This window comes from Acomys minous (assembly GCF_964271855.1).
Source record: "Acomys minous genome assembly, chromosome: 7".
NCBI lineage: Eukaryota > Metazoa > Chordata > Mammalia > Rodentia > Muridae > Acomys > Acomys minous.
The window spans coordinates 96,193,117-96,481,474 of record NC_140488.1 but is presented as its reverse complement, the minus strand read 5'-3'; the positions used below and the strand labels follow the sequence as shown (position 1 = coordinate 96,481,474).

The window sequence follows — 288,358 nt, the reverse complement described above, 5'->3', positions numbered from 1 at the left end:
TCTTCTTGGAAATAATTTTATGGCTATTTTGTGTTAATTGCATCTACACAATTAATTCCCCATTTGGTTTTACCCTCATTATGTATCATAGCTTCTTTTCCTGATCTGCATAGCCAAAAGTCAGAAGCGCCTTCTTGAAGCCAACTGTTAATCCATTCAAAAGACAGATTAAACATTTTTTTAATTTGATGCCAGCTGCATATATATTTCTCCACATGGCTGAGTTACATTTCAGGCGAATACCAGGCCTGAGTTCACAACAGGGCTTTTTATCACTCCTGGGACAGCATTGGGGTTGGGGGAAGCATCCAACTACTTTCCTTTCTTCAATTCCCAAGAGCGTTATGAGAAGGAAATAACATACTCACATACACACAGCAATTTCTTTTAAATCTCTGAAGCACCCACCATTTCACAATCTCTTCTGCCAGAATTTCTGCCAACATTCATCTCCCAACTCCAGCAGGAGCACAGCTTAGAGACTGGAATTTTAAATAATGAAGGATGCCCTTCCTCGGTGGAGCACTGAACAGACTGACAGCCTGGGACAATGAGAAGTGCACACCAACAATTGGGAGTTGCAAAGTACAGCCTGACTAAGGTGACAAACAGCAGAGAAGAGCAGGTAAAGGGTCAGCCAGAAACCTTTACTGCCAATATGCCAAAGACCATCTTACTTAAGATTTGTTTGATCTTGAGTGAGTCACCTAATCTCTTTACCTCCTTTTCCCCCCTTCCTCTCAATACAGGGACCATAGCACCTACCCCATGAGTCTAGCAGGAAGGTTTAAAGGATACCATGGCGCATAAAGCCTTGTTACAATCCTCGAACAAGTTACATACATAAAATTTCTTAATGTTTATACTGAACTAATTATCTCTATGCCTAATGCTTGCCTTGCTATTTGCTAGTTTTCGGACCACTAAACATCTTTCTCACTTCCCTAAGACTCAATTTCCATGACTACTCTGATTGATAGGGTCGAGGTCTTAGCCTTGTAAAATAGTTGTTAGAATCAAAAGTTGCAGTGTATGTACTTTACAAACTATGAGGCCCACAGTGGTCGCTTTATGAATTTCAGTATTTAATGTATTATAGTGACAATATTTCCATTATAATGAGACTTGTTTGCAGCTCAGACTTATCTGGAGCTATGTAGCCCAGGCTGGCCTCAAACCCTCCTGCCTTGTGCATTTATTTGGAAAAGACCTTACTAGGACACTGGAAAAGAATGTCTAAGACCTCTAAGACAGCCTGCTTGGGAAGGCACACACAGTACACCACCTACAAGCCTACCGCAGCAGCGCAGTGACCTGCTGAAATTGTCAGTGCAGCTGATATACCCCATTTGCGGTTGCCATCTTGTTTTTCTTCGACTTGCCCCTTTCATTTTTCTGAGTGGCATCTGTTCACATTGCTCAGGGTGCTTTCCAGCTGGAACCCATAGCTTCTTCCATCATCCTAACCCTTCTCTGCTTCCCACCTGACACTCTTTGGCCATTCACACACCACTTGGACCCTGACAGTTTCCTATTAGTCTCTTTATTTACAAAAATGACCTTTTAACAAAACAACAGAGAGAGAATCGTATTATCCAGACATCAGGAAAGCAAAATAAAGAGGCTACAGAACCAGAGAAATCGCAATCGCAGTGCTTTGACTCAAATTAAATTATGTACAGCAGATGAGAAGAGCTGAAAGTGTGGCAAGCTATTTTAAATCAATCGACATGATGCTTCCTGTTTTCTCCTGCCCCCAGACTCTGAAAAAAAAAAAGCACCCTCAATGCTATTAGCCATGCAAATGCCTCTGGCATAAGAGCAGCTTGTAAAGGGACAGTGACAGCAGGATGTACATAAAATGCCTGATGAAAGGCAGTCTCCTCAAAACAGAGGGCTTCCCCCGGGAAATTAGGGCTGGCAAGCTCAGGAGCACACTCCATATGCCCTGTCTGCCATCATCAGCCACAGCCACCTGTGACAAAATGTCCCCACCTTCTAATGTGCCTGAGGTCCGGCTTTCCCATGTTGTCATTTCACACCCCCTCCCATGTCTCTTCACTTGTACTCTTGATTTTGCTTTCTCTTCTCCTACACCTTGTTCATTTAATTATGCATTTGATGAGTATATCCTTAGCATTATGCAATTCTTTTTTTCTTTTTTTATTAATTTATTCTTGTTACATCTTAATGGTTATCCCATCCCTTGTATCCTCCCATTCTTCCTTCCCTCCCATTTTCCCCTTATTCCCCTCCCCTATGACTGTTCCTGAGGGGGATTACCTTCCCCTGCATAGCATTATGCAATTCAATGATGCCTCCACTGTCCTAAATAGCTGTTCTGGTCTGCCTGAATCATAATGATGATACTATCCTACATGATTAAAATACATGTACCTAGGCCTTTTCCCAACTATGATGGATGGAGGCCTCTCATACATGGACAAAGGGACTTGGAACTGTAATGGTCTCGGGTTGTATTAAAGTACACAAGTGAATTTGTGGATGGCACATATAGTACTCACTAGCCATGAAATTCTGTCTTCTTCTGGAGCAAAATTGTTTCCAACTCATCATGCACTCCCTCATACCCAATCTATTAGACAAGCTAACACTAGCTGCTTTAAAAGATACATACATGCCCCAACTCCCGTTTCAGTAACAAGCAACTCAGGAACTGTTTGATTTTGATAATGAAAGCAACACACACAGAGTTTGTCAGTGACAAAAATAGTATGCCTTTTGAGTTTGTCAAATGACAAAAATCAGTATGTCTTTCTTGCTGTTGATTTGCCTTAGAGATAGAGATTTAAAATAAGTTTGTTAGTCTGTATTTCATACAGTTCGTTCAAAAAAAAAAGCATTCTCAAACACCAGACGATAGATGCCATAAGCCTGTAAATGGAAGGAGCTAGCCAAAGACTTCATTGATGATCAAAACAGAATCCATTACAGGAACTGAGGGGCTGGCTCAATTGATAAAGTGCTTGCCACACAAGCATGAGGACCTGAGTCTGGATCCCTAGCACCCACATAAATAGCTGAGCATGGTAGTGTGTGCCTATAATTCTGGGGCTAGGGAGGCAGACAGTAAGATCCCTGGAGCTCACTGGACAACCAAACTAACCAAATCAATGAGCTCTGGGTTAATTGAAAGATGCTGTCTCAAAAGTCAAAGTGAAAAAGTAATTAAGAAAGACATCTCACATTGACCTTTGGTTTCCACATACTCACATATCCACATGCACACACAGACACACACATGCACAAAAGATACCATATACATATATGAAAATGGTATAATGAAACCTATTATGATGTATAGTTAAGATATGTTAATAAAAATGAAATAATCTTTTCCAAAGGAAAAGATTATTAAAATGAGTCGTAGTGTCATTGTATTGGCATTGTATTGGCATGACCCTTGTCACAGATTATAAATAAACCAATCTATTTTGTCACAGATTATAAATAAACCAATCTATTTTCTCTCTACCCCTGGCCTCTGCAAGTTATTGAGACCATGTTGAACAGTAACAGTGAGGCAACGTCTTATTACAGTGTCCGTCAGAAGACTTTTAAAGTAAATAGCCAGCTGAAAACATGACCACAGTTATCACATATGCTAGGAAGAATATTACTGATAGAGAAAAGCATTTAGGTAAGGTAGGGTTAACAAGAGTCATCTCAACAGTCAAGAGTTTGTTACACTGATAAAGATCATGTAGCAGATCTAAAACCCCAAACCTTGAATACTATAGTAAAGTCATAGTAATCCAGAAAAGTTCATCATCTCATTGTCCTCTCTCTCTGGAGCTGTAAAAGGACTAGCAGATAAAAGAGAGACTGATAGTCAAGAGTAAAGATACAGAGAGAGAGAGAGAGAGAGAGAGAGAGAGAGACAGAGAGAGAGAGTGAGAGAGAAGAAGTCAAGAAGCAGAGGCAAAAGGATGGTGAGTTTTAAGCCATTCTAAACTATGCACCAAGGTCAGCCTGGATTACATACAGTACCAGAGAGACTTTGTCTCAAAACAAATGAACACCAGAAAGCAAAAGGATAGGAAAGGCCTTGTTCCTCACCTCATGACTCAATCATGAGATGGCTCCTTAGTGGCAGTAACAAAGGATCTGGGATGCTGTTGTTTGGTGATATATTGTCTGAGTGATAACTTCCTGTTTCAATCATTTATGAATCGGTTTCTATTACTACACTTGGAGGGGTTTTGAGTAGGGGAACGTTATTTATGTATTTATAATGCCAATGTAGTGGGTATATATTCCAATAATGTTGAGGGTTTTTAAATCCTTTTTTATGTAGTGGTATCTTATATAAGTCATCCAACTGAAGCCAAACATGGTGACTGATAAGAAAAGGTTTTGATGAAGAGATCAAAAGGCTCTTGCTCACAATTAGAGCCAGCCCAATGCTGATGACCATTTGACAGCCAAAAATTTCAGAGACGACTGGGCTGAGATGCCGCTTAAATGGATCATGTCAGTACTAATATAAACAGTTGGTGCTCTTAAACGAGGAGAAATTATTTGAATTACAGTGATTGCCTCATTCCTATGAATTCCCTCAGCAGCAACACAATCTGTTCACCCAAAAGGGGCTTTTGAAAAGCATCCCGTACTTCAAGGCAGTGCTTCAGATGATGAATAAATTCACTCAGAAACATCTGTTAAGGTAGTTTCTACAAGGCAGAAATGATTTTCTTAAGAGTAGTGAATTGCATGAAGTCCTTCTCAGTTATACAAATATTGTCTGACATTTGAAGTCACCATGACCTCCTCAAAGGACATGCAGCAATGAGTATCGAAACGGGAAAAAGAACCCAGGCTTCATGTTTACTGAGTGCCAAATCACTGTGCTTTCAGTCGCTACTTCATTAGTGCTTCCGTGCATTCTTTCTTCTACTCCTCATGATAACTGCTTGTAATTTCTTGAATGTGTTATTACTCTATTTCTTGCCTCTATCATCTCTTCTGTACTTTTCATCCTTCCCTCATATTAGAAAATCTTTTTACCCTTTTAAGACGTAGTGTAGATGTTATCTCTTCCAGAACCACAGCCTCAGCTGTCTTCAGGAGCCTTACCTGTGCTCTCAGCATCCTGAGCACATCTCTAGTTCAATGATAGTCTATCATGATGGAAAAGGTATGGCAACTGCAAGGAAAGCATCTTGGCAGGAACAGAAAGCCGGCTGGTCACATTTCACCCATACACAAGGAGCAGAGAGAGCGAGAGAGAGGACAGACAGAACAGCAAGTGGCTGAGACTTTAAACCCTTAAAGCTCATCCCCCGTGTCATGCTTCCTCCATCAAGACTGCACCTAGTAAAGGTTCCACAACCTTCCCAAACAGTGCTGCCAACTAAGGCCAAGTGTTTAAGTACATGACCTATAGGGGACATGTCTCATTTCAAACCACCATACCATACCATTCATTCATGCATTCATTCATTCATCATATGGAATTGCCTCTGGAGAACCCTGACTATTGTACATGTCTTTTTAAAGAGGTGAAGTCTATAAATTTACCTACAATATTTTTACCAAAATCAAGGGTAGTGAATTGGGATCACTGACTAAAAACTCTTCCATAAATCTCCAGGTGAGGAGTCCAAAATAACTTTATACAGAGAATATCAAGCAATTGTCTAACTCAGACACATAAGTATTCATTTTGTTATGAGTCATACATTTGGACTCAAGTTGTACTCTAATAAATAAGAGAGAGGAGGCTTTCATCCTACTCTCTGGCAGATTTGAAGACCATTAAAAATACTAAATATTAAAATGCTACCTTGCTGGTCTGTCAAGGAAATATTGTATGGTAGATTTATGAGCTGCAGTGTAACTCAAAATCCTTGATTTGTATAGTAAATTTTATTTTTTTTCCCTCTGAAGCACCATGCAGTTTGGAATTCCCGGTATCAGCACCCATGAGAAGTCAGATAACCCAGTCACTACAGACATAAAAATAAGGTTTCCATGGTTGGCTTAGCTCTTCTCCTCCCTTTACGTTCAAGGGCTTACAAAGCACTCCAATACATCTATTTTTAACACTGTACTGTTTTCCATCCATCTGATTGATTCAGGCTGACAGCTCTTGGGAGAGAATAGAATATTCACCATCAAGGATCTCCTTCTTCTTGAAATAATTTTTACCTTGGCATACCATGTAATGTATTTACTTTGTCTCTGCTTTGTGCCACGGGCTGTATCTTATTATCGTCTTCCTATCTGTGAACCATCACCATTTGCAAGCTAAATGTCATTTTAGACCTCTAATCTTAAACTTAGGAAATAAAGTTAAATCACCTTAGATCTGGCCACAAAAACAGAATGCATTTTGGGTCTGTTAAGCAAAAAGGGACTCTCCACAGGAGGTTAAGAGGCATATACAAGTTCTGGAAAGAGAAGGGAAAAGTCAGGGACCTTGATCAAAAACTACAAGAGTTGCAGAAATTACCATCAATGGTTCCATTGTCAAAGTGGACAGTTTTCAAAGGTCAAATCTGCAGCCTCTGTCACCTGCTTCCAACTCCCACTGAAAGACAGGAGCATTTCAAAATTTAAAACAAGAATCCTAATTATAAGGGAATATGAGAAATATAGGTGCTGTCACTCAGTGCCGCTAATTCAAAAGAGAAGCAAAAGGATCTGACAGCATTTGGGGGGAAAAAATGATTGAATGGAAAGGCAGGAAACAGAAAAGGAGGTGAAGCTAACCTCAGATCACATTGTCAAACTACTGCTGTGCTTGAGGTTAGAGAGGTTGCTTGGTGGTTAAGAATGCATACTGCTCTCAAAGAGGGCCTCTCCCTCCCCTGCAATCCCCTGCGAGGCTTTTCCACCACCCCATCCCCACCCTGTGCTTAACACCTCTGCTTTAAAAAAATATTTTTCAAGTTGAGTCCAAGCTATGTTTTAGTAGAGTATTCTTTAGTAAATTCTCACTTGCTGACTTGCTGTTCAAAAAGAAAGAAAGAAAGAAAGAAAGAAAAGAAAAGAAAAAGAAAAAGAAAAAGACATAAATTCTATTGGCAGCACCCATATCAGGAAGCAGCTGGGTCCAGGGGAAGGCAATGCCTCTTATCTTTGAGGAACCTGCACTAACCCACACACATACACACATATACATAACATAAGACCAGTAAAAATAAATAGAAAATTTTACTGCTATGCTAAGTGGGAGCTCTAGTTCACCAGAAAAACATGGGGGGGGGGGGGAACAGCTGTGACTATAAAAGGTTCAAGTGTATGTAGACATTGTTATGTCATTTCCCTCATTGTGAGTCTTGTTCCTGGAAGTGCTTCCTTCACATCCCAGTCTCTGCTCATGTATGGGACACCTGGGTTCCTAGGTGTCAGACGGGGCCTCCAAGAAGAATGCAGAGAGGTGTATGCTCTTGAGGTAGCATCAGTAAGCATGAGCAGAGGCTGCTTTTGCAAGGAACTTTCCATCTCTGCCACAGCTGAAAACCCAAGATAGAGCTAGTAGGGATAATGTAAGTCCAGTTGGCATCAGTAAGAACTTCCCTGAACTTCTTTACTGGATCAGTCTGGAAAGAGTCTGTACTCACATTCTCACCAGTCATTTGTTTCTAACCCACCATGATGGAATGTCAAAGTCAGTGAAGGCAAGTTGCTGTTTATTGCGTTATATTGATGTCCCCGCATCATGCCGTTACTTCATAGTTCTTACATTTGGGAGTAATTGCTATACAGCCACATTTCTGTCATGAGACTGGAGCAGGGCACCTGGACTTTAAGGACCATAAAATATGACTTGTACTAGAACAAGTCATTTTGGTTAAGTGAACAGGGGCAAGAAATAGTCTAAGTAGGGATGGAAAGCACTTCCTGAGTGCCCATCTGAGCCCTAACATCTGTTCTTCCACTATGATATTAGAAGTCATTCTTTTGTACTATGAAAACTTTCTGTTTTCCCAGATCTCTAATTACATTGCTAGGAAATATCTTGGGCTTTCATTAACAAATATCAGAGCAGGAATAGTTAGCAGCCAGTAGAACACAGATGGATAGACAAATGGGCCATAGAGTCTGTGATGTGGAAAGGTGCCACCAGAAATGATTAAGGACAGCCATTCATAACAAGTTTGCTGCACTTCTCAATCTGCTCTAGGTCTACCCTGTATGCCATTACCATCTCCCACAACTCTGGGAAAATGTGTTTCCTTATTTCACTGCCATTCATTTTCATTGTCCCTTCTTGGCTTTTGTAATTGTATGTGTTAAGAGAGAAGATATTTTACTGCAAATTTGCGGGGGGTGGGGGTTCTTTCCATAACCAAGTCAGAGTACTTATTAAGCATGAGTTTGCATCCAGGCCAAAATACTGTAGCCATCCCACTATATGAACTTTGATTTTATTCAAATTCTGTACATGAATTAATTAATTAGGATGGCAAGATATAGCCGCATATTATGAATAATAATTATTGATATATAATAATGTAGAATATATTGATATTTTACTAAAAGATTGATTAGATGGAGAAGCTCCAAATTTGCGTGTTTTTTCTGGTTGTTCCGAGAAAAAGATTTGCAGTAGTATTCTCCACTCTCATCTACCTCTTTTATCTCTATGGGAAAAATAAAATCAAGAGAGAGATGAACGCTTCCCATGAAACAGTCTAAAGGCCAGTGCAGATTTTGGTTCCAAAAATGGATCAAAAGAAAGGCAACATCATGACCTCTCCCCCTTTCTCTGCATGGTAACTGCTGTTGCACCTTCAAGACTTTCATTTGCCTCTGTAAGACTGACATTACCAGGCTGTGATAAGCATCAGCTTCTGTGCCAACATTGGTCACCCTTGCCACTCTTCACGTTTTGGGCTGGCAAATCCTTCATTGTGCAGGTATGCCCTCTGCACTGTAGTATGGTTGCAACATCCTTGACATCTGCCCAAGGCATTCCAAGAACTCTTCCAGTTGTCATAATGAAAACTACCTCCAGCAATGGTCAACTGGCCCCTGGGGAGGGACTGAGTGGTTCTCATTCCCGACACATACATCCTGAAGAAGCCAATGATCCTGTAGGTCCTGTTCGGTTAATGTTGGTTGTCAGCACTTATTATACCATTGTCAGATAGGCTGAGAAACTGAAGCATAACTGACCAACACATAAGTTTATCAATCTAGGAAGTCTAGCATCTAGCAGATTTTTTTATTCTTGTCAATTGATTTGTTTTTTTGTTTTGTTTTGTTTTGTTTTGTTTTTTGAGAGTCTGAAGATGATTTTTTTTCAGATTTTTATTTTTTTATTAATTTATTCATATTACATCTCAGTTGTTAGCCCATCCCTTGTATCCTCCCATTCCTCCCTTCCTCCCGCTTCCCCCTACTCCCCTCCCCTATGTCTGTGACTGAGGGGGACCTCCTCCCCCTGTATATGCTCATAGGGTATCAAGTCTCTTCTTGGTAGCCTGCTATCCTTCCTCTGAGTGCCACCAGGTCACCCCATCCAAGAGACATGGTCAAATATGGGGCACCAGAGTTTGTGTGAAAGTCAGATCTCCTTCTCCACTTAACGGTGGAGAATGTCCTGTCCATCGGCTAGTCTGGGTAGGGGTTCAAAGTTTACTGCCTATATTTTCCTTGGCTGTTGCCATAGTTTGCGGAGGATCCCAGGGCCCAGACCCTCCTGTAGTTTTCCAGGACCCACTGGATCCTTCTATTTCCTCATTCTCCCCGGCTTTCTTTTCTTTTTAAGATTATAATATAATCATATTTCTACCTTCCCTTTTCTCCCTCCAAAGCATCCTTGCTCTCTTTCAAATTCATGGCTTCTTTTTTCATGCATATATGCATGCAATAACAGGAGATATACATATATATATATATATATGCTCTGTCTATGTAATTTTTTAATCAACATTATTTAAATATATCCTTCAGCCCAAAGCATTTCTGAATAGGCAATCCCTATACACAAACCTCTGGTTACCTAAGAAAGAAAAATCACCATTGCTACTGGCTGCTTGCAGTGTTTACACATTTCCTTAAGCTTTTATTTTGCCCTCAGCAGTAATAAGCCCATTCCAGTCCACTGGGGATCAGATAATGGGATGCATTTTCATATTTATCTGCTTTCACGTTGGTGGCCTCTTCAGGTATGCTCCCTGATTGCTCTCCAATCATTTCCCACCTCTTTTGAGAACATTAGGTATTAATTCAAGCTTGTCAAATCTTATATGATATATTCCATTTAGGAACTAATATCTCATCAACCTTACCTGGCACTAGAAAATTCAATTTCTCAAGATACCAGCTGTTATCCTAGAGACCTTGCATATCTTTTTGGAACAACTAATCAGAAATGTTCTTGCCAAGCTCAGATTTATTTATTTATTTATTTATTTATTTATTTATATCTTTGCAGCTGGTAGAGTTCTGTGAATTATATATGAAGTATACCACCATGAATCTTCCAAATAAGTGAAAAATATGGTATAAGAGCTTCTCTGTTGTTGTCATAAATAATAGTAAACAAAAAGCACACATATATGTATTTTACACAAATTTTGAAAAGACCATGAAAGTCTATTGTTACTTAATCCTAAATTAAGGCACATTAAACTCTGGAGTAGTCTTTGATAAGGCTTAGGCACATCGTGCTGAATAGCTAATAGACCTCAATTAGTTCTTTAATGGATGAAAACATTGAGAAAAGTCAATCTGCAGCAATATACTGTGGCAAGTGGGATGAAAGCTTCCACAGCTCATTCTGCAAGGCCACGATTATCTCTCCAAGACATCAGAATGCTCCAGAGTTTGATTCACCAAGCTCCGGTAATGAAAACATTCAATAAATGATTTGATCTGGAGACATGACGACTGTGGTCGTGTGTACTGCAGCAGCAGGCTAATAACTACAGTGACTTCCAAGATGGGCCAAGCATAAGACATATATTAGCATATTACCATGACTCTAATCAGACATAACAATCTCTCTGATACTGGCACCTGTAAATATTGTTAGGACTGTGGTGGTGGCCTGTATTCTTAATGGAAAGAAACAGTCTATCCAGCTAGAGGTCAGTAAAAGTCAAATGTTTTACATTTTAAATTTACAGTCCTCTCAAGTTCTATCTGTATAGTGCCAACTTAAGAAGACCCTGTGCTAACACATCTGGGTGTAGCCTGAAACAAAGTCAGGAGGTGTTATGAAAGATTTGACCACGCAACGCAGATTTCCACTCAAAACCTGTGACATTCCTCTTCGACACCCTCTACTAGACATTATCCTACTGAAGGGCCTTTGTTCTTCCTTATCTCTGTACCTAGAAGAAAAAAACAAATAAAACAATAAAGGAAACAGGTAACTTAAGATTTCTGCATAGTTGGTTCTTTAACCGCTGTTATGAAGGGTCCTCTGAGAAACAGAATTTGTGCAGTGACAATACATTGTAATGAGAAATGATGATGTTGCATTCTATGATATCAGCGGGGAAGTCCAGCAGTGGCCGTCTCCCACTCAAGAGGCTGGTATCTGTTCCACCAGTGCTTAATAGCACTTGTAACTTGATGTTCTTTCATAGAACTAGAGTTTGGTTCCCAGAACTCATGTCAGACGGCTCACAAAAGCCTGTACCTCCAGATCCGGGAATGCGATACCCACTTCTGGCCTCTGCAGGCATCAGCACACATATGCATGTGCCCACACAGAAGCACGCCTGCACACATACACATAACTAAATAAATTTAATCTTTTTTTATTAAAAAAATGAAAAGAATTTGGAAATGTTTAAGGTGGGGAGCAGGGTCTCAGGTGGCACAGTAAGTGCTGTGGATATGAGCAACCTGGGTAAGGAAGGCTCGAAAGGTTCCTGAGCGCTCCTGGGTTCTGATGTCAGCAGAGTGTGGTGACGGCGGCGGCGGCAGCAGCAGCACAGAGTCGGTGCACATTGAGCAAAGGCAAGCCTGCAAAAGCAATGCTGATTTTCCCTCAGAGCCCTTCTATCTGGGCACATTGAGGGAAGGTACTAACCTCTGTAGAAGAGGTACATCCCTCTTCACCTAATCCTTCCAGGAAATGTTCCACACAGAGGCAAGACTCTTATTGGTTCTAGATACAAGCTAGATGGTAACCAAGATTAGCCGTTGTGGGTTCCCAAGCCAGATGAGGAACAGAAGAGTGCTGCTCATACCCAGACAGCTTTCAGAGAGCATGGCAGGAGTGGGGCCACTACTCAACCCATAGAGTCAACATCCCAAATCATGATAAAGCCAGTTATACTCCTGTTTCCCAGCCAGAGAACTGGCTTCTCAGTAATCATGTGACTTGCCCCCACACTTTGGTACTTGAAGTGGTGCTATCATTAATGTTTGCTTGTCTTCAATCAAGCCCGGCTATGCAGATTAGAAGGTGCATTTCCTTTCCTGTTCTTTTGTCCCCCCCTGACCCCTGACTGGAGCTATATAAGCTACCCTCCCCACTCCATTTCAATAAACAAGCTGTCCTCCGACACAGTCTCCCACGTCGTTCACACCCACAGCCCTTACCACTGCCTGAGATCCTGCTCCCCAGCTCCCCCTCATCTTGAGATTACCAATGTGTGCAATAGCCAATCTAGGTCCAGGGACTTACAAACCATCACAGTTACCTTGACGTTTCAGCCTGTTCCTTAGAATTAGAATTTTGAATTTAGAGTTGTTGTTTGGAATTTCACTCTGTGTAATGAGATGCATCTATATGGCAGTGAACCCTGGCCAGGGCTTGCCACCTATGGATTATAGTGTAACTTCAAGTGTGAGGAGGGAGAATCGGGGAGTCTTGGACCAGCTTGTCAAAACAGTATATTGATAACAGTGAGATTAATAGTTTGTATCAAATCACAATGAGACCATCAAAGGTCTTGGGTGTTAATCCTGGTTATATAACAGGAATATGAATATGCAGCTAACAAAAAAAATTAAATCAAAAGAGCCCTTGGGTGTCTTTTTTTCCCGTTCCAAAGGTCTACATACACCTCTGTGGCTCCTGGTGAAGAAGCAAGTCTAAATCTTAATTGAATCAAGATTCAATCACACTGGCAACCAAGATTAACCATCACAACCACCTTGACATTTTTTCCCATGGCCATGGATCTTCCAAAGGGAGACCAGTGCATTCCTAGCCCCGATCTCTCCAGATCCCATACTCAAGATAACTTTGGATTATTGTCTTAGTTTCTTTTCCTGATGCCATGATAAAATACCCTGGCAAAAGCCACTTAAGGGACAAAGGGTTTGTTGTGGCTCACAATTCATGGTTAAGAAGTCAAAGTAGCAGGAACTTAAAGGAGTTAGTCACATCACATCTATCCTCAGGAAACAATTAGTTATTAGGGTTACGCTGCTGCTTAGCTCTCTTTCTCTTCTTATACAGTCCAGGATCCTAGCCAGGAAATAGTGACACTCTTAGTGGGTATATGTCTTAGTCAGTGTTCTATCACTCTGAAAAGATACCATGACCATGGCAACTCTTATAAAAGAAACAATCTAATTGAGGTTTGCTAGGGGTTTCAAAGGTTTAGTCCATTATCATCATGTCAGGGAGCAAGCCAGAAGACATGATGCTGGAGAAGTAGCTGAGAATTCCACATGAAGATCCACAAGCAGCAGGAAGAGAGAGCTCCTGTGCTTGGCTTGGGCTTTGGAAACCTCAAAGGCCACTCCCAGTGACACACTTCCTTCAACAAGGCCACAATTGTAATCCTTCTCAACTAGTGCCACTTCCTGATGATTAAGTATTCAAATATATGAGCCTTTGGGGGCTGTTCTTATTCAAACCTCCACACCAAGTCTTCCAATCTAAATTAATGTAAGCAAGATGGCTCCCTACAGGTATGCCCAGAGGTTTATCTCCCAGATGATTCTAGAGCCTGTCAAGTTGACAACAGTAACATTACAGTTGTGGTGTATGTATTATCTTAATGCTCTTTTTCCATTGAGTTTTATGAAAGCAAGGTTTCATTTATTTCTTTTACTCCATTATTTCCATTATCTGGACCACTGCAGAATTTCTGCAAATATTAAATGAATGAACTGAAGAAAGGGGGAGAATAGAAAAATAATTTTGAGTTCAAGGCAGTTTTGACTCAATTCTGAGGCTGAAAATCAATGCATAGAAGCTTAAAAAAGATGAACAATGATAGAGTATGTTCACCTGCTTATTATATTCAAGCCAGTTATTATAAGAGACAGAGATGTTAACTGACAGCCAGCTGCAATAGGAATTGATGCACATAATCTACATTGACTTAAAGACCAAAAACTGATGTCCATGAAAGGCCACAAGTAGCTAAGCACTTCTCTTTCTGACAGTTATTTCAGCCTCTGAAAGCAATCAGATTCACTCAGGTGTGGCATTTCTTTCACCTGCTCTAATACTTTCAGCTTTTGGTGTTTTTTTTTTTTTTCAGGGACTTTGCTCAAGAAGTAAGAGAACAAAATGGCTGGCATTTGGCAAGCACCACAGAGTTTATCAGTCTGCAGCATTAGCACTGGAGTTTGGGAATCTTAAATTCTGACAGTGAACTGGTTTGATGCTCTACTGATTCAGGGGTCAGGCTTCTCATCACTGGAAGCACTAGTCTGTAAATGTTCCTGCTTGGACTTCTGATCAAGAAAATGAACACTGACTTTGAACTCTGCCCAGCTGAACAATAACCAACTACTTATTTGTTGTACAGCTGTGATTTCCAAACCTTGATCTGTATCAGAATCATCTAAGGGATGTTTTAAGGACACATATTCCAGACTATGTAGGTCATTGATACAATGTTACCTATCACATATGAAGCCCTAAGTTTCGTTACCAGCGAAACACACTCTCTCTCTCTCTCTCTCTCTCTCTCTCTCTCTCTCTCTCTCTCTCTCTCTCTCTCTCTCTCTCTCTCTCTTCCCCACCCAGATTAAAACTCTAAATTTTTCCTATGGTCTGGGTCATTTGTTCTAATTTGTGTTAGAAAGAATCAATGAGTTTAAAAATCATCAGTGATTTCAATAAGCAAGTTATTTTCATTTCTTCTTAATTACTGGAAAGCCAGGTTATTTTTCTTTTTTTAAAATTCTGTGTGGATGGGTGTGGGTGGATGTGGAGTTGTGTGTGTATATCTGTATGTGCAGTTGTATGTGCATGTTTATGCACACATGTACATGTGTGTGGAAGCCAGAGATTAATAGCAAGTGCCCTACCCTCAAAACCATCTACTTGGTTTTTATTTATTCACATTACAATCCAGGTGTGGTCCCCTCTCTCCTTTCCTCCCAGTCCCACCCTTCCTCCCTCTTTCCTATCCCCTCTCCTCTATTGCTCAGAAAAGGGGAGAGACCCACCCACCTACCCTAGCTCATCAAGTCACATCATGGCTAAGCACATCCTCTTCCCCTGTGGCCTGGTAAGGTAGCCCTACCATGGGAAAGTGATCAAAAAGCAGGCAACACAGTCCATGTCAGTGACAGGCTACAGTTGCCTTGCTAGGGGACCCACAGGAAGCCTGAGCTGCCCATTGGCTACATCTATGGAGGGGGCCTAGGTCCAGTCCATGCATGGTCCTTGGTTGGTGTTTCAGACCCCACAGGCCCTTCTGTTTGTCTTATTGTGGAGCTTCTGTCACCTCTAGGTCCTATTATCGCACCCACTACCACCACCACCACCACCCCACCCCCAAACCAACCAGTCCCACCCCCACCCCCAACCCCTTCACCCCCTGCTTTTCACAAGACTCCCTACACTTTGCCCAGTGTTTGCCTGTGAGTCTCAGCATCTGTTTGGAAACACTACTGGGTGGAGCCTCTCAGAGGATAGCTGTGCTAGGCTCCTGTCTGCAAGTGTAGTGGAGTATCATTAATATCTACTTGCTCTTTTAAGACAGGGTCCCTCACTGGGAACTAGCACTTCCAGATTAGTCTAGGATGGCGGACAATCAAACCACAGGAATCCACCTGTATCGGCTTCTTCAGTATGAAGCCACCACACGCAGCTTTTGTTTTTCATGTGTGAGCTGGGAATCAGGTTGAGGTCCCCTTGCTTGTATGGCATATGCCTAATTGTCAGAGCCATTTCCCCATCCAGGAAAAAAAAAAACAGTTTTAACTGTCAAAGCAGTGCAATCCTTTCAGAAGAGACTCCTCAGCTTGCTGCAGGCTTAGGTAGTATGGTGATTGACATCTTGTTTCTGTCTTCTGTTCATTGTCCAATTGTTTAAAATTCCCTAGGGAAAGTTAGACAAGATGCACAGTAAAATGGACAACACTGTGGGTTTGCCCTTGACTTGGTTGAGAAGTTGGTAGCTGTTCGGGGCCTTTGTTTTGTTTTTAATCTTTGCTTGGATCTCTTTTCTCCTGTTTCCTTTTGTTATGATTTTGTTTTGTTTGGAATCTTCAGACTGTTTTATTCAGAGAGCCAGAAATCTGAGAAGAAAGCACGTTAGCACCCTGAAAGCTGCCTTATATCTCATTCGCAGCCATCAATTTATCTTAGGGCAAAGATGCCAGAAACGCACCAAAGGCCTGGAGGCCAGTCCTGGCCCTCTGGCCAGGTGCTGAGCAGTATTGCTGAGACTTGGGATGCTTATTGCTTCCTTGTTATCATTCCTGCCACGTCTTGTGGTTGTCTGACAGAGCTCTCCTCTGTGGCCCAGGATGGCCCAGAATTCACTATGTATCCTAAGTTGGCTTGAAAACTCACTATGTGGGCCAGATAACTTTGTGAGTGCATAGGCAGGCACTCCTCCTGCCTCAGCCTCCCTAGTGCTGGGGTTAAAAGAATGAGCCACCATGCCAGCTCTAATATTTAGTTTTTATTCATAAATTATGGTGAGAGAAGCATTAAAACCAGCATCTCTTGTCAACTTGACACACCTGGTAATAGAGACCTCTCGATTGAAATATTGTCTCCATCAGATTGGTCCATGGACATGTCTTTGGGACATATTCTTGATTGCTAATTGATGTAGGAGAACTCAGACCACTGTGTATGTGGCTCCTTGAACAGAGGATCCTTGGATGCATAAGGAAGGTAGCTACATAGTTCTTTCCACAATTCTGTACTGCAAAAATGTGAAATGGGAGATGGTAACACACAATTCAGTTACACTAACCAAATAACTCCTTTTCAAATCATGCAGGCTCCTTTACAGCTTGTATAACCCAAATAAACGAGACACAGTTGAAAAGAATATCTTCAAAGCATCTCTCTGAACTCTCTCCCACAAGCTAGTAATCTGCTGAAGAGCTTGAAAGTGACGAGCCTCGGTGTATATGATCTACACTATGAGCTGGTTAGGTCTGGAAGCAGGTGGTATTGGCTTCCAAAAGCTGACTGTGCAAATTTATTGCAAATTGACACCTTCTATGGCACTGTGTTAGTAGCTGAAGATTGGCTGTTATAGACATACTTACACCACAAGACTTGGTAAACCATATAGCTCATAAGTTTGGATTTTTCCTGTTTTCTTGTATGTTAACTATTTTACCAGCATCAGAGGCTGTTTCTGAAGCCAAAATAGACCAAACCAAACTGCCATTGAGTTGTCACTGTATAGTCAAATTAAGCATTTCTTCACAATGGTCTTCTATACTGAGAGCAGCCGTACATGAAACACTGCACAGTTGTTCCTCCCTGGGAAGAAACAAAATTCCCTCACTAATTTCCAAGTCATTCTTTCAATGGCAAAAAATATGAATTCAAAGAAGAATCTCATTGGGGGGGGCTCATTATTCCAAAAGGGATCTTTGTCCACTGTGACAAGCCTGTTTTGTCCACTGTGACAAATCTGTTTTGGTGGTGGTGGTGGTGGTGGTGGTGGTGGTGGTGGTGGTGGTGGTGGTTGGTTGCTTGCTTGCTTGCTTGGTATGGTTTTTTGAGTTTTATTTATTTATCTCTTTTTGCTTATTTCTTTCAAAAGAGTACAACTGAAATGAGCACATCAGAGTAAAGTTTTCCTCTTCTACAGTAGCTGTCTCCAGTGCTGACATGGAATGGAAATCACATGAGGTACGGAGATTCACAACCCAAGGAAAATGATCTGCCAGCCTCATTGAACAACCAACTTGGCAGCACTATCACTGGTGAGGGCATCCACTGTGCAACAGCTGCCTTCAATGCACAGCTTATTGAACTAAAGACAGAAACTGCTTAGTCGTTAATCAGAGGGAAAAGAATCAGCCTTGGGAAGGCAAGGGAAAGAGAATGCATTTAAACTTCATTAGAACTTGTGTCAGGATTTTTACTGCTCAGTCTTTCTAGGGCCCTGGTGCAGTGCTTTCATTGCAGTTGGTATGATACATATTTCCTCTCCTTCTCTTGTTCTACTACAAACAACATTGGAATTTCACTAAACCCACATAACACAGGAAGCCATGGCATCAGAATTTATTAATGAGCCAAAAGCCATTATAAGGAATGTTTCCATCGTAAACGGCTGGCAGCTACAGTCTATGCAGGAATGTACTAAGGTTTTTGGTTTTTTTCATCACCGGCAATTAGGCAGTTCCACAGCACAACTGAGACACGACATTTAAAATACAAACACCACAGTTAATAGCAGTTTGGAAAGTGCAAAGAGGAAAATGCCCATGTGATATACTAGTTACTAAACTCTTCCAAAGAAACAATGTGTACCTTTGATGTGTGTTAGCGTTATGTAAAGAATCCCTACTCTGCTTTCGGGTGGCAAATGATTGCAGTGACCTTTAAATTGAATAAAGTCAATCTTTTCCATTAAATCTAGACACGTATATCCAGTATGAACTGTGTGGCTTTTCGCTCTGTTAATGCTATCAGTGGTCTTTCTAAAAGTATAAATTTGAGTTTTGTTGCTCCCTCCATAAGTCTAGTAATAACAAGCATGGAGGACTGCTGACCTGGGAGCTACAGCCTGTATGAAACCCTGAAAGAGACAACTGAGTGCTTTATGCATATGTCTTGGTATTCACAAATATTTCTTTATTTATTTATTTTTATTTATTTATTTATTTATTTATTTTTGGTTTTTCGAGGCAGGGTTTCTCTGTGTAGCCTTAGCTGTCCCAGACTCACTTTGTAGACCAGGCTGGCCTTGAACTCACAGTGTTCCGCCTTCCTCTGCCTCCCGAGTGCTGGGATTAAAGGCATGCACCACCACGCCCAGCCCATTCACAACTATTTCATAATTGTTTGGTTATAATGAACAGAATCTGCTTGTACTAGTTCAGAGACATAAAAGTATCATACCAGATCACTCTGTAAGGATTCCACTTTCCAGGAACAACAGAAACAAAGACATTTCAAACAGTTTAGGACACATAAACATGAAAATTTTCACCAGTTGACTAAGCTGTCCATTCACCAAGTTACTACATTGTTTGAATCAAATCTTCCAGAGAAGGAATGCGAGTGACCACTGTCAGGCCTATAGATTCACTGCCAGGTGACTGCTGTCCATAGTTGTCTTGTTAGATCAGGGGCAAAATCATGCAAGACAGTTGCCCATTTTTATGAATAACACCTAGGAATAAAGTAAGCTAGGACAGTAAATTAGCAGTGAACTACAGGTCCACTAGCATCTTTGATCAGCACCTTAAAGAGCTACAGATTAATGCCATAGCCTGCCATTAAGTTTGTAGTGAATGCTAATCCAAATTTACATATGCGTTAGTTACTTTTCTCATTACTATGATAAAATATCTGTAAAAAACAACTTAAGGAAGGACAGGTTTATGTCCTATCACAGTTTAACGGTACAGTCCACCATGGCTACAGAAGCATAGAACAGCTGGCTGTATTCTGGTGCTCTCATTTTTCTTTCTTTTCTTTTATGTATTTATTTTGTTTTGTTTCGTTTTTCAAGACAAGGTTTCTCTGTGTAGCCCTGTCTGCTCTGGAACTCTCTTTATAGATCAGGCTGGCCTTGAACTCACAGAGGTCTACCTGCCTCTGTCTCCCGAGTGCTGGGATTAAAGGTGTGCATCACCACACCCAGCCTCATTTTTCTTATTCAGTCTAAGACCCCAGCACATGGGCTACTGCTGCCTCCATCTGTGGTGGGTCTTCCCTTCAACATTAATCAGTTCTGGAAACGCCCTCACAAGGGCCCAGATGGGTATTTCCATTGTGACTTTAAATTCTGTCAACTTGATAGCGATCACATCTTATCTTGAAATCTAACTTCCTTTAAGTCTAGCCTCAGCTTGAAAACAAAAGATGTATCCCTGCCCCAGCTATCCAGTGAGCTGACTCATTGTGGGAAAAATTCAGCTGTGTCACAATTGTTCATCTGGTGACCTGCAGTAGACCCAAACTAAGAAAAACAAAAGATTTGACATTTATGTGGCTGAAATTTTATTAGGCTATTAATTATGCTTACTTCTCATGGTGAGGTTAATTTTTTTGCTCTTCATTACTAATACTGGATCAGAAAAACTTTTTTTTTTTACTGTAAATAACCAGACAGTAAGTGATTTAGGTGCTTCAGTTCGTGTAGTCTCTGTCAAACACATGTTGCCATAGTGCGGAGATACCCATAGAATATGTACGCATGCACAAAAGACATAGCTGGCTTTCAGTAAAATTTTAATTATAAGAACAGAAATCCAGGAGTGGGGCTTGAAATTTGCTTTACTTTAAGGTAAATTTGCCTAAGGTAAATTTACATTAAGCTGTAATTTCAGCACTGAGGCAGAATTGTCATGAGCTTGAGGTCAGTGTGGGTTACAAGTGAGTTCAAGGCCAATTTGGGAAACAAGCTGAGAAATAGCTAAAACACAATGGAAGGCAAGAAAGAGCTGTTCTGGTAAGCAACTATTTTTTTTTCTAAACTCTGTTTGACATCATTTCTCCCTCCTCTCTGAGAGGCCTAACTTTTTTTTAATTTACCCTGTCACTTCTCGGCTTTCCTGTTGTCCTCAAGAAATATGTGCTTTTTAGACCTTGCTTCCCGTCTTCCTCCTAGTCGTTTATGGTTTTTCGTTGCTGTGGGCAACTTTTCCATTCGTGAGAAGACAATTCAGACTGCAGCTTAGTTTCTCTGTCCTTGAAGACTCCAGTTCCATCAATCTTCTGCTCTTTTTCACCCAATCTACTCACTCTCTCCTGGAGGCTCTCTCCAATTACCAAACTACCCTTCAAATGTGGATTTTAAGATGCTCACTGACCATCAGCCTTGCTTCTACCTCACAAACTGATGGTCCTTTGAGTCACTGAGGCCCGTGAGACTTCTGATAGACCAGTTCTAAGGCTTATTACAGAGCAGCCTTGACTTCTGATTTACTCCATTTCCCCAGTCCTCCACCTATGGCATGCCTGCACCTGAGCAATGAGTGTGGTTGGAAAATAAACACAACCACCACCCTCCTATGAGGGTATCCCACACACTAACAATCCTACCACATTTCTATTAGAAAGTCAATTTTTCTACTTTGGGAAGACTTTCTATCTTTTCTATCTCTTAACACACACCTGCCTCCCCCCCCCCACCTCCGCCACAGACACACACACAAAGCCACCACCACATACCCCTTAGCCTGTATAATTGAGAAAATGGGTACCACCTAAACTTGTACTTCTCTGGGTTCCAAAACATTGCCATTGGAGAGCTGTGTCTGTGGCTCCCTAAAGGCAGACACAGTCTGGGCTGAGTGCCCACTTTCTTGGGTAGGGTGCCCACAATTCACTAATGGAACTGTGTTCCTTTCCCCGGACCTGAAAGGGAGAGAACAATAACAAGGCAAGACATTAATTCTCCCCAAATGAAAGAAACCTTTGGCTTTACGTGTTTTTTGGTTTCATGCCATCTTCCCACACAGAGGCTTGGTGATATAACATGGGATTAAAAGGGAGCTGCTACAAGTTCTCTATAGAAAGGCTAGGTCTCAGGCAGTAGGGCTCCCAACTCCTGAGTTGCATGGCTGCCTGTTTCTTGTCTCCAAGGAGCCACAGGAGGGTGGAAAAGAAGCCTCATAAATGATCAGAGTATCTTTCTTACAATACTCTAGGCAGTGTACGGACCTTAACAGGTCTGCTAAATCTTTTACTAGCATCTATGTTGAGAGTGAGTTTGAATTTCCAGCCAGATTGATGGTGGTTCATGACAAGCTAAATTCATTTCAGGGAACTAAAGGAAGGAAAACATTTCATGTGTTTATCCTGAAAAGCAAAACGCAGCCCACTACATTTGATCCTGTACAATGCAATGCAGAGGAATACATTTCTGCTGGTGGCTTTCCCAAGTGCATTCGTATTTAAGTAAAATGTACAAACTGTGCACTGAATGAAAATGAATGGGATAGTATCCCCAGTCTTTATGGCCATGGCTTGGCTTTACAGTAGGAAAGCTTGGGCTTCCAAGTATGATACAATAGAGCTATCTTCCTAAGCCTGTGAAGTTTATACACCTAGAATATCACATTAAAATTTCTATACAAGCCTATGGAACAGTCTGATTTCACTGTACTCAAAAAGAAAGGAAGGAAGGAAGGAAGGAAGGAAGGAAGGAAGGAAAGAAAAAAGAGACATGCTTTTCAAAAGGGCATGGAAAGTTGGAAAACCTCATTTCACCAGGAGTAAGAAAAGAGGCCTTGGGTGTGGAAGGAAGTGAGTGGAAATCAATTTCAGTGCTTTGGTCTCACAATGGATTTTGCAAAGGAAAGGGTAAAAAAATCAATCTTGTCAAATCAGTGAGTATTTATATACTTGAAGGAGTCTAAAGGTCTTGGATTGTGTATTAGGCCATAGAACATTCTTGTCCTTTCTCACATCATGAAGGCTACAACATGAAGGTTGAACTCTCTTTTCTGTACTGAGAAAACAGTGACTAGGCCTTTTGTCATGTCCATTATCAAGATGCATCCAACAGAAGCCAAATCTGGTATTAACTCTCCTCGGTCTTATTTTAAACACTTTGAAGGCATAGAATACAACAAAGGCCTCTTTCTGCTGCGTCTGATGGTGTGCATTGGGAAGCTGGCTGCTACACTGTCTGATAAGACTGATGTCCTGTGATCATAGCCCACACCATAATGAGTAGCAATAAATTACTGCGATTGTGACATCATGGAACCAGGCAGGCAAGTATGTGCCTTTACAAATGGGATGTTGTGTCCCTCTCCAAACTTCCCTTTCCTGGATATGAAAGAGAGATTGCCAATAAAAAAGAAGATCAAGAGAAGCAAGGAACAAATGAACTCTGTCCTGAGAAAATTGGCCCCAAGGTAGACTAGGAGGTGGACTTGCAGAAAATTTAAATGCAGAAAACTCAATTGCCTTTTGTAAACAAATCATACAACTTCACTTTGGGGCTCCATAAACTCTAATGACTCTCTTATTAAACATCTATCTGGTGCAATTGCCTTACATAGACATACAGAAGAGTCATATAAGCCAACATAAGAGACAGTGGTGCCCACCATGACACTTGACTTCCTAAGCAGCCATATAAGTGGCTTTGTTCTTGTGGAGATGTCCCCAAAGTGAGTTGACCTTTCTGTACTTCAGTTTTTCTTGCTATAATATGAATATAACTCCATTTTATATCATAAAGTATTATAATGATTATATGAGGCAACATTTGTGAAAGTCTTTGCTCCAGGCCCAACATATATTAACTGCTATATACATGTTTGATGAAAGAACAAGAGTAACCATCATTATACTTCAGGAAAATCAACACAAACTTGGTGGTTAATAGCCATCAGCAGGTATGACCAGCTGGAGGCATTCTAAAATGCCTCCAAAGCTCCTGACCTTAAAGTCAGGATATTAGCCAGATAGGCTTGACCTAACCAATCAATTTAGAAGCACTCGGTATTTTCCAGATGTTCACAGAACAGGAAGTTGGAGAGATATGTTCCTCTTGGCCTGACAGGAAATAAACCTTTATGCTAGGACCTTCAAATACATAGCAAGGAACTCAGTAGTCTCTAAATGCTGAAAACATCCTCTGACTAACAGCCAGGAAAGCAGGGGCCACACTCCTACAACTACAAGGAACTGGTTTCTGCCAATAAGCATGAGCTCATAAAAAAGAAAAAAGAAAAAGACCCATGAATCCCAAGTTAAAAAATTGCTCAGGCAAATACATGCCATGATTAATTCTGACTGCCAAATTAATTGGATTAAGAAATGCCTCACAGCCTAGCATAGCTGTCCTCTGAGAGGCTCCACCCAGCAGCAGATTGAAACAGATGCTGAGACGCACAGCCAAACATTAGGCTGAGCTCTGAGATCAGGGAGTCTTGTGAAAGAGTCGGAGGTGGGGTGAGTATAGAGGGACCCCATGGGGACAAGAACTCCCAAGACCAATAAAGTCAACTAACCTAGGCCCATGGGGGCTCACAGGGACTGAAGTACCAACCAAAGAGCGTACATGGACTGGACCTAGCTCCCCTACATATATGTAACTGATAGGCAGCTTGGTCTTCATGTGGCTCCCCCAGCAACTGGAGTGTGGTTGTCTCTGACTTGGACTCTGTTGCCTCCTTGTTGGTCACTTTCCCCTACCTAGGCTGCCTTGTCTGGGCTCAGTGGAAGAGGATGTGCTTAGTCCTGATATGACCTGATGTGCTGGGATGGGTAAGTGGGAGGGGGCTCCCCTTTTTTGAGAAGAAAGAGAGGGGGCGAAGGTGAGGAAGGTGGGAGGGCGGGACAGGGAGGAAAGGAGGGAGGAGGCTGCAATCAGAATGTTAACTGAACAAAGAAATAAAAGTTTAAAAATGTACAGGCAAATACATGTGTCATGATTAATTCTGACTGCCAAATGAATTGGATTAAGAAATGCCTCAGACATTAGTGTTACACACTTTTGGGTGTGTCTACAGAGGGGTTTCCAGAGAGGAACTAGTGAGAGGAAAAAGAAGAGCCCTGCCTGGGGGCACCATCCATCCTATAGCCTGGCTGAATAAAAAAGAAAACAGGACAAGGTCGGTGTTGGTGTTCCTTTTCCTCTGGTCCATGATCCACTGAGATGCTTGTACCTTTGCTGAAAGCTTCTCTCTGGGATGGACTATTTCCCCTTAAACAATAATCCAAAATCAAACTTCCCTCCCTGAAGTTGCTTCTTCTCAGGTATTGGGTCAGAGATGAAAGAAGTAATGCACTATGGTTTCAGTCCCATAAAGACCCTAACCAGAGAATCTAGCTGTCTACATATGAAATTTTGACCAATAGAAATGATGATGCAAGCAATTATTGTTGCATTAATCCAATACATGTGTGACTATTGTGTAACAGTCTAAAACTATTAAAGCTGGGAAGAAAACAACAAACTCAGGAGTAGAAAATGAATAGTCATTGTTGTCCAAAGTGTAGGTAGTCACTGTCACCCTACCCCATGACAAGGAATGATTTTGTCACTGAGAAGGTCAGTCCACAATATTCTTGGCTCTTTATTTTAAAAAAAAGTTATTTTGCAATTAGACCTTCTAAGATGGTGCTGTACTAAATTTACCTGACTCACTGGAAGGACAAGGCTGACTTGTCCCAAGAGTTACCAAGTGTAGGGGTCTCTCAGGCTGAGGCATGCGATTTGAGATCTAAATATAACATTGCCTCTCAGTTTCATAGTGAGACCTGTGACTTACAGACCTGCTTCCCAATCCATGCTCCAAAGGCCATTAGGAACCTGGGAAGGCTGTTTAGGACCCATGGAGCAGATCTCCGAATTGGAATAAACAAAAGACATGAAAAAGCATGTGATTAGTAAGAGATTTGGTTTCTGAGTTGAACCTTGGCTTTCCTACTTTCTAACTGGGACATTTTAGAATTCCCTTAACCCTTCTGTACCCCTATCTGTTGAGTGGGGATAAAAGTTTTAAGGTTAATATAAGTCACTAATACATGCCTATCTTTCTGTGATCCTGAGAAATAGGAGCTATTTAGGTACATGTGATCAGACCGGATCTTATTTTGAAACCCAAAGGCTGGCTTTTAAATCATGTTGTAAAGCCATACCCTGTGCCCAGAGCAGACAGCTGAGCATATTTCAGTTCCTTGTTTCTGAATCCTTAGTGTCTGTTTATTGACTGACCACTCCAGACTGGTACACAGAGTACAGACATGACAGCCAAAGCTAGAATTAAAAAGCCATCCTTTCCCAGTCCTTTTCTCTTGCTTTCTTCATTCATCATAACATGAATTATGCTAGCCATGTACACCTAGTGAACCAAAACAAGAAAAATGTTGTAAAGCAGCAATACATTAGTCTATGTAATATGTTGGTTGTGATCCAAAAACAGATAAAATGCTTACTAGCTTTAAAAGATGGCATCATGATCCATCCATAAAAGACCCATCATTCCTGTAAGTGCGTAGAATCTTAAGGTTTTTAGTGCTATGATGAAGCACATGAGAAAAAGTAACTTGGGGAGGAATTAGTTTATTTTGCTATTTCCATATCACAAGTCATCAAAGGTAGTCAGGGAAGGAGCTTAAACAGGAGAAGAAGCTGGAGGCAGGAGCAAATGAATAGACCATGGAGGAGTGCTACGTACTAGCTTCCTCACCATAGTCTGCTGTTGTCTTATAGAACTGAAGATCACTAAGCCAGAGGTGGAACCCCACCCCACCCCACACACAGTGAACTGGGCCCTCCCGTGTCAATCATCAATCAGGAAAATGCCCTACAGGCTTGCCTGCAGCCTGCTCTTATGGAGGAATTTTCTCAGTTGAGGTTCTCTCCTCTCAGGTGACTTCAGTTTATGTCAAGTGGACAATCTGGGGGCAGTGGAGCAGTGTTTGTCATTTATACAGCTTTAGTGATGTAATTGGTCACATTGCATCAGGTAATCAAAGGTGTATACCACTGGGAAACACAATCACACCCACACTCATAAAAGTGGATCTTTTAAAGGAGTCTTCTTTCTGAATATAACCAAGTGATGCATCTCAACATTTCCCTAAATGGCAACAAGAGACTTGGTGTTGGAATTTTTGAAAAGATGACTATTTCTTATATGGATTTGTGAATTGCTTAATTGCCTGTAACACTTAAAAAATTTCTAGTAATTCCATTACAGTTTTGGATTACCATAGAAAGGGTTTGTCTGAGACATTTTATATGAAACATCAGGCCATTACTTAACGGATAGTGTGTGTGTGTGTGTGTGTGTGTGTGTGTGTGTGTGTGTGTGTGTGTACAGTGTTCACGTGTATATGTTTATATGTGTATGCAGATTTGTGCCCTTAAGTGTGCAGGCTATAGGTTGACACTTAAGTGCCTTCTTTAATTGCTCTCCTCCTTTTGTTCCCTTTGAGGCAGGGTCTCTTCTGAACCTGCCTGCAGCTGGCCATTTCAGCTAGATTGCCTTTATCCCTGCTGGCACGAGAATGGAAAGTGTTGGCCACCACGCCCAAGTTTTACATGGGTTCTGGAGATCATCACAGGGACTTGGGTTGTCATGCTTGCCCTTTGTGGGCCAATTTCCCAGCCCTAAACTGATGTTTTCGGAAAGAAAACACTGGCAAAAAGTGCTCACAGCTCCTTCCCCTTGGCAAAAGACTCTGACTAGAATGTAAAAGCCAGGAAACAGTATCTGTTGTTAGAATATGCCTGTTTCCCTAACTCTTGCCTCCTTAGTGTCTAGAATAGTGCCTGACACAGACAAAGGCACTCACTAAAAAACAAGCTCAGTGGCTGAATGGAATGGAACAAACTAGCAAGGTGCAGGAATGTTTCTGCTCGTTAGCCATCTATAAATTCTAAATAGTGAGAGTAAAGATAGTTTAAGAAACAGATAAACCGGGGAAGGGGAAGGCCTTTGTTCATACTAGAACTATATGTGCTATAGCACCAGAGAAAGAAACCGTTGTCAGTAGAATCTATCGCCACAAAGTTTTTCATTCCCAAATGGAAATTTCCAGAGACTCTGTTGTAAACCATTTTGTGACTGGTCATTTATGACTAGCAAGGCTTTTGCTTAAGCAAGTATGTGGCAAGAGCGCCATCTTCTGGAAGAATTTGGTGGGAATTTTAGAAGAGGATTCTAGGCTTTTTCATACAGCGAATTAATTTAAGGATCACCAAAATAAAAATAAAAATTAAAAAAATGTATTGATATATCTTTCAGGATCACATAGGCCATAGGTAGTCACATAGGTAATGATTTTCCTTAAATGGTTACAATATTTTTTTCTGTATAATGATATAATGGAACCTCAAATTCATATCTCAGAGAGAGAACTTAGAACCAGCCACACTAAACTGCATCTTAGGTTTCTCATAAAGCTGAAACTAAAAAGTTAAAATTCGTTAAGTTAAAATGTGTTAACTGTCCAATAGAAGTTTCTGCAGTTACATCAGGGTCATACAATATGGGGACTACTCTACCTGAGCGGTTATAAACACTTGACACGGAGCTGAAGCTTTCATTTTATTCGATTTAATTGCTTCTGTTTTGCTTTGTTTTAATTTGTCATATAGCTGTACTTCAGGGTTTCTCAACCTAGGCACCATTCGCATGTTGACCTGGATAATATTGTGTTGTGAGTTAGAGGCTATCCTGTAAGTGTATGATGGTTAGGAGAACCCTGGCCTCTAACCAGCTCGATGCCCAATCATGCACAATTGAGAATTCCCAGTAGTACAGATCTCCTTAGTAACGACAACTAATAAGGTCTTCAGTCATTGTCAGTATCTGAATATGAGAGGAGAGAGGGTAAGGAAAAAACTACCCACAGTTGAAAGCCCTAAACAGCAGCTACTATATTGTCCAGCAGGATTCTAGAATATGCTTAAGATGCCTATGAGATTTGGGGTGGAAAGAACTTGCTTCTGCAGCTAATGCAGCCACAATAGTGTCATAAAGTAGGAAAAGGTTAATAGCATAGATACAAACAAAGAACATTGCCCTTCTTTGTCTCCCTTTCCATGTCATAGAGATGGAGCCAGGACCATAATAACAGAAGATTCTGTCTTGGCGGAAACTGACCAGGTTAACAACAGACGATTTACGTTTGGATCTGGCTACTCTGTCTGTGATCTGGGTAATTGGATATATTGATCAGTCTGAGCTTTAGTGTATTACCTGGCAAAGGTAATAAATAGTACCCACCTGGGCAGTTTGCTGTGAAGGCTCAATTAGATGATGTATAAAGTGTTCCTTGCTTAGTGATTGGCATGTAGGACATGTTCAAACCAAATAGCTATTTGTAGACAGTCATGTTTAAGCAGAGGACAAGCAGTCTTTACATTCTCTACCCAATAATGTAATGTAACCAGTGTGCTCATATTAAAAATAGGAGTCTTACTGAAAAAAATTAAAAAGAAAACATTAGTTGAGTTTTATAAACCTGTTTATTTGAAACTCCAGTGGCAGAAGTTTCAACAACATTTTCAGTTGTTTGCGGATCCCCCCTCTACACACTTAAATGTGTAAAAGGAAGCGCTTCAGGTCTTCCGGGAGGAGGAGTCCAGAAATCTTATGATGCTCCCGAATGCCAAAGCATTTCCGGATTCTCAGGCGGCACAATTGCATCAAAGACAGAGGTCCTGGAGGAAGAGCACGGGATAAGTCACATTTTTGCTCATCTAGGACTGCTTTATCATGCAACATATAACATTCTTATAAAGAAATACTATACACTTAAGAGCATGTCCCCTTGTGGTTGTTGTCTTTACTTCCTTAATTATAGTATAGTTACATCAACTCCCCCTTCACTCCAAACATTCCCATATAGCTCTCCTCGCTCTCTCTTTTAAGTCCATGGTCTCTTTTTAAATTATTTGCTATTTGTGGCCGTGTTCTCTCTTTTCCTCCATTTACCTGAAGTAAAATCATTTGATGTTTTCAGTTTTTTTTTAAATTTTTATCTATAGGTACATATATACACGATAGTATGAGCACATACATGAAGTTACCCACGGAGGCCAGAAGAGAACATAGGATCACCTATGTTTCAGATCATTGTAAGCTGCCAGATGTGGGGTCTAGGAACAGAACCTCAATCCTCTGCAATAGCAGAAGTCAACTGCTTAGCCTTCTCCATTCCTCACTGGATTTTAATTTAGGGCAGAGTGAAAGATACTTAAAAGTTAGCCTCACTAACAGAAGTTTAAGAAAACTAACTTGGGAACTAAATAGACTTACAAAAATTCTAACCATAAAAAATAAAGTTCACATTTCATTGGTTTTTACCTTAAAAATAAATCATATTTCTAGATGCAAGCATGTTTATGTTATAATTTTAGCAATTTAAAGATATTCAAATATACTAAGCTCCCAGTGACTCATTAGTTCATGTTATTAAGTTGTGTTTATTTTTCTATTTATATTCTAAGCTATCCCCAAAACTTTAACTCATGGGTGAAAAATGAACTAGCATAAACTTGGACAGGGAACACTGGAGAGTTTACATTTTAGGATGGTTTTCAACAGGCTGAGTAGGGGGAAAGGAAAAAGGTATTTTCTCTCTGGAGGACAATTGTCAACATCTTGAGACACTTTTTTAATAACATTACCGAAAAAAAAAGTGCTAGCGTTACTTGTTAACATCTGTGTACAGCACAGTTCCTGGCTTCAACTGTCAATGGTACTGAGGTTAAAATTCCTATTACAGTAGAAAAGGCAAGGTGTAGTCACCTACCCCCAAGCCCACTCCTTGACCAAATTAAAATGGAAATTCTAGTTTTGGTCTTTAAAAAATCTGTTTACCCATAATAATTCCATAAAACAGAAGCCCTCAATCCAAGGTGTGATTTACATTTGGCTGGCGTTGGAGAAGTTTAAACTACATGATGCTGTGTCCCACCCGAGAGACACTGCTTCAATTATTGTTTTGTACCTGTGCATCTGGATTTTGTTAAAGCATGGGCCTCAGGTCATCTGATTGTGAAGTCTACCTTGAGCCTGCAATTGTGGCCTCTACTGTCCTGTAGCTTCACCACAAGCTACAGGTAAACTTAGTTACAGGTCTCTCAGGTGGTGGAGAACAAGTAGTGAAGACAAGCATAGCCAGAGGAATGTGTATAAGCTCTAGCCTGGGCCCTATTAGCACTTTGCAGAACTGGTTGGAAGTTAGGGTACCTTGCAGATTATGTTCAAGGCACAGACCCACAAACTTCACATCATACACTTCAGGAGAAATGGAAGTTAACCTAACTTCACGAAGGAGTGTTGGAGGATGTGACTAACCAATCATGCATGTGTGCCAGATGCACCGTCAGGGGCAACTGTGGGAGGCCCTCATAGAGTTCAGGGAAGAAGACGACTTCAGAGCAAGTTTGTTAGGAGGCATTTTATGCTTTTAATCTGAGCCATGAGAAAACACTATTTTAGATCCCAGACCCAAGAAGAAAGGATAATATTCTTGAAATCCTCTCCCTTAGCTTCCAAAGGACAATCTCTACCTTTCCTAACCTCTGTGCCACACCCAACTCAGAGCACAGTTAAGTTTCAGCCAATACTCCACAGTTTCCATACCCTTGAAGGAAGACAGCAATTTAATTAAGTTGCCTCTCTGAGGACAAAGCCTCAGGTAAGCTGACTCATCAAGGAAACAGATGCAAAAACTGATGTGTTATATCTTTAGGTCTAACTTTTTGCGCTTGCCTGGGGCTATTTCTGGTAGGCTATTGGCCTGCTAAGAAGTGGCCTAGCCAGAATCCTAAAAGTGACTCCTAAAGGCAAAACAGATGATTTTCTTCAGTGGCAAATTATAGTTTCCTGGGTTTCCTTAGGATAGAACCTAGAGCATTTCGTTCTAGCAAGCACGTGCTCTTCCAGCAAGCTACACTCCTAAACCAGTAGACTCATTAGCCTTACTGTCAACATGTTACATGTGAAATAAAGAAATTAAGGATAACCTAGGTCTCTAACAACAGCTTTGGGGAAAGAATTCCCCCCCCCAAAAGAAAAAACTCCAAACCAAGCATTGTGGCACACACCTTTTATCCCAACAGTCATGCAGAGGCAGGGGATCTCTGTGAGTTCAAGGCTAGCCTGATCAATGAGTGTTGGGAACAAGCAAAAGAAACTTATTCTAAATACTATCATTTTGTCTTCAGACTGTACTTAATCATAGGGATAAAGGGCCTAGAGCATCTCCATGCTGCCTCCTTCTCCTGGAAGGCCCCTACTCTACATTCTCTCTAGTTACAGGAAAAACCAGAGTTGGCCCATAATGTTAAGATTAAAATTGCTACGTTGTTAATATAGCCTCCAAATTCCCTTCCTTCCCATGGATTCCCTCCTTACTATTGCTGCTACCCTCATCCTCAGCAGGGCTCAAGGAACAACTTCTCCATCTTGCAGGCAGGGTCAAACAAATTCATGTTCCCAGGTCCAGAGACCTACTCATATCCTGACTGATGGAAACTCCCTTGCTCACCCTAGTCAAAATACAATTAGACAATGCTACAGCCTCCCCTTCATGTTCCCATCCTTGAAAATTGCTGTACAATGTCCCTTCAAGGACACAGTTCAGATCCCAAACTAGCAATCTCCCTGAGCTCATAAAGTAAAGCTTTCATTTTAAGCTTCTATATCTAAAGTGAGTTTCCTTAGCTTCTACCCTGAACTCAACACCAAGTTCTAGGCCAGCAAAGACTATACACAGAGGCACTACCCCCCCCCAAAAAAAGAAATAAAAAATAAAATAACAGCAAAGACAAGCCGAAAATCTTACAAGATTACATGAAGAAGAAAGATATATTCATCCCACAATGTGACTTTAATGGACCTTGAGACACAGCTGCCTCTGCGTATCACATTCCCAATAAAAAATAAGAAAACTTGTATATAAAGATGAATATAATTTTGGTTAGGTTTTATTCCTCTTTCTTCTCTTTTAATAAGAATTAAAACATCCCTGTGGGCCTTGAAGAACTATAAGAGAAAGCAGCTCTGTAGATATACATAGAATTTTTTCAAAACAAGAAATCATCAAAATACAGGCAGGGATTCCCAGTGGTTATCCCAATTAAATGGAAAGCTGTCTCTAGTTGATTCCTTCTGCCTACACCAGTCTTTCTTAGCCTGCCCTGCAACGCTAAGGAGTACAGGCAACTTCAAGCTGGGCAATTGCCCTGGGGCAGTGGGAGCAGGAGGAAGCCCTTGGCCCACTTTAGCATTCTACCTAGAGCCAGCCCTACTTCTCAGCCTCTCTCTCTCTCTCTCTCTCTCTCTCTCTCTCTCTCTCTCTCTCTCTCTCTCTCTGTGTGTGTGTGTGTGTGTGTGTGTGTGTGTGTAGAAAAAAAGCAGCCTATTTGACATCAGAGTCCTTGAGGTAGGAAGGCCTGCTTCAAAGTCCCATAGTCCAAAAGCAAAGCACAGTCAACACCCTGGTGAGAAGGCAGGTCCCAAATTGTCTCCAAGAACAAAGAATGCAGTCAGGCATCCTCTCAACCTGAAAGGATCTTTGCTATAAGAAACAGCCCTTCCCCTGTACAAAGCACTGTTTCGTTATTTGGGTGAGCAGTGTGAGTTCTTATTTATGGAGGAGGAAATGTACCTTGATTGGTGTGACTCATTAAGCAAATACCCTAAACTCTCAGTTAGCTGCATCTTCATCCCAGTAGTCAATTTCTTGTGGCTTGGCAATTTAGACATATTGGGGAAATCAGACAATACATAGGAGGCTTCTGCTAAAGCACACTAAAGCAGCATTTCTCAACCTGTGGGTTGCAACCCCTTATCAAATGACCTTTTCACAGGGGTCACCTCAGACCATTGGAAAACACAGATATTTACAACTCCTAACAGTAGCAAAATTACAGTTATAAAGTAGCAATGAAAATAATGTTATGGTTGGGTGTCACTACAACAGGAGGAACTGTACTATAGGCTCACAGCATTGGGAAGGTTGGGACTCACTGCTCTAAAGCACACTTCAGTTAACTTTAATATCAAATGTTTTTTAAAAACTGGCCTAACAGCTGGACTTCAACATATCAAACGACAAAAGGCTATTTAATTCATAAGCAATAATGTGCCTTGCTGAATTCTCTCAGATTCTCAATGCCTGGTGATGGCAGAGAGTGACCTTTTATAGGATTGGAAGTCAGAACTTAGTAAAGTACCAGGCTCAAGCTAGAGATCAAAGGAGTCCCTATGGGTTAGGGCTTCGATTTGGACAAAGGAGAGGCACCTTCTCTCTGCAAGAAGATCTGGATCACAGGACTCTCTGGAGGCACCAGCTCTACGGGACGTTTGCCTTCAGCGTCCTTAGCATGAGCATTTGCTCCGAAGTCCATGAGCAGATGCACCATATCCCCATTGGACATCCTGGCCACCACATGAAGAGGAGAATCCAAACCTTTGCCTTGATTCACAGATGCTCCTAAGTAGTCACAAGAACAAAGGAGGTCAAAGAGCAGTGTCTAGGCAACCCCCTTCTCAAAAGACTTTAACTATGAGGAATACTGATGAACATCATTTTGTGAAATTGGAAACTGATTTTCTTTTATATGACTTAATATAATAAGAAAACCGAGCACTGGACACACAGCTCTGTTGGCAAAGTGTTTGTCATGCAAGTGTGAGAATCTGTGCTCAATCTCCAGCACCCAGAGAAAAACATGAATGTGGTAGCACATCCTTGTAATTCCAGCATGCAGTGAGTCCCAGTGAGATATAGTGCTCCAAACATCAATCTGGATGTCTCCTGGGGAGCAACATCTAAGGCTGACCTCTGGCCTCCACGAGCATGTGCACGTGCACACACATATACCTGAACACACATGTGCAATCCCCTTCCCCACATGAGCATGCACACTTTCACACAAATATAATAGAAGGAAAATTGATTTGACAATGTGACTGAACATACAATGTGAGCCATGAAGCACATGGAGTTAATAATTCACCACAGGATATTATATATGGGCGTGACACAATCAAGAAAAATCTGAGTGGCATAAATACTGGAAATTCATTTTTAATACAGTGTAAGTATTACTTCAGACCAAGCATGAGGCTAGATTTCAAAACCATACATACATCATGAAGCCAGATTCATATACTAAGCAGCTATCACTGCATTTAAAGCCATGAGACTTGAGACTGTGTGAGCTGGATCAGTAAACACAACCAAGTCAGGGAGGCTTTTTTTTTTTTCTTAAGTTGGAACAATGGATCCTGTTACCACATAAAGGCTGGCAAATTCCCTTTAGGAGTGAGGTGGATTTCTGCAACCATCCTTACCCAATTCTACCTCCATTTTCTAAATAAATGACTCCCCCTGCTCCAAGCCTGGTGTTCACTGACTTATATACAGGCTTGTACTTTTACCTGAGCTGCAGATTTTCTCCACAAACATCCATGGCCATTCAACATGTGTTAATTGACCTATTTTTAAATAGTATTTTTACTTTGTGAGAGGTGCCAAATATGGCCATGTCCTGGATAAGAGCTTCAAATGTCTTGAAGCTTAAAAATCTACTTAAAGTAATAGAAAAGAGAGAGAGCGGCAGAGAGAATTGGTGACTAAGAACTGCTACCAATGGGAGCCAGAGGGGTCAAAACCACCACAAGAAGATGTACGTGGTCAACTAACCTGGGCCCCTGGTGGCTCACAGACATTCAATCACCAACCAAAGAGCACGCATGGACTGGATCTAGGCCCCCTACACATATGAAGCTGATGGGCTGCTTGGTCCTTAAGTGGGTCCCCTAACAATTGGAGTAGAGGCTACGTCTGACTTGGACTCTGTTGTCTCCATCTGGATCCCGTTTCCCTAGCAGGGCTGCCTTGTCTTGCTTCAGTGAAAGAAGAGGCACTTAGTCCTGATGTGACCTGAGGTGCCAGGGTGGGCTGGTACCTGGGGAAAGCAGTTGAGGAAGCAGGTACGGGGGAGTGGATGGGAGGGTGGGAATGGAAGGGGTGGAGGGAGTGGGGTTGCGATTGGGATGTAAAATGAACAAATAAATTAATTAATGAAAAAAAAAGAACTGAAAAGAAATAGGGAACATGAAAATAGTCAGTGTAAGGGAGACTCCTGGAGTCTTAAAGGAGGACAAAAATTCAGATAATTACAAAGTTGCAGTAGTGTTCCCAGTGTTGATAAGGAGACTAGACAACCATAGAGAGATGAAAAGAAATCTCTTCAAGGGGAAAAAAAAAAAAGGTTAAGGCGGACTAATTTCCTAATCAGAAAGAACTATGGAAGATGGTTCCAAATAGGCAAACTCTGCAAAAGTTGCAAATCCAGCAGCTTTGCAAGCTTTGCAGAACTGAATCATAAGATTGTCCAGCTAAAGAGAAGCAGAAGGAAGGGAGAAAATGCTAGCGATAAATGAGGACCACCCTGGGAAAAAAAAAAAAAGGTATGGACGGCATCCTCATCTTCTTCCTTGTCGAGCTAGTGGGAAGTGAGAGACCTGAAATGTGGATGGTGTAGAACAGCTTCCCATCAGAGCAGCGTGGCCCTGCTCAGCCTCCTTGCCCCCACTCTTTCCTCTAGTATAACAAAAGGATCTTTAAGATTCCTCTAATGTACTCTTCATTTTCACACCATATTTTGTTTTGCTCTTTTGCCTTACCTGACTCCAGAAGCTTCCTGGCACAGGCTATCTGCTGGTATTTGCAAGCCACATACAGAGGAGTGCCCAGGTGGCTGATGTTGTAGTCAATATTGGCCCCATGAGCTGCAAGGGTCTCGATACACTTCACATGCCCTACAGGCCCCCCACAAAGAAGAAAATGGTTATAGCATAAACTTGTTACACAACAAGTTCTAGTTTTTGTGTGTTTAAATGTATCCTCTAACATATCCAGCAATCAAAAGCCATATTCTTTTACTTAGAGTGGAGAATAATTTCAAACACTAGCCTCACAGTAAATGCCTGTTCCAAATCCATTAAGTCCGTTCCCCATTGGACATGCTAGCCCATTCATCTTCCTCCCATGAAGAGGAGAATCGGGCTTTTGCCTTGGTTCACAAAACAAAAGAGTTAGCCAAAGAGCCGACTCCAACCGTGAATAAAATGTCATCTGCAGCTGCTGGTGGAATGGCACCTGCACTCAGTAGCCACAAAAAGCACTCAGCAGCCATTCACCTTCATCAAGTGTGTGCTTGGAACTAGTCTGATCTTGGAAAAGCCGTGCAGAAACAGGGCTAAAGATGGTCCTGAAGAATGACATGGAATGTGTAACAGGACGGGGAAGGAAGCTCACAGCCTGTAAAGACTGGAAGGAATAGGCCACAGTGAACACAGGCAAGTCCTAGAAACTATCAAATGCCATGGGAACAAGGCCCAGTCTAGTCAAAGCTTAGAACTGTAAGCTAAAATAAACCTTTTCTCCCTTGAGTTGTTTTCATCAGCGTTCAGAGCTGAATGGAATATATATATATATATATATTCTGCCACAAAAAAGAATGAGATTATACTGTTTGTATGAAAATGAATGGAATTGGAGAGCACCATATTAAGCAAAATAAGTCAAATCCTACTGCTTTCATACAATTATATATGGGCTAGCCAAAAAAGGGCCTTGGTTTCTATGGGATCAAGTATTCCACAAAGATCCATAGTTTCCTATGTATTTACCATCTCCTGTGTAACAGAGCCCCTATGTGGGAAAGCAGGGGCTAGAGCAGGACCCAAGAGCCTGCATTTGCAAGCCCCATCATAGGGATGCTCCTGCTATCAGGCACCTTTTGAAACCTATGGCTCTAAAATATCCTTCTTCTTTCCTATTTCAGTAGCAAGAGCTTCCTTGAAGGACTGGGGGAAACCCCTAAACATTCCAATGGGTTTACCTCTCTTAGCAGCCTCGTGGATGGGAGAGGCCAGATCACTCTCAGGATGGGCAGTGGCTCCATGCTGCAGCAGCAGATTCACACAGTCCTGGTTGCCGTTAACGCAAGCGTTAAACAAGGGGGTTCTCCAATCGATAGCCATGCCATTCACCTGTGAAGAAAACCCAACTCCAGGATGAAGATGGGGACTGATAGGGACTGAATTCAAGCTTAATCCCTCCACTTTCAGGATATCTTTTTTCTATTAACTTCCCTGAGCCTCAAACACCAGCTTTTTATATAAAATGAGAGCCTCCAAATTCTGGAAGTTTATCATGAAAAAAAAAAACAACAACAAAGTATAAAATATAAGGCAGTGATACTGTTTTTTGATCCTTTTTTAATTTTATTAATTTATTCAGATTACATCTCAATTGTTATACCTTCACTTTTACCTTCCTATTTCTCCCTCCCTCCCTCTTTCACCCTTTTCTCCTCCCCTAGGTCTGTGACAGAAGGAGATCTTTTCCCCCACCATAATAAGGTCACAGCCTATCAAGTCTCATCCTGGTAGCCTGCTTATCATTTGTGATATTGTTACTGAACATTCTATTTTCTCCTTGCCCTCCTTGGGCTCATGAACTTTAAAACTAATTGTGATAATTCCCATAGCATAGCTTACAAATTAGCATCTTTATTTTAAATGTACATCCTAGACAGTGGCCAGAGTAATATGAAATTGTGTTTTAAAAATACCTCTTTCATTTAAAAGGATGATTCTCGTGTAAAAATGCTTAACATATAGCAAAGTTTTATTCAGTTCATTCATTAACAAGAGACTTGGTAAGATGGTAGGGCTGAATCAAAGAATAATGTATATAGTCAGTCAATATACTACTTAAATACCTTTGTTTAAAAAAATACCTTTGTAAACAGATACAGAATAAGACATCAAAACTGTAGACTATAAAGTTTTTTTCTAATGCTAGAAGTCTCACAGAAATTTACAAGCTGCCATCCATGTCATGATGTTTTGGCTACAAACAAACTATAGATAGCAAGCCCAAATAAGCATGGATGCTTCTTTCTTGTCATATAATTGGATGCATCTGTCAAATGAAGGGGAGGCTGAATTCACCAGCACACTCTCTTTCCCAGGTAAGGTACAGGAGATGCACAGTGCAAAGTTAAAGGAGATGCCCTCTCCTGAGGTCTCATAATGCCACAGGACCACAGAGTGACTGTTTCATTAATGTTTCCATTCCAGTTGCCTCTTTTGTTTCTTTGGTATGGGGTTTTGTCATTAAGTGGCAAGAAACCTTCTCACTCTCTCTATTCTCTTGCTCTAAGAAATGGGTTGATAAATTTTGCCCAATTTCACTTCCAGACTTTTGTGTTTGTTGTGTCTTGTGGATGGAAACCCTTACTTTCCTTTAATTCACCATTTAGCTATCTGGTTCTAAGGTCATTGTGTTTCAGATTAGACATCATTTCCTATAGGAAGTTCCCTTTGATTTCCTCCACTGGAAATATGTAAACACTTGTATATGCTCCCAATAATCCCTATTAATCCTATGACTCTGTGTTAGTTTTCAAACTGGCATAGGTTCTTTCTATCCACAGTGTACATCCCTTTACAATATGGCTCTGCAGCCCCTCCGATCACAAGATGGAGGTTATTTTTCCAATACTTGAAACTAGACTTGCCTTCATGAGTTACTTTAGCCAATATGACAGTGAAAATGCAATGCAAGAGAAAGGCCTGCCCTCTTTTACCGCCCTTACAATCCCTGCTCTCTTGTGGACACGTCCAAGCCGCTTGCTAAAGGATGAGAGACTACACAGAAATGTTCTTACTCTGACATCCCAGCCTTCCCTAGCTGAACTGCTCACCTTTTCTGCAGCATTTCACTCCCTGCCACCCAGAGACATGAAAGCAGAGATTCTACAGTCACTTAGCAATGAGTATTAGTGCTGTATGATAAAGAAAATGTTTCAGACTCTAAGCACAGCTTTTGTGATGGTTTGTATCAGCTCCCATAGATCAGGTGTGGTGGTGCATGACTTTGAACCCAGCACTCAGGAGGCAAAGGCAGGAGGTTCTCTGAATTTGAGGCCAGGTTCTAGTTCCAAGACAGCCAGGGCTACACAGAGAGCCCTCCTCCCCCCCCCCCCCCCCCCGCCCCATCTCAGAAAAAAAGGGAGAAAGAAGAAGAGGAAGAGGAGGAGGAAGGTAAGAAGAAGGAGAAAGGAGAAGGATGGGAAGGAGGAAGAAAAGTAAAATAAAGTAGAAGGTAGAAGGAGGAAGAAGAAGAAAAAGGAAAAGGAAGAGGAAGAGAGGAGGAGGAAGAGGAGGAAGAACAGGGAAGGAAGAGAAAGAGGAATATGAAGATGGGGAGGAGGCTCCGGTATTTAAATATCTAGTCCTTAGTTAGGGGACTATTCATGGTCTCATTCCCTTTCTCTGCTTCCTGTTTGCTTTTGAAGAAATGAGCCCTCAGCTTCCTACTCCTGTTGCCATGTCTGCCACTTGCCATCAAGCTTCTCCACCATCATGGACTCTTACTCCTCTGGAACCATAACCTGAAATAAACTCTTTCTTCCACAACTTACTACTTACCATGGTGTTTTATCACAGCAACAAGAAAGTAACTAATACAACTTCCTAGTTAAAAATAAAGTATTTCAGCTCCTGGTAAAGCATATACACTTGATGGGCAAAATACTCTCCCAAAGTACCACTCTTTGCATTTCAAAGCAGACTAATCAAAGGTACTGGAAAGTATTTAAAGGGATGGAAATAGCCACTTGTCTTTCTTCTATGGTGTTGTTTGTTTCTATTATTTAAGCTTCACATACCTGAGCTCCGTGGCTTAGTAAGACATTTGCACAGGAGAGATGACCTCTGAGGCATGCTTCATGGAGTGGAGACACGTGATCGGCTGTAATGATGTTTACAGGCCAGCCCTGGAAGAACAGAAATGGTTTCAAAAGGGGTACAAGGCAACAGTACCCTCGGGTTCACTTTCAGCTATAAAAGCCAACCAGTACTATGTAAGTTGTTCAAAAAGTTAAGTTGTGTGGACTGTATTGACTATAGTGTGGGCACGAAAAGACAAGAAAATGGGCCCATTACACAGTGCAAGTGAGAGCCCAATAGAACCACAAAGGAAATGATTTTACCAGGTTCTGCTGAGGCCTACAACTCAGCACTTTCACTCTTAGTTATATGCACTCAAAAAACAGATACAGGGGAGCCTGGGGGTGTAGGTGAGTAGGTAGAGTAGTTGACGTCCTGCTCAGTTTCACACCAGGCTTCAGCAGACACTTCCTGAGAAGGACAAGTATGAGATAGGATAATGAGGAAAGAATAGCAGGAGCCTCGGCTTGCCTGGGTTACGTGTGAGGTCTCCAGGGAGTCTTGTCTCCTGGTGGTGTAATCTCCTCTCCTTTAGTGGGGGCTTTGCTGGTGCTGCACCTTCCACCTCCTGCATACTTTTCCTCCTCCTTCTCCAGTCTTCCTCATCCTCCCGTCCTCCTTCTCCTCCCTCCTCCTGTGTTCTTCCACTGGTCTTCCTCCACTTTTCCTCCTCCTCTAGCCTTTCCTTTCCTCCTCCTGCCTTCCCTGTCTCCTCCCTCACCTGTGCTTCTCCCTTCAACTGTTCTTCCCCTCCCCTACTCTTCCTCCTCCCTTCCGCTTCTTCTCTTCACCTTCTCCTTTTCGCTTCCTCCTCTTCCTCCTCTTTTCGCATATGCTAAGCCACGCATCTACCACTGAACTACATTCCTACCAAGATTTGCTTTTAAGTAAGAAGATATGCAAAGATGATAAAGGGTCGTTTTCAAGATTAAACATCAACTTTTGTTTGGCTCACTCACTCTTTAGTGGTGGCACCAACTCTTGGCTTATTCTGGTAAAGTCTTTGACAAATCCTATTGGGACTCTAGATAAGAGAAGCATGAGAGGATAGCAAAGTAGAAGGATCCAGAGGGTCCTAGAAACCTACAAGCAGAACATTATGATAGGCAGATTTGGGCTCAGGGGTCCCGCTCAAACTAAGGCACCAGCCAAGGACAATACAGGCTGTAAACTTCAAACTCCTACCCAGATCTAGCCAATGGGCAGGACACTCTCCACAGTAGAGTGGAGAGTGGGATATGACTTTCTCACATACTCTGGTGCCTCACCTTTGACCATGTCCCCTGGAGGGGGAGACCTGGTGGCACTCAGAGGAAGGACAGCAGGTTACCAAGAAGAGACTTGATACCCTATGAGCATATACAGGGGGAGGAAATCCCCCTCAGGAACAGTCATAGGGGAGGGCAATAAGGGGAAAATGGGAGGGAGGGAAGAACGGGAGGATACAAGGGATGGGATAACAATTAAGATGTAATATGAATGAATTAATAATAAATAAATAAATAAATAAATAAATAAATAAATAAAAGTGTGCACCACCATGACCAGCTGAAAAAAAAAAAATGAAGGTGGCCTGTGCCTAACAACCAGCCTAGAAGTGAGACCCTCAGTCCAACCACTCAGGAGGAACTGGATCTTATAAGTGGCTGCCTAAGCAAACTTGGATACAGATTCAGTTAGTCAAGCCATACAATGACTGCAGCTTTCCGGAGTTCTAGCCCCAGCAAAATGTCTCAAGTCCCATGTTTACTACTTCATGTTGCTAACTTGGGGGCATTCTTTTTTATACAGCAAGTCGTGTGGGAGATAGGGAAAAAGTTCTGGGAGAGCCACCGTAACATGCTTGTAAATGTGAGGCTCCAATGCCCTGAACATTCTTTTCCCATCCCCTTTCTCCATCTGCTGTTTGTGGGGAAGGAATAGACTGTATTTTCCCTCCCTCCAGAACCTCAAATCCCCATCTGCACACCATGAATCCTCAAAGCATGACTCCCAATGCCCTGACACAGGAAGAATTTAAGGGATTGAATTCAGCCTTTCCCAAGTATCACCACGAACTTTACAATGTGGCACATGTTATTTTACTATTGCCACTATCATTCACTTGTGAATTGTTTTATTTTAGTGAAAGCATCATCTCAAATCTTTTCATTTGTTTTTTTTTAATCTTCTCTTGTTTGTTTAATCTATTCCCCTCACCCTGCAACACATGGGAAAATTCATGGTGAAACTGTTAGCTGCAAATTTAGGTCTAGTGACACAGGCCTGTATCTCAGCTGCTTGGGAGACTGAGATGGGAGGATCGAAATGTCAAAACCTGCCTGGGCTGCAAGAGCAAAGTTCAAAGGTTAGCTTCAGCAACTTAGTAAAACTCCAACTCAGAAAGAAGAAAACAGGGTGGGGGTGGGAACTGGCAGCATAGCTCAATAGTGGATTGCCTGCCAAGCATGTGTAAGCCCCAGATTCAATGTCCAGAAACACACACACACACACACACACACACACACACACACACACACACACACACACACACACCAGCATTTCCCCCTATGCAACAGATCAAGTAATAAAAGAATAAAAGACAACGTACTTTTAAAGGAAATTTTGTTAGTAGGAAAAGTAGCCCTCTAGCTATGACCACCATTTCAAAGCCAGCATTTGTGTACTTGTATATAAACCCAGGAAAGCAGAAGGCAACACAGAAATTAGTCCCAATGTAAAACATTTTTACCATATTTTTATATATTCACGTTGTAACAAATGTGAATATTAAACTATTCCTTTAAGTCTCTTTCTCAAAGTTTAGGACCTTATTTAGAGCTCATCAAGCTATAGCTATTACTCAAGGATCTTATAATTTGTCTAACTAATTGACAAATATGAATCATTTAACATTGGAGGGTGGCAATTTTTAACCAGTTACCTCACAGGTTTCAGTCCACTGTGGGATCTGCATAGAGAACACATATTGACTGGACGGCTTGCTTGTAATTTTTCTATTTACAGTTGTCATGACCACACATTTTTGGGGTGTAGGTTGCTTGAGCTATACAGAATCGGGGATTGAGCCAATACAGTGCTCAGGCCCTGGTAACATTGTTATCACATGTCATGTGTCATGTGTCCACCTAGATGAATACAACCAACTGTAGAGACCTTTGGGCTTGTCAGCTTGACTGTGCAGAGTTACCACTCAGTAGTTCTATACACTCAGCAGGAACGCAGCTGAGGACTACCTTTCACTCTCACATTCACTTCTTCCTACCTCACCAAGGAGGTTCCAGCCATTTGATGTGGCCCTTCCTCTGCTCCCCTTCTCCCCACCCCTAAAACCCATCGGTACCTTCCACATTCTCCCTTCACTTTGGTCTTTCCTATGAGAAACAAACGGATGCCATTTTTCTGATAGACCTTGGACTCAGAGTCCCTCCTCCACCCACATGGCCTGTCATCTACTGTCAGCCATTTGCCCATTCCCCAGTTCTCTCCCTTCAGACATACTTTACTTTTGCTTCCTACACCTTCCCATCTTTGAGTCCCAAGGCCTCTGCCAAGCCATCACTCGATGCCCTTCCTTTCGCTATCACGCCTCTCATGTACACAAAAATGGCCTGTGCCCTGTGTTTGTGCTCTTACCTGATAGTCCTCTACAATGCAATCCTGCCCCAACCTGTCTTAATGATCTTAAAATGGAAAGGGAAGTCCACCTGAGGGTGAAAGGCTTTAATTGGGGATGGGGGAGAAGATGGGAAAGAGGAGAAGGTCAACCAAAACTAAGCCTGTGTGCAAATGTCATAAATAAGCCAGGACTGTATACAGATGCCAGGAGTAAACCAGGACTGTATGTAAATGCTCTAAGTAAACCTGCTGCTTTGTAAGCTCCACTGAAAATAAAAGAAACATGAATAAAGCTCACAGGTGACTTCTTTCTCAAACACAATATGTAGTGCTCAGTCTTCCAAGCCCTCCCATCTCTGATTTTGCTATTTATTCCTTTTGACTCCCTGCCCCCCCCCCCGAAACCTTTCTTCTGGCTTCTAACAAACTGTTCTGCCTGACTTCCATCTTCAGAACACAGCTTTCTTTTTCACTGACTCTGTCCTATCCTCTGTACTTCTTCTAGCATGGGCATCTGCTCAAAAAAATCGCCTCAATTTTTTTGCTTTTCTATAAGTTCTTTCTATGCACATACATGCTCTAAATCATCCTTGATAATTTTCTAACTTTATGCCAAGACATAACCACCTAGGGACCCAACTAGCAATATAAACTCAACTTTTTCCAATCAATACGAAACAACAACAACAAAAAGCCTTGCCAATCCCAGTTCTCTCAGTGTCATTAAGATCTTGCTTGATCTCTAGATTGGAGACCTTATCCCTAAGCCTCAATATGCTTACATGTAAAACGGCTTCAGTTGCACCTGCCTTCTAAGATTATTATGAAGTCTGGAAAATGGTGGATGCAAAAGTTAAGCACTCGGTAACTGCCTGGCTATCACTCGCTAGGATTTCTTCTTCTTCTTTCTCATTTAGCCTTCAGTCACTTGCTAACTCCTAAATGCAAGTAATTGTCTTTGTATCTGTCCTGATCTTTAATTGGCCCTTTAAAGATCCCAGTGGGCATCTGCGCTGTCTAATTTTAAATCTGACAACAGCTAAAGTCATTTCAGAACAGGAAACCTCAACTGGAAAAAAATGCTCCCACCAGAATGGCCTGTGGGCAAGACTTTATTGCGTTCTTCTTGATATTAATGAAGATGTTGGAGAGCTCAGCTCACGGTAGGCGATGCCATCCTTAGCTGATAGTCCTGGGTACTCTAAGAAAGCAGGCTGAGTAAGTCATCTTAGCAGCTTAGTAACCTTCCTCCTTGGCTTATGCATCCTTTCCTGCTTTCTGGTTTCTGCCCTGAATTCTCTGACTGATAAACTGTTGCCTGGAGGTATAAGTTGAAGCAAACCTTTTCCTCCTCAAGTTGCTTTTGGTCATTGCATTTTATCATAGCAATAGAAAACTAAACAGACACATAGGATTAACAGGTTTAGCCAAGTTTCTGGGGGATAAAACCCTACTCTTCCCTGCTTATGATGAGAACGTACTGAGAAGTTTCTTGGTTTTCATTACAGAGGGCTTTCAAAAACTCCTGATTTCTAGGCTGCATCCCAGAGTGATGGCAACATAATGAAAGGAAGCTGAATTGGTTGGTTCACGGCTGTAATACTCGGGATTGAACCTAGGCTCTATCGTTTGCTAGGCAAGTGCTCTATCACTAAACTATATCCAAATCCCTGTTTGTCTTCACTTTTGGATCTTATTCCCATTTTTGTGTTTTTGTTGGTGTGTGTGCGTGCGTGTGTGTGTGCGTGTGTGTGTGCGTGTGTGTGTGTGTGTGTGTGTGTGTGTGTGTACATCCATGTTTGCATAGATGTAAGTGGACATAGGTGGATACATGTACTTGTGGGTGCACTTACTTGTATAGGCCAAAGGACTTTGTCTGGAATTAGCCTCAACCGCTCTTCCTCCTTATTCACTAGAGGAGAGCCTATCAGTGAAACCCATAGCTTGCTGATACGACTAGTTTTGCTAGCCAGCTTGCTGAGGGGATCTCTTGTCTCTACTTCTGAGGCTGGAATTACAGGCGGCCCAGGTCCCCACCCAGGATTTATATGGGTTCTGAGATCTAGTCTCTAGTCCTTATGAGTAGGCTCCAAGTACTTTAACCATTGAGCCATCTACCCTCCCACCCCCAGCCCTTTTGAAAACTGTGAGATAGGATCTCAGTGGCACAGTCTGTAGGCTAGGCTGGCCTTGAACTTATACTCCTCCTGCCTCAGCTCCTAAGAATCTGGGGTTACAGGCTTGCGTTCCCAGACCCAGTGATAAATTGGTAATTTTAAAGACTCACACCAAACAGCACCCTATGGGAACTCTAACTCAAAATCTAGAGAGAAAGCCACTAAAAATTAAGTTCACTGTTATATATATATATATATGTATATATATGGCAGCTTAATTACTTTCTACTGACTTAATAAACCCCCATTGTCTTTTTTAAATGATGTTTTATTGAAGTAGAACCGATATGTTAAACAGCTCACAGATCCTAAGTGTCACCTCAGTAAATTACCACAAAGAACATGTACCTATGTAACCACCATACAGAGAAAGAAAGAAAAGGTCTAGATACTATCCAGATTACTCTCACCTCTGGTACCCAAAGGGATCCCTGAGCTATCCAACACTGGACAGCAGCTTTCTCTCACATGCTTAACATTTCATTAACTAGCCCAGGAAGTATGTATTTGTGCATGTGTTTGCCAATTTTAGTCAGTGTGTTGGTCAGATGCATCCATCCATCCATCCATTGACAAAATATATTCTTCCTTGATCACTTAGCTTTGGACTTGTCCATGTGATTTGATTTACCCAATTCGATATTACCAGATGTAGCATATGCCATGGTTGGAAGCATTCTATCCTTGGATGGTTCAGCTGGCCCTGCTATGCAATAGCCTCTTGCCAAGAAAAGAAAATCCTTCAGGCAGCCAGAGGTCAAAGAAGGATGAGTCATGTGTGCCACAGCTTAAAACTGAGTCCAGGCAAGTCAAGCTCATGTCAAATGACTTGGTCATTGGCAAGAAGTCATGCTCATTGTATCCTGCCACTGAGTACTGGGACGAGAGTGTGTTCCTAAGTTTTGAGGTGGACTAATAAAAGGTGGGTATAAGAAGTTTCATTTTATAAAGACAGAGATTGATGTCCAAGCATGGCAACTCACTTAAGTGACTTGTCAAAATTTAGATAAAGACATGGCTCTAAACTGATGGTCAGCAAATACATAAATATCAAATGTAAATTAGCTAACATTCCTGCTAACAAGTGATAAGTAGCACTGGAGAGAGGGCTCGTCAGTGAAGAGCACTTTCTGCCCTTCCAGAGGTCCTGAGTTCAATTCCCACCATCAACAACTGTCTATAACTCTAGTTCCAAGGGACCCAACATCCTCTTCTGTCCTTCTGGAGCACTGCACACACATGGTACACAAACATACATGTAGGCAAAAACACCCATACACATCAAATAAAATAAAACACAACAGACAAAACCCAACTAAAACAAACGGTACCTAAAAGTTTCAATGATCATTTTTCATACTATGAAAATAGCATAAATAATTCATTTTACCTGAGTAAACTAACCTCTTTTAACTAAAGTTATATGTTAGAATCTATTTATAATAGGCTGCTGCCTCCAATAATACCTTAACACAGTGGCTTAGGTTAGTACCAATTTTTCTTCAGAAATAATACTCTTCTAGATGAACTTATTTTTGATAGGTCCATAAAATTGAGGCATTTTCTGAATCCACTTTTATTTTTCACTGCTCTTAAGTATCCTGTGACTAATAGCATTATAATCCATAGCTATGAGACAGATAAATTTTCAGTGGATCATAATTATTAAGATAGTATCACCTTGCTTAGAAATCCTGATAGTTTCAAAAATTACAGCTAAAACTTTAACAAGTCAATCTAAAAGCCCATATGTTATAACAGCACATATTTGTTTCAATATTGTGATATATGTTCCCTGAGTTGTATTTTATGCATTTAAATGTTTTCTTTGCTAATGTATCCATAAATTTTTGCTGGATTGCAAAAGAATAAGATATATCATCCTGGGTAAGGTCCTGAGTTCCATCCCTAGCTACAAACACACACATACACACACACACACACACACACACACACACACACACACACAGAGAGAGAGAGAGAGAGAGAGAGAGAGAGAGAGAGAGAGAGAGAGAGAGACAGAGAGACAGAGAGACAGAGAGACAGAGAGAGACAGAAAGAGACAGAGAGAGACAGAAACACAGAAACAGAGACACAGATACACACACACACACACACACACACACACACACACACACGGTAACATTTTAGAGACTAGAACTTTCCAAATAAAGACTTTGTTAGGATGTAAACCGCCTTTTGAATGGTGTCTTTGCATATAATTCTAATAATTTAAACCGACAAAAATCAATGTGTGCAGACAAATTATACCTAAAGAGAAGAAAACTAAAATCAAACTGTTGAGAGCCAAAGGCAACTGGGGATTTGAGCAAACTGAAAGTGCCCCTGAAATTGTAAGACTACGTATTTAAAAAGACATATTCAAGCATTTATTTTACATTAGGAGTTTTTAAGCCTTGTGCTGCTGACATTTTAGAGCTGCCTAATTTTTACACAGAGGTTGTTCTATGTACTGGAGGACCCTTAACACTGCCATCGGTTTCTTCTCTCCAGCTCCAGGGATCTGCTTGTCTCTGTCCTCCAAGAGCTACAGTTACAGACATGTGCCACTGTGCCCACTTTATATATTTGTTGTTTTTATGTGTGCTCCGGGGATTTCTACTTAGGTCTTTAGGCTTGTGCAGTGAACACTTTGCTAACTGAACTATCTCCCCTGATAAATGTAAGAATATGGTTTATTTAGAAAACTGCAAACAACATGAATTACCACTTGCTGGTAACCCATTGAAGAATTTAGCATGACTCCTTCTGTGCACTTAGGTTTTCACAAAACACTCATTTTATGACAGCCAACAAAGAAGGAAATGGCTATTACAGTGAGATTCAGCCCCGTTTTGCTTACAAGAAAATGTCTACTCTCATACAGTGATTTCTCTTTTCTTGGTCAGGTATAGCAATGGGCTATACTTGATACTGTTATTATTTTAGAGCTACCTGGCTGATAAGGTTCCTCATGGTCAGCAGACGTCCATGGATTGCAGCATCATGCAGAGGAGACCAATCAGACACGATATCTGTATGGGAAGGGAGGAGTGGGTTACGTCATGCTCATGTGCTTAGACTGACAGGCTCATCCAGCAACTAAACTAAGGGCCAAAGAGGCAGACGGGGGAAACATGTTGAGTGAAGTAAGGCAACCACAGAAAAACAGGACAATATAATCCAGCTCCTAGGCAGGAAAGAGAGAGACTGCCAGTGGTCATGAGAGGTTGGAGGAGTAGAAGGAGAGGAAATGGATAAGACTTATTGGTGGATACTGAGTCACTATGTTAGAGAGGAGTGAGATGCTATGGTGATTATAAATAGAAACTGCCTGATACACATTTCAAGAATTTACAAGTCTTTTGATGTTTTTAGCATTAGGAAGCAATTGGCATTTGAGGAGACAGGTACCTATAACCTGATTTCCATATTACATGGATCAAGGCATTCATGATACCTCATAAATGCACACAATTTTTATGCATCCTTCAAAAAAACAAATCTGATTTAAATTAATATTTTGAACAGGTAGATTGGGATGGCAGGTAGATGACTGAACTTCCATTTTTCACACTGGTTTCAAAGGCAAGTGGCCCGTTTAGTTTTGGGAGAGTTTTGCCAATTACCAGCATTAGCAAGTTCAGCCATGGTTGCCAGTCTCACTTCCTGCATGAAGCACAAACGTCGGCATCTCAGCAAACAGTAGCATGCACTAATAGTAGCAATCATATAATTACATACACCATTAGGCTTTGAATCAAATCTAAACAGAACTGTATCTATCTGTAGGTTACTGTCTGTCCCAAAATTAAGTACAGAACAGAATTCAGTCTAACCTTGAAATCAGTAGCATTATTTGTGGCCCTCCCCTCTAACCAGTGTGCCAGTGTCATCAAAAGAACATTCTGAGTTCAGACCCAATTGGCCTATTCTGAACAGTGGCCCCTTGAACAAACTCTGACTCTCAGCTTTATTTGGGGTAAAGACAGAAATATACTTACCCATGGCTCAGTACATATTAGCTACTATTATTATCTTGTCGTGACACTAAACAGTGTCTTGATTACATCCCATAAGCACTGCATTAAAAACAGCAAATGTAGTCGACTACCATATAAGAGGAATACAGATTTTCAGGACAGAAGCCTGTAAATCCTTTCCAACACATTAAGCTTTCCTCTGCCCTTGTAATTAAGTGTAGATATAATTGAATGTGGCACAGACCGGATTCGCTCCTCATCCCAAGCTGCATCTGATTTCCAGAACAAACAGATGCAGGAGGCTACAACCGGGGAGGATTGCCTGAGTCTGCATCAGTTCCATCTCTGTCTTTCTTTGATAAGCACACGATATGCAAGCAAGGTGCAATTGTCCTGTGCTACTTGTTCCTTGCATGGGCACTTAAGAGCTGTTAAAAGCTGAGACACTGTGAGAGCAAGGGCACTTGCTAATGCCTTGCAAACTGAAAGGCCACGAAGAGGAAGACAAGAACACTTTGTACCTAATGCATGTTAGCTGAGGACAGCCTGCCACCTGGAGCCATCAGTACCCTGGAAAATTTGTCCCAGTGAGCAAATTACCATCCTTGCAGATGGACTCATTAAGCATTTAGTACACGAAAGGGTGCTGTGTGGGCCTCCTATACGCAGCCCATCCAGGGCTTTCTTACTGGGGTCACTAAGGTCTAGAGACAAAACACCTTATGGGAAATGGCTTTTCCAAGCTCAAGCTTGGTACAGGCCCAGTGTCCTCATAGCTGTCACAGAAGTTCCTAATTCTCTCAGAAAAAAACACTGCTGCTTCTATCTGGGGAGTCTTAAATTGAGATTATAGATGTGGAGAAATTGGCATCTGCATTAGAATAAAAAGGACAGATAATCCCACCCTTTGGGTGCTAATAATGGAGGACACCGTTCACATGAAATTTTGAGGAAGAAAAGATAAAATGTGAGGAAAGCCTTGAAAATCAGTTTTTCCTACGTGTGTAACTGGATGCCAATGGCTCACTAAGTATGACATAATTGGCTCTCACTTTTTCCAAGCACTCAGCTGCTAAGAAATACAGTTCTCAAATCCCTCCACATCTTTAATGCTGTCTAAAAGTATTATATTTGACAGCCTAAACAGTCCAGGAAGGTAACTGAGGACCTAAATTACAGCTCTGTTCAGATGTCATTAAAATGTTGCTACTATATTATTAAGTGAATGCCAAAAACTGGGGCCCCTACTTTTTAATCAAGGAAACATTACTCCTCTTTGTTACAGCAAATATAGAATAATGCTCCTCTCAAGTTCAAAACCAAGTCTATTTGATAGTTTGAAATCATGCAGAATTCAGCATTTACAGATCACAGATACCCTGTGTCTTTTAGAAATATAGAGTGTGGTTTGGGAACACACCACAAGGCTGACAATACTAATATCCATATCTACAATGCTAGCGAACATTTTCATTGAGCTAAAACTCACATATGATCTGCCCACTGGAAGTAAACAACCCAATGCTTTTCATTATAAATACAGACTTGTGCAACCAACACCACAGTCAGTCTCAGGCCATTTTCATTACCCTGTGAAGAAATCTCATGGCCATTAGCATTCACTCCACATCTGCACCTGCCTCAGCCCCTGACAACCATTGATCTGTTTCTTGTCCTTACAGATTTACGAGTTCATCTAAGTGGAACCATATGATAAGTGGTTCTTTGGGACTGACTTCTTTAATTCAGCATGTTTCAAGCTATATTCACCCTGTACCATGTATTAGCATTTCCTGCTATCTTTAGTCAAATAACCATTGTATGGACAGATTACATTTTATTGACTCATTCATCAAATGAAGCAAACTTGTGCTGCTTCCAATTTAGGGTTAGCAATAATGCTGTTACAAATAGTCCTGTTCATGTTTGGGGGTAGATGTGTGTTTTCAATTATTGGTGTCTGACCCAAAAGAATGGAACTTCTGTGTGACATGTTTAGCCTCTTGAGAGAACTTCCTAAAATGGCTGCCTAGCATATATTTCCATAAACAACACACAAGGATTCTCCTTCTAATTTCAGCCATTGTTGTGTAGAATTTGTTAAGCCCATGCTTCTGCCCCAAAGAAAAACATGGGTCCTTACTCTAAACCTTTCTTAACACTATACAAGGACTCTGCCCTCAGCAAATCTCAGAACACCAGAGTATATAAAAACCTAAATATTGATACTAGTAAGATTAACACATTAACTTGTTTCTAGAGTTGACACAACACAGACTGTGTGTACAAGGGGAAAAGAAGAGAGAGAAAGAAGGAACAGAGGGAGGAAGGGGAAGACAAAGCAAACAGCATGATTTTTGCAATGTAGAAATAATTCACATTCCCTTTGCTCTATACAACACTGGACAGAAAACTGAGACTTGCTCTTTGTGACAGCCAACTGAGGAGCGACCTAGAACACTTCTCTGGGCATTTCCAGGGTGCAGGCCTAGAGTAGGCAACAAGCTACAGGCTCAGTATCTGGCCAGTTAAATTCTAAGGCAGCCTCACATGTTCCTGCTAACTGGAAAGAGCAGATTAAGCATAAGATTCGGGACCTGTTTTCCTATCAGACCATGGATGATGCTCATGGTAGGAGCATCCATGAGATGACAGGGAGATTCAAGGCCACAGTACCCTCTTTCCATCAGTTCCACAACAGTCTATGAAACAGACTGTACTTTTGCTTTTACTGCCAAAAACAAAATAGATGCCAAATGAGGTCACTGGTAACACCATGAATCCATCGTTGTAGCTTATGGGTAAACTGGAGGATGGGGCTTTCATGGCAAAACTATTCCACAAGTCCTCCAATTAGTGTCATTAAACTTACCCTTTAAGTGGGAAGTATCTCCATCTGGCCTTGGCACATTAGGAAGGTTGCCATTTCATTTTTATTATGCTTTTTGGAGCACTTTCTAAGATTTCCATTTTTCAGGAGATATTTAAAGTGCACTAATTGCTGCATTTTGAAAAGAGCTATTAAGGAAGCTCCAAGGGCCCTAGTAAATGCAGGGCCAATAACATGAATCCATTTTTTGAAACATTTTGCAAGGTCAAGAGTTGGGGGAAGTTGCTCTGAAGAGACTGGAGTATCAGAGACTCGACAAAGGTGGATTCAGGGGCATAAATCAATACTATAATATTGGAGAAGAATCCTTATTAGGGGAGTGGGGAGCAACCATGAGTCCTCTTGGGCAAGATGGTCCTGTCTACTTCATTCATTGCCCAGCCTCTTCTTTCCTCCCGTCTCCTCCTTATCCCCTCTCTGTACCCTCCTCCCTTCTGTTCTCCATGATCTCACATATCCTCTCTTCGTTTACAGAGACAGGATGCCCCCAGAAAGCATCCACTGCCAAATTGTCACAATATATAAAAGTACCCCCACCAGAAGATGAAACTACTTCCTTTCAATGCATACTCCTGTCTGCTTTCTGGTTAAATGTGAAAATTCTGTTCTGATAGGGTGGGCTCAATTTTGGAAAGAAAGCAAGTTGGTTTTTGTTTGGCTGTTTGCTGAAAGCTCAACTTGTGCCAGAGAGATGGCTCTGCAAGTGAAGGTACTCGCCACCAAGCCTGGTGGTCTGAGCTCCATCCCTGGGATCCACATGGTGGAAGGAGAGAACCTACTCCCACACATTGTCATCTGACCTCTACAGGCACACACCGACACCCCTACAAAAGGAATCAATGTTTAAAAAAATTTTAACTTAAGGGTGAATAGTAAGAAATGGATGATTGGTGGGATTACGGGGGCTAATTTACCCTTCGATGCATTTTGTGATGTGTCTACAAGTAGGGTGCACTGGTTTCCTAGAATGCTGTAAATAAGTACCTCAAACTAGATGGTTTACATCAATTGCAATGTCATAATTTTCTTGCAGTTGTCAAGGCTAGATGTCGAACAGAAGTCTGAAAGCTTCAGCAAGGCCATGCCCTTTCCAGCATCTCCAGGAAGGAATCTTTTCTCACCTCCTCTAGCTTCTCTCACTCGATGTCCATCCTTGGCTTTCCTTGGTTTGTAGGTCTCTCGCTCTAATCTCCTCCTCTTGCTACACAGCACTCTCTCTGAATGTTCCCTCTCCTTTTCTTTTCGAAAGGCCAATCTTGTGGGATTTAGGGTCCAGCCCATGCCAGTGACGCTTTACTTTAGTTAGTACATCTTCAGCCATTCAGTTTCCCAAGAGCAGTCTTTTTTTGGAGGTGCAAAGGCTAATTAGGATTTCAAAGGGTCTTGGGGGAGGTGCAAGTCAGTTCCTAGCAAAGAGCTTTCAGGGAGGAATGATATTCTTTCCCTGTTCCCGGGAAAGCAGAGTCAAGCATTAAATAAATCTCTGTGAAGAGTTGGCTCTCCCTTTTCTCCATTCTTTTGTAGAAGAGGACGGAGAAAAGAATGAAGCATACCCAGCCTTATGCTTGCCTATGATTTGTCCTTGTGCCAGAGGGTACCTCCAAATGAGCAGAGTGTCTTGGAACCAACTTGAAAACAACACTCTAAATGTTCCACATTCCACTCTACCAAGGTCAAGACCTCAGAAGCATAAACAAATGTAACCAGGTACTGCTGAGGGTTTTTCCCCCAAGCTGAGGAACTGGAGCAAAGCAGGGAGCAAAAAAAGGCTACTTGGGAAAATGGAAACTCCGGGGGGAGAGGGGGGGGAGCGGGTGTATGAGTGTAGTGGTTACTTTGGGGTGGAAGGTGGGGAGGAATTTGGCATTCTGGATCAGAGAAGGAGGATACAAGCAAGCAGGGATGTCCAAGTGTCCAGGCCATCTATCCTGTGATTTGCACGTCTTTGAAAACTGCAGTCCCTTAGGTCCCATGGAATAGTAACATCAGAAATCCCTTCCTGCTTTTTGGTCCAACACACTGATCCCACATCTTTGCTGTCCCCAAATGCCAGTTCTTGGCCATTGGAAAATTTCTCCTTTCACTGGATTTCTGCACAGCATTCTGAGGCTTCTCACACTCAACCTGTATTCATTTCCAACCTTAGCCCCATATCATCAGGCTATGTGGCTTATAAAATGTTATTCAAATTTTTATGTCCAAAATAGAATGCCGGTGAGCTAGAGAGATGATCAATTGATAAAAAAATCTTGCCACATAAGCCTGAAGATATGAGTTCAGGTCCACAGCGTCCATATTTAAAAAAACAACAACTATACCAATGTGTCTATAATTCCAATGCTGGGGACATGGTTGCAAGGAGGACTCCTAGAGCCCTCTGTCCATGCATACTTACTGAAGCAACAAGCTCCAAGTTCAGTGAGAAACGGCCTCAAAAAATTAAGTTAGAAAGAGATTAAGGATGACACACAATATTGACCTCTGACCTTTCACACATATCTACATACTTATGCACTCATACCCGTATGTACAAACACTCACATGAGCATGTACAGATAACAAAGTAAGAGGGAGAAAACTCTGCATCCTCCCTTGCTCACTCCACTCCTAAGGCATTTCTCCTTCCAACTTCTCTCTTATCTAGTTCTTCTGTCTAATCTGGGACTGACAAGCTCACAATTTAAGATGCTTTCTCTCATTTTGCCACAACATTGAACCAAGCAGCACAGGATCTGATTTATCTTACCTTTAGAATGTAAGTCTTTTCTCCATCATCTCTGAAGTTTGACCCAGGTACCAGCTGTATGCTTGGAATTATGTAGTGGTTATCTTACCTTTAGAATTTAAGCCTTTTCTTAAGTATAGTGGATGCACTCACTTTCAGGTACACAGACACACACACAGACACACACACACACACACACACACACACACACACACACCTGCATACATGCGTGCGTGCATGCGTGCCCTTCATCACCCAGTTCTATCTCTCCAAGTTAATTTTTCACTAAATTGACTCCTCAAGATGCTCTACATCCTAGCTGAGACAACTTGCAACTTGTCCACTTTGGGGGGGGGGATGTTGTTGGGTTTTTTTGTTTGTTTTTCTTTTTCTTTTTCTCTATAAACTGGGAACAGATTTTGTTTTGATTTGTTGAGACAAAGTTTCTCTGTGTAGCCTTGGCTGTTTTGTAATCCCTTTGTAGACCAGGCTGGCCTTGAACTCAGAGATCCGCCTGCCTCTGCCTCACTGAGTGCTGGGACTACAGGCATGCTCCACTGCACCCTGCTAACCTGTCCACTTTCTAAGCAGCATAGCATCCAGGAAAAAGTGGCTAGTTCCTCACTCAATGTACAAAAATAAAAAATAAAAACACTAGATTGCTGTGAAATAACTGTTTAGAACTCTACTGAATTATTCACTATTCCCAACAGTGACTGGATTGGTACAACAAAAATACCCATCAAATCCTTTTTTGGGAGTGATTCTTGATGCCACTGTACCTTCCTACTATTCCAAATATGTTGTGCTCAATACATACTAATTAATTCTGTCTGTCTTTGTATATAAAAGCACCACTTACCATTGAGGGCCCTGCACAATTTGGAAGGAAATGAAAAAAACAATCAAACATGTAGGCCTAACTCTTCAATCAGAGAAGGAAGATATTTCATATTGTCTACCTTCTGTTGTTTTCCCTTTACACACCTGTACAGAAAAAACAGTACATCCTGGGGGACTTTAAGACCCATGTTTATTGTCCCTCTAATAGGCAAGTGTTGTGGACAGCCTACCAGTATACTGAATGTAATACTGTCTCCTTGAATGCTTAGGCCCAGATTTCCCTCATCTGGAACTGGAAGAACGGTTACAGGAGAGTGACAGTTGAGTGAATGTGTGACACTCTATCTTGGCCAATGCACCACCCAACTGGTGCAGTTCACAACTGTAATGAAATTTTTGAACATTTTTAAGTCTCCTTTCTAAAGTCAATCAGCCAGCCAGGCAGGCAGGCAACATCTTAGAGAAACCCAGCTCCACTAAATATGAAATATCTAAGAGAACTTTTAATAAAAGATATTTTAACAATTAAAGTGTTCCTATAAGATCCAGTAAAGTGGTACACACACACACACACACACACACACACACACACACACACACACACACACACCTCTGTAATCTCAGCGCTTCAGGGGCTGAGACGGGAGGATAATGAGTTTAAGGGCAACCTGAACTACACAGGAGACCAAAACACTGCTATTTATAAGTAACTCTTCAACCTCTTATTTAATAAGTAATACATCTGACCCACAAAAGTATTCCTTGGGGCAAAAGTTTTCATCACTAGAAAATGCTCTGTGATTAAGTTTCTCATCTTTATGACTCTACAGGTAAAGGTATTTTTTGAACAAACACATAAAAGATGCAGACTAGCAAGCTGTGGACATCTGTCCAGTAGCTACCCTATGGACACCTCACAGAAAGACCCACAGCCATTGCCCAGTTCCCTTCTGTCTGTTGAGCACGTTAACCACCCTCCCCAGCACTCTGATTTCCCATCTTCTATGACTCACCCCCCATCAATGGATTTGAAAGAAATCTGAGGTGAGGAGAGCCTCCTGGCTTGTCACTCCTTTGGCCTTGTTCGCCGTCCATGGTACTCTCTTGGACCAGCAAACTCTTACGTTCCACTTCAGTTGCTCAGGAAAACTCGAATGTCATTGCTTCTGGTGCCCCTGGGAAATTCCACTTCTGTTGCTGGTTGAACTGCAGACGTCCTGGTCCAGGCAGTCTGCAGCAGAGAACAGCACAGGCAGGGTAATGTGAGTACTACCTGTGGTCAAACAGAGTCTCTGGCAGACATATACACACTCACACCACACACTCACACACACATACACGCCACCTAGAAGGCTGGAGACTGGCCAAAGTACACGACAAGCCCCGAGGCCTCAAGTCTGCAAAATTGCTGATGTCACGCCCTTTGCTACACTGAGACCAATCAGGGAGCGAGCTTTAAGAGTTTATCACAAAGGAAATTTATACTTTGTAACTTTTGGAGAACGAAGGGAGCTGGGTGGTTGTGTAGGAAGAAGTCGTTAAAGGTGCAGAGACCTGTTAGCCTCTTTGGGTGCTTCTCAGAGGAGCCCCAGCATCCAGGGGCTGAGAAAGCTGCTTTTTGCAGCAGCTCAGAGGAACTGCTTGCACACGAACATGCACAGCCCAGCCTGGCCATCTGCACATGTGGTTTCAATTTTTCTGGGAGTGTCTTATGGAAAAATGTGTCCGTATGTTACAAAAATGCAAGGGGTAGAGGTGGAGAGGGCTAGAAAGAACTTGTTTTCCTCTTTAGGGGGCTATAAGGTCATCCCATGTTCTGTTTTGCCCTTCCTGCATACATTTGGGTTTAACTTGTAAACAAATGCCAAATGGTTGCTATTAGAAACATGCATGGCAAGGTCACCACAGGTGCAAAAGAGGCCCACCAACTCTCAGTTGCTAGTTGTGAAGACGGCTGCTTTGTTAAGGTGTCCTCAGTTTGCCTACGTGAGTTGTAGGCATTCAGTATAGATGACTTTTCAATTTCCACTTTCCACCATACTTCCCAGTACTGCACTCACGTTGCTTTAAAACGTGCTTGGTGTTAGCAGAGCTTCCTGGCCTCAGAGGCTTGATGCTTTTCCTTCCCCCCGACCCCCATCTATTTACCATCCATGACACCCTCCTGCACCTAGAAGCTGTAATCGCCACTTCTCTTGCTCAGGAAAAACACCCACATTTTCTCTCTTGCAGGTTGAAGAGAATATATTATCCTCAAAAATCTCTAAGCTACTCTCAAGCACCACCTGGCTTCTAAACACTGCAGTAGATTTGTTTCTGTTTGAGATGGTTGGATCCTCAATTGAAACATTTAGTAACTTTTTAACTGCTTTGTGCTTGCTTGCTTGCTTGCTTGCTTGCTTGCTTGCTTGCTTGCTTGCTTGCTTGCTTGCTTACTTACTTTTTTCAGGTAGAATATGGCTGTGTGGCCCAGGCTGTCCTCGAGCTCACTGTGTACTTAGGCTAGCCACAATCTTGTAGCAAACCTGCCTCCAGAGTGCTAGGACTGCAAGTGAGGAGCTGGAGAGATGACTCAGAGGTTAAGAGCACTGTCTGCTCCTCCAGAGGTCCTGAGTTCAATTCCCAGCAACCACAAGATGGCTCACAACCATCTATAATGAGATCTGCTGCCCTCTTTCTGACCTGCAGCTTAGAGCATTCATACATTAAAAAAAAAAATTGCAAGTGTACATTGACACACCTTGTGGCATCCTTCGTAATTTTAATGCCTTTCTTTGTGCACATACAATTGCCATTGCACATTTTCACTCAAGTGTATTATCATCCTATCCTATAGTTTTGTATTACACTTAGTCTGGAAAGCTTTCTTTCCATAGCCCTATATACAGCTATATACACTTTTTTATTCTCCACTCTTTCATATTGTGCCAAAAGTATTTCCTTGTGCTGGGTGGTGGTGGTGCATGCCTGTAATCTCAGCACTCAGGGGGCAGAGGCAGGCAGATCTCTGTGAGTGTAAGGCCAGCATGGTCTACAGAGTGAGTCCTGGACCACCAGGGCTACACAAAGAAACCCTGTTGTTGTTGTTTTTTTAAAAGCATTTCTTTGTTACCCAATGATGCTAGCAGGATATTGCCCTTTCTTGGACTACTAGATAAATACTGTAGTCAGTGTCTCTGCACACATTGCTTTGGACATACTTCCAAGTCCCTCTAGAGAAGAGGTTCATAAGAATGGAAATGCTGATTCAACGTTATGTACTTACGGAGATGGAAAGCACTCAAGTGCACATACTGTTCCCACATCTAGGGGGCTCACAACCGTATGTAACTCTTGCAGGATGAAAAGTCCAAGCCCACTTCCAGGTTTGAAAACCTACCAAAAGCCACCAATCTCTGAGCTCAACAATCACCAATCCCTTGCTCAAACCTGCCAATCCTTCAGCCATAAATCCTACCAGTCCCTGAGCCTGAAAACTCACTGATCTCTTAGCTCAAAAACCCACAGATCCATGAGTTCAAAGCCACCAATTCCTGAGCTCAACAATCACCAGTCCCAGGGTGTAACTTGAAATCTCACCAATCCTCGCCCTGGAAATTTCCACCCTGAAAAGCTCCTCACCAAGAGTTTATATGGAGTTTCACCCAAGAAATTCTATATAAGCCTGCCTCCTGCCCAGTTCCCTGCAGCTTCTCACCTGGGTAGAGGCAGCCACTCTCTTGTGTCTTTCCCAATAACTCTCTTGTGTGAGGCTTGTTGTGTGGTATTACTTTGTGGTATTCCTTGCTACCTGTATTCCAGGATATATTTGCCCTCAGAAATATAAATTTTACAACTTTAGCTCCAGGAGACCCAATGTCATGTTCTGGCCTCCCTTGTAACTCATGTTCACAAACCCCCACATAGAAACACATATACATCTCAATTTATAAACATAAAAGTAAATCTTTTTTAAAGGTATGTTCTTACACATGTGACAAATTGTATGAAACCAAACACACACACACACGCATCACTGGATACAAATTTAGGAAACTCTGAAAAAGATCAGTTGATTACATTAATGTTGTGTGTGATTTTTTTCAACATGTGGTGTGTGTGTGTGTGTGTGTGTGTGTGTGTGTGTGTCTGTGTGTCTGTGTGTCTGTGTGTCTGTGTGTATGTTATGCATGCATATGTTTACTGTGTGGGTAATTGTATATGTGTGCACATGTGCATATGGAAGCCAGTGGTTGATTTCAGCTATCTTCTTCAATTGCTCTCCACCTTATATATTGGTGCAAAAACTCCCATTTAAACCCAGAGCTCAACAATTCAGCTAGTCTTCCAAGCCAGCTTGCTCTGGGGATCCTCCATCATCACCTCCCAAACGCTGATATTACAGGCAAGCTTCCACACCTGCATGCAATTTACACGTGTTCTGGGGATCTGAACTCAGATCCTCAAGCTTGTATGGCAACCACGATACTCACTGAACCACCTGTCTCCACAGGCCATGAATATTGATTTCTAGTTGTGACATTATACTATACTGTTGGCAAAGAGGCCACCACTGAGAGATGCTAAGTGCACAAGAGAGCTTGTTGCATTATTTCTTGGAACTGCACATGAATCTATAATTTTCTTTCTCAGTAGAAATTTTAATTTTAAAAAGAGGCTGCTCATTTAAAATTGAGATAAATACAGCCAAATTGCTTACCATCTCTGTTTGCAGGATTTGTCGAGAAGGTCATATACATGCAAATCCTTCAGTGCTATCCCAGGAGAGGTGTGAAGAACCATAAACATATGTGGCAGCGAATAAGAAGCTTACTTCCAATATAGAAGGGCTGGGAAGGATTTAAACAATGGGCCATCGTGGGGCGGCTGCATACTATTGCCATTTGTTCCCACTAAAATACTCACAGTCCAGCTTGCTTACACTTAATTCAGTTTGAGTAAGGTGAGATTTTTCCACAGTCAAATCTAAGTTTCAAAATGACAGTAAAGGAAATTACCAGGTTGTTGCACTAATACCTGGGAAGGAATTTATCTGCTTTGAATCTTCTCGTATGTATTGCGCTAGCAAATAAGATGAGAGCTGGACTTTTAAACTGCTTGATAATATAGTTTCCCTAGAGGAGACCTGCATGAACGTTAAGAAGTAATATGACAAAAACTGAACTACATGTGTTCAGGAAAAAAGTAAGATGGTTGACAATAACCCAGTGTTAGTAAACCCTAGTGAGCATCTGTGCCCATGTGTGTGTGTGCGCACGCACCTGTGTGTGCATGTGTGTGTCTGTGTCTGTGTGTGTGTGTGTGTGTGTGCACTGCATGTGTGAGTGCGTGCAGTGTTGTCTGTTTATGTATTTCTGTTCAGTGAAATTAGTCCAGGTGGGGTAAGAATAAAGAATTGCAGGATGCAGCAGATGCCAGGGCCACACTCATTCCATCCAAGTGGTATTGTTCCCAGGAGCCTGTGTGCATGCCCCTCCTCCACTTAGATGACCAATTTGCCCCTGACTTACAGATGCCTAGCCCGTTTACTTCTGAGGATTTGAGGATCCTTGAAAGTCCCTTCCAATGGACAAGCATGAGTGGTGGCTCACCCCTGCAGTCTCAGTTCGGGAAGGCTGAGGTGGAAGGATTAGTACATATTTGAGGCTATCCTAGGCTATTCAGTGAGTACCAGGTCAGGCTTGCATAACGAAGCCCAATGTCAAAAATCATCAACAACAATAAGCATACATTGGGACAAAAACTGAGAGAGATAGCAGCGAGAGAGGAGGGGAGATTGCTAATCAGTCAAGGTTGGTCCAGAAGCAACCACCCAGCAGTTTTCCCAGTGTGAACCCTTTAAGAGATAGGAGGCAGTCAGCTTCTCTGACTTGGGGTCATCTGGTTCTCAAGAAAAGCTCTTGTCTTTCTGTTGTTGATAGTGAAAATGCTGCAAGTTGAGCACTCTGGTGCTGCTGTAGACAGCACTCATTCATTCCTGTCCACGAAGCAGCACCATAAGGTTCAAACCAGAACATATATTCTAAAAGTTAACGTAACAGAGTATTCTGGAGGTGAACTTAAATTGGAAAACTTGTCTATGTAACCATGGGACTGGACTCTTTTAAAAAGTACCAGTAGGTCTATTTTGTCTTTTAATTTAATAACAGTCCATATTTTCTTGTGTGCATATGCACGGATGTGGAATCAAAGAAGGAAAAGTGGGGAGAGGGGAGGTTGAAAGAAAAGGAAAGGAGGGTAGATTGGATCCAAACTCATTATATGCATGCATGTTTAAGAAAATGTCACTTAAAAAATAAGAATTGTTTTTATCATTGAAAAATAAAGCAGTGGAGCAAAAGGCAAAAGTGAAGAAAAGAAGCTTTCTAGGATCATGGAGAACAAAGTCTCGATTACTGACTGATCACTGATGGAAAGACATCAGTGCCCCAGTTGAGGAAGTATAGATCTGCATTCTGGGTTGCTGTAGCGCAACCTGTCTCACCTGCTCTCCACCATCACTCCACTGTGGCCGTGGAGAGAATCTCTGTGTTCTTGGGAGGTGTGTGATGGAATATGAGGGCAGAGCCACATGGGATTGTGAGGCTGAGGAGGAAATGTGCCAGCTACACTGCTTCCATACATAGAGAGGGCTGATGAATTCCCTCCCAATAGGGCAACGACTTGAAATCTTTTTTTTTAATTATTTATGTATTTATTATTTGTACAGTATTCTGCCTGCATGTGTGCCTGCCTGCCAGAAGAGGGCACCAGATCTCATTATAGATGGTTGTGAACCACCATGTGGTTTCTGGGAATTGAACTCAGGACCTTTGGGAGAATAGGCAGTGCTCTTAACCTCTGAGCCATCTCTCCAGCCCACAACTTGGAATCTTTAATGTCATTTGGAAATATAAATTTAACTCTTCACATTGTACAGTGATGCAGGATTATAACAACAAACAATACTCTATCTTGTGTAAATTATTTTGTATATTTTGACCATCATGGATTCTTTGCTTTATCACTGAACTAAAAAATAATGACACTATAGAATTTACCTTGGAATATGACATTTTTTAATTCCTACTTCAATACGTGAGATGGCTCAGATAATAAAAGGTGATTACTATCAAAGTTGATGACCTGAGTTCAGTCCCAGGGAACCACATTAAATGAGGAGAAAACCAACTTTCAACAAATTGTCTTCTGACCTCCATACAAGGAATAGGGCATGTATATGTGCACATGTGTGTACAAGTGCAAATACACACGGAATAAATAAATATTTTAAAAACTGTATTTTTGGTCCATCTCACCTCTTCTTAACCCTAGCCATGGTGAGAGACCACAACGCCTGCAACTTCATTAAAAATATATGCAAATAAGTATTAGTGTACTGTTTTCACATATATTATACAAAGGCATATACATGTACAGATGCATATATTATACAGTAGTCACTTTTATGTGTGTGCATGCATTTATGAATACATCAAGAGAATCAACCATGACAAAAATGCACAGCAAATTGAGGTTGTGAACTCAAAGATATTGAGTTATTCTTGTAATTCTTGTGCAAGCTATAAACTCTTCAAGATATAACAATTGTAGGTGGAAATAGGTAGCAAAATTGATAAATAGTTAAAACCAGGTACACATTCTTTACAAGTTAAGTTGGTTAATTTTATGTGACCAATGTATTCATTGGTATATAGGATCTTCTAAAGAAAGAAGAGAATATATTCTACATACATGCAAGAGCAAACCTTGGCTGTGATTTTCAATGGGAGAAAATATATGGTCTTTCAACAGGGAGAACATCTGCCTCTGATATATGGTGGCTATTCAGTAATTCCTCCCTCAGCATGGCAGCTTCATGCAATGTCTCTGAAGCACTGAAGCATCAGCTAAGCTGTTTGTGTCCAGTGCATGTATCTTCTTGACAGTGAACAATGTAACCCCCATCTGTATTTGGCATGACATATTAGAAGTATGGGGAACAAAATGACTTTAGTGTATATATGTGTGCGTGTGTATATATATGTGTGTGTGTGTGTGCACATATATACACACACATATATATACATATGTATGTGTATATATACACATACATATATATACATGTATATACGTGGATATATGTATATATATTTATGTATTGTGTGGTGTGTGTGTGTGAGTATGTGTGTGGTACTAGGTTATGAAACGATGTTAAAGATGTAGCTTAATGATACACTGCTTAACTCATGAGGCTAGGGTTCATCCTCAGTACTGAAAAAAATGAAAGTTTTTTTTTACATAAAATTATTCACAGTGCATATATTTTACATTTTTACTATTAATTTAAGTGTTTTAATATGTAAAGTTTACATCTAGAGTTGCAAAAGCAGTTGTCTTAGGTTTAAGGTGTCTATTACTGTGGTAAAACGTCATGACCCAAAGCCTTCCATGGGGAGGAAAGGGCTTATTTAGCTTACACTTCCACATCACAGTTGCTCATCTAAGAAAGTCAGGACAGTAGCCTGGAGACAGGGTTTGATGCAGAGGCTATGGAGGGATGCTGCTTACTGGCTTGCTCTTCATGGCTTACACAGCATTCCTTCTAATAGCACCCAGGATCACCAACCCAGGGTGGTACCAGCCCCAATGAGCTTGGCACTCCTCCATCAATCACCAAAAGTAAAATGTCCAACATGATTGCCTAAAGCCCCATCTTATGGAGGCATCAATTGAGGCTCCCTCATCTCTGATCACTCTAGTTTGAATAAAATTGATATAAAACTAGCCAGCCAGAAGTCCTTCAAATATTGCATTGAGCAATGCAAACATAGATTCATTAAGGAAAAGAGAGGAAGTGTGAGAAGTTCTAAGGATGGAATACTCTTCTTCAAAAACTTTTTTTTCATTTATAAAGATAAGGACCAGGCATGGTGACACAACCTTTAATCTCAGCACTCAGGGAAGCAGAGGCAGATAGATCACTGTGAGTTCCAAGGCCAGCCTGGTCTACGAAGCAAGTCCAGGATAGCCAAGGCTACACAGAGAAACCTTGTTTCAAAAAAATCTAAGAGGAGAGAGAGAGAGAGAGAGAGAGAGAGAGAGAGAGAGAGAGAGAAGAAGAAGAAGAAGAAGAAGAAGAAGAAGAAGAAGAAGAAGAAGAAGAAAGAAAGAGAGAAAGAAAGAAAGAAAGGAAGGAAGGAAGGAAGAAAGAAAGAAAGAAAGAAAGAAAGATAGAGACTGGAGAGATGGCTCAGAGAACAAATTTGCTGCTCTTGCAGATGAACTGGTTTCCAGAACCCCCGTTGTGGTTTGAAGCCATCTTTAACCCCAGTTCCAGTGAATTCAACCCCTTCCTCTGACTTCCAGGAGAAGCAGATATACATGTGGTGCACACATACATACAGGCAAAACATTCATACACATAAATAAATACTTTTAATTATAAAGAAATAGTTTATGTCACATCTATGATAAGAATAAATTATAAATAATCTAAGCAGCTAACATTAGGGAATATGATACAATAATTTAAAAGAACAGCACTGTATGGATTTCTCCTCTGCCACTGCCGCTGCAACAGAGATAGCCCAAGGCCATGGAGCTGAGCCTAACACCATCACCTCCCCACTTCTGCCAAAACAAAAGCCTTGGTGCCCTGCCTCGAGACTTGACCTGGGGCAGCAATGGTAGCCTGCCCCAAAGCCATGGCAGTCCATACCCAAGCCACAGCAACCCACTTCCAAGCTGTGATGGACTGCTGCTATCCACTGCCCGCTCCCAGCCCCACGTTACCGGGAGCCCACTGACCCCCCCTCAGTCTTTCAGCCCATTGTTTCACCACCCCAAGCCCTATATCTAGCCCTTGAGCAGTGGGCCACTAAAATTTTAAATGACTGTTAGTCCTCCTTCCCACCTCAGGGCAGTTAGCTCCTCCTTCCTTCCTTGGAGACAGGAGACAAAATGGTGGCAGCTCCTGTCTGCGCCTCAGCAGGAGCTGTCTGTGGTGACTCTTCCTACCTCAGCTGATTCTTACATCTTTCCTGCTGTCTCCATGGTAACTGTACGTGCTGCCCACTCCTGCTTCAGCCAAGTGCTCTATGAAAACTGGACACCCAAGCCGGGCGTGGTGGCGCACGCCTTTAATCCCAGCACTTGGGAGGCAGAGGCAGGCGGATCGCTGTGAGTTCGAGGCCAGCCTGGTCTACAAAGTGAGTCCAGGACAGCCAAGGCTACACAGAGAATCCCTGTCTCGAAAAACCAAAAAAAAAAAAGGAAAGAAAGAAAAGAAAAGAAAACCGGACACCCTTCCTGCCTCAGTTCTGCCATGGGAGCGGGCAACCTTTCCTCCTTCAGCCTACCGCCTTCACACAAGGGCCTCTTTGTAAATTTTGGACACATTGTAAACTTTATTACCCCTCAAGGAAGAAAAGTGCCCAGATCTCTGCCTGAGAAAGCTCCAACAGCCCAGCCACACGCCCACCCACACACTATAACTCTCCAGCCCCTCAGTAGGACTCATTCCAGATTATGCTAACAAACCTGAGCTTCCCCCAGCTAAAGCTAGAAACACCACCAATCCACACTCTGGAAATCGCTGGCCAGAAAGCTCCGCCCCCTAAGAAACCCTATATAAATGCTGTGTCTGTCCTGTTCCCTGCTGTGTTCTACCAGGAGCAGAGGCAGCCAGTCCTGGATTCATCCCTCCACTAAATCGCTTTTAAGAGCTTTACTGCCTGCTGTGACTCACTCATTGGAAGAAATGAAGAAGAGGAGAAGAAAGAAGAAATGAAGAAGAGCTCAGGCTCCAAAGCTCCTCAGCTCTTCAGGACTTGGGGCAACCTTCCCCTGAAAGCTGTGCTGTCTCTGTTGAGGAAGCCTCCTCTCAGAGTTGTGACGTTCCTGGGCACTTGGGACACTGTCCTACCCCAAGGCTGGGATCCCTTCCCAGACCTCGGAGTTGTGGACACTCTTCCACCAGAGTACCAGAAAGGCAGGCCACACCACACCCACCCACAACAAGCACTGAAATGTTTGAATCTTACAAAACTATTTCCATAAGACTTCTGAAAGAAGCAGCCATCACAAGTTACTTTCAGATAGGGTTGCTACTTTCAATCAGAGCAAAAAGATTAAAAAAAAATACAGTACTTGACTTCTCATGGTTTCAGTCACTTAGGGGCAACTACAGTATGAAACCACTCAATGAAGAAGTCCGAAGATAACTACCAAGTTTTCAATTGTGCACTACTGAGCTCAGTATGATAAAATGGGGTTTGTTTCACTATGCCCAATACTCCATCTCATATCTGTACTATCCACTCCACAACTAATACTCCATCCATGCTAGTTAAAGATTTAAGTAATTACCTTGGTTGTTAAATCAACTGGGACAGCACCATATGTCTGCTCAGGAGTTCATGTGTTCAAGTAACTGACACAGTAGCCTGATGATATGTCACAATGCCCCCACTGTTGCCTTCATGTCATCTGCTTACATAGGCATTGGTTGTACCATCTCCTATTACCACTAAGAAATGGAGGGGAGTATAGCCCAATAAAGTATTTTAGGAGAGTGTGCATTCAAATTTCTTTATTACTAGTGTTTTAATTTTATTGTATGTATTCATTATACACTTTTACCATGCTACACAAAGACATTTTTACACAATTGTATAATATTATTTAGCCATATTCTTCACTGTAACTCCCTATGGTCCCCTTTTTAACCTGTCCTCATCTGGGGCTTTTACTTTTATGCTATATACTTATGTACATGATTTTATGTATCTGTATAAAATCTAGGAACTACAAGTGATAGGAAGTACATACTTGTCTGTCTGAGACTGACTTAGTTCACTTAGACTACAAATCATATGGCTTCAGTCCTCTTAATAGCTGGGAAATGTTTCGTTGCGTATATATACTACATTTTATAATTTAAATTTTTATTTTTCAAGAATATATATAACCTACTGAGTCCATTTAGTGTTGTTCATATGTACATGTCTTTAGGGCTGTCCACTTGGGACTGGATAATCTATCAGGAAGCTAGTCCCTAAAGAAAACTGATTCATTCTCTCTCTTCTCTCTCTCTCTCTCTCTCTCTCTCTCTCTCTCTCTCTCTCTCTCTCTCCCTCCCTCCCTCCCTCTCTCTCTCTCTCTCCCTCTCTCTCTCTCTCTCTCTCTCTCTCTCTCTCTCTCTCTCTCTTTCCCCCTCCCTCTCCCTCCCTCCCTCCTTCCCTCCCTCCCTCTCTCTCCCTCCCTCCCCCCCCACTGTCTCTCTCCCCAGCTACTAGTTGCCCTATAGTACTTCATCTAGGGGTAGGACCTTGTGAAATGTCCCCCATCCAGGCTGGAATGTCAATGAGTGTTGTTGCTATGAAGATTTTGTTTCAGTGTTTGTATTGTTAAGAATTCAAGCGACACCACATGTAGGGAGAGAGGAACACTCCTTCATTGCTGGTGGGAATGCAAACTAGTACAGCCACTTTGGAAATCTATCTGGTGCTATCTCAGAAAACTGGGGATAGGGCTTCTTCAAGACCCAGCTATTCCACTCCTTGGAATATACCCAGAAGATGCTCCAGCACACAACAAGAAAATCTGCTCAACCATGTTCATAGCAGCCTTATTCATAATAGCCAGAACATGGAAACAGCCTAAGTGTCCCTCAGTAGAAGAATGGATAAAGAAACTGTGGTACATATACACTATGGAATACTACTCAGCTATTAAAAACAATGAATTCCTGAAATTTGTGGATAAATGGATTGAGCTAGAAATGATCATAATGAGTGAGTTAAGCCAGAAGCAGAAAGACTCAAATGGTATATACTCACTTATATCTGCATATTAGCCCAAGGGGCATGTCCCACGAAAGCCTTCACTTACCAGGAAACTGGGAAATAGGGGAGAACATCCTATTGGGACTCTAGATAAGAGAAGCATGAGAGAATAGCAAAGTAGAAGGATCCAGAGGGCCCTAGAAACCTACAAGTAGAACATTATGATAGGCAGATTTGGGTCCAGGGGTCCCGTTCAAACTAAGGCACCAGCCAAGGACAATACAGGTGGTAAACTTTAAACCCCTACCCAGATCTAGCCAATGGGCAGAACAGTCTCCACAGTTGAGTGGAGAGTGGGATATTACTTTCTCACGTACTCTGGTGCCTCATATTTGACCATGTCCCCTGGAGAGGGAGACCTGGTGGTACTCAGAGGAAGGACAGCAGGTTACCAAGAAGAGACTTGATACCCTATGAGCATATACAGGGGGAGGAAGTCCCCCTCAGGAACAGTCATAGGGGAGGGGAGTAAGGGGGAAATGGGAGGGAGGGAAGAATGGGAGGATACAAGGGATGGGATAACCATTGAGATGTAACAAAAATAAATTAATTTTAAAAACGTATTCAAGAAAAGATTTCATAGGTGCAGCTTCCCTAGCATGTCTGGACCTTTGATTCTTCTCCCCCCCACCCGCCCACCTTGGAAAGCCTTTTATTTTATTTATTTATTTATTTTTAGAAGTGAAAACTTACCACATTTATTTTGCTTTCACTGTATGTGTGCTTGTGTGTTTTCTTTTTTTAATGTTTTTTATTAATTTATTCATATTACATCTCAATGGTTATCCCCTCCCTTATATCCTCCCATTCCTCCCTTCCTCCCATTTTCCCCTTACTCCCCTTCCCTATGACTGTGACATGTACCTTTGGTTCTTACAATCTTTTAATCCCCTCCTCTATGATTTTCCCTGAGCCTTAGGTATATGGATTATGCAGTAGCTATATAAATTGGGACTGGGCACTCCACACATATACCACATTTTAACCCATTCCTCTATTGTTAGACACTTGGGTTGATTGTATATTATAATTGTTCTTTTTTACTATTATTACTGATAATCTCTTGTGCTTAGTTTCTAAAATAAACTTTGTCATGAGTATGTAGGTATAGGAAAAGTGTACTGCATTCAGGACTACCCAGGATTTAAGGCATCCACTTGGAACTTAGAACATAAATCTTGTCAAGAGAGGGAGAGGTGTATTATTATATTGAAATACAAAGAAACAAATCACTAACAACAATAAAATCACTAACAGCAAACCCGTAACCAACAGTAAAAATTAACTAATAAATGCTAAAGTTATTTTTACATAACTGTGTTTGTTTCTCAGTCTCTCTGTTAACCCAGCTATCACAAATAACAGACTCTTTTATATTTGCTTAATAATAAACTTTACAACACAATAACTAGGCAGCTATTACTCTATTCTTAACCCTCTACACTAATTTGGCTTCCTCCCAGCGTATATCCTAGAAATACTTAGACTTTGTAGCTTTCCCTATTTCAGGTCTCACTCCTGATGTCTCTTGGACCTCTCCATGGCTGAGTCCCCTACTTCCTTTTCTAACTCTTCCTCTCCTGGCTGTCAGGATGTCCAAACCTATTCTCTCCCTTGTTGGATAACGCTGTTTACATAACATTGAGACATGAAATTCTTGGAAAGAGGATTGCAACCATATATGGGGAGTATAGAAGTCAGCATTTGAATTATACAATAACCTTATGCCTACAAATAAATAGTAAATATAATTAACAATAATTTTACATTTTAGTCACTGTATCAGGACCTTACCTAACTTCTCTAAAGCAGTCACACATCATTGTAATGCCTAATCTTTTTTATTTCTGCTCTTGTCCCTTCTTAACCTGATGTTATGTGCTGTCATAGATTTTGGAATATCCCATAACTTCCCCCCAAGAATGTGAGAATTAATCTGTAATATTTGTAAAACTCCTTCAATAACTTATGTTTTGTTGTTACATCCATTTATGACAGCAAGAGGACATCCAACTTACAACAAATGAGCTGACATATTTTTGTCATGATGCAATGTAATATGTATATTATAGCTTATAAATCCTGATGAATAATTTTCTGGGTAGCTCAGAAAGACCTAGAGTAGAACCAAACATGACTGGTCTTAAAAATATAGTGAAATGATTCCTAATGCTAATCTGCTATACCCACAGATGGGTGCCTTGTCTGGTTGTGTCACCAGAGACACTTACTCAGGCAGAATAGTGCAGAGACCCACAGCCAGACATTATGCACAGAGTCTAAATTGGAGATCTCCATCAGGTCCCTCCTCTCTGAGATTTGTGAATCCCACAGAAGATGGGGAGGGAAGATTGCAGGAGTCAAAGGGGATAGAGGACAACTGGAGAACACAGCCTATTTAATCAGCTAAGGAGGGCTCACATGAGCTCACAGTGACAGAAAAAACAAGCATAGGGCCTGATTGGGACTGCACCAGGTTCTTAGCATATAAGTTATGGTTGTTTAGGTTCGTGTTTTTGTGGGACTCCTAACAGTAAGAACAAGTATATCATCGAGTCTTTTATATGCTCTTGGGACTCTTTTCGTCCTATTGGGTTGCCTTGTTCAGCCTTGATATGAAGGGTTTTGTCTTGCTCATTGTGTCTTGTTTTGTCCAGTTCAGCTGTCATCTCTTGAAGGCCTCAATTTTCTGAGGGAGAGTAGATCTGGGGGAGAGGGGAGGTAGGGGGAGCTAGGTGAATTGAAGGGCATTGCATGAGAAAAGAATCTGTTTTCAATAAGAAAGCAAAAAATCTAGGTTGTTCTTTTCATTGCTTCTAAAAAGTGCTCAGGGTGTTTTTATACGTTTCAGATTTTGCCGAAGGCTTCAAAATTTTACAATCAATAACTCAGCAAATTGAACATTAAGATCTATGTTCAGAACAAAAATAAATCTCAAATGGTTGCTTCCAGTTCTCCACTTGGAAAGGTAAGGGCACTATGGGTAGGGAGAAAGAATATTGGTGAAGGATATTTTGTGCACTATATATTATTCTAATACTAATTTCTGTACCTAGAGATCCGGTTGTAGTCTGGAAGTTAGCGCTGTCACTATTATTGAAGTTATCTCCTGTCTCCATGTTGCATAAAAGCTGTTCTCCATCACCTCTGATTGTTAATCAAGAGCTGAATAGTTGGTCAAGAGAGTTAAGGCGGGACTTCTGATCCCAGTGAGGAAGTTGCCATGGAAGGTCACCATGAGGGAATCACCTTGAGGACATGGGTGGAGCAGGAGCATCTAGGGCAACACTAAGATGGCAGGTCATGGGGCATGTAGCTGGGAATTAGACCAGACCAGTGTAGACATATTAGAAAGGCTCAATATCTGCCCTGCTGTATAGTGCTTGAAGTTATTAATAAATATAATAGGTTTCCATATCATTATTTGGGAGTTAGGTTGGGAAAGGGGAGCTAGGAAAAAGCTCCTACTTTAAATTTTTCGTTTTGTGTTCAACGTGCGGCTAGACATCCAAGCTTAGACATGAGACTAGTCCTACATGGAAGGCAGCTAGCTTCTTAGAGAAAAAAATGGGAAGGAGCTGGATGCTGAAGAGAGGCCAAGAGCAGAAGGTGGCTCTACTGAGCAGCAAAACTGGCTGCTGAATAGGAACGTGAAACAAAGGAAGCCAAGTACATTTCACAGGCCCTAAGGGGCCCTGCTACATAGCCAAGAACTTGTGTGAAGCTGTGAGCTAACTTAGCTGGTGGGCTCAGGAGCTGCACTCATCTCTCAGGCAAGCCCTGGGCTCACAATGTGCAGAGACAGGGCTCCTTTGAGAACCTTTGCAGAAACTGTCAGCAGAGATTGGTGCTGCATGGCTCCTGTTGCTGAGGGCTAGTAGCTGAGAGCAGAGATCCAAGCAGAAGGCTGAGAAAGAAGTGTGTGAGCAAGCTTTGGCCCCATCCTGCTGCATGGGCTCACCACCTTCCCAGAGTGGGCAAAGACCAGAGGTGCCAGTGTAGCCCCACATAGCAGAGCATGTAGGCCGCAGACTACTGGTGGGTATCCCCAGGTAAAAGCCTGCAGCTGTGCAGAAGTGTGGCAGGTCAGAGAAACTTGAAGATGCCAGCTACAAACACATACAGATGTCGAAAAGCTGAAAAGTCACCAGTCTTGGTAAAATACTTGAAAAGTCCTTAAAGAGAGAGTTTTTTTTTTTAAATTAAGAGGAATAAGGCACATAAGGGTGAAAGAAAAACAACAAAACAGGACTTTTGGACCCTACATAATACCATATTATATGGCTTAAAGATAGAAACAGAAGATGAAGAAACAAATGGCTTAGTTAAGATTGGCACATTACGATTATGATTATTATGATTATTATCATTTATGATTATTATCATGCTGATATTTCTTATTCTAGTCTTAATTGACATAATGTATTTTTGTGCTTTCTCAAAGAAAAGGGTTTTAGAGATACAAGAAAAAAATATGAAAAGTGGAAACAAGCCTTACAAGAAAAATTAGAAAAAATTATAAGTAAAAATGATAAATATACCAACCAGGCATGGTTGGTGCATGCCTTTAATCCCAGCACCCAGTGCAGCAGAGGCAGACAGACACTGTGAGTTCGAGGCCAGCCTGGTCTACAAAACGAGTCCAGGACAACCAAGGCTACACAGAGAAACCCTGTCTCAAAAAAACCAAAAGAGAGAAAAAAAGAGAGAGTCAAAGAAACTAGATAGAGTCAAAGGAACTAAGACCAGAGCCTACTGTGCCACCATATAATGAAAATCAAGACACTCAGCCAAAGGTTGTTAGAAAAGCAACCTTGGCTTATCCAGTTTCTGTATGACAACTGCCGGGAGATGGTGACCACCGCGAAGATTATGAGGAAATTGGGTGGCACCCCATAGATGTGCTGGATTTTTTTTAATTAAAGAAATTGTTACTTTATATGATGTGAATTCACCATTTGTAAGACAGATATTGAATCCATGGATGAATCAAAATTGCATAATCCCCAAGACTGGAAAAATATGACAAAAGGCAATATTAGAACCTGGACCTCAGTTACAATGGAGATCATGGTGACAGAAGAAGCTAGTGAAATAGAACAGAAAAATGGAGCCAGAGGCATCAATATTCCCCAAGATCAGTTGCTAGGTAAAGGTCTATATGCTGAGATACAGATGCAAGGATGTATATGATGAAGGAACCTTGGCAGTATGTCACATAGCAGCTTTAAGTGCTTAGGACAAGAAACAAGAAAAAGACTTGAACAGTTCACTCAGATTATGCAAAGGGCCAAAAGAAACATTCACTGACTTTTTACAAAGATTTACTTCAGCTGCAAATAGAAGGGTATCAGAAGATAGGAAAGCACTGATTGGATCTTTGGCTTTCAAACATGCTAATGCTGAATGCAAAAAGGTGATCACGCCCTTAAAGGAAAGATCAGCACTGATAGATGAATGGATTAAAAATATGGCTGATAATTGGTCTCATTCATATGACATAACTTTAATAGGAGAAGTTGTGGGAAGCCGCGCCCACATTCGCCATTACAAGATGGCGCTGACACCCTGTGTCCCATGCTGACAAACGACTAATCTGCGCATGTGCGAAGGGATTTTCCACTCGTTGTGCTCTGCCTCTCCCGTGGCATCATCTCGCCCGATGAGCAACAGCCAATCAGGGACTGACACATCCTAAGCGGAGGACAGTTTCCTACATAAGGGAGGGGTTTCTGCTGTTTGCTCTCTCTGTCTCCCTTTTTCGTGTTGTAAGCTTATGCTCTTCCTCTCAAGAGGCAGTAAAGCTTTACTGCAGAAGGATCCTGTTTGTGTGTGCAGCGTCGTTCTTGCTGACGAGACGGTAACGCTAGCCACAAGAAGTAATCTCTAAATGTTTTGAGAAAATCCAAACTGTCAAATTCCTTAATTGTGGTAAGCAGGGTCATTTAAAAAGGAATTGTAGGCAGATCCAAGCTAACTCTGAAAGAAGTCCTAAGCTTTCTGGATGCAAAAGATGTGACAAAGGACAGCATTGGACTAATGAATGTAGATGAACAAGAAGCAAACAGGGTAACACCTTGTTGGAAATGCCCAGTGGGGCTTCTTGCAGGCCCCGATATCAAATTCAAATCAGCCATCTCAGGTCAGGGGTGGAGAAATTCATCCACAGAACAACTAAGCAACACTGCTCTGGAGATAGTTATTAAAAACCCAAATACCAGCTGGGCGTGGTGGTGTACACACCTTTAATCCCAGCACTCAGGAGGCAGAGGGCAGTGGATCTCTGTGAATTCGAGACCAGCCTAGTCTATAAAACGAGTCCAGACCAGCAAGGGCTATTACACAGAGAAACCCTGTCTCAAAAGGAAAAATAAAAAATAACAACAACAACAACAACAAAAAAAAACAAATATCAAACTCAGAGCAACTTCAATAGATAAAACAAAAAACCCAGAAGGGACCAGAAAACAAGTATTTTGGCAAACTTATATAGATGATCAGAGACCTAAACTAAAGGTCTTTATAAATAATGTTGGAACTGAAGGACCAATAGACAGTGGGGCAAATATAACAATTTCACCAAAATTTTAACCTCCAGATTGGCCTCTTCAGGAGGTACATATTCCAATTCAAGGGGATGGAACTTCCTTCCAGGTAAAACAAAGTATAAAATGGTTTAGATATACAAGGCCAGAAGGTCAAACAGGTAAATTAAGGCCATATTTGGCTGACATAACCATGAATTTATGGGGAAGAGATCTATTTCAACAATAGGAAGCACAGATTAGCATTCTTCCAACTTCAGGGACAAGCCATAAAACAGGAGTTGTTCCTGATGAAGGTATGAAAATATGTTATTGTTATGCCCAAGTTTTGAGAGACTCCCTGAACAGACCACCCAAGAGCCAAGTCCAAATGCAATGGCAAGGAAGTCTTTATTGCAGATTCAAACCCGGACCACCCCTCCCATGCACTGGCACAGCAGATGCAGGGAAGTGGCCTCCAGTCTCAATTGAGAGGGCTTTTTATAGGTTTTAAACAAAGAAATGGGTTTAACCGTATATGATTGGATGGAATTTTTGGAGAAAAGCTGCAAGAGGGAGTTAAAAGCCTTGGCGTTTCATGGTTGGGTAATAGGTGTAGGGGCAAGTTGGCCTATAGAAAAGATTGGTTGAAGCAGTCATGGGGGCATTAGGAACTTTGGTCTGACTTCTCCTAATTGGTTGTTGCTATGTGCCAGACCACCTGCTGGTCAGCTTGACCAGAAGATAGTGTATTTGGACTTTCCCAAGGTGAGCTGATTGTGTTGCTAGGAAATATTTTTTTTTTTATTTAGACTAGTTTGTGGTTTTTCTGGAATCTGGGTTCAGCCCTTGGCTAGGTTTAATGGAATTTCTTTTTCAAAACAGAGTTTATCTGGTCCTTTCAGTTATAAAAGAACAGTTGCAGACTGTACAAGTTGTCCATAAGCAGGACACAACAGAGGCTGACCCTCCAACTTTATAGGATGGAGCCACTGCTGGCAGAACAGCAAAGGCCCTACCACTAAGGTTGTTGACTGACCAACCTGTTTGGGTAGAACAATGAATGGCCTATGACAAAAGAAAAACTCCAGGCACTAGAATAGCTAGTCTAAGAGCAGCTGGAGGCTCAGCATATAAAAGAGTCCACCAGCCCTTGGATTTCTTCTATATTTGTCATTTTTTAAAAAATATGTCAAATGGAGGATGTTGGCGCCACTGAGAACAATTAACAAAATCATTCAGCTAATGAGTTTTTTACAGCCTGAAATCCCATTGCCTTAATTGTTACCTAAGGCATGGCCTATTACAGTGATTGATTTAAAAGATTGCTTTTTCACAATCCCTTTACATGAGCATGATAAGGAAAGCTTTGCTTTTTCTCAGTATCTACTTATAATAATAGTTGCCCAATAAAAAGTTATCACTGTAAGTTTTGACTTTTATGGGCATACCTGTACAAATTAAAGCTGACAATGCTCCATCATATGTCTCTAGCAAAATGAAACAATTTTTTGCATATTACAATATAAAGCATATTACAAGTATGCCACACAATCCTACCAGACAAGCAGTTTAGAGAGATTTAATCATACTTTAAAGGAGATGCTTAAGCAGAAAGGGGTAACAAAGACCTCCAGAGATAAATTACATTATTTGTTAACTTTAAATGCTTAAATGCTAATTAGCAAACAATAATAACTGTTGAGAGACATTGGATTATATTGGAGGGGGGAGAGACTGCTAAACTAAGCCAGCCTGTTTATTTTAAATATGTCTTAACTTCAGAACAAAAGGACCAGACACCAAAGAAGACAGACAAGTAGCCAGATAATCCAACCTCATAAATTGCCTCAATAACTGTTACCTTAAAAATCTGCATACAGAACAACTTTTAAGTAACTAGCTAATATGGTCCAGCCTCAAAGACTGTTCTAGCCAGGACTTCAGTTAAGCCCTACATTTTCTCCTCACGCAAGAGCCTGGACAACAAATAATACAGCTAGCTCCCCTAGGACTTGGCCATTATCCAATATTTCTTATGTCACCAAAAGAGAGCATCACACCCAGACACAGGGAGAGAATGATGCCCCATTCCCCAAAAGCAGTGCGGGTGGTTTTTGGTCGTTCAGTGGGTGATGGGTATTTGTTGTTGATTAAGGGGTATTGTTTGCATGTTGTTAATGGTCTTGGTCAGGGAGAGGTTATATTCAAGGATCTCTTGTTCTCTTTTTCTTGCCTCCATCGTTCTTTCTCTCTTTTCTAGAGTTAAGGGGAAAGGGGGAAGAAGGGATGAATAAAGGGGGATATAAGAATGATAGGATAAAACGGTAGATTATTCAATCTACTTTTAGACTAGAGAGCATCTGCAAGTCAAAAATTTTACATAGGTATGGATCATTGTATATTGATACAAATTTAAGGTTATTTTTGTTACAACATACTGTATATATGTTTCAACACTTATATAAGGTATTATACCTATGGAATTTATTTTAAAGTGTAATGTGAAGTTCTAGTCGAAAGGTACTATTATAAACTGTTTAGGATGATTAATAAATGCAAGTTAGTAGTCAACCAAATTTATGGTCATGTTAGGTACTAGTTTAATCACAGAAATAAGCTTTATTTAGCTTCATGTAGATGTTTTCAAAGTTAATCAGATAATAAATAGCTAGAAACAAGCAATAATATTTGCCTATTCAGATATACTATAGATAGATGCTCTTCAAAAACTTCAGATTGCCTACAGGATATGAAATGTAAAGATGTTTTTAGTAATAAAAGGCTTTTTGAGACAATGTCAGGTCCTGGCAGCATCCCCATTCTACTTCAAAGAAGACAAGGGACATTGAAGAACCTCTGTATGGAGTTTGCCTCAAATGTAGCAAGCTAGGCACTGGTCAAGAAACTGCTGTGGATTGAACCAGAAATGGTCATAATGAGTGAGTTAACCCAGAAGCAAAAAGAGTCAAATGGTATAGACTCACTTATATCTGGACACTAGCCCAAGGGGCATGTCCCATGAACGTCTTCACTCACCAGGAAAGTGGGTCAGAGGGGAGGACATCCTATTGGGACTCTAGGTGAGAGAAGCATGGGAGAATGTGGAAATAGAAGGATCCAGAGGGTCCTAGAAACCTACAAGAAGAACACTATGATGGGCAGATCTGGACCCAGGGGTCCTGCTCAAACTATGGCACCAGCCAAGGACAATACGTGCAGTAAACTTCGAACCCCTAACCAGATCTAGCCAATGGACAGGACATTCTCCACAGCTGAGTGGACGGTGGGGACTGACTTTCACACGAACTCTGGTGCCTCATATTTGACCACGTCACCTGGATGGGGAGGCCTAGTGGCACTCAGAGGAAGGATAGCAGGCTACCAAGAAGAGACTTGATACCCTATGAGCGTATACAGGGGGAGGAAGTCTCCCTCAGGCACAGTCATAGGGGAGGGGAGTAAGGGGAAAATGGGAGGGAGGGAAGAATGGGAGGATACAAGGGATGGGATAACCATTGAGATGTAATATGAATAAATTAATAAAATATTTTTTAAAAAGAAACTGCTATGGTCTCAACTGCTGACAGCATACTGTCCAAGCTGTAGACAAGCAGGAGATGGAAGAAATCAACTGGAGAACTTTGCAGTGGCAAGGTAGGAAGGAAAAATCCTTCAAAATTCCCTGCCCCAGAGAAAAGTCTGTCAGATATTCTGGGTCAGAAGGCCAAAGATGATGCTTCCGTGTTACAGAGAAAGCTTCAGTGACTGTCCAGGAAGCCAACTGTCTCAGCTTTTCTATAGTTTTGGAAGATGCTTGGTCTGCATTTTCTGTCTACTCAGGTAATATTTATCCTTTTCAGGTCTCTGATGGGATTGAAGACTAGATAGTTATGGTCTCACACTTAAGCTTACATTGTTTAGGATTTAATAAAAATGTTTTAAGATCTAAGAAGATAGTTATAGGTTGACAAATGCAAGTTATGATCGGAAATGATTTAAATACAAAACTCTGAACTCACCAAGACAGGATATATAGTAGAATACTTCCTCAGAGGTTGCCAAATACATTGTGAATGTAATTCTTACCTGTTAGTTTTCATGGTTGTTCTTGTTGTATATAGTTTATCAATATAAGAGAAATAGCCCTTTATTGGAGTAAAAGCGAGAGATGCTGTAGGATGTTTTGTGCACTATATATTCAAACACTGATTTCTATACCCAAAGATCAGGTTGCAGTCTGAACATTGGCATTGGCATCTCTGGTCTCAATGTTGTATAAATATTGTTCCTCGTCATCGCTGGTTGCTAATAAAGATCTAAAACACCTATAGCGAATCAGGAGAGTTAAAAACAGGACTTCTGATCCCAGTGAGGGAGTCACCATGGAAGGTCACCATGAGGGAGTCACCATGACAACACAAATGGAGCAGGACCAACCAGGGAGATGGGATGGCAGGTGATGGGGCACGTGGATGGAGAGTAGTCCAGACCAGTGTAGATGAGTTAGAATAGCTCAGTATCTGCCCTGCTATGTAGTGCTTGAAGTTATTAATGAATATAATAGGTCTCCATATCATTATTTGGGAGCTAAGGCAGGTATTAGAATGATCCCCTACTTTTAATCTTACAGAATTACTTATATGATTACTTAAATGGTTAAAATATTAACTTTAGAACTCCTACACATGTCACATACATGTTTCCTCCATTTGAGTTTATCCTTTCACTTCATATATAGCATTTTGCTGTAACATTGTAATGTACTATAGTCAGAATTTTCCTTTAAAGTTTCTGCCTTTGATAATATACTTACCAAAAATGTCATCCTTTTCACATATGTTCATATACACTTATTCTGGCATTTTTATAGAATTACTTGAATTTTTGAAATAATTACAAAAAGTTCAAGAATTGGTTTCAGAATATGATGCAATCCTCTGTCATAATTAACTAATTGGGATTATTAGATACTGCAATATCAGAAAACAGCCAAGAATGATGCTAACAGAAATATAATATGAGCCACATGTGTGATTTAAAAATTTGTTATAGTCACATTAAAAAAAATAAAATGATGGGCTGGACAGCTGGCTCAGAGGTTAAGAGCAGTTGTTGTTCTTCCAAAGTACCTGGATTAAAGTACTACCATCCACATGGCAGCTCATATCTATCTATAACTCCAATTGCAGGGGGTCTGACCATCTGGACACCAAGAGTGTATGTGGTGCACATACATGCATATGAAGGCAAATTACTCATAAGCATAGAAATAATAAAATAAATAAATCTTATCAAAAAAGTAAGACACAAATGAAAGGATCACTTCAATGTGTGACTGACATCAAATGTTAGTAATAAGTTTCGTATCCTGATTTTTGTTTCAAATCTTCAAAGTTTAAAACATAATTTTGAAGTATGCAAAGCCAATTATTTGCTAATTTTTTATTATTTGAGAATTACATACATGCATAATATCTTGTTTTATTTTATAAATAGTTTTATTAAGACAAAAATTGGCGGTATGGTATGACGTTTACATTTCAACAAAAGTTTCACATACGTCTAACACATGCTTTAAAATTTTTACAAGGCAGCTCTAGATGTTGGTCTAGACAATATTAATACCAGTGGACCTTATGATTCAAGACAGTATTTTAGATATCAGGTAATTTGAAGAATTTGTATTCTTAAATGTACCATTACTCAAATATGAAAGTTAATCTCCTGAGACCAGGGTTTATGATGTCATTCAACCTTTGACATAACTCTGGAATTAGTGTTGTCAGTAACTGAACCCAACACGAGCAATTTCAGGGTTCAAACCTAAAGACGAAAACCAGAGTCTCCAAGAATTTCCACCCTAAGAGCACAGGCCATCCTTTCCCATCTCCATATGCCCTCCCACAATACTTGGGCCAGTGACTTGAATGGACCAACTGATTTATAATCTCATAATTAGAACAAGGTCTTTTTCTCCTGTTTCAGGAATTAGCACCTCTAATGCAGAATGGTCTGCCTGTATATACTCTCCAATAAAATGTTCTCTCATCATCCAATTTCCATCTTCAAATGGCAGCTCTAGTAACTCAGGGAACTGAATTTGTCCTCTGTAAGCCACACTGAGCTAGACAGGGAAAGTTTTTGGCTGTAGGTTTCAGTATTCATTATTTTTTTTTAAACAGTCACTTGTAGTCCTTATTCCTGGTGTCAATAAAAATTTTTGAAAGGACAGAATATTGTGGATATAAACCCAATTCTTTATTTAGCTGTTTTTTTTACTGTTTCATCATTTCCCCAATCAGGCCCCAAATTTTAACCAAAATTATTCTACCCATTTCCCTTCCTCCCTGCCCCAACCCACCCACCCCCAATTAATATACTAGTAATAGCTAAAAACTACACCCATGCTAGGCTGTAAAACTGCAGTTAACACTCTTGGGAAGAAGGCTGTGGATTGTGGAGATGTTTTCCTTTCCCTTATCTTCAGACTCAGAATCACCTTTGCTCTTGCCTCCCTCTGATTTGTCTGTCTCATGAGCTGTTTTCTGTCACTGGAGAAACTCAGCAATAAGGTCAGGGCAATCGAGGTTCTATTCTGTCTCCCTTGTGCCATCCTCATCTGAGAAACGTTAGAAGATATTTCACTTTGCCCATGACAACTGGACAACCAAGGTCCTTTTCTACCACATATATCTCTTTCTCTTCTTCTAGTACTTTCTCTACTTTCATTTTTTTACCCATAGTATCTCTCAGCTTACTGGTGTGTAGGGTGGTGATGCTGGTATTAGTGCCCCCACTGCCAACCCACTCCAACACATAAAGTCACATCAGGACTGAGCACATCCTCTTCCCCTGTGGCCTGGTGAGGCAGCCCTGCTAGGGGAAGTGATCAAGTAGCAGGTAACAGATTCCATGTCAAAGACAGTCCCCTGCTCCCCTTATTAAGGGACTCACATGAAGCCTGAGCTGCCCATCAGCTACATCTGTGTAGGAGGCCTAGGTCCAGGCTAAGTATGGTCCTTGACTGGTGCTTCAGTCTCCACAAGCTCCTCTGGGCCCTGGTGAGTTGACTCTGCTGGTCTTCTTGTGGAGCTCCTGTTATCTCCAGCTCCTTCTATCTTTCCTCCCACTTTTCCACAAGACTGCCTACACTTTGCCCAGTTTTGCTGTGAATCTCAGCATCTGTTTCTATCTGCTGATGTGTGGAGCCTCCCAGAGGAAAGCTGTCTCCTGTCTGTAAGCATAACAGAGTGTCATCAATAGTGTCAAGGGTTGGCTTTCTCCCATGGGGTGGGTCTCAGGTTGGGCCACGCATTGGTTGGACGTTCCTTAAATCTTTACTCTATCTTTATGACTGCACATTTATCCCTGCACATCTTTGGAGGACCCAAAGGGGGATGCTTAATTCTTACTCAGAAGGGGAGATAGAATAGACAGTGGAAGACATTGAAAGGAGGGAACAAGGTAGGAGGAAGGGGAGCACAGAGAGAAATGAAGGTGGAGATCAGACTTGGGGAGAACGGGGATGGGAGAACAGAAGGCCTGCAGAGAGAAGAGAAACCAAGGATAGGAGGATATAGCTCTGTGACCTACAACTGGGTGCCTTCTGGGAGAATATGGGGTGACTCTAGCTGAGACTCCTAATAGCAGGGGTCCTGGAGACTGAAGAGGGCACCCTCTAACAGACAGGACTCCCAGTGGAGGGAGGAGAAGACTAACCCACGCACAAAACCTTCAACCCAAAATTTACCCTGCCTACAAGATGTGCAGGCTTATTTTTCTTGATGTCCATTTTTTTTTTTAGTTCTTTTATATTCTCTATAGTAACCCTCTGTCAGATGTATAATTGGTAAAGGTTTCCCCATGTTTAGGCTGCCATTTTGCTGAAATGAGGGTGTTCTTTGCTATACAGGAGCTTTTTGGTTTCATGAGGGCCTATTTAATTATTGGTTTTAATGACTGTGCTATCAGGATGCTGTTAGAAAGTAATTTCCTGTGTTATAAGTTCAAATGTTTTTCCTGTTTTCTCCTCTATCAGATTCAGTGTATCTGGTTTTATGTTGAGATATTTGATCCATTTAGAGTGGAGTTTTTGCAAGGTGATATGTATGAATCTGTTTGGATTCTTCTGCAGGCAGCCATTAAGTTTGACCAACACCATGTGTTGAAGATGCTGTCTTTCAGCCTCTTTGTCAAAAATCATGTGGCTGTAGGAGTATGGGCTTACATGTAAGTCCTCAATTTTATTCTACTGATAAATGTGCCTGATGTTTACACCCATACTGATGTTTCTATATTTTTATCATGTATCTTGGAATCATTGATGCATCCAGAAGAGTTTTTTTAAACAACATATTTAAATTCTGAGGATCAGTAACCAGCCATGGCTCCCACTCACTAGCTATCAGTAGCACCCTCCCCCCAACTGTTGCAATAGAAAATGTCATTAGATGTTGCCTAATGTACCCAGGGGAAGTGAGTAGACTATCCTCACATGAGAACCAAAGGCCTAGAAAAACTGAAAAAAAAAAATAGAATGAATTTTAGGAATTTAGGAAAGAAAATTTTCATTTAGCTAGTATTCCTATGGTGACCAACCTGTGACAATAGTACTTACAATAATGAAAAAAATATATGGGGTTCTGAGGTTCTAATGTTACAAGATAGACTGGGAAGGGAAGGGGGACACGCAGGAGGAGAGAAAAAAGAGGAGGAGGGGAGAGGAATTGTTTCAAGACGTTGAAAATGTACCAGTATTGTGTTATGTCATGGCACTAGGCAGACAGTGCCTGTGAGATCAGGTTACAGGGAAACCAATGGTGCTCCATCCTAGAGCTGCTTATGTTTAGTATCAGAAGTGATGAGCAATAGATCTCAACCTTTGGGTGAGCTAGTGTCTTCAAATATCTCTCTTATTCACCAACCGTGCAGTCACCCGAAGCCCCCATTTAATTTTGATATTTCCAACGTATTTAGTTGTTTTCTTGTTGTTGTGGTGGTGGTAGTGGTGGTTTGGTTTGTTTGTTTGTTTATTTTTCAAGTCAGGGTTTCTCTGCATAGGTCTGGCTGCCCTAGAACTCACTTAGTAAACCAGTCTGGCTTCAATCTCATAGAGATCTGACTACCTCTGCCTCTTGAGTGATTAAATTAAAGGTGTGCGCCACTGTGCCCGGACTTAATTGTTTTTTAAAGAGTCATGTATTGTTATTTTTATGTTAGCAGGTGTTTTGCCTACTTGTATGTTGGTGCATCATGTGCATACAGTGCCTGTGGCGGCCAGAAGAGGGCATCAGATCCTCTGGAAGTGGAAGCACATATGATTGTGAACTGCAATGTGAATTCTGGAAACCAAACCAAGTCTTCAAGAAGAGCAGCAAGTGTGCTTAACTTCTGAGCCATCTCTCCAGCCATATGTATATATTTTTTTAATTAGGAAAAATTGTCAGGTACGGTGGTGCATGCCTTTAATCCCAGCATTCATGGAGGCAGAGGCCAGCCTGGTCTACAGAGTGAGTTCTACTACAGCCAAGGCTACTCATAGAAACCCTGTCTCAAAAAACAAAAACAAAAATTTAAAAATTAAGAGAAATCAAAATCATTGCAGAAATTTATTTTTGGAAGACAACAAACTTACAAAGTATATTAGAGAAGAGCATTTCTTAAGGTGTTAACTTAATCTTATCTACCTGTGTCTATACAGCACTGAGAATGCTGACCCAAGTCCCAGGTACTAGAGAATCCCAAATTATCCAAAAATACCCTATTAATTTTTCCCCTATATTTCAGTTTCATTTTAAGTCAATTAACAAGAGTTAAAAACTGAAAGGTTTCTGGTTACCTCTGGGCAACCATTAAACTAACCAGGAGCTTGCTCACCCTGAGTGTTTGGATTTATGGAAGATTTAGTCTAATTGGGTGAGCTGACTTTAGGATGGACAGTGAGTCAAGCCACTCAACTATGTATACTAAGTACCCTACCGCAGGCAACAACCTCCATGTTTCCATCTATTGGTATAAGAGGAATTTTTCCAGGGGCTCTGGCAGACCTAGCTTGTAGATGGCTTGATGACATGCACGGCCCAAGCACTTCCGGACACATAGGCGGCAAAGCTGAGAAAGAGAAGGTGGACCTGAGAGAGAGAATGAAAACGGCATGAGCCTCACAGTGGAGTGGAAAAGGAGAGCTGATTGCTGGAAGCTTAGTTAAATGGGATAGACATTATCAAATGATGCTAAGTGCTACAAGCAGAGGATTCCGAGTTGCCCTTTTGTAGAGAAGGTCCCTTAAGTTGATCCTCCAATAGTAACTGTATTATTGATCCATGAACTATCCACAGGCTAGGAAAGAAGTGTGGCTCCGTAGGGTGTGCATCTCCCTCATTATTGCTTGTGCTAATGGAAGTGATAGGCTGGATGAAGTGAAAAGCACTGGGGTCTAGGACAGAGCTTCAGGACAGAGGGGTAACTGCAGAGGGGGGTGTGAGTAGGAAGTGGGGCCTCTGTGGTCACACAGTTAGTGCTAGGAGCTGGACCAAGGGCCGAATAGTCCTCAAAGTTAACAATGGGCCTCCCAGTACTATCTGCCTATATGGTAGTCCTGGCCCCACCTACCACCTGAAAGGGCTCCACCTCAATGGATATGCAAAGAAAGAACTATAATCGCTTTGATCTAGTTGTCCCCTGAATTTCAGTCTCATAGAATCTACTTATAAATGGACGTTTATGTTATCCCATTATTTCCTTGCCCGCCCTTCAGCAAAGACTTCCTCAAGTGGACCTAATTAATTACTGGCTCACACAAACACTCATTGTGCATAAAGCCTACTGTAACCGCATTATAAAAACTATGAAAAAAAGCAGATTACATCTGCAAGTAGCCAGATGACACTCAAAATTGATGTGGACAAGGAACATGTGATGGAGAGATAGTCAGAGGGCCATTCACTCACCTTTAGTTAAAATGCTGGGAATTAAGAACAGAAAAGATCCCCACCCAGGGCTCCTTAAATCTGGGGAAAGACTTACAACCGGGAACTGAGGAGCTAAGTTTCTGTAGAACATAGCAATATGAATTTGGCCAGTTTTCTTAGAGAAGCTCAAAAGCAATGTTTGTGTTTATGAAGCTTGAGGACAGAGGACCTTGCTAACAAGGAATGTAAGTAAACTCTAGGCCTGAAAACACTCCCAACTTGGGGTGGGGAGAGGAAAAAGCAAGGAAAATGTACAAACTGTCACCAGATCTGTTCTCAGCTAACAATTGCAAAATGGACTTTCCAAACCAGTGTCTGGTAAGGAAGGCCACTGTCCTTCCAGTGGTAATTCAAACTAAAGAGCATGTATCAATAGCCTAGACATCAGGACTAATACAGAATAGTGCTAGTTAAAGTGTGAGAGCCGGCTAAAGAGACAGCATTTAGACCTAGTATGTGATGGTTTGTTATTTGATGAGAATCAGATCTCACCCATAGATTGCTGGGAAAGTAGGTTACTCTTTAAATGGCAGCACTCATTTTTACAGCTGCTAATCTAAAAAAGAAAACTGGCTAATTTTCATGTAAATACTGTTTAAAGATATATATGAGTTTTCCCTTTGTTACCAGTATATAGTCATGTAGATTAACCAAAGAACCTCCCATGGATCTCTTGATAACTCTAGGGAACCAACTGATTCACTCAGTGAACCAAGGGGGAAATCTATGAATAGAGTCAACAAGCCAGATTCTTTATTTCACTAGTCATGAGAGGGTAGCCCTGAGGAATCCTAACACCATGGTGGAAGTGGAAAGCTCTGTAAACATGAAATCTAAATCAAATGTAGATTTTTTTCAAAATATGCTTATTAATAAATGAAATTTATGAAACAAACAGACAAAAAAAGAGACAGCATTTAGGACCCCACTCAGACCACCTTGATCAAAATCTCTAGTTCAGTAAGGTCCCCAGGTGATTTATTGGCACAGTAGGTTTTTTTAAAGCACTAATAGAAACTGTTTGCAAAACAATAAACTGAACATTTCATCGGGCCAGTCTTGGGAGCCTTCCATGAAACACAAAAAGACCCCCTGCTGTGCACATTGTTTCAAGAGATTTGGATTCAAGTCTTGGAGCTTTAAGTAGTCTTGCTGTGGGGTCAAGCCACTTGCTTACCATCCTAGTGCTTCTTCTTAGTAGGTGCGCCACCCTCAGGAAGCCAATTCCTCTGCGCTTCACTTTTCACATTCATAGCTGGGATGGCCTGAGTTTCTATAAAGTTCTCAAGTGCTTTTAAGAATTCACTGAGGTTAACCTTTGTTTCAAAGGAATCTCCATGGAAGCACTTGTAAAATGGAATCACGACAATTATCTTCACTACTCTGCAAAGGCTCAGAAAAGGGAATCTAGCACAGCCAAGACTACACAGGGAAACCTTGTCTCAAAAAACCAAAAAAAACCTCAATGTTTGGATGCAAAGGGTTCTCTTTTGGCCGTAGACAATGAAACATTGCAGCTCACTCTCCATCTCTAGCATCTATAGTTGCCTATAGTGGAAATTAGAGTAAGGGGATGTGGAACACTGACACCCTATTCCCTGATCTCGAGAAGAAGCAAACATTACCATGTGACTAGCTTTCTGAAATTTATCCTGTCCTCCCAACAGTCCCAACTCAAATACAATCAGATGTCACTTACCCAAACTAGATAAGTTCTGATAAACAATGCATCATCAACATTGTGCGTGAACACCATAGACTGTATTTACACACACTAAGATGGCCGCCATACTACTTGGTGATTTGATCTTATGGGACCAGAAGCTGTATACTTGGCCATTATTGATGGCCCATATGCAGTACATGGCTGTATGTCTAATTTGTCCACAGACTCCCTCACAATGTTACAAAGATGATCTTTGATTGATTCAAGCATGTGCTTTTTCTATGATAAACATGGCTGTTGAATTGTTTCTGGGTGAAAACAAAATTCTCTGATTATTTTCTTGTCATGGAAAATAAAGTGCAACAATAAATACAGTGTGTAAAAAAAAATCTAAGGAGACACTACAATGAATTCAGGACTTGACCCTTGCCTTAAAACCATGCCCAATTAAAGGGGAAAATCATGGGTAGGAATAGTCTAGAAGTGAGATGGCAGTATGCTTAGGGAACAAAAGGAAATACCCAGCCCTTCTTACCTTCATGGAGCAAGAGTGCCTGCTCCACACTACTTTTGGGAGCAGCAAGATCAAGGGCACTTTTGCCCTGAAAGTTTCTGAGTTTCAGGTTAGCCCCATACTCAGTGAGCAGATTGATGACCTCCACGCTGGACTGCCTCGCTGCAGCATGCAGTGGAGTGTCCAGCCACTGGCCGTGGTCAACACTGGCTCCTTAATAAAGCAGATGGTCACAATAAACACTGAGTGTGAATGTAAGACTCAGTGAGCTGTGTATATAACGGCATCCTTAACACCCTGCTGTATTTAACCAGTCTTTGAGAGTGTGTGACTTAAGCCTAGAACTTCAGCAAAGCCTTTGTGTGATGACTAATCCAAGACAATTCAGTGAGAAAGTGAAGTTAGGTGCTTTCACACACACACACACACACACACACACACACACACACACACACACACACACACACACACACACACAAGATATTGTAACACATAAAACAAAATATTTGAAGTTCCTGATACATGGTTATTTGGGGGCTTTGGCCAACTACAGGGAGAAATTTATTTAGCATTTGTATTATTGGCGACTCAAAAAAGATTTCCAAAATCAACATAAAAATAGCAAATTATAGAGTAAAATAAATAATAAATAACATCTTGGAGGTTGAATTTCTCTTTTTTTAATTTTTATTTTTTTAATTAATTTATTCATATTACATCTCAGTTGTTAGCCCATCCCTTGTATCCTCCCATTCCTCCCTTCCTCCCACTTCCCCCCTACTCCCCTCCCCTATGTCTGTGTCTGAGGGGGACCTCCTCCCCCTGTATATGCTCATAGGGTATCAAGTCTCTCCTTGGTGACCTATTATCCTTCCTCTGAGTGCCACCAGGCATCTCCATCCAAGGGACATGTTCAAATATGGGGCACCAGAGTTTGTGTGAAAGTTAAATCTTAGAGGTTAAATTTCTCAATGAAAGGTTTTTAGTATAGTTTACTTATTTACATCAGTAGGTAAGTGTCTTAAATCATGAAGCAAATGATAGTTTTGAAGTGTTTTACTTTTCCCTGGAATGGTGGTTTCTGTATTTGACACTCTCAAGTGGAAAATGGCTGCCTTAACAGGAGACAGGTAAAACAGTCTGCTGCAAATGGCCACCACATTCCATACTTAGCTTTCCCTTTGGAGAAGCTTTTTGTGTGTGTGATCTTCAGCTCATGTATTCTGAGTGAAACCTAATGACTGCAAAGGAAATTGAAATCTAGCCCTCAGACCATCAGTAGCCTGTATTTCCTTGGCCTTGCATGTGACTCAAAGAGAACCTATATTTCTTCCTGTTACCAGCCGAAGTATTTGTGGCAGACATATTGCCACCACCAAGGACAAACATATTAGCTACATAAGAACATCAATGGAAGCAGAACAGAGAGATAAAGATTTGCTTCTCTAGATGAGTTCTGCATCTAGCTTTCAAGCATCCAATACAATTATAATGTTTTCTAGCTTGATAAGAATGCTATCTTTGGGCTGGAGAGATGGCTCAGAAGTTAAGGGCACTGACTGCTCCTCTAAAGGTCCGGAGTTGAATTTCCAGCAACCACATGATGGCTCACAACCATCTATAATGTGATCTGATGCCCTCTTCTGGCATGGAGGTGTATGTGCAGCCAGAGCACTGTATAAGTAATACAGAGAGTGAGAGAGAGAGAGAGAGAGAGAGAGAGAGAGAGAGAGAGAGAGAGAGAGAGAGAGAGAGAGAGAGAGAGAGAGAATGCTATCTTTAGAGCTATTTTTTTAAAAGTGGGGCAGTGCTGATGCACATCTTTAAGCCCATACTTGGGAGTCAGAGGCAGGCAGATCTCTGTGAGTTCAAGGTCAACCCGGTCTATAGAGTGAGTTTCAAGACAGCCAGGGCTACACAGAGAAACCCTGTCTAGAATAAAAACCAAAAGCCAAACCAAGCCAAACAAAACCAAAACCAAAAAGCCTAGCAGGTTCATCTTATTAAAAATGTTTTAATAATTACCTAGTTCCAGAAGCTTCTTCACACAGTCAACTCTTTGGTAGGTACAGGCCACATACAGGGGAGTCCCCAGCTGAGGAACCTCTTGCTCAATGTTAACGTTATTTGCCAGTAGAATCTCCATGCAGTCTCTGTGACCTGGTGGAATATAAGATAACCTCGCTCACAGAGGAACATGCTGAATATGCACAGAATTACATGACTGCTTTCTAGAATGGGCTTTTGAAATGACAGCGATTGGTGGGCTGAAGAGATAACTCAAGGATTAAAACTCTTGCTGCTGCTCTTACAGAGGACCCAGATTCAATTCCCAGCACTGCATGGTGCTCACAACAGTTTGTAACTCTAATCTTAGAGACTTGATACCTTCTTCCAGCCTCTGTGTGTGTCTTGTGGCACACAGACACACACAGGCAAAATACCCATATGCACAAAATAAATCGCTAAATATTTTTTAAAAGAAGTAATAGATTTTCCCCTGTATTAGAAGAAAAACACTTTGTTTTGGAAATCATAAATAGAAATCTGCAAAATAAAACCATGAAAATGTTTCCCTCAGGGAAACTTTTTTTCTTTCAGTCCCGGAGGCAACTACAGTGAAACTCAGGTTCTATGAAGCTTGAGCTCATTTTCTCGCATGAAATGGTGGCTACAAGAAACAGAGGGATAAATGACCCCTAGTATTACCAGTGCTCCAACCAAAGCTCAGTCTTAGTCCCTCTCCGTTACTAATCACCAATTCTCTTCTTCACCCACACCTATAAAAGAACCGGACACTTTATCTGCTTACACTGGAAGACACACATGAGAATGAATCCAAAGCTTCAAGTACAGAATATATCCAAAATAACTTAGAAATTCACTAGCTAGAGAGAACTCCATAAGCAGTCATTCTCTCTGGACACTTTGCTCAGTGACTAGGTAAACATAAATTTGCAGTTTATCAATGAACTCTTCATAAAGGAATTCTTCTGCGGTACTGATAAAAGTTTGATCATAGTTTTAAATGTTTTCTCAAAATTTTTATCAGTGGCCGGCCATGGTGGTGCATGTCTGTAATCCCAGCACTCGGGGAGACAGAGGCAGGCAGATCTCTGTAAGTTTGAGGCCAATCTGGTCTACAAAGCGAGTCCAGGATAGCCAATTCTATACAGAGAAACCCTCTCTTGAAACTGCCTCCCAAAAATACCCCAAAAATATTATCAGTGAGGTTGGAAGGATGGCTCAGTGGTTAAGAGCACCAGCTAATCTTGTAGAGGGTGGAGGTTCTGTTCCCAGCATCCATATGATAGGTCACAGCAGCTTATAACCCCAGTGCCAGGAGATCTGATGCTGCTAAGACCACTGCATGCACATAGTGCACATATATACATGCAGGCAAAAACACAAACATGCATGCACACACACACACACAGACACAAGCTGTTATCACTAATTTAACTAGCCTTTTCTTTAGAGATAACATAATCAGAGACAACTTTATTGCTGAATAATTCTTATCTCTTTAATTTTTTTTTTGGCAGAACAGAAACTGAGCCTAGTTTGAGTTTAAACTTAAATAGCTTCAAGAAGTTTCTATTGTAAGTATACAAACCCAGATGTGGTGGCACATGCCTGGAGGTGAAAACATCTGGACCAACAAGAGACCATTCTTTCATGCAAACTGCAATCCACCCAGCACTGTTTTGCGTACCCTGGAGTGACATACTTACCTCTCTTTACTGCTTCGTGGATAGGTGAAGCCAGGTAGACCTCAAGCTGGGCCTTGGCTCCAAATTCCAATAGCACATTGACACATGCAGCACTGCCACTGCAGCAAGCATTGAAGAGGGGAGTGGCCCCATGAACTGTCACTCCATTGACCTAATGTTGGGCAAAGCAAAACTCACAAGATTTACTCACGCATCGTAACCAAGTGCATATTCCTGTGTGTGTGTCTGGATAAATTCCTTCATGCTGGTGAAGGAATAAGGGCCTCCCGTACCTTTATGAAATTTTAAAAACTCACGACATCATTGATAGATAAAGTGAGTTATTGTATATGAAATACTTTTAAAAATCGCCTTCTTACTGGATTTCCTAGCATTCTTTCTCAGTTCATGTCAGCAAACATTTACTTAGCGCTTTACTAGATGCCAGTGTTGGTGGGAGTGAGATATATATGTGTTGGTGGGGATTAGAAAATGGAATCCGATTCTCTAGAACTGGAGTTACAGATGGTGGAAAACCACCATGTGGGTGCTAAGAATCAAACCCAGGTCATCTGGAAGAGCAGCCAGTGCTCTTAACTTCTTTCCAGCCCCCAGCTGCCAATGCTTTGAAAGCAAAGGTAAGACAATTGCCTCTGCTTAAGTAAGTGAATTGTTATCAAGGAAGAAAAATACACACATAAAGCTACTTTGGATGAAATCATAAATTCGTCAGATCACTATGGTAGAAAGACAAAGGCAAACATAGATCCGAGACACTGGAAGTGAAAGTCAGTTGGATTTTATGATGAGTTGGATAGGGTGTTGGCAGACTAAAGGTGATTCCCAGACTGGGCCTAGGAGACAAGAAAGAAACTTTATCCAGTTTCTAAAAGTGGAACTCAAAATAAGAAACTGGTGTAGAAGGAAGGATATGACGCACATATTTCATGTATACTGAGTTTGAGGTACTGAACGGCCAGCTAGTTGTGCGGGCTATCTTCTGGCTGGCCTGCTTTCTCCTACTGCTTTCCGCCTTCTAATAAAAATGTTAAGTGATTTGATAGAGCACTTATCAGCTATTTGCGAAAACCATCAAAAACAAGAGACCTTTCTCCCCCACAAACATAGTTATAAAAGGAGAAATATATACCTTTTCCTACAAACCATCAGCTTGTGACTACAAGCATAGAGTTTGAAAAAAAATGGTTGTTACATAGTCTCACCAGCATCATTCATTACCCATGGTACTAAAGCAGTACCCTAAAGATGCACCACCTGGCCGAAATGTGGGAATGACCATGGAGGCACTGGAAAACTGTGTTACTGAGAAGACTTTCATACTCAGTTCTACACATAGAAATTCAACTTAGATGTTTAAAAGAAAACATTGCTGGGGGATGGAGAGATGGCTCAATGGTTAAGAGCACTGACTTTTCTTCTAAAGGAACCAGGTTCGATACCCAGCACCCACATGGCAGCTCACAACTGTCTGTAACTCCAAGATCCAACAACCTCACACAGACATACATGCAGGCAAAACACCAATGCACATAAGATAAAAGAAATAAGTTATTGAAAAAACCATTATTAAGCACCGAATGATCTTATAGCTCATAAAACAAAAGGTACAAGGAGGACGTCAGACAATAGAATTGGTAACAAAACATTATCTCGGAACTAAATACAGTGTCACTGAGATGTTCAGAATCTATGATATTCTGAATATTCTCTGCAAAGTTAAAGTGTATGCTAAAAATAAAGTTTAAGTTATGATTTGTGTGGTAAATGCTGTCAACTTGGCAGAAGTTAATCTCATCTAGGAGATGGACCTCCAGATACACCTGTGGAGGATTTTTAATGTATTTTATTTTTATTTATTTGATTCTCCTTTATAATATATTTTATTAATTTATTCATATTACATCTCAATTGTTATCCCTTCCCTTGTATCCTCCCATTCCTCCCTCCCTCCCATTTTCCCCTTACTCCCCTCCCCTATGACTGTGACTGAGGGGGACTTCCTCCCCCTGTATATGCTCATAGAGTATCAAGTCTCTTCTTGGTATCCTGCTATCCTTCCTCTGAGTGCCACCAGGCCTCCCCGTCCAGGGAACGTGGTCAAATATGGAGCACCAGAGTTCGTGTGAAAGTCAGTCCCCACTCTCCACTCATCTGTGAAGAATGTCGTGTCTGGGGACCAAATATTGGTGCAGGCATCCACAGTGGCCAGTAAGGGGTATTGAACCCCTGGAGTTGGAAGTTCCAGGTAGCAATAAGCTGTTCAGTGTGGGCACTGAGAATCAAACTCAGGTCTTCTGGTTAACCACTGAACCATCTCTATCGCCACAGAATTATCTTGATTACTTTCTTTGAAGTGGAAAGACTTGTCCACCATGGGTTGAACCATTCCCTTGATAGAGGATCCTCAGCTACATAGAGTGGAGAAAGTAATCTAAGCACTAATATGCAATGCATTCATTGCTCTCTTCTTCTGCCTTCAGCAGTGACCAGCTACTTCAAACTCCTGACACTGCAACTTCCTTGCCAGCCATTATGGACTGTAACCTGGAACTGTGAGAAAAATAAACCCTTTCTCTTTTATTAGGTTGCTATATCATGGTGTTTTATCATAGCAATAGGCAAGAAGCTTCATAATGTCTTTTATATTCAAAACTCATTTACAGCCAGGTGTCGTGGCACACCTTTAATCTCAGGACTCTGGCGGCAGAGGCAAATAGATCTCTGTGAGTTCGAGGCCAGTCTGGTCTACAGATGGAGTCTAGGACAGCTAGGACTGTTACACAGAGAAATTCTGTCTTGAAAAACCAAGAACAAAACCAAAACTCATTTACTTCGAAAATGTGCAATTAAAATGATGGTGCACTTACAGTAGGGAATTTAGTGCCTTTTGTTGTTCTGTTGAAAATTCTTATTTACGTTTTACAACAAGATGGTTTCTTAATGAATACATCTGAATCACATACAGTTTATATAGGAAGAAAAGAGAAGAGTAATCGAAATGGTGGAATACAAGTATGAATAGGACCAGACTTTCCCATTGCTCAATAAGTAAACACTCTGGAAGGTAATGTCTCCTTAACCAATGGGGTAGGCAAAGCCAACTGGGTGGAGGCAGTACTCACATGTGCACCATTTTCCAGCAAGGCCTTAGCACAGGCCACATGACCCCCAAGGCATGCCTCATGAAGAGAAGAGACCCGATTAATCGTCACAAGATTCACATTGATACCCTGCAGTTTGGAGAAAAGAAAGCTAAATGCTGCATCCATCATGGCAAAACAAGCAACACTGTTCAACCTGTTTCTGTTTTAGACATCCTGGTGGAGGTAGTTATATTAACACTGTAGAGAATAGAGTAGGAGCCATGGCCGTGGGATTCTAAACACAGCACTAGGAGTGGGAGAGATGGTCGAGCATTTAAGAGTGAGCACGTGGTTGGGCACGCCTTTAATCCCTGCACTCGGGAGGCAGAAGCAGGAGGATCTCTGTGAGTTCGAAGCCAGCCTGGTCTACAAAGCGAATCCAGGACAGATAAGGCTACACAGAGGAACCTTGTCTCAAACCCCCTCCCCCCAAAAAGGAAAGAAAAATAAAAAAGAAAGAGTGAGCACAGGTCTTGCAGAGAACCCAACTCTGGTTCCCAACATGGAGATCAGGCTGATTACAACTGTCTGTAACTCCAGCTCCTGGGAGAGCTGATATCTCTGCTCTCCTAGGACACCATACATACACCCTGAGAGGGGGGGAGGGGAAAGAGGGGAAGAGAGAGAGAGAGATAGAATAAATAAATATTTAGACACAGCATGGAGCCTCAGAGTCACCCATTTGTTCTGCACCAGGCAATGTGCTAGGGCATGGGTCTTTGAAATGCATGGCCTGAGCCTCTCTTCTCTAAGAGTCTACTCGGGAGGAAGAAGCGTTTAAAGAAAAAGAAAAGCAGGAGAGAGGATAATGTTATGCTACAGGACGCATGTTGAAATTTAATCTGGAAACATGGAGTATCTAAAAGTCTGCTTTAGGGAATGCCTTTAATCCCAGCACTTGGGAAGCAGAGGTAGGTTTCATATCTTGGCCTACAGAGTGAGTTCCAGAAGATCCAGGACTACCTAGAAAGACTCTGTCTAAAAATATTAAATAAACCAGGCAGTGGTGGTGCATACCTTTAATCCCAGCACTTGGGAGGCAGAGACAGGCAGACCTCTGTGAGTTCGAGGCAGGAATACAGACAGAGTGAGTTCCAGGATAGCCAAGGCTACACAGAGAAACCATGTCTCAAAATCAATAAACAAGTAAAGAAGTATTTATTAAGGTAGTATTAAGAAAAAGTTTTGACCCACCCCACCAGAGAGGTCTGGCCAGTCACTATTCACTGACCAGTTACTGCTCTGCTGTGCTTGCAGACAGGATCCTAGCATAACTGTCTTCTGAAAGGCTTCATCCAGCAGTTGATGGAACCAGAGGCAGAGACCCACAGCCAAACATTAGGCAGGGCTCTGGGAGCCTTGTGGAAGAGGGGAGAAGGACTGAGGGAGCTGGAAGGGATCAAGGACACTACAAGAAGACCTATAGAATCAGCTAACCTGGGCTCATGGGGACTCACAGAGACTGAGCCACCAACCAAAGAACTTGCATGGATGAGAACTAGATCCCCTACACATATGTAGCAAATGTGCAGCATGGTCATCATGTGGGTCCCCTAACAATAGGAGTAGGGGCTGTCTCTGACTCTGTTGCTTGCCTCTGGGTCATTTTCCCCTGGCTGGGCTGCCTTGTCACTCTCTGGTGGAGGAGGATTGCTGCTATGACTTGAGATGCCAGAGTGGATTGGTACCAATTGGGGGCCTCTCCTTCTCTAGTAGAAAGAAAAAGGGGGAATGGGAGGAAGGAGGGGACTGAGTCGGGATGTAACATGATTAAATAAATAAATAAATAAATAAATAGAGGGGGAAAAAAAAGAAGTTTAAGAACAGGGCTTCAAAAGCCCTACATATCTCCCAATTAGAAATTATCTTCTTTTTTCTTTATCTTCTCCATAAGAAATGAATACTTGATATTCAGTGATGGTAGAAAAGAGGAAAGGAAAAGCAAATGAAAATGGAAAAGATAACAACTTTAAATAGCTAGTCCACGAGGTGGCAGCATTGTACTAGAAAAACACCTACAGTTCAAAACTCAGGGTTGCAGCAGTGAAGTGACACTGGGCAGACCTGAAAGACCATAATGCTGCTGCAGGCTTGGCCCTTTAATACAGTTCCTCATGTTGTGGTGACCTCCATTAATAAAATTATTTCCGTTGTTACGTCATAACTCTAATTTTGCTGCTGTTATGAATTCAAAATAATCTGATATGCAGGACATCTGATATGCAACCCTTGTGAAAGGGTCATTCGACGTTCCCAAAGGGGTCATTACCCAAACAAAGGTTGAGAACCACTGACCTCAATTGGACTCTCCAAATTGTGCACGAGAAAATGGACATGAAGAAAATTCAAATCATATATAAGGCTTGAAAGTATCCAGCTGTCAGTGGCAGCATGAAAACCAAGAAGGTCCTGAATTAATGCTGTATTTGCATTTCCTCAGGGTGATTTAATGTTTTACTCATATTTCACTCATGACCTAAATGTAAACAAGCATTTTAAAAGTAGAATATATGGGCCAGTAAGATAGCTCAGTGGGTAAAAATGACTTTCCACACACACTATAAATAAATACATATATGAATAAATAAGTTTTTCTTTTAAAAAGTAGAGTATACATGGCTGAAGAGATGGCTCAGTGGTTAAAGCACTTGCTGCTCTTCTAGAGGACCAAAGTTCGGTTCCCAGCACCCACATCAGGTGGCACACAGATGCCTGGTAACTCCAGCTTCAAGGCTTCCAATGCGTCCTTCTGCATTCCAAGGGCACTAGGACACACACAGGGCACACACACACACACTCACACTCATAAATAAAAATAATAAAAATAAGCCAGGCATGGTGGCGCTCACCTTTAATCCCAGCACTCAGGAGGCAGAGGCAGGCAGATCTCTGTGAGTTTGAGGCCAGCCTGGTCTACAGAGTAAGCTCCAGGATAGCCAAGGCTACATGGAGAAACAGTGTCTCAAAAAACCAAAATAATAATAATAATAATAATAATAATAATAATAATAATAATAATAATAATAATAATAAACCTTAAATAATAGTAGACTATTTTTGACTAGTGCAAAAAGCAAAGAAACAGGACTGTAACAAAAAGTTAGATTCTTCTATGCAAATGCCCCCACACACTTAATCACACACTAAAATAACATGTTTTTAGAGTAGAGGTGATATCATAAAAGGCATAACGGGACTTGCTGGTGCATGACTGTAACCCTAACACTTGGGAGGTGGAGGCAGGAAGACTGAGTTTAAGGCCAGCCTCTACTACTAATTTTGAGGCCCATCCAGACAATGTGAGGCTCTGTCCCAAAGGGCAAAGAAACAAACAAAAAGGCAATAGAATCAGATGAAAATTAAAGTGCTTAAAAATAAATAAACAAGACAGTCAGTGGTGGCGCACACCTGTAATCTCAGCACTCAGGGAGGCAAGGCAGGCAGATCTCTATGAGTTTGAGGCCAGCCTGGTCTACAGAGTGAGTTCTGGGACAGCCAAGGCTACACAGAGAAACCTTGTCTCAAAAAAAGCAAACCAAAACAAACAAGAGCTCTTTGTGGTAGAACAACTGCTTAGTAAGACTTGGAGTCCCATAATCAGCACCTAAGAAAAGTCCTTGTGCTAAGGAAGTAAGTCTGTGGTAAAGAATTGCCAAGCATATGTGACGCCTTGGGTTCAGTCAGAAACACAACTCAGGGGAAAATTAAATTAAATAGTGATAAGATGAGATACAATGCCTATCATTGCTAATAGTTCTGTTTTCCTTTTGCCCCTAGTTGCATTTTTATAATATTTTTGAAGTGCTGGAGATCAAATGGAGAGCCTTGTTGATGGTATTTTCTTTTAATGGCACAATTATGACACTGGGGATTTATCTGAACTGCTGAAGTGCTTGCCTAGCTTGTACGAAACCCAGGTTTAATCCTCAGCCCAGCATAAATTGGGTGTGGTACATGCTTTTAATTCAGAGCCTTAGAGGTGCAAACAGGAAGATTAGAATTTCAGGTCATTTTGTGTTCCAGCTAGCAAGCTGAAGACTAGCTTTTGATATGTGAAACTCGGTCTCAAAACCAAGGAGCCTGCGAGATGGCTCAGCCGGTAAGGGAAATTGTCTTCAAACCTGATGGCCTGTCTTAGTTTGAGGAGGACCCCAGGACCCAGATCCATCTGTCATAAAGTTCTTCTTGTAGGTTTCCAGGACCCTCTGGATCCTTCTATTTCCCCATTCTTCCATGCTACTCTCACCTAAAGTCTCAATAGGATGTCTTCCCCTCTGACCCACTTTCCTGGTAAGTAAAGTTTTTCATGGGACGTATCCCTTGGACTAGTGTCTCGATATAAGTGAGTATATACCGTATGTCTGTTTTTGCTTCTAGGTGAACTCACTCATTATGATAATTTCTAGTTCAATCCATTTGTCCACAAATTTCGGGAATTCCTTGTTTTTAATAGCTGAGTAGTATTTCATAGTGTAAATATACCACAGTTTCTTAATCCAAACTAAGGCACCAGCCAAAGAAAATATAGGCAGTAAACTTCGAACCCCTACCCAGACCTAGCCGATGAGCAGGATATTCTCCATCCTTGAGTGGAGAGTGAGATCTGACTCTCACATGAACTCTGGTGCCCCTTTTCTGACCACGTCCCCTGGATGGGGAGGCCTGTTGGCACTCAGAGGAAAGATAGCAAGTTACCAAGAAGAGACTCACACCTTAAGAGCATATATAGGGGGAGGAGGTCCCCCTCAGTCACAGACATAGGGGCGGGGAGAAGGGGGAAAGCGGGAGGGAGGGAGGAATAAGAGGATACAAGGGAAGGGCTAACAACTGATATGTAATATGAATAAAATTTTAAAAACCCTGAAGGCCTGAGTTGATCCCCAGTACCCACATGGTAGAAGAAGACAGCAACTCCCAGAAAGTTGTCTGCTAAATAAATGCTCACCATAGCATGCCCTCTCCACCCCTATAGATACACACATAAATAAATAAAGAATTTGAAAAAGAAATTTAAAGCAAAGCCAAACAAAAATAATAATTATTTTACAAAGGAGGGACATGAACCAAAAAAAAAATCACTATCTCAGCTCTTTAAATTCCAAGGAGGAAGAAATTTTAAAATGGCTACGTGATAGAGAAGGCACGGGAAAGAAAGCACACTGACTCACTTCCTCTGTTCATAGGTAGAGTCCAAAGCAAATAAAGCAAATTGGAGGGTATACTTTCATTTATTTCATAATCTTTCCTCAGATGTTTATTCAACATGCAGGAGATACAGTCACCAATACAAATGCAGCATTGTTAAAAGCTAAGACTTACTAAATCTTCCCTGAGGCCTAAGATTTATCTTATTAATAACCTGTTTGAGAGCCTAGTCTTCACATGTGTATGATTGCAGTGGGTGGCCTCTCAGACGGTACCCAGTGATGACCAGATCCTAATACTGCCTCACCTGGATAATGCTTTCTCTTTGAATATGAGCAGTACCTACAGACTTACATCAAATGAATGCAGTGTGGTGGGAAGAGAAATGGTCACTTCAAAGACTAGGCTTAACAGGAGAAAACAAGAACAAAAAATGGTGAAGGCGCTGACAGGCTGCCTCAGCACTAAAGAGCACTGGCTGTTCTTCTAGAGGACCCAGGGTTCAGTTCCCAGCACCCACAAGGCAGGAAACGGCTGTTACTCCAGTCCCAGAGGATCTGATGCCCTGTTCTGACTTCTGAGGGCACCGCATGCACATGGCCCACAGGCTGTACACGCAGGCAATGCATTCATACACTTAAAATTAAAGGTTTTAATTTGACTTCCCTCTTAGGCACCCTCTCTGGAGAAAGTCAGCTGCCATCTCTTAACATCGTCCTGCGGGCAAGCCCAAGCGATTTTGTGTGAAAAGAGCTCTCTCTCTACCTCACCATGAGTCATGGCATGACCTAGCTGCCACTTCACTGACTGGAAGCTACACCCTGAGCTTTTAGGAACTTCGAGAACTCACGTGTTTGTTGCTGATAGGAGTCACCAGGCTTCGAGGTGATTCACAGCACACTAATAGCCTACAAATGCAATCTCAAGACTGAGGTCACTTACGCACACCGGAAGAGCATGAGGGATCCCCTTCATCGTCCCTTAGAAAGAAACTTCCTGTTGGGGAGAGGAAGACCCCCAAAAGGGAAAGGTGGAGAACGGGACAGAAAACGAAGCAGCTCCTAGAGAAAGCAGAGGCAAGAGGAATATATGGGGGGTGGGGGCGGGGCGGGGCGGGGAAGGACACAAGATGGAGATGCCTGAAGTGGCAGTGCTGGGACCTGAGCACAGCTGGGACCAAAACTGATACAGACTAATTCTCGAGTAGCACAACAGCACAGAGGACAGAGGCTTTGATTTACTTACTTGTGCAATTAAAGTTTTAAGTGCCAGTAAACGGCCCTGGGCCGCAGCCTCGTGGAGTGGGGATCGATCGGCCCAGCAATCTGAAACAGAAATCAAGCTCCGGGTCAAGGTCAGCAGACTTCTTCCTGCAGCTGTTGAAGCTTCCAACCCACTGCAGGGCTTGGGGGGAAGAGAAGAAACCCTACCAGTACCCATGCATCAGGACTTGTCGGACACTGGGAACTGGGCACAGTGGCTCACGCTGCCTTTCCATGGGCAGTTTTAATAAGGAATACATTCTTTTTTCTTTTTTCCTTCAAATAAACAAAGCCAACAGTTTGACCCTGATAATTCTAGATCAAACGAAGAACTAAATAGGCCAATAGGTTTTTTTGTTTGTTTGTTTGTTTGTTTCCCATAGTTACATCTCGCCTCCATTCATACCCCAAAATCCAAAGCCCATGTACTACAAAGTAAACCCGAAGAAATATGAGAAAAGAGGGCAGGAATATGGTTCAGTAGACAGCATTTAGCTAGCATGTGCAAAGCCCTAAGTGTGGGGGGAAAGAATATTTTCCTGAATTGCTGAGGTAATTTTATGATTCTTTGGATAATAATATCTGCATATTTTAATGTAAAATGCCCCTTTCAGATGGTATGGTCCACAAAGTTACCCTAGGAAGCTGTGCACACGGGGCCAACAGAGTGAGGCTGTCTCAGCTCAACTTGTAGTACACTCTGCCAGAAGTATTTGAACCTCGATTTTCTTATCTGTAAGCCAGAGATAGAGTAATCTACCACTTGGCAGGGGTCTCAGGAGGCCAATCAAGTATATCCACAGAGTCAGGTGCTCAAGGCCATTTTTGATCGATTGCTAAGTAGACATTGCAGGAGAGCTCTCTAAGGGACAGCCTCCAAGCTGTTTTACGAACGTATTTTTTTTCTTCTGTAATTGTTTCTCTGCCACTAAGACTGATTAGCTTCAGTGGGCATTTGAGAAGTAACTACATATGAAAGACACCAAAGGACAGGCGTTGGCTTTGGAAGCAGACTTGCTCCAGTCTTCACAGTTTGTGTATTTTTCAAAGTGTGTCTATCCTTTTTCCATAATGAATAGAATGCGGTGTGCACTTTGGCTTTCTTTATTGCAAACAGTCCCTCTAAGTGATCCCAATGGTGGCCAGAGTTCAGGTTTCTGTGGCCACAAACTTGGTAAACATTCACACACACACACACACACACACACACACACACACACACACACACACACAATCCCACCAGAAATGGAAGTATGTAAATGTGAAATACTACAAAGCTCAAGGAAACTGCTCTTTTCCGATGGATGAGACTAGAAGCTGGAAGCATTGCAATAAGCCTCTTATAATCACTAGAGCCCAGTGCATCGGCTCTATTCCTTTGGTTACAGAAATGAGAACTGTTACAGTGTACTGTCCATGACTGGAGTGCTAGGGGGTTACACCAATCCTGGAGCAATTGCTATGAAAATGTGATTTTCAAAATATGTAGACATAAAACTAAATTTAGATGGACAGTGTAGTTGTGCTCTGAGAAAATCCAAACCAGGGCTCCTTCAAGAAATACCTGACCCCAGGCCAGAGGAGAATGTGTGTGTGTGTGTGTGTGTGTGTGTGTGTGTGTGTGTGTGTGTGTGCTATAGCCTCTAACATCTTCTAGAAAGGAAGGACAGAAAGAAGATGACTCAAAGGGGCTTCTTCTAGTCAAATATGGGGCACTTTGCATATCAAAATAAGCAAGGACAATAAGAAGATACATGCTATCAAAACAGGAACCTGTAAGTCCTTACTGATATAAATAATGCATCAACACAGATAATGTGCTTCTTCCTGTAAGACACTAACTGAAAAAAAATGTAGAAATAACAGGATCAGGCTCAAATTATCATTATACTAATTATAAAGGGACTATACATAATTTGATACTAGAAAAGATGTAGAAACAGTCTTGACCAGCACAGAAAAACATAAGCATTGGTAAAAAACAAATTGGCACCATGTGCCATCTGATTGGATGCAATGAGCTACAACATAGGCCATCAGAGGGCACATACTTTGAAGAATACCCTATCATCCTCCTCATGCTATCCATGCCCCCAAAGCATACTCTGCTTCTTAGGAGCAAAGCACACAGCAGCTCATCCTGAGGGACATTATATAAAGGAATTGGCCTGGGGCCACTTGCAGGAGACATGGAGGAACTCTTCCAGACTGAAGAGGTATGTGGGAGGCAAGACTCACTATCTGAAAGTTCTCTTTGACCTTGAGTAGGACCCTTTAGCTTGAAAAAGATGTTACTGGAACAGTTAGCTAAACATAAATGGGGGCTTTGGCAGAGCAATGGGAACTCTTTGTACTGATCTTGTAGCTCTTAGGCTAAAATTAATTCCAGAAAACAATTTTTAACCAAAAAAAAAATACATAAAAATTGGTTAGCGTCTCATAGTCCTGCTATGAATGTGAAATACTTTTATAATAAAGAAAAAACACAAAAATCATTTACTATAAACAAACATGTGTTGTATTTATATATCTCCATTTATTTCTGAGTTGGGTCAAAGCTGTTGAGTGGGACAGTTTACTTAAAAGGGAAGTGTTTCTCATTGTACCACTCCGTCCCCCTTTGGGGTTCCCAAGGAACAATTAAAAATTGAGGTGAACAAATTTTGGGAAAGAATGGGACCTTTGTAAGATTGAAGGTGTGAGAGGAGTAGCCAAGCTGGGGAGAAGTATATAAGGGTGAATTGGCATCACGTTGGTTCTTGGGGACACCCAAATTAAAACATTCAAACAAGCTTTCACAAGAGCAAGTAGAGTCCAAAGCAGTCCACACCGGTAAAACAGAAGAAAAAAAAGAGAGGATGAACTTTTCAGTCAAATTACCCAAGAGCTTTTACTTGTTTTACATATAGTTATATCATATGGACCTTGCTCCGTAGCCACCATGTCAATGAAAAATGAATTCCGAGACCTAGCTCATTGAGCATTCTTTTCTGTGTCCTTGTTTTCATGTCCTGAACCCTGCAGCATCTCACACCATGTCTGAATAGAAATACTAGCTACAAGGCAATTGATGAAATGGTTAACTTAGAGAACAAAACCCAGCTGGTGAGCAGTTTTTTCTAAACTCCTTGAACGTCTCTTTGCGTATCATCTCTAGTTTCCCTCCCATACATCTCCATCCAAGGCCTTGGCCAGTGTGCTTCGGACACCTTGGAAGTAAGCACAGACGCTGGGGGCTCTGGATGGTCTCTACCCACATTATCAGCTCGGCAGCCTGAGCAACGGCAGCAGCAAGTCTTCAGTGTGGCTTTGGCATTCTGTTCTTCTAACAGTATGTGGGTCAGCCCCAGGTGCCTGAAGAACTACAGCTTAAGTATTTCTACTCTGAAGACCAAAATCCAGAATACTTCAAAAATCTCAAACTTGTGGAGTACCAATACAACACTACCACGCATAGAACATTCCACCCCAAGAACCTCAGATTCATGTCCCCACGTTATTTAAAACATCACAACATTTCATGAATGGGTTTAGTATTTAAGCTAAGGTTCCCTCTCTGAAGATATCAAATATTCTGAACTCTGGGAGAAGAAAAAAAAAAAAAAAGAAACAAAATCTCAAATCTAAAATTCCTGGCTCCAAGCATTTCATGTAAGGGAGACATGGCCTGTAGAGGTTAACCTGTTCAAACATAAGAACAAGATTTAAGCAGCCACTTCCTCCTAAATCCTAAAACTGGCCTCTGTGTAGTCTCTGATGATCTCCTTCCCTAGGTAAAGCAAGAGCCTTAAGAACATCCTTTAGCCAACTCCAGACTTTTTAGTAACTTTCCATTGTTTATCAGTCCCATTAGACCCAAACCCTAGGTGGTATTTGGATAAATCACACAAGCGCACACTGGTCATGAAGGCAGCCCTAAAGACGCCTGCACTGTGGGGTTCTGTGTCTGCCAAGGAGAGAAGGAAAGCACACTCACCTTGGGTGTTAGGAGTCAAAAGCAAACTGAGGAGGGATGGGGGCTGACGGGAACTGGGCATGGTAGGGGCCATAGTGACATAGTGAGTGTAGTCTCGCACGCTTGGGTGCCGGCACTGCTTGTGTTCATTAAGCCCTTGTATACTTCTCTGTACTCAGGTCTCTAAAATGACTCCACCCCTCCTAAGCTTGCACCACCTCGCATCCCTCCACAGTTCCTGGCTTCTCCCCACTCCCAGCACAGAGCATGGCTCTCTGTGGTCCACCACGCAGCTAGTTGTCCAAGGACAGCATGTTCTTCACAGGCGTCCCACCTCCTCCTTCCAGGTGCCAGTTTCTCTGGTGCCTTTGAAGATGAAAAGAAACAGGGGCGACAGGACAAATGATCCCCACTCGCCTGGAGGAGACAGCCAGTCCCACTCACTGGGCCTCAGCATGTCATGGAATGAGGTAGCACTCACAGTGCTCCCACCCACACTGTTGAAACAATTAGGACACCAAAATAGACTTTTAAAAGATTGGACTTGGTGCACTTCGGACAAACTGGAGGAAGGAAATGAACAAACCTTCCTCATTTTTAAAAAAGAACTTCCCTCGAGCCATCTTACAACTTACAGAGAGGACAGAAGCTGGGAAACATGAACACTTAACTGTAAGAGTGGGATGCTATCTCCTCCTGGGAGATGACACCACAATCACTGCTGGAACTCCCTCATTGTGGAATTTCTTGGGGGAAAGGGGACTTTCAGTGGCGTGACCTCTGTTGTTAAACCCTGCAGATTTTCTGTGGGCATGTGAACCCTGCACCATCTGGGCTGCTCCTCAGTTGCTTGCTTACCCTTTGCCAGGGCCCATCTCTTCTAGAATATCCTCATCAATGTAGTTGTGGATGCCTCACAACTCTCACCCATGATTCTGAGGTCACCTGGGTAAGCCTATAGCGCCATCTTGCCACTGCACCGAGATACAGGGCAGAGTGGTTGCCTTGGGTTTTGGTCCTCACTTCATCTCTGCTTTGCAACTCCTTCACCATGCCCCACCCCGAAGTTGTATAGCACAATAGGACAATTCACTCTGGCATCTGCCTAAGCAGGTTCTTAGCTCCTATTTCAGGCACCTCTTATCTGCCCCTTACCTAAAGCCTCACAACCTCCATGAGATGGGGAGAGGTTGCATTATTCATAAGAACACCCTGAAATGAATGACAACTATTTTGCAGCCTCATGGCTAGTAAGGATGAGAAATAAAACCAAAAACCAGGCATAGGGACTTCCAAAAAGACCTTGCTCTGGTTTTGAGAACTATTGGTTTCTTAATTCTGCCTATCCTGGTGCTACATTCATCTGTATTGGGCCACTTCAGCATCAGGTAATCCTGCTAAGAATGTGAAATAGGTGCTAGGGAAACAGGAAGCTAAGTTGGGAAAGTGCTGACCTAGCATACAGAAAGCCCCAGGTTTGCTCTCTGACACTATATAAATCGGGGGGGGGGGGGTGTTGGTGGAGGGGGTTGGGGCATGGAGCATGCCACATTCCAGAGAAGGAAGCTTAAGGATCAGAAGTTCAAAGTCATCTTTGGCTACATAGAGAGTTTGAATAAAGCCTCAGACTGAGACTGTCTCAGGAAAAATAGATGGAGTTGGGCATTGTAGTGTATACCTGTCATCTCAGCACTCAGGAGGCAGGGATCCCTGTGAGTTCAAAGCCAGCCTGGTGTCCCTAATAAGTTCCAGGACAGCCAGAGCTTCATAGGGAGACTCCGTGAAAAATGTGCAATAAATTTGCTGTATTCCCAATTAGAAACCAAATCACTCTCCAGGAAGTAACCTTTCCTGTCTCACTGATGACCATCCCCCTACAAACGACCTGAAAGGGTTTTTATACAACTATGCTCCTGAAACTGTCACAATGAAAGTCCCCTTGTTTTTCTTCTTGTTCCCAACACAGTATCTCATAGCCCTCCCTCTTGGTGTGCAAATAGGGGCAAATTGTAAGAAACTAAGGATTAAAGGTTTTGGCAGATTCTGGATTTGTCCATTGCTTTCTGTTAAATATGTAACCAGCTTACCAAGTGCAGGAATACTTAAATAGGACTCTCTCCCTCCGAGGGCACTCTATTTTTACTTCCCTGGAACCCTGCCTGGGTCACAGGACCACAAATATATTATGAAGATAGTTTACAAACATGTTCACTCCTGATGTGGCACATAGAAAACGTTCAAGTACTTTTTCACATCTTCCTTCACATCTTCTTTCAAATTTTGATTTGTATCTTTGGTTCTCAGATGCTTTGAACACACCCCGGACATTATTGCGTTACTGACAAAATCCATTCAGATGGAATTCAAAATAAGAGCCAATAATTCTTTTATATTTTTTCAAGGATGTTTACCTTGTCAAATTTCAACAAGAATGTGAGACGATTCTAGAAGACTGTCTGTTTACAGTCTTTGACTCACATGAAGTGCAATCCTTGTTCATGGTTTGAAAGCAACATCTGTGCCATTTACCAAAGAGAACAAAAGTCATAAATGTCATTTCTGAATCAAAATAATGGTAAAAACTTAGAATAAATGAGATTTTAAGAAAATGGAGTTCATATATAATGAAAATTATAAATAGTATATAATATATAAATAATTATAAAATTATGAGAATTCTGAGATACCTAAATATTATAATAAAGTTAAATGAATATTCACCAGAACACCCAGTTCTGATCAGAACATAAAGTTTGGTCAATGATCTGTGTTATGAAGGCTCCTTCGAACCCATTAGGGGCAGGAGAGCTGAGCTGCAGTTGACATGAGGAGGCAGAACATCTGCCAGGGAACTCGTTGTCCCTACCTGGACAGCAGGCACCTGGGGACACATTAACCACGCAGGGGAAAATCAGGTCAAGGTTCAAGGAAATAAAGAGGAAAATAAATAAGGCAAAAGGCTAGGTAGGTATTGGGACAAAAAAAAAAAAAAAAGGAACAAAAGCCAGAATACAGAAAGTGGAATGGACGGAGGCAGACAGAGGGATGGCTCCCTAGTAAAAGTCAATCTTTTTCGAACAACAAAATAACTATGTAGCATTTGGATGAACTAATGTTTTAGCCTTCTCTTAAAGTTATTACTTTTCTTCTTTGTGAGAGAAGATTCTATTCTTCCACAAGCTCATATCTGCAACTGTAAAATGCCCCAGCTTTTAAATCCCACATCCAATTTTACGGCTATGCCTTTGGCAGCAAACATGGCCAGAATTCAGGTTAAGCAATTTCTCCTTTTTATCTGTGTTTTTCATTTGGTGCAAATTTGTTTGTCTACTAGAAGAACTGAGCAATTGTGCCTTGAGATGGGAGACTTTCTAAGTCAATTCACTAACCTACTGAGGAACCATCATGGATTTTTCCAGCAAACCTTTGTCTGACAAGTGAGCTGCAAAGACGATTTCTGGTTTGAGAAAAACACCATCACAAAATCTTTTCTATCTGTTATTTTTTTTGTCTTGTTTTGTTTTGTTTTTCTGAGACAGGGACTTACTAGGTAGCCATGGCTATCCCCGAACTAAGTATATAGTGTGTTCCAACTGACCTCCAACTCACAGAAATCCACCTGCCTCTGCTTCCCAAGTACTGCAAGTAAAAGTGTGCACCACTACTCCTGGCTCACAAAGTCTTGCTGTTGCTTTATATATGTAACTATAAACAGTGTCAGAAGAAAAAATAACTGCTAGAATCATGCAAGTAAACAAACAAAAACCGCCATACTGTTTTGGGCACAGAACTACCAGTTTATTATAGAAATACATTTCAAATCTGAATGTACTATCATATATGTGAGATGTATAAGGACACACATATACACATATAAATAGACAAAGACATATACATATATGTGAAATAAATAATCTACGCTTACATGAACTCCTTTCTCTCATGACCACCTGTTTTTAACAGTATCTGAAAATGGGCACTGTCCAGGAGTTTGAACAAGAAAGTGAATGAGTCTCTTAAGGAGATGTAAAATTTGGTTCCAAATTAAAATCCAAAGCATGCTTACACTGGGTCTGAGTACTCTAACACCCTTAGAAGTACATTTTACTAAGGACTACGAAGATAGGAGTCATGCACAGGAACAACTGGAGGAAAACTTTTATATACTGTCAGTACTATCCTTGTTAGATTTTATGTAACTTAAATCACAAAGATGCCATATCTAAGAGAATATTAAATGCTACAAAGTCCTTGTACAAACTGATAAGTCAAAACTACTTCTCTAGACCACACTTAATTTGAAACTAAAAAGAAGCATCAATCTTTTCACACCGAGATTACATACCTCCCTGAAATGTGTGACAAATATAATCCCCAAAAGAAATCTCTTTCCACAGTCCAGGCCTTCGGACACCTCCATCACCAGCTAGCTGAAGCATTCGGACGCTTTGTCTTTGCAGCTCTTATTTCTGTATATAAGACCACTGACGTCTAGCCTTTTCCGAGTTGTGTAGTGCATTGAAATCACAAAGCATGTCTATTTTGAAAGAGAAGCCTGGATGCAAATTGAAACAGATACCAACTAAAGCATGATGCAATCCAGGAACCCCTGTGCACACTAAAAATACATAGGGCAACTCTGCACAGTTTTATGAATAAATCCTCCTCTTCCTCATTGCCGTCCTCCTCCTCCATGAAGGGGCCATCCTAGCAGCAAGGGCAAAATATCTGCTTCAGTTACTACTACACTATCTCACTACAGTTAGTGCAAATGGTTTCTTGAAAGGGATGAAGACTGGCCTCTACAAAGTATGAGACTTTCAGATATTTTATGTTTTAGCAAAAATCTTAGCAATTTCATATTGTGCTAATAACATTCATTTGGGGTGCTTTTTGTGGTGCCACTGATGTACAATGGACTTAGTAAAGTTTTTCTCTGATAAATGGTCAATCAACTCAATATACATGCACACAGCATGCCACACTGCTTTTCAATCAAATTGATGGATCATTGAATTTGCCAAGGAAATATAATCTTATTACAATGTTCTTTCTTGTTAGTTGGGCTGAAAGTGTTGAAGAAAAATAATGCTATAGAAGAACTCTTTTGGTTAGCAGAAAGCCTCTCAAGACAGCCTCTAAAGCCCCTCTGTTCTGTTCACTTTTGAGATAAAATTGTGACTAGATCCAGCCACTTCCAAGAAAATAAAGCTGAAGATCCTTCACAGATTGGTGCAGCCAACATCACTTGCTAGTCAAGTGAAAGGTCCATTTAAAAACTACCCACTCAGCACAAAAGTACAAGGAAATCTTACCTTCTAGAAACACTATTCCTACGAATTTTCAAGGAGGAACTTTTGAGGTGCTAGGAATAAATTGAAGTATTTTTTTACCTGATAGTCCACCATAGATCTCTTCGGCTATCCTAGCTGCCTCTTTTCTGTTTCCTTTCACGATATAGAAATGGGTTAGGAGAGCCAAGAAAACTTTAATTAAAAGCTTGAAGAAAAAAAATGTTGCAAACATTGTAAGAAAAACGTTTTTAAAGCCATAGAAAGCCGGACCATCTTCCATTTTGGCTTCTTCTCGGCATGGGTTCCTAGGGCTGCAAATTTTTACTGAGTTATAATTGGCATCATATGACATCTATTTTAAACCTCCTAGTACTCAGTGCTCCTGCTTCCAAGAACTCTGTAGGTTCTAATCTAACTCTGATGTGGTGACGGAGTATGTTGATATCCATGGCAATATTAAACAACCTCCTTCTAACAAGAAACACCCGGTGCTGGCCTGGAGCCATGGCTCAGCAGCTAAGAGGACTGGATTTGACTCCCAGCACATGACAGCCCAAGACCATCTGTAACTACAGATCCAATGCTCTCTTCTGGCCTCTGTAGGCACAGGGAACGCATATGGCACACATATATACATGGGGTAAAGCACCCATACATGTAAGATAAATAGTAAATAAAATTTTAAAAAAATACTTGGTATTTATGACGTACATTGGATTTGGTCAAAACACATTAGCTGCATGTACAGAAGTCTCAAGAACAAAATTAAGGAATTCTTGTCCTAACCTCATTTCCATTTTCCTTCTAAACCCTTATTTTTGGTATAATATGTTGGAAAATAGGATTGGAAAGATGAAAAGAACCTCTACATTGCTACAGTACCAAAGAAAGCAATTCCTTTGGTTCATACAACAAAGTGGGAATACAGTGTTCATCAGCACACATCAACATTGTGTTCATCACAGTACTGTTCCTGGAGGTATTTCCATTTGCTTTTCATGTGGACATTTAAAAAGGATTAAGCCCAATTCTAAACTCTGACTAGTCAAAAAATAAAAACAAAACCAAACAAAAGCAAAAACCTAAAATAATCTTGGCTTCAAGGTAATACTGAATAGAAGGCCTACCTCACGTGCTTCTCCTAATGAAAGTTTGAATGTGACTGAAGTGCTCAGATGATTCTGGTGACAGGTAATAAGGTGACACCTGTGACCAGTTCCCTCAGCAAAGTTCTTTCTTGATCATTTATTCATTTGAAGTTCCAGTAAAGATGACAACTCCTTCTGAAGGATGTGGCCTGTCCTTGATAATAGAGTATGATAACAAAATGGATGAATGTCATGCCCTAGCTTGCAGGTGACATCACCATTGATTCTATGAAACAGTCTCTTCCTTAGCTGAGTGGTGTTCTCTTATCAGCTGGCCAATACAAGTAAAGCTGATTTGTTTTTAATTTCCCTCGTTAGTATTTTCCTTTTATTCTTATTTATTATGTGTTCTTTCCAAATGTATAAAATCTACTCAATGTGTATAAGTCAAGGTTCTCTAGTGGAAAAGAACTTGTAGAATGAATCTATATATAGAAAGGGGATTTATTGGAATGCCTGATAGACTGTGGTCCAGCTAGTCCAACAATGCCTGTCTACCAATGAAAGGCCTAAGAATCTAGTTGTTCAGTCCACAAAATTGGATGTTTCAGCTAGTCTTCAGTGTATGCCAGGAGTCTGAAGACATAGGCTCTATAGTGCCAGTGAAGGAATGGACTTGCTAGCAAGAGCAGAAGCAAGCAAGTGAAGAGAGAACAAGTTTCCTTTTTCCATGTGCTTTATGTAGGCTGCCAGAAGAAGGTGTGGCCCAGATTATAGGTGGATCCTTGGTCCACTGTTCTGGGCAGGCACAATGGCACACATCTGTATTGTCAGCATTCTGGGAGGCAGAGGCAGGTGGATCTCTGTGAGTTCGAGGCCAGCCTGGCCAAAAAGTACCAGGACAGCCAGGGATACACAGAAAACCTGTCTCAAACAAACAAACAAACAAACAAACAAAACAAGAAGAAGGTCTATTCACTAGAAATGATTTAAGAAAAAAAAAACTTTAACACATGTGCCCAGCCATATGGGCATTAGTTAATTCCAGATGTAGTAGAGCTGACACCCAAGAATAGCCCATCAACATTCCATTGCCAAGGTGGGAGGGGCTCAGGAGGATAAACACCTCCCTGAGGAAACATTGGCAGTCAAAGGTTGCTGGGGGAGGGAGGCCATTTTGTTCAGTGGTGTAGCCATTGATAGGTTGTCTGTGCTCCAATACATAACCTCCCACCCACACAACCACATTCTTTTTTGAAATTGTAATTTAGTTACATTACATGCATCTTCCTGTTTCTACTCTCCCTCTTTTACCCTCTTCCCCTCCCAGAAGGGGGCCTCCTCCCCCACCATAGGACCACAGCCCATCAGATCTCATCAGAATAGGCTGCTTCCCTTTCTTCTGTGTGCTGGGCCTCCCCACCAAGGGAAAGTGGTCAAATCGTGGGCACCAGAGTTCATGTCAGAGGCAGTCCTCGATCTCCTCACCCACATTCTTACAAACAAGTCTAGTTCAATTCAGAGGGAGACACACAAATAAAAGATAAAATGAGGGAGACTTGGCAAGAAGGCTTTCAGTGGGAAAGGAGAGAAATGCAGAGGGAAGTGAGGGGCATAAAAATAACTAAATACATTATATAGAAACAGTCAAATAAACATTTAAGAAAAATGGAGAGATGGCTCAGCAGAAAAGAGCACTGAATACTCCCCCAGGGGACCGGGATTCAAATCCCAGCACCCACATGGCAGCTTATAACTGTCTATAACTCTAAGCTCTGACACCCTCACATAGACGTACATGCAGGCAAAACAATGAACATAAAATGAAAATACATTTTTTAAATTCCCCTGAATTCTATTCATCAAAGATTTCATGATATAATAAAATTGTCTAGTCTTAGTTTTTACAAGTGGATGTGTGTAGAATGACAGCAGATGGTGTCAGCCTCTGCTGACATGCACACAAATATGAACTCACACCCACCCACCCACCCACCCACCCAACCAATCAACCCCAATCCAGCCACAGGAGAATCTTCTCATTTTAGATCAAGCCATCTGGGAGCTGGAAAGATGTCTCAAAAGTTAAGCTCACTGGCTGCTCTTGTGCTGGAGCTGGGTTCAGTTACCAGAACCCACATGGTGGCTCTAAACCATCCATAACTCCAGTTCCAGATCAAAGACCCTCTTCTGGCCTCCCTGGCCACTGTGTATCAAAGTGTTGCATACACACATGTGCACGTAAAACAGTGATACACACAAACTCTTAAAAGTACTCAAAAAAAAAAAAAAAAACAACAATCAAAGCATCTTCCTTTGTAAAACAAACCTGAACATGAATGAAAATAGCTGCTTCCCAAAAGCAGGGCATGCTAAGCTCTGTAAGTAAAGTGAAAAATAAAACCTCTCTTAAAACAGCTGGCAACATACAAAGTATAATTACGTAGTTCACACACACACAATAGTGTGTGGATGTATTCATTTGCCTTCTGTGATAAGTGACAGAGAAAAACAAGGGCTTATTGGAACCAGGAAACAAAGGTACAATTGAACTTGCTATTTCAAGAATACAAAAGAGCATATATTCTAGAAATAAAAGATGACAGAGTGGTGCATCAGACAAAGGACACTTCCTGTTTTACCAATAGACCAAGCAACACATTAGATCCACCCAGAAAATGGGGAGGGGGGCTGTTCCACAAGTAACATCCTGTATACAAAATAAGACAAATGGAGAAAACTATTAAAACATCATTCTCATCTTTATTATTTGACATGAGCATGTTTTAACAGACAGGTTTCATGTGTGTGACTGCAACATCAAAAGCAATACAGTGTCTTTTCAACAAATGCTTCATCCATGCTAATTTCACTTTCAAATAATTATGTGTAGCAGCGTGGAACAGTGTTTCCTTCTACATACTGACCAGTGCGGCATTGAAAGCTATAAGTAAGGTATCCAGGGAGCCTGAAAATGGTTTCTTTTAGACAAATAAGTTTATTTTCACTTGTTCAAAAAAGGAAAACAATTTTAATTTATAAATTACACACAAGAGCAAATTAATTTTCAAAGAACTGAAGTATTCAATGATAATTTTGACAAAAATTATTAGAAGCAAATATGAAAGAAGAAAAGTAATGTAGAATGAATAAAATCAGTATTACACATTGTGCCTACCCTGAATATTGGCACTGGTATCTGTACACCTGCTTTAGTGCATAAAGATTCAAATAAGACTCAGCGGTTTGGACCAGGTCATTTTTTCTCCAATAAAAGCCCTAACTTCAGTATTTTTAAAAATTACTCTCTAGCATTTGTGTTTCCATAGAAACCAAACACAAATATATCTTTTTATGCCAGTGGCAACCAAGTAATAGGCATGTTAAGATACTCTTTAAAAAGTTTTGCAAATGACGTCCTTTTAAAAAATCCTGTGCAGAGTTACAATACTGACAAAATTGAACACCCACAAGTGCTTTGCTGCTTTAATTTTAGTCCTTTTCCTACAAAAACCCATGCAAAAGAGTTCAAAGGTTTAATAATACATATCATGTTTAATTTGGGATTTAAAAACTCATGGCTCTGTATAACCGTGATTACGATTGAGAAATTCCACCCACAAAGAGACTATACGCTCTGACAATTTTCAGACTTGATATGCTATAAATAAACCATTCTGGTGGGAAGCCTTTCCACACACTGGCAATACTTAACTTATCAGAGATCAGCTAGACCACAGTGACAGGGAGGGACTTCCAGAGAGAGGACAGGATAGCAGCTGGTTTTGAGATGGCACACCTCTTATGTTCTGCTCAGAAACCACAAAGGTATTTAAGAGGAGCTAAAATGTACACTACAGAAGCAGGGGGTTGGCCCACACTAGCATCAACAGTGGTATCGGTCAGTCCATGGAACTTAAAAAGCAACATCTCTTCTCACACACACACACACACACACACACACACACACACACACACACACACACACAAAGACAAGGTCTCTTCCTAGGAGAATGCATAAAACAGGTTCAGAGAGGTACTTGGGAGTATGCCAGTGATGATTTCCTGACATTCAGTAGCTTGAGCATTTTTGGCATGTTTGCTGTTTTACCACTTCTTGTTAACTAGTCCTTAGTCTCAAGAACCATGTAGTTTAACTTTCATATGTAGCGGTGTTCAAACATGCTGGCAACCAAAGAACTGGTTTTGCTCAAAAAATCAGATTACATATAACCCTTGAGTGGACCTAGTAAGTGTCTCAGAGCAATACTTCAATGTCCAATGAAGGACACATGACCTTGACTGAAAAGGGTTCTCTTAATTGTTGTACCTCCCTAAAGAAAGCTTGTAAACATCTGGTAAATGTGAATTAATGGTATAACGTTAAAAACTGGCCAAAAAAGATCCAGAAACATTTGGCCTTTCAGCACCCAAGGCTCCCAAAATATAATGTTAAAACATCTCTGTTAGAGGGATCTCAGTAATCTGAAAAATGTCATACCTGAGTGGCTAACCCATTATCCCCTAAATTTTAAAGAAGTGCAAGGAGTTTCCACACTCAGGAATTGCATAAGTGTTTATCTTTTTTCAAAAAAAAAATAGTGAATGATACAGAGGTAGCATAATTTACTAAACCAACTTGAAAACCCAAAACTAAAGAGCAAAATTATTTTCAAATGCTAACAGGACTATTGCAAGTGTGTATGACTTATTACCTTGGGCTTGCTTCTACCTGCTTTTAGATACCGTATCATTTTCATCTCTGTTCTTATTGGGAGGACATTGATGAGTCCAGGCTCCCCTTGGCCCAGTAGCATCTATTGCAACATCAATGATAGAGTCTGGAGTCATCCATTGCAGGAAAATGAGGAAGAGATAGCTAAACACAGCCAGCAAAGCAAAAATGTAGCCTGTCACTGGGCCACAATGAGAGATGAGCCTGTTCAATCTCTTGTGCATTGGCAACACAGTTTCCTTCGACACTCGCTCATACACCTGGAAGAGAGAAGGTGACAATGAGCACTCTGAGCCATCATATGCCTGTAACAAAGAGTGACCCATGACCCACACTGACCCAGGAGCATATGGCAAACAGGTATAGACAGAAATAACCACGTTTGCTCTTCTTTAGCACAGTCCTTACCATTGACTTAATTCTCGGCTAAACACTGAGTAACACAGAGACTAGGTAACAGTCAGGTGACTGATTACTGCAATAGCAAAGTCCTAGAAGGCCAAAAGAGGTTTTTTTTTTTTTGGCAGACAACACACACACACACACACACACACACACACACACACACACACACACACACACACAAGCACAGCTCGATACTGCTTATGCATAATGACACCACAGAGGCACACTCTGCTTCTGTACTGCAAGTAAATCAAGAAGCAGACAAAAGCAGGGAGGAGACAGAGTAGACACTGAGTGGCAGGGCAGGTAAAAACACTGGTAGGGTAAACAAAGTGGACTGTGCTTAGGATGGGGAGTTGAAATACTGCTGATTCAACATCCTGGAAACATCAGACATGCAAACTGGCTCCCTGTGAACTCGAGAATGTCACATGGTCAGTGCAAGTTTTTCTGGAGGTCAGTGGCCTTCAAAAGGCATGGCATATGTTAATTTAGTTCTTCAACCCTGGGGACAGTTAAGTACAAGCATTTTAATCAGAATGTTGTGTAGCCTGAAGCTGGCGGACTGTGACTGGAAAAAAAAAGGATGCTTGAAGCCAAAACTCTAAGTTTTTTTTCCCAGACAGGGTTTCATGTAGCCCAGGCTGGCCTCAAACTCACTAGGTAGCTGGGAATGGCCTTAAACTGCTCATTTTGTCACCCACCTCCAGAGTCCTGGAATTATTACCTTTCTACATAACCCAGTCAAACAAGAAGGAGTTGAAAAGAATCAAAATGTCCCTGAGTTAAAAGACAAAATAACCTGTTTGTTCATCTTTACGTGAGGTCAATTAATTTATTACCTTAAGTAATAAATAATTTACAACTATGAAGAGAACATGACTATTATAAATGAGGATTTACTTTTTTCCATTAGGCTTTTTGAGATAGGGTAGCCCAGAACTACCCTGGAGCTCACTGTACAGCCCAGGTTGGCCTGGAACTCAGGGTCATCCTATTGCCTCACTCTTCCAAGTGCAAAGCACCATGCCTGGATGGAATGCTTCTTTCTTTCTTTCCTTCCTTCCTTCCTTGCTTCTTTCTGCAAATGTGTACTATAAATTTGCAGAGAAAAACACATAAAATGCTTTACTATTACCCTCAAGGAATAACTACAAGAAAAAGCATTATTATAAAAAATGCTAATTAGCTCCTTTAATGCAGGCTGCTTACCAACAACAGCTCAGACACTGGAGGTTTGTAAGACACAAAAGTCAAATCAGAATTTACAGCACTATGATCCTACAGCAGGGTGGAGTCCCAGATCACCGAAAAAACCTGTCTGGCCAAATATTCCTGCCAACCGTAATCCAAACTGCATTTCAGTTCCACCACGAACAAGTCAAAACATAGGAGTGGTTGGGGAGGTAAGGGGACAATAGCATGGGGTATATAGTCTGAAGATGCTACCCACATAATTCCGACATGTACCCCCACAGAAAACTGATACCCAGTCCAACTCCCAGGGGGAAAAGGTGGCTATTTTCCTAAGTTGATATGAATCTTCAGTCAAAGTTATATCTGTTTCCAATATCTCTTCTATCAATGAAACATATATATGTCCATTTTTAGAAAGAGATCTCACATGTGAGAACTTGTAGCTCAAACCAAGATTTTCCAGGCTGGAAATTCACTGTGCCACCATATTTATCACCAACAGCTTAAAACCCGGATCTAAACTATGACCCTCTCTCTGTGCTCTGCTTTGCTGTCTTTCTGGTATAGGGTTTCTACATACTAAAAAGAGTGAGTGCTCTCCTTCAGCTTGGCATGTGGTAACATGAGGAACAAGGAAGGAGACACAAGGAAGACTTAACAGATGAAAGTTACCCGAGTAGAATAAATGTTACCCGAGGCCAGAATCAAGAAGCATTTCCCACAGTCTTCCTCTCCAAAAGGCCAATCAGCCCTGTATGTGACCCTGTGGAAATTCCCCGTGGCTGCTTCATTCTGCTTGATCATTTGTTCTTATTTTCACATATATTTTGAGCTCTAACAAAGTGTCAATCAACCTAAAGGTGTGAACATCCTTTCTGGCAGAATACCAGTCATTATTAGGAAAGACGCTACTCGAAAGTTTTCTGAATTCAACATTCACAACTTAAGAGAGGCACTGTAATGAGCTACCCTTTTGCTACCTGCCCCTATGTGCTGTAGAATTAGAAACAGCCCTAAGACAATGAGTTTAGCTCTCTTTTTGCTTCTAACTGCTATGACTTCTAGAAACTTTCATAACTTCTTTAGAAAGATTTTAATGAGACTAGACTGCTGTTATTATTTTCAGAGTCCAAGGGCATTGATTTATGTAGAAAAGTAGCCCGGTATGTGTATCCAACCTGATGCATAAATAATTACTCTTTTTCCTATGGAAGGTCTCAGATACTTAAACCAAAACACATAGGGCAAGCCTGTATGCAAGAGAAAGCAAACTACATGCAAAACATCAAGAATTTGAGCAACTTTTTTTTTTTGATCATGTGACATACTTTTTCAGTCCTCTCTGCCACATTCCGCCAGGTGTAGAAAGTCTTTACTATATTGTGGATGTTTTCTGGAGCTGGCAATGTCCCCGACTTCACTTGGAAAATAGCTTTCTCCAGGCCTTCACACAGAGACTTTACTGAAGGCTCACATAAAATAATAAGATTTTCCGGAAGAACTTCAGGAATACCACCAACCTTTGTGCTAACGACCTTTAAAAGAAGCAGAGAGAGCACATGACCCACTGTGATCATCTCTCAGGGAAAGCAAAAAGACCACACCAAAAACATATGAAGTTACTATACACTGCAAGCACAGAATGCCACTAGAGCTCTTAAAGTGTTTTACCTGCAAACCACAGCTGGCGGCTTCCACGATTGCCATGCAGAAGGCTTCAGTGAGGGAGGTGTTAAGAAAAATGTGTCCTTGAACTAAGACATTTCTAACATCCTTGTGTTCTAAAGCTCCCAAAAGTTGAACCCTAAGTTTTGCAATGAAAGAGGGAGAAAGAAGGGGATTAAAAAAAAAAAAAGTCACGCCACAAAATAAATGTAACTTCTGAGCCAAGTCTGTTATTTATATCATTGCTATCAAGAGTGTTTTCCACCTCAAAAGATTAGATAGGGCCAGACTCCAGTCAGGGTGAAAGCTATTGTGTTACAGCTCATGTGACGCAATTTCAACTTCTCCAAAACTAGTTTGTGTTCAATGAATATTTTTGTTGTTGTTGTTTTTTGAGACAGGGTCTCTCTGTGTAGCCTTGGCTGTCCTAGACTCACTTTGTAGACCAGGCTGGCCTCGAACTCACAGCGATCCACCTGCCTCTGCCTCCCAAGTGCTGAGATCAAAGGCGTGCGCCACCACGCCTGGCTGTGTTCAATGAATATTACATTAATTTTTTGTTTTGTTTCAAGATAGGGTCTCACTACTTAGCTCTGGCTGTCCTGGAATTCACCCTGTAGTCAGGCTGGCCTCGAACTCAGAGACCATCTGCCTCTGCCTCCCAAATTCTGGGATTAAAGGCGTGCATTGCCACACCCGGCTAATAAACACATTAATAACACATTCATAATTAAATGTTAAAAGTGTTCTTTCTAAATGGGAAAGTAAGCCTCTTCAAATGAGCACTTCGCATATACACACATTGTGTGTTGAAGACATTATGGAGGAAAAGCGATGTCCGATCCTGTATGTGCACAGCAACTTATATGACTGGATCGCGACATTTAAATCACAGCGTAAGATGACTTGGGAACCTGCAACCATTTCCAAACAAGGCCCTCCCTCCATCCTCACACCTCTCATCATGCCTGCACCATCTGCTTCCAAGTCAACGTTCAACTAATGGACCAAAGTTGTGTCTTCTATAAGTTTTACTTGATATACACTCACAAAACCATGCCTTCTATCTGTACGCCTCTTATAAACAGAAGCGGGAACACACCTAAGTCAGGCACGTAGTCAAATGCCAACATAAACAACTGCCATTTGCACCCCCCCCCCACAATGACTTGGAAGCCACTAATACCTGTCATGTAGTTGGTATCTTTCCCGTACTTCTTCCAAAATGATTCTCTTTGGTCCCTCTCCTCCAATTAGGAAATGTAATTCTTGGTATTTCTGACAGAGTTCAGGTATTATGCCACTAAGCAAATCAGTCCCTGAAATTATAAAGTGGAACATTGGAAATATTCATATTTAGCATTAAACAAAAACCCTCAAGAGTCCCTGAGAATCCACTTGTCTTAAGTATCAACGACTGCTAGCCAGAAGTGGGGGATTACTTACCATTACTTGCCATTGGTTTCCAAGCACAACACTTGAAGACACAGGTTCTGACATGCACTGCTATGGCCACAGACCCCAATCATGAACAATCCTGTTTCAACTCTGTATCTTTTGGGCCATTCACTTGCTCATACTGCCTACTTTGAAAAAGTGTATTTAATTAAGATAAAGTTTCTTTTAGCTTTCTCCAGAGCACAGAGACACCTAGAAATCTAGCTCTCACCCTAGCTCTTTTCTTAGTTTTTAAAAGCAGTCCACCCTCTCATCATGGCCTAGTAAATGCCGACACAGATATACCTAAAGTCCAAGGTCTCTAGCTATAAAAACCAACAGGTCTATGATTCCACTTCCTGCAACAGGAAGGGGCTAAGCAACAGTCTACTGACTGCCTTCACTTTGTTCAAAGTGCAGTTTGCACAGAGATTTACTGCTCTTCACAATGAACACCAGGAAATGAAGATGGCAGGACCCTGATTGTACAGCCCATAGACCTAAGGGTATATCTTGCTTTTGTTTTCAGAAAAGAAAATGGTCTTCATATAATATGTAAGCATAATCTCAGGGGACATAAAGCAATAATACAGTGACTCAAACCATACTGGTCTAAAGAGTAGCTATTTAAAAACCACAGCAATGCTGACCCTATTTGGGAATTTAGTTCATCAACAACATGAAATAATCTATTGAGTTGAATTTATTCCATTAAAGACTGCAAACACATACATTTGCATATGCACACAAATGACATTTTCCCTATCAATCTTCCTCAAAATAGGCAGACCAATTATAAAAGCATGGTGGGAGAACAGAGGTTTGGGTGGCTTTTCTTTCTTCTTTAGTAGATTACAAACCCACATCTTCTTTCATTTTGTGTGAATTGAGTGTGGCTAATGACAAATCCTTTTAGATTTTCATCCAGTGTTCTTTTCATCCAGGTACAGATGGTGGATGTGGTTTTACGTCACTGCCCAACCACAGTCCCCTGCAAATGCTTGAGCATTTCACCACTGCAGCACCTCAGTTTGCACTTTCAGAATGGCTGTCCCCTGAGTCTTTGAAGTGATCATTAGGGATACAAAGAAGTAAATTTCATAAATTCTACCTATACTCCAGATAATGGGACTCCGTCTATTTACTTTGAGATATTGAATATATAGACAAAAACATCCTATCAGTTCTGTGTATCTGACTTTTTTAGGATTTTTCCTGCTAGAAGCTTCTGATAAGATAAACCATAACAACATCATTGCTTCCACAGATTCTTTCCTTAATAAGAAACTTAGCTTTGGCTATTGTAAGCTTCTGAAGTTGCCCATATCTCTGGAAGATGCTCTGAACTTAGCTACTTTGTGCAGTCATTAATAGATTTTCCAAATGATTATATATACCAAAAATATATTCAGACACAGGTTTTCTGCATGAGGGGGCTTCTTAGCTGAATAACCAGGAAATGCCTTAGTGCCACTTAGCATTTAGCTTCCTACAATCTCTTCCTTTTCCTCGTTTTAAAGAAAATATTGGGGCTGGGCATGGTAGCACATGCCTTTAATCCTAGCACTGTGGAATTCGAGGCTACCTGGGTCTACAAGGCGAGTCCAGGACAGCCAAGGCTACCTAGAGAAACCCTGACTCAAAAACGAAAACAAGAAAACAGAAAAAAAAGAGAGAATATTAGGTGTCAATTTTTCATACAAAAAAAAAAAGGAACAATCATCACAGCTGCTGACAATGACAACTACATTTACTGAACTCTTAATTCATTCACAATCTACTTCAGATGCACTGGGTCATTTAATCATGACAAAAACCATATATGAAATGAAGCCAGTCAGTACCATCAATGCTGTATTGTATATTCTACCAATAAAGCAAGTTTTTCCTTTCTCACTATAAAACAAATAAGTAAAACCCAACAAGCTTCCTGTGGCTAGATTCTAAGAAGGCTCTAACACAAAGCTTCACACACACAGACTATGGATCATATTCACATAAACCAGAGAAAAACTACCTCTGGGTCAAATCGACTTTCTAACACACAGCCTAATCACGTTTTAAAGGATGCTGAGATCTGTTCCAGGATAACCATGGTGAGACTGAGGGTAGGAACACAAGAAGACCTTAACTCAAGAGCTGAACTCTTGTTTGTGATCTGTTACTGTGTGACCTTGGGCGAGTTACTTACCCTCTCTCAGACTGTTTCTTTCTCTGTTACCTGCAGATAACATCTACCCTACAGTTGTTGGGGCAAGTGAGGTACTGTACCATGCACAGGCTTTATGAACTGCAGAATACAAATGTTGTCATTACTACAGTAAGCAGCTGGGGGTACCTGCACATACCAAGAATGGTGGAAAACCCTGACTAGATAGAAGGAAAAGGTCCAGAAGCCAGCCTTTCTCCACAAAAGCTGGACAAGAAGCACATGGCTTCCTCCTCTTAATCTACTTCAGTGGGCAGAGACACATGGATCTCTGAGTTCGAGGCTAGCCTGGTCTACAGACGGAGTTTGAGGACAGCCAAGGCTACACAGAGAAACCCTATCTCTGTGTAAAGGCCATAACTTTGACTCCACTAGTAGCTAGCTGATAGTTAAAACACCACATTAATGAGATAAATAGTATGTGTAACCTTTGTATGCATAACTATGCTGACATTCAATCACACATGCCACCATACTTTCTCATCTAGCTCAACAAAGTAAGCTATTTAATTAAAAAAAATAATTGGGCAAAATTTTAAAGTTATAATAAATAGGTCATGCAGCAGGGATTCAGAATACAGAATTCTACTCACATAATTTTGATTAAATAGGAAGAAATTATTTCCTTCACCCCAGAAAATATAATTGAGTCCAAGTTTTCTAACCAACCTCCGCTTAAGAGGGTTGTTCAGAGACATTAAAACCTTCTCCTATACTGGCCAATGCTGACTCCCAAATATATGGCCACATGGCAGAGCATAGCCTGTTGGCATTTCTCCACAAATTCATCTTATGCCCATTTTCCTTATGACTGTATTGAATAATTTAATTAACATATAAGCTGATGACACGTTTCTACAAAAGCTAAATAGTTTGAAAAGAGCCGATGAATGGCTCTTTCTGACAAGAGAAAAAACTTGTCAGATGAGAAATGACCTAAACTGGAGAGTAAAACTGAAAGCAAAGCCTGGCATGGTGGCACACACCTTTAAGGCAGGCGGATCTCTGTGAATTCAAGGCCAGCCTGGTCTACAAAGCGAGTCCAGGACAGCCAAGGCTACACAGAGAAATACTGTCTCAAAAAACAAAAACAAGCAAACAAAAAACCTGAAAGCAAGTTAAAAATCCAGCACATTAGTTGGGCACAGAGGCACATGCCTGTAATCCCAGTACTCTGAGAGGTAGAGGCAGGTTGTGAGTTCGAGGCCAGCCTGGTCTACAAAAAGACTTCCAGGACAGCTAGGGCTATTACACAGAGAAAGTCTGTCTCGAAAAATAAAAACAAAAACAAACAAACAACCTGAAAGCAAATTAAAAATCCAGCACATTACCAAGTGCAGTATAGCATGCCTGTAATCCCAGCACTCGAGAGGCAGTGGCAGGAGGATCATTCTGAGTTTGAAGCCAGCCGGTCTACAAAGAGAGTCCAGGACAGCCAGAGGTGTACACACACACACACACACACACACACACACACACACACACACACACCAACAACAACAGCAAAAAATCCAGCACATTGTTTCGAACACTTTAGCCACCCCTTTAAAGGAGACCCAGACTGGTAACAGTATGCTTGCTCTATGAAGGCAACTGTTGAAAGTTATGCAGCCATAATTAGTGAGCCAATCCCTTACATCCTACAGCTCTAAACCAAGCTCCCTACAATTCAGCTCAAATGTTGGAGATTCAAATAGTTAAGGGGAAGTATGTAGTATTTGTTACTGCCCCCGCCCTCAAACTTACGAGATTTCTCATTATGGGACAGCTTTTCAACCAGCATCTGGGAGGCCATTTCTATGTTAATAAGCAGGTTGTTCCAAATGTGCAATAGACACAAATGCTATGTTAGTGCCACAGAATTTTGAAAAAGAGCAACAAGAACAAAATACTCTGGAGGGATAACAGCAGATGGGGTGGAATATAATCTATGCCAAGATGCTTTTAAGAGCCGCCTCTGAACCTTTACAAAGTTCCTGTTCTGACCTAAGGAAATAAAAAACTGACCCAGAGCTACTGAGCAGCAACCTGTCCAAGATGGGCCATGAGCCTTTGATGCTGAGCCATCTACTCCTTTCTTCATCACTTGACTGATGATATTAATGCCTTGCAGAATAGATAAAAGCAGCAAGCCACAGGGCAGCCATATGCCCAAAAGGCCCACTGATTCTGAACCTGTATAGACGTACAAAGGACGAGAAGTTACCAATGAAAATAGTTACGAGGGCCATCTCTGAATAAAATAGTCACAAATGTGCTATGTGAAGTTTGAAAACATCTGCAATAAGAACCCATTACTTCTGTAATGCCAAAAAGGCAACACAGCACTCTGTTCTGACTACCTGCTCAGAGATCTCTTAAGCTTTACCAAGATCTGATTCAAGGACATCTGGTCAATGCTTTCTCTTGTTCAGGAACCATTACAACATTAAAGGTTGGGCAGCATTCAAAGCCACTCTATACATTTCTCTTCTTAGATGTATAAACTGATAGCTGACCTTCCCTTGCAATACCTACAAGTCATTATAAAGCCACTGTACAGAATGAAAAGGCAGGCAATCATCACAAACAGGTATTGAACACTTTCCCACAAGGAATATTAAAAAAAAGTCGTCAATGCAAATAAAGCTACTATGTCATTACCTTTTCTGTATACAAGTCTGCTGACAACAACAATAGTTATTACACTATCATGCCTCCTAAATGGTTCTGGAGTGAAGTCAGTAGGATCTACAGCGTTAGGAATGACGGACACTATTTCAGGATTCAGTGCTGCTCTTAGTACAGTGTTTTCCTTACTAGTGTAAGAGACACAAATGATGTGGTTTGTGTCACAAAGAGACACAGTTAGAAGCTTGTTTGTAAGCACCGAGCTGACATCAGCAAATCCAAAAAGGGAATGGTCCGTGAAGACTGTCTGAAGCCCCATTGTCTTGGCGTGGAAGAGAGCATCATGGGCCATGGCAGAAAAAGAACTGTGGGAATGGATTATCGTAACTCTCTCCCGAACAAATATGTACCTGAGCAATGGCAGACTGTGAAACAGAGTTGTGGCTGTAGATTGGTTGTACATGACTCTCAGAGGCAAATAATAAACTTTGAGGCCATTGGTGAGATAACGGATGCCTTTTCGATTTCCATACGCATGGGTAATAATAATAACCTTGTGCCCCCTCTCAATGAGGCACTGAGAGAGCTGGTAAATGTGGCTTTCCACACCTCCCATGTTCGGGTAGAAAAAGTCAGACACCATGCATATATTATGGGTGCAAGTCCTATTGGTGGAAAGACTTCGAGGGCTAAACCAGGAAGGCGTCACAGAGGGAGGCTGGCCATGCCCACCTCCTCTTCTATTGGCCATGCTGAGGTGGTTCAGGCATCAGTTCTCAAAGCAAGCCAGTTAAGAAATGTGTCTTCCATCACCTGAAACAGAAAACAGGACATCAGTTCAAAGACTCATCCTATTTCCTATTCCAAAACCTGTTAGGAATAGTTTTAAGGCTGAGATTTTTGTTGTTGTTTTTGTTTCTTTGTTTGGTTTTGGTTTTTTGGTGGGTTTTTTAAAATGTTTTTTGTTTGTTTGTTTTGTTTTGTTTTTTGTTTGTTTGTTTCATTTTGTTTTTTTGGTTTGGTTTTCTGAGACAGAATTTCTCTGTGTAAGGTTGTCCTGGAACTCTCTTTTTAGACCAGGCTGGCCTCAAACTCACATCAATCTGCCTACCTCTGCCTCCCAAGTGCTGGGATTACAGGTGTGTGCCACCACATCTGGTGAGGCATTTTTTAAAAAAGCTTTCTCTTTAGAAATAATAGCAAAACATGTTATAAATGTATTCATCTGACAACATTTACTTGTTAGTATGGTGATGTGTCATATGACAAAATTGATAGTCTGCAATGTGTTCACTGAACTACAAAACTGGCACATTTTAAATGTTTGTTAGCACAGAATGGTTTGCCATAAAAACAAACCAACTCTTTCCAATAATTAAAGATATACCCATATATTTCCCCTCTCTTCATCACTTTATCATTTATTAAATCACTATACATCTAACACTACACAGATCTAGAGTTTTCTATATGCTACCAGTCTAGTTGACAAACCTAAACAAGGTATCAGTTATATAGTATAAATGCAAAGTCTAAGGCTTAAAGAAGTTAGAGGGAGCACACCGTGGCAGGCCATTTCACTACTGATCATCTCTCCCAACAAATTTTTAGGCCAAGTTTTGGCTATGTAGCTCATGCAGATCTTGAACTCATACTCCCAACATCTGCCTCCTGAGGGCTGGGATTACAGGCATGTGCCATCACATCTAGGAATCTCCCTTGCACGTGGCCTATTTAAGCTACAGGACATGGTAGAAGTGACATGCAAATCTTTGACCTCAGCCTATGAGAGGTCTGATGGCTTTCATTTCTGTAGCTACTGCATTAAGTCATACAGCTACTGGGCGTGAAGGATATAGAAGAGTCAATGACAGAAAAATGGAGAGGGGTAGGGACCCAGCCATCTGTACATTCTTACCTGTGTGAGTCTCTAGCCAGACTACTAGCTAAAGGCAGCCTCCCACAGCAACCCCGGAAAAGACTCATAAAAGTACCACCAGCTAAGTCCAGCAGATTCCAGAGTCATGAAAAATCGCAAAACAGCTGTTGTATTTATAGCAATGCCTTTTGTTCTGATTTTTGAGGCGGAAAATGATACTAAAACGGACTAGGATCTGAATCTCATTATATTGGCACACCGTCTTTTTTTATAAGCTAAATTTTACAGGAACGTGACTTGCCCATTCATTTGTGTGAATGGCCACTTCTGTGCTACAATAGCAGAGTGACTTCAAAAGAGAGCACATGACCTGCAGAGCCTAAAAGGTTTACCATCTGGCTCTTCGCAGAAAACGTGCTAATTGCTGTTGCACAGCTTAGCTAGTTATCAAGTTCATCCCAGAAGGCTCTGCTTTGCACTTTCCATCAAAATATACCTGGAGCTAGAACTTTCTTTTTAAGAATAACCTCTTCAAGTTTTACCTGGAGCTCATGCTGCAGCCAATCCAGCTTCTCCTTCCTTATTCAAGGATGCTGATACTCAAACTGCTCCCTTCTCTTTTCTGAACCTTTCTTTTAGTTATGTAGGCCTTTCCTCCATGACTGCCCTCCTTTCAGTGCAGACTCTGAAAAGAAACATAGAACTGGACACGGGCTGTATGTGTGGACTCTTTCCCACACCTAAGGTAGGAAGTGTTTCTCTTAGGAGTCCCCTAAAGCTGTATGATACGAAATGTCCGTTCAACATTCAGTTCTATCGATGGATGCTTAGAGCTCAACAAAGAATTATCATCCTAAACTCTGAAGTTTCAGGTCTCACCTGCAAACTATGTGTGTTGATTTTCTCCAACAAATTCATCTACACTTATAATATAGTATTTCAGAAACAAAGTGGGGAGGCAGGGAAGAAACACGTACTTGGGAGGCAGAGAGTTGAGGGTTCCAGGACAGGTAAGACTGGGCTACATGGGGGACCCTGTCACATTAGCTAGGAAAAAGAAGAAAAGAGAAGATGAAACTTACAACCAATCAATAAATAAGTGATGAGAGCAAGAAAATATCAAGCTTACAGAAGGAAAGGAAAACCTCAAGTTAACACTCTTAAGTGGCTAATGCTGCTCTCCTATCACATGTCATCTCACCCTGGATCTTACTCCTATTCAGTTTTAAGAAGGGAATTATAAGGAAAACAGAAACAATGAACGAAATGTAATTATTTCAAAGTCCAGAACTGACCCCCAAGGTTCTGAGTCTGCTTGCCATTAGGATAGCACTCCTAAAATCTTTATTGCGTAAAAGTGCAATATATTGCATATTCACTGAATCTTAGCTTCTGTGGATGAAGAGAGGCTGTAAAATCGGGTGAATTCTCCCTTGAGCATTGCAGATTGAGTAAACGTGTGCAAGGTCCCTACCCAAGGCACGTAAATGACAAAGTCAAGAAGATTTCAAAATTCTTAGTCATGGCCAGTGAGTTAGCTTCCTTAGTGGTAGAAGCTCCTGAGGAGTCTTAGAGGAGGATCAGATCGGACGGAGCTGAGAAATCAAGAGAATCGTACTTTAATCCATTCCCAGGGCAATGCACCCTCTTGACTCCTTGAGGTGGCCCGGGTGCATTATAGGCAAAAAGAGAGTCAGCCCGGTCCATCAGCCACCCCTCCAGGATCAGGCAACGTCAGGCCAGACTCAGAAGGAGTCGGAACAACGTCCTGAGGTTCCAATCCCTAAACTCTACTAAACTCAGCCTAGGAACCAGCTCCAGCCCTCAATTCACCCTCAACCTATTCAACTACAGAGAGCATCAGAATCGACTTCCGGGCCTCAGGCAGCGTGGGTTTCACCTTCTCCACAGCCTGCCATGCACCTAGGAGAAGGGCACAACCCTGTCAAGAAGGGACCGAGAGCATTGGAAAGGACAGCCAAGACACGTACTTACCCTCCAGTCCCATGGCCGCCTCTGTCCGGACCTCCCGCGGCTGTAAGCAGAATTCCGCCCCGTTGCTCCAAAGCACCAATCAGAAGCGTCCGCGACCCGAGTGCCGCGCCCCCATGACAGCCAATCACACAGAGGTTCTGAATTTACGTAAAAGAGAGACGCCCAGTCAATCCCAACTCTCTAGCGCGAAATTGTTACGTCAGCGAGCGTCGGAGCACGTCTCCTAAGAGCTGCGGAAGATCGCTGGAAGCACACGTACACTGGTTGCCCAGTTACGGCATCACTTCTCAAGAAGCCTGTTCTTTCCCAGCCTCCTTCTGATTATCGAGAGACTTGTAGGGGACGGGGAGGGGGCACGGCGGGAAGCGGGGAAATTAGCGTCAGGGTGTTTTATAGTCGATACCGCCCCAGACCCAGCCACGTTCTTTTTTTTTTTTTTATCATTCTGGCAGGGTTGCTAAATGCAATAAATAAAAATACACAGCTTAAAAAAATCACAAGTCAAAACGAAATTATGAAATTTGAATTTCAGACCTATATATCTATGCATATCCCCAAAATTGAGGACGTTCCTTCTAAAAGTTCAGATTTTGTATTTTGTCTTACAACTCTGCAGTCCGGGGCGGGTGGGCGCGGGAAGGGGAGTGGTGCGGATCTTAGCTATAACCTGAAACGGTCCCACTCAAGCTGTTTCAGTCCTCAGCCAAAAGTGTTTTGAGATCTGGGGCCAGACCCTGCTATAGTGGCCCTTGGTCAAGAAGTCCGAATTCTATGCATTGCTGGTACTTGCAGTTCCCCAGCACTGCCATTCCTGCACTTCCTAGAATAAATTATTTTCTGAGCAACATCACTATCACCATGTAACTTGTGCTAAAGTTAACGCTATTTTCTAAAAGCCAAAAGAAAACTGTAGCAGAGTTAAGTGATAAATGTGGGGATAAATGTGGGAATGGCCTCAAAACATCCTGTTAGAGCAGCCTGTGGGTTGCAACCCCCTTGGAGCCTCTTGCATGTTATTTACATTACAATTCATAACAGTAGCAAAGTTACAACAGCTATGAAGGAGCAACGAAAATAATGTTATGGTTGGGGGTCACCACAGTGTGAGGGACTGTATTTAAAGGTCAGGCATTTGAAAACCACTGCTTTAGGGAATGTTCTTGGAAGCCACTAACATTTGACTAAAATGTTGCTGTGCAGTGTTTTCTGGTGATACTTAAAGCATGAAGGCAGCCAGTAGCAGTTGTACTATCAAATGGGCTAAAAAAGAAAAAATGTAAAATAAATGTAGGTATCATCTTCCTTTAAAATGTAGTTCTTTGCAAATTCACATGTAAATAAGCTTCCTTGGATACTTTGAGAGTGGGAAGGATCACACATGTATTGAAAGCTTGCTATCTGTATGTACACAAAGAAAATTTGGTGTAAAGCTGCCTGTAAGAAAAGGAATTGCTAAGTGTATTATTTCTTATATTGAAAAATGCTGAGCATTTCAAGGGAAAGAGCATGTCTATCTACCAGCATTTATGAAACAATAAGTAGAGGGGGTTCATACAAGTTGAGAGTATAAATCTTTCAAGAAAAAACGTGAATGAAGATATAGAAGGCAAATGCTGACAGTTCAGTAGATGTTTTTGTGTAATTATACAAGAAGTAGATCGAGAAGAGATGTAGCCAGAATGCTCACATTGTTAGTAAGAAGAAAATGTACTTGATGCTTACCCAGATTTCCCGCAAATATGACATTTTTTCAATAATTATTTTGTGACTCTTTTCCTTGTTCTGTTTCAAATAGAAAATAACATAAATGAGAAAGGTATGTGTTTTGCTGTATGTGTGTATTTTTTTAAAGAATCAAACATACAGGATCAGAATTGCAAACTGTTCATCAAGACTAAAAGCTACACAGACCCTGGACATTGTAAGTGGCAACAGTAAAACCTGGACCAGGGGTTAGCTCCTGGAGATGCAGGCACCATCCATGTGTGGCTAAGGACAGGACCCAACCTTGAACTAGACTTTTACGTTGGTGACCTTCAAGAAATGACATGTTAATTGATAACCTTTATGTAACTCCCTCCCACACTGCGTCTGGGTTTTGACTATGTGGCTTGCTTCACCAATGGTACCCTCAGGAAATGAAATGTAGCAAATGCTTCATAAATGTTTATGAAGTGGAACTTTTCTCTTGAAAGCTAATGGCTATTTTTGTGAAGAAGGCCAGAAAAGGTGTTAAATGAGAACAGCCACATAGAGAAAGAATGAGCAGAGTGAGACTTATGTTGGGCACTTCAGCCTGAGGTCAGTTCTACTTTGATGCAATGACTTGAGCCTGTACTATGTGGAACAATGTAACTATCTAGCCAATCCTGATCAACCAACACAATCAGGAGAAATAATAACCCTGAGACAGTCATTATTGACAAGATAGAAATTTTTAGTAGTTTGTCACACAGCAACAGATAACCTGCCCGAATCTCATTTCCCCCACTAGATAATGGGTATTAAAAAACTCTGTTGCAACAGTTGATGTCTGTCTGGAGATAGAACCTTACTAACAGAGTTGAGCTACTTACAATGTGATCTTTAGTGTGCCATTGTCACTGCTAGTGTAGTCTCTATCTCACAGAGGTTCTCTCATGGAGGTGAGAAATCCCAAAACATGACAATAGATATAATACTAAGAAAGACAACACCAAAATTTAGCAAGGGAAATTGATTTTACTCCAAGTGCAATTAAAAATACTAGATAAATATGGGGAAAATCCAAATAAAAGCTTTTTAAAAGTATGACAAAATGAAACAAACATTAGCTGATATAGTAAATAACCAATTAAAAATGCCAACAAGTTTAATCTTTTTAACACGTGGAGCTGGAGAGGGATGTAGTTCAGCAGTACTGTGCTTGCCTAGCACTCCCAAGGACTTGTCTTTGATCCCCAGCACCACAAGCAAAACAAAACACCACACTTCATTATCCTGATAAAGTTGAAGCTACGTATCATTAAAACAAAACCATGAGCCAAAGCAATCCCTTCCAAATGTTGCGGTCATTTTATAACAGCAATGAGAAATATAACAAATAAGGACTTAGAATTGGGCCCATTACTACTGTAAATTTGATCATGGAATGTGGGGGCTGGAGAGTTGGCTCAGCAGTTAAGAGCACTGGTTGCTCTTCTAGAGGACCTGGATTCAATTCCCAGTACCCACATGGCAGCTCACAACTGACTGTAACCCCAGTTCCAGGCAACCTGACACCCTAACACTGATATAAATGCAGGCAAAACACCAGTGTATATTAAGAAAGAAAAAGAAAAAGAAAAGAAAAGAAAAGCTCTAGAATGCCGTAAGCAGAGTCTAATGGAACATTCTGGTGGTAGCTTGCAAGATCAAAGTTCTGAGAGAAACACAGGCCCTGGAGGACTGGCTTAAAGAGTTTCCAATAGAAGGAAGAATCTTATCAAGAACTGATCCAGAAGGAATCGTAAAGCAGGACAGAAAGACAGGAAAGCTTATGGGAACATGAGAAGGAAAAGGAGCTGGAGTTTGCCTGAAGTCTTTCACCATCCTGGCATCAAGAGTTCCAGCACAGCTGGGTGTGGTGGCACACACCTTTAGATTCCAGCACTGGGGAGGCCCAGGCAAAGGCTGGCAGATCTCTGCAAGCTGGAGGCCAGCCTACATAGCAAATTCCAGGCCAGTCAGAACTACACATTGAGACCATAAATGGCCCAGTAGAAATGAAGATATTCTAAAGAGACATTTGAGTCTCTCAGTTGACTATCAGACTGTTGAAATAATGAAGCAAAAAAAAAATGGAAATTTCCCCAGAAATCTCAAGCTGGGAGAAGCAAATTGAGCTAGCCAGAGGGGTAAATTGTCTCCAAGAAAGAGATTTCACACTGCAACTTTATTAGACCATTTTCAGGACAAGACTGAAATCCAAATGATGATGGGTCTGTGGTTGGCAAGAGCAAACCTTGACCAGGACTGCTTAGATGTGGATATCCTTGGCCCTCTATTTATTTAAGCTTTGATCAGGACCCAGATGGACTTGAGAAGTTTGCTGGACCCCTTTGCCCCTATTTCTGATGTGGCCACATCTCCTTTTTTTTTACCTTTCCACTTTTTTGTTGTTGTTGTTGTTTTTCAAGACAGAGTCTCTCTCTATAGCCTTGGCTTTCCTGGAACTCACTTTGTATACCAGGCTGGACTCAAATTCACAGAGATGTGCCTGACTTTACCTCCTGAGTCCTGGTATTAAAGGCATGTGCCAACATTCCCAGCTAATATTTTGGTGCTTTTAATTGGCTTACTGAGGACAAATGCCCAGGCCTGGGTTGGGCATAGGTTATGACCCGTAAGTTTGATAACAAGACCCTGTCTTAAAATTAAAAGAGAACCCTAGCACCCTAGTCTCTCAAATAAGACTACTAATCTTGTGTGCAATAAAGATGCAGTTCTGCATCCCTCTCGTCTACAGCTTTACCTTATTCTTCTAACGCTGTCCCAGGCCATTTCAGAACCACCCTGTGATCTCATTCAGGTTCCTTAGAAACCCTTTGAAATTATTAGTTTCAAAACCACCCAAATCCTATATGTGACTATGAGTAAAGACAATGGACTGTGAGTTTCTCAGAGAAGCCCACACCCATGTTCTTGGGTGTGTCTTACTTTCTTCTCACGAATTTCTTTCCTTCTTTTAACCCTAATTGCTGGAAAGGCCATTAAAACATCCTTTAAGAAACTCCAGCTCGACTTCATGCTGTTTCACCCTAAAACTCTTTTCTGTGTCATAATCAAGGAACCTGTTTTACCTCAGCCACGGTCCCTAAAAGATGAACGGAAACTTCTTAGGCTGCTGCAGGTGACAGCACAGAGCTGTGTCTCTGTCCTGTCACCCACTGCTGTAACCTTCTGTTCTGTTTTGGATAAGAGTTTGGCTACATTCTGCCCATATTCAGAGAACTCCAGTAAGGCTGAATTCAAAAGCAATGGACTAATCTCTATCGTGGAGGAGAGCTCAACACAGGACAGGACTAAGACTGTGGCATGTCTACTGCTCTGTACTCTTACCCAAGTCCACAGGGAGAGAAAGCAACAAGTAAAAGTGCAGGGAAATGTCCAATTGGACAAGGAGAGGTGGTATTTACCAGGAGGTGCTGAGAAAGCAGCTGTAATTGTTAAAGATATCCATGATATTAAAGAGAAGCCTCCTGCTCGGCATCTAACAACAGGGGTCACATATCAGATAGCTTGCATATCAGATATTTACATTATGATTCATAACAGTAGAAAATGACAGTTATGAAGTGATTTTATGGTTGAGGGTCACTACAACATGAGGAGCTGTATTAAAGGATCTCAGCATTAGGAAGAGTGAGAACCACTGGTCTAAAGTGAGAATGCCACTGAGAAGGTTCCCTTGTCCAAAACAAGCATCAAGGGAAGAGTTTTCCCTGGGTTAACACAGAGAGGCCACTGCCAACTGTGATCTGCAGGGACCAGCCTATATAGCAACCTGGGGGTGGAACTTGGTAGCATCATCCACATGATGCTGATTTTACAGGCAAGAAAGATGCAGAGTGAGGAGGTCATGAAGGCATGTACCAAGATTCCAGAAAGCTAACAAAGCTGACATGTATGACAAGGTGGAATGCCCTGCCAAGAGGCCCTCAAGACCAAGTTAGTAAAGCTGGGAAGGTGAAGCTTAAGTTGCAATGGAAGTCCCAGGTGTTAGAGATGTCCACAGAAGAAAGAGGCATACATGGAGTCGAACCAGTAAAGAGAGAGACTATGTATGCTACAGACAGCAGAGATGGAATGACAGAACTAGCTAAGCCCTTTGGAGTCAATATGATTCCACCATAAACCCCAGATGTTGCCATGGAGCTGTGAGATTCAGTGTTTCACCTGATGAGCTTTTGTCTTGCTTTGATCTGTTATTTCCTTCCTGTGCCTCCAATGCCTCCTTTTTGTTCACTGCATGCCACTGTATGTTGGAAGTATGTAATTTGTTTTTGATGTCATAGGGGTTCATAGTTAAGAGATTTCTTCAATTTCAGAAGAGACTCTACAACTTACACATTTGAATAGTGCTAGAAATGAATGTTATTGTTGTTTAATTTTTTGAAAAAAATACAGTTTCATCATATTCCTTTTCCTTCCTCCTTTCCCACCACCTCTTTCTTTAATTGTTGTTGAATATATGTGTGTGTGTATACATGTGTATTATGTACATTAAATATATGTATAATATAGTATAATATATATCTTTAAATATGTAACTACAACCTCTTCAGTTTATATAATGTTACTTGTATGCATAAGATTTCAGAGCTGACCACTTGGTATTGGATAACCAATAGGTGGGCTCTTCCTGAAGGAAGACTCTCTTCCTTCTGTTCTCAGGACTTCTTAGTTGTCTGGGTTCTTTGTCTAGGACCTAGGCTTCACGAGCTTTACCCCTTCTACCTTAGCATGCCCGTAGTTATTTTCCTTATTCAAGTTTTGTTTAGGCAGCTATGTTTAGGCAGACATTTTATGCATGTAGCTCTCCTGACATTTCTAGGAGACAAAAATTTCACATCAGACATCCTGTTCCTCTGGCTCTTACCAGTTTTATGCCCCCTCTTCTCCAGTGTTCCCTTAGCCTTGGGCACTGGACTTCTGTTGTAGATGGATCAGTAGGGGCTGGGCACCACACAATCACTTATTCTCTGCATTGTTATCAGTTGTGGTTTTTGGTAACCATCTATGTCTATTGCAAAGAGACATTTCTTTACAAAGTTGAGGGCCAAGAGCTACATTTACTCGTGGGTAAAAGGATACATATTAGAATACTGCTAGGAATTATACTGGCCTAGTAAAGTGGCAGTTGTAGGCTCTCTTACAAGATCTATGACCTCACCATAAAACTACTCAGGGACAGCATGGCTAGGTTTCTCATACCAGGCATGATTTCCCTTCTGTCAACTGGGCCTTAAGTCCAATTAGAGAGATGTTGGTTATTGCCACGACACAAGGTGCCACTATTGCCCCCTTAGGGTTATTGCACCATGACAGTTACTGTTGCAGTTAATAAGCTGAGTAGGGCTATTGGTTACTTCCCTCCTTTGGAAGCTCTCATGGTTCCTTCTGCTATCACAGTAGCTAGTCCTCAGGGAGGAGGCTTTCGGGTCAGATCCAGCTCAGAACCTCTGGGACCTGTGTCTGAAGTGCATGGTATCTTCAGCAATAGAAACTTAGCATTCATTTCTGGGGGTCAGCGCAATGAGGGACAATAACAATAGCCTATAATCCTATAATGTTTTGGGAGTATCTTTGCAAACCCTGACCAATTCAAGAGGGTTTCTCATTTCTGGTGCTGTGTGTGTGTGTGTGTGTGTGTGTGTGTGTGTGTGTGTGTGTGTGTGTATGTGTGTGTGTGTGTGTGTTTCCCCACAGCCCCTCTGTGACGGAACTGTTGAAGACTTGCAGTTGAACTGAATGCACTTTGTAGCATGAGATGGCCATGAGCCTAGGAGGCCAGGGAGCAGAAGGTTGTTACGTAAAAGCAATAGGTTTGGGTGTCAGGTTGACAAGGAGTGGACTTGTGATGCTTAGTATTTCTTGTCCAATTAACTGAGTCTAGTATCATCCAGGAGACAATGTTAAGCATGTCTGTGAGGGAGTCTCTAGAGTTGTTTAACTAAGCTAGAAAGACAATCCAACAGTTGACAGTACTATTCCATTCCGTGGCTTGAGTTCTCAGACTGAGTTCAAAAGAAATAGTTAGCTGAACACCAGCATCGAACTCATCCTGCTGCCCAGATATGCCCTCAACTTAATCAACCCCTCCAGGCTCTTGCCACTATGGCCACCCCTTCCATGATCTTCAAATTGGGACCTAAAGTAAACTCTTCCTTTCTTAAGTTGCTTTTGTTATTTTTTTGTCACCACAAAAGAAAAGTAAGCAGTACAGTGAGAGTTGGTTGAGCAATGTCTTCCTCTGTGCTTCATTGCTCAGTTTTGAAGATTTTTTTCAATTACTTCTAAGAAGGATGGCATGGTAAAAGTGGAGAGTGGTAAGATTTTCTAGGACCCTGCATGCAGAGTTGCATAAAAAATTAGTAAAATAAACTTCTGTGTATATAAAAAATAAAATAAAATGTACTTTTCATCTCTTTGAGTTTATTCATACTTCTTGTAAACAATCCTGTGTTCTGAAAATGTCATATTTTGTTCTTGGTATAGACATGTTTTCATTACTGGTTCTATGTAGACCACGCTGGCCTCAAACTCAAACATCCACCTGACTCTTGCCTCCCTAGTGCTGGAATTAAAGGAATGCACCACCATGCCTATATTTCTTCAGAATTTTAAAGGTTTATTTCATATTATGTGTACAAGTGTGCTGCTCAACATGTATGTATGTGCATCACATGCACCAGTACCTATAGAGGCCAGAGGAGGGGGCAAGAGAACAAGAGAGGAACTGCTGACCAGAAGAATCAGCCCAGGCCAAGAGACCTGCATAGCAAAAATGGCTGAGTTATATTGGCATCCAACTAGGGGAAGGAAAGCAGAAGCTCAGGCCCTGGAAGGGAGAAATTTATGGTAGGGGATAGGGCAAGAAGTGCAGGCGGGAGCCACTGCTACTGAGTGAGACTTATCCTGCTTTTAAGACCTAACATTCCTGCCTTCCATTCATGATAAGGGGCAATGTAATCTCTTCGATAACTACTTCCTGCTGAAATTGCAGCATCCTTATCAAGGCCCAGGAAGGCTGAAGTGTTGGTCAAGAAGCTAGGGAGGGAGTAAGTCAGGCAATGGATGAAAATGCCAGGTTTTCACTCACTACCCAGGTTCTGTGGGGGGCTATCTGGGGTTAGCCTTGAAGAAGTCTGGAATGCTGCTTCAAAGCAAGACTCATTCTGGGAGGCAGTGGTAAGAGGCCTGGGGAAATTCTGTCTGAAGTATCTGGTTTACCAACTATCAGGTAACTTTACTAATTCTTTCCTGAAAGGACCTGAAGAGACAGGAAGCAATCATTATTACAAGAAGTATAGAAATCAGTAGGCCAAGGAGGTGTAAGAACCAGGGACCCAAGGGAGACCAAAATGAGAGTTCTGCAAAGAATTGGCCTCTGGAGGAAGTAAGGCCCCTTCCAGATTGTGTATGTCTTTAATCCTTTCTTCCACCTGGCACCTGGGTTATATAGCAGCAGCATTCTTTGAGGAAGAGGCACATGCCTCCCCTTTCAGCAGTTAGCAAGTTGAGGGCCCTTCAATTTTGTAGAACCACCAAAGCCAGAGCAGTGAGCTAGTTTTGAAGTAACTATGGAGCCAGGTTCTGCTAAAATGAATACAGACTATGTCCCAAGCTGCCTGAAATCAAGCCCATAGCAGCCAATGAGGCTGCCAGATTAATTCTGATTATGACTGGAAAGGCTATGGCTGGTTGATCCCTGTGTGAGACTTGGAGGAGAGTGTATCGAGTTCTCCTTCCATGTATAGGATGAATTGGGGGAGTAGAAGAGTGGAGAAACAGGGACCATGAGCATGTTTTTCCTTAGTTTCATTTGGGTTGCACACTTAGAGAATGGGGGAAAAAAAAGAAGGTGAATCAAGTTTATTGGAAAAGCCCATTCTAACTAGGTAATGTTTAGTTTTTGTTTTGTAGGAATTCAAAAAACACTCTTATTCCTTCTATTTATTGTTAGTTAGTGATACTTGACAAAATAAGAACTATTTTACACAATGGACCATGAAGTACACATTTGAAGTACTCTGGGGCATCAGTTTCTATTACAATTAATCAATTCTGTTGGTATGAAACCAAAAACAGCCAGAAGCCAGACATCAGCAAATAAATATATAATGTGTTCAAATTGAACATCACCTACCAAAACAAGCAGGTTCCAAAACTAGCCAGTGGGTCTTTGCTTACAAACCTGTTTTAGAACAAATAGCATCAGTGATAAAATGGGTACAGGCTAATTATCACGTTATTGAAAGGATTAAATAGTAGAGTATTTGGAAATATTTGTCATCTGGTAAATATTTTGAGAACTGATTCTTCCTGAATATTGTTTTTATCAAGAGTTGCAACATTGGAATAATTCTGGTATTCATGTCATCTAATGGAGTCTAAACTATTGCTGTAAAGTTGACATTATTTTTAGAGAATTTTTCTTCACTGACCGTATGTATCATTGGTGAAATGATTTTCTGTTTATTAAGTAATTTTTTTTATTAAGAGCTCACTTTTTGCAGTGTTTTCACACAAAATGCCAATCCTATTACGTTGACAATTTTTACTGTGCTGTGAAATGCTTCAAGTGTGTTAAAGGGGACTGTTTATGCCATGCCATGCTATTAAGGATCTCGGTCAGTATTTCAGTGCTCATCACTATGCTGTTCCATTTGTTTCAGTCTTTAAAGAGCTTTCCACCGCATTGTTTCATCTGTTACATTGTTTCAGTAACAGATTTATATCTGTGCTGTAGCACACTCTCTGGCCTTGTGATTTACATAATCAAGGGCATAGTGTGTGTGTGTGTGTGTGTGTGTGTGTGTGTGTGTGTGTGTGTGTGTGTGTTTTCTTGTCATTTACAGTTTGCTTTATTGTCTTGGAGATCCTTATCATATTTTATTTTTTACTTTTTTGGCAAGTTGATACTCTTCAGCTAATGTTCTAAGACTATTAGTATCACAAATATTCCTGTACCAGTGAACTCGAATAAAGCAATATATCAAGATATTCTACCTTTACCTGATGACCCTTGGCCTTAATTGTGACCTTGATTGATTCTGGAATCACTGGATGTGTCTGTGAGAGTGCTTTCAGAGAGGTTTGCCAGAGTCAGGAAGACCTGCCCCAAATGCTGTGGCACCATCCCATAGACTCAGCCCATGAACCAACTTAACAGGTGTAAAGGAACTGGGCATCAGCATTTATCTCTTTCTCTGTTTCCTGACTGGAGACTTGATGTGACTGGCTGCCTCATGCTCCTGCTGACATGACTTCCTCACCACGATAAACTGTCCCCTGAAATCATGAGACAAAATACACCCTGTATTAATCCCAGGCAAGAATAAGACCACTACCACAATTTTGAGCCAAATTTGAAGCAAATTTAATTTTTATTGGGGTGCACCCAAAAGCTGGTCAGGGACTGCCCCCTATGTTGGGTTAAAGAAAGCAGCCACGAGTTCGATCTTTAGGGTCCTTTAAGGAGTAAAATCACAATTAGTTACAAAGCAGGTTTACAAAATGCAATGAAGTAGTAAGGAGGTACAGAAAAATCTCAAACGAACAGCTATCACCATGTGATTAGGAAGGATTAGGGTGTTCCTGAAAACAGGTCAAGGTTGTACATTGGGGCAGATCAGGTTCCAGGAAACAGAGACAGAGACTTACTTTTAACAATGCAGCATAACGGCTCTTGCCTTCAAAATAGAGTCAGTCAAGATCCTCGTCTTCTCCATTAACTTGCTTTTGTGAAGGCATTTTCTTCTTTTCTTTTTTCTTTTTTGGTTACAGCAATGATTTTTTAAAAATAGCTAAGACACATCCTCCAGGCCCAGTCTCATCCTGCTACGGGGAGGCAAGCATAATTTCCTGATGATTGCTGGGAACTGAGTAGGGCAGGGCTGTCAGGTCTATGATGGACCAAAGCAGGCAGAAGTTAATTTGGGGCCAGTCTCATGGCTTCCAGTGACATTTCCTTGTAGATGGCAGTTGGGGAGCCAGAGCCACTTTTATCCAAAATGCAGTAAAGTCCAAGGATTCAAAATAATCCAGAAACTTTTCAAAGACCCCAAATTTTTAGGATTGGTCCAAAGGCCTACTTCTAGCAAATAAACCCTTTGATTTGTAAAGTATATTGCATGGCTCATTTTTTTCCCCATGACTGATAATTCAAATGGAATCAGGAAGCTGAAATTCAATGAGGTTGTTCCACCTCACAATGACATGAGGTGACAGAGCTCATCCTTAAACTTGTGTGTTTGTTTCTCATTGGTAACTTCTCTGTTTTTTTTTTTTAACCCTGTCAAGAATGAGCTGAGGGCTTGGAGAGATTGTTCAGTGGTTAAGAGCATTTGTTGTTGCACAATATCAGGGTTCAGTTCCTAGCGCCCACATGACAGTTAACACGTCTCTAATTCCACTTGCAAGGGATCCAACACCCTTTTTTGGCCTCCTTGGGCACCAGGCATGCATGAACTACACATGCATAGATGTAGGTAAGAAATCCACAAAATGAAGTCTAAAAAGCCACTTAAAAATGACCCACTTACTGTGTGCTGTCAAAATACTTGATTGTTTTCTGCCTCAGGATTCAGAGGAGCTTCTCCAAATACCTTGGAGGGGTGTGGAGTAGGAGGAAGTAAATGGAACCAAGGTAGGGAATTGAGTGCTAAGTGCATCTTACAAAGCCTAGTTGTTTGAGAGCCCTTTCAAGAAATTGATTTAAACAAAACAACTGTGAGGGAGAAGCCATCAGCACTGTGGTCACAGGAGAGTACAAGCAACAGGAGAGGAGTGATTGGGCCAGTGGCAGGAAGTGTCAAGGACACTAACAGCAAAGTGAGACTACTTCTGAAATCCAGGGAAAAACCTAAATACACCATCTCAATTCCTTGCTCTCAGGTATTAATCCCAACAGGCAAGAGTAAGACCGCTGCCACAATTTTTGAGCCAAATCTGAATCAAGCTTTATTCAATACTGTCAAGGACAATGGACACTGGCCAGGTCCATACCTAGGGTCCCAGAGAATAGATCCTTATAAAAAACAAACCGTGTAAGGCAATGTGCTTCCCACCTTCGTCCAATCAGGAGCAAGCATACCTCCTGACATACGTCCTGTCTACATACCTGCCACCTATGTGTGATCAAGCACATCCTGTGCAGTTGGGACAACCATCCCTGTTTATTGAAGTAAACATGAACAGCCCACAGCATTCTGGGAAACTATCTGTCCTTGGGCAAATGAGCTTAAAGGTTAGAGGCATTTTTGTTTTGTAGATCTCTTCAGCACAGTAGTTTAAATTAAAAAAAACAAAAAAACAACTTTAGCCATCACGCTACTTTTCCAGTTGAGTATAAAAAAAAAAATCACTATTTTTGGAGGCCAAACAGCCCAGTATGTTATTCTCCCACCAGCTCTGCTGTAGCCTACTCTCCAACTTAGGGGTCATGATGGTAACAATTGCCTAAGGCACTTCTCAAGGATTTATTTAAAGGCCGCTGCTGTTGTACCTTCCAAATAGTCCCCTGGGACTGTACAGAAGCCTGATTGTGCGTGTGTGTGTGTGTGTGTGTGTGTGTGTGTGTGAGAGAGAGAGAGAGAGAGAGAGAGAGAGAGAGAGAGAGAGAGAGAGAGAGAGAACTCCACCCACCGATCTTGCCAATGTTAATGATTTTGCTAAATCTGTCGTTTTTGTGAACAAGTGTTCCATGGAGAGCTATGAAGATGAATCACATTCCCAGAGCACTGAATGTGTGCCCTCTGACACATCACCTTTCAGCCTACTTCTTTATCTCATTAATATCCTTGGGCTCTCTCCTCTGGAACGCAAGACTAGGATTTCCTTCTCACACTTACACATTTCTCTGCCGCTTTGTAACTAACTACACTCTTTCTCTTTTTGCAGACTTCATTGTTTTGGGAGCAGCAGATGTCTAATGCAACTGCTCCAGCAACAGTCCCACAGCTAGGTTAAGGGAAGAAAAAAAAAACAAAGGACCAAAAAAAGGAAGCCTAAAAGTATTGGGAGGCCCCAACCTACAGGCTTCAGACAACTTAAGCAAGCAAAGGGAGAACCCGAGAACTGCTGAGCAAACGTAAAGAGGAGGGGCAGGGATTTCGGCCAGGATCCAACAGTACCGTCAGGGGCTTGTATTTCTTTATCATTATCTTTCTCTTTGTGACTGTCCTGCTCCAGGGTGGTCTGACCTTAGAAATTTGGGTCACATACTTTTGATCAGGAAATCCTCTGATCCTAAAAGGGTCATGATAGAGTAGATTTGAGTACAACTATTTACACAATTGTGTGGTAACTGCTGTAAAAGAATGTGTGTGTGTGTGTGTGTGTGTGTCCCTGTCTTATTTATGCATAGTATTAAGAGAGATCAATTTGTTGTTTGTAATACTGCTAATGCTATTTGATTACTTCTGATGAGCCAAAATGTCAGTAAAGTCTATGTCACCAAAGAATTATATGTAGGGGCGCCTTAGGGCCAGAGAAGAAAAAAGTAAAAGCCTTGTGTCCCTTTCTTGGGCAGCTTTGGAAACAAAGGGGAGAATCCTGCTGCAACCTGATCTGACATGTGGCTGAGGCTGAAAGGTAAGAACAAGTAGCTACACTGATGGGAGGGGCGCAGGCTTTCAGAGGATTCGCAACCACTCCCACATGTGAAGAGCAAGGGTCAGCAGTTAAGAGAACTGACTGTTTTTCCAGAAGACCTGGGTTGGATTCCCAACACTCACCTGGTGGCTCCCAACCATCTGTAACTCCAATCTCAGGGGATCTGCTGTCCTCTTCTGGCCTCCAAGGATATAACATGCACATGGCACAGACTCATACATTCAAACAACACACACGCACACACACACACACACACACACACACACACACACACACATTCTTTAAAAATCCCAGGTGGTAGGGAGACGTTAACCTTGTTAGGCACCTCTCCGTAAAAGGATGACAGCCAAGTTCATTTTAGTCACACACCACAGGGCGATTCCCAGAATTCCTGTGTTACCCTTGTCTAGAATGATAAAGCTGTTGGGAGCTCTGCCTTGGCTTCCCAAAACTGAGGTCTAGTTTTAGTTTATTTATATGTTCCCTGAATCTCCCATTTCTAGATCCCTTTTTTTTTTTGTCTCGAAAACATTTTCCAGCAGCATGAAATGTAGAGGACTAGCATAGTAAATCACACCACCTTCGATGGCTTGAGTAATGACGTTTATTTCCTTTAAATACATTTAAATAGGAAACATCAGGCAGTGGTTCGGTCAACTTGAAGAGTAGAAGTGGAACAGGAATTACATCAGTGCTGATCATACAAATGAAATTCGAAAGCATTGCACTTAAGGCTTTGCCGGGCTGAGTAATCAATCCCATAGCACCTGCTGCTCTGTGGCAGGCAACCCTTTCTCATCCATCACAACAATGGGCTCCCGAGACCCCTTCCTCTCTGAGCACTGGTTTGCAGAGGCATCTGAAGCTAGAAGTCATTTGTCAGTGAACTAGGGAATTACCCAGCCGCTATTGCATGGAAATGTGGATTTACCACGGAATGGGGTAAACTCAGTTTTTCTAACACCTGGGCGGGGGGTTGGGCAACAGCGATGGCAACTTGACAAAGCAGCATGCTGTTTAAAATGACAGGGACTGGGACCTTGGGAGGATGTTGAATCAAGGGTTTGCTTGGCTGTGGAGGCCCTGGGCCCTTGGCTCCTTCGGAAAGTGCCAGCGCTTTCCACAGGCTGGCTTTTTTACTGGCGCATTGTTCTGGTGTGAAAAGGATATCTGTCCTCACAGCTGTTGCAAAAGAAAGTGAAGGTGAGACTTTAGGAGCAAAGATCAGCTTCAAAGAAATCATTCAGTTCTGATTTCTTCTGATTCTGTTTTCAGAGAAAATTTTCCAGATATGTATTTAAAGTGTCAATGTAATAGTCTAAGTGGGCACTGAACTGGCTGAGGGCTCAGCTCTAAGCAAGATGTTGATACCAGCTCCTGCAAAACTCAGGGCACATAGCAGAAGAGGGGCTGGGGCAAATGGAGGAATCAGAAGACAGAGAGAAGGACTAGGAAATAGCATCTTCTAGGCAAGATGCAGACTTTGCTCTCAGGAACTCACACAGCTGATCTCACGGTCTGCCCTAGGCCCGCACAAGGCCAAACTTCTAAATAGTTCATTATCATTTGGGAAGGGCTCCTGGGTGCCCTACACCTCCGTGAGGAGCTGTGGGCTCTTGGTAGAATTTGGAGGACAAGGGGAGTCACTGTCTTCAGTTGTGGACCTATTGGTGGGTGAGCCAAGTACGCTCGGACAGATAGTTCCAAACCTGTGTTCACACAAATGGCCCCTGCTGCGTTTTGTGGGTCACACGACAAAACAACCTGAGTGTGTGAAAGGGACTTGTAAGGTAGGAAATGGGTTCACAGGAGTAGGCTGGACCTAAGAGAGTGTATGAGAAAAAGTAACTAGAATGCATTTTATATGTGTATGGAATTGTCCAAGAACAAATTTAATTAATTAAAAGGAAATCTCAGTGGTTAGTTTGGGTAGGCTTTGAAATTGATCAAAGCCCAGCCAATGGCCTCCAAGGGTTATAATTATTCTTAAGTTTCTTCCCTACACAAATCTAGTGCTATCTGCTTCATCAAGAAAACAGTGGGGTGGGCCGGGGAGAATTAGCTTGCCAATTTGAACCTCCCTTAACTCAGCTGTTGTTTAAATGTCAGTGACTCCTTGTTCACTTACGATAGTGTAATAGCAGGCATGTTGGTGCAGGCCTGTAATTCACGAGACCCTGTTTTGAAACAACAAAACAATTTAATCATCACTCTATATACTTCCACTTGTTTCTTAGATGCCAAACCTCTTGTGCTTGGGCCCTGAGAAAAAGAGCCCCACCATCTCAGATTAGTGTGTCCTTTAAATGTCACCAGTAAACCAAGTTAAGGGGAAAGTGAAAAGACCATTGACCTGCAGGTGTCTGGGTGAAAAATCTTGTGCTTTTGGCAGCAGCTCTCCAGACTTTCTTTGCATTCGAAGCAACTGCAGTTTTCTGGGTGCTGAATGAGATCCCCGGGACATGGTGTTTTACAGACACACTCACAACGATCTTCATCAAACTTCATGTGTGGTCCACAGAGGGCTGGCTCCTGGAGGTAAGAGTGCTCTAAACAGAAACAGCAAAGTGTTGATTTGGCAACTGGAGCCTGGAGAATGTGATGAGCCAAATGAATTGCAGGTTCTACATCTTCCCAATAAAACTTGGATCCTCCTAATCTCCTAGTCTATAGATTATTTACCTTATTTTTTTAAAATAGGGTGAAAGAGATCTATCTGTGATTTCATAGCGTAAATATAGAACTCATGTGTTTTCTTGGTTTTAAATAAAAATACCATAAGTGGAATATTTCTGACAGATTTTTTTTTTTCTGAGACAGGGTTTCTCTCTGTAATAGCCCTGGCTGTCCTGGAATTCTTTTTGTAGACCAGGCTGGCCACGAACTCACATCACACCTGGCTTTAGAAATTTGATTTTGTTTTTGCCTTTGTTTTTGATACAAAGTTTTTCGGGCTATCCTGGAACTTGCTTTGTAGACCAGGCTAGCCTCAAACTCACAGAGATCCACCTACCTCTGCTTCCCAAGTGCTGAGATCAAAGGGGTGCACCACCATGCCTGTCTATTCTGACAGATTTTTAAAATATATTTTATTAATTTATTCATATTACATCTCAATGGTTATCCCATCCCTTGTATCCTCCCATTCCCCCCTCCCTCCCGCTTTCCCCTTACTCCCCTCCCCTATGACTGTGACTGAGGGGGACCTCCTCCCCCTGTATATGTTCATAGGGTATCAAGTCTCTTCTTGGTAGCCTGCTATCCTTCCTCTGAGTGCCACCAGGCCTCCCCATCCAGGGGATGTGGTTCTGACAGATTTTTATGTTGATGACTGACCTATTGAAAAGAAAAACTTTTGTGCTGGAGAGATGGCTCAAGGGTTACAAGAATTCTCTGTTCTTGCAGAAGACCCAGGTTTGATTCTCAACACCACGTGGCAAGTTAAAACTGCCTGTAACTACAGTCCCAGAGGGGTTTTCGCCCTCTTCTGGCCTGCATGAGCACTGCATACATACCATCTAAAAACAATGCAAGCAAATTATAATATATGTATATATACGTATATATACACATATACCTATGTATGTGTATACACACATATGCTTGTGTGTGTGTGTGTGTGTGTGTGTGTGTGTGTGTGTGTGTGTGTGTGCAACCATCCAGTAGTGATAAGACATAAGCTCGCTATGGGGTATGAATGACGTAACTCCCCTCACCAGAGTTTTACAAGAGTTGGGAGCAGAAGTAACAATGTTGTAGAAATATTGAAATACTTTCTTCAGAGTTTCCAGACAACCAATGTGTGGGGACCCATGCCAAATTCTGCCATGTCAGAAATCCTGTGCTTAGGCTGTATGCTGTGACCTTCGAGTTGCTGACCTTTACCTCACCACGAGGTCTTGTGTTCTAGGCTATCCTTGGACTATTGACCTTTGAAAGAAGTAGAGAAGTCTCAACTTGGAACCACCCAGAGGATCTAGGAAGTTCTTACAAGGAACTACTCAGAGAACTAGGAAGTTCTACAGGGAACGATTTAGGCTATTGCATTCTTGCCCGGGGGCTAGGGTGAGTGAGATAAGAATAGATCCTATTGACCTTGCCCTATATATGTTCCTGCTAGTCGGCAATAAAGTGAATCTTGATCAGAAATTTCCTGACTTGATTCGTTATTTCTCGTGTCTCTGTATCCTACTTTCAATCCCCACTCCCCCTTTCAGGTGAACCCTGATTCAATTTTTCCCGTGGGCTGGGACCCAACACCAATGATGCATTTCCTCATCTGAGATCACCACACTTGTGTGAAATATATAAAAGTGACAATGAGCTGTGGTCCAATCTCAATCAGTGAATTGAAATACATTGCGAAATTGAGTAAGAGATGGCCTGAGGCGTGGCTCTGTTGGCAGAATGCTTGCCTAAAGTTCATGAGAAGCTCTAGGCTCACTCAGTCTTCAGCAATTTAAAGCTGTGTGGGGTGACACATGACCCCTAATCCTAGCACTCACTCGAGAGGTAAAAGCACAAGGATCAGAAGTTCAAGGTCATCCTCTGCTATATATTGAGTTCAAGGTTAGGCTGGAGCATGGAAGAATCTGTCTCAAACGAAAAGCAAAAGCAAACAAATGGAGAAAGTGACAATTTTGGAAGAACTTGCACTTTTCATCTCAGGATTTGTGAGGGTTTTGGAAGAGAAAATGAATATCTTTTTCCCTGCTTCTTTTTTCCAGTTTGCTCATTTGGGGACTGATGCCATGTCCACTAGATTGTATGGTCACTGTTCCCACTTGGTCCCTTGTTCATGTCCTGTCTTCTCCATCACACTGCCTGTGTCACAATTCACCTAGTTCCTTGTGTTTCTTATGTAGGTGGCTTGCCACTTGTGTATGCCTGCAGCCTTCCCTCATGTGACTATCAAATGCAAATCCAATCCCATCACCACTGAAGGGTTGTTTTGGTTTGTTTTGTTTTTTCAAGACAGGGTTTCTCTGTGGATCCCCGGCTGTCCTGAACTCACTCTGTAGACCAGGCTGACCTAAAACTCACAGAGATACGCCTGACTCTGCCTCCCAAGCGCTGAGATTAAAGGCATGCACCCCACGCCTGGCACCACCGAAGTTTTAAATGCCTTTTTTTTTTTTAGGCAGGACCTTATTATGTAGCACTGGCTGTCCTGTAACTTGCTATGTAGATCAGGATGGCCTCAGTCTCATAGAGATCCACTTGTCTCTGCCTCCTGAATACTGGGATTAAAGATGGGAGGATATAAGTGGGGGGATAACAATTGAGATGTAATCTAAATAAATTAATAAAAAAGAATAGCTACATTTAATAAGGAAAAAATTAAAAGAACATTGCCTGTTCTTCCAAAGGTCCTGAATTCAATTCCCAGCAACTACATGGTGGCTCACAACCATCTATAACGAGATCTGGTGCCCTCTTCTAGCATGCAGGCAAAACACTGTATAGTTAATAAATCAATCAATCATATATATATATATATATATATATATATATTCCCATACTCATTCTCAACCCCCTTCCTCTTTTCTCCCCCACCTCATGCCAAAATGGCAATCTCTCATGAGCCAGTCCCATGGTTTTAACTGTTCTTTGTTTGACATGTATTTAGAAATTATGTAGACTGGATGTCCACAAAGACCCCATTCTGAATTTCATGAAGAGGAAAAAGATGATCTGTATATGCTCTATGTCAAAAGGCAAATATCAATTTATGGCAAGACCAGGCTAGATTACTGAAAGACAGTTGTTTCTTTTTTTGCATATAATATCTTTTTTTTATTCTTGTTACATCTCAATGGTTATCCCATCCCTTGTATCCTCCCATTCCTCCCTCCCTCCCATTCTCCCCTTACTCCCCTCCCCTATGACTGTGCCTGAGGGAGACTTCCTCCCCCTTTATATGCTCATAGGGTATCAAGTCTCTTCTTGGTAGCCTGCTGTCCTTCCTCTGAGTGAAGCATGGGAGAATAGCAAAGTAGAAGGATCCAGAGGGTCCTAGAAACCTACAAGAAGAACATGATAGGCAGATTTGGGCCCAGGGATCCCGCTCAAACTATGGCACCAGTCAAGGACAATACAGGCCGTAAACTTCAAACCCCTACCCAGATCTAGCCAATGGACAGAACATTCTCCACAGTTGAGTGGAGAGTGGGGTATGACTTTCATATGTACTCTGGTGCCCCATATTTGACCATGTCCCCTGGAGGGGAAGACAGTTGACTCTTAAAAGATTCAAACTGAGCACTAGGTGGCAGCAGAGACTTACAAGAAAACTTCATGTAGTCCTGGCTCCATTCTTGGAAAGTTTAGGTGGAACACAATCCTCAGGTGTTCAGCAGCTTGTGTGGCAGAAGCAGAACATATGTCTTTACAAGCAAATTAAAGGAGACTAAGACAGAGTTCAGGAAAACTAGGTCAAACAGCAACTAGTTGAGGCTGACATCCCTAGAGAAGCTGATTCTGGATTATCACTGCCTTCTGTCCTGAGTCTTGCTCCATTTCCTACTATGATTATGTTTGAGTCATTCGAGCAACAATACAAAAATGAATTGGACTTGCATCAACCCCATTCATTTGGAGAATCAATGACTGTAGACGAGGCAATTAGCTCGACATCTTTGTATTCAGAAAAGGTGTTTAGTGCCCAGAAAGTAATGTCATCAGTGGAATGAGAGCAGTGGAGAGACAGATGGGAACGTGGGCACATGCGGACCTTATGAGTGATGAAAAAACTAGAAGTAATGCAAATGCACCCCACCCTCCTTCCTCACATCCCCCATTGTTATAGCAGCCCCCAAAGGATCCCTGCTCCCTGTCTTCTGCTCAGGTCAACTCGTTCTCTTTTACAATGCCAATGGGTTGTTACTGCTGTCTTTCTCAAACTGTTTGGATGGTTTCCATTTGTCCAAAAGATAACACCCAGGATCTTCCAGCACAAGTTTACTAAGTCCTTTCACTCCAATCCTATGTGTTCCTCCCAGCTTCGACTCCTCATATCTTCCTTTTCCCCTCAGTATGTATGGGTTCCCATGATATGGTTCATCTTTGTTATTCACTTTACTGGATTCTACAACAACACAGTACATACTCCCCTGGGTGTGCCTATGACAACACTACCAGAGATGTTTAACTGAGGACAACTCACTGTAAACGTGAGCTGGGCACTCAGACTGAATATAAGGAGGGAGAGGAGCAGAACTGACTGATGCACAGGAGCATCCATCTCTGTCTGCTTCCTGGCTGGGGACACAATGTGACTGGTCCTCTCATGCTCTTGCTGCCAGGATGATGGACTGTCCCCAGCATGCTGGACTGTTGATCGCCAAAGCAAAAATCAGAATAAGCCCTTCCTTTATCTCCCTCCTTCCCTCCCTCCCTTTCTTCCATCTTTCCTTCCTTCCTTCATTCCTTCCTACATTGTTTTTGTCAGATATTTTGTTACAGCACCTAAAAGGTAACTAGTACACTCTACCACTCTGCTAACATATTCAATCACTGAGTTTGTGCTTTGCTCTCTCACTTCAGCACTTTAGCACTTACAGCCTCCTGATCGGAGCACATCTCTTCTGTCTTTCTAGTCTTTCCATCTTTGGCACATGAGCCTAAATGAGTCCTCCCCAGGAATTAACTTCCCTTGGAAAGAAGATGCCTCATCCCAGTTTATAACCCTTCTCCAAGTCTCTAGAGCCCAGCCTGCTTATCTGAGGTGTCCCTTAAGGGTGCTTCTTGGCTTTGATTCCACACAAGATTGGCTGACATTTTAGCATCTGAATTGTGGTATGCTGCCTTGATTGTCACCTTTTAATATATTGTGTCTGTGTGCGAACTATATGTGTGAGCCTTTCACTACATAATTTTAAAAATATACAGCCTCACATGCTAGTTTGAGCTCTTGGGGAAACTTTAGAAAGGTGCTGAGGACAACAGCAATAACAGCTTGCTGTTTCACTTCTATGACAGAATCCGTGGGTTTGAATCCTTGCTATTCTTGCTAGGAGATGACAGTTTAAAACAAGCAAGGTTCACATTGCATGATCCCCTGTGATAGTTTTTAGTGGAACTGTGTCATATGTTATGGGAGTAAATAAAAACCTCATGCATGTTCAGGCAGATATTCTTCCCAGCTTTACGGATCGGGAGATGGAAAGACAGGCTCACAATTCCCTATGTGGCTGAGCCCCTTAGACAGTTTGCTCTAGTTCTTGAAAAATGTTTCCCTGAGTTCTCCTTCCTTCCTTTATTTTGTCCCCAGATTATTGGCTTGCCTTCAAATGGTGCACTTGGAAGTAGTAGTTTTCACTGCCATTTAACACCTGCTTTTGGGTGCTTTGCCCACTTTGTATTTTTCTTTGAGAATGAACAGCAGAGAAATTCATTGGTGCATACGGTCACACAGCAGAGAAGGCCCTAGAAGCCAAACACTTCTACCACCGTAATCTGTGTGATGGTGAGGAGATTACTAGTTATCTCAGGGTGGACAGTTTGTGCTTGTGAAGAAGGGTTGTCATGAAGATTACAACTTTGTCTAGTGTTGTGGCTTGAGTGAAAAATGCCCTCCATTGATTACAGTATTTGAACACTTTGTTCCCAGTGCTGTTTTCTTTGAGGACATCATGGAACCCTTAGGAGGCAGGACCTTCCCGGAAAAAGTACGTCACTAGAGGCAGCTTCTGTGATCTACAGCCTCAGCCTACTTCCTGTTTCCTCTTTGTTTCCTGTGTGCAGATGACACATGATCAGCCAGTTTCCTGCTTCTGGTACCATGCCTGCCTGCTCCCATAAGCTTCCTCACCATCATGGACTCTATTATGCTAAATCCATAAGTAAAAATATGCTCTTTCTTCCTGGAGTTGCTTTTGATCATGATATTTTGGTCATAGTGAGTGCTCAGTCATGCCAAGTGTTGTGTGTCCTTTTCATCATTGAGGTTATCATTTCACCACTGCCATCATTACCTTCTGTTCCAGGGAGCGGATTCTCGTCTTGTAAAACACATTTACATTTGGTGTTATCCCACAGCATGTCAATAGGGCAGAGTTTCTTGGAATGAGAACATCTAGGAAAAGGAAGTAAAGAACGAGATTTTAAAGTTTTTTAGGGTAATTCGACTTTGGGAATATTAAGTCATTCTTAATATTTAATACCTAATGATCTATGTGTTCTGTGTCGAGCATGCTAGTACTTTCTTTCTTTCTTTTTTTTTTTTTTTTAAGATTTTTATTTCTTATATATATACAGTGCTCTGCCTGCATGTATGTCTGCCTGCCAGAAGAGGGCACCATATCTCATTATAGATGGTTGTGAGTCACCATGTGGTTGCTGGGAATTGAACTCAGGACCTCTAGAAGAGTAGTCAATGTTCTTAAGCCATCTCTCCAGTCCCATGCTAGTACTTTCAAATTTTGTTTCTAAGAGTGATGCAGGAAAATAAGTGTTTGAGATCACTGGCTCACACAGTATGGTGACTGGTAAGAAATGGCAACAATGTGAGAGCACTTTTAAAGACCTTAACTTTGGACTAGAGAGATGGCTCAGCAGTTCAGCCTTAGTATTATTCTACCATGGGATATGAATTGGGTTCCCAACACCCATGTGTATAGGCTCCCAACCGCTTATAATTCCCCCTCTAAATGGTTCAGCACCTTCTTCTGGATTTCAATGGCATGTGCGCAGACCCTCACACATGCGTATACAGATACAAACAGAAGCAAAAGAAAACATAGAGCTTAATTTATATTTAGTAATGGCATTTTATTATATAGTAATTCTATAGCTATAAATATTCTATTAGGGACCCCTTAGAAAGTAAATTTGTATTTATGAGAATGACTGCTTGCTCCAGACTGAGGGGACAATTGGTAGCATTGTTTTACAATACATTTCACAATTCATGTTAGTAACAAAGATGTTAACCAGGGGGTGGTCACACATGCCTTTAATCCCAGCACTCAGGAGGGCAGAGACAGGTGGATCTCTGTGAGTTCAAAGCCAGCCTGGCCTACAAGAGTCCAGGACAGCCAAGGCTACACAGAGAAACCCTGTCTCAAAAAACCAAAACAAAAAACAAAAACAAACAAACAAAAAACAAAACCAAAGAAAACAAAGGTGTTGGGCCGATGTGGTAGCACATCTTTAATTCCACCACTCAAAAGATAGAGGCAACTGGATCTCTGAGGGTCCAAGGGCAGCCTGGTCTGCATAATGAGTTTCAGGCTAGCCAGAGGTATAAAGTGAGACCCTGTCTCTAAAAAAAAAATCAAAATTAAAACCAAACATACAAAAATTATGCAAAAAAACTCCAAAGATGTCTGTAAATAAGCATGCTGTGTTCATAACCATCAAGAGTTGGGGCCCTACTGCAATATAGACATAACACCAAGTTAAAAGAATATCTTGGTCAAATACTATCAGCAGATCTGGGTTTGAAACCAGAAGATGAAAACTTTTTAATGAAGAGAAGGTATTTTATAATTTTATAATTGCATTTTTATTTCCTTAATCAACATTTTTATAACTATAAATTTGTGAAACAAAATGGGTTTCACTGTGCCATGTTCATGCATGCGTAAAATATACTTCACTTGCACTTTTTAGTCTCTCTTCTCCTCTCTGCCCTCTCCTCTTCATCTGCTTCCTTTTACCTGAAAATTCCACACCCACATTTTCATGTCTTTTTGGTTGCTTATGTCCCATAAAACAGAGAACATGCAGCACATGTCTTTCTGGGATGCCTCTGTAATGACTAATGGAATGCACACTCAGTTTTGTCAAAAGCAAGAACAGATACCATCAAGTCTAGGAAATGCTTACTGATCTTCTTCTGTGATCTGAATGGATCTTCTGATGATTGAGTATGGATGGCGGGGGCCCGTGGGCAAACACTTACAACTGGTGTGGTTGGCAATTTTAACCGGCACCAACTCAGGCACAGATGTCAGAGGCACTGATATCTCAAAGAGCTACAACAAAGAAAGAGAACCATGATGTAAATTTTACTATATAGTCTTTTCAGCTTCCATTTTTGACCTTGTCCTTTATGGTAATGACTTTAGCAAAATTATGCATGAGGAATGGAGTTAGTCATCCTAAGTGCTTTTGAATACTGGGAATCAGGAGACAAGTGCCCTATCCAGCTTGGTAAAGTGTTTTCCAAAACTGTTCTCTTCACCATCACTAGAGTTCTTTAAAATGGTACCCTGGTTCCTGCTCTTGTTTTAATTTGAGTATAATTTGTAAGGGTAAGCAAAATTAAATCTATGGAGGTTCTTTGAAACTGGATGGATTAGATTATTATTTAAACTATTTACTTATTCCTTCCCAAACCATTTCTGTTGATGGCAATTTCCTACCTCCTGACTTTGAGTTTGGCCATGGTACTTGTTGTGGCCAATAAGATGTTAAATGACATGACACAGTACAGCTTGGGACTGTGCATGTTCTGTGAGGTTTATTGTCTCTTGCCTATGGTATAACCATGAGAAAAATATAACCTAAATGCCATGTTGGTCCAAGGGATGGGGAACACAGGAAGCCGGCCTGGACTCACACAGCACCTTGAAATAATTTGAACTTCAGATACATAAGAAAGAATAACTTAAACCCCCCAAGTTTAAGGTAAGTTAAGATCATACCCAGACAGATAATTATAGGTAATAAAGTTATTTCTATGTTCCTATATGTATCTTTTTTATACATACTCGATTATTAATTTATTTATTATTTGTAAAATATTATTTTGGGGCGGCTGGAGAGTTGGCTCAGTGGTTAAGAGCACTTGCTTCTTGTGCAGAGGACCTAACTTTGGTTCTCATCACCCATATTAAGTGAATTCTAACAGGTAACTTCAGCTCTAGGGGATCTGACACCTTCTGGCCATCACAGGCACTGCACTCACGTTGCAGACACACATACTGACTGATATAAATAAAAATAAAAAATAATTTTAAAAGCATTATATTTATTAATGATCTTTACATGACAGATGGCAGAAGAGATGCTCAAAGAACATACACAAGTTTCAAGAGTGTTTTCATGAAGTGTAGATAAATTTGACCTTGATTTTAAAGCATTGTCCACTAAACCACCCTTCCATGTAGTTCTATTTACTTTATTTCTAAAAGGTAGTTCATCACATATTCTTTTCTTTAAGGTAGGAACTGCCAAACTGCACACATATGCCTATTTGGAAAAAAAGAAAAGAAAAGAAAGAAAGAAAGAAAGAAAGAAAACAACCACCAAAAAAACTGCTATGCACTTACACTTGAACAAACTCCTTCATATGAATCATTTGTTGAGTGCAACAGTCAAAACAAAGTAATCAACTATCTACTAAGTGGAAACAATTCATTAAGGTTGTGTTTATCCAGATCTTTCAACATGTCATGAAACTTTCCCGAGAACAAGTAAGGGTGTTTTTCAGCATAAATTTCATGTCTGGCATAATTCTTCAGCTATGCTCCAGGGGATAACATGATCAGGAATTGAACCCTCTTACATTACGCAAGCTTTGTTTTACTAATAGTTGGTTGTAGCCATATTGACGTCATTGTTTCTAATTGTCAAATAGTAGGAGTCAGATTTCTTGAGTTCCAAAATTCTCCAAAAGGGTATAGACAAAAAAAAAAAAAAGCGCTATAGTTTCAAGGACAGTTTAGGTGGTAGAGGGGGAGGGGAACAGAATTAAGAAAGCTTTAATCTATTAACAAAACAATGGGCATTTAGAACATTGCTTGGCATGGATGTATTTGATGCCAATGTAATTGTCTTTTACTACATGATCATGAGGAGACAAGTTAAATGTGATAAATGGGTTGTATTAACATGTGAGGAATTGGCAACAGAGGACCAAAAGGAATGTGGCTTGATTTACAGCATTTTAATAATGCTTTCCTAAGTGAGTTACTTCAGTTCCCACATGCAGCATTCACCATGTTTCATAAGATGGCAACCACAGAAAGGAACATTTTGCTCCAGGGCAAAAGGTGATTAAATTTATTCATTTTATTTGCCTCATGGGAACTGCAGGATTCTTTCAGGTGTCTTGTGCTGCATAGTCTCCGTTTGTTCCCCACTCTACTCAGAGGTCCCCTCTTTTCTCCTCCTTTCCCTGTCAGGCTCCATACCTGATGCACTGACTGGCCTACATGACTGGCTCTTTTGCCTCTCCCAGCACCTGCTTATGTTCCCTGCCATGGTATTGATTGGCAACTGCCAAGTGAGAACTCCGCTACCATTTTCCCTCTGTTCCTATGCCTGCTTCCTCCTCCAGCCTCTTTAGTTTTATGGGGAGAGTACCACCCCCTCTTATCTGGTCCTTGTCAGTCTTCCTTCTCTTTTCCTCCATCCTCACCCACATCTTCCATTAAACTTTTCTTGGTCATTCCAATTAATCTAAACACACCCAAAAGCTGCATTCGACAGGGCAGCTTCCTTCATTCCTTTTAATGCTCTGTTCTGGTAATGTCCATAAGTACTGATTCTTGATATTATAGCATTAGGCAGACAGTAACTGACGAGGCTGTGTCGTGTTGGATATTATGCTACCTCCCTGCACCTCTATTTCTTTGTTTGTAAAGGAGGATACTATATCTTTTGAGTTCGAGGTATCAAATGAGGTTTGGCACTTTAAGTATTTAGTGCCTGGCAACAAGGTCAGTGGCAAGGCTTTCATTTCCTCGTACCTGCTTGGAGATGTAGGAGGTGCTTGTGTTCACACACACCACACTCTCTTCATTGCAGCAGCCTCCACACCGGAAGACATTTACGCAGGGGGGCTTGAAGAATGTGTTGGTTGTCTTCCCCAGCTCACTTGCAACTTCCACGCACGTCTCTCGGGGGCTGCATTGGGTTCTCTGCCATTCCTCATCTATAACTGTGGGAATAAGGTTCACTGGGGTCAGCAGACAAAATGGCCCCAATATGCAACATAGACATTTTCATGCCCCTCCCCCCCCCCCCGCAACCTTTTGTTACTTGTTTATTTTACTGGGTTGGTATTTAAATGTTTCTTTTTAAAACGTATTTATTTTATTATATATATAAGGACGTTTTGCTTTCATGTATGTATGTGCACCACATGTGTGACTGATGCCTTTGGAGGTCAGAAGAGGGCATTGGGTTCCCTGAACAGGAGTTACAGATAGTTGTGAGCCTACGTGTGGGAATTGAACCCAAGTCCTATGCTAGAGTGACAAGTGGTCTTAACCACTGAGCAATCTCTCCAATCCTTAAATGAATATTTTCCTCCATCCTTTAAACAAAGATTTGTTTGCAAAAAATAAAAAATAAAAACTATAATTTCTATACTTTCCCATTGAAACCATCACTTCATAAAATATTTTATTTTCCCTTGGGGGAGAGCACTATGTCTTGCACGAGCCACCCTAGGGCCATCAGCAAAGGGTGGATAATAAGGAAGTCAGTGGAATCATGTGAAGATGTAAGATGTGTCATTTGTCAAGCAATTCATAGACTATAGCAGGATAGTGTTTCCTCTATTTGAAGAGAGGTAGAAATAAGTCTTAAAACCAAAGAGAAATGAATTTCTGTTGTCTGCTTATGTAAGTGCACTGAGCCTTAAACCTGGCAACATGCAAGTAAACATTTCAGTGGGATTAATTTTTTTTTTCTCAAATCAGACTTTCCACATTTGGAACCATCCAATCGTTTCCAAACAATGATGAGATAAGCCCTTTCATTTTAACAGGAGGAGCAACTCCCTGGCCATAGCTAATTTGAGGGAAACCAGAAAAAGACAAATACATTTCTGGCAATAAAAAGGGAAATACAAGGCTAGGGAGACGGCTTGGTGGGGAAAATGCTGGCAGCACAATCTCGAGAACCTTAGTTCAGATCTCCAGAACCCACATAAAAAGCCAGGCATGCTGATGTACTGAAATCCCAGGCCTGGGGTGGCAGACACAGGCAGGATTTGGGATCTGCTAGCCAGCCAGGCTGACCAAATCAGTGAGCTAGACTTCCAGTGACTGACCCATTTCAAAACATAATTCGAGAGCAACTGAAGAGGCTCAACAATTGATCTCCGGCCCCCACATGCACAGACAAACAGGAAAGCATCCACATACATGTACCACACACATGCATGAAAAGAGTATTACATAATTTTTCTTGTATAGCTTTGTTTCACTTTTTTCTCACAATTTTTTCTTTTTAAATTTCAAGACAGGGTGTCACTGTGTAGGGTTGGCTGGTTTGAAACTTGCCATGTAGAACAGACAGGTGGCCTCAAATCAGGCAGAGAAATCCACCTGCCTCTGCCTCTGCCTCTGCCTCTGCCTCCTGAATGCTGAAATTAAAGGTGTGCACCACCATGCCTGGAGACACACACACACACACACACACACACACACACACACACACACACAGAGAGAGAGAGAGAGAGAGAGAGAGAGAGAGAGAGAGAGAGAGAGAGAGTGAGAGTGAGAGACAGAGACAGAGAGACAGAGACAGAGACAGAGGACAGAGACAGAGACAGAGATAGAGACAGAGACAGAGACACAGAGAGACACAGACAGACAGATGGAGAAGGGAGAGAGGGAGATAGGAGGAGAAAGAGGGACAGAGACATAAAGAAAGACAGACAGAGAAAGGAAGCAGAGCAGATAAAGAGGGCATGGAAGGGGGAGACAGAAAGGAAGAGACAGACAGACAGACACAGTTATAGAGAGAAGGGAAAGAGGGGGAAGAGAGAGAGACAGAGACAGGGGAGCAGACAAAGACAGATAGGCACAAATATATAGAGAGGGGAGAGAGGGAGTGAGGAGACAGACAGACACATGGAGAGAAAGACAGGGATGGGGGATGGAGAAAGAGAGACAGACACAGACATAGAGAGGGAGAAAAGGGAGGGAGGGAGAGAGAGAGAGAGACAGAGACAGAGACAGAGACAGAGACAGAGACAGAGACACAGAGACGAGACAGAGAGAGACAGAGACAGAGAGACAGAGAGAGACACATACACAGAGAAAGACAGAAGGAGAGGAAGAGGAGAGGGAGGGAAGGAGGGAGGGCGAGCTTGCAGATATCAGAGGCATCAGATTCCTGGAGCTGGAGTTAAAGGCAGTTGCAAGCTGCCTCACATGGGTAATGTGGGTGCTGGGAAGCCAATTCAGGTCCTCTGCAAGAGCAGTACCTGCTCTTAACTGGTGAGCTCTCTCCAGCCTCACTCTCCTCATTTTTAAAGTTACATTTTGACACTTAATGCCATGTGTAGCCTCTCTACTTTTTTGGGGGGAGTGGGGGGGGGCAGGGGTTGCTTTCAATTTGTCACAGATAGAACTGCAGACTATGTTACACTATGAGTGCTTTGACACCCTTTTGTAGTAGGTAGCCTTAAAATGGACCCCTAGTCATCCCCAATCCCTGGTGGCCATGCCCTCTGCAATCTCTCCTCCTTTGGTGTGACGAAGAGACTAAGTGATTGTGAAGAGAATACAGCAAAACAGCATTCCACTTAGCTGCTTAGGTTGAAAAACTTCTCTGACTCTGTTTGTTTCTTTCCACCCCCACCTCTCTTTACCCTCTCTTCTTCTCTCCTCCCCACTTCCTCTCTCACCAAGGCCACTTTTTTTTTTTCCGAGACAGGATTTTTCTGTGTAGCCCTGGCTGTCCTGGACTCACTTTGTAGACCAGGCTGGCTCACAGAGATCTGTCTGCCTCTGCCTCCCTGAGTGCTGGGATTACAGGTGCCAAGGGCCACTTTTTAAAAAGATTTAAAAAAAATTTTTAGTTAAGTGTATGTATGTGTGTGTTGGGGTGTACGTATGTGTGTGTTGGGGTGTATGTGCATATACGTGGGGCTGGGGTACGTGTGACTTCAGAGCCCTCAGATGCCAGAAGAGGGAGACAAAAGCCCCTTGGAGCTGAATTTATGAGAGAATGATTGTGGGTCCACCCTATATAGGTACTAGGAACCAAACTTGGGTCATCTTCCAGAGCAGTAATGCTTTTAATTCCTACACCACTTGTGCAGCCTGACAGCCACTTTTGAAGCTACCACAAATTTCAAGCAGCCTCTGGCCAACAGCCAGAGAGGCAAGGGACCCTTGCTAGTCCAAGCACCTGTGCAGGGCTTAATCCTACAAACAATTGAATGAGCTCGGACATACATCATGCTCCTGTTGAACCTTGAGATCTCAGACCAAGACTTTGACTGTGGCCTCCAAAGAGGCCTTGAATCAGAAAAATCATCTTGGCCAGGCCTGTATTTCAGATCCACAAAAGTGTGAGACTGAAAATATCTGTTTTACAAGTGGGGTGATACCTGAAGAATGAAATCCTACATTGTCCCTGGCCTGCACATCACCATGTACCTACACATGCACACACAGTCTGTTTGAGGCAGTTAAATTTGGGGGTACCATGTAGTAACAAACAAATGTCTCTCTACAGTATCTTTAAAGGTATGTATTGATGGGCCCAGAGAGATGGCTCAGAAGAGTACTGGCTGCTCCTTCAGAGGCTCCCAGCATCCATATGGCAGCTCGCAGCTCTAACTCCAGTTCCAGCGGATCTGATACCTTCTTCTGGCTTCCATGGGTACTGCACACATGTGGCACACAGACATATGTGCCAGCAAAATACCCATACATATAAAACGAATATTTAAAAATTTCTGATGATAAAGATGTATCTTCAGGCTGTATACATGAGACAAATTATTTAATTAAGCATTACTAGGGGTACTATTTCAGGTGTTCCTATTAGTCTTAAATCTGTGAAGGAGAGAGTAATCAACTTATGAAAATATCCTGTGTTGAAAATGCTATTTAAATGTTACTCTACACTTGCTTTTTTTCTTTAAAGTTCTATATTTTAAAGGTTGGAGAAGATTATAATAAAAATATGATGCAGTTATGACCAGTGCCACTGACTAAGGTTTCCTAAGGCAGGTGCCTTTTACTACTGCCCAGGGAATTATGCTGAAATCCCTGGAAGGGAGTAGATAATAAAAACATAATCAGTGTGCCACACTTATATGATTATCCACTGATTCTAACTTAGTGAATAATGTCAGATAATCCTCCATATAATTAGGAGGAAAACCATGGATGCTGCAAATTCTCTCTTATTTTTATGGTTTCCTTCTTATAAAATGCTAACCTGGCTGACTTTTTAAAATCACCGACTTGTGATTTTATGGTAAAAATTGTCACCACAGGTCATCTGTACATTCCTCTCAAGCCTTCAGACAGGCAATCTGGTCAAATCTTGTGGTCTCCAGATGTGAAGTCCATGTGAAACCACCACATGAATGAACAACTAGACCCTCAAAGCTCTGACCATGGTTCCCAACTCACTTGACACACAGTCCCACTCGGAAGCACAAGGAACCTTCTTCACACGTGTGCTTATATTGCTGTGGGATTCCCTTCACCTACATACAACTTTCCCCACAGACGAATCCTGTGCAACCCAGTATTCTTTAACAAACAGGAAAAAAAAGAGCGACAACTCCAGTCATAAAAAAGAATACTTTTTGCTTAAGGATCAACTGAAATTAAGCAATAGATATACTCACATACAATAGGATCATATTCATATCTACGAGGCTAAATCTAGCAATGGCCCTGGTTTCCTGAATTGTTATGGTATGTCATCGGAGAGGTAAAGGCATAATCAAGGCCACAACACCTTATTTTAAACCATTTCATTCATTGTGGCACAGTATGTATAAGCCATAGTCTTGAAAAGAGTCTGTATCTCAATCTGGATATCATTAAACTGGTGTAAGTGTACACCACATGTCTGTCCCCACTCCTACCCCAGGAAGCAATTTGGAAGTATAATGATCCCTTGTTATCCGAAGAGTATTGGTTCCAGGACACTTCACACATAACAAATTCCTTGGGTTATCAAGCCCCTTATATGAAGTGGGCTAGAATTTGTAAATAGCCCACCAACATCTTCCTGTACGTTATTTTTTTTAATTTTTGGAGTTGTGTATTCAATAAACTGATAAGCAGTTCCTATACATTTGAAATCATGTCTAGATAACTTCTGCTAAGCAATAAAACACACATATGCCATATAAATAGTTGTTTCAGTATATTGTATGTCAAGAAAAGGTCTGCATATGCTCAGTACACATGCATTTCCCCTAAGTATGTGTGGCTGGCTAAACCCATGGAGGGGCAGTACCTGGGCATATAGATGACTGACTGTAAGATATTTTCTATTAATTTGATAATTTTGTGTAAAAATATGTCTTTGTTCTTTTCTGAATAAACAATAACCATTATTTTGCCTCTCCTTTCACTTTTAAATAAAAACCACAGGATTTTGAAGAAAAAAATCTATAGCTAAACTTTGTTTTCTCTGTGTCTGCATAGCAATTGAGAACTCCAAGTTTTGTTTTTAAGTAAACCTGATTTTTTTAAATTTTGGTTTTTGTTCTTTTAGACAGGGTTTCTCTGTGTAGCCTTGACTGTTCTGGACTCACTTTGTAGGCCAGGCTGGCCTCGAACTCACAGAGATCACCTACCTCTGCCTCTCTGAGTGCTGGGATTAAAGGCATGGGCTAGTAAACCTGTTTTTTGTTTTGTTTTGTTTTGTTTCGTTTTTGTCTCTCACTAAAAAATTTTTCTGTATGTACTTTGCCCTCAAATTTCTGAGTTAAATTAATTTTGATGACATGAAATATTCTTGTGTTAGATGTAGATATAAAATCATATTGAATATACTTCTTTGTGGAGTAGACATTTAAACATCAGAATTCTTTTGTTGCTGTTGTTTTGTTTTTTGTTTTTCAAGACAGGGTTTCTCTGTGTAGCCTTGGCTGTCCTGAACTCATTTTGTAGATCAGGCAAACTCACAGCGATCTACCAGCCTCTGCCTCCCGAGTGCTAGGATTAATTCTTGAGCTGGTAAGATGGATCAGTGGGTTAAAGTGCTTTCTGCCAAGCCTAAAGACTTATGTTCATCATAAGTTCATTACAATGTGAAAGATGAGAACTGATTCCTGCTATTCCTGGATTGTTTAAATTTTTAATTACATCTATTAATTTGTGGGGTGCACACATGTGACTGTCTGAGAATCATTCTCAACTTCATCCAGTGAACCATCTTGTTATAAAGTCAAAGCCTCTTTGTCTCCCCTCTGTTATGTAACTACTCTGCTCAAACTTTTGGAGGAACTTGATGTTGGTGCCCCTATCTGATAAGGAAAGAATCTACCATTCTACTCCCACACCTACCTTTTAGTGTCTCCGTGTCATAGAAAGTTGCCGCAAATCTCGTGGAGCGATGGGATACTGAGCGCGAGTCCATACTGGCAAGACTTTTGAGCTTCAACCGGCATCTCCACAACTTCCAGTCCTCGGAGTGCGCAATTTGCAGCAGCTCCTCCAAACTAGAAGCAGCGCGGATCTGTTGTTCAGATCGCTCCAACACGGACCGGGATGATCGCTCAAAAGAAAAATCCTAATTTAAGAGTGAGTAACAAAGACATCTTGATAACCATGGTTGCTAACGATTTAAACTATAGACCATCTGATAAGGAACTAGACAAGATGACTCAAAAGTGCACTTAGGTCTAGGAAAGACAATGTCTAATGGTGGTCTTCGAAATGATGGGTCTACTTCCTTACTTCTAAAGCCTTGCACATTGTCTTATTCAAGGGGGAAGAGGAGATAAAGTTCTCCCAATATTAGTGACATGAGCCCACAACACAATGACCAAGGACCTTAGAAGCCAGGAGAAGACAGAGACAAAGCAAGGCCTTGTGAAGATGGAGGTGGCAATGAAGTGATGAGGCTACAACTCAGGGATTGCTGGAAGCAACCAGAAGCTGGTAAGACAATGCTTTACGCCGAAGAGTTTGACACCTTGATTTTGGTATTTTGTTGTTGTTCTGAGATACCAAATTCATGATAATTTGCTACTGAAGCCACAGAAAAGCAGTAGAGATTTGTCTACTATACTCTTTTTATGACAACAGCCACCCCTTTCCTAATTGAAGCTGAAATCTTGCTGTTTTTCTACAGTTGCATCTGAATTGTACTGGCTAATACAGTGCAACTGGACTAGATGGGGATATGGGCAGGGAAGCCCAAGTCTAGAAAAGATTTTTAGTATGTAACTTCTTGATCAAAGGTAGGGGCTTTGTTATGTGAAATAATGACACACACACACAATTATATATTGTGCATTCAAAATCATCAATATATCTATACCGTCAAAACCAGTGGTGCTTATTTCTTCTCTCTCTCTCTCTCTCTCTCTCTCTCTCTCTCTCTCTCTCTCTCTCTCTCTCTCTGTTTTTTCAAGACAGGATTTCTCTGTGTATCCCTGGCTGTCTTGGACTTGCTCTGTAAACCAGGCAGGCTTCAAACTCACAGAGATCTGCCTGCCTCTGCCTCCTGAGTGCTGGGATTAAAGGCGTGCACCAACACAGTGGAGCCTATTTTCTACTGGATTCCCCTGCCCCAAGCACCGGGGATCAGTCTTTGAGCCTTGTGTATGGTAGGTAGGGACTTTGCCAACTGAGCTACAAGTCCAGGTCTGGAGCTGAGTTCTCAGTGGCCTCTCTTTCCCAGACTCACATCTATCACTCCTGAAGCTTTGATTTTATGGTTCCATAGTTTATCAGCATTTGCCACTTAGATTGCTTTGAATGTTTGTTTTCCATTGTTTTATTAACATTGATAGTCTATGAACTAAAAAAGTCTTAAAATATGTATCTTCAAGGTCATGTCTTTTTTTGCTGGTTTTTAAAAATATATTTTATTAATTTATTCATATTACATCTAAATTGTTATCCTATCCCTTGTATCCTCCCATTCCTCCCTCCCTCCCATTTTCCCCTTACTCCCCTCCCCTATGACTGTGACTGAGGGGGACCTCCTCCCCTTGTATATGCTCATAGGGTATCAAGTCTCTTCTTGGTAGCCTGCTACCAGAAGGTCATGTCTTTTGTTGTTGTTAATCTTGTTTTGAGGCAAGTTCTCATTATGTAGCCAAGGTTGGTCCAGAAGTTGTGATCTTCCTACATCAGCTTCCAGAGTCCTGATATCTCAGGCTTGTCTGACCCTACCTGGCTAAAGTCACCTTAGCCATTTTACCTAGAAGTCCACGTGGAAGTATACATATGCACATTTGCACATTTTTACCTGTAGTAGAAGAGTTTTAAATGTGTTTGTAAGCAGAGGGAAAGAGCCAACAGAGAAGAAACTAAAAATGTGTACAAGGGAGAGAAAGCAGAGCCTAGGCTTGGTATACAGGGTGAGTGTTAACTGGATCCACTACAAGGAGATACAAAGGCTACCTTCTGAAACAGGGGAGCCACATGGGTCTGTAGAGGGCAAGGGTTCCCCAGAAGCTCAGTGAGATTACCTTGGGGGTTTCTCATATATCTCGGGACTTTGAATGAAGGCCATTTTTGTCAAGGAAGAGAAAGAATCTTTTTTTCTCTATAATATTTTAAATTTCTTTTTTATCCAGAAAAGAAGTTGAGGGCTCTTTGAGATTAAGTAACTGATTTAGTATTTGAACTCAGAATGTGTTGTTATGAAAATTAGTATATAATATTTTGTATTACTTTCAACACATTTTCTTTAAAAATTAACATCAAAATCTACCCAAACAGTATCATCTATACATAAGTGAATAGAATAATGAAGTAATTATTAATCAATGATAATAGTTCTCTTGATGGGTGAACATTATTGAATCTTATCTGTATCTTTATGTGAGACATCTTTCAAAACAGACCATGTCCCCTGGAGGGGGATATCTGGTGGCACTCAGAGGAAGGACAGCAGGTTACCAAGAAGAGACTTGATACCCTATGATCATATACAGGGGGAGGTAATCCCCCTCAGGAACAGTCATAGGGGAGGGGAATAAGGGGAAAATGGGAGGGAGGGAAGAATGGGAGGATACAAGGGATGGGATAACCATTGAGATGTAACAAGAATAAATTAATTAAAAAAAGAATAAAAAAAAATAAAAAAATAAAAATAAAAATAAAAGACAAAAGAAAGACAATTCAATATTTTTCTCTATCTTAGTGACAAACTGTAATAGTAATGATTAATTCTATAAACTCATCATAAAATGACAGAATAAATAATACCTTCCTAAAGAGCACAGATGGGATTTTTGAACTTGGTGCTGAACTCCAGTGGCATGGCACAGCTTATTTAGTTGAGAACCCCGTAGACAAAACAGAATACTTGCTCATTTCTATGACAACCCTTAAATGCGATGATTCTGATTTGTCAAAGGCCTCTCTCTGTCTGAGCATTCATCCCCTCTTTATAGTTCTGTTGCAAAGCTACCTCATATCTAATTCAATCTTCAAGATAATGTGATTTGATGACACTACTTCAATAAGCTAATGAGGAAGCCTAACAAATACTTTTCAAAAAGATTATTAAGTTGGGCTTTCTCTCTCTCGTTAACCTCTCTAAAATTTTAAATTAAAAATGATAAATTGTACTTTGGTGAAATAATTTTTATTTACATAGGTAATTTCATCCAAAACCATTGCTAGGCAAGGCTGACATGCGGCTTCATACTTCTTACAGATCTCAATTCAATTTCAGCTTCCTTTAAAAATCCTACGATTAAAAACCTCAGGATAAAACATTAATCCTGCAGACTGAATTAAAATGATTGGATGATGTGAAAACTAAACAGCTCCTATGACTGGTTTCTTTGTAAAACCACAACATAAACTTATATACTTTGTCTGCTAACTGAAAACTGAGTTTGCAATAACTGAGAAATCGGGAACAGTCATTTTATAATTCTAAATGGAAATACTAACAACTCAACAAAAACAAGTATACATTTGGGAAGGGTTAATTTTTGTGTAATGAGCTTTATGTCAACTGCATGGGCAGAACAAACCTAAACATCGAAGTGTGATTGTCATCCCAAACATACACTTAAACCCTTGATTTCAATAGTTCTCACTGCTGAACTTTTACCAAATGAGTTCCTCTTTATTTCTTCCAATTTTCTAATACAGGTGCTAATCAAATCTAAAATAATTAAAATGCTGTCAGCAAAATGTCAGGAAGAGAGATAGCCATCCCAGATCTCTGAATAGTAGAATGGCAGCCTTGGTCCTGTAATTAGTTCAAGACTCTTAGCAATTCTCCTCCTAAGTAAAAAAAAATAATCTCTGATGGTTTTTACTATGACCAACCATTTTTTAAAGCATAGGGCTGAAGGTTTCTGCAACACTACTTTGACATAATATATACACTACTATACATAGAGTAAAGCTAGTCCTAGAGACCTAGGTGGTTGCATCCCTAACAGGTCACCAAGCAATGGCCACACTGTTAGTTGGTTTATTCCTTCCTGGGATGTGTTTGGAGCAGAGGTTCCCAGACTCACTTTCACTTTGAATACACATGGGAAAAGCTTCAAAAATACTTATGAATGGATCTTATCATCAGAGAGTCCCATCGTACAGATTAAGATCACAGTTTTAAAATTAAAAATAGGCCCCTGAAACTGCCTGGAGGGCCAGGACCCAGGGGCTGGATAGCCCAAAGACCTAGGATAGAAAATAATTTCTAATGATATTCTGACATACTCATAGACTCATAGACTGGTGCCTCGTTCAATTGTCATCAGAGAGGCTTCACCCAGCAATTAATGGAAACATGCTGACACCCACAGCCAAACATTAGGTGGATCTTGGGGAATCCTGCAGAAGAGGGGGTAGAAGGATTGTAGGAGCCAGAGGGGTCAAGAGTACTACATGAAAACCCACAGATTCAACCAACCTGGGCCTGTGGGGGCTCACAGAGACTGAACTGACAACCAGAGAGCTTGTATAAGACTGACCTAGGTCCTCTGCATTTTTGTTTCAGTTGTGGAGCTTGATCTTATGGGACTACTAACAGTGGGAACAGGGACTGTCTCTGACTCTTGCCTGCTTTAAAGATTTTCCTCCTACTGGGTTGCCTTGTCCAGCCTCAATATGAGAGGAGGTGCCTAGTCTTACTGCAACTTGATATGCTATGTTTGGTTGCTATCCATAGAGGGGTGGATGGGGGAGGGGGTGAAGGAGAGGGACTGTGCAGGGAGGAGGGAGGGAAACTTTTGAACAGGATTTAAAACAAAAACATCTGTCTCTGTCTCTCTATACATACATACATACATACATACATACATACACATATATGTATATGTATATATATTCCCATGTTCACTTCAGTAGCAGCTAAGTGAAGGGTTTGCAGCAACTCTCTGTATGTGTTTCCAACTTTTCCATAAACTTCGGATGACTTGAAAATAAAAAGTATTCTTAAAAACTCTTTAGCGGATGACAGTGTAGGCCAGTTGAGAGTTTGCTTGCCTGAAGGCCTCCATTCAGTTCACAGAGCTACACAAACCCGACATGGTGGGGCATGCCAGTAGCCCCACAATCTTGGAGGTAGAGGCAGATGATTTAAAAATTCAAGGTCATTCTCTAAAATGTACTGAGCAAGCCTGGGATACATGAGACCTTGTCTCAAAAATAATATAAATTAAATCTTCCTAAGTGATGTTAATGTGAGCCAGTAATTTGGAGCATGGCAATACTGATTTAAGTTCAAAGACCTGGGTTAATGTCTGAGCTCTGTACAAGAACCCCAATTAGCATGGGGTAAGTGGCTAATGCATAATGAAAAATTGTCCTAGTCTTAGCATTCCTTTGTGCTATACCTTAGGTCAAAATATATGCAGTATCTGGCTAAACTGGGGTTTTAAAGCCTTCCCCTTGCTCATGTGCCCTGTCTGTTGAATGTGTGAATTGTATTGCCTCCACAACTAAACTCAAAGCTTGAGGGTGTTCCACACATGCAAATTCTATTCTGTTTACCCAGTTCTCAACCTGTATGTCTTTTAAAAGACAGAATGACAACAATGTTGTTTCCTTCCTTAAACAGTGTGATGAAGTTAACTGTCATCATGAATAACAGAATAAATTGCCTCTCAAATTCCTCTAAATTCCACACAGCTCATTTCTCAAAATATTAAAAACGAAAACAAAAAAACAAGACGTATTGCTCCAATCCCACTGGAAGTGAATAGAAAGCTATTACTCGCCAAAGGCAGTCCTACAAAATGTTCCAAGGAATTTTGCCTGTGGAATGGGGCTGGGAACATAAGGGATCAGGTGTGGATGGGGGAAATACTGGTAGAAAGGACTGGAATGGGGAACATTTCTGGGCTAAGGTAGGGAGTTAGTGCAATGGAAACTCCATGGAATCTACAGGAGTAACCCTAGCAAAGACTCCTAGTAATGAGGGACACAGAGTCTGAACCGGCCATCTTCTGTAACTAAGCAAGGTCTCCAGGGAAGGGATTGGGACAGCAGCATAGCCCAGACACAAAACCTCCTACCTACAGTTTCATGCCTGCAGGATGTGCTGGGACTGAAGCCTAACAGAATCATCATCAGAAGAACATCATCCAGCAACTGACGGGAGCAGATGCAGTTTCCCACAGCCAAACATTAAGCAGAACTTGGGGAGTTCTGTGGAGGAGGGGGAGGAAGGATCAGAGGAACCAAGGGGGTCAGGGACACCATGAGAACACGGCCCACAGGATCACCTGACCAGGACTCATGAGGGCTCACCAGAGATCAGGGAGTCTGTAGTGGTCAGACCCAGATCCCCTGCATATATGCTATGGCTGAGTAGCTTGGGGTTCTTGTGGGACTCCTACGAGCGGGAGTGGGGGCGGCCTCTGACTCTTTTGCCTGCTTGTGGGATCCTATTTCTCCTACTGGGTTCTCTTGTCCAGCCTTGATGTGAGGACATGAGCCTGGGCCTAGTGTAGCTTGTTATGCTGTGTTTATTTAATGTCTCCGGGAGGTCTGTTCCTGTCTTGGTAAATAAAGCTTATGCTGCACAAACCTCTGTACATGAATGTTTATAGTAACTACTTATCATAATCAAAACGGCTGGAAAAATGTATGTCACTCAATAGGTGAGTGGTTAAGTCATGCATGGTTTACTATGTACCAATAAAAAGAAGCTTTAACATGTTAGATGGCATTATTCTATTTATATGTGATTTCCTGTTGTTAGTTTTTTGTTTTTTGTTTTTTCAAGACAGGGTTTCTCTGTGTATCCTTGGCTGTCCTAGACTCACTTTATAGACCAGGCTGGCCTCGAACTCACAGAAATTCACATGTCTCTGCCTCCCAAGCGCTGAGGTTAAAGGTGAAAGCCACCACCTCTCCGCTTTGTGTGATTTTCATAATATCAAAACAGGAATGACGAAGGATAGAAAGCTACTTGCTGGAGGTTGGAAAGGCAGTCTCACTGTCAGAGTTACGTAAGTGAACTGTGTGTACACATGGAGCAGCTTGTATTCCAGCTATGGTTGTGGTTACACAGATGTGTGTGTGTGTGTGTATATGTGTGTGTGTGTGTGTGTGTGTGTGTGTGTGTGAGAGAGAGAGAGAGAGAGAGAGAGAGAGAGAGAGAGAGAGAGAGAGAGAGAAATTCACAAAACTGTACAGAGAAAAGAGGAAAGTACAATTGCAGTATAGTTCAGAAATAAAGTATGTTGGCTTTTAACTAAGGCACAACTCCTTTTTGCCTGAGGGAGCATTAACTTCCTTCAGCTTTGGCTTCCCCATTGATATTATTGGGTTTTTTGTTTTGTTTTGTTTTGTTTTTGAGACAGGGTTTCTCTGTGTAGCCTTGGCTGTCCTGGACTCGCTTTGTAGGTCCAGGCTGGCCTCGAACTCACAGCGATCTGCCTGCCTCTGCCTCCCGAGTGCTGGGATTAAAGGTGTGCACCATCACGCCCGGCTCCCCATTGATACTAATCACAATCAATGATTGGCACCCCAGAGAACCTAGGAGTTCATAAGCTGGAAAGGGTCAGAGGATAAAGCAGGCATACAATTAATGCGTTTCTGGTCTTTCTTGGGGGTGTGTCATCTGTACCTACACATTGGGGTAGAGGTTTCTGTTTTATGGCCCTTGAGAGGCCTTAGTCACCTGAGAGATGGGTTTCTCTGTGTATAGCTCTGGCTGTCCTGGTTTACAAAGTGAGTCCAGGACAGCCAAGGCTATACACAGAAACCCTTTCTCAAAAAAAACCAAAAAGAGAGAGGGAGAGGGAGAGGGAAAGGGAGAGGGAGAGGGTGACAGAGACACTTGGCATTTCTAACCATAGTAAATACAAGTAAACACAGAAAACCCAAACAATTTTTCTAGGTGAACTGTGGATTATCTTTTTTTTCAATGAGAAAAGCATTCTTGGAGGTCTCTGCAGATGAAAGCAAATTTCCAAGTGTCTTCTCAGGTCTTATGTCTATCTTTATAAAGTCATGTATTGAAAAAATAACCAGCCTGCTCTTAAACTTGTGTGTCTTGGCTTTGGGGTCTAGTGTTAACCAGAACATCTGGTACCTGATGGTTTGGGACATAAGAAATGAGGAAAGGGAAGAGACTGTGCACTTGCTAATGGCTGTTACAGCTGTGGCTGTTTAGGTGGAACCTACCATGGCCCTGGTATGAAATCCAAAATCCTGGACAACTGGACATAGGTTGTCCTTCACTTTGGGTGCCTAATGATACTGGTGGCTCTTTCGCTTCTATGCTTCTATCTTTAAATGCATACATCAGAAATCCTGAAAGCTTATATTGAAGGAGCCACAGATGTAAGAGAACTGTGTATGTGTGTACTTGCAGATAGGAGTGAGCATGCAGAGTTTTCTGGGTATTTTAAGGCAGTGGAAAGGGGTTTGGGTGCTTGGAATTACCACATCCTCCAATTTGATGAAGATTGCAGGTGATTTTTTTTTCCTCTAGCCAAGCCACGTAGCAATTAGCCTGCGTTTCCCTTTACATATATATTAAATCTCTGTTCTACTCAAATGCCTCTGCTCTGACTTGACACAGCTGTGCTACAGAAATGAGAAGAAAGATGGCTGTGAGAAGGGCTTGAATGGCAAGAGAGTCCCAGACCTTCTGTAACTGTGCTCTGAGCAAACCTTAGAGGAATGATTCCTGAGCTGTCTACTAGTCTCTGCATCATCAGTTTCAAAGAGCAAGAACCCAATGCCCAGGAAACAACCCAAAGCCTTTAATTGTGATTAAAGAGAACTGCAAGCAATGCCACACTGCCTCTCCACAGCTGTTCTGTGTCTGGATTCTGTGGTCTGCTTTGACGTACTACAAGAATAATCTGCAGGCCCACCGATAAGTGGGGGGTCGGGGCAGGTTTGTGGAGCAGACCTGTACTCAGCCTGAGTATTAGGCCTGGATCCTGACTCACTTGTGGGCCACTATACATGAGACTACACTATTGATGTGCTAAGCCACTAAGAATTGCATGGGTTTGTAACAGCGTGATTGGGGCAATAATCAGCGACTGTGACTCTCTTTTGGTCAAAAGGTAGCATAATTCACTTCATGGGAAGACCTCTGTGCAAAACATTACGGTCTCCTACAAGACAGTTTCCTGCTTGCCACTGACAGCCAGCCTAATACACCCTTTAAAAGAATATTTATCTTCTAGTGGTCTTACATCACATCTGCCTATCACCTTCTCTTCCTTTAGCAACATCCTCAACACTACCCAGTGACCCTGAGCCTTGCTATAGCAGTGTAGTTATGAACTAAGCATACCTTTCAGAGTCTGCTTTTATGTTTTTTAATCCTGCTGTGTGCGTGTGTGTGTGCTCACTTAAGATAGCCATTAAATCACTGCCTTTATCTCTTACAGTCTTTCGCGCCCCCCCCCCCCGCTAAAATTATCCCTAAGCCTTTGGAGGAAGGGGTGCAGTATAGTGTTCTACACATACATAGTTATATGGTCAGTACAAATTCAACTTTGACGGGTTAAAAAATGAAGACACAAAATTGTGTGGGTCAGAAAGGGTGATGGGTCTTGGAGGAGTTCACAGAGAGGTGAATATCGTTAAAACTCCATGTATAAAATTCTCAAAGAATTAATGCCAGCAGTGGTGCTGCATGTCTTTAATATCAGCACTCAGAAGGCAGAGGCAGGCAGCTCTCTGTAAGTTCAAGGCCAGCCTGGTCTACAAAGTGAGTCCAGGACAGCCAAGGCTACACAGAGAAACACTGTCTTGAAAAACAAAACAAAACAAAACAAAAACCTCAAAGAACTAATAAAAGTAAGGCAGAAGACACTGTCAACAGAACAAAGCAACAGCCTACAGACTGGGAGAAGATCTTCACCAACCCTACATCTGACAAAGGTCTAATATCCAAACTATATAAAGAACTCAAGAAATTAAACACCACCAAACCAAATAACCCAATTGAGAAATGGGGCTCGGAACTAAACAGAATTCTCAACAGAGGAATATGGAATGGCTGAGAAACACTTAAAGAAATGCTTAATGTTCTTAGTCATCAGAGAAATGTGAATCTAAATGACTCTGAGATTCCATCTTACACCCATCAGAATGGCTAAGATAAAAAACTCAAGTGACAGCATATGCTGGCGAGGATATAGAAAAAGGGGAACACTCCTTCATTGCTGGTGGGAGCGTAAATTTGTACAACCACTTTGGAAATCAATGTGATGCTTCTCAGAAAACTGGGAATAGGACTACCTCAAGACCCAGCTATTCCACTCCTTGGAATATACCCAGAAGATGCTCCATCACACAACAAGGACATATGCTCAATTATGTTCATAGCTGCCTTATTCATAATAGCCAGAACCTGGAAACAACCTAAGTGTCCCTCAGTAGAAGAATGGATAAAGAAACTGTGGTACATTTACACTATGGTATACTACTCAGCTATTAAAAACAAGGAATTCCTGAAATTTGTGGGCAAATGGATTGAACTAGAAATGATCATCCTGAGTGAGTTAACCCAGACCCAGAAAGATACACATGGTATAGACTCACTTATAATTGGACACTAGCCCCAAAGAGATGTCCCCTGAAAATCTTCACTTAGCCATAGATTTGGATAGATACTGGGACTTCCTACTGGGACTCTGGGTGAGAGAGGTAAGGAAGAATGGGGAAATAGAAGGATCCATATCGTCCTAGAAACCAACAAGCAGACCATTAAGGCTGGTGGATCTGGACCTAGGTGGGTCAGCTCAAACTACTGTACCAACTAAGGACAATGCATGCAGTAAACCTAGAACCCCTATTCAGATCTAGCCAATGGACAGCACATTCTCCACAGTTGTGTGGAAAGCAGAGAGTGACTCTGACATGAACTCTGGTGCCGCCTATTTGACCACTTCTCCTTGGTGGGGAGACCTGGTGACACTCAAAGGAAGAATAAGCCGGCTACCAGGAAGAGACCTGATAGGCTCTGATCATATGGTAGGGGACAAGGTTCTCTTCTGTCACAGACCTAGGGGAGGAGAATAGGATGAAAGAGGGAGGGAGGGTGGAATGGGAATATAGAAGTGAGGGGATAACAATTTAGATGTAATCTGAATACATTACTCAAATAAAAATTTAAAAAAGAACTAATAAAATGAAATAAAAGGATATGCATTCAATCAAAATTGTACTCTTTCAATAAGCAGGCTACCAAGATGAGACTTGATAGCCTATGACCATATAGTGGGGGAAGAGGTCCCCCTCTGTCTTAGACTTAGGGGAGGGGAATAGGGTGAAAGCAGGAGGGAGGGAGGAATGGGAGGATACAAGTGATGGGATAACAATTGAGTTGTAATCTGAATAAATTAATTAAATAATGTAAAAAAAAACTTACTCTTTCTAAAGGGTCTCATTTACAACAGAACAGCAATATATTTGCCATGCTATTTATGGCTCTTGAAATTTTATATTTAAATGTCAAATTTTCAGAAAACAATACTCATCTTCAACATGCCAGTGCTATGGTTATTTAATAAGATCCAGTTAATGGTGAAATAAACCTTGTAGAAATTATAGTATTTTGGCTTGTGAGCCTAGCCTTTAATGACTGAGCCTTCTCGCCAGCCTTTTGGGGCCAAGGTAGAAACCTAGTGCAATGGAAACTTCCAGGAGTCTACAAAGGTGACTCCAATTAAAACTCCTAGTAATTGAGGACACAAGCTTGAACTGGCCATCTTCTCTAATTGGGCAAGGCCTTGGTGGAGGGAATGGGACACCAACCCAGCCACAAAACCTTCCACATACAATTTGTCCTGCCTGCAAGATGTGCAGGGATAAAGGTGGTAGACAACTTATGTGAGTAGCCAACCAAGGACTCGTCCACTTTGAGACCCATGCCATGAAATGGAACCCATGCCTGACACTGGCTGGAGGAACCACAGGGTAGATAGTCCAGAGACCCAGAATAGGACCAAACATACTTGGCAAAAATAAATGATAAATAAATAAATAAATGCCAATGAAATGATTGCTAATGACACTCTGATATGCTTGTAGACCAGAGCTTAGTATAATTGACATCAGCAAGACTTCATCTAGCAACCAAGAAAGAGAGGCAGAGACCCATAGCCAAACAGTAGGTGGATTTTGGGAAATCCTTCAAAAGAGGGCAAGGAAGGATTAGAGGAGCCAGAAGGGTCAAGGATACCACACACAAACTCCCCAAAATCAGTCCATAGAACAACTAAGCAGGGCTCATAGTAGCTCAGAGACTGAACTGACAATCAGGGAGCCTGCCTGGGTCTGATCTAAGTCCTTTGCACATACATTGTGGGTCTGTAGGTTGGTGCTCTTATGGGACACTTAACAGTGGGAGCAAGATCTGTCTCTGACTCTGTTGCCTGCTTTTGGAACCTTTTCTTCCTACTGGGTTGCCTTTTCCAGCCTTAATATGAGGGATGTGCCTAGTCTTATTGCAACTTGATATGCCATGTGTGGTTGATCTCCCTGGGAGGGCTCCTCTTTCCTGAAGGGAAATGGAGGAGGAGTGGATCTGGGAGAGAGGGGAGATGGGGAGGAGGGAGTGGGAGGAGAGGAGAGAGGGAAAACTATGGTTGGGATGTAATGTGAGAGAAGAATAAATAAAATTTAAAATGATAGTATTACTTACAGTTTCAGGCATTAAAATTGTCCTTCCTACAGGCCAGAGTGAATTCCCTGGAGGTTGGTAATACATGAAAATGACATCTTTATTTTATAAAAGGCATCACTTCCACTCATGTGCTTGGCACATGGAGGACATTCCACAGATGTCTGCTGAACTGAATGTACAGCTTTCTTTCTCCCAGTAAGAAGCTCACAGGGAAAGTATCTGACCAGAGTATTTGGTCAAAATTTGCCACATCTTCCTATATCACCCAAGATGAAAACATAGGCAGGGCCTCCTAAGGCTTTCAGGGACACAGACAGGAGGTTGGCTAAGTTGTGCACAGAGACACTGTGTGGCTAGCTGCTGTTTGGTGTAGCTTTTTTTCTGTGACCATCAGGCTGAAATAATGGGCTAAAGTGACTTCATTCTATAACTTTGGGTCCTAGAAGTGAACACCGTATTGCATGGCCTAGGGCTAGAAGGGCATCTCAGGATTCTTTGACACATTCACCTAAATCTTATCCCATGTCCACAGTCAATACACTTAGGGTAAATACTCTGCCTTAAAAGTGCTTTTGGATTTTCTAAAAATCATGAAACCAGGCAAGCCATGGTGATGACTGATATCAGAGATTACTCTGTGTTGTATTTCACCTGGCTGTCTCAGAACCAGCCCCCCCTCCCCCCCCCCCGCCCAAGGCTAGTCTATCAACTAGCCAATGAACACGACTTTCAGCATCTAAGCTGCTTGGAACACTGCCATAAACAAAAGAAGGAAACAGTCCTCTGCTGAAAAGCTTCCATCCTCATGGCGAGGGTGTAATAAACAGGAGCAAACAGACCACAAATGTCAGTCCCAGATGTGTGCCATCAGTAAAATAGTGTAATGACACAGAACATGCTGTGTAAACTGTGACCCGTGAGCCACGGCCAGTGTACAGCCTGCTTTTGAACAGTCTGTGAGTTCAGAAGGAGCTTTTGCATTCTAAATGGTTGAAACGACTGAAACCAAGGTTTCTCAGTACCTTGAAATTTACACACAATTAAAATTGTGGTGTCTATGAAGTTCAATGGGCGCTCACCCCCACCCTGGCTACTTTTCTAATCTTGACCACTGCACGCCTGATCTCAGCTCATCTTCTACCAGGCACTCTGTTCTCATGCTCATCCTCAGAGCATCCGTGCTGTTCCCTCTTCAGCCACTATCCTGACAGTGGCCTCTGCCTCCCTCACTTCTTTCAGTTCTATGCACAAATATAACTGAATTAGAAGAGCCTTGCCCTTGATCACAATTGTTCTGTTCCCCTCCTTCACTTGAGTGCTTTTCATTATTATTGTCTGTGACCTGTTACACATTTGCATATGGACCTCTTCCACCAAGCACAATCAAAAGACACACGCCACGAGAGCAGAAATATTGTTTTCTTTCTTTCTGCATTCTCAGATACTAGACACTGCTGAAAATTGATGAATTATCAAATCTTGGAAAGTTGTAATGAGAGGTACAAGAGAAGTCTTTATGGGTTAGGACATCTCAACAAGCCAAGCTTTCATGATGTTTAAGATTCCTCAGGTGGCCTTCTGATTTATAACACTCTAGTATCTTAGTAGGACTATAAGAACCAGAACCAAGAGAAAACCGGACTCGACACCATACAAACAACCCAAGCAGAAATACTCATTTTATTGCCATCTCCCTTCCATCTCAATTCATTCCCAGTTATGCTGAACTCCTACCCTCTGCTCATACCACATGATAAAAATGAGTTCTGTGGGCTGGAGAGATGGCCCAGTGCTTAAAAGTATTTGCTGCTATTGCAAAGAACAGGAGTTTGATTCCCATTACCCCAAGTTAGGTGATTAACAACTGCTGTGACTCCAGCTCTAAGGGATATCGCTCCCTCTTCTGTCCCCTGCAGGTACTCACCTCATGTGCGCATACTTCTATACAGATAATCTTAAAATAAAATAAATCTCTAAAAGAAAAAAAAAAGAGTTGGGTCTAGGTATTGCCCAGGAACAATTTTGTTGTCCTTTGAAGTTTTATTTCTCTACTGCCTTTGTCCAATTGTGGGGACTACTTGTGTCTGAGAGTTCCAGATCTTCTTACTAAGAATTCTTTATGGGATCACTTGTACATACAAAGACCTTGTTTTTATTTCACAAGTTATCGTTGTGACATGTTTATAGCAACATTTCATTCGCAGGTGTTGAGTCAGGGTTTTTCAATTAAAAATGTGTCATAAAAGGAAGTATTATGCATAGGGTGTAAGAAAAGGTTCTCGTGTGACTTGGGTATCATAATATGCCTGAATGACATAAAAGCTGCAATTGAATTCATGGTGAGACAGGAAAATGGAGCTCACTGGTTTATCTGGATAACAACAAAGTCAGCAAACTCTCCTGCAGGTGACTTTTTGAATGAGAAACTGGTGTGTTTCATTTCTAGAATTAAAAATGGAAGGTGCCCATCAACCTTTTCCATACAAGTTACTTCCTAAACGATTGCAAGAGAAGGCAAATGGCACAGCATTGAAGTCATTTTGTGAGCCCTGTGGTGGGACTTATTCCAATCTAATGTAGCACTAAATGACGCCATCACTTAGCATTACCACTCTTTTCTAGACAGTACAAGTGATGTGGCTAAAAAGATAGTATAGAGTAAAGCTGAAGAAGAAATGAATTCTTCTAAAAGCATTTGGAAAGCTACCATGACCTAGACTTGCTCCTCTATTGCTATACTGACAGGTCATTATCGTGCCATAAGAAGAATTTATACCCTATGAGCATATACAGGGGGAGGAAATCCCCCTCAGGAACAGTCATAGGGGAGGGGAATAAGGGGAAAATGGGAGAGAGGGAAGAATGGGAGGATACAAGAGATGGGATAACCATTGAGATGTAACAAGAATAAATTAATAAAAAATTAAAAAAAGAATTTATAGATGCTAACTTCTTCTAGTGTCTTATAATGACTCCTAACATATCTGGTGACAACATTTATTAAAGCAGTCAGACATCATGCTGGATAGAAGGTCGTTGTGAATGGCAAAAGCATAAAGCTGTTGGTAATCATTTACTTAGTGTCTAGAGGGTAAAATATTATGATTATATCTATAACATAGACTGTTGTAAAATACGTACCTTGAAAAACTATCTCAACTGTATAAAAAAGCTTGAGAAAATAGAAACTGAAATAAATTCCACACCTAGTCACCAATCTGGTTATATTAATAAACCAAGCATAGGTTTTTCTTTAATTAAAAAATTTTTAAAGATTTATCATTATATGTGTATGAGTATTTTTTATTTAAAACTTTTATAAAATTAAAAAATTATTTAAATGATTTATTCAGATTACATCTAGATTGTTGTCCCTTCACTTAAATCTTCCCTTTCCTTTCCCCCTTCCTTCTTTCACTTTATTCTCTTCCCTTAGACCTGTGACAGAAGGGTACCTCCTCCCGTATCATATGATCACAGCTTATTAAGTCTCATCTGGGTAGTCTGCTTCCCCTTCCTCTGAGTGCCACCAGGCCTTCCCACCAAGGAGAAGTAGTCAAAGTTTTTTTCTGAATGTGTGTATGTGCACCACATGTGGGCCTGGTGTCCACTCATGTCAGAAGGCATCAGATCCCCTGGAACTGGCTTTATAGATGGTTATGAACCACTGGGAAATGAACCCAGGCTTTCTGAAAGAGCAACAAGTGCCCTTAACCACTGAACTATCTCTTCAGATCCTTGATTTGCAAAGAAAGTATTAAGATTTCTGAGATTTGCCTCAGCCCACATGTTCCAAGCATTTTTGATCCCAAACAACTAGTCTTCTAAACATAAACTGCAAGAATTATGAAATTAGGCTGTATCTCTCTCAAACAGCATTAAGCACAATTATCCTAGGTGCTCATATCTATTTTTATGTTTATAGTAGAAAAGAGTTCACAAATCCATAGACGTGTACTATATAGTCACTGCCTGTCTCAGCTGAATAAACAAGATGATTCTCTAAGCTAGGAAGTAAAAGTTCAGACAGGAAGAGAGAGCAACCTAGAAATAGATTTATCATCATGACCATTCTGGAATGGATGTGGCCAGAAAAGAGGGAGTGAAGAAATGGATGCTCTCATAGACTCAGTACTGAGGAGGACCATGATGATTTCATATGACAAGTGGTATATTCTTATATCTAAAGACAAAAACGAATCAAGTACCAGGGGCCTAATTCATTACCACCTGGAATATGTTTTTATGCTAAATTTTAATTTAGACATGAAAAACACCAATGTAAAGAAATAGATTTCTTTTTTTTTTCTTTAAAGAGGAGGGGAGCGGGGAAGACTATATAAACCCAAATTATGTATGTTATTATGCTTCAGCACCCAGTTGTGTGTATCCCCAAACTTCTATTTAACTACAGACAACACTTTCCCTCTTATAAGAAACAATCTACTAGGTGGGTGGCAGTAAACTCACTGGATGTAGCTTCCCTTTTTAATGTCACTGTGCCTGGGACACAGAGAGGATTCTGGAAGCTGTGCCTATAAAAGTAAATTCCAAACACTGAAAACTTCCCTAGGGAATTGGCATTGAAGACCGGTGCTAAGTAAAAAATGTCAAACAGCAGCATGCTGAGGTAGAACGGTTTCTTGTGTAGGAGCTTGAACCTTTCAAGCTTTGCAAGTCCAAGATGCACATGGCAGAGAGGACAGTCTTCGGCAATACCTGACTATTAGCCTTGGTGTTGGATCTCCATCCCAGGCTGTAAGTGAAAGGGGACCCACTCGAGTCGAGGCAACAGAGTGAAAACTAAATGGATCCCAGTGCCAAGAGACTGATGTCTTGTCCTGTAAAACCTGGGTGCAGATTTACTGCCTGTCCATGGACTAGATGCATACAAAACAGTTCACATCTTCATAAACTAATTTTCCCCTCTGGGGGGCGATATGCCCCTCTATTGAAAATGCACATCACAAAACTCAAGCCCACATCTGATTTCTGTCTGCTCGTAGACAGACCTTTCTAAATCGGTCATGATTTAGTAGCACTCTAGTCAAAACAATTACATACTTTTCAAAAAGTAAAATGGCTTTAAAAATACAAAACATTGAGTGAAAATGTTGTTCCAGCACACAGTAGCACTTTTTTTCGGGGGGGGGGGGGGAATTGTTCTCAATATCTTGCGCTGTCCTTGATGCTTGCTCATAGAGCCAGCTGCATGCTGACTGCTTAACCTTGCATTTTCAAAAACAGAAGCACAGAAACAAAAACAGACTCTAAGAAAACATTGTTTTTCCTGGGTGGTAGCAATTGGGAATTTGCAAAGCCGGACAGAAAACATTCATGAGAAACATTGTAACTTTCAAATTTACAGAAGAAACTACTCAACCATGTTGCTCACAGCCAACCTATAAACCAGTGGCCCACAAAATTGTGTGTGTGTGTGTGTGTGTGTGTGTGTGTGTGTGTGTGTGTGTGTGTGTGTGTCATAAAGACAAATCACAGCTTTGTCGGAAGACCCCTCTGCCATCAGCAGGCATAACTGGGAGCAAACTGGTTGCATGTCATGGAATGTTTATGATTTCCAGAAGGCTCATGTTCTATTGCCATTCCAAACACACACAATAAGTAAAGAGTAACAGTCGCAACTCTCATTCGCATATGCATTTTCAAACACTCACGTCAAGAAACTTATTAAGCTCATGAAATAAAGCAGTCACCAGTACATGCAGGCTAAGCACAGGCAGGGCTTTGATAGCGCTTCAAGAACAGTGAGGGGCTTTTCGGTGAAAGTCAATAAATAAAAACTCAAGCTCACCTACCTTCACTGCTCCGTGTCCATTATTGAAGCCCTGCACCAGGCACATGCAGGACATCATGAGAACACTCACCACTGCCCACTCTCTATACATTCTGAATCTTTTAAATGTCTACTGATGACTAAGCAGTTGTTTCCAGGCGGCTACTGAAAAGTGCTGCAAAAGGCATCCTCCAGAAGCAAAGTTCGAAGCCCCCAAACTTTACATGGAAAATAATCACATGATCCGTTGTAATAAAAAAAAAATCCAATGAAATGACTTGAGTTAGTCAAAAGACTCACCTCCCACCCCCACCCCTGCCACCCACAATCTTAGTATGGGAGAAAAAGACGAAAAACACTTAAAAGTTTCCTGCTGCAAAAAATAATCAGGGGGTGGCCATGTCTTCGACTGGAAGCTAGAAATCACTCTACAGTCATTTCATGTCCAGAAAGTTGAAAAAAAAAATCTCCACCCTATGCTCTAGGTTCTAGCTGCTTTATAAGGAGGTGGTGTGACCGCAGACCAGCAGCTACAGCAGGCTGGGACCCAACTACGGATTAAAACTTTTTCACAGCCTTCAAGGAAGCTTGCAGGAGCATGTGTCTTAAATCTGACACAGAGTTTGGCAGAAAATGCTGGGAAGTCTTGGCCGGAATCCTGCTGCGTCCCTTGCAATAGCAGGGCAGTTTTAAAAGCTGACTCTCATGGTCAGGGCGGCTGTGTTTTTGAAAGCAGATAACTTGTAACTTGAAACCCAGAGCCAGGTCTGAGGGCTGGGGTGGCAGCTGGATGGCAGTAGGACAGCATAAGAAGGGGCTTTAGATGCACAGATATCTGCTGCCCACGACACAAAAAGCAAGGGGAAAAAAACTTTAAGAAAAACCCCAAAGGGCAGAGAATAAAAACGCATCCACTCACATAAAAGAAAGCACATGTACATGAGCAATTTTAAAAATAGGAGCTTAATAATTTCCATCAAACTGACAAACATTGATTTTTTAAAAAAAAAGCAAGAATGAGAATTATTTGCATGTATCAAGAAATATCTTACGTATATTACTGCCATTTTTTATTGTTTGTGCTTTCCCCTTTTAAAAGTAGTTAAAACTGTTCTCAATTTCATACATGTATATAATTCATTCTGAAGACTCACTACAAAAACATCTTTTCATTTTAATGTGGAATTCTTTTATTTTTATTTTTGGGTTTTCAAGACAGGGCTTCAGGGTGCAGCCCTGGCTGTCCTGGAACTCACTCTGTAGACCAGGCTAGCTTGAAACTCAGAGATACCCATGTTTCTGACGCCTAGAGTTCTGAGATTAAAGGCTTGCTTGCACCACTACACCCAGCTAAATGTGGAATTCTTTAGAAGCACCAGCTAAACCAGCTTTGGAAATTGAATGGTCAGTCCATCCAGATGACAGAATTTCAGCTCTTCATTGGTTTCCAATCTTTGACTTCCAGGTTTTGGCCCCTTCGAAACCATTTTTTGCATTCCTGAAATCAAGGATGGCCTCAGAAATTTCCTCATTGGTATTCATCACAAACGGACCTAGGGCAGAAAGAGACATTCACAAACTTCTGGGTGATAACATGTTCTTCTACCATAAGAAGTGGCATGTATTCCTATAGCTCCTCATTTGAAACAAAAATCTAGACATAGCCAGGCAGCAATGGTCCCTTTTCACAGCATTCAGTTCTACATGACTGGCATTTGAGTTTTGTAAGTAAGACTGGATATGGTTATAAGTTATCATTTAGACCAAACTTAAACACCACTGGGCCTCACTGTCCACTGCAGGTTCCTCACAGCGATAATGATCCCTTTATTCATCATGTTCTTTGTAGTTGTTATTTGTACAACATGAACTGATGTCAGGAACTGAACCAATCTGATATTATAAACCAGCTAACCTGTAGCCTAGTTTTCAGTATCTGTCTAAGGAGTGGATGCAGCTATGCCGTTCTGGGCTCATTCGAAGTCTGTTTTGAAAACTAACAGCATTTTTCTGACATCAAACAGGAGGTTTCATTACTTCCAAACAACTTGCACATTAACTTTTTTTTTTTTGCAGTTCTCCAGAAGATACATCCATGTACCCTATAGGAACCACAGATTAGGTTAGGTTTTTAAGTTTGGCTAGTTTCTCCTTCCTGTCATGAGTCACTATCATGTGCTTACAATTAAAGGTATTTTGTCTTTCTGTAAACTTTTCTTTTACTATTTTATTTTTCTTTTTTATCATAATGCCTCATTCACCCAACATTCCAAAAGCTACATCATACTGGTGTGACCATTCTCTTGTCAGGGATCACCAGCACCATGCCTTTAATACATTTTACTAATAAATTCCAAGTCAAGTATTTTTAAAATAATTCTTAGGGTCAACCAGTTGTTTTTATTCAGCAAAGGGCTAGGGAATGTCCACTTTAGATTTTATGGGTTAATTAGACCAAATACTGGGTCAGGGCCCCACCTCCACTTGCTACCCATAATAATTTTCCTATATTTTCCCTAAGCAGAGCCTCATCACTCCTATGCCCCAACTCTTTTTCTGTAGTACAAGTTTATATCTTACTTTTGACACCATACCATGTATCTCAGTTTTAGAAACTGTCCTTGGGTCACCTAAGAAGTTACGGAGAACAGAGAAAGCCTTGAATGGATGTGTATTATTGACAGGAACCAATATCTCTGATTCGTGGGAACTGGCAAAACCTTCCTTGAGTCAGGCTCAAGAAATTGGCAAACCGGCCTGTGGTTTGTGTGGGGACATTGACAGTGTATGCAAAAACTACAGCTACAACTTCCTCATCCTGGGGACTGCAACAGAGACTGTTCCCTTCCAGAGCCCTCCCATGGAGACTACTAGCTAACTCCTCTCCTCTGTGCTGCATGTACTAAACGTGCTGAGGTTCTGGGTTGTAGCATAGTAGGTAGCAGCACTCCATCAGATCAAGTACAGGCCACCGATGCCAGCTTTCTGTATATGTGTTTGCGTGTCTGTCTTTTCTTCAGTCTCTTGTCACCCCAGTCAGGTTTCCAAAGTTGTTTTGAAGCTTAAATAACATTTGCAAAACACTCCAACTAATACTTAATAAATAGTAAGCGGTAAGAATGTATATGTTAAAAAATGAAATATCTACATGGTTTCCCCCTCATTTGTAGGAGGGGCATAACTCCATCAGGGTTATTTTCTATTCCAACATGCTGTGACATTTATGCCTAATGTCATCATGAAGAGCACTCAGTGACAAAAGGAGCAGACTGTTAATTCACAAAAGTACAGCCAGTTCCCCGAAGACTCTCAAGATGTTTGTGGCTGCCTTTAAACATACAAAGGTAAAAAACTAAAAATAAAGAAAGACAAACTAAGCTAACTAAACAAAAATGCTTTGCCCCTCAGTAACTGGCAGTTCAATAGGCATGTATTTTGTCTGGCTAATGTGGGCTCACGTTCACACGCATGCCTAGTGTCCCCATGCCTCAGAGGCACTGGAAGGGGATTTACATACATGGTACCTATGATTTTGCTTTCTCATTTTCATTCAACTTGACTCCTGCTTTTCCTAAGTGCTGTGAAGGAAAGGGCTGAACATAAAAGGTTTCTACCCGGGACACACTTTTCCTACACAATTTCCAGTCTACAACTAGATAATGACCCTACTCCATTTGGTTGTAGTTTTCTTTGCAGAAGAACATTTTGATCAGACATGACAAAAGGAAGAAGGGGCTATGAACCTTGGAAGTGAAAATGTGAGGTGTGTAAAATTAACACAACTAGCTGGGGCTTATCTGAGATCATTGTTTATGCCCGAGAATTCATGCCAAGCAATGAAATATGATGAGATCTAAAGTCCTGTTTCATTTAATAACCAGTGAGCTGCACACTGTGTTTTGTAGACAAAGGTATAAATAACACATTAGGTTCTAGGTGCTTTTAGGTTTTTCTCATTTAGTCAAATGCCAATGATACAAGAACATCAAGATCCAAAGAGCTGAAGTGATTGTGTACCAATGCTGGCCAGCATTTTCTGCCTTCAATTACAGTACTACCTCTTGGCTACAATAATTAACTCCTTTTCTTTTTCTTCAAAAAATATTTATTTTCAGTAAGTGTGTATGTGAGTGTGTGTGCCTGTGTGCCTGTGAAGATGCCTATAGAGGGCCAGAAGAGGACAGTAGATCTTCTGGAGCTGGGCACTAAGCTTGAGTCCTCTGCAAGTGCAGTATATGCTGACTGCTGAGTCAGTTTTCCAGCACCTCCCATTCATTTTCTAATTATATTCTAAAAAAGAATGGCTTAAACAATTACAGAAAATTTCAAAGAGGTATTATTCCTAAGAGCCTCATACTTTTCACTAAAAATATAATAGGCTACAAGGACAGTATTGGCTATGATTTGAATATTGATTTTTCCCTTCCATAATACATATTGAAATCTGATTGTCCTTGGGCAGTACTGGGAGGTGGGACCATGAAAAGGTGATTAGATTATGCATATGAGTTGATAGCTGTTCCAGTGGGTGAATTTTCACTCTTGTGGCACTGGCTGTGTTACCACAGCAGCAGATTGTTATGAAATTATAGAGTTATCAAGTTTTCTCTGTCCAGCATAAACTCTTCCTGTTTTCTGTCAAGAGTTGAAACAACATGAGGCTTTTGATGGTGCCATATTGTTAGACTTCCAAACCACTAGCAATGTCTGCCAAAATCTCTTTTCTTTATAAGTTACTCGGTCTCATGTATTCTGTTATTGCAATAGAAAACAGACTAAGACAGTATTGAAGCCACTGCTATTTTGGTTAAATGATATTCAAGTCCCTAGTACACAACAAAGTCTTCTTTTTTTCTTCAACTTGAAATCCATTATGACAAAATCAAAAAGTTTTTATTTTTCCCACAGATCTAAGATTAGTGCATTATTTACTATAGGCACTTAGAAAATGTCTCTTTTTCTGACAATGGAGAAATGAAACCCAACCAGAATTTCTAGTAATACTACACACACACACACACACACACACACACACACACACACACACACACATCTGTCAAAGGAAAAAAAAGCCAAGAAAGTCATCATCATTTTGGACTTACCATGTTGGACAACTGGTTCTCTTAATGGCTCCCCAGCAATTAAGACAAAATGGCTTCTTTGGGGGTCCTAAAGTCATCAAAGAAAGCATCAAACAGTACAAATGTTTAATTTTAAATGTGAAATTGGAAACAAGTTATAGTTAACATAAAAGTTATGTGGATGGTGCTACCAAGGGTAATTTTCAGAAACATTTCCTATGGAAATATTTATTCCTTAGGATGTTTAACAACTAGAATTCAGCACTTAGCCCAGGCTACCAATATATCAACATCTGCAAATTAACGAAGGAAAACTGAAATTAAAGTCTTCTTTGTTCATGTATGTGTATGCATTCAGGTCTATGTGCATATCTATGTGTGTAAGCCAGAGGTCTGTGTGTGCATTCAGGTCTATGTGCATATGTATTTGTGTGGAGATCAGGGGTCTATGTACGCATGTTCATGTGCATATCTATATGTGTAGGTCAGAGGTCTGTGTGTGTGCAGGTCTATGTGTATATGTATGTGTGTGGAGGCCAGAGGTCTTTGACAAGTGTCTTCCTCAATAGCTCTCCACCTTACTTCTGGAAACAGGGTCTCTCTGAAACCAGAGCTTACCATTTGCCTAGACTGACTGGCCAGTACACTCCAGGGATCTACCTGTCTTGGCTTACCTCCCATGTAGATGGATGCTATCACATTCAGCCTTTTAGATGGATGCTGGGGAACCAGACTCAAGTCCTCATTCATGTTAATCAAGCAATTCACTCACTGAGCCATCTCCTCAGTCTCAAGGTTATAGTATTCTTTAGTGGAAATATCTTCACACCAAACCAACTGGTTGAACTAGCTTTGTTCTCATATTTCTCAGTAACAAAATCCTTTTACAATTTTATTACCTTTTTTCTTTTTAATTTTTTCATATAATATATTTTGACATCTTTTCTTCCCCTATATTTTACCTTCTCCTTACCTCTACAATTTCGTGTTCTTTCTTTCTTTTAAAAACTTCAATCTTCCTCTTAAGAAACTTCAACTCAACCCCACCCCCGAAACACACACACTAAAATGCATGGAGTCCATTTTGTTTTGGCCAACTAATCTTGAACATGGGGCCTGGCCTGGAGTGTACTTGATATACCCAGTGCCACTCCACTGACGAAAACTGAGTGTCCTTCTCCCAGTAGCTATCAATTGCAAATAGATTCTTGGTTAGTGGTGAGGCTTTGTGCCCACTTCCCCCCTTTTTACAAGTTGGGATTTGTCCAGATTGAACTTATGCAAGTTATGTGAATGCTGTCACAGTCCCTGTGAGGTCATATGTGTGCATCAACTCTGTTGTGTGTGGAAAACACTGTTTTCTTGGGGTCATCCCCCACCCCTGGCTCTTACAATCTTTCCACCTCTTTTACAGCAAAAAAATTTATTTATCTATTTATTTAATGTGGATGGGTGTTTTGCCTACGTGTATATCTGCACCATATGTGTGCCTGCTGGCCAAGGAGGCTGGAAGAGGGTGTTGGTTACCCCAGAAGTGCTTACAGACAGTTGTAAGCTGCCCTGTGTGTGCTGGGAATCTAACCTGAGTCCTGTAAAAGAGCAACCAGTGCTCTTAACTGCTGAGCCAAGCCCAGCAATATAATTTTAAATGGAAATAATAATTATACAAATCAAAAAAACAATTCTTTATTGCTTTGTCACTTATTAAATAATATGAAATGTACCTCAGCACATTCAAAATAAAATACACACAAAACATAAAAATGAATGCATGTATGTGTATGTAATGTTTAAAGAATTGTTTTCATAACTAATGCATTTTTTAGTTTAAAATCATATTATCATTCCATTATAAATGACTATTTTAAAGTACCTTCTGTGTTCTTGCAATGAAATAGTAGTTAGTAGTGGATGGCAGTCATGGGTGCTGGCAAGTTCTAGCTTGTCTTCATTCTGCTCCATGCCATTTCCAGTTCTTTCTGATTGCTAACCCTTCAAACCCAAAGCATCCCCAGACCCACTTGCAGTCCCCTGGCCGCAGGACTGCAGACTCCTCCACTGGTTTCTCTCTTGTGATCTCATTTTAGTGACTGGTTATGCTGAACTTTCTAGACTTACTGAATTGGTGGCTTCTTTGCTTTTTAAAAATTTCTATTTTTATGTCTTTGGTTCCCTAGTGCCTCCTCCTTGCCAATCTTCCCTCTTGAAAGGAGCTTTCTTGTAAGGGCCATATGAAGAGGCATCCTGAGATAGCCAAGCAGGGAGGCCACATAAAGGAGAATGGAGGCATCCATGAACAACAGCTCTGCCCCAGCCCAACCTCCAATCTGATGGCCACGTGGGACATCCCAGAGAATCCAGCAGAGGAACCAACCTCCATGATGCCCAGAAACTGGAAACTGTTGTCATTTTAAGCCAAGAACTACTAAAGTGGTTTCTTACAAATAGATAATTGAGCATTGCCTATTTCTCTCTAGTTTTTTCTCCATCCTATCTAATTTTCAATCAAATAATAATAAAAAACAAATGACTATATATTTTAAAACTTAAGTTTTTAAAACTTCATCCATATTCTAATAATGCAGAAATTTTCTAAATGTACAACACTATCCTAAATTATATCAAATATTTATAGGTTTCTATTAATATAAAGCTCTATTATCTTATTTGTAGCAATTATTTTGTGCTTCCATTAATACAAAGCTTTTTAATTTGAAATCATTCCAATGCCTAGTCTCAGAATATTTACCAGTGGATTCAACAAAATTAATAATTAACCCTTTCTTCTTCTGTACTTTTTAATAAAAGCTGTAACATTTCAGAGGACTGAAATGTGCTTATCTTTTTGTCTTCAGTAAAAAAAATTAAGTAAAAATGCATGGTAGAATAGTTTCTTGAAAAGTTTTAATCAACTACTCCCAACATCTCAGGGCTCGTGGCATTTCATACATGCACTAAGTTGATGCTTTAATTACTTCTTCACACATACGAAATATGGGCCTAAGCATTCTCAGGTCTATCACTTTCTAATCATCAGAATTCAGCTCACTACCAAAATGCACATGAATTGTGAACCCAGCTAGAAATCTATTATTTAAAGACAGATGTCACCAAGCTCACATACTAAAATTGTTTCTTTGCAGTAGGCACAGCTCTGCGTCCACCTCCTGTTGACTCTTGTTTCTATACAGTTCTAACAGCTAGGCATTGTACTTGTCCTAGTTTGCCTCTCTGTTTCTCTGATAAAACACTGACCAAAACCAACTTGTGGGAGGAAATGGTTTATTTGGGTTACAGTCTGTCATAGATGGAAGCCAAGGCAGGAACCAGGGAGCAGGAACTGAAGCAGAGATCACAGAGGAATGCTGCTTGCTGGCTCACTTCCAGGCTCGTATTCTGCCACTTATTTTCCTTCCTTCCTTCCTTCCTTCCTTCCTTCCTTCCTTCCTTCTTTCCTTCCTTCCTTCCTCTTCTTAGATTTATTTATTTTATGTGTATGAATGTTTTGCTTGCATGCATGTCTGTGTACACACATTCCTGGTGCCCACAGAAGTCAGGGGGGCAATTAGATCCACAGGACTTGAATTACAGATGGTTTTGAGCTGCCTCAACCACAGGACCCATACAATAGCAGCCAGTGCCCTTAGCAGCCGAGCCACTTCTCCAGCCCCTCTACTACCTTTCTCATCAGCCTAGGTTCACTTGATGGAGAGGATAGTGTCCACAGCTAGGGCCCACATGCCTCCTACGTCAATCAGATAGCCAGAAAATAACCTACATAGAAGCTCCCTGGCCAATGTGATGGAGGTGATTCCTCAACGGGGGTTCCCTCTTCTCAGGTATGCCAAGTTGACAACCACAATTAGCTATCCCAATGGTTGTCCAGTCTGTACAACATTCAGAGATCCAAGAAAAGGAAGCATTGTTCTGCCACAACTTATACCAAAATTCCATGAGACTTTAGGCCTGTTCATGGTGTCTGGGGTGAGCTACTGGCTAACAAAGCCTAGTTTTATTTGGCATGATTTCTTCTTTTTTTTTTCTTTTTTTCTTTCTTTTTTTTTTATTTTTTTATTTTATTTTATTTTTTTTGCAAATGTGATGTTTAAATAACTAAGACGTCAATGACAATTTTAGTTTTGTTTTGTTTTTGGAGACATGGTATCTCTGTGTGTACCATTGCCTGCCCTGGACTTGCTTTGTAAACCAGGCTGTCCTCAAACTCATAGAAATCTGACTGCCTCTGCCTCCTGAGTGCTGGGTTTAAAGGCGTGTGCACTATTGCCCAGCTGCTCAACAACAATTTTAACAAGTCAGTTATGATTTGTTCTCTAAGGAGCTTGGAGAGGTGAGGCTTCAGGGTGAAAAAAGAAAAAGAGACACAGGGAAGAGGATCATGTATCAGTGTTTTGTTGTGTTTGTTTTTGCCACAGCCAAGGAGACAAATTTGAGTTGGAGGGTCAGGAAGTGGAAAGGAAAGGGTTAATATAGCAGAGAAGAAAGACTGGCCTGGATGTTAAGTACCTGCTGGCTGTTCAGAATAGAAGTTCCCTAATCAGAAGCAAGGTCTTTGGGGATTAACATACGTGCCCTGTCTCCACACTGAGGAGTGAGAAAGAGCTAAAAACCAAAACTTTGCTCTTTGCTATTATTCAAGTAAAATGATGACGTTCCAATTATTATTTGGACAGCAGAATAAAAGGACACGTGCATTTTGTCTGAAATGAGAAATTATGAGCCTTTTAGGAGTTGAAGAAAAGCTTTCCATCATTGTAAAAACCTGGACGTTTCTGCTCCAAACTTCTTTCAGTGACTTTCATATAGATTTACCTTCTGGGTGACCCCTTCTTTAATCTAAGGCAGATTTATTTTCTGTCTTTTGCTTTAATTTTTTTTACATTATTTATTGTGTGCATGGGGTGGTGGTGCATATGTACCATGGACTACATGTGAAGGCCAAAGGACAATTTTTTTGTTGTTGTTTTGTTTTGTTGAAACAGGGTTTCTCTGTGTAGGCCTGGCTGTCCTGGACTCATGCCGTAGACCAGGCTGGCCTTTGAACTCACAGAGACCCACCTGCCTCTGCCTCTGCCTCTGCCTCTGCCTCTCAAGTGCTGGGATAAAAGGCGTGCGCTACCACGCCGGTTCAAAGCAGGACTTCTGATAGTTGGTTCTCTTCCTCCACCTGGGGATTGAACTCAGGATCCCAGGCTTGGAGGCAAGTGCCTTTACCCACTGACGGCTCTCCCCACCCCTTGCAGCCAGAGGATGGAAGATGAGCCGACATGGTCCTAGAGGATGGAAGATGAGCCGACATGGTCCTAGAGGATGGAAGATGAGCCGACATGGTCCTAGAGGATGGAAGATGAGCCGACATGGTCCTAGAGGCTCAGCTGTCGGTTTCATGCACAGTGACTCTGACTCCAAAGCAGGACCTTTAAGAGTTCAGCCCCTGCCTCTTGCTCTGGTGTGTCTTCTAGAGTTCCTAAGCTAAGTCTTTTGCATCTTCCTTAGATACGAACTTTCAAAAATTGCCCTGGGGTCAGCAGGTAAAGGTACTGGCCAACAAGCCTGACAAGCCAAGTTCTATTCCTGAGACCCACACGGTGGAAGACAGATCCAACTCCTAAGAGTTGTCCTTTGACCTCTACAAGTGTACCATGACACATTAACTAACCAAATGAAGCAAAATAGGTAAATTGCCTTTGATGGTCCATAACTGTTACTGCCAGAACATACGCCAAGTTTTATGGAGACCAACAATGCATGCTCAAAGCCCAGAAGAAAGGCCCAGGAGTCATTGGATGTGTTGATAACTTCCAAGTTTCTGAGTTTCTAACTCATGTAAACTAATTGTAAACACAAAGCTTACAGTACACGTAGGACCATGAGAACGAAGCTAAGGCATGCTTTTTGCTTACGGCAGCATTTATTACTGTGGCGAATTACCTGGAAAATTTTCCAGAAAGAAATTGAACTTGTAGTCCTTCTTTCTAGACCTGACCGTTTATACTTTGGATGTCAATAAAAAGATCAAGCAGTGAACTATTATTTTTAAACACAAAAAAAAAACCTAATAGTTCTTTTTATCATCAACTTTTACACAGAATAAAGCAAATCACTGCATTTGGCATTCATGGTGCATTTTGTTTCATTTCTGTGTTTCACTGGTTATGTTAATCGAATCATTTGAATGGGGGTATCCGTGGACAATGACATTTTAAGAGCATGGTTGTCTTCACCCTTTGTTTTCATGGCAGCCAATCTTTATCTACTTCAGGCAACTTACTACAAATGAACTTGCTACTCTTTTAAGACTCTCGTACAAGTTGGGTCTAAAAATTAGATGGAGTCTTTCTCAGTGTGCTCACGTTCTTTTAACTGTGGGTCCGCTAGTGCAACCATCACTCAGGAGAAAAGTCCAGCATACCAATTGCAGGCCATCCTGACCTGAGGGGCTTCTGAAACAGATAGCTTCAGGGTGAGCTGTATCAGTTCAGTATTATGTGTCCAGAATAGCCTAAGGTTGGTTCCATCCCTAACAACTTAGAAATATTTGGCATCATTGCAAAGTACCAGTGCCTTGAGTTTCATCCATGGAGTCAATAAGCCTGGCCCAAAGACTTTTAAACCTGGTATAAACCAGGGCCACTGCCAATGTTAGGTGTCACAGCAAAGTTAGGAATAACGGACAGATCCTGAAACTGCAAGCAGAGCAGAGCTAGTAGAAAGTCAGGTGCTAAATCAGTTCCTTATACTAGACCACAATTCAATGCACCTTTCTTCTTGTCAGAATCTTCAGGCTAAGATGAGTTCTGAATGGGGATAAATGGCCTTGCTTTCAAGTCTATTGATCAATGTCTTCCAGGGCCTTTCCTAGATGTAAACATTGTTATGTGTCTTTGAGCCTGTTATTTGAATTCTCTTTAGATAATGCATATGTGTTAATCTGTTAAACTAGTGCCACGGATTTTAGTAATCCTTCACATGGGCACCTTAATCATTTCAATTTTGCAGACAAATAAATGAAGCCTATGCTAATGAGACAAATCAGGGATAAAGGTACTTGCTGCCATGCTGGATGTCCTAAGTTTGATGCCTAAGAACCACATGATGGAAGAAAAGAACCAATTCCTAGGAGTTATCCTCTGGATTGCACATGCATTCTGTGGTGTGTACATTCCCATACACATACACAAAAATAAAAGTAAATGTAAAAAAAAAGAACAAATGTGAAGTACAAAGAAATTTAGAAATATCCACAGTCACATAGCCAACAAGTGGCAAAGCCAAGATCCAAATCTTTACAACCTCTATCCTGTTGTAATGCAAAGAGAAGTCCTACTTTCCTACAGACACACATCCTAAATACATTGGTTTTGATTCTGAAGTTGCCATGATGCATAAAACACTAATAGAATGCCCCTTGTATCAGGAATGCCATTTTGTCAATGAACTAATACTTATTTTTGTCTATCCCAGATATCCTCTGGCCTGCAGCTTTCCCCATCAGTTTTTTTTCCATCTTGGCTTCTAAATCCTTATCTACAGCGTGTTCTTTGTGATGTAATAAGGAGAACATAGGTTGACAATGATAATCAGACCCTATTGGAAACTAATACATCAGTAACTTCTGGCCCATGAATAATTTTCAAACTGCTTCTCTACTGGGTTGAGGTATGTCAATTTGCTTTTTTCTTTTAAAGATTTATTTTTTATGTATACATTGCCCCCAGGGGTTGGATGTGTGTTCAGAAACAGGTAGATTCTGAGAGCTCCCTGGCCAGGTAGTATAAATACAATAATGATATTCAAGTTCAGAGAGAGACCTTGTCTCAACAGTCTCAAAGGAATAAGGTGGAAAGTGAGAATAGGACACTCAGCATCCTCCCTTAGTATCTGCATGTGTGTGTATAGGCATGAGCACCAGCACCTACATATTACACACACACACACACACACACACACACACACACACACACACACACCACTTGAAGAAATTTTTTAAAAATTAAAAGTTTAAAATACCTTATTTTCCACCTGGACACAGTCACCTTCTCCAAGTACTGCTGTGTGATGGGGTTCTATCTTTTGTTGAGCATCATCAGGCCCTATGACAAAAGATGACCCAGTAGCTTTAGTAATTGTTATGGTATACTGATGCAATGACCATACTTTTGGTCAACTATGTAGAACCATAATGTTCTTTTGATTGCAGAAATAAGAGACCTAAGAAACCCCCTTGAATTTGTGGGGTGTTTACATTTGCTATTATTAAAGGCTAAAATGGATTAGTTTTCAATTAGAAGATAGTAGGGAAGTGAATCCTGCATGGTGTTTCCATTTATACTCTTAGTACCATGACCAAATGGTTCCATTTTTTAAAAGCCCTTGAAATCACATGTTCATAAGAATGTTCTCTTGTATAAAATATAAACCTCATAAGAAGCAAGCAGAGCTAGGAAAGTGATCAAATGTCATCAATAATTCATTTCAACAAGAATTTACTGAGCATCTCCAACTTTCAAATACTAGAGAAAAATGCAAAGATGTGCAAATCAGATTCCTTGCATCTAAATAACTCAAAATATTCTTGGGACCAACCAAATGAGAGCACATGAAATCATCAGAGAAGAATTCAACTGAAAACTAGATGAGTCAGATAGCAACTTATCAAATACTGAGCAAGGTCTGCTTCTAAACACTCTGGAGGGGAAATGCCTTCTAAGCACTCTGGATGGTAGGTGTTTTAGGATATATAACATTTCCTTCCTTCTCTTCTAAGGCTTACAGATGAAATAAAGCAGTTAACACTTCAAAGTAATGAAAATCTCATTAAGAACAGGAGTCTTGGGGGCTCATTCAGGTTGAAGCAGCCCAGGCATTTATTCTAGAGGAAGTAAGTCCTGAACAGATATGTATAAGGTAAGACAGATCTCCAAGAAACAGAACTTGGAAGAGGATATTGTGGACAAGAGGACAGAGAGTTGAAGGTAGTTGGTGAGAATTTCTGGGGATACTGGGAACCTTTTTATTATGACTTTAACATTCTACTGAAAAGAATGAAAATGTATCAAGAAACTCTTTCAAAATTATTCTTATTCATACAAAGTGGGTGAGTGAGTGAGCTAGACACAGAGAGCGAGTGAGCAAGTGAGAGAGAGAGAAAGAGAGAGAAAGAGAGAGAGGGAGGGAGAGAGGGAGGAAGGGGAGGTGGAGGAGGTGGGGGAAGGAGGAGCAAGAGGAGAGAAGGGAAGACAAGACAAGCAAAATGATCAGATCTGTGTCTTGATGAAATAGTGTTGGAGGGAAGCAGAGCATAAAAGGAAATATAGGGCAAGCCTTAACTTAGAAAAACCTCTTAAGAGTTCTCTGTAATGGGCTAAAGTGAAAGTGGATTACAATGGGCATGAAGTGAAAAGAGGAAGACAGTTTGGAGGTGAGGGAAGGAGGGTGGGAGGGATTTGAGAGAGAATGTAAGTCTGATGCTCTTCAGTAGGAGAACAATCATGTGGTGACCTGAGAAATGCAGCAGCAGTTCTGCAAGAGGCATCTGGACAATGGAGAGGTCAACATGGGCTAGAATGGCCACAGAACGCTGCAGAGAAGGGAGACATTTAGGCTGTGTCTTCCAGCTGGGTATAAAAACAAAACAGCTATATCAAGAGACAACAGAGAGAAGATCCCAGACGCAGCGTTCAAGGAGTTAGGGAGATGGCTTGGATGGCTCAGCACATAAGAGCACTTCCTGCACAAGCATGAGGATTTGAGCTCAACTCCCTATCATTCACATAAAAAAGCCAGGCATGGCTCTGTGCACTTGTAACCTCAGCGCTGTGGGGGAGCACACAGGAGGATCACTGGGGCCTGTTGGCTACGATCTTAGCTCCAGGTTCAGTAAATGACCCTGTCTCAAAGGAATAGGAATAGAATGATAGGATAGGTCCTCTTCTGGGCTCCACATATGCATGGGCACATGAACTACATGTGTACACTGGAGGTCGGGTGGGGGGGAGGAAGAGAAGGGAGGGAGGGAAGAAGGGAGGGAACAAAGACTTCAAGCTACAACTTAAAAATTATTAAGGAAGTGATTATCTAACTAAAACAATAACTTGATGAATTATTATAGAAGCAGAATCACAGTTTATAAATTTAAGGCATATTAGTTAGCATTCTAACAGCTATGTTTTCTAGAGAAGTCATCCTCCAGCCTATATTTGGGAGATGGGGGATCTATAGGGCATATGGCTTACATTATCACTGCCAAACATGAAATAGGATTCTGACAAAGCAAGAATTCCTATCCCAGAGGAAAGTGTTCCCCAAAAGTCTGCAGCTAGAACTGAAAAGTGTGACCTTGGGTGGGAGACAGATTACATACGCAGTCTCTCCATCATGTAGCTGCGATGTAGCCAACAGACCACAGCAGCGTTCGCTCTACTGTTCGCTCTGTCTCCAAGCGAAGTCACAGATATTTTTATACCATGCTCAGAATTATGGTAGTTGTCACACACAATTTAAAGCAGACCTGCTACTGAATCACGTCATTTCAAACGCCAGTAGAGAAGCATACACGTAATCATGTCATAAACTGGTTCTTTAACACCTTAATACTGGAAGCTTAGTAGATATAAAGCAAAACAAAAGTCCATGGCAGAAAAAAACTTAAATGTGTTTAATCGCTGGCTTTGGAGGACAAAGGTGGCTAGAGAAAAAGCCCGATTTTGGTGTATAATAACTTCCCTAGTGAAAATATTTCCACCTTGGCCAGTTCCAAAGACTGAACATAAGCTCAGGCACAATCCGCCCCTGCAAATTAGTAAGAGCTGCGCTCAACATAACATCCATTCATCAAAGGTGCATGTCAGCAAATGTCATGGAGTGAATAATAGAACTCCATTGACTTCCCACGTACACAGGGATTTGGCAAGAGAAACCTGGGAGTCCAAGAAGAATGTCATTTAGTTGGCTAATATTTCTAACTGTGACAGGGAAAGGCACTTTATTAGGTGTGCTTTACTGGCATCCTCTGCGGACAATGAACCATTTTTCTATCTTCAACTAATTCATATGTAACACCCAGTATCCACGTGGTCCACTTCTGGACCCTGATTTTGTCTTGTTGTTCGATACTGTTTTAATAGAGTGAGCTGACAAGACACAGCACTCAAAAATACTGCTGAGTTGGTCGTTCTGCACCCCATATCAGGGTAGTGTACTTGACAGCAGTGCAATTGGCCTGGGAGAAAAATCTAAATTTAGAAGCAGGGGTCAGCAAGTCCAAAAGCCTCTAAGCCTGAGTTGATGTTGGGTGCTGCTGCTGCTCATGCTCCTCCGTACTGATGTATAAGTGAAAGTATTTGTGATGCAGGAGGGGCCATTGGAAATGTTCTACCCCAAGGAACGCTTTCCTCACCCACACCAGAGTCAAGTTTCCAGGCTGATGCTTTTCAGTCTACCGCGAGTTTCTAACTTCCTACACCACAAAGTCCTCAAAACAGTGCCACAGAGAGTACACTGATGCCATCATCATTTCCTGATCGTTTCTCTGATATTCCACACACCTGGCTATCTCCTGAACCTAAAATAAGTCCCCTCAAAATATATCCTATTGTTTCTGACTACTTGTAATTACAAAATGAGCCAAATCAGATAATAAAATACTTTCCATCCACAATCTTTGCCAAGAATGTTAAATCTAACAATGCAGTTAAGGAACATTTAACCAAAAAATATAATTGCATGGGCTTTTTGTTTGTTTGCTTTTCTTTCTTTCTTTGTTTCTTTTTTTCTTTCTTTCTTTCTTTCTTTTTTCTTTTTTTCTTTTTTTGGCCTAATCAATCATAAAAGAGCAAAATACTTTAAAAGTCTGCCTTTTAATGTTGGGGTCCAGCTCCAGTGTGTGAGCGTCCTCTTTTCATTTTCTTCTCTTTAGAAAAACTGGTGTCTTGCACTCTGTCCCACACAGATTTTAGCATCACTGAATTTACATGTATAGCAAAAGCTACAACTGAGACTACTAATTGAAAACTAAACTGAAACACCCTATTTTGAAGTGTAAATGTCCTGTAATTTACAACTGCATTTGATAAGTCCAGTTGAGGCATTGTCCTTCATTTTCATTTCTTTAGCATTTCTTCCACTGTGCATGTGCATTTATGCATAGATGTGTGTGTGAGCGCGCGCGTGCACGCGTGCGTGCGCTGGCTAGAGGTTGACATTGGGTGACTTCCTCAATTGTTCTTCACCTTATTTTTTGAGACACGACCTCTCACTGAACCTGAAGCTCATTGATTGGTTAGATTTATTGGCTCACAAGCTCTAGAGATCCTCGGTCTTCCCCAGCACAACACTGCTTTTATAGGTGGCTGCAACCACCACACTCAGTTTTTTTTTTTTAATGGATGTTAGGGATCCGAGCTCCAACCGCCATACTTTGCCTATGGACTCATCTCTTCTGCCCACGTCCTCTTTTATAGTGTATACCCATAAGGCTTCTCCTAAATCCTTCTAGATTGCTACAGTTTTCCTAATGTCATATTTTTCATTTATTCTATTAATTCACATTATGCTCTATTCTTCTGAGACAGGGTGTCTCACTGAATCTGGGCTAGGCCAACAAGCCCTAGTGATCCTTTCTGTTCCTCCCCCATAACACTGGGGTCGCAGGCATGTACAACCATGTTCAGCTTTTCATGTGGATTCTGAGGATTTGAAATGGAATTCTTGGCCTACACCCTAGGATGCCCCACCCCAGTCACATCTCTCATCACTGAGGATGCTGATGAGAAAGGGGAAGGCAGAGGCTGAGACTCTCAGGAGCTCACTGACTAGGCAGCATAGCTGAAAGGGTGATCTCCAGGTTCAATGAGAAATTCTGCGGGGGAAAAAAATAAGGTTTGGGGCAACTGAAGAAGCAACTTGATGTTGACCTCCATGTGAACCTACACACATGTGCACACATCCACACTAGCACATACGTACACCACATGGACCACACCCCACATAGAACACAACACACATTTTAAAGATATTAATTGTATTGGCCATTTCATGCAAGTATATAATGTACTTTGAATGTAGCTCCCTCAGCCCCCACTACTCTAACCCTTCTCTTCTCTCCCCATGCCTTTGTTCCCTAATTAATGGAACTATTAAATTTTTACTTTATGCCATCTTCCAAAATTACTTTTGCCATCCAAATTGTGGCCTATATGTTCTAACACAAGACACTATGGACATACGTTGATGTTTCATTATCATAACAATGGCTAGTTGACATTGTGTAAAAGAGAATGAATTACTTATCAATTCTCCATCTGGGGTTGAGTGGTGCCATTTGTATTTATAGGTGCAATAAAGTTGAAGTATTAAAGTTGGGAAGCATTCTCTGAGTTCTTGCTATAAACTTTCTAAGTTAGGACATTTTTGACAGCTATTTCTGTTTGGCCATTTCTTTTTCTCTGGTGATGTGGTGTTGTTGCCCTCTTGTTTTTCTCATTGGCAACTTCATGAAGGGGTGGATAGGAGCAAAGCAAGGAGGTCAGATTCAAATGAAGTCATTTGGCCTGTTGCTCATTGGCTGAATCAGAGTCCTAAGAGGCCAGTTTGGGGAGCTGGATTCTGTCCATGGTCCAGTTTACTTTGGACACACAAAACTTCACTCAGAGGCTAGAGACCACAACTCCATCTTCTGCCAGATGTTTTGTACGTGTGACCCATGGTCATGGGAGTGAGGAAATAAGCCAGTGAGAAGAAATGACTCAGGACAATTCCATCTACGTCAAGGAAAACAAGTAGAAATGTAGGTCCCCCATAGCCTAGAAATTCTGAACTCTTCACTATTCGTGTCTGGGGCTAAAGGTCTGTCTGGAAATACAGCAGTAATTACTGGATAAAAGAGGTTTTGTAGATTACTGAACAAACTTTCTACCTTTCATCCTCTCTCTAATGCCATTTAAGACAAAATCATTTGCGAAGCTTTTGCAGAGTGAATACAGTAAGAAAGATCTTCACGAAAAAAGATTTCAAAGAATTAAAAATAGTAGTTAGGATACATGGAAAATACATGAAGTTCACAAAAACTTGGATTACAACACACACCCCATTTATTTATATATTATCCATGGCTGTTTTCCTGCATGGGCATGGCATAGTCTCAGAGACAAAAAAATATTTGCTCTCTGGCCCTTTCCATAACATTTGGTCTCCACCCTCTACTTTTTCTTATTCTACATAAACATTTCTGGAATCTTTAACACCTTAAATTCATGCTTTTTCTTCATTATACTCCATATCTGCAGATCATTTTTTATCTTAAAATCATAAATCAAGGGTGCGATCTCCAAAAAAGATTTCTTTTTATAAAGTACTATATGATTCTCAGAAAATAATCCCTCATTTCTCCCAGACAGTTAATACATTTCACTGTGCACATGCAGGAGCTTACCATATTACTGCTGGAGGTTTTTGTTTTATTTTCAACTTGAATCTTCACTCTCTTGAATGATAAAATGAGTGAATTTTGTTTGGGGCTTGTAATTAAAATGCTATTCAGCAAAAGAGGAGCCAAGCCCAATTATGTCACATTATGAATAAACTCAAATTACTGTTATTTTGAGATGAGTCAAGTGACTGAACACCTTATTTTTTTGGAGAATATAAAAAATGGCTTAAATAAATCACTGGGGATATGGCATCACACCCTGTGCAGATATTATTAGCAAGCCATCTGCCTGCAAATTGAGAATATATCTTGCAATGAGGATGTGCCCTGCAAATTGAGAATGTATTTCCCGAGGGGGGGGAAGTTCCCTACTGGCATCGCCCACCAGAGTTGTGGTAGAGAGCATCTAAATCCCAAGGGTCTCGGAAATGGGGAATATTGTCCTACATCTTGGGATGCCATACACATCCATGTTACTCATCACTGTTGATGGAGAGGAGAGGGAAGCCTCTAGCTTCTTCCTGAATCATAACTCAAATGAATATGCTGGTATAAGGAGTTGATTCAAGAGATAATGACAGGGAGCAGAAATCGAGATATGAGTAGAGTTATTCTGGGAAAATAAGTGCAGTAGCTACCTTGCTATTATTGTGACAAAGCACCATGACCAAGGTAACTTATAAAAGAAGGTGTTCAGCAACCACCATTCAGCCCAGCCATTTGCTGTCTCTCTCTCTCTCTCTCTCTCTCTCTCACACACACACACACACACACACACACACACACACACACCAAAAACAAAAACAAAAACAAAAACACATTTTCCTGTTTCTAGGAAGATGGGAATGCTTGGGGCGGACACAAGCAGAAGCAACCTCCTCCTCATATCCTCCTATCAGCCTCCTCTGCTACTGGGTTTGCTAGGCTTGAAAAGACAAGCTGGCCTAATTGTTACATTGTTACTGAACATGGAGACTGATACTGAGGAACCCTTGTATATTAGCAATATTTCTATTGTTGTGATTTTTTAAAAAAAAAAATCACGAAGGCAACTTATAGAAGGAATGGTTTAGTTGGCTTATGGTTCCTTAGGGATAATATTTTTGTCATGGTAGGGAAGTATGGTAGCAAGCAGAGCACGGCTGCTGGAGGTGGATAGCCAGAGCTGATGTCTTGAACAGGAAACAGGAAGCAAAGAGAAAGAACTAGCAATAGCCAGAGTCTTTAGACTTCCAAACCCTACTTGCTCTGACGTCATACCTCCAAACATCCTCAAACAATGCCACCTACTGGGGACCAAGAATTCAAGTGAGAAAGCCTGTGAGGGCCATTCTCCTTCACACCCCCACAGCTTGGTTCTTTTCTCGTATGTACAGATGTGAAACCTTGGCATAACTATCTTCTTTCAGATCTCCCACTGCTCATGTATACAATGAGAGTTGCTTTGTTCTCAAATATGCATTTCTCTACAAACAACAGCATACAACCTTTAGAGTAAAAAAAAAAATGTGAGGTAACTGAAATACCTAACTTGTTTTCTTCTACCTCCAAAGGGATAAACAGACTGCTGCTCTCATTGGAGCCTACTGGAGCTCTACCTTTATGGGCAAGGAAACTGCTAACCTCTGGGACTTAACATGCATAATCATGCCTGTGCCTTTTGCTTGGACTCAGGTTGCTCTCTATTACTGAACAATCTGGAAGCTGCCAGTCACCTTGCTCCAGATTGCTGCGGGAAGAAAGGAGGCACACCAGTCAATAGTTTCAGTAGTCTATCCTTTCAGTAGTTTGAACTAAACTGCAATTGAACTCCAACTGGCATACCCTTTACTCACCAATATATACATCTCCAGAGATGGTATAAATGAAGCTTGTCCACCCTGGAAAAAAGCCAGAGACATTGCAGTGTTAGTGTGCATAAAATCAATTTGTACATATTTACTGAATATGCATTTTGTTTATATGTGTGATATAAACATATATAACAGTAACAAAAGGAGAAAGTTGAGGATGAAATACTTTATTTTATTTTAGACACATGTTTTAAGCCTTTATTTCTGTGAGCCATTTATTATACATATTACATATTTTATCTCTCAAACGCATTCATATAAGCATGCACAAACAAACATACTTCTATCCATGAAGGACTTAGAGTCCTTGCTACTTAAAGGCCACTCGCGTAGACACTCTACAGTTTACTTTGGCAATATATCTATTTGCCGTGTGTGTGTGTATGTGTGTGTGTGTGTGTGTGTGTCTGTGTGTGTGTGTGTCTGTGTGTGTGTGTCTGTGTGTGTGTGCGTGCGTGCGTGCGCACGTGCATGAGCCAGCTGCCCACAAAGGTCAGAAGGGGACAACAGAAACCCTTGAGATGGCGTTACAGGCATTTGTGTACTAGGTGCTGGGATCCGAACTATGGTTCTCCAATAGAGCAACTAGCACTGTGCACTGCTGAGTCATCCTCCAGCCCACAAACAGTTTCTTGCAGTTCTATCACCATGCTATAAGCTATATTGCTCCGGTCTAGCTTCATGTTGCTTGTTGTACTTCCAAGTAAGCTGAAGTGTGAATAATGATACTAGTGCAGCTTTCCTTTCTTTCTTTTTTAATTGAGTTCTAATTTCCAGTGAACACATTCTCATTTCTACTTATTCTGAAAGTGTGCACACATTAATAATGGGAGCCACATCCTGGGGGGCTCTAGAGATTGTCCCAACTGGGTCATCAAGGAAGAAAGAGAGGAGGAGATGGGGTAAGGGAGGAAGAGAGAGAGAGGGAGAGGGAGGGAGGGATGGAGGGTAGGAGAGGAAGACAGACAGACAGACAGACAGACAGACAGACAGACAGACACTATCTGGGATGAGATCAGGTGGTCTGGGCTTAGAGAGAAGCTGCAGCAGCACACTGGAAGCTTAGTATCTTTGTTAAATAAGGTTGAACAGGGAGGCAGGGTTACTATATACAACTAAACAAGGAGCCAGGGTTAGCTAATCTCAGTAGGGTCTATAACTATAGGGGAGCAGACCTCAGGCTGGAAAAAACCTACGGGGAGGTAGAAGTTATGCTGGATATTTTCTGCACAAACTCTGAACATTTGTACTTGAACCTGAGGAAAGCTTTGCCATCCCTCTGAGCCTCACTCAAGGAAGACTTTGCCACTCCCATGGCAAAGCACATGTTCTTGACTTGGCTGTGTTCATATCACAACATAATGCTCTTATATACTTCACTTGCTCCTACAAAGTGGGATCTAAACATTTTGGTGATTAACTGGTTTCAGAGGGCCTGTGAGATCCCTGGAATTTTCCTCACAGGGTTTCAAAGAAAAGGATACTGTGACCTGTGAAGGTGGGTTTGTTTGCAAGTGCTTGTGGAGGCCAGAGGTCAACCTTAGGTGTCCTTCCTCAGGTGTCATCCACCTTGATGAGAACGGGTCTTTCACTGGGACCTAGTGCTCCCAGGTAAGACTTGAGTGGCCGGCCAGGAAGCCCCAGAGATCTGTGTGCCTCTGCCTCCCCAGTGCTGGCATCTCAACACACACACACACACACACACACACACACACACACACACACACACACACACACACACATTACTCCTGGCTTTGGCTGAGATTTTACAAGAATGAGCCTAAGCTATCTGAGAGGAATGCTGTCTTGTTCCCTCCCACATTTAGTCTCCCAGCACTAATTGAACTGCTATCATTGGTACATGTTGTGGGTACACATTACAAACATCAAGAGGGTACAGCCAGTGGTATTCATATGGGACAACGTGAAGGTGGAAGGTCCCTTGTAGATGCTGAGAAACTTATAGCCCCATTCTTGTGTGCACAGCTTGGCTTTGCAAGGACCCTTGTTTCTCTCTAGTGGACAATCATCATAGCCTAATTTAGAATTTTATCCTACAAATAAATCCCTTTCCTCTCAGCTTAAAAAAAAAAGTTTGAATTGAAAATGGTTAACGTCTCTTTTTCTCAGTCCAAATGGCTTTATTTATTGTTTATCTTAGGGACAAAGTAATACATTATTTTAAGAATACCAAAGCACAGGCCATATAAACTGTAAGACTTTCTGTAAATCTCATATCTATCCCGACATAAGCGGTGAGCAATTTAGTATTTGCACCTTGGGGTCTTTTTTCCTTTTATGTACTATTTAGTATTTGCTTCAAATGTCAAGAAACTCGGGGCTGGAGAGATGGCTCAGCAGTTAAGAGCACTGCCAGTTCTTTCAGAGGACCTGGGTTCAATTCCCAGAATGCACATGGCAGCTCATGCCTGCCTATAACTCCAGTTACAAGGCAGCCAACATCATCACACAGACACATACACAGGTAAAACAATGCCCATACAATAGAATTTTTTTAAAAAAGATAAAATATATATATTTTTAAAAAGTAGAAAAAATTCAATGTCATGTTTTAAATATCTTTCTATATGAAAACACAGTGCAGTAGCTCACCCTTAGGGAAGACCATAGAGCATTCCATTGTCCTGAACGAGTTTCTGTTCACATAATCAATCCTCTGACACTTTCAAAGCAGTTAAAAGGTAATTCTCTCTAGAACTGCCAAAAGCCTCATCCTTCACTTCCCGCTTCACTCTCCACATTCATCCCTAGTCTACAATAATCACTTGAGTCTGGTTCCCCTCCCCCTTCTTAAAAAAATCTTTTTTGACAAAATCCAGAAGAACAGCGTACGTGCTTCAAGGAGCTGCCAAGTGAGTGCTCTGCGTGCATTCACCTGGTTTTGCTCCTTGTTAAAGCAATCTCTTAGGATGCACAGTGTCTCTGCTCAGAATAACACAGTTCACGTTGCTTGGCGGAAGACACGGACCATTAGAGCCAGTGGAACAGGAGCAGTGGCACAATCTCCCTTTTATCTTCTTTGTGGCACAACATCTATCTACACTAGCTATTAGTCTTTGTTTCATTTCTGGGGAGCTGTGTTTCTTAGGGCAGCCAAAAGGAAAATAAATGTCAAATAATATAAATGAATGCATGGTACATGTTTAAGAAGAAACCTATTTTGTTCAAATTACTCCTATGATAAAAAGCAGGATTTCACCGGCCAAGAGCTCTCCCTAGTGCAATGTTCAGGGCCTTCTTCCTTCAGCTGTCCTCTCCCTTTATGTCCTGCACTTGGAATTAATGCCACTCTCAAATTTTTGTCATTCTAACAGAAGTCACATAGCCTACATTCTCCTTTTTTCCACAAACATGGTGGCCATCCTACTGTCTCTTTGGCATTGGAAAAACCCTTCCCCTCCCTTGGGAAATAACAAATAAAATGTGTTGAGATGAAGACCACGCTTTGCTTCTAGTCCCCAAGGACAGTTAAGTCAGCAACACATACAAGTCAGATCTCCTTTAGCCAAACACGAAACAAATGTACAACGTGGCTTTTAAATATGTAAATCATTTTCTGTGGTGTTCTTTCTATTTCCAGGGAGGTTCCTAATTCTTAAAAATATCCCTAGTGAGAGATTTCCTCAGCCTACATTCCTTGGCTTAAGCTAGACCATTTTTCTCCTGCCTTCATTAAAAGTTCATAATTCCAGTGAATTTACAACGACTCTTATACATACATGTGGAGGAAGAAGTATGAAAACATGGCTTGCTGACACACCAAATTCCTAACAGAAGTCAGCTTAGTAGAAGAAAGGGAGGGGGCCGAAGGGAGTTAAGGAGAGTGTACAGCCATCCCCAAACTTAGGCTTACAATGTACGCCAGACCCCAACGCAGCTCTGATCCCAGAAGCCTGCAGAGAAAGGCTCCACGTTCAACTTCCTCAGGCATCTCCTTCACTCCAGACCTGATGGGAGGCAGAACTACTGCCTGGTTCTCCCCTGCTCCTCCTCTTCAAAAAGAGACCATTTTTCATTTTTGCTTTGAAATACTTTCAGACACGTTGAAAAGTTTGAAAGATGCTATAAAGAATTACTGTATCGTATTGCCCAGGTCCTCTCAAAGCCAACACACTATCTATTGCACATGCTTCATTATTCTTGTGTTATAGAGTAGACTGCTCCTTTTACATACACACACACACACACACACACACACACACACACACACACACTGAATGCCTAGGATTGAGGAGATGAATTTTTTAAAAATTTAGCTCATTTTTCTTTACACGCCTTTCCTTTGTATTTTGATCAACATCTTGTAGGTCAACACTTCTAGTGGGGTCATGGCCTAGGCCTAAAATGGACCCATGCAACCCACTACGGCAATCCAGTGCTCTCTGCTCTCCTCTTGGATTACAAAATACACCAAACCAAGAGTGGCAGGGTCATTGTTACCCACAACATAGTCAAGAATTCTGTGTATTACAATTGTCTCCCAAACACTGTATAAAATTGTCAAAAAAACATCCTGCAGTAGCAACAAGATCCTCGTGGCACTTAGGATCATGTATTTCCCTGAACATTATAGTTTAGAATAGCTGACATTAATATGGATTTTCAGATCACACAGCAGCGAACAGCTCAGCACAAGACATATACTAACATATTAGCTACATTACAAATTACCTAAAGGTGCCCTAATGTGATTTATTAGTACACAATATTGAAATCCACTTTTAAATTGAATGGGAAAGAGGTGGATCTTTTCCTTCTTCCTCCCTTCTGAGGCAAACACAGAAGCTGATTTATCCTGACATTGTTTCAGACAATACACTAGTTTCCCTCTGTCACTGCAAGGATCATACAAACATCACTCTGCTTCTCGGTCATGGCTCCTTTTGCTCTGGCTCGCCTGATCCCCTCTTCATTTCCATAGGCTCTGATGATGACCTTGTGCCCATCTGGATTACCCAGGCTAATTGCTCATCATTAGTAGGGCTCTGTTCCTGGAGTAGTACAGAAGGCAATCAGCTTCAAAAGGGGAAAGTTGGCTTTGGCTCATGGTTTAGAACAGTGGTTCTCAACCTGGGGGTCATGACCCCTTTGGCAATCGTCTATCTCCAAAAAATGTTTACATTATGATTCATAACAGTAAATTTACAATTGTGAAGTAGCAACAAAAATAATTTTATGGTTGTGGTATCACCACAACACAAGGGACTATATGAAAGGGTTGCAGCATTAAGAAGGCTGAGAACCAGTGGTTTACAGGTCTCAGTCCATGACCAGTAGGCCATGTTGTTCCTGGCCTTATATGAGGTAGTACAACATGGCAAGCCCAAATGGCAGAGGAAACTTCTCACTTTGTAGCAGCCAAAAAATAAAATAAAAGAACAAGGAGGAGAATCTAGGGCCTCAGTATCCCCATCTAGGGCACATCCCCAAAGATCTAACCTCCCACAAGTCCAACCTTCCAGGTTGGCCCCCATCCCCTCCAGCAGACTGAGGACCAAGCCTTCAACGCACATGTCCAAACAAACCATAGAACACTTCATCTCTTGAGGCTTAATTTACTCACACCTGCAAGCTCCCCTTTCTTTCTTTTAAACAGAGTCTCAGGTAGCTCAGGTTGGCCTTGTAGTCACAATGTAGGTGAGATGCCCTTGAACTCCTGGCCCTCTTACTTCTGTCTCTACTTCCTGACTACAGTGATTACGGGTCTACATTAATACAGATGGCACTTTTTCTTTTCTTTCTTTTTTTTTTTCTGCCATTTTGAAACAGTGTCTCATGTAGCCTACACTGGCATCAAATTTTCTATGTAGCGAAGGATGACCTTTACCTACCTAAACTTCCCAGAATCTGGGATTATAAGCCACCACACATGGCTGCCATGTTCCCTTTGCCATGCAAGACAGTTTCAGATCCTGAGAATTAGTACATGGCCATCCTGAGGGAAGGAGGACATTATTCTACCTATAGGAACACTACACTATACGTTGTTGGAAGATAGTTTTATTAATCGATTTATCTACACCCTAAAGAAAAGTTATAAAAGAAAGAAGAGGGTCACTGAACAAAAAAATTGCCCCACCATAGGTTTCCTATTATTAACATTCTAATCCAGGCTTTAAAGTATCCACAAGCAGAGGTGCTATGTAGAAAGATAGAGAAAATAAAGAGAGGGGCTGTAGAGGGCAAATGTTGATACTATCTGTCAGGAGACAAAGGGACCCTGAAGATCAGAAGGTATGTTTCTCAGAAAAAAGGAAAGATACTTTCCTAGAAATGCAAACTTATGTCCTTCATGATGAATGATAAGAATATTGTCGGCTCATTAGTTTACAGCAAGGAAAATCAGATTGCTTTGCAAGAGATGCTAAAAGTCACCGTGCAAAAAAGGGACCCTACTTATTCTTATTTTAGCCAAGAGCTAATGGGAAAAATGTGTGGCCAATGCAAAAGTAATCTGGTATTGTCAGAAACTGGACGAATTGGATTCTTTGTAAATGATGCATCATCGGGCCCAATTCCTGATATCAACTGTCTTCCAAATCACCACTGCATGAAACATCTGTTTTCTGTGAGATTAGCACAACTCAATGGAACTAGCCCAAAGAAAAGCAGGAGATGGTAAAAGTTGATTCTAATGCTATTTATGGGAAAGAATTCAAATAAAACTTGGTAGGGATCAAGAAGTATGTATCCAGGCTCCCTGTTAACTGTGTATCCCTTAGGACACAGGCATCTTCTTTGTATCAGAGATGGGATGGTAGCACTGTGTGCTTCCATTTCTATCCAATTAGTGTGCTAATGACACAACCAAGTCAACATTAAATTAGACTGCTTATGCCAGAACCCAAACACAACCCAGACATCCATGTCAAATCGCTTTACCATGAGTAATAACACTATCAAATATGATAAACTAAACGTGTCTGGAACACAGCCAATGGGCCAAACATTTCAAGGAATAGCTGATGCAACAAAACATCCACATAAAATGAATTTAGACAGTTCTTGGAGCTGTGATGAAATTTGACTTAGAAAAATGGTGACCAAAAGGAAAGAAAGGGTAACATCGATTGAAGTAACTGCATAAGTTGATACCTAGTATGTCTGAATATAGACCGCCAATATCATTGAAACTGCAATTAAGTTTTAAATATCAAATTAATCATATGTCAGACATCAGACTGGAAAAGTGTGAAACTTTTGGATTTGTCATCTATTCTATGGAAGCATGGAAGCATGCACACACAGTCTTTGCTAATTTAAACATAATTAAAGTTCCTAGAATATCATGCAGATATTGGGAATTTGCATTCTGAAGAAAGCAGCTGCTTGGACTTTGATTTGCTTGTTTTTCCAGGTCCCATCATACCTTTAGGAATAGGCTGGCAATGCTTTGCTCCTTGGTCCAACTTGAAGTCCAGATATAAGGTTGGTGTGCGAGTGTAAACCTTAGACTGAAATAAAAAAAAACAAAAACAAAAACAAAACATCAACAGTTTTCTAAAAATGTGTTTATTTTCAAAATATTTATTTTGTGCGGTGTGTGTGTGTGTGTGTGTGTGTGTGTGTGTGTGTGTGTGTGTGTGTGTATGCGCGCGCGTGCATGTGAGGGCTTGAGTTTGCCACATCATGTGAGTGGAAGTCAGAGGACAACCTCGGGTATTAGTTCTTATCTTCCACCTTCCTTAAGGCAGGGTCTCTCTTGTGTGCTGCTGCTGACGTTTAGATAGATGCCAGGAATCCAAATGCAAGTTTCCAGGCGTGCATGGCAAGGGCTTTTACCTGCTAGCTCATCTCCATGGTCCCAGGGTAAAATACTTTCCTTCAGTTGAGTATACTTGGGCCTGGACCATGTATATTTATTTACACCTCCTCCTGGCTTTACAATATGATCAACAAGTTATTTTCAATATGGTGTTTGTTTCCCTATAGCCGCAAGGGCCTGACATTAGGATTTTTATTGGCCCATAATTGTTCAAATTTTGTCACTTTTAGCTTTACAGTTGATACAGAAAGTCATCTCATACCCAACTACATGTTTATTCCACAGGAATGATAAAACCATTTCCACTTTGAAATTCAAATAAGGGACTTGACTATTACATTTCCTTATTTGCTTCTTTTGAGGAAAAAAAATGCTGGTCTGCCACTGCTGGTGTTAGGCAAGGTCAGCCCTGAAGTGCAACAAAGTGCAACAAACTTCCTCGGGTTTTCCAGTGTAAACAGTGGTTTTGATTTCATCAACACCTCAGCAAGTTGCTAAGTCAACATGATGCCATCCTGAATTGTGTGCACAGATGAGAATCTAAGCATTAACACTTGCTGTAAGCTTTATGATGTTTCATTGCTTGCACAAAGCCCCAATGGCTATTTGATTGCATTCATGTGTGTGTGTGTGTGTGTGTGTGTGTATTTTACCTAAAAATGCACATGAAAATGAAAGAACATACAGTGCTGAGCTTGTCAAAAATGTGAAGTGACTGGCAGGCTTCATACACTGCTGCTGGAACTGCAATTTAGTGCAAACATTTAGGAAAAACATTACTGGTATGTAACCCAGATGAATACATCAGTAACTTTTGACCTAACAATCCTACTCATGAGTGTATTCCTGACAGATGTTTACCAGAAGACATGTAGAGGAACCTTAACAGCCTCAACTTGGAAATATCAACATCAGGACTATTTCCCACAAACACATAACAATAGGATCGATAAATGGATTGTAATACAATTTAACAGTGGACTAGTAAAGATAAAAAATAAACCTAACTATATGCAATGATTCAGAGGCATCATGGAAGCATAAAATTGAGCAAATGGAGGCAGAATCCATACCTACAAAGTCCAGAATGAGGTAAAATTAGCGTATGATTTTAGAAGTCAGAAAAAGTAGTTGAGAAGGTTAACTGGAAGGCTAAAGGAGGGAGCTCTGAAAACAAAGAAAAACACCAAGAAGATCACAAGAAAACCGTAATGTTCTGCTGCTTGATCTGGCTGCTTATTTCATGGATATACTTACTTGTTGAAAAATTTCCAAGCTGTATTCTCGATTCATATACTTTTATGTATATAAATTGCACATTGATAAAAAACTTTGTATTAAAAACATACATTTGTAAATAGACATACAGGAAGAATCCAGAGTTCAGAATTATGTAGTACCTTTGATAAGGACATGGTTTTGGAGCGATAATAATGGAAATTGCATTTGGACATTTCTGCTTTTTTCAACACTGAATTTCCAGGACCAACTCACAGCATCTGCCATACAGCAGGTGTTTAATAGACATTGAGGGATGTGGAGGATCCCAAGTGTAACCATACAGGCATTGATACTATACAGAAGATACAGAAGATATTCATTACTATCTTTACCTATATGTAGCCACCCACCTGTCTACAGGACAAGTGAATTTGGTATGGCCAAAGAATGTGCCTTTGTATTAAATTAGAATTATGAATCATGAGAGCAAACATGATTGTTTTCTCTCTCTTATGAATGTCTCCAACAGGAGCCTTAGGCTGTTGGATGCTCTGGTTTTACATGGTGTGGAAGGTCAAGCCGCAGTCATTCAGCTTCAAAGACTGGAACAACAAATCCCCCTGTACATACCTAAATGAAACCAGAAAGCCCTGTGACATCAAGAGCAACTTGAAGCTAAAGATTTACAGCCAATCTGAAGAGTTTGAAGTATACATGAAACAAGTGCAGCACACGAGGGACATGAGATCCGGTTGTCTAGGAGCATTAGATGTGTTAAGCACCATCTGGAAAGAGACTGTTTTCAGCCAAAGAAGACTTCTAAAGTTACCTCTTAAAAGATCAAGGGTGAACTCCACACAGTATCAGATGATGCCTCTGCTCAGGCAGTACCAAACTCATTCAAAGGTTCCTAGTTTGGCTTAAGTATCTTTCCCAGCCTTTGCCTCAGGAACAGATTCGGCAGCCCTACCCAACGTACAGCAGAGAGATTAAGCAAGGAGATTCTTGGCTTAATTTTCACTAGCATGCTGTCAGAGTGAGGACATCTTGAGCTGGAAGGCAGGAGTGCCGTTCAGTGTTGCTTTGCCCTTCCTGTGCATTAGTGAAGAACTCATCTTCTTTGGGTTTAATTCATTCATCAAAGGAGCTTGTGGGGGGAGGCTTGGCTGGAGTTTAAGTCTATTTCGGGCTTGACATTTTTCCACAAGAAAATGAATATCCGTCTCCATACTGCAATTTTTAAAATTTCCCTTTTGATTTCTGAAACTAGGGCTGCAGGGAAGAGAAAATGTGGCTGGGATGAGGAAGGCCAACTAGAGGTGAGGGTAGTTAGTGGGGAGACATTGGCTAGCTTGCACTATTCTCACCCTCAAGTTTACTCATTAGCTTTGTCCTCCTGGTGGTCTCATTTTCTTTCTTCCTGTCTCTAGCACTGAGACACAATCCATTCTATAAGAAAACCTCTCTAAGTAATTTACCTCTCTGAGATGCAACTACACAGATACATGCAAATATGCACACACATTTGTATTTATTATATGGATTCATTTGGAACATTTGAATAGGTGTCAAAGAGAGCTTTTATTAAGCCGTACATATCCTACTGCAGTGAGAAAAAGACTAAATGAAAAGTTCTTATTGATTGTCAAGGTGCCTTTGGCAAGACTAAAATATGTTTCCCATTCTAAAATGATTTTGTATTTAAAATTGTATCAAAGATATCAATATACTACATTGTGAACAATCAAGTGCTCACTCACCCAAACCTAAATGTGTATTTTTATTCTTGATTCCCATGAATGTATGTAGGTGCACATTTATATCTGTAATACAGGTTTGACTTTTCGTTGTTTTGGGGAAGTTGTTTTCTTTTGCCTCTTTTATGATTTTGTTTGTTTTGTTTTTTGTTGTTGCAATTACTAGTACCCACAAAAGCACAGATATCCAAGTCTTGGCTGGAGTTTAAGCCTATTTGGGGCTTGACACTTTTCCACAATAAATGAATATCCTTCTTCATACTGTAATTTTTAAATTTCCCTTTTGATTTCTGAGCCTAAGGCTGCAGAGACTAGGGATGGGATGAGGAAGCTATTCCTCCTCCTTTCTTTCCATGTCGTTTGAAAATGTTTGCAAAATGCTTGAAAGCATTTAGCCTGGTATCACTTAAATTTTTAGGGGAGGGGAGTAGGGGGCAAGCGTGAGGGAGGGAGGAATGGGAGGATACAAGGGATGGGTTAACAATTGAGATGTAATGTGAATAAACTAATAAAATATATATTTTAAAAAAGATATATTTTCAATGAAAGAATAAAAATTATAATAAAAAAGAGTCATACAAGAAAGCTTCTAGAACATAAGCAATATACCATAAGAGGTTAAGGGTACACTTTCTTAACCTACACCAAGGGTGCTGATAATTCAATGTGGTGGGGGGAAGGGTGCCTCTCTTTCTCTATAAACATGTCAGAACTAAAGCCCTAATGAGTCTCAGGCAATGCTCCTATAATGACCCCTAAACAACCAAGGCAAAACAAGACCTATTAAACCACTTCCTTTCAAACCCCAACTACCTTCATCTTCCATCCTTCAAAGACTTCCCATTTACCCTGGCTTTTGGTATCATACCCTTGTCAGGCTGTCTTCCTTCCTCCACTGTTATTTATAAATCTGATTTTAATTAGGAGATGGAAATTACTCCCATATGGAAGCCATATGCTTAAAAACATTTTCCCAGGACAGGGAGAGTGCTACATTTCTCTCTTTGAGTGTGGCAATGTAAGTATCTTCCATTTTACCATTGTCCATTTATTCCTGAGTGTGGCTCCTTCTCCCACCATGCTGTGCATCACTGAATACAAATATCAGAGGTCTAGTGTCACAGGAGAAAGCTGTAAAAAATGTGCTCACATTTCTTTCAGGGAGCTATTTTGTGAATCTCCCACTCCCCAAAAAGGCATCAAATTTATCAATCTGAGTATAATAGCTCAAGTAAGCGAATTATTTCCCTTGTGGTAAAAATTATGGGTCTCCAAGTCTAGACACCACAGCCAAAAGCAAATTAGTTAGCATAATTATTTGGTTAGACATCGGGGTTTGGTTTTTTTTGTTCATTTGTTTGTTTTTTACTGAAAATATATGCTCCTAGTCAGTGTCTTCTTTGAACTTGATAATTTTGTTATACTTCAGAGCAGTTTTGAAGCTCTATACTTTTCCATCTAATTTGCTGTTAGAAGTTAAATATTCTAACTAGTTCTCTATTTGGACATTTATATTTTCCCTCATTATAAACATAAAGGAAAAGAATTAATTGCTAAAGAGGAAAAACATGAAAACAAAATAACCTACCTGAAAGCTTTTGAAAAGTATGTATGTGAGTGTGTGTGAGTGAAGGCCACAGAAAAAAACAAGCTTAAAGGCAGTGTCTCTATAGTACAAATCCTTCTTGGAGCAAAGCATTATCTTGTGGATTTCCTAGAGTAATTGGCTTACTTTCAGCTAAATCATCTTTTGTCAAGTCACTTGGTAAGAACCTGTAAAAAGAGTGTCCATTTTATTGAAACACTGACCATCTTATTCTTTCATTTAATTTAAAAATTGGAAATTCCTATTACCATACTTTTTCCATTTGACAATTAGTACGGAAAATGATCAATTTAACAAAGAACATTAAATATTGTTAACATAAGAATGATAATTAATACATTGAATGTATACTGTCTATATGTGTACATTCATATATTTTTTCATCAACTGAATACTAGACACTAAATAGGGGCTTATTGTGTATGAGTTCGGCTACTGGTATTTCCCTTTTAAAAAACTTTTGGTAAGTTTATTTTACTCTGTGTACTTCTTTGCCTCCATATATGTTTGTGCACCTCTTGTGTGCCTAGTGCCCATGAAGCCTGGAGAGAGCACTGGATCCCCTGGAACTCAAGTTAGAGATAACTGTGAACCTCCATGTGGATGCTGGAAATAAAACCTGGGTCCCCTGCAAGGGCAGCCAGTGCTCTTAACTGCTGAGCCATCGCCCCTCCAGCTCCATACTTCCTTTTTAAGAAAGTGTGTACTCAGTAACATATGGCTTTTTCTGATTAACCTAATTCCTTCTTTCAAAAATTAACTGATTGAAGGCCTAACATTCAACTCAGAGCTTGTACACACTAGGCAAGCTTTCTAGCATGGAGCTACATTCTCAGCTGAAAATCTGTAATATCTTTTTATGGTCAATTAAGTTTCTACATATACTTGGCTCATTCTCAGACCGTCTCTTTTTTCTGCTGGCAGCACAGGGACCTCTCAGTGGGGAAACTGAGGTGTTTATCGACTAGCTCAGGAGCTGCCACTAACAGAAGATCTTTTTTATATAAAATTTATTTATTTTTAATGTATTCACTTTACATCCTGATTAGAGCCCCCTCCCTCATCTCCTCCCAGTCCTACCCACTTCCTCTTTCCCCTTCCCTCATCCCCTAGTCCTCAGAAAGGGGGAGCTCTCTTCCCCTACTATCTGATCCTAACCTCTCAGGTCTCATCAGGACTGCCTTCATCCTCTTCCTTTGTGGCCTGGTAAGGCGCCCTGCCAGGGGGAAGTGATCAAAAAAGCAGGCAACAGAATACATGTCAGAGGCAGGCCTTGTTCTCCTTACTGGAAGGCCCATATATAAATTGAGATGCTTATGGATTACATCTGAGCAGGGGGTCTAGGTCCTTTCTTTGCATGGCCCTTGGTTGGTGCATCAGTCCCCACATACCTTTCTGGACCCAGATTTGTAGGCTCTGTGGTCCCCTTCAGATCCATCTATTCCCCCAACTTTTCCATAAGACTCCCTGTGCTCTGCCCAAAGTTTGGCTGTGAGACTCACCCCTGCTGGGTGGAGTCTTTCAGAAGACCTTCTTGATCGATTGTGTTGAACAATTTTGGACAGGAAGTGGGGGAGATCAGTTTCCATCCTCACTGCCAAAATACTGTGGTAAGGACTAAAACCCAGTAATCCTATTTTGACATATATGGGATGTGCTACAGAAAGAGAAGACTAGGAACTCTTCGACTATGTGCCAATGCCTCTGTTCAGGGTAGAATTGGGGAAGGCCAGAAAGCAGTTTAACCTTTACCAATGATAAAGGATTGTAGACAGGCTTGGGCATAGAGCTTCTTAACTGTCTCAGAACTTTGGACATAACTTTGAGAATTACACTTTGGTGTAGTTTCCACAGGATCATTTTCCAAGCAGTCCTTTAATTAACACTAACATTCTGTTTCTTCTCCTCACTTTTTATTTGTGGGAGAGGGAGTGAGGTGAGGAAGACTGAAGGGGATGAGAATGAAGATGTTGATGAAGCTCATAGACCTGACACTTAACTAGGAATAGGTTCATTGTAAAGCTTGAGTTTGATTTCTTCATCGTTTGAGTCAACATCTTTCCCCTAAAGATGCAGATGCCCCACTGTCTTGGAAATTTAATCCCAGACAAAGAGAACAGGCTCCATCTTCTGAAAAAAAAATCCATAGCGCAATAAAAGTAACAGAATAAAGATACCACAAATGGCCCCTATATCTGCTAAAGGAGCCTTCCTACTCTTTGTCTCCAGTTCAGAGGCAATAAGTTCCAAAATTGAGTCAGCAAGTCTATTAGCCAATGCTAAAATATTCCTTACGGGGCATTATGATATTTTTAATCTGTATTCACTCCATTTGGTATTTACTAAAATATTTTAAGAGTTCTTACAAGAAAGTGCATCAAGATCTAACATGAGAAACTATTTGGCAAAGATGAGATTTCACTGAGCTCTGGGAACTAATACTTTTGGGTAGAAAAGATCCTTCATTGTATGATAAAGAGGAAATGCATCCTGGTACAAGCCTTCTCCTCTGTGATTGTCTGAAGGACATCTAGACATAGACAGATATAAGTGGATGCATGTACAGCTATCTGATGAAATATCCTTTTGGTACAGGAGAAGAAGGATGTTAAGTTTGAAGTTTTGTTCCTTGAAAATTAATTAAAAGTAGAGCCATCCCCAACAAATTCATGCACAAGGGTTGAATGATGTGACAGGGAAAGTAATGTTCACATAACATGAGGCCAAATGCAGGAACCATGACTTGAGGGTCAAGCCCATTTTTGCAATAAGCTGTGCGATCTTGGGGAACACTTTGTGCCTGGCTGGATCACAACTTTGTCATCTACAGAGTAATGAAATTTAAGAACTGATTTCATGGGTTTATTTCTGCCTGGCATTTGGATTCTAATGAAGAGGCCAGAAGAAAAATGGAAGGATAGGATTTGGCTGGCTTTGAGAAGCATCAAACTGGGTCAGGACTTTTAGTCTTGGTGCTATGAGAAGTTCAGTCAAAGTCTCTAATACTCTGTTACAACAGTGGGAAAGCTGAATGAATGGAGATGTTCCTACAGCTATGATACAAATGGGGCAACGATGGCCCCCTGTACATTAGGCTAAAATGATCTCCCATATTGTTTACCTCTCTACAGCAAGCTAAGACCCTTACCTCAATGCCCCCTGATGTTAAACTCTACTTTTGAGATGTTAAATAGCTCTAAAGCATTTTCAGCCATCTGGAACTTAACTATGTTATGTGCTATGCACCCAGTATTCACCATCCAAAGTTTGCCCAACAACTACTAGCCAGTAGCAAGACCAACCCTGTGCCTGTAGCTCTAAAACTCCCAAACTGCTGTAGATCTTCAGATTCAGATACTCTGCCTGACTAAGGAGTGACATCATTTAGCCACCTAAGGCCCCATTCAGCTTTCATCACTTACCTGAGAAGTCTCTTGCTGTTTCCCTTCTGAGTGGCAGCCTCGTGACACTATCCCTGGAAGGTTTTCAGCTAGGAAGTAATTCCATCCTCATGGAACCCTGCCCAAGCACTTCCCAAATAGACTCACTGTGTTGCTGCCTGCCATGAAGATGCCTCTCTTCCTTGATCCATCACCAGATCCCCAACCTTACCACACCAACCCATCAAAATGAAATAAGCATTTCAATAGCTTCCAAAAAATACAGTGGAAAATTTCTGTTATTTAGCAACCTCTCACAGAAACTGAAAACACTTATCGAATATGTTGAATAGACAGACCCTCTGAAGAGATCAGTATTTATTTCCAGGTTGAGATAGGGAGCTGTTCCTGAATTCTCAAGCAAGTAGGAAGTGGTTGGCTACATAGCACAGATCCACATAGGTAAGATTTTTTTCTCTGAGCCCTTCACATTCATCTCTCCTCTTAGGTTATCTTTAAAGTTTCCACAGCAACTAAGGTGTGCTCTTAGCTGAAAACCTGATTAGCACTGGGGTAAGCTGAACTGGTAAGGACCTATTGTAAGTATGAACATATAGTTAATATATAGTTAAGATTCCCATTATGTTGTCCACTACATAAGCATCCCTGGGCAGGATGTGTCAGGTGGACAGACTATGACTGAACACATGATGTGCCTCCTCTAGGTCTCTCACCTTCAGTAGTTCTGGGACCTTGGTTGATGTTGCTATTGTGATGCCACTGTTGCCATCCACTCCTTCAACCATTCTCGACTGACCACTAAGTTCTGATAACCTCAAAGCTACTGCAGGTGTGGAAGCCACAGCAGTTCCTTGACCTGACTAACCTACTGAGGTTCTGGATCTTTTCACATCAAGACTTAGGTGGAGAACTAACCACATGGTACGGTTTGTAATCTCTTCAGAAACTACCTGATGCGGCTAGGCAAACATGCCAGAAGAGCAAAGAGTCTTCATTCCCTTTTTGGCCAAACATTGACCAAAATAGGTTGGAAGGTATGAGACAACAGTTAAATGTTTTGTTCTCACTCCTTTAGAAAGCTCTGAGACACTGTTTTTAAATTGGCACTTGATAGAGGGGTCTGTCTTACTTCCTTGTTCCCTTACTCATTCTGCCCTAGAAGTAAGTATATACTAATTTTTGTTTTGTTTTATTTGTTGTTGTTTGTCAATTTGACACAAACTAGAGTCATTGAAGAAGATGGACCTTACTTGAGAAGATGCCTACATTAGATTGGGCTGTAGGTATATCTGTGGAGAATTTTCTTAATTAATGATTGGTATGGGAAGACCCAACCCACTGTGGACAGTGCCACCCTTGTGCAGGTAGTTCTGAGAGGTATAAGAAAGGAAGCTGAAGTCTGACATGGTGGCACATGCTTTTAATCCCAGGACTTGGGAGGCAGAGTCAGGAACATCTCTGAGTTTGAGGCCAGTTTGGTCTACAAATTTAGTTTCAGGACAGCCAGGACTATGAAGAGAGACCCTGTCTCAAAAAACAAAATACAAAAACAAAAACCAAAAATGAAGAAGAAGAAGAAGAAGAAGAAGAAGAAGAAGAAGAAGAAGAAGGAGAAGGAGAAGGAGAAGGAGAAGGAGAAGGAGAAGGAGAAGGAGAAGGAGAAGGAGAAGGAGGAAGAAAAGAAAAGAAAAAAAGAAAAAATAAAGGTAGCTGAATGTGAACGTGGAGAGCAAGCCATTAAGCAGTTGTCCTTCATGGCCTCTGCTTCAACTACTGCCTCCTTTCCTTGACTTCATGTCCTGGCTTCCCCTTGTGATGGAGGGTGATCAGGGTACATAATCTGAAATAAACCCTTTTTCCCCCAACTTGCTATAAGTCATGATGTTTTATCACAAAAACAGAAAGAAAACTAGGAAAGTACACGTAAGACTTGCTTACTTATGTCATTATTTTCCAAAGAATATAAATTAAATCAAGATAAAAAGAGTTGATAATATAGAGTATTCAAAACACCTCCATCCAATACAGTTACCAATTAGCCACTTATGTCTATTGAACACATGGAATATGGCAGTCTATACTGAGTACTAAAATGCTCATATCCCTTGAGCATATGACAATACTTCTAAGAAAATGACCCAAGTAAAGACTCACAATTCAAATAAAAGATTTATTGCTGAGTTATTTATTGTAACCTTCCTTCTGATAAGAAATATTTACTGCCTGTATTGTCCTTGGCTAGTGCTTTAGTTTGAGCAGGACCCCTGGGCCCAAATCTGCCTATCATAATGTTCTACTTGTAGGTTTCTAGGAACCTCTGGATCCTTCTACTTTGCTATTCTCCCATGCTTCAATACAGGCGGTAAACTTTAAACCCCTACCCAGATCTAGCCAATGGACAGAACATTCTCCACAGTTGAGTGGAGAGTCAGGTATGACTTTCACAGGAACTCTGGTGCCTCATATTTGACCATGTCCCCTGGAGGGAGAGACTTGTTGGCACTCAGAGGAAGGATAGCAGGTTACCAAGAAGAGACTTGATACCCTATGAGCATATACAGGGGGAGGAAATCCCCCTCAGGAACAGTCATAGGGGAGGGGAATAAGGGGAAAATGGGAGGGAGGGAAGAATGGGAGGATACAAGGGATGGGATAACCATTGAGATGTAACAAGAATAAGTTAATAAAAAATTAAAAAAAGAAATATTTACATGTGTTTTTTAAATATCAAGAAGAGGTTCAAAGAAAAAGAATATATGTATACTATATTACTCAAATATTAAATTTGATCTAACATTTTAAAAGTAGAGAAGTGGCTTATATTTAGTATTAGTCTCTATTTTTCTTTAAAATTTTTTCATACAATTTATTTGGATCATATTCTTTTCTCTCTCCTACCTCCTCCCAGATCTTCCCTAACATCCCTACCCACTCAACGTCATTATGTTCGTTCTCTCTCTCTCTCTCTCTCTCTCTCTCTCTCTCTCTGTATATATATATATATATATATATATATATATATATATATATATATATATACATATATATATATATATATTCAAAACAAAAACCCGATAATGCAGAAAATTAAAAAATAACTCCCCATAAAATTATGGAATCATCCCTTTTATGTTAGCCAACTACTTCATGGCACAGGGCCTACCAGTTGATTGGAGTAAATACATTTTCCCTTTCCCAGAAGCTATCAAATACAAATAGCTTCTTCGTAAGGTTTTTAAAAATTAAGAAAATTTTAAGTTGTAGACTATTTTCATCATGAGTACTGATTTGTGCCTTTGTACTTCATACACCCATTAAGGTTGCTAGCCATTTTCATCTCACTCACCAAGAAGTTCTCAAGGTTTGTTGTCATTAAGTCTGTCACCGTGTAATGCCTTGTGATAAGGGAATGTGGGAGCAGAAAGGCATAGATAAGAGGAAGGAAATCCACTTTTAGTAAGTATACTCTGTGCTTTTACATTTAAACAACTTGGGCGCTATGTAATAGCGTTTCCATTTGGAAGATGAAGATTAACACCTGAAAAACCATTTAAAATATTTTTCTGGGTTACAAAGATATTAAAATGGCCAAGATGAGGTCTAAACACACAGTCCATAGTCTTTTGAGTCTACCATACCATAGGCCAATTGCCTCTCTAATTCTAGGTATAGTTTTGATAACACAGCAATACAATTTTCTTTCCTCTTTCTCCCTCTCCCACTTTTCTACTCTCTCTCTCTCTCTCTCTCTCTCTCTCTCTCTCTCTCTCTCTCTCTCTCTCTCCTTGACTGTATGGAATTGAATTGGTCATGATTATAGTCCATAACACCAGGGTACATGGTTCCCATCTATCTATAAGAACTTCCTGTCCTGTATTATTGGTTATGATCAATGCAGGAGAGGAAGTAATAAATCTCGCAAAGTCTTGGGCTCAAGCCATACACTCTTATCTACATTTGTCTGGAAAGAGGATGATGTTTGGATCCCTGTGTGGTCATTTTTGCAGTCTATGTCTTAGCTCCTTCTAAACTCGGAAGAGGAAGAAAACAAGTATCCTCTTTTGGTCTCTTCAGCCCTCTATTTGACACCTACCAAATTCCAGGACCTCTTCAATGTACTTCCCTTACCTGGCTGACAGAATCTGTCAGCTAAAACCAATGCAAATTTCTAGTGACGCTCACCAGAAACTCTTGCTCAAACCCTCTCTTAGACTGATAAATACCAGATGTCCTCAAATCAGTATCTCAGCCAATTTTTGCTAGTCCAAGACATTTGAAGGCTCCCATGATAGAAAGTGATTTTGGCAAGTAATGATTTCTGACAGGCAGATGAACCACTGCCAGGAAGGGAGGCTAATTGGGAGGAGAAGGCATCCAGAAAAGCATAATTGGCAGAAAGCTCATTGGTGAGTATGGAGGAAGACAGTCCATAAGGACCCCCAAAGTACTAGAGATGTAGCAAGAACAAAAAGCATGCATAGCATAAAACAGGACGTAATGGTAGATACTAGCAATCCAAACATGCAGAAATGGTGGTGGTAGGATCAGGAGCTTGAAGACTTTCTTGGTTACATAGGAAGTTCAAGTTCAGTACAGAAGTCCTTGCCTCAAAAAGAAGAAAAGATAGGGAAAGGTAGAGGAGAGGGGAAGGGAAGAAGAGAACAGAACATAAAAGAATAATCTGGCTGGAATTCCTCAGTCAACAATTCTGATAGGCTCCTATCTGTAAGCATAGTAGAGTGTGTTAATAGTGTCAGGGCTTGTCTCTCTCCCATTGTCTTGTTTTGGACCAGGCATTGGTTGGACATTCCCTCAGTCTCTGCTGTATCCGGTCTATCTTTATCCCTGCACATCTTGTAGGCAGGGTGAGTTTTGAGTTGAAGTTTTTGTGAGTGGGTTGGTGTTCCCCTCCCTCTGCTAGGAGACTTGCCTAGTTAGAGGGTGGTTTTTTTTTCAGTCTCTATGGCTCCTGCTACTGGGAGGAGTCTCTGCTAGAGTCCCCCTCATGTTCTCCCAGGAGCCTACCCTGACTTAAGTCTGCATCTTGTCCCAGAAATGCTCCTGCCCACAGCTTCTCTTTTCTCTGCAGGCCTTCTGTCCTCCTCCTTCTTCCCCTAGCCCTGTTACCCCAGCAGTGATGTGTAGGGAGTGTATTAAAAAGTGTGGGGAAGAAGAAAAGGACTTGGAGGAGACAGGCATTCCACAAGACCAACAGAACCAACTAACCAGGCCCCAGAGGGGCTTGCTGAGACTGGAGCATCATCCAAGGACCATGCATGGACTGGACCTAGGCCCCCTACACAGATGTAGCCAATGGGCATCTGAGGCTTCATGTGGGTCCTTTAGTAAGGAGAGCAGGGGCTGTCTATGACATGGACTTTGTTGCCTACTTTTTGAACATTTCTCCCTGGCAGGACTGCCTTGACGGCCCACAGGGGAAGACAGCTTACTCAGTCCTGATGTAACTTGATGAGATAGACTGAATTGGAAGTGAGGCTCCCCTTTTCTGAGGAATAGGGAAGGAGTATGGGGTAAGAGGGAGGGACAGTGGGACTGGGAGATGAGGAGGGATGGGGCTACGACCATGATGCTAATTAATTAATTAATTTTGAAAGAGCCTGGTACCAAAGAAGTGGAAAGGCACAGAAATTATTGGCTATCTTTCTTCCTCCTTTTTACCACCCAAGTGGATCACTTATGTATAATTAGTGAATCATGGAAGGAGATCAGGATGATGAAGCCAACATTTACGTCAGAGACTCAAGATGAGAAGAAAACTAACCAGACGCAGGTGTTTGAAGGTTTTAGTGGACTTTAGATTGGCTTCTTTCAAAGAGAGACCCTTGCGATCTCTTGCTATCTATAGTTGATCCAAGGCGTGGGGCGGGGAACCTTATGATATCACAGTTTCCTTTCATAATGTTAATCCTGACTGTCTATGTGGAAAGAGAACAAGGGGGCTTTTAACATTTCAAGAGAAAGGCAAATGATCATTGTTCTCTTTCCCAATGATCCTGGACACACTAGACATTAATGAACTTAAGCTGCACTCCATGTGGAACAGCTGTAGTCTCAACATGAAAGACTCGCTTTTACAAGAGAACAAACTGCCAGGTAATTTTACATGAAAAAGATAATAATTCGACCAATTTTCATTCTTAAGACAAATGTGTATTCTAAACATCAGTATAACACTGTCTCTCACCATGGCAACAGAAGCACCCTTAACTGTGTTGTCCCCCACTCTTCTTGGGAGTGCATGCATGTGTGTGCATGTGTGTCTTCATGTGTGTGTGTGCTTCCAGCTTTGGGACAGTGTTGATGTCTAAACATGCACGTAGGGGCCAGAGGTCAACACTGGGTGCTTTTCCTTAACTGCTTCCCACCCATCTTTGTGAGACAGATGTCTCACTGACTCAGCTAGCCTGCCTGACCAGCCAATCCCATGGATCCCCCTGCCTCCACCTTCTCAGTGCTGAGACTACAAGTCCATTTCTTTTGAAGGTTCATTTTTTAGCACGGGGGAAGGTGCTGTGCAATACCCCTGGAATTGGACTTACAAGTGGTGTGAGCTTCTCAATATGCGACTCTTACCTGCTGAGCCACCTCTCCAGCCCCATGCCCAGTTTGTTTGCTTGTTTGTTTGTTCTGATCCTCATACTTGCCATCTCCGCAGCCCCTCTCGCGCTGGTCTGCCAGGTCAGTTCTCTCTTTTTAGACTGAGACCTGCGTTTCTTGACCCTTATATTGGACTGAGCCTTCTAGTCTGCCTTCCCACGAATCCACCACATTCACTAGTCTGCAGTACACCCATCTCAACAGCTGGTGTGCTTGGCCCTTCCAGTGTGCCTTTACAGCTCTTAACTTTTGTCACTTTTTCCCCTCTCCCCATACCTTCACAAGTCTTATACAAGTGGCTCACAGTACACGTTAACTGAACTCAGGGACATCCTTTTCATTTACCATGGATGATTTTGGAAGACCTTCCAAGAATGACAAGTGTGTTCTTTTTCCTCAAGTCATTTTTCTAAGCTAAGAGAATGGCCCTGAATTTGCAGGAGATACTGAAAAGGATTCCCTGTAATTTTATGATCACAACATGCCCCCTTTAAAAAATATACAGTAGCACCTTCAGTGCTTTATGGCATATTTGAGTTGGAATTTTAAAACATTTGAATTTATTCCCTATCCATAGCAGTAAATTATTTTGAAGATTAATTGAGGTATAAATAGCATATCATTAAAGTCTAATGCTTCAAACAAACAGCATTATATCTGACACTGAATTTGACTCATCACAGTTTAAGTTTATCAAACAATTAAGAATGCACTCTGGTCAAAATGAAGTGATGTATTTATAGCTTTATAGAGTGTCATGCACCTCAGCTTTTTAATGCATCATGCAGGAGCCTGAAGGCGACTTTTCAAAACTGTAGTTGAGAAATATTTAATATGTTCCTGAGTAAAGACTCATCACACTTAAAAAGAATACAAGCCTTGACAGCCATATAAGTGAGTGCAATGATGTGCTAACATGCCCACTCACCTTTATGGAAGGTAATATCTTGGTTCTTTATAGCTTTTGTTATGCATTTAGCCTACATTTCTCTGCAAATTTACAATCCTCACCAGGGAGGCCAAGGATACAGGAATGGTGCAGAATGTAACTTCTGGCTTAAAGTGTACCTATCTATTGTTCTGATGTTGGCAGGACAGGGCCTGTCAACCCCGATGGAATGCACTTCCTAGGTGATTAGGTCAGCAGGGACATCTTGAAGAAATAAGAACATCTGGTACCCTTAGTGTTCACCAACAATGGTATTTCTGGGGTGAGTGGGCTGCCCTGGGCAAGAGTAACCTTTTGTACAGCTGATTTGAGCAGATCTTGACCATTGTTTATTTGAACATTCCTAACTCCAAATGAAGTGCCAACTATGGCTGCCTACCATAGGTCAAGTTCTTTGAAGTTGGTGGGTGCATTTCTTTGGTATCCTCTTATTTACTAAAAATACTAGCAGCCTAATTTTGCCTATTCTCAACACCAAATCAAAGCCAAGTGTTCCCTCTTCTGTGGAATGAGGCTAAGTACCAGTTGGGACCAAATGGCCTATTAGAGGCAGCTCTTGTAGAATGAATAGCTTCACGGCATCAGAAATGAGATAGGACTACACAGAGCATGATGAGGGACACACCCACCTGAACCTCAAATCCAGCTATTCAAATAAACTCTCAGTGTGATGTATATTGTATTGGTAAAGTGTCATGTACTATTTGAGGTTACTGAGAAACTGGCTCTCCTCTCCCACAACTTCAGATCCAAGCATGTTGTGTCAAGTGTCCTCCAGCCCTGCACCCTCTTGAGTGAAGCCTGCCCAATGGTTCTGTCTGTGATGGGGAGAGGGGAAAACAGCAAGCAGGTAAAGGTATTAAAAATCACTGTGTCCTTGAGAAGAGCCAGGAGTTGATCTCCAACAGAGGTTACTATTGCTTATTTTATGATATAAAAGTATCTATAGTGGTGGGGGGGAGTCAAAATTCAACCATGGGAGACTCATCCTTGGAAAGAAAATTCAATTTGGAACTTAGTCAGGTTCTAGTGGATTTAGAGAGCATGCAATTGGATGATGTTAGCTCTGTTGCCATCGTTCTTCTACTGAAAAGCTTCACCTGAGCAGACACTGCACTGCCTGAGACTCTATGGAGAACACCACCTGGCTGACTCAACCGGGCTTTCCACAGTCAACTTCTGCTGGATGTTTGGACTGCCCAATCAATCAAGCTGATGATGTTTTTCTATCTGTCTAGTTACTTGCTATTTTTCTTTAGCTTGCAATATACTTAATAAACTCACTCATTCAAAACCAAAAGTATAGCCACCATATATCATTCTCCCAACCATATAGAACACTGGGAGAGAAAGATAAAGAACCAGATATACAATTAATGTCAGCCTTAGGAACAATGCAGTCATAGCCGAACTTACTTTTAATTTCCTTCCATTCCAATATTCCAAATCATCTCCTTTCTTTTTTTTTCACAATTCCACCAATACCTGGTTGTCTATGTAGCTCTTATTACCTTCACAAGCAGCTGTCCATTTTGCTCTCTTAGTGCTATTTTTTATTGCTTGTGTGTTTGCACACAGGTGCACACATGTGGGGGGATTCACAAGCAAATGTGTGCTTCTGGAAGTCAGAGGTCAGCCTCAGGGGTTGTTTCTCTTCAGATGTCATCTGCCTTGTTTCTAAAGACAGACTCTCTCACTGAGACTCAAGGTTTCCCAAATAGACTAGGCTGGCTGGCTGGCCTGTGGGAACCAGGGATCAGCTTGCCTCCCGCTCCCTTGTTCTGGGACTACAGGAACGCAGCACGATAGTCAGCATTCCTATGTGGGCTTTGGGGATTTAATTTAGGTCCTCATGCTTGCACTGCATTTTACCTACTTGACCTAGTGAGTTAGCTCCCAAGCCTGTGTCTAAGCCTTTTGTACAAACCATTGTAAGACAGAACCCCTGTCCTTTCTGCTTTCTTTTCTCTCTCCCTCTATCCACATAAGCAGAATTACTCTTTCTCTGGCTAATCACAGAACTTTTATATATGGCTTTTGTATTGTTTTCTCATGTCATATTATATTTCTGATGTTGCTGGCTTCTTTCTGCACCCTAAACTGTGAGGGGTTTTTTGTTGTTGTTGTTTGGTTGGTTTGGTTTTTGTTTTGTTTTGTTTTGTTTTTTGAGGCTAGTGGTTGTGCCTCATTCACATCATACCTCTAACGTATGCAAACAATGTATACAAAGCAAGTAGCTAATGGCTGAAGGAAGAGAGATCCTAGAGAAATGGGAGATGTAACTGAACTATCCAAACTTTCCTGATTTGTGAGGATAGGCCAGCTGTGTGGCTCTGGAGAGAAGTCAAGATGCATGTAGTCTATGGCAGCTGGGAAGCTTGCACCAAAGGGTTTTCTGGGTTTGCTTTTGATGAGCAGTAGGAAGCAGAAGAAAATATTTCGCTTCTAAACTCCATTTTCTATAGAACATTTCAACATTTTTCTCCCTGGTAACATGTTTTCCCACTTCCTCTGTATCAACAATACCAGGAAACTCTCTGCCCCATTATAATAATACTTTTCACCTCTTGCCCCACCTACCCATAACAATGCACTTCTTTACATTTTCAGAAGAGAAATTTAACAAGAATCAATACAGTAATTGTGATCTTTTAAAAGACCGCATTTTAAAGTAATGATCATGCATACCATCTAAGTATGTTAGCCTCTAAAATGAAAATCATTGTAAATAAAAGCTAATAAAAATGGAATTAGCAAAAAAGAGACAAAATTTGCATCACTAAAAGTCATGGGGAACTAGTAATATTGTGGAATGCTCCAGAATAAGGCTCTGGGTTCAAGTTTCACTGCAGTGAGGAGGGATTGGATTAATTCATTCATTTATTCATGAGTCAAGCCAGGCCAGGTGTGATCACTCATGATTACTGAATGAAAAGTTCAAGCTTGGCCTATATAATGTGACAACAAAACAAAACAAAAACCAACCAAACAAACAAACAAACAAAACAACAAAACCAGAAAACACCAGTGCTAGAAAGATGGCTCAACAGTTAAAAGCAAGCACGGCTCTGGCAGAGAACCTAAGTTCAGTTCCCAGCACCCAGGCCAGGCAGCTTACAACTTCTCATAACTCCAGCTCCAAAGGATTCAGTACCCTCTGCTGTCCTCCGTGCCCCCTCCACATGACACACATGCATACATATAACTAAAAATGAAGAAATCTTTAAAATAGCAGTCTTGGGTTACTAAAAGGATTAAATCATAATAGGTTTCCAGAAACTGCTCAAAGGTGGACATTTGCTTTTTAAATCTCTGTTTGATGCTTACTTTGACATTGAATAGCATACTATTTTCTCAGCTTGTTTCCATTTTTTCTTATACTGAAAGTCTTCATTCATTCGACATTAACAATTGGACTAATTTGTCTTATTTCATATTTACAATTTTTTTGAAGTATAACATGAACACAAACAACAACAGTACACAGTGAAATTGCAAATTTTGAAATTTAAAATTCCTTTTCTCTTCAAACTATAAGCGCAATTAAAATTTATAGGCAGGGAAATGATATTTAAAAGCCCTTTAAAAGTTTATGTTCGCCTCTCTTTTGTTATCCTGCTGATATCTTCATACCAATTTTAGGCCCTTCCTTTGTTTCTGTGCATCCCCCTCCTCCACGCCCCTTTTCAGTTTAACTTGGCATTCTAAATATGTAAACACTTCCATCTCTCAAAATAAACAAACAAACAATCCCTCCCCAAAAGAGAACAGTCTAAAGTTTATCTGCCTACTTGCATCCCAAAGGGAATATTTGTTAAATATCCACAGATCTGTAGTCATAGATTTGCTGCACTGTAACAGGGCTCTGGTCATAAACCAGAGTGGCCTCTGGGAGGGAGGAATCCTTCCTGAGCAAGCTTTCTTTTGCTCGCTTTCTAGGCCAGCTGGAGCTTTTTCTCTCAGGCTCCTTTAGTCAGAGACCCACTGACCCAGCTAAATCCTGCCATGAAGAGAATATTTGTCATGCTAGCTCCATGAACTTGCTGAAATAATTGAAAAGCAAAACAAATGCACACACAAACAAAACAACAACAAAAAGTCATATATAATGCTACCCATCTTCAACGGGTGATAGTTTTTAAAATGCTTCTTGGTAAACTCATTCTTTTGAGCTTGGCAAAGAAAGAGCAGTGCCCAGGGAGAAACAACACAGCCCACATTGCTAAGGGGACAGAGGGAAGCTCAGATAGGTAAGGCAAATGGAAGAGCTTTTGGACAAAGGCACAGAATCGAATCCAAAAGGTAAAATTTACTTTTAAATCAGAACACAGATAGAATGCAAAATGATTGGAGCAAATTATGTTAGATGTATATAGAAAATCCCTTTGGTAACTAGATTTTTTAATGGAGTCATCCAGCTCATTCAAAAGAAGACTCTTTATGTTGTATCTATAGGGCACATGAACATTGTCTACTAGCTTAGAAAGGGCATGAAAGTAGCATACACAGGACTATATAGGACTTCCATATAGGACTTACTCTTTGCCAGCACACACATTGAGGGTGTATCATCAACTTATTCCTCCTAATGACTCTCTAAGGTAGGTAGTTACCATGGTCATCTCCATTTTACAGATTAGAAAACTGAGGTTCAGCCAGCTCTCCAACATGCTTCATTAGTGGAGCTAGCCTTGAACCCTGGCCATCTGGCTCCAGAGTGTCTTTCTCTGACCTCCTCAAGGTTTGTTTTTGACATAATGGAATGTAGAGCAGCAGGAGTGGAATAGAAGCACGGAGGGGGAGTGACATTGTGTTCCAAAAAGAGCTGGCAATAAATATAGCAGATTGGCTGACTGATAAGGATGGAATGGGGTTTGGAAAATTGCATACTCTCATGAAGCAAACATGCCATTGTGTCCTTTCAAAAGTGACAGAAACTATTCAAACTATCCCATTTTTCTTCTTCTCTCCCATTTCAACATTTACTTCAGACTGTGTTGTCCTGGCTGAATCTTGCTCAGAATCGGCTATGGCATTTCAAGGGCTGAATATATGCTTAGACCTGGGGAAAGGGGACACAGTTACCTTTTAGGCATATTAGAAAGATGGCTTTGCTAATTATAAAGTTTATGGCATCTTACTTAGGCACTCTTTGCATTTTTTGTAGGTATATATATTCAAGTCCAGAATGATTAAATAGGATCTGCTAGAAGTCACTGGATTGACCATTTCACATTATCTGCATTAGCCCAACGGACTTCTTAAGAATGAGCATATTCCCCAGGCCTGGATGCCATCCATGCCCATTACACAAACTACAGAGCGGTTCCTGCTCTAAAGCATAGAGCCACCCAGAAGCCTGTTAGAACAGTGCAATCTCAGACCTCACTGCCAAGCAGTCCATAGGAACAGTAAAGTCAAGTGCATTGCAGTCAGTGGTCACCAAATTTTCTAGATAGTTTGGCTGTAGAAAGGGAAGTTGTTGGTGAGCCTATAGATCAGTATCTTGAAAGGTATCGTATATTCTCAGCACCACTTCGTAATCTAACTTAAAATTATCTTTTCCGCATTTTAATTTTTATGTGTGTGTGCATGTGGACATGTGCATGTGAGTGCAGTTTTTCTCAGAGACCAGAAAAAAGCATCAGATTCCATGGAGCTGGAGATACAGGCCATTGTGAACCACGTGGTATGGGTACTAGGAATCAAACACAGATCCTCTGTAAGGTAAGGTTCATATTCTTAACCACTGAGCCATAGCTCCAGCCCCCAAATAATCTTCTTGATGCTAAACTCTCTTTGGTATGTCTTTATGGTAGCTCTAGACCGTTGAAGACTGAATTATTCCTTGGTGAGAGGATATGAAGTGTTGTGATGTGCAAAACAGTGTCCCTTAGCAAACCCTCAAAGAAATGGCCAACAGCTCTCATTTCTGCAGTGAGTCTCACTAGTGTCTTTACTTCAAAGCAGATTAGTTACCTTTCCTAAACTGCAAGCAAAACAACACAAAACAAAAACAAACAAAAAAAACCTCTTTAGCATTGGTAGCACATGTAAATCTTCACCCACCCAATTTCCACCCAAGTAGAAAAAAATCAAAATAATAATATCAACAGCTACCACTTATGCAGTATTTATGAAACTGAGTCTGGAAGAAATCAAGTCATATCCTTAGGACCACACAGCCCATACATCCAGTGCAAGGTGAGGTGCCTCACCTAGTCTGTCTCCAGAGTCCATACAGGTAACCAATGAAAGTGAAAATCAATGCTGCTCAAGGTGCCAACAGGACTTTATTAAAATGCTTCCAAAATAAAGAATGATTATTTACTTTGGAGAGTATAATATATTTCAGAAATTTTATTCAACAAAACAAAATAGGCAAGGCTAGCAGCCACCAAGACATTATCTCACACAGTTAAAGCATTACTTCTGGTCTCTAAGTCTCGGTTGCAGTTGCAACATTGCAACTTGCATGTGCTTTAAAATGCCCTTCTGTCTATAACTGGAACTCAATACTTCCTTAAGTTTTCTCGAAATGGGACACCATTGCAAATGCTAAGAATTTATGATATTGATGGCTTTATTTATTAACTCATTAGTTTGTTTTCTCTTTTTTTTTTTTTTTTGCTGCAGGCAGACAAATTGTTTTGGGATGTTGGGTTAGATAGGATCTTGCTGTGTACTGCAGCCTGCTCCCAAACTCATGATCTTCCTGCTTCAGCCTACCAGATGCTAGGATTACAATTGTGTGTCGTCATACCTATATTCTTAATAGAATCTCCTAGACAATCCTAATACACTCAACCAGACAAGGTCTTGTCTTTAGTTGAAGTGGAGAGGGAGCCTCCTATGTCCACCTCAGTGTCCCCTGAATGTATGTCCCTAGAACTTTACAGTCCTGAAAACAGGTAATAGAAAAAAGTACATAGTGAAATAGGTTGGCAGTTTCACTTGTGTACTTGTCTGGTACAACTTAGTGATGTTCTCTGACCATTTATCAGAAGATCTTACAAGATCTTAACTCTCCTCTTCAGAACAAAGGCGAGGAAACTTCAAACCAGCCAAAAGGGGAAGGCTCCATGCTTGGTAAACAGAAACAAATCAATCACAGAAATTCAAAGAAAAGCCACTGTCAACCGCAATACAGGGTGGTGAACAGCAGTCTCATAGGCTTAACTATGAACAAACATTTTATTTCCTTCTATTATTTCTGTGTGCACTAGAAATACAAATGTATGTTGCAAATCCAGAGCTGTAGGTTCAGTTTTCTTAACCAATATATTTTATTACGAACTTATTAACCAAGCGTATGTAACTTATAACCCGGCTAACTGAAACAATAGGAAAAGAAGATTAAAGAATAACAAAACCATAAAAATATCAGTTCCAAGGAACGATTCTCCTGGTGTTGCCAGCAGGATTTCTTCTGCTGGAACCTGGAGTAACCGGAACCCAGCATCTCAGCAGGAACCCAGAGCCCCAAGCCTTCCCTCGAGCAGTTCTCTCTAGGAGTGTCTCAAAGTGGACCAATGAACAGCCAAAACTATCCCAAGTCTCCAAAGGCCCCGCCTCCAGTTTTGGGCTCACTTATATATCTCCTCCCAGAGTCTGTTCATGGGATCTTTTCAGCTGGCAACAATCAAGCTCCGCACGAGGTAGTTTGTCTTCTAGTGGATTAATCTCACCTGTTCTCACAAGACCGTTCCCCATCCTACACTTGGGCTCATAACAAAAACAGGTTTCTCTCTCCTTCACAGAACTGTGGTTACAATACAGGGTAAACAAGCAAACAAACAAACAGTGGGTCCCAGGCAACAATCCAAGCCTACCTAGTAATTATGCAATGTGTCACTGAATGATTATTTAGAAGCCACTGACAAGCTATTATTCTTACATGCATATAAAATAATCAAAATTTACCAAATCTCTTAGGCAGCTGTAACTATCAACTTGACACAGCTTGGAGTCATTCAACAAGGGAAGCTCAGCTGAGGAATTACTCAGATCACATTAGTCTGTAGGCATACATTTGGGGGATTGTCTTGATTGTCAATTGATGAAGGTGTATTCAGCCTACTGTAGGCGGCACCATTCCCTGGAAAGCTGTATAAAGAAGCTACCTAAGCATGAGCCTGAAGAAGTCATCAAACAATGCTCCTCCATAGTTCTTGCATTAAGTTTCTGCTTGATGCCCTTCCCTGATTTTCATCTCTGATGAACTGTGACCTAAAAACTCAACTAAACCCTTTCTTTCTCTCAAGGTGCTTTTGGTCAGTGTGTTGTTATCGCAGCAACAGAGAGGAAAGTGGAACACCAAGTTACTAGTTAAAATGGTCTTCAGCTAGTTGCTCACTGGAAGAATAACAAAGTGGTTTGCCATATTCTGATGGTATCATTGCCCAATGCCATATCTCCAGGCCCCTTAACAGATTCTCTCGACTACTTTTACCCTACAATGAAGAGTCAAGGGCCAAATGAATAAGCATTAGGTGTGCAAGCATGAAAACTTTGCTATCTTGTCTGGTGGGTCAGACCAATGCTACAACATACTGATCCTGATGGGTCTACAAAGGAGTCTGGTTAAAGCTACTCTCTTGTGGTCTTTGCCTGAGACAGTGAGCTTGCTTAGTTCCCTTCCTATTTTGTCCAGGTTCCCTAGGAACACTTCCTTTAAAAATCAGGAGCACAGGAATCTGCATCTCGGGATCAGCCTCTAGGCACTACCACCTACTAGGTTCTGTGACCAAGCTCCCCATTACCACATATTGTCTGCTCTATGGATCCTTTGCCTCCCAAGAAAATTGCACTGTTGGGCAGTTACTACAATACTTGTCATACCGCCTCCCTAAATTGATGTTATTTCATTAAAAAGTGAGACTCTAACCCAAACAGTATCAAGTTTCAGTTAAGAAAATATACAAAGCATGTCCCCATGTAAGTTGAATGAACAGCTAATTTTCATTTATTCTTTAGGATTTAATTTTTTTATTTATGTGTGTTTGCATGTGTGTGAGTACTCATGGAGGTCAGAAGTGGGGGTCAGAACATCTGGGGGCTACAGTTATATGTGGATGTATACCAATGTGAGTGTTTGGAATCAAATCCAGGTCTTCTTCAAGAGCAATAAGTGGTCTTAACTGCTGAGCCACCTCTCCATCCCCAACAGTCTTAAAGCCTGGTAATTTTCATTGCTAACACAGTGGGACTTAAATTATTTGCATGAATCTTTATGGGATGAAATTGGTCCTGTTGTTTGTTTATGTCTTAAAAGCAGTGGCTTTGCAACAAGGAGTTAGGATTCAAAGTACTCATTTTGACTAAAAAATGATAAGAATTAGGGTAAATCTGCACATGTATTAAGACACACCTATAGTAAACTGCTTTTTAAAAAATTATTTATTCATTTTACATTCCAATTATAGGCCCCTCCCTCCCTCCCTCCCAGTTCTACCCTCCTTCCATCTTGCCCCTCCCACTCCCCAATCCTCAGAAAAGGGGAGCACCCTCCCACCCACCCCAGCCTATCAAGTCTGAGCACATCCTCTTCCCCTGTAGCCCAAGTAAGGGGAAATGATCTAAAAGCAGGCAACAGAGTCCATGTCAGAGACAGTCCCCTGCTCCCCTTACTCTAGGGGACCCACGTGAAACCTGAGCTGCCCATCAGCTACATCTGTGTAGGGGCCCTAGTTCCACTCTATGTATGAACTGCTTTTTAATCAAACTCTTAAAGTGTTCCAACTCTATGAGTATGCATATAACGAAAAATTTTTGAGTCCATTTAGGTCACACTTATCCTGATATCTATGAAGCAAGTCCATCTACTGGGACATAAACTATGATAAACTCAGGGACGACAATGAAGACAGATCCACCCTGATGTCACCATAAACTTCACGTTTCAGGGACACACAACCAGTATGACTTACCTTTATCCCCAAGGCTTCTCCTGAAATGACAGCGACTGTCACACCATCCTTGGTGGGTTTCGGGATCTCCTCACTTTTCAGTTCTTGGTACTGAGGCTCCACCATCTTTTCAGAACGTCTCAGATTCACCCACAGTTGTAAGCCATGGGCTGGCTCCTCTGAACAGGGCATCTCAGCATGCAGAATGCCCCGGCCTGCAGTCATCCACTGAAAACACCAAACCAACAAGAAGCCAAATGTAACTAACACAGACCTTAACAAGTCTGCACATGCAACGACTGCAACACCATGGCAAAGTGACAACTCAACAGGTGCTGCAGTCAGAGTGCCTGGACAGCTCGAGAAATAACAAATGTCTAGGGCAGAGTTCCTGGGGACTCTTTCAAGTTTCCAAAGCCTCCCTCATTTTGCATGAAAGTATTAAAAGTGGAATTCCTGCAAGTGAAAGAATCCTTCCTGTGATACTCCTGTGTTTCAGACTGAGCCACGAGGATAAGGATTTGCAGCCAGATAGATAGTACTGGGGGTAGGGATGATTTGACTTAAGAAAGGCGAATGGCAGTACCGGGAGAGGGAGATGGCAGTCAGCAATGCCGTTGCATTATCTGCATAGCTAACCCATCAGGTAGATGTAGAGTTGGGATAAATCTTCAGGATTGTCCTGAAATCAGTCAACAGTTGTCAGGATTGTTCGGGAATAGGAAGCACAGGCGTGGAACAGTCAGTTTCCTGCCACAGAGTACGATTCCCAGGGAGGAAGGTAGCAATGAGCCATCAGCAGCTAGCACGCACAGCAGCTGAGGACTGTGTGTGTGAGAGTAAACAGACATGGGAAAACCCTCAGCATCCACTACCGTGAAAATGTTAACTGTGTACAATTACAGTAATAGAGCCCTCATTACTGAGAGGACCATTTGTTGCCTCTGGCTGTTGAGCAGACTTTTCCAAGGGTTTGTTTACATGTTTTAGAACATGCTGGGGGCCTGTTCCAGGCTCTAGCCTCAGACTTTGAGGATGCAGGGTTAGAACATAATACATAAATTTCCTGCTTGTCTTAGCTTGGACTCACCCATAGAAGACCCTGAAACACAAACCTATGTGCAGGTTGCTTATTTGGGAAGTGATGCAGAAAGCAAAATAGAGGAAGTGGGGAAGGGTGAGATGGGCAAAGAAGAAAGCCAAAGAGGAGTGTTGATGAGCAAGTCCCAACTGTGGAGGCCTGAGGCTTAGACCCACTGGGAACCCTGGAGATAAACTTCAGAGTTATTGCTCAGAAGAGAGGGGATGCAAAAATATTTAAATTCCATTTGGAACCCTTCAGTTATCAGGAGCCTCTGTGAGAGGCCCAGTATATGCACTTCAGATGAGGTGCTATGTGTGGATACATGGGAACTGTCACCACCTGAGCTCAGAAGCGGACCATCAGCGTCATCTTCCACCCAGCCGTTGGAGAGAAATAGAAATACTCAAACGCAGCTGTTCAAAATAATCACTGCTATTATCCCTATGCTTGGTTGGTACTGTGCGGAACGACAAGAGTTCTACTGGCATACATGAAGTGGCTCAAGTTGCCTTACCTGAGGCTTCGACCATCAGGCTAAAACCCAGACGAAGCAGTGACTAGGGAAAAGAAACAGGGGGAGGAGGGACGAGTCCATATAAAGTAATCGGCAGCTTGAGAACTCTGAGACAAGCATGAGGACCTGCAAGATAGCCACTACATGTTTTCGAGAGTTCTTTACTTCGTTAACTCTAAATACATTTCTCTCTATTCTGTTTGATAAGGCTGATTGAGAAATCCATTCACTTCCTATCTGACAATAGCTATTGGTGTTCCTCCAAGACCCTTTCCTATTTTTTAGATCATTTATTTATTAATTGTATATGAGTGCTTTATCTGCAAAAGAGGACATCAGATCACATTATAGATGGTTGTGAGTCACCATGTGGTTGCTGGGAATTGAACTCCGGACCTTTGGAAGAGCAGGCGGTGCTCTTAACCACTGAGCCATCTCTCTAGTTCCCTACCCTTTCCTATTTTTAAAGCATTTTCCCATTCCAATAAAAACTCCTCTCTCAGTGTTTTTATATATTCTTTGATTTTTCCTTTACATATATACAATGTATCTTAACAATATCCAACTCACATCTCCCACCCAAATTTTCAATCTCTTGAGTAAGTTTTTAGATAAAGCATGTTTGCTAATACTTAAAATAGTCCAGCCATTGGGTTTGGGTGGGGAAAACACAGTTCTCCTTCCATCCCCATCAGTTGTTAACACCAAGGCTTTTTAAGTGACTCCAATACAGGTTCATTTTTTAATATCTTTAAATCTCTATTCTCTCAGTTTAAAACTGGGGAGTAAAATCCTAGTGATCGCAAAGAGCTCATGCAGATGGAGATGGTAAACAAGCCAGAAGATGCAGTGCCACTATTATCCCAAGCAAATGTGAGGTATGTTTTGTTACTGATGTTCCTGTGGTTGTTCTGAGATAGGATCTCCTTATGTAACTCATCTTGACCTTAAACTCTTGATCATCCACCGCCACATGCTGGGATTATAGACAGAAGCTGCCAGGCCCAGCTCCCAACTGGGAAACACAGTGGCCAAAGTGTGAACTAGCACCTACAAAGGCAGCAGAAGTCGCCAATCCTGTGCCCAGCAACATGGTCCATGGTTCCTACTTATCTCTCTGAGTAAACCTTGTTTTATGTTCTGCTCTAATGGGAGTTCCCTTTTTCTTTCATGGTAACATTTTCCTTTTGCTTTTGTTTTTAATTTCATTTTCACTGAAACACCATTATACAATATGTGTACTTTATAGCCCAGAAAATATGTAAATGGTCTGATATAGAGCTCCTACGTACACAAGTGACCAAAATGATCTAAGCAGTTCTGGGAGATTCAAATCATAACATATCACAAACAAAAGCAATATGGCACACAGTTTGAGTTATTATCTGTGAGTGTGTGTGTGTGTGTGTGTGTGAGAGAGAGAGAGAGAGAGAGAGAGAGAGAGAGAGAGAGAGAGAGAAAGAGAGAGAGAGAGAGAGAGAGAGAGAGATGTAACCCTGGCTAGGCTGAACCTCACTATATAAACCAGGCTGGCCTCAAACTCACAGAGATCCACTTGGCTCTGCCTCCTGAGTGCTGGGATTAACAGTGTGAGCCACCTTGCCTGACCTTGGGTTATTATCTTAAAGGACAACACTGAACCATACAAATGAGTTGAAACATAAATGATGAATTGTCATACATGCAGAACATAAGTCTAGAAAGATTGAGTTGAAGTGGTCCTCAAGCACTGAATTTAGCAGTGAGAACATCGTAAGTGACCAGTACTGGAACACCTTTGATACAGATCGAAGGGGAAGATGCAGACAGACCAATTACGACTTCGGTGAATTGAGAGAGAAATGACAAATTTGGGATAGTAACTCTTGATTACATTTTGAGAAAAGTAAAAACAAACAAACAAAACAACAATAAAATAAAAACTAGGTAACTATTATAAAATGATTGGGGAGCTACAAAATTCTGGCTTAGGGACAGTGAGATGGCTCAGCAGGTTAAAAACATTCACTTCCAAGCCTGACCACCTGAGTTCAGTCCCCAGGATCCACTTGGTAGAAAGAGAGAAGCATCTCCCATAGGCTGTCCTCTGGCACCTATGCATGTGCCACGGCATGTATTTGCATGCACACACATACAAAGAACCAAAGACATGTAATGAAAATTTAAAGATTGCATTTGATCCCCAGAAACACACACACACACACACACACACACACACACACACACACACAGAGAGAGAGAGAGAGAGAGAGAGAGAGAGAGAGAGAGAGAGAGAGAGAGAATGATTGAGGGGTCAAAGAAAACAGAATATGAGAGATTTGTGTTGGTTTCCAGGGAGAATGGAAGAATACAGAGAAAGAGGGCTATGATGGTCTAATTGTCCTTAATGAGCATTACATACTGTTTCTCCTCCCTTAGGAATTAATCCAATTGGGCCTATCAGTCACTTATCCACAAGACCAACCCTCAAGAAAGCTAATTCACCAAAATCAGCCTAAGGAGACAGGAGGAAATACTATCCCCCTAATGAGGTGACACACTTATATACCACAGAAGGTCCTCCTTCAGTACACTGTTTGTAGGATCTTCACTACTAAGCTCACCCGCTTTCTGCATTCTAACTCAAACAGTGTACCTTTCCTTTTCTGTCCTTCTACTTCTTATCTGGATACTAACCAAAAGCCTAAGCATGCTTTCCTGATACCCTGGACTCTCTCACTCTTTCTCTGAGGCTCCTCCCTCCTTCCCAACAAGCAACTGCTTGCCAACCTCCCATTGTTGAACATGCTAACTTTCTTAGACCCTCACTCAAAAAGACATGGCTTTCTCTCAGCTTCTCCATCTCCATCTTGCGGGCAGCTGCTAAGTTTCACAGCTTGCTTGCACTTTTGTTTTTCCTCAAATGCTAATAAATGGTCTCAAGCTTCCATCTGAGTTTTTGTTTTTAATTCTTTTTCAATGTGATTAAAAACCAACAAAAGAGACCTCTGCTTTCCCTGGTAATTCCATGAACTGTGCACTAAAAACACCTCTTTCTTCTTTAAGAGTCTTTTGTTGGGGTATTTTGTCATAGCAACAGACAAGAAACTAAGACAGGAGAGATCAGAGGGATAAGAGTGTAAGAAAAGTGGAAGGGAGGGTTAATGTACTGGAAAAAGGCAAGATCAAACATACACAACCTAAGACTGTTACCAATCAATCAGCAATCCCCTGTCATGGTGGTACCTGGAGGTCTCCTGGGTTCATTTTACCAACATGTCCACAGAAGTCTTCATGGGCCATGCTGCCTCCTTCCAGAAGATATGATACCTTAAAAAAAAAACAGAAGACAAAGTTGATCCTTTGACTGCTATAAAATCAGATTTTGGGGGGTCTTTATTCTTGATTTCTATCGGTTCCATGCGTATTTCAGATGTTAAACAGTACCTTGCTTTATAAAACATTTTTTCCTATTTAAAGTTGCTAAACCACTAAAATAATGCACAAAAGATATGAATAGACATTTTCCCAAAGAAAACATGCAAATGGTTAGCCAGTGTGGGAAGAAATGTTCATCATCACTAATCAAAGAAATGCAAATCAAAACCACAATGTGACATCACCTCACACCTGTTAGTTAGGTACATACTATCAAAGTCAAGACATAGGTAATTGGTTTGAAAAGAATATGAGAAAAGGGGAACTCTTATATACTATTGGTGAGAAGTAAACTGGTAAACCCACCATAGAAAACAGGATGAAATTTATTTTTAAAAAACTACAAATAGAATAACCACATGATCCCACTTTTGTTGTTGTTATTGTTTATTTTACTTTGTTTTTTTTATTTAATCACTTTACAGCCTGACCCTAGCCCCCTCATTCCTCTCCTCCCAGTCCCACTCTCACACACATTTTCCCCACCCATAAAGCCTTCAACCTAAAATTTGTCTCATCTACAAGAAATAAAGATTGATCCCACACTCTTAATACTTGGTATATACCCAAGACAAACAAAGTCATCATAGGAAAGACATACCAACATACTGATGTTTACTGTAGCACTTACTATTTATAATAGCCTTGCAATGGGATCAGTTTAGCTGACCAACAACAAATGAATAGGTAATGAAAACAATACAATGCCTTACAAGGGAAAGATACCCTGCTATTGTTTACAATATTGATAAAGCTAGAAGATGTGGCATTAAATGAAATAAGACAGACATAAAAAGACAATTAGTGCATGATCTCACATAGAAACTGAGATTAGAGGGCAAGTTACCAGGGATTGGAATGGGAGAAATATGGAAATGTAGGCCAAGGGCCCAAAGTCAGTTCTTAGGGCCCAATGCACAATATTTGATATGGTGGGCCTGGAAAGATGGCTCAGTTGGTAAGGTGCATTCCACGAAATCCCAAGGGTCTGAGTTTAGTCCTTTGAACCCGCCTCAAACAGCCAGATTTGGCAAATGCTTGTAATGCCAGTTCTGAGGAGGTAAAGATAGACAGATCCTTGGAGCGTCACTAGCCAGCCAACTCGGCCTACTTCAAAATCTCCAAGCCAGGGAAAGAGACCATGTCTCTAAAAAAGGTAGCTGCTTCCTTAAGAACATGCCCAACCAAGATTGGCCTCTGGCTTCCACTCACAAACAGAAACATGTTATGTGCATGAATACACACATAATAACCTTGTGAGCTGGTAACTATTCCATAATACATACATGCATCAAAATTCGGCAATATATGCATGTATATCAAAACATTGCATTGTATATAATTGTCACATTATAGCTTAATAAAGTACAAACAGAAAAGGACTGAGTGTCTCTGGAGATCTGTTCCACTTTCACCCAAAATTTATTGTTAGGAGAACTAAGGCAGGAGAGCAACTCGGGAGAATGACTCTGACAGGTGGCTGTACTACTCACACACCATACAATGCCTCTGAGGGAATTTCACTATGTCCCACCTTCCAAGGAGGTGCAGTCCAAGAATGCCAGAGTTTGTAGCCAATTAAAATTACATTCACCCTGAAGGCCCAGTCCAGTCCATGATGGGCCTCCCACAGCAAGGCCTGAAGCTCAGGTGAAAATAAGCCTGTCATTGGAAGAACAGGGTCTGGGCTAGCAAGACCATGTTCACACAAGTGCATACATGCTTGCATTCCCAGACATGTGTCCATACTAAATAAAAAAACTTAAAGATGTGCTATATGTCCCATAGAGTGGCCTTTAGCTACATGCAACTGTTTAAATTTCGTGTAAATCAAATTAATAAAATTTGAAGTCAGCTCCTTAGCTGCGCCAGCCATAGCCTCCAACATTTCCATCTTTACAGTTTTCTACTTGCCACTGTGATCTAGACAAATGAATTTGAAAATTAGATTTCAGCCAAGGTGGGCATTTTGTATAGAATAAAAAATCCCCCAAACCAGAAGCATCCTAACTGCCCTCTCTTATTTCATTACTATATCAAAAGAAAAAAAACCAACTCTAAAATTCTCTTCTTTAGTGGTCTTGTAATCAAATCAGAGAAGAAAGATTAAAGAGATACCAAATACTTGGAACATTTAATTACTTCAAAGACATGATCATATTGTTACAAGAAATAGTCAAGTTAGTACCAGAGGCTTAAAATGTGTAGGGGTTAAGATACAAGGCTCTCTTTGTCTGATTCATTTAAATTGGATAATTTGTACATACCTATAACTCCTGAAAATTACTATTCAGCCTAAGCAGTTGTGAAAGACATATGATGGCTCTCTGCAAACTACCACAGACATTTTCATAACTGGATGCACTTTTCATACTTCAGCTACCTCGGTGGTAGCCATGATTATTACGAGTGAACCAGAAAAATGAAATCGCTGGTTAATATCCCAATATTGACTATTGAGATTTTAATTTTACTCAAATAGACTAAATCAAATAAAAGAAATTTTATTTAAGATTATTTTCAAAATCAGTACTTACAAATGAATTACCCTTTCTTTTTTTAAATTTTTATTTTTTTAATTAATTTATTCATATTACATCTCAGTTGTTAGCCCATTCCATGCATCCTCCCATTCCTCCCTTCCTCCCACTTCCCCCCTACTCTCCTCCCCTCCCCTATGTCTGTGTCTGAGGGGGACCTCCTCCCCCTGTATATGCTCATAGGGTATCAAGTCTCTCCTTGGTGACCTATTATCCTTCCTCTGAGTGCCACCAGGCATCTCCATCCAAGGGACATGTTCAAATATGGGGCACCAGAGTTTGTGTGAAAGTTAGATCTCCTTCTCCACTCACCAGTGGAGAATGTCCTGTCCATCGGCTAGTCTGGGTAGGGGTTCAAGGTTTACTGCCTATTTTTTCCTTGAAATACTCCCTGTTCCTCATGAATTATCCTTTCTACCAACCTCCTAAACTAACAATTTTTACCAAATCCCTAAATTCTAACTCTGTAAATCTACAAAAAGAAAAAAATATTTTTAAAAGAAATCCAACATGTATTTCCAAGAGATAAGAAATGAAAAAATAGTTATGAAGTTTTCAGTGTCTATGATATAGTGTATCATCCTCATCGTTGTCATCGTCATCACTACTGTTATATGTGCATGGGTGTTTTGCCAACCATGTATCCCTGTGCGCTATGTGCATGCTTGGGTGTTGTCAGAGGCTTGAGAGGCCATAAGATCCCCTGGAACTGGAGTTACAGTGGTTGAGAGCCACAGTGTGAGTACTAGGACACCCTAAACATGGTGACACAGTTCTATAGGGTGGGGTCCATGACTGAATCTATAGAGGAAAGGGATACAAACAGCAGTATTGATCTCTCTCTGCTTCCTGACTTGATGCAGTGTGCCTGACACCTTATGCTCCTGCGACCACACCTTCCCTACTACGGTGGACTATGACATAACCTCAAACCGTGAGCCAAAATAAACTCTTCTTTCTTTTGGTGTCTTGTCATCCCAATAAGAAAAATAGGAATGTGCCAGGAAAAATGAAGGCACTAGTGATAGTGGGCAAGAAGGGTATTCATGAGGACATGGAGAGGCTAATAAGTGAAAAAAATATGAAGGAATGGGAAGATGTTTCAAAGATCAATGAAACAGAACCAAGAATAACAATATACTGGGTTTAAAGAAACTCTGGTACACATACACTATGGAATACTACTCAGCTATTAAAAACAAGGAATTCCCCAAATTTGTGGACAAATGGATTGAGCTAGAAATGATCATAATGAGTGAGTTAACCCAGAAGCAGAAAGACTCAAATGGTATATACTCCTTATATCTGCATACTAGCCCAAGGGGCATGTCCCATGAAAGCCTTCACTTACCAGGAAACTGAGACAGAGGGGAGGACATCCTATTGGGACTCTAGGTGAGAGAAGCATGGGAGAATAGTAAAGTAGAAGGATCCAGAGGGTGCTAGAAACCTACAAGAAGAACATTATGATGGGCAGATCTGGGTCCAGGGGTCCCGCTCACACTATGGCACCAGCCAAGGACAATACGTGCAGTAAACTTTGAACCCCTACACAGATGTAGCCAATGGACAGGACATTCTCCACAGATAAGTGAAAAGTGGGGTCTGACTTTCACACGAAGTCTGGTGCCCCATATTTGACCATGTCCTCTGGATAGAGAGACCTGGTGGCACTCAGAGGAAGGATAGCAGGCTACCAAGAAGAGACTTCATACCCTATGAGCATATACAGGGGGAGGAGGTCCCCCTCAGTCACAGTCATAGGGGAGGGGAGTAAGGGGAAACTGGGAGGGAGGGAGGAATGGGAGGATACAAGGGATGGGCTAACAACTGAGATGTAATATGAATAAATTAATAAAATACATTTTAAAAACAATATACTGGGTTTACCCATGAGCTTACCTCTTTTGCCAGAGCTTGACTTACACCTTGTGACCACTATTCCATTCTCCACAGTTCATTACCTCTCAATAGGACAGAGCTTTGGGAAATCCTGTGCTCCCCCTTTGGTATTTCCTTCCATTGGGACGGTGTTCCATTACTGTTAACACCCCTTACCTCTTGCTGCATGGGCCTCATCCTCTGCTTCTTACTGGGATGAGACCACAAGACAAAACTGGGCCTTTTCCTTTCTCTTCCATTTAGGAATCAGATTTCACATAGAAAAGAAAGGGTCATCTTTGATGATTCAACTCTGTAACAGGGACCTTCATGAGTAGCAGGCCTAGAGATAGAGGCCACTGGCTCCAACATTAACTTTACACAAATACAAGCATTTTTGGCCTCCTTCTTTGTTACTCTTTTAGCTTCTCAAGTGGTTGAGAATTCAAGCTGAGCAATAGCTGCTGTTTAATTATTCCTCTTCATGACCTCAAACCAGGACCCTAACAAATCTGCTAGTGCCGTGCTATTAAAGTTTTCTATAATAAGCCCTGCTCCACTTGAGCTATCTGTATTGGGTGTCAGTTCTTTTTTGATTTATGTATTTGTGTGTGTGAGGGGGTTAGTGTGTGTGTCTGTGTGTGTGTGTGTATGTGTGTGTGTGTGTGTGTTTGTGTTTGTGTTTGCACAGGAAATTTTATTAGCATACAAATGAACAGGTTCCTCATGGCATTTGTATTCTGCATTGCTTTGGTGCATTCTTTCCTTCGGCACTCCTCTCCAGATCTCCCTGTTCTGCCCCCTGCCTGTGTGCAGCGAATACCTCCACTACTCCCTGTTCTACCTGCAAGCCACGTAGTGGTTGGGGGAAGGGGAAAGACTGAGAACAAAGTAAAATAACACATATAAATATACCATGAAGAATCTCTTATTTTGATTGCTGACCTCAAAAAGTTAATTAAGCAAGAAGTGGTCTCATATATGAGCATTAAATATATGTATGGTAGAAACAGCAGGTTAAAGAACAACAATCATACGTGACATTTGATCTTAGTCAAAAGGCCATGAGATAGTAATTATATTTTAAAGTAATCAAATATAACAGGACATTTAAATTCATCAAATGAACTTTCATCCAACAGTCATTAGTATGCATAGAGATGCTTGAACAGACATATACAGAAACTGTGGATGGTGATCATCTCAAGATGATAAATGCAGGCATGTTTTATTATTTCCTTTCCACTGTTTTCTACAATGTATAACTTCCTTCCCCACCACCAACAGAAACATGTATTTGTATTCTGAAAAAAAAAGGATGCCTCTTCCAATCAGTAAAAACGAGAGTTATGGCTTAGTCTTTATAGATATGTTCCCCAACTAACAGCTTGGACTGCAAGGTAACAACAGGCATAACTCCACCTTACACATGAGCACAGACTTTGTCATGTATAGTGTTTGATTTCTATAGAAGTCACTGAAGCCAGAATGGGAATAAAGCACTTGGGATTCAGGAACTTTAAGCTTCCAGTTTTCAAAGAGCTGGCCAAACTGTAAGGAGCAATGTCTATAATGGCTTTCCTGATTTTCTTGCTTTTGTTTAGCTTGGAGTGAAGCTCCCCCTTGGGTTCTCAACGAAGACTCTTAACCCATAGCCACAGACGATCTTCAGTTACTCAAGTCAAGCATAAAGTATTTCAAGTCGCAAGCCATAACCCTGATATATGTGTGTGTGCAACATATACTTACATGTTCTCACATATGTACGTCTACAAATAGAGATAATTTGCAAAAGTGTGATATGACTCATTTATACACGAAACTCTACATGGACACTGAGAGGGCTTTTTTACAAGTTTAATTTTAGAGAACACTTGCAAACTGTTCTTAGGGTATGAAAAGAAAGTCATCCTCCTTTTCCCTCTGTTTTCTGAGCGTTCCCTTCCTGTTTTTCCTGGTAATACAAAAGCAAACACTGTTTGTTCTAAAAGTTGAGTTAGAGACATCTGGCCAGTGAAGCTTCTCAGTGCTTAAAGCAAATATCTCCAGCCTCCGAAGAAACAACTGTCACTTAACCTTTTGTTTTGCTTACTATTTACTGCTAAGTGTCCTAAACGCCTGACAGCAACTTTGCATACAAGTTGATGTCTGTAGAACATCTTAAAAGAATAAACCTCAAGCAGTTACTTCTGAGAGCTGAGACGAGCCAGATGATCTTCTAGGGCATTACACAATCACAAACACCTGGAGAATTGCCACCGGTGGTTGACGAATTGTGTTGTGTTTAAACTCGAGTTCTGTGTGTGTCCAATTAAGTCATAAGTTTGTAATCTGAACCAGGTGTTTCCTCAGAACACGTGCTGTGCTATTTGGTCTCCTGTTTTCCTTTCTTCCTTCTAGTCCTTTCCATGAGTCTTTACCAAGTATTTTTGTTCCCTTGTAAGTTCTCAATTCTTTGGGTGTTTGTGTCTGGTGAGAGAAAGACACAATGAAAGAAAAATGTCATTTACCATGTAAAGAGTGAGAAAGGTGGATCTCAGGGAACTGTCAGTGAATTCAGAAGAATTTCCACACAGGAGAAAATAGAGATTGTTATTTCTTTCCAGCTGGTATGTAGAAAGAAGAGCAAGGAGGAAGCCTCATTCTTTGTCTGGTAATAAAACACAAGACTTATCCTGTAAAGGCAAAAATTACATTATGCGGACAAATATATTTCCTTTTCAATTCTTTCTGCCCTAAACTGGTGACTTTTTTCCTACTGGTAGCTGAGTAGTAGAGAAAGGAAAAACAAAACAAAAACATCACAAGTTGAGGTCATGGTTGACAAGAGATGCCAGAGAGGAGCCTATTGTGTAATAGAAGCTGTGAGCTGTTCTCAATGGCAGAAATATGATGATTGAATTCATACACTTAGGGATCCAAAAATGAAAACATCTTCACAACATGAGAAATCCCTCTGAAACCTGAAAATTCACTCCACTAACTCTAATCTTCTAACAGTAACCCCACAATACACACCTTCACAAGTCCCAAATGCTGACCATAATAACAAGGTTTAGAAAGAAAAGAAAAGCAACAGGGGATGGGCACACAGCTCAGATGTTCAGCCAATGGGAAAATCCAAGGAGGGTGCAGTTCCTCTGGTCCTACTTTCACATGGTCCTGTCATGAGCCTACATGGGGACAGGCCTTCAAGAACTCCTGCCTCCCCTCTGCCTGCTGGGGAGATTCTTTCTGCAGCTATAAACTAGTCAGGTTTGGCCTGCTTTGAATCACCAGGTTGCCATCTGTGAGTTGTGAGCTGCGGGGGGGATGGGGGGAGGGGAAAAGTCCTTCTTTCCTTTCTCTTAGAGGATCAGTGGAGTCATGGACAACATGGAGCTAAAGGTTGGGCTCCTCGAGTATGGTCAAAACTAAACAATGACAAGCGGCTGGAGTGAGTTCTAGAGATCGGTGACAATCTCCTTGGGCAGGGATCACATCTTTAAGTTCTCCCCTAGATCCTCCCTCCTGCTTCCTGGAGTATATTACCCGCACAGTCTCATGATTCCGTTTGTCACTTATATTCAGGCCACAGTTCAAATATCACACACAGAATGAAACCACCTCATCTTGGTCTACTCTACCCTACACTGAACTGTTCTTTCTACCCAGCTCTTTCACTACAGGACACTGGAGTATACAGTTACTCATTTATTGGCTGTCTTAAAGAATATAAACTCCATGAAGGCTGGGACTTTACAACATTTTATTAGTGTAAACAATGGATTTCATGGTGTTCAATTTACATTCTTATCAGCACTGTATCCATTTCTCCCTGTATCTTCACCAACTGTTGTTGTTGTTATTGTTGTTTGTGGCAACATCTTTTTCATATCTTTATTGGGCATTTGTACTTCTTTTGAAAACCTTCTGTGTGACTCATCTGTTCATTTATTAATCAGATAATTTTTGATATCCATTTCTAGAACTCTTAATATATTCTACATATAAATCCCTTTGAGAAGGGGATTCATTTGACAAATGATTAACAGTTTTTCTGTTCCATTGGTCATTTCTTTGCCATACGGAAGCTTTTTTAATTTGATGCAATCCCGTTTGTCAATTCTTGCTGTTGTTTTGTGAGCTACTGAGGATGCATTCAGAAAGTCATTGTGCATGACTACATCTTGAAGCACTTTCAACAGGGACTTTTTTTCACTATTCAGTTGTGCCCTGCATGCAGCTGTCACTGAAGATGTATTGGATATATTAATGCATCTTCTATTTGCATAATATACCAGCAATTACTAAACATCTGGCCTTGGTTATATACCATAATCTATTGTGGTGTAGTGTCATTGAGATTACATTGTAATAAGAGCAGAGAAAGAAATTAAATCAGCATTTTTTTGTCTCTGAGAATGAAACTATCTTTACCAGCCCATGTTGCCTCACAAAGGCTGATGCCATGGTGTAGGTTTTGTGAGCACAGTGGTTGCCTCTGAGGGGAGATCTGACAGGAAATGCAACCGCAGCCAGAATGGTAGTGGTTTCATGAAAGTAACAAGAAGACTTGGCCAATGCAGGTGAATCAGCCATTTCAGGCAGAGATGGAATCCTAGGCCTGTATGCAAAACTGAAAATTAGCCTCATGATTTCTGAGTGGAGGGATGGAGTCAACCAAAGGACCTAAAGCTACAGTACTGTAAGATGAGGTGACAGTTAAGGTCCTTCATTATGAGCATTCAAGCGCTTTACTTGGTTAACATTTAGCTACAAATAAAAAAGAAACTGCCTTACTTTCCTCATATTTTACGCTGCTCCCATTCTTGAAAGTCTTTCAAACCTAGACATTTTTTCTTTCATCCTGATGAAAATCTATGACATGCATGTCAAGATTCTGTAACAATCTGTAACCGCTCAGGCAAATTGAGTCACAGGCTCCCTCAGCACCTTCCACATGTTCCTAGATCTCCTGAGGCAAAACATCCCCTCCACTTCAAACCTAGAGGCTCAATCTTAGGAGGCCTCTCTTCACACAAAGCTTCTCTTGACTCCCTATGGAACCACTAGCCACCTTCTTAACCACTACTACATGCCTCCTCTAAAAATGTGGTTAATCCAGCACACAACAAGAAAATTTGCTCAACCATGTTCATAGCAGCCTTATTCATAATAGCCAGAACATGGAAGCAGCCTAAGTGTCCATCAGTAGAAGAATAGATAAAGAAACTGTGGTACATATACACTATGGAATACTACTCAGCTATTAAAAACAAGGAATTCCCGAAATTTGTGGATAAATGGATTGAGCTAGAAATGATCATAATGAGTGAGTTAACCCAGAAGCAGAAAGACTCAAATGGTATATACTCACTTATATCTGCATATTAGCCCAAGGGGCATGTCCCACGAAAGCCTTCTCTTACCAGGAAACTGAGACAGAGGGGAGGTCATTCTAGTGGGACTCTAGATGAGAGAAGCATGGGAGAATGGCAAAGTAGAAGGATCCAGAGGGTCCTAGAAGCCTACAAGTAGAACATTATGATAGGCAGATTTGGGCCCAGGGGTCCCGCTCAAACTAAGGCACCAGCCAAGACCAATACAGGCAGTAAACCTTAAACCCCTACCCAGATCTAGCCAATGGACAGAACATTCTCCACAGTAGAGTGGAGAGTGGGATATTACTTTCTCACATACTCTGGTGCCTCACCTTTGACCATGTCCCCTGGAGGGGGAGACCTGGTGGCACTCAGAGGAAGGACAGCAGGCTACCAAGAAGAGACTTGATACCCTATGAGCATATACAGGGGGAGGTAATCCCCCTCAGGAACAGTCATAGGGGAGGGGAATAAGGGGAAAAGATGAGGGAGGGAAGAATGGAAGGATACAAGGAATGGGATAACCATTGAGATGTAACAAGAATAAATTAATAAAGAAAAAACAAAAACAAAACAGAACAAACAAACAAACTCAGGCAGTGTTCATCAGACAGTATTAAAAGTTGTGCATTTGTCCACTAAAAAAAAATAAAATAAAATAAAAATAAATAAAAATGTGGTTAAAAGGGGCTCATTTCTATTGTCTTATCCTCCAGTTATACCAAAGGTTTCAAAGGAGGATGATTTACCAACATCTATGATTACTCAGATTTCAAGCACAAAATGCTATATCTCCATCCAGTGGGAAAGTCAGTAGCTACAACCTGTTGCCTAAGAGAGCCCCCTGCTGACTCAAATGATGTATGTGCTGTGGCTCTATAGCAGTGGTTCTCAACCTATGGGTCACGACCCCTTTGGGGTTGAACTACTTTTTCACAGGGGTTGCCTATCAAATCTCCTGCATATCAGAGATTGGGATAGATGTGAGGACATCCTCCTGAGACTCTAGGTAAGAGAAATATAGGAGATGGGGAAATAGAAGGACCCAGAGGATACTAGAAACCTACAAGAAGAACATCGTGGATCGGGGCCCAGGGGATTCTGCTCAAACTATTGCACTAACCAAGGACAATACAAGTAGTAAACATGGAACCCCTACTCTGATCTACCCAATGGACAGGACATTCTCCACAGTTGAGTGGAGAGTGGGGACTGACTCTGACATGAACTCTGATGCCCCACATTTGACTATCTCCCCTTGGTGGAGAGGCCTGATGGCCCTCAAAGAAAGAATAAGCAGGCTACCAAGATGAGACTTGATAGCTTATGACTATATAGTGGGGGAAGAGGTTCCCCTTGGTCTTAGACCTAGGGGAGAGGAATAGGTTGAGAGAGGGAGGGAGGGAGGAATGGGAGGTTAAAAGTGAGGGGATGACAATTTAGTTGTAATCTGAATAAATTAATAAATTTAAATTTAAAAAACCCCAATCTCCTGCATATAAAATATTTACCTCATGAGCCCTAACAGTAGCAAAATAACAATTATGAAGTCACAATGAAATAATTTTATGGTTGGAGTTCCCACACCATGAGGAACTCTATTAAAGGGTTACAGCATTACGAAGGCTGAGAACCACTGGGCTACAGTCAGGCCTCACTACACTAGATGCAGGCCTTTCGAATAGCTGCATTCATAAGTAAGTATGTCTTTGGGCACACGAACGGTGCCTGTGCTTAAAAGGACCTAGTGTCATCTGGCCATAGAGGCCAACTCTGTTGCAGACTAGAGGGGAGTTATCCCACCTGGCTTGGTCTGTAGTTGAAAGCTATCCGGGAAGGCCCGTGAAAATGAAGTGCCTGAATTTCCCCTTTACACACACTCCTGGGCAGGTTTGCAGTTTCCCCCCTTTACAGTGAAACAGGCACTCTTAGCCACTGAGCTGTCCTCCCAGCCAGAAATTATGCTTTAATGAGTTCTCCTTATTACATCTCCCCACTGCCATATTTTCTACCTTCAAATTCTAGGAATATAATCTATAATATATGAACTATTTGTTATTATAATACAGCGTGGGTGAGGTGGACAGAAAAATTCACTGAGAAATTGATTACTCAGTCTGTTTCCAAAGCATACTTCAATTGAGCTGCTACTTTCTGTTACGTAACCTTTGCTTGTTATCATTGACCAGGTTTTAATTTTTGTTTTGTTTTGTTTTTCGAGTTCTTCATTGTTGTTTTGTTTATTTGTTTTTGTTGCTTTTGGGGGATATTAATCTGTCCTGGGCATTATTTGATCAGATGGGCCTGGCTGATCTCTTTTATGTCTTTAGGAAGTAAAATAATCTTAAATATCTAGATACATCTAAGTTGGTCCATTTCCTCACAGCAGACATCAGAGAAGCAAAAACATCACTTTGCACTTTCAGGTAGGCAAATTTGGGTCCTTCAATTCCTACGGTAAGTTTAGCAGCAGCCCTGACTTCTGCCCACCAGATGGCAGCAGCACTCAGAGCCTTAAGCAAAAATGACTTGAAATTTTACCAAGAACCTGGGAGATAAAATTACCCTCAACTGGGAACCACTGACACAGACAATACTCCACCAAAAAAGCTAAACTTCTGGGCTTAGGATGCTTCTACTTTAAACATGATTATGTCAACTTGGTAGTTTCTGGGTGTAGCAGTGCCCATTAAGTCACAACTATAGACCAGTCTGGCTTGGCCTGGAACGCTTTCTCTAGTAATAGCCAAAACTCTAGATTCGATTCCATCTCACACCTCAGGCTCCATTACACCTTCACACATAGTTTCTAAGTCTGGCCAATACTCACTGTTTCCCTCTACCTTCACCTCCACTGTCCATAGAACTGACTTTATTCTTAAAGCTCTACTAAATCATCGTGCTTTTTGTATGGTTGTGGTTTTGCAGCTTGAGGAAAAATTCATTCTAGTTTACAAGAAAGATACCCCAGGGCAAGCAAACTGTAAATCATGGAAGCTGCCCAAAGGTGAAGAACAGAGAAAGAGGAGAAAAAGTAGAATAAAATAAGATAAAGAAGCCATGCCATTTGAGTTAAGCCAGTTTAGAGGTTAGTCACGCAGCAGGAGGCAGGCACATGGTGAGGATGGGGGTTTTCGAGGAAGAATAAGAGCGTCTAAAGTGTTAGGAAATGCATGCTTTCAAAAGAAATACAAAACAAAAAGGCAAATTTTCCTGAGTAATTCAGAAAAGCAGGCAGCCTTAGAAAGCAACACAGCTAGCTAGCTATGTTCTGTAAGAGACTGCACTAGGAGCAGAAACTCTGTGAAGAAAAAGCACAGTGTCTCATTAAAGGGATAATTAGGCCACCTCTCTAAAATGGCTAAAGATGAAGCAGCCTTCCTAGGAGCAGTGCTGCATTCCAGAGGAGCGGGTGCTTTGCCAGTCCACTGACCCTGCCCAGCTGGAGTGTTAGGCCCCCATTTAGGCCAAAGGGTCTTTTTTTATTGGCCACATATTTTCCTTTAATGGGGTTTTTGTTGCTACTCCAACACCGTCTCCTCTGAAGAGGTAACCCTAAAATCATTTAGGAGATGGACTGAAATGGGCAGAGGTAGATAAGCCATTTTCATCAAGAAATCTGGAGATTCTGTTCCAAAGATGCCACTGGAGGGATCAATGTCTGGGCTGGAGTCCCACATAGCTACCTACATGTATAGCCTCTGAGTAGAGTTACTTTTTTGAGGAGGAGATGGGGAGACTGGGATTCTGTTCTGGTGTTTCTGGCCAGAGAGCAGAGAACATTTCTTTTTTCCTTTCTTTTATTTATTTATTTTTTTGTTTGTTTGTTTGTTTTTCGAGATAGGAATTTTCTGTGTAGCCTTGGCTATCCTGGCCTCACAGAGATCCACCAGCCTCTGCCTCCCTGAGTGCTGGGATTAAAGGCATGTGCCACCACACCGGCCTCCAAAAACATTTCTAAAACTGCTGTGTTGGGGTCCCTGCCATGAGCTGACTGTCCAGTTTCTACCTCCTGTTCCCGTTCTCCCACTGAAGAGGACCCCCTCACTAAATGGCCAAGGTTTCATTGAAGCCTCTCACACCTTTCTGAGAGCAGTGACAGTTTCTTCCTGGCTTGCACCATAAAGCTTCTTCAACTGGACCTCTCTCATTCCCCCTTAACCATTTCCTGAGTTTTATGTAAACCCAAAGTCCTCCATCCCACTTCTAAACTCAAGCATGCACGTGTACACACAAACACTATTTAATTTCTTTTTACCTAGGAAACATACTAAGCTATGCTTTTACTTTTGGCATTCTTTTCTGTTGGTGCGACCCTATGATAATACACATATAACATGTTTCCTAGGTGAACCTGCCCATGGGTCAACCTCCCCATCACACACAGCCAGATATTAGTAGCTTATCTGATTAACTAGACTCAAACACAAGCTAGGCACATTTCATCTGGGAAGAGGCAACTCAAAGTCACTAAATAACATGCTTTGGAAGTAATGTTATCCATTTCTTAAGTATCCTGCCAGAGATGATCTAGGTCTTTGCAAGAGCCTGATCTAACTGTTAGGATGTGTGTTTTGTTTTGTTTTTTCCTGTCACCACCATCTGGTTTTGGTACAATACTTTGATGTTATTAGTATGTTGGTACCAAGAGACATCTTAGAATGGGGATTGCTTTTGCTACTTTCCTATAATCCTTTAGCTTTGCCACAAGCAATGCTAAATCAGCACATATGTTAAAATTCACATGCTGGCCTAGAATGGCAATTTCACAAGTCCTGAGCCCCTGCCCTGCTCTAGCCAAATCACTAACCAAAGACAGATATGCCTCTTGATGTTTTCCTGTAGTATTGTATTATCTCTATGTAATTTTCTTCTTCCCTTTCAATATCAACAACTCTTATTAATAGCCTTAAAGCTCCCAGACTGCATTAACTCACCATGGTCCTTTTTTCTCATATCCAAAGGAATACAGTTGATAGCTCCCTATTAAAAGCACCATGAGCCAATGGACAGTCTCTATGATATTGAGAAACTATCATTTCCCAGTTTTACCAAAACAGTTTTTTGGTTGGTTGGTTGGTTGGTTTTTGAGAGAAAGTCTCATAGGTCAGCTTGGCCATGAAATTCCTACTGTAGCTAAGGATGGCTTTGAACAGCTACCTTCTACCTCCTCCCCCAAACACTGGGATTACAGGTGTGTGACACCATGCCTGGCTCAAAATGATTGTCTTTGCAAATTGGGTGTTGAACTTAAACAAAGTTTTGTTTCTAACCCAGATACAGCCATCTTGGAATGCTTTGCTTTAGAAAATGGTTCGCAGAAAGCTTTAAGAAACAAGCTGTGTGGAGACAGGACGTCTGAAATCAGCCTTAAGTTGTAAGTGTGAATCACTAGGGCCTTGCCCTTCCTCTCCAGGATATTATTCAGACATCGCCTGCAAAGGCTGCTGGCTACTAACCAGGAATTATGAGCTTGGTGTTTCTGATGGGCACACCCTTGGAAACAGGGTGGTTTTGTTCTAACAAAACCCAAGGAACCTGCTGAGGCTTGTAGTGAAACTTTAAGATACACTTCTCAGTTTGACTGAGAACAACACGGGCTGTAGCCTAATAGCCCCTGGGAAGCAAGTCTGGTGGTTTACTCCTAACAGGGTTTTTTTTTTAACTCTGGCTCCAAAAATTTTAGATAGATAGATAGATAGACAGATAGATAGATAGCTGGGAAGCAAATCTGTCTGGGTCCTTTGCAAGAGCAGCAAATGCTCATAACTTCTAAGCCTTTTCCTCAGCCCTTGTAATATACTTTAATTAAACATGAGTGACCTGCTACCTTGGTTAGTCCAGAACTGACGAGGTACCCAGAAACCTAAGACTTCCAGCCCTAAAACTTGAAAAGTCTTCATTCTGTCATTTAAAGGTGATTTTGGATGGTACAAAACCCATCTCTTCACAAGGTAGCTGAAAAACTCATGCATGAACTATCAGTACCTCGTTTTGAACTAAACTTTGGAAAGGCTTGCCTAATCTTCATATTGCCTGCTGGTTTTGCTTGTGATAGTCACCTTAGGCAAATTTAACATCAATCCTGACCAGAAATGGGGTAACTCAGTCATCTTTCTACTGCCTACCACTCAGACCTTCTGAAATCAATCTTTTTCCAGAAATTTGGATTCCTGGAAAGAAGTTATGTTGTAACCAGTAACTGTATCTCTTTCTCCAGGATATGCCATTTCTTTAATGTTTTGGCAAGTTTTGAAAATATTTTATTAGTGTATATTAATTATACATGATAATGAGTTCCATTATAACAACTTCTCACACATATATAATGTATTTTGACCACTCTCAAAATATTTTTGATTCACTCTCTCATCCTATTCTCACTCGCGCTCACCCCCTTCTTTTTCCCAACTAGCTGCACTTCTCCTTTCATGGATGTTCTTTTCTTTTTCTTTCCTGTAATAGTATAATGAGTTTCATTGGGATTGCTTAAAGAAAAATAACCAGGCAAGCCTTTAAACAACAACAAAATAAAGATCTATATAAACCTAGGCGTTTTAAGGCTGATTAAATATTAACTAGGTAAAATCAAGTGTTTCACTCTTATATGTCTCATAGAATCCTAAGAATTCTGGTGTGGGCAGTCAACTGGACCAGTATTTTTTACATTTGATTGCACATGTTGCTCACTATGTGGTGATGTCCTTAAAATGCAGATTTGCGTCTGGTAGCTCCGAGGTGGAGTCTGGATCCCAGATGAGGCTATGAGAATTTTATAGGGAAGTATTTGATTATGAGTATCTATAAGTTTTGAAAAGGTGAGCTTGTATTCAAACAAAATATATTCACTACATTTTATACTCATGCATTAGCATATGATTTTCATTAAAAAATAATTATCAGCTCCAGAATAGCATATGTTAAGTACTACTGATCCTGCTGATACACCATTTATGTGCATGTTCAGTGCATACTTGTGTTAATTGAGCATAAGAAAATCACCTGGATTCGGGTATATATCCCATCCTGCATAAATAATTGAACTGAAAGTCAAAACATCCTTAGTTCTGTAGTTTGTATCCATGTTTTACCCAGATGCATGCAAAGCAATCATCAACCTTCTTATCACTATTGCCAGCTCCTACCAATAAAAAGGATTTGATTTACTTAAAGTACAAAGAACTTCTATAAAAGAACAATAATACCAACAAAAGTAAACTCTGTTCCAAAGTTCATTTTCAATTGATAAAAGAAATACTTGTAGTTCACACATTACTGATAACAGCAAAACAGGGGGAGAAGGTTAAAAATATAAGTATCTACCACAAACAAATACTTTAAAATCAAAACCAACCTTTTTAAAGAAAATCAACTTTGTTCAGAAAATTGGAAATTAAAATTATAATGAGAGAATTTGAATTGTTAAAACAGCAAACACTTAAAAAGTAAAGTGCCAGGCCACGATGGCACACGTCTTTTAATCCCAGCACTCGGGAGGCAGAGGCAGGCGATCGCTATGAGTTCGAGGCCAGTCTGGTCTACAAAGCAAGTCCAGGACAGTCAAGGCTACACAGAGAAACCCTGTCTCGAAAACAAAACAAAAAGTCAAGTAAATATATTATATTGGTTATGCTGAGAGGAAACAGGTGCCTTCATATATCACCATGCTAATGTTAATTGGTACTAGGTCATGGTAGACACTAAAGATCACTAAAAAAAAAAAAATTGGGATCAAGTAAGATGGCTCAAAGGGTAAAGGTGCTTGGCACTAAGCCAGACAAGCTGACCTGCGTTCCATAGGCAGGATCCACATGGTGGGGGGAGAGACCGAATTCTAGAAAGCTGTTCCCTGACCTCCATACAGGTGCCATGGCATGAGCACACACACAGAGAGACACACACAGACACACACAAGAAAGAGAGAAAGAAAGAAAACTATTTTTAATAGCTTTTTGAAAAATGTTGGAAAATTTCTAATGGTATAATGTAATGTTCTAGTGGTAACATTATACCATTAGAAATTTATATATAACATTATACACACACACACACACACACACACACATAAATATAATAACATGACACCAGAAAAAGGGTCAAACAATAACACTTACTACTTCTGGGTGGTGATGTAACAAAACAAGGCATATCAATTATTATGCTCAAGCCATTTTATTTTATTTTATTTTATTTTCTATACAAACAGTACTAGGCTTTGGATTTTAGATTGAACTCAAGAGAGAAAGTAATAAGAGGCAAAGGTGGACTCGGCTTTACATCAAAGGATTCTTTTTTCATTTATAGTTTTTGAAGTTGCCTTATGTTTATTTTGTCTGTATGGATGCTTTGTGTGTGAGGTAACAACATTGTATACATTGCCTGATGCCAAATGAAGCTAGAAGAGGGCACCCCTGGAACTGGAGTTTCAGATAGCTGTGAGGAATGTGGGTGCTGGACACTGACTCCTTCTTAGGATTAAAAGCCATTTTCCAAGTAAAGACAAACTAGGTTCATTCCTGTTTATGGTTACACCGCTGTTTCATTACGCTATGCCCCATCTGTAACCTTAACTACAAATGGTTCTTTTCTATCTATTCCAGGAATAGTAATAGTGTCTTTGTTTCAAAAAGTTATTTATAGCCATCTTGCAACCCTAAAAGTTATATTACCCCCTATATGACCTTATTATGATTACCTTGTTCTATTATGTTCTTTCTGCTCCTGTACCCCACCTATTTGCCTCCACTTGGAAACCCTCTACGCCTGCGCTCTATAAAAAAAAAAAATCTTGGCTTTCTCATATCCAGTACTGCACTCTGAAATCCTGACTTTGAAAGAGGCAGTCTGCTGGCTAAATACAGCTTGCTTAAATCAGATAGTCGTGGACCTACACACACACACACACACACACACACACACACACACACACACACACACACACACACACACTGCAAATTAGGCCTAACATTTCTCCAGTCCTAAATTTCAGACTTTAAAGGTTTGCATTTATAGAAAGTTAAGTTCTTCCTTACCTATACTCTGGGGATAAAATTGACATAGTCGTTCCTCAGGATTTAAAGTAATGATGTTCTATAAACTATCATGATCCCTTGTTGGACTCTGCTGTTAAGGCTGAAGTCTAGCATTACCAGAAGGACCTTGAAGTCAGTGCTAAAATGATGGACTCCCTTCCTCAGCTGGGTTTCCCTCCTCCACCTGATCTGGGGAAAGCCCAGATCCTCTAAGGAGTGTCACATAGCCCTCAGGAAGATTACAAGCCCAACCCTTTCCCCATTAAAAAAAAAACTATTCAGTGTGTACCTGGGGATTCCTGGAAATAACCTTCCCATTCTAATGAGATGCCTTGGTAACTTGGCTTTTAGTCAATGATCTTTTTCCATACCTAGAGTTCTTCCCCCATCCTTGCCCATATGATAATTAAGTACTGCATTCCCCTTCTTATGATAGGACCGTGCTGCTGCATGTAAATGAAGTATTCCTGGCACTCCTGGTCCCAGCAAATCAAACACATTCACTTCCAAAACCCCTCCCACTCCCCAAGGTTTATAATGTCCCTGATTCATGAAACAAACTCTCTCTCTCTCTCTCTCTCTCTCTCTCTCTCTCTCTCTCTCTCTCTCTCTCTCTCTCTCTCTCTATTCCTCTACCATGACCAACTACTTCGTTACTGAACCTTCAAATTCAGCTACCTAGCCAAGCTTGCTCGGGGCACCTTGCTGCTGCCAACCACAGCCAGACAGGCTCACATCTTGATCACCACCACCTGGTCACCCCGGTAACCACCTCTGAAGCTTGCTGAGAGGCACTGAGCTTCCACTGCCATTGCAGTTCATCCAGGGCAAAGTCCACTTGCTGGCTGTTCCTGAAGCAACCACCAGATTTGCCTGAGCCAAGTCGGGCTCCCAAAACCACTTGGCTTGGCTCAGGAGCGCCAAGCTCCCTGCTGCTGTCTGGCCTGGGGCTAGCAGCCTAGCAAAAAGGGCTATGACCTTTCACTGCATGGCAGGGTTAGGGTTAAGGTTACCTAACCTTCCTGCTTGTTTATCAAAAGAGCTGTAACACTTGGTGGTGGACTTTCTGGACTAACAGGATATCTTGGCACACAGATCATTCGGAGTTCCATCATTTTCTGCCTGGAAACTGACGTAGCCCTGACTTTCCAGCGGAGGAGCATGTACTTCCAGTTTGGTGCTCAATGGACTTCAGCTTCCTGGACAAGGTCCAGGATCCCGCCAGACACAGAATGGCAATCCCTTAATTAACAAGTTCTGAACCATTGGCTCCTAGCAGCAATCTAAGATTGGATTCCCTCAAATCTCTGGCAACAATATTTTTGTCAGCCCATCTACGTCTGCCTCTATTATATGTGTGCTCTATTTAAAGACCTTATATGCTATATTTATTACCTACTAACGTTAATGAACTCTCAAGCAACAATACTAAATCATACCTAAAAGCTTACTGAATGCACATAATTTCTCCATGAACAGGCATACTGGCAGCCCTCTGTGAAAGAATACAATAGAGAATGCTCAGGAACCATTTTGAATCAGAAACTTACCCCCTAAAGAAGCATGAAAACATGAGAAGCATGCCACTAAGGTTGTCACAAGGACACTAGCCTATATTATGAGAACTGAAACAATAACGATGGCATCATCTTGCTACACCCCAGTGGCAAAAGACAAACTGGGCAACTCTAACACCCTGAATTATCATCAAAGCTCTTCAAGTGTTGATTTAGCAATTTTCAATGAGTTTTCCAAGCAGGTGAACTCAAAAATACAAAATCTACAAATAGTAAAAATAAAATGTAGTTACAGCTATAATTGAATGGAAAATTCTTAAGATAAAAGGGCCAAGCATCAATATCCATATCCTATAGCTAACAAAAAGTCATATATTCTATGACTCTGATGAAACATAGTTGCTCAAGGCTACCACTGAGGCGTACATATATGTTAAACTGGTACAAACATCAGGTTATTGTGACCAAATGAAGAAGAAAGTGCATCCTTTTGGAAAGTGCACCATGTTTGGAAAAGATGATGGAGATACTAATACACAAAAAGAGATTATAGGATTTGTAAGGTGGCAACCAGAGTTGTAGAATTCTGGTCGAGGATTAGAATCAAATACAGGTATAAGGAAGGCAGAAGCATGGCTCCCACCATTGCTATAAAGTAAGACGCAGTGCAGCACTGTGTTAGCAAAGAGGAGAACTTGGCGGCAAATGGGTAAATGAAGGGACACAGAGTTAACTAGCCTCATCTTGTTTCTGGAAGTTTCCTGGTTAAATCTTTCCATGGTTAAACACAGTGATCAAATCTTTCCTTGTCTGTTTTTCACTTTCTTAACTAGAATATACATGGAAGCAAGCAGGGCTCAAGACTTATTCTTTTTTTTTCCTCCTTTATTAATTTATTCTTGTTACATCTCAATGGTTATCCCATCCCTTGTATCCTCCCATTCTTCCCTCCCTCCCATTTTCCCCTTATTCCCCTCCCCTATGACTGTTCCTGAGGGGGATTACCTCCCCCTGTATATGCTCATAGGGTATCAAGTCTCTTCTTGGTAACCTGCTGTCCTTCCTCTGAGTGCCACCAGGTCTCCCCATCCAGGGGACATGGTTTAGCCACATTCTCTGTCTCCTACCACCACTTCCCAACACACAGCACACCCCCAACATGGGAAAGATCAGCCTTCACCAACCCTTGCATGTTGTAAGCCCTGGGTAAATATTTATTAAATCACTAATTAGCTTTATAAATACACTAAGCCTTTAACAAGCCCAGCTCTTTTTACCACAACTATGGGTGGTTCTCATGGAAAAAGAGCTGAACTTTGTAATGTCCCCAAGGTTTCCCAGAATAGATATGTGGAAAATGGGAGTAATTGAAAATGTCACAATATTATATTAAATGCCTTTATTTCCTATCTATAAAACAAAAAAGTGTCCAAAAATATCTCCAAATTTTGTAAATAAATTTATAAATATGTGAGTATGTCCAAAAGACCTGAAACTTTAGAGCATTGAAGTTTGGCTCCTTGATTCTAATTCCTTAGAACTTAATATAATATTCATTGAGTTCTTAAATTATGTGTTGTCTATAATATGTGTGTCTCACAGTATATCCCTCTGTCCACACATCTTCACTTGTAAATGTTCATTGCAATGAGTCATTTGGCTTGCTTTGAGATCTCTGGCTTTTTTGACACCATCAATATCAGATCCTCATTGAGACTCCTCCCAGTTATCCTGTTGTTGTCCTGTGTCATGGAGATCCTGCAGCTTTGGATCAATGGGACTGGTCCTTTCATATATCCCAAATATTTGCAGATGATATAGATTTTGCAGTGAGCCAACTCAAAGCTCTGGATTTGAGCCTGGGTGATAGTTGAGCTGGTCAGCACAATATCTCCCTTATCTGCACCAACAGGGCAAGCTCTCCAGCACTGCTCTAGTTAGGCCACCCAATTCCACCATCAGCAAGAAGAGGGCAGGGTCAGCTCTCCAGTTCTCATGGCCTTGGGGGTCTCACTCACACTCATATCTCCAGTGCAAGCTGCACTGTGCTTTCTCCCAGTCAAGGCATAGGGGCCATTCTCCCAAGTGCTGTAGTCTCCTAGGGGCTGGACCAACTCTCCTGTTCTCACATCCTCCAGGCAGCTCACCCATGCCCCTGCCACCAGGGCCAGCTTTACTGTGCTACCTGGGTAAAGCATAGGGCCTCTCCCATCTGCTGCTGCTGGTGAAAAGTGGGGCCAGCTCTCCAGAATGCTGCAGCCAGTGAGGAGAATGGCCAGTTCTGCACAGGCCCTGGACATCCAAGTGGCTGCCCCAACCAGGGACATCCCTATGTTATTTTGTGATAAAATGAGCCACGGGCATCAACATTGAACTCTGCCACTCAAGCACGGTAGCCACAGACTCACACATGGTCCTCAGTGGCAGCTCAGGCTGGGACCTCACCATGGCCCCTGGTGGCAGGACTGGCCACTCACAACAGGCTACTGCTCTTCACCGTCTAGTCTCCAGTTCCATCTTTCTTCATTGTCCTCAAACTGCTGCACTTCTCCTTCTCTCCCATCTGACCACCACTTACTCACACATTGCAGCGCCTCCAAATACAGATCGGCAACACAGCTGGAGGGTCTCTGGACAACATCCTTCAGCAAGCAGGTATCAATGGCCCACCTATGTGATGCTGCAGTGAAGAGGTCTGTGGGTGGCATGCTGTGTCTATAGCCCACCAGTGTTTTGGGGCAGAGGGCAGGTCTGTGGGCATCTTCTCCACCTGCTTTGTGCGACCTGGTGGAACATAGGTCTCTGTCTATATTCCTTTTCCCCCTCTGTACTGCCTGGGTTTGATTTGATTTGATTTTTATGTGTCTTAAGCATAAAACAGCTTTGGTCACTAAGCCAGACATCGAGAGTGAGCAAAGGACTTCTATCTGCTCTGCCCCTGACTGATATAAGAACAACACCACTAGCTGGACATGGTTGCATACATCTTTAATACAAGCACTCGCACAAGCACTTGGAGGCAGAGGCAGGTGGATCTCTGTGAGTTTGAGGCCAGCCTGGTCTACAAAGAGAGTTCCAGGACAGCCAGGGCTATTACACAGAGAAATCCTGTCTCAGGAAAAAACAAAAACAAAAACAAAAACAAAAACAAAAAAAACACCACCACCACCAAGGTTCTCTTTATCCACTGCCAGAGGGATTAACTGTATATTTTGAGAAGCCATTTATTGCTCTTTATTAACATTTCGGATAGAAATGTCAGCAGGACACAAATTAAATATTATTAAAAATAGTTAACATTTAATTTTGAGTACATTTCATATAAAATAGCTTTAACAACTATATCGTAGCCTATGGCAAGAAAAGCATAAATTAATTTTGGGCTATATCCATTGCTTCTGTGATTAAATTTTCTATTAGAGCCAGGTGTGGTGGTGCACGCCTCTAATCCTAGCACTCGGGAAGCAGAGGCAGGTGGATCACTGTGAGTTCAAGGCCAGCCTGGTCTACAAAGTGAGTCCAGGACAGCCAAGGCTACACAGAGAAACCCTGTCTCAAAAACCAAAACCAGGAAAAAAGAAAAAAGAAATATATAGGGGCTGGAGAGATGGCTCAGCGGTTAAGAGCACTGTCTGCTCTTCCAGACGTCCTGGTTCAATTCCCAGCAACCACATGGTGGCTCACAACAACCTATACTGGTGATCTAATGCCTTCTTCTGGCATGCAGGTATACATACAGATAGATCACTCATATACACAAAATAAATAAATAAATCTTTCAAAATTTTCTATTAGAAGTAAAAATCAAAATTTCAAGGGCACACTTTTGAAGTCAATCTTTGTACTTACTGTTTCAAAACCTCGGTGGGGATGATCAGGAAATCCTCCTGGCCTTCCTCCTTTAAATTCATCAAACAGTAAAAATGGATCCAGATTTTTCAACTGGAATAATAAAATTCAGCATGTTAGACATGGCTTTTAAATCATACTACAGAGGCTACATGCACAGACGTATCTAACAAAACTCATTGAAGATTGTGTAACCAGTGAGCAACCTTCTAAAATGCAAATTATACTCAGGAAGGAATCGTGCATCCACATAAGGATTCATCAATTACATTAGAATTGACATTCTAAAAGAAGAGCAAAGACTGAAAAGCATTTCATGATTATCTATGATGAAGTCAAGTAAGGCATGAGCAGTCTGTAACAGATTATTAATATCATGATGTGGGAGTTTATAAAATCAACTACAATGTGATTATGAGTGCTCTCCAGGAAAACAACTTCACACATATGAAAGGGGCATCAGGAAATTAACTGCCAGGAAAGTGGCTCTTGAGCTAAGTCTTGAAGTCATGATGGAGCTAATCAAGTGGAAAGAAGAAGAGGAGGAATGTTCCAGAAAGAAGGGGAGTAAAAGAGGTTGGCGTGCTTGACAAAGTCTCTGCCAATCACCTATTGGAATTCCATGTGCACATAAAATTAAAAGTTCCTGAGTATCCTTGCACAGAAACAGATATTCTTCATAATTTTATTTAATAAGCCTTTAATTTCCTCTATTAACTCTAAGTAACTCATATGTATGTGCCTACATATGCCAATTCTTCCTCTTTATTAATGGCTCAAATATAAATGCAGTGATACTAATCAAATAAAAAGAGTAAATATATAAATTTAACTATATTTCATTTAAAAATAAATATTATATTTCTATACTACACTTAGAATTATGTTGATAGACGGGTAAAGGATAGAGGTTAAAGGTTTTGTGCTTTGAAATGAGCTCTCACTCTTCCTGCCTCCATATCCTAAGTGTAAGGATGGAAGGCTGGCCTCTGCATCTTCTTCTCTTTATGGAACTCACATTAAAACAGCACCTGCATGGTCTAGCCAAACAAGAAGGACAATTACACTGGGGCTCATGGGTAACACACCTAAAGATGGATGGGAACAAACAATCCGATTGCAGGAAGGGAGCAAATATTTGAGAGCAATAGTCCAATCAACACCCATAAGCAAATAGCTAGGCTTTTTCTCATTTTCAAACCTTGTACTGAAGATGGAAGCTGGCATCTCATGCACACTACACAAGCACCATACCACCAAGCTACATCACCAGCCCTAACTTACATCTCTTTTTGTTTCTTGTTTTTTTGTGAACTAGCACTTCTGAGTGTTGAGTAGAAACGATGGTAGTAGGTATCGTTGCCTTGTCCCTTATTTTGTCTAGCTGGCTATTTAAAGTTTTATTGCTAACCCGGGTTGTTAATTGCAGGTTTCTATTTCTCTGTGGACTCCCTTCATAGGGTTAAGGAGCTATCCTTCCATTTCTAGTTATTAAGTTTTATTGGATGGATTTTCAATTGTCTTGCTTTTGTCTATCTATCAAGTGAGGTAATTGTGTGTCTTTTTCTCCTTTGTCTTTTAATATGAATGAAGATTAGATAAATATGTATTGCTTCTTGGTGCCAAAGAGATTCATATGGGTAAATAAACTGCTCTCAAATAAACTCTGAAGACAAAAAGTTCTCTCTTTTCAGTCAACCCTTGACACTATCAGCTACCCCTAGAACAGTAATTGTTCACTGTTACTGTTCTGGAATGAAAATCTCAAAATATGGAGGCAGCCTCTGGGATTGGGTAATAAGTTCAAGGCTAGAAAGCTTTTGAGAGTCATCCTAGAAAATAATCAAAGCTATATTATGGAGTGTGAAATTTGGAGGTCAAAAAGAAATGGAGGAGAGCCACAGATAGCACCCTAGTCCTCTTAAACACTAGCTGAACAATCCTGAATGAAATGATTGGTGGTAACAAGCACATATGGTTTCTCTGAAAGAAATTAATCTGGCTGGAAAGATGGTTCAGAGGTTAAGAGCACTGTCTGTTCTTCCAAGGGTCCTGAGTTCAATTCCCAGCAACCACATGGTGACTCTCGACTATGAGATCTGGTGCCCTCTTCTGGCGGGCAGACAGAACATTATATACATAATAAATAAATACAGATTTAAAAAAACAACAAAGAAATGAAGCACACACTGGAAGCTGGAGGAAAGATGATCCTGTTTACAAGGCAAAGAACATGGCTGAACTGTATTCTTGTCCTTGTGTTTCATGGTTAGCAGAACTTTCAAGTACTGAAATTAGTTAACTTAGCTACAGTCATTTCTAACGTGCTGGAGGTGTGGTATGGCTCCCTTTGACTGCGTGTAACAAAATGTAAGAAGAGAGAAATAATACAAACACAGAACTGTTAATAAACTTAAAAGGTTTGGAAAATATGCAGCCCACTTGTAAAGAATGAGGAGGCTTGTCATCAAGATTGTGGCCAAAGAGCTATTTGATAAAGAGCCATCTACACAGAATCCAGGAACTATTGGCCAAAGTAATAGAAGAATTGGCCCCATCCTTTGTTTTAGTCCACTCAAGGTGCTATCACAAAACAACATAACGTTGAGTACCTTCAAAGTAACTAATGTAAAATGTATTTCATATGGTACTGGAAGCTCAGAAGTCCAAGATTAAGGTGGTAGCAGCTTTAATCTCTAGTAAAAATCCATTTTCTGATTCTTAGGCAAAAGCTTCTAGCGGTGTCCTTACATGATGGCAAGGTCCATTTAACTCTCTGTGATCCTTGACCAATGATGCCAAGTATGCAGTTTTCATCCTCATGCTATAACTAACTTTGAAAGACACCATGGGCTAATCCCTCAACTTGAAGGGTAGGATCTCAAACTTTGATTTGGGGAAGGACACATATATTTAAACCATAGCAGTATTCTTTTTATTCATTGTCCATTGGATCCTTCCAGTGACCAATGTATGCCACATGAACACATCCAAAAGAAGAAAGAAAAGGCCACAGAGGCTGGGCAGCGGTGCCGCACACCTTTAATCCCACACTCGGGAGGCAGAGGCAGGCAGATCACTGTGAGTTCGAGGCCAGCCTGGTCTACAAAGCGAGTCCAGGATAACCAAAAGCTACACGGAGAAACACTGTCTTGAAAAAGCAAAAAGAAAAAAGAGAAAAGACCACAAAATCCAGGAAGCTGATCAAGAGTCCAAGAAATCAACTGTTCAACTGGCCAGGAGGCAAGAGATGTAAGTAAAAGATGCTCTAATAAACAGGACTACCTTGTGTTACACTGTTACACTGGAGTGCTACTTACAGTTGGACTGAAAATCAGTTCTTACTAATCTCCAAGCATCTACTATAGCTTGAGCAACATGTTCAATAAACATGTGCCATCTGTCCACACGAACAGACTTCCATGAGAACTCTGATTTCTAAAATGTTTTAATTAAGTCCCCAATTCAATCACATCTTTCTTTTCCTATGGGTTTCATTTCCTTCAAATCCTTCCAAATCCTCTAGCTGCCAAATTTAACTGGCAGCTTCCAAGTTTGTTCTTTCAACATCTTCAGAACTCCAAACAAAATCTGTGGCTACCAGCCCTCTGCCCTGTAGCAAACCTTAATAAAATTCCAGCAAGCCAGCAGGTTTTCAAAGCCAGGAAATACTGGAAGTGCCTATTCGAAATGAGGGCCTTTGGAGATAGGCCTGATGCTGCCCTGTTCAAATGACCCTCTATTGAGTCCAGAATAATTCTAAGTATGCAGAACGCACCCCACAAACTCTGGGTGGTACTTTTGTTACATTCTTTAGCCTCTTGTAGCTAGGTCCTATAGTTGAATCTGGCTACCACACAGCAGTTCCAGACTGGAACTTTTATGGCCATTCCTTATCAAATGAAGATGGTCAGTTGATATTTATCCCTTTGCTTCTGTCATCTTCAGAGGGCAGGTGGTGGTTGCTATTGTGTTATCAAACACAATATGTCAAGGAATTCTTTAACTGTTCCAATATGGTAAGAGGACTATAATTATATTTTTAGCATCCTCACCTTTTGTGCCCTCTCCCTCCACATCTTTACATTAAATTGTTAGCTGGCATACAAAGTGATGATTTTCACTGTGTTATTTTTATATAACATTATACTGCACATTTATCCATGCCACCATTCTCCCTCTTGCTGGTCACCTCCTACCCCTGAAATAGTTCACCCTTTCTGCTTTTGTGTCACGGAGATCCCATTGCCCTCTCTTCTTGTGTTTCTGAGACACAAACTGAAGTAGTTACAAGCAAAATGACATCTGAGTTTCCGTTCAAAATGCTTGGGGTAGAATGGAACAGGACACAGAACATTCATTGTACTACTTCCTTTGGTTTTCTTTTTGTTTGTTTGTTTCAAATTATTCTCTTAAGTAGTTAGATAACCCAAAGAGAATCACGTTTGACTGAACAGTATCTGGTGGAATCAGGCAGCATAACGACAAGTGCAGATGAGTGATGGGTTTCTCTCCTCCTGGGAGCACAGAGGAACCACCTCCCAACAACATACGACTCACTCATTCAAACTCAATGAAAATCTAGTCTGGTCCATGGATAACTGTGTTAAAGGATATGAACCAGCCCCACCCTATCTCTTCTTTATTGTTAACCATAGAAAGGCTCATTGTAAATTTCTCTTCAACCTCCACATTTGCAGTGGTAGGAAGGGGGGAAAAAAAAGCCAAAACACTTGTGACGGCTACTAAAATGGAGCACTTTTCAGCTTCAATGCAAAAATAGCTTTGTAGTCCAAAGTTTCTATTTCTTCTTTGGTGCATAAACTTTGAAAAGCAACTTTCTTAATGTAGACAATGCCTTCATTCCCAGCTGGGGGAGGGGAAGAGGTCTACCTTTCTGTTGAATCAACAGTCAAAAAACAGGGTCTTGAGCACGAGAGAAATGGTAGACATACACAGTAAAAAAGGTACATTATTTTTAATTGATATTTATGAAGAATCTGTAACAACACGGAAAACTTTTGTGTCGCTGTGTTAAGTGGAAAAACTTCAAGGACACAAAACTGTAAAATCCTCAGTGATGTAGAACTGTGGTTCTCAACCTGTGAGTCAAAGCTCCTTTGGCAAATTATCTCCAAAATATTTACATTACAATTCATAACAGTAGCAAAATTACAGTTATGAGGTAGCAATGAAAATAATTTTATGGTTGGAGTCACCGCAGTATGAGGAACTGTATTGAAGGGTCACAGCATTAGGAAGGTTGAGAAACACTGATGTAGATAGAACATAATTGTTTGGAAACATCTTCGTACTCATTTGGGATGAAACAAAGTTGATGACACTGAGAATTATTCCTCTTTCTTCCATTAGAGTTACAGAAACCTGTGATATAGGAGACCTGAATTTAAATAGCGTATCAAGGTCTTGAAAAAAAATGTAGATTTCAGTCCAGCTTTCTTATATAGGAAAAGAATAAAATTTAAAGATGTAAAATTGCATTCTGGGAAAATTTCTAACTTGTAATTTTTCTGAATTTTTATCATGGCAAAATATACATAAAGTCATCAGATGTCCCAGAGCAGGAGTTACAGGTAGTTGTAATTCACCAGATATGGGTGCTAGAAGTCAAACTCAGGTCCTCTACAAAACCAGAACGCACTCTTAACCACTAAGCCATCTCCGTAGCCCCAAGATTTAGCATTTTTGAAACTTTAAGAGCACAATTTTATAGCATTAAGTACGTTCACACCGTTGTGCAACTATTACGGTCATCTCCAGACTGAAACTCAGTATCTTCTTCAATTGTGAGTGAATTCAATCAATTATAATAAATTACCAGTAACTGTGATTCTGGCACCAATAGAAACCAAAGCTATTTTCATAACATATTACATCTGTGAATAGGTATATGAAAAATACTGTTCACATTTGAAATTAGATTTATCACTCAAAACTTTTTCACTTAATGTAAATACACTAGATAACTTTTCAAATAAAACTCCACCATGTTATAGTATAAAAAGATTTCCTTGAAAATTCATCTATTCTGTTTTATTTACTTCAAAACACTGTTTTACGAGGGAATTAATAGTTTTCACCAGACAATCAAAGAGGCTCACAGGATTTTAAAAAAACAGACATTCTCAGCGGATAGATAGGTTCTTGACAGATGGACTAATTAAAATCATAGGTAACCCTCAATATGTAGTAACAGCTTACTAACAGGTGTCTGTGAGATCTTAGAACTCTTTCCAGCTCTTCTGTTAATTATGACATTTGCTAGAACATGACACCACCTCCATCTGGCACTATGATAAACCTAGTTGTGTATTTTCTTTAACAAATGGCACATTTTGGACTTCAGGAGCTAAATATGAGTGAGTTAGTGTTGGAAAGAGAAATGGCCAAAGCACCAGGCAGAAGAAAAAAGACTGACAGGGCTGATGAGGGAGAAGTGTTTGCTACCTTACCACAATGACCGATCAGCATCAGGCTGGGTGAAATGAGCCAGCCACAGAAACACAAATACTGCATATCCCAAGCAGTATATGGAATCTAAACAAACAGAAACGCAGACTAGAATGGTGACTTCTAGAGGCTGAGGTGAAGGGATGGAGAGATATTAGTCAGACAGGTAAGACTAAGTTCAAGAAATCAACAGCTCTTTTACTATGTGAGGCAATACACATGCGGATGAGCTAGTTTTAACCATTCCTCTGCATATACAAATATATGAACAGTCTGCTGTACACAATACACACACTTTTTCAATTACATCTTCAAATTTTAAAACATCTAACCCATTAACAATGTAGGACAACACTCATGGGAAAAAGCCAAGACTTTTCAAACCCTATAAGCAAAGGTGAGCCTGGCAATCCCAGATATTTAGGAGGCTGAAGCAGGAGGATTTAAGTGCAAGGCCAGCCTTAGCAACTTAGTGAGACTCTTGTGTTAAAATAAAATCCAAAACGAGAGCTGTGGAGTAGCTTAGCGATAGAGGGCTTGTGTAGTGTGTACAGGGGCTTCCCTATGTTCAGTACTGGTACTGAAAAAAAAAATAAACTGAAGAACAAAACAATTGCATGTACATTTCTCAAATACACTTTCTTAACACCAAAAAGTAAACAAAGTAACCCGTATGCAATGAGAGGGATAAAGCTTAGCAATGAGGCTGTATGAAAATCCTGGCATATACCATGCGAGTAGATATTAGCCCAACATGTCCTCTGAGAAACTCCACCCAAAGGATTAGGGGATAAAAATCAGGATGTAATATGAATAAATTATAATAAAAAATGTTAAATCCTGGCATATAGTGTAAGAGCTACAAATCAGCCCTACTTCCCAAAAGGCCATCTATCCCTACAATGCATTTTTTTCTCTTACTCATAGCATTCAATGTGGGATGGCACTAGGGCTATAGCCCTTGGCTGTGCGCACTATTTGACACCCTTCTGTGCATCCACCCCTAAATTTCATGTATTCCCTACTATTCAAATAAAAAATTCTGTAATGTTGAAAAACATGTAGAGACATTCCCTGAGTTCCCTTGTGCTCCTGCCCCACAACCAGAGATCTACAGAGCTGGATCTCAGTGCACAAATATAAATTTCTTATTCTGTGTGATTCTGAGGCTACAAGTTGGGCCTATTTGAAGATATGAATGCTGAGGCTGACAGCCAGCATGCTTCCTAGCTCAAGGCAGTACATGGGTAGGCAGAGAAACCCAGACATATCTCCCAGAGTTCAGCTATACCTGCTACCCAGAACCTCTTGATCCACATTCCAGAAGCCTCCTTTAGGCTGGGAGTGATCCACTTGGGGCCCCAATTGTGGAGTTTCATGTTTCTCTCTCTGAAACCCAACAAGGAAGCTCACGACTACCTTGGCCTTCTCTTCCCAAATCCCCTTCAGCATCGCACCAGTCCCTTCAGGAAGGAGAGGACAACATATCCATGCAGCCAGCATACCTCAGGTCTGCCAATGCTTCTGCGGACCCGTGCTCCAACCCCCTCTGGCTGCTCCCGGCTGAGCACTGAGAGAGTAACCTTCTTAGAGGATGCCATTTTGAATGGTGTAAAGAACGTTCTGGTGCTGAGCTGTAGAGGATGGAGGGCAAGACGAAAGACAACAACAAAAGAAATCACATTGGAGGACCTATCTCCAGACTATAAACTAAGGATATTGTCATTAGACTTGTCTCAAATTCTAACAATTGCAATTTATTGTGTACTTACTATGAATGGGACGTAGATTAGATGATTTTAAAAACACAATGATGCTGAACATGTGTTAGAATTTCCTAGGTACTCGGAACCCCATTATTAGCAGTTACTTTGTATAATCCTGCAGTCATCTTGTACAAAGGTGAAAAATAAAAACACTTTGCAAGAACTTAAAAGATTTATCTAAAGACCATTTTATGTGCTTTGCTTCAGTGGCATCTCTTGACCTCCCAACAACAACAACAACACACACACACACTTTCAGTGTCCACCCCATGATGTAGGGTGGAAGATGGAAGTGAGGGTTCTTTTGGTGGCATTGGAAGCAAGGAGAAAACACTGGAGGTCTGTGACTCCCACCAGAAGATGATAATGTTGACATTGAAAGAGAGCTTCAAATATCCATCTATCTCTAAAGGCTATGGCCATTTAAAAATTCATCTCTTAATAGTTTTAAGCATGTATACAATGTGCCTTCTTATAGCAACCCTTTGTTCCGTTTCCAACTCCTTTCAGACCCCCATGACCACATCTCACTCCCAAGCTAATGATGTTTTTTCCATAGGCTACTGAGTCCAAGTGGTGCTGTCCTTATGTGCACGGTGTTGGGTCATTTTCCTGATAGGGGTCACTTCCTTAAAGAAAACTGACACTCCGTACCCCAGGTAGGGGTGGGACTTCATGAACCCTTCTCCCATCTGTGTTGGAATTTTGGCTGGCTTAATCTTATGTAGGTCTTGTACAGGCAACTTTTCAGGCAAGACATTTCTGAATTTCCTAATAATGTCTTCTATAGTACAGACAAATCATGCATGAAGTGCCCCAGACAATGGAATCCAAGGTTCAGGAACAACCCATATATCACATTTATTATTCAAAAGCACTCCATTATTGATGGAAGTCTAAGCCGTAACCAAGGAAATATCACAGATCGGATACAATGACTCCCCTTTTAACTCCAGGTGTTTGCAGACAAGTAACCCCAAGTCCCCAGATCTGGTCACCACAGGAACTCTAGCCAACCCTTCACAGATTCCTTACTGAAACCAAGATTAGTGCTTTAACAAGAAGTCGATTCTGGAACTGGACGCCTTGGATTTACATCTCAGCTTTGCCATATTCCAGCCTGCTTCCACTCTGTGCCTCACCTTTTCCATCCATAAAATGGGATTGAGAAACATCTACCTCAAAGGATGCAAGTAGCGCTATGAGGAAGTGAGCTGCTGCTTCCTGGAGTGCCCTGCAGTTATTGAGGGCAGATCCTAAAAGGTATCCTTTCTAGCAGACCAGCAATATGTATCTATTGGGCCATGAAATGTGGGGGATAGAAATGAACTTCTGAGCACAGTATTTTTGCCTCCACCTAGTGTTTCTGGGTCTTGGCCGACTCTCAAAATTAGGCCCTATACACAGGTACAAGGATGAGGCAGTTAGCTAATTGCAGTGTGCTGCCAGGAGAAAAGCCAAGCTGTGGTCCCTTTCACCAAATCTTGTGTGATTTAAGCATCTCCCTCCCTCAGTTCCCCTAGGAGCCTGTAGTGGCCTGGAAAGGCAGCATCCTGAATACTGGTCAGGGCATCTCCTCCTCGACTACCGTGAGCGCGCGCGCGCGCCCACGCGCGCACACGCACACGCGCACACGCGCACACACACACACACACACACACACACACACACACACACACACACACACACACACATCAACCTCACGGTGGCGGGGGTCCCCATACCACTCACTCGGCAGTAGCGCAGGCTCAGGAGGGAGGCCACAGCCAGGCCGTGCCTAGTCTCGGCGGTGGCAGGGACACAGCACACTGACGAGTTTGCTGAGCGCCTATCGTCAGTCAGCGTGACTCAGCGCTTCGTTGCGGGCCTCTGGGAGGCGGGAGTCTCTAGGTCTCAGGGGCCTTGGACGGGGTGACACTCCCTTTATTTACCCTGGGTTTGGATTCCCTGACTCCGCCCTTTGCCTCTCTGGATCTGCTTTTCGAGCTTTGGTCCACAGAGTGATGCGGGCTCCCCGCCTCTTGGGGGCGTGCTGAAATCCCCAGGAATGTGTGGGATGCTCAGGTGCTTTGCAGACCCCTAGATTCTCCTGGAAAACCTGTGTTCACACCGAGTCAGCTTGTCACCCAACCACTTGGCTCTATGAACAAGAATGTTTCCTAAATCCTTGTCCCATTTGGGGCAGGTGACTCAGCCTTTCCCAGTGAAAGGGCGGGGGGGGGGGGGTGCTGAAGATGTCAGCACCACTGTTGTAGGGTTGTAAAGAGAATGAAACTGGCCTGCCTTCCACAGTCGTCTCTCATAAATGTGCTTCCTGCTGCTTGCCAGTGAGAATGGGGGCAGGGCAGAACAGATGCAAGAGCCAAAATGTCTCAGTACCTGCCGAAAGAGAAGACACGCTGTGATAGGTACACATGTAATTAAGGGCTTAAATTTTGTTGGGATGTAGGGAAGGCATTGGAGAGTTGCTGTCACGAGGGTGTGAGGATGTGTACACAGCCAGGAAGCAATCTAATTTTCCTAGGACTTTTAATCCAGGCGCAGGCACGGCTGTCATTCTGAATGTTCTTTAAACACGAGAAAATTCATTGTCTTTTCTTGGGACAAGATTGAACGTGATTACTCTAAAACAAGTCTGAGAAACTGTCCGAAAATGAATAGATGGTAAATTTCTTTTTACTTTCCAGCAGTGTGGGTCTCCCATGGAGACTGCTCCAAGCACTTACTGAGTGTGGCTCGATTTTAATCAAAATTGTATAGTGAGTGACTAAATTGAAATTCACACGATTATGCTTTGAATTCATGCAGTTTCAACTTCTCATCAAAGATTCTTCTTGACTTTATATTTCAGCTAAAGTTTTGAACCATGACTCCCAGGCTGCCCTTACCTCCCTAGATAGCCAGGGATAACTTTAAAGTTCTGATTCTTGTGCCCACAGTTCCCAAGTATTGGGGTTACTATGGTGCATCCACCACCATGCCCAGTTTTCTGTGGTGCTGGAGGTAGAAGTCAGGGCTTTGTGCATGCTGGGTAAGCACTCTGCCAACTAAGCTATATCCCCAGCCCCTTTGGCCTCAAAATGTGAGAGGCATTCTTAGCTGTCAGACCATATGAAAATAGACACAATCGGGTCCACTAGGGTTGCATGCATAGCTTTCAAATTCTTGCTATAAAAGAATAGGGAAGTAGAAGAACAGAGACTTTTCTCTGGTGCTCAACTGGGCAGCAGACATTAAAATTGGAACGGTACAGAGGAGAGTAGCATGGCCTTTGTACAGGGATGAAATGCAAATTCATAAAGCGCTCTCTCTCTCTCTCTCTCTCTCTCTCTCTCTCTCTCTCTCTCTCCCCCCCTCTCCCTCCTCTCTCTCTCTCTCTCTCTCTCTCTCTCTCTCTCTCTCTCTCTGTCTGTGTGTGTGTCTGTGTGTCTCCTGAGAAATCCATGGCCATACTTGGTTGTATATCGTCTTTTCTTGAAATGGCTATCTCTCTTCCTTAATGCCCATATCTAAATCCATGCTAAAATGTATTCATAATAAAATTTAAGTGTTTTAAAAAGTCTTTTTCCTGAGCTTTTCTATCACTGAGGCTCAAGCTAGCTCTGCCTACCTTAAGTGAGTCAAGACCAAATGAGATAATACATGAGAACGTCAAACCACCATGTACTAATAAGGTATTGGTACTTCTCATTTATAATTACTCCTGAAACTGTTTCCACATAAAATAGAAGTATGAACAATCTGCCTGGCACATTGGAGACCTTATAAAGAAATTACCTTGTATTCCTTCCACAAGTCCAACATTCAGCCCCAGTGCCTGGGCTTGGAGTGCAAGCTTTCCCCTCACACACTTTCAACTCAAAAGCCTGTGGATTCTGATTTCTTATGTCTCTTAGTACATCCAAACCTTCTCATTTTGAAGGCTACTCTCCACCTTCCCCAATTACCACTCACTCCTCCTACCTTCAGATTTACCACTGGCCAAACCATTTTCCAGGTGGCAGGCAAATAGAAAACAAATACCTGAAACCCTCAGTGGCTTCTCATTGGCTTTAGTAGAATGCTCTTTGATGTCTTTGAACTGACCTCATCTTTAACCCACTTGTGTGGGGGTGGGGAGGAGAGTGTGCAAGTGCACAAGCACACTTATCCCTTCTTAGTTTGTTGTGCCTGTCTAGAACTTTCTTTACTTCATTTTCACTACACCTTTTAGCTCTTAACGTCTATGTCATGCTCTCTGGACAACCTATGATAGTTGCTTCTTCAAGTCTAGGAAAGACTTTTGACGTGAAAATCACCTATTATTTCTTAAAGCCATTGTTTGTCAACCTTTAGAAGATCCCATTTTTCCACAATAGGCTAAACAGTAGCTTCTATCTCACAGGTTTGTTCTGAAATAGGACCCCCAACACTCTACTAAACATCCTATTTACTCCTCTTACTCTATGCAGAACCTGTGGCTGCTATCACTGAGTCAATGTGCCATTTCTGATTGAGGCTCTGAAATGAACGGGCAGTGGCCACATCCTGCTTCATGGAAAACAGTTGCTCTTTAAGAGTTTAGGAACTTGATGTCACCATTTTTCAAAAAGGCCAGGCTCCTTGGAGGGAGACACTATGAGAAGAAATGAAGCACAAATCTCAAATCACCTTGAAAGTGGATCTTCTAGCCCAGCTACACCAGCGAAAGCCACATGGACACACACTCAGTATTATTCTTCCCAATTTCCTGACTCACAAAATTCTAAGCAAATCAAGTCAAGTGTTTTTAAGCGACACCATTTCAGGGTAGTTTGTTTGATAAAAATAGATACCTAGATAAAAAGTTTTCATGTCATAGGAGAAAAGAGGTTCTCCAATCTAGTGACAAACTTTGCAGAAAGTACTTATGTCCATTAGTTTATCATCAGGACAGCCATTATTCAAAACAAACAATTATTACACTAGAATTTAGAGATGAATGGTTGCATCACTCTTACTAGCCATAGCAGATGCCTCCAAAGTACAGATGTGCCAGCAAAAAAGGCCCCTCTACTGCAGATAGTGTTTAATGATAAAAGAACTTCAGAGAGAATGGCAATGTTCTTGGTGATGTCTCAGTTAGCACCGTTTTGGAAAATTCTCTGGAATTCAGAATCTCTACATCCAGATAATGAAGGTGATGCCACTTCTAAAAGCAGAAGACAAGGGCAAGGGCAGTTGTAGCTATGGCAGAGCAGAGGAATTGTTTGTAGTCCTTTAGAGATGGAGGGTGGAGGGTAGAAAAGAGGGGGGGAGGGAGGAAGAGAGAGGGAGGGAGGAGAGAGAGAGAGAGAGAGAGAGAGAGAGAGAGAGAGAGAGAGAGAGAGAGAGAGAGAGAGATATCTGAAAAAGCTAGAAGGCAAAAAAGGGAAAAAGAATGAGTGGTGGAAGAGAAGAATTTTTACAAATGGAGTAGAGGCCATACAGTGCTTCACTATGAAACGGGTCCACTTTAGAGGCAAGAAATGGACCCTGTACATTTGAACTCAAAGTCTTCAAGTTCTCATTTGAAATCAGGTGGAGCAGGCAGCTGGATATGTAACCACCAATCATCTTTGGAATCCTGAGCAACATAAAAGAAAGTTTTTTGCTGACATCACAAAGAGCAAAGCCTTCCTTAAGTGACACCAAAGTTCACTATTACAATCTTTAAAGACACCCATATGGTCAATGCATCTCTCTCTCTCTCTCTCTCTCTCTCTCTCTCTCTCTCTCTCTCTCTCTCTCTCTCTCTCTGTGTGTGTGTGTGTGTGTGTGTGTGTGTGTGTGTGTGTGTGTGTGTGTGCTCTAGTCTGCTTGAGCATGGCTAGCATGGTTCTGGCAGGCTTTGCCCTTCTCCCCCATTCCCTCTGCCTTGCTAAAACATTGGATTATATTCCTAAAGCTAGTCACCAAGGTCTATTCCCTTATTTGGCCACTTGCTTTTCCTGAAGCTGATTACCAAGGTCCAGCTATCAAAGTATTGAAGTCCAGTAATCAAAAGCCCCCTTTGTTCACCTAGTTAGCATGCCCAATTAAAATTAAACACCTCATCCTAACATGGGGTTTCCTCTTGTACTTTTATAAATTACCATCTTCCTATGTGTCCCAACTATCTCCTCTCTAGCCAGTAGCAGCCCCTTGTCCCCACTCGGATAAATACCCCTGCCATCTTGCTTTTGTTCTATTCCCCTTCTACCTTGTCTTCTGTCTCCCTTCTTTATTTCTTATTCCCTGCCCTCTGTCCCCTTTGGAGAAATCTCCTTTGGGCTGAGAACTTGGTCTTGGAGGGTCTTGGTCTTGGTCTTGGGGGCAAATAATGATCTCTTAGGGTTACAGGACCCCGAACTCACTATGCAGTCAAGGACGGCTTTGAATTCTAATCCTCCTGATTCTACTTCCTGAGGGCTGAGATGAGAGACTTGTAACAGCATGCTTGATTGATGCAGTGCTGGGGATCAAGCTCAGGGCTTTGTACATGATAGACATACACTTTCCCAAATGAGCTACAAATCCTAGTCCAACTTTGTGTCTTTTATTCCACGTTATTGATTTTCACCTTCATAACACTAAACATCTTCCCAAAGGTGTTATTTTATGCAACTGTGTGGTCTCCATCATTTGAGGTTATTTTTCTTTTTTAAGGTATGAACTCAAATGCTCTTGTTTGTGGATTTTGGTAAATCACTTTCCATGGAAATATATTTGCTATTCATTAAAGGGCCAATGTCTCTGGAATATTCCATATTAGAAAATCAAGAGTCACTAACCCAGAAAATCACTTGGCTTCAAGTCAAAAACTAATTATTTCACACATATAATAGTGTGTGAGAGCCAGTACTTTGCTGGGCAGTTGAGGACATTCTGTTACATCCAGAGAAGGTAAGTACATAAGACTCCCACTTCTACCTGGTTGTGGATGAGAATGTCTTTCACAGACGTGGTACGCTGTGATCCAGAAGCTACATTTGTGTTCTCCTCTGCCTTCTCTCTGGGATTCTGGCAAAAAATACCAGGAAAAAGCATCTAGGACCCCGACTTTGGAGCCTCAGAACATTGCTAGGATCCATCTCAAGCAAAACAGTTTTGGCCCTGAAAAGGGCCATGAGTTCCTGTCTGAACTAGAGAAGCAGGGAAATGTAGGTGACGAATTCTTTGATACTTACTTTAATTAGCCTGATAACCTTTCTCAGCTTTCACCTTTTGTAAAAAGTGACTTCTGACCAAATGAAGAAGGCTTTGTGGATCACAGCTTTGAAGCAAAGGTCAAATCTAAATGGAATAATTTCTAGCTAATATTATGTCAGCTCAGCTGTTTATGGATGGCATGTACTGATGTTTACAACTTATTTTGAATGCACCCATCACAACAGCAACAATGTTGTTGCCATAATTGCTCTGCTCTACCACGACAAAACAAAATCAACCACACACAATAATACATAAATATATGATTTCTCTATTCCAGTTGATTTTGTTTTGAGAAAAGAGTTGGTACTTGCTCACTTTTCTGACTGTTTCTAGACTTCAAATCCTTACCTTCTACCAGAGAACTGGAGTAAATACGACTGAATGTCAACATATTACATAAAGCAAAGGTGTCATTGGTATCCATAAAGGTTATAACAAAGTGAAATAACAGCCTCTCTGTACACACTCTGCACACCCATTTCCTTTCACAAGGAACAAGGTTATTTGTTTCATCACTGAGTCCAAGGTTTGATACACAAGCATCTTTGGGAAAGGTGATATATCCATCTTAACTTTCAGTGAGTATGAATAAGCCACATCAAATCTCAATTTCTTCTTCTTCTTCTTCTTCTTCTTCTTCTTCTTCTTCTTCTTCTTCTTCTTCTTCTTCTTCTTCTACTGCTACTGCTACTACTATTACTACTTATTTTGGTTTTTTGAAACAGGACTTCTCTGTGTAGTGGACTTGCTTTATTGACCAGGTTGGCCTGGACCTCACAGAAATCCTCCTGCCTCCCAGAGTTCTGGGATTACAGGTGTATACTACCACACCCAGCTCAAATCCCAACTTCTAAGCAGATTGTTTAATTCCAAAAGGTATACATGCAACAGGTGATGGAGTGATACTCCCAAAGAACACCTGCCCCTGCCAAAAAGCTTAGGCTACACAAAAGTTGTTGGAGCCCTCATGGACTTACACTTTAGTCGATAGAAATTTTGCATTGTATCATAAGAAATTAAGTATTACTGGGGTGAGTTGGAGCAAAAAGACTAAGAGTGACTGGGCATGCTGGGTCAGGATGAACCAGGTTGTAGTATTGAACTCGATGGTCACGATACGGCTCATTAGTAAAAGGCTACATGAAGCAAATCTAGAGTGAGGCAATGAGCTAGGCAGATTTCTGGCAGAGTTAATCAGAGGATACAGTCAATGCAAGGGCCCATGGGGCGGTTGGATCTCAGTGAATAGCAATTAGGCCAGTTTCAGGAGTTAGTAAGATGAAATAAGGTACTGAGATGATGTAAGAGATAATACTAGAGGGCTAATATCCAAAATATATAAAGAACTTAAGAAATTAACCACCAACAAACCAAATACTCCAATTTAAAAATGGGGTGCCAAATTAAACAGAATTCTCAACAGAGGAATAGCAAATGGCCAAGAAACACTTAAAGAAATGTTCAACATCCTTAGTTATCAGGGAAATGCAAATCAAAATGACTCTGAGATTCCATTTTATACCTATCAGAATGGCTAAGATCAAAAACTCAAGTGGAGGAGGCGGGTACTTCAGAGCATGATGCACCAACCAAGGACCATGCATGGCGAGGACCTAGACCCTCTGCTCAGATGTAGTAAATAGGCAGCACAGCATTGCGGGTCCCGTTATAATACAGGGAGTAAGACACAGACTCTGGCCCCCACAAGTTGATCACTTCTCCCTGGCGGGGTGGCCTTGCTAGGCCACAGAGGAAGAGGATACAGGCGGTCCAGATGAGACTTGATAGGCTGAGATCAGATGATAGGGGAGGAGGACTCTTTCTGAGGACTAGGGAAGGAGGGAGGGTGGGACTGAGAGGCAACAAGGGAGGGTCTACAATTGGGATGTAAAGTGAATAAATTTAAAATTTATATATATGAGAGATAATCCTAGAGGAATTTGTTCATTAATTCATTCAGTGCTTCCTAGAGTGTAACATAGGATCCTGTGCATACTAGGCAAGCACTCTACTATCAAGGTACATCCCATATCAGTGGTGGAGTTTTGCAATAAACTCTTATAGCCTAGGCTGGGCTGGATCTCTCAATGTAGCCCCAACTGAAGCTGAATTTGTGAGTAATAACTCTAATTTAGACCAATAAGTAACAGCATAAACAATGAAACATGGTCAAAATTTAAAATATAGTGCTAGCCATGGTTCATGAAAGATTGAGCATTGATTTTGTAAGGAAGAGTAATAAGCAAGGAGCCCAGTGTGGTTGGTCTGACCCAATGAATGGATGGAGCTGTTATTAACTGAGGAGGGGAAGACTATAGGAGGGAGTAGTTGGAGGAATTAATCAAGAAATATGCTTTCAACATGTTAAGTATGATATATCTATTAGATATCCCAAATGATGATGGACACATTAACAATGCAATATGAGTCTCTGGAATCCAGGGGGACTTGGCTAAAGCCTGAAATAGTCATCATATTTAAAATAATAAGTTAGAGCTGGATGATTCCTCTTGCCTGGCTAGCATTCATAGCAATGCAAGATGACATGCAGGCTGCTGCAGGAGAAAGCCATCAGTGGTCTTACTCAGATGTGGACCCATATTCTTACCATACAAACATTCTAGGCAATATATGCCCACTGGTACAATAGTGGCAAGATGGTGTGTGGAGTCACCAAGGACTTATACTTGTCTTTGAGGCCCAAGTCCATGGAAAGGAATACCTGCCTAGAACTATAAACCTGGTCAAAAGCTTATGGCTGGTGAGATCCCAGGCCCTAGTGTAGAGTCGACTATATTTTTATAAAAGGATATGTAGCTAGATTGTATTCTAAATATTTATGTTTATATGCATGAGTTAGTGTTTCCCTCAATCTGGGTAGGAGAAGCTTCTTGTTGCAGTGGGAGACAGTTAATGTAGAGATTCACCATAACTGCTTGAAGTGCTGAGAATAAATAACTTCCAAATGCTCAGCCCTAAATACAAGCTATGGTCTTGTATTGCATGGTCTTGTATTACTCATTCCAAGAAACAGAGAACAACCCAAAAAGGGGACCAGAAAGATCATGAGAGCCAGAGGATGGAGAAGAATACTTTGAAACCCTGTCTTCTGGATATGATGTGGCTGTTGCAATCATGAGTTCACAGTAACTGTGATCACCCTCCCCCCCCCATGCACATAATCAGAAGTAGAAGGGGACCCAGTTGAAAAGAAGGAGTCAGCAAGAGTGGGAGAAAGGAGAGAGGGAAGTAGGTGTGACTAAATACATTACATACTTGTATCAAATTATCAAAAAGTTTAAAAATGAAACATAAGTCAAACAAATATTTTGAGACACGGTCTCACTATGTAGCCTTGGCTGGCCTGGAACTGCTATGTAGACCAAGCTGGTCTTGACCTCAAAGAGATCCACTTGTCTCTTGGAGCCTCACAAGAAGACCAACAAGGCCAACTGACCAGAGCCCAGCGGGGCTTGCAGAGACTGAAGCACCAACCAAGGATCATACACAGACTGGACCTAGGCCCCCTACACAGACGTAGCCTATGGGCAGCTCAGGCTTCATGTGGGTCCCCTAGTAAGGGGAGGCTGTCTCTAATACAGTCTCTGTTGCCTGCTTTTTGATCACTTCCCCCATTCAAGCTGCCTCACCAGGCCACAGGGGAAGAGGGTGTACTTAGTCCTGATAGGACTTGATGTGCAGGGGTTGGTTTGATGGTGGGGGTCTTCTTTTCTGAGGAATAGGGGGGGGGAGAGGGAGGAGGAAAGAGGAAAGAAGGGTGGAATAGGGAAGAGAGGAGGGAGGTGGCTATGATCAGGATGTAAAGTAAATAAATAAATAAATTTAAAAGAAAGAAAAGAGATCTACCTATTTCTACCTCCCCAGTGCTGAAAGTGGCAAACAATAGAGGCCAGCCATTTACCTGAAAGATATCTCTCTCTCTCTCCATCCTCTTCCTCTCTCCTTCTTCTTTCTCTTTTTCTCTTCCCCCTCTTTACCCTTTCCCTCTTCCTTTCTCTACTTTAATTATAGCAGGGTCAAGATTATATGCGTAAGAGAACAAGCTTCTTTTTCATGTCACAAAGTCAAATGCCATGTCATGCCCCTTAGGCTATTGTTTGCTAAAGCTTGCACAAACAAGCTTTCCAGAAAATCCCAAAGGCTCTCACCTGCCAAAGGCCGTAATAAAGACTATAATTTAAGTAAACTAAATCATGTAGTTGAAATCGAAAGTTAGCAGTTAACTGAAACTATGGAAAATGCAGTGCCAAAAAAGTTTCAGGAGACATGGGGGGCGGGGAGGGGTAATAGAAGAAGGAAATAAATCCGTGGCATTTTGACTTGGAGGAAACCACTCCTTCTTGCTGCCTTTGAGTGTTTCAAGCTCCAAGGGGGTGTGGAAATCCCAGGAGATTGTACCCAAGTGTTTCCATGGTTATACCACCTCTTCCTTCCCTCCTTTTAAGTTATTCTTATTCTAAAATTTATCTACCATGTTACCATATATAAGCCATGAAGAAAATATGAATTACCATATGGGAAGGAGTGCAAAATTAAATCACTTTACCAGGTCCTTATGTCTGTGCTCTGTTTCCTGTCTCCTGTACAGCCCATACCAGAATGACCAGCACACAGCAGACTCTCAATATGACTTGATGCTAATCCTACATCATCTCAAAAGAATGCTTGTTGGAAAATCAGGGACTTAAGTCTCCATTGCCCACACAAGGCATCATCTTATGACCACATCATACATGCTTACAGACACATTAACATGCCCAGTAATTATTAAATAATACAGTGTGTCAATGCATACTGAAAGGATGATTTGCACCCTACAGCTGAGTCTAAAATATGCCATCAGTGGTGCTAGAGAGATGGCTCAGCAGTTAACTGCAC

The 288,358-nt window shown here is 41.3% G+C and overlaps 5 protein-coding genes across 17 annotated transcripts; all 5 read right to left on the bottom strand.

Moving 5' to 3' along the window:
- Nucleotides 1-29,263: 29,263 nt before the first annotated feature.
- ASB9 (ankyrin repeat and SOCS box containing 9) lies at nt 29,264-68,261 on the bottom strand. Of its 3 annotated transcripts, none has more exons than XM_084788889.1 (8): nt 68,170-68,261; nt 57,834-58,051; nt 49,335-49,414; nt 40,524-40,631; nt 37,686-37,836; nt 36,466-36,600; nt 34,073-34,264; nt 29,264-29,477 (listed from the first exon to the last, which is right to left on the bottom strand). In XM_084788889.1, the coding sequence occupies exons 2-8, from the start codon at nt 57,913-57,915 to the stop codon at nt 29,353-29,355; spliced, it is 873 nt and encodes a 290-aa protein (XP_084645015.1). In that variant the 5' UTR covers nt 57,916-58,051; nt 68,170-68,261; the 3' UTR covers nt 29,264-29,352. The 3 variants fall into 3 exon arrangements, with proteins under 3 accessions (XP_084645015.1, XP_084645014.1, XP_084645016.1); XM_084788888.1 differs by lacking the exon at nt 68,170-68,261 and adding an exon at nt 58,166-58,239; XM_084788890.1 differs by lacking the exons at nt 49,335-49,414; nt 57,834-58,051; nt 68,170-68,261 and adding an exon at nt 41,376-41,471.
- Nucleotides 68,262-85,709: 17,448 nt separating this feature from the next.
- Nucleotides 85,710-112,361, bottom strand: ASB11 (ankyrin repeat and SOCS box containing 11). Of its 4 annotated transcripts, none has more exons than XM_084791085.1 (7): nt 111,957-112,357; nt 102,592-102,671; nt 96,181-96,288; nt 93,059-93,209; nt 91,350-91,484; nt 89,346-89,537; nt 85,711-86,304 (listed from the first exon to the last, which is right to left on the bottom strand). In XM_084791085.1, exons 1-7 carry the CDS (start codon nt 112,207-112,209, stop codon nt 86,180-86,182), a joined length of 1,044 nt encoding a protein of 347 aa, XP_084647211.1. In that variant the 5' UTR covers nt 112,210-112,357; the 3' UTR covers nt 85,711-86,179. The 4 variants fall into 4 exon arrangements, with proteins under 4 accessions (XP_084647214.1, XP_084647211.1, XP_084647212.1 ...); XM_084791086.1 differs by lacking the exon at nt 111,957-112,357 and adding an exon at nt 110,909-111,069; XM_084791087.1 differs by lacking the exon at nt 111,957-112,357 and adding an exon at nt 106,585-106,978 and having other exon boundaries at nt 85,712-86,304.
- A 3,327-nt stretch (nt 112,362-115,688) lies between these two features.
- On the bottom strand, nt 115,689-131,162 carry PIGA (phosphatidylinositol glycan anchor biosynthesis class A). Of its 7 annotated transcripts, none has more exons than XM_084791077.1 (8): nt 131,078-131,123; nt 130,060-130,129; nt 129,625-129,767; nt 127,237-128,016; nt 122,134-122,266; nt 120,954-121,086; nt 120,611-120,817; nt 115,689-117,940 (listed from the first exon to the last, which is right to left on the bottom strand). In XM_084791077.1, exons 4-8 carry the CDS (start codon nt 127,952-127,954, stop codon nt 117,674-117,676), a joined length of 1,458 nt encoding a protein of 485 aa, XP_084647203.1. In that variant the 5' UTR covers nt 127,955-128,016; nt 129,625-129,767; nt 130,060-130,129; nt 131,078-131,123; the 3' UTR covers nt 115,689-117,673. The 7 variants fall into 7 exon arrangements, with proteins under 7 accessions (XP_084647203.1, XP_084647204.1, XP_084647202.1 ...); XM_084791078.1 differs by having other exon boundaries at nt 129,962-130,129; nt 131,078-131,118; XM_084791076.1 differs by lacking the exon at nt 130,060-130,129 and having other exon boundaries at nt 131,078-131,136.
- Nucleotides 131,163-146,020: 14,858 nt separating this feature from the next.
- On the bottom strand, nt 146,021-185,095 carry VEGFD (vascular endothelial growth factor D). Its single transcript, XM_084790450.1, is given in 8 exon segments — nt 146,021-146,572; nt 146,575-146,617; nt 147,789-147,984; nt 154,411-154,511; nt 156,266-156,414; nt 159,136-159,326; nt 165,670-165,895; nt 184,231-185,095. Coding segments are annotated over 8 exon segments (1,077 nt in total). The 5' UTR covers nt 184,321-185,095; the 3' UTR covers nt 146,021-146,491.
- A 279-nt stretch (nt 185,096-185,374) lies between these two features.
- Nucleotides 185,375-278,193, bottom strand: PIR (pirin). Of its 2 annotated transcripts, XM_084790451.1 has the most exons (10): nt 278,000-278,193; nt 276,008-276,136; nt 268,032-268,124; nt 243,658-243,741; nt 238,856-239,062; nt 212,979-213,063; nt 205,571-205,615; nt 197,318-197,400; nt 189,311-189,377; nt 185,375-185,761 (listed from the first exon to the last, which is right to left on the bottom strand). In XM_084790451.1, the coding sequence occupies exons 2-10, from the start codon at nt 276,101-276,103 to the stop codon at nt 185,646-185,648; spliced, it is 876 nt and encodes a 291-aa protein (XP_084646577.1). In that variant the 5' UTR covers nt 276,104-276,136; nt 278,000-278,193; the 3' UTR covers nt 185,375-185,645. The 2 variants fall into 2 exon arrangements, with proteins under 2 accessions (XP_084646577.1, XP_084646578.1); XM_084790452.1 differs by lacking the exons at nt 276,008-276,136; nt 278,000-278,193 and adding an exon at nt 250,781-250,920.
- Between the last annotated feature and the right edge of the window lie 10,165 nt (nt 278,194-288,358).

Bases quoted from the DNA above. Each gene is read 5' to 3' on its own strand.
- ASB9 (XM_084788889.1), bottom strand. From the start codon at position 57,915: ATGGACGGCGAACAAGGCCAAAGGAGTGACAAGCCAGGAGGCTCTCCT. The intron at 37,837-40,523 runs GTATGTGAAGCT...TTTTCTTCACAG, and splicing joins TACTAAGCCACGGAGCTCAG to GTGAATGGCATGGCTATCGA. The intron at 34,265-36,465 runs GTAAGGCAAAAG...GTGACTACTTAG, and splicing joins CAGGAAGCTTCTGGAGTCAG to GAGCATCTGTGAATCAAGGC.
- ASB11 (XM_084791085.1), bottom strand. From the start codon at position 112,209: ATGTCATATGATGCCAATTATAACTCAGTAAAAATTTGCAGCCCTAGG. The intron at 102,672-111,956 runs GTAAAAAAATAC...TTTCTGTTTCAG, and splicing joins GATCTATGGTGGACTATCAG to ATTGCTGGGCCGATCGATCC. The intron at 93,210-96,180 runs GTGAGTACTGCC...GCCCAACATTAG, and splicing joins TGCTGGAAAATGGTGCACAT to GTCAATGGAGTGACAGTTCA.
- PIGA (XM_084791079.1), bottom strand. From the start codon at position 127,954: ATGGCCAATAGAAGAGGAGGTGGGCATGGCCAGCCTCCCTCTGTGACG. The intron at 121,087-122,133 runs GTATTAGTGGCT...TGCAAAACTTAG, and splicing joins AGATACCAACTACATGACAG to GGTTCAACTTTTGGGAGCTT. The intron at 120,818-120,953 runs GTAAAACACTTT...CTTCTTTTAAAG, and splicing joins CCGCCAGCTGTGGTTTGCAG to GTCGTTAGCACAAAGGTTGG.
- PIR (XM_084790451.1), bottom strand. From the start codon at position 276,103: ATGGCATCCTCTAAGAAGGTTACTCTCTCAGTGCTCAGCCGGGAGCAG. The intron at 268,125-276,007 runs GTATGCTGGCTG...TTATTATTCCAG, and splicing joins GAAGCATTGGCAGACCTGAG to TTGAAAAATCTGGATCCATT. The intron at 243,742-268,031 runs GTAAGTACAAAG...TTTTTTTTTAAG, and splicing joins CCCACCGAGGTTTTGAAACA to GTATCATATCTTCTGGAAGG.